The 288,358-nt window shown below is 40.3% G+C and overlaps 11 protein-coding genes across 16 annotated transcripts; 5 read left to right on the forward strand and 6 right to left on the reverse strand.

The window, feature by feature from the left end:
* Window positions 1–921: 921 nt before the first annotated feature.
* Window positions 922–8,684, reverse strand: stx7l (syntaxin 7-like). 3 transcript variants are annotated; one of them, XM_040126123.1, is made up of 10 exons: window positions 8,577–8,684; window positions 6,900–6,993; window positions 6,645–6,714; window positions 6,207–6,297; window positions 5,979–6,116; window positions 3,894–3,940; window positions 3,708–3,798; window positions 3,509–3,581; window positions 3,061–3,143; window positions 922–2,579 (listed from the first exon to the last, which is right to left on the reverse strand). In XM_040126123.1, the coding sequence occupies exons 2-10, from the start codon at window positions 6,982–6,984 to the stop codon at window positions 2,484–2,486; spliced, it is 774 nt and encodes a 257-aa protein (XP_039982057.1). In that variant the 5' UTR covers window positions 6,985–6,993; window positions 8,577–8,684; the 3' UTR covers window positions 922–2,483. The 3 variants fall into 3 exon arrangements, with proteins under 3 accessions (XP_039982057.1, XP_039982059.1, XP_039982058.1); XM_040126125.1 differs by lacking the exon at window positions 8,577–8,684 and adding an exon at window positions 8,301–8,391; XM_040126124.1 differs by lacking the exon at window positions 8,577–8,684 and adding an exon at window positions 7,669–8,292.
* Window positions 8,685–14,225: 5,541 nt separating this feature from the next.
* LOC120789021 (protein LEG1 homolog) lies at window positions 14,226–21,412 on the forward strand. The gene is made up of 8 exons (XM_040125438.1): window positions 14,226–14,598; window positions 14,932–15,018; window positions 15,155–15,228; window positions 15,411–15,515; window positions 16,633–16,751; window positions 18,257–18,398; window positions 18,488–18,584; window positions 18,757–21,412. The coding sequence occupies exons 1-8, from the start codon at window positions 14,301–14,303 to the stop codon at window positions 18,906–18,908; spliced, it is 1,074 nt and encodes a 357-aa protein (XP_039981372.1). The 5' UTR covers window positions 14,226–14,300; the 3' UTR covers window positions 18,909–21,412.
* A 1,097-nt stretch (window positions 21,413–22,509) lies between these two features.
* Window positions 22,510–43,340, reverse strand: dpf3 (D4, zinc and double PHD fingers, family 3). 2 transcript variants are annotated; one of them, XM_040125436.1, is made up of 12 exons: window positions 43,309–43,340; window positions 35,749–35,909; window positions 34,139–34,246; window positions 31,820–31,953; window positions 31,190–31,285; window positions 30,866–30,938; window positions 30,298–30,339; window positions 28,920–29,057; window positions 28,574–28,702; window positions 24,932–25,044; window positions 24,394–24,475; window positions 22,510–24,216 (listed from the first exon to the last, which is right to left on the reverse strand). In XM_040125436.1, the coding sequence occupies exons 1-12, from the start codon at window positions 43,338–43,340 to the stop codon at window positions 24,149–24,151; spliced, it is 1,176 nt and encodes a 391-aa protein (XP_039981370.1). In that variant the 3' UTR covers window positions 22,510–24,148. The 2 variants fall into 2 exon arrangements, with proteins under 2 accessions (XP_039981370.1, XP_039981371.1); XM_040125437.1 differs by lacking the exon at window positions 30,298–30,339.
* A 577-nt stretch (window positions 43,341–43,917) lies between these two features.
* wdr21 (WD repeat domain 21) lies at window positions 43,918–50,036 on the forward strand. The gene is made up of 13 exons (XM_040125021.1): window positions 43,918–44,400; window positions 44,561–44,676; window positions 45,041–45,198; window positions 45,778–45,860; window positions 46,298–46,400; window positions 46,559–46,702; window positions 47,021–47,070; window positions 47,296–47,375; window positions 47,695–47,787; window positions 48,229–48,326; window positions 48,477–48,653; window positions 49,154–49,268; window positions 49,361–50,036. The coding sequence occupies exons 1-13, from the start codon at window positions 44,288–44,290 to the stop codon at window positions 49,621–49,623; spliced, it is 1,593 nt and encodes a 530-aa protein (XP_039980955.1). The 5' UTR covers window positions 43,918–44,287; the 3' UTR covers window positions 49,624–50,036.
* A 40-nt stretch (window positions 50,037–50,076) lies between these two features.
* Window positions 50,077–57,987, reverse strand: zfyve1 (zinc finger, FYVE domain containing 1). Of its 2 annotated transcripts, none has more exons than XM_040125020.1 (12): window positions 56,722–57,987; window positions 56,387–56,630; window positions 56,017–56,277; window positions 55,686–55,900; window positions 55,361–55,467; window positions 54,849–54,957; window positions 54,664–54,761; window positions 54,260–54,377; window positions 53,735–53,905; window positions 53,001–53,181; window positions 52,759–52,872; window positions 50,077–51,850 (listed from the first exon to the last, which is right to left on the reverse strand). In XM_040125020.1, the coding sequence occupies exons 1-12, from the start codon at window positions 57,208–57,210 to the stop codon at window positions 51,618–51,620; spliced, it is 2,340 nt and encodes a 779-aa protein (XP_039980954.1). In that variant the 5' UTR covers window positions 57,211–57,987; the 3' UTR covers window positions 50,077–51,617. The 2 variants fall into 2 exon arrangements, with proteins under 2 accessions (XP_039980954.1, XP_039980953.1); XM_040125019.1 differs by having other exon boundaries at window positions 56,017–56,280.
* A 227-nt stretch (window positions 57,988–58,214) lies between these two features.
* On the forward strand, window positions 58,215–60,665 carry pigh (phosphatidylinositol glycan anchor biosynthesis, class H). Its single transcript, XM_040125482.1, has 4 exons — window positions 58,215–58,966; window positions 59,544–59,753; window positions 59,857–59,940; window positions 60,106–60,665. Exons 1-4 carry the CDS (start codon window positions 58,790–58,792, stop codon window positions 60,175–60,177), a joined length of 543 nt encoding a protein of 180 aa, XP_039981416.1. The 5' UTR covers window positions 58,215–58,789; the 3' UTR covers window positions 60,178–60,665.
* A 12,643-nt stretch (window positions 60,666–73,308) lies between these two features.
* Window positions 73,309–76,530, reverse strand: rhov (ras homolog family member V). The gene is made up of 3 exons (XM_040124475.1): window positions 76,235–76,530; window positions 75,737–75,795; window positions 73,309–75,308 (listed from the first exon to the last, which is right to left on the reverse strand). The coding sequence occupies exons 1-3, from the start codon at window positions 76,437–76,439 to the stop codon at window positions 74,862–74,864; spliced, it is 711 nt and encodes a 236-aa protein (XP_039980409.1). The 5' UTR covers window positions 76,440–76,530; the 3' UTR covers window positions 73,309–74,861.
* A 562-nt stretch (window positions 76,531–77,092) lies between these two features.
* Window positions 77,093–82,214, forward strand: vps18 (VPS18 core subunit of CORVET and HOPS complexes). The gene is made up of 9 exons (XM_040125836.1): window positions 77,093–77,550; window positions 77,701–77,842; window positions 78,031–78,122; window positions 78,441–78,691; window positions 78,771–79,124; window positions 79,227–80,489; window positions 80,667–80,876; window positions 80,959–81,195; window positions 81,301–82,214. Exons 1-9 carry the CDS (start codon window positions 77,448–77,450, stop codon window positions 81,595–81,597), a joined length of 2,949 nt encoding a protein of 982 aa, XP_039981770.1. The 5' UTR covers window positions 77,093–77,447; the 3' UTR covers window positions 81,598–82,214.
* Window positions 82,215–82,986: 772 nt separating this feature from the next.
* On the forward strand, window positions 82,987–121,387 carry ino80 (INO80 complex ATPase subunit). Of its 2 annotated transcripts, none has more exons than XM_040125543.1 (37): window positions 82,987–83,158; window positions 84,552–84,616; window positions 85,028–85,219; window positions 85,677–85,834; window positions 86,133–86,200; window positions 86,357–86,503; window positions 86,651–86,771; window positions 86,910–87,115; window positions 87,243–87,296; window positions 87,507–87,710; window positions 87,909–88,113; window positions 88,519–88,586; window positions 88,761–88,982; window positions 89,438–89,518; window positions 89,974–90,069; window positions 90,969–91,028; window positions 91,181–91,323; window positions 91,820–91,904; window positions 92,053–92,170; window positions 92,389–92,474; window positions 93,849–94,016; window positions 94,391–94,524; window positions 94,806–94,873; window positions 95,091–95,184; window positions 95,520–95,736; window positions 99,042–99,182; window positions 99,861–100,086; window positions 108,117–108,244; window positions 112,725–112,819; window positions 113,495–113,567; window positions 114,144–114,302; window positions 114,456–114,558; window positions 114,689–114,777; window positions 115,551–115,706; window positions 116,232–116,403; window positions 118,435–118,650; window positions 119,750–121,387. In XM_040125543.1, the coding sequence occupies exons 3-37, from the start codon at window positions 85,068–85,070 to the stop codon at window positions 119,956–119,958; spliced, it is 4,722 nt and encodes a 1,573-aa protein (XP_039981477.1). In that variant the 5' UTR covers window positions 82,987–83,158; window positions 84,552–84,616; window positions 85,028–85,067; the 3' UTR covers window positions 119,959–121,387. The 2 variants fall into 2 exon arrangements, with proteins under 2 accessions (XP_039981477.1, XP_039981478.1); XM_040125544.1 differs by having other exon boundaries at window positions 85,677–85,828.
* Window positions 121,388–123,377: 1,990 nt separating this feature from the next.
* Window positions 123,378–125,262, reverse strand: chac1 (ChaC, cation transport regulator homolog 1 (E. coli)). The gene is made up of 3 exons (XM_040124485.1): window positions 124,613–125,262; window positions 124,420–124,455; window positions 123,378–124,268 (listed from the first exon to the last, which is right to left on the reverse strand). The coding sequence occupies exons 1-3, from the start codon at window positions 124,781–124,783 to the stop codon at window positions 123,864–123,866; spliced, it is 612 nt and encodes a 203-aa protein (XP_039980419.1). The 5' UTR covers window positions 124,784–125,262; the 3' UTR covers window positions 123,378–123,863.
* Window positions 125,263–129,530: 4,268 nt separating this feature from the next.
* dll4 (delta-like 4 (Drosophila)) lies at window positions 129,531–139,388 on the reverse strand. The gene is made up of 11 exons (XM_040125700.1): window positions 138,939–139,388; window positions 138,521–138,781; window positions 138,070–138,127; window positions 137,143–137,406; window positions 134,987–135,047; window positions 133,704–133,834; window positions 133,321–133,490; window positions 132,997–133,216; window positions 131,751–132,477; window positions 131,201–131,309; window positions 129,531–130,690 (listed from the first exon to the last, which is right to left on the reverse strand). Exons 1-11 carry the CDS (start codon window positions 138,990–138,992, stop codon window positions 130,685–130,687), a joined length of 2,061 nt encoding a protein of 686 aa, XP_039981634.1. The 5' UTR covers window positions 138,993–139,388; the 3' UTR covers window positions 129,531–130,684.
* Between the last annotated feature and the right edge of the window lie 148,970 nt (window positions 139,389–288,358).

The raw sequence follows: 288,358 nt of genomic DNA on the forward strand, positions 1-288,358 counted from the left end.
TGTGAAGCATCACCACCTCTTTGGACCACATAGAGAGTTCCCATGAACAGCTACCAAATGCAAATGGAATCAACTCCAGACCTTTTATCTACTTAATTTGGGAACAGGGCACACCTGGCCATGAAACTGATTGTCAGTCGATTGTCCAATTACTTTGGAGCCTATGAAAATGAGGGACTATAAAAATGGCTGTAATTCCGACATGGTTAAAGCAATATTTGAATTAAAGATGAGTGTCTATTAAAGATGGATTTTTTTTTTTTTTTTAAATGGACCTTGTGGACTGCATTTTGTTTTCTCTATGTTTCTGTTAAAAATGTTGCGACATGTAAAATGTAGATTTTCACTTTTATGCAGATGACACTGTCATGTTTGGCTTGGCCCCAACAATTAATGGCCCCATTTTACTCAGCTGTGGTTAGCTGAGTCTTAGCCATGAGGATTTCCTTATATGCACAAAATAGTGTTAATAGTTAATGTTCCTCTCAAGAAACAGGAACAAGTTCTTGCATCACAAAAAAAATTAAAAAAAAAAGTAAAGCAAGAGCATGAAAGCTCTGGCTGGCCTCATACTGAGCTGATATTCCCTACTATGCAACTATGCAGCTTAAACTAATCTTTTACCAATTCTGCACATCAGATTGCAACCTTCAAAACTGTATTGAGTCTGTTAACCACTTTTTATATAGAGAATATGCTTCTTGAATTGAAATTTAAAGTGAGCCAACCTCTCAGTCTATTGAGATTCAGTATATAATCAAGTTTCACATACAATTTATTAGATCTCCATATGAATAACTAGGGCTTTCACAGCAGGACTGAGATGTAGATAAAATTCTGGGTAGTATTATTATTTTATCAAAGAATAATGTAATCATGTAAAAAACAATTTTAGCATTTGGAAAAAGGCACCCTTCTCACTTCAGGTTCAGTAAATTCAGGTAATTTATTCAGCACATGGTAGGCAGCTAAATCTTAATATTAAAAACATACATGTGATAACAATTTTACATCTGGGTCAAACAGTTGTGGCATGAGTAGTATTAGTGTTTGCTTTATCTTACTGTTCTCTGTATCTAACTTCATGTAATTTGTATTAGTAGGTTTTGGTTTCTTCATACAAGTGATAATTAGTTAGTTACAGAAAAACAGAGACTGAAAAGACTGTCAATGCTTTTCTGTGAACCAGGGTAAAGCTCCTGCACACAGAGGTGTTTCCACATATTGTTGCTGATTAGACCAATCCTCAGGACCACAACTGATTGTCATAGCTATGGCCACCTACGTGCACCTTTGTGGTGTGCAGGGGTTTTAAATGAAGCAAACCTAAGTAGGTTAAAACAAACCATAAACCACAACTCCAGCTATTACTTGACCCTCATCTGCACTGACTGCTGTACAAGTTGCACTTACATTCTTTGTGTATAATCATCTGTGGTGTGATAGGTAATTTAATTCAATAAAAAAGATTATCCTTGACATACATGCAATCTCTTTGAGCTATGCAGTTAAAAATAAAAAAAAATAAAAAAAAAAAAATTGTCTAGCCAAAGGAAACACCCCGCCTACTTAAACAACCAACTCTTCACATTATTATTTGGTAAGGGGATTGGCTGATGACTGGCTGATGTAATCTAATATCCTAACCACAAGATTTATGATGTGTATGTACAGTACTTCTTCAGTTAGCATTGGAATTCAATGTGAATTTGAACAGAAATTAACTTTTAATTTTTTTTATTCATAATAACTTGAAGTACAGGAAATAATAGTTTAAAAAGGCTATATTGTCGGAGCACTGTGTTAGAATAAGCTAAATGTGCTTTGGCTACATTTTTGCAAAGGCTGCAAGACTGGCTTTTGTGTATTTGCAATCATTTTACATAGGCTATTTGATTCATAGTTTAACTGTGGAGAAAGTTTCAACACACGACCTTTTCATATGTAACCTGATAAAAGAAAGCAGCTACAGAAATATGGCATTTTGAAGAGACGGAACTGAAGGTTAATCCTCTATTACCTGCCTACAGACACTTGCTGCTTCATTGCACCCAGAAGCATTGTCTACTGTATATTATTTAACATTCAGCTCAATGGAAATACTCTAAACATTATCAGGGCAGTAGCAACAGTTACTCAGCAACAATCACCAACACCTGCGTTTACTCCTCCATCTGACAAACAAGTGAGGATGAAAATCTTTACACTTTCCTGTCAAAGTAAATCATGCCTAAATCAGACCCAAATAATTCAATTAATGCTGATTAAAACAATAAAGCTACCAGCGCTAGTTTTGTTTCACATTGAATGAGTGTGCAGTACTGTGAATGCGGACTACAATATCTTTAAAATATAATCGAACCGAAGAAAGAGACAGTCTCGATGATTCCCCTCATGAGGGGGGCGAGAAAAGGAGGAGGCAGAAGAGAGGAAGGACGGTACTTCATCCTTTGTGCAGGTAGATGACTGAGAGGAAAAAGCCCTCATTTGCTGACAGCTCCCCAGATGATAAGTCCTATTATAACAGCAGCTACAGCCAACACTATCACCAGGATGCATATCTTCTTCCGGGATCTCCTCTGGGGGGAGAGAAAAGCACAAAGTGGTTGTTCTAGCAATAAGTAAATATAATGATATCATCTGAATTTTAATGGAGAGAAGGATTGTTTCACTTGGGGTATTAGATGTTTTGAAGTGACTCACAGGTATAGAATGAATCAGATCACTTTGTGTAACTTTTTCTTTTATTTTCACCCTTATGCCTCTTTTTCTTAGGCTTATTTAAGTAGGCAAACTGACTAATAACTGTTACACAAGGGAGTCCATGTGCAGGCGGTGGAGAGTCATATATGCGCACATGCTGCTACCTCAGAGATGCCTCGAGGAACCGAATCTTGCTCAGATTTCTTTCTTGAGCTATCAGTTACAAACTAACTTCTCCAAAATGTATACATTTAAATGCCTCTCCACTCCTCTTCTCATTCATTTCCTTCATCCCTTCTTTTTATATCTGTCTTTACTCTCTTCTGTCAGTTCTCTACTCTGTCCTCTGTGCTTTACCTGGTAGTCTGCAGCACGTGCTAGCTGCTGGGTGGCGCTCTGGACATTCACATCTGCATTCTCCACATTGGCTTCTATACTGTCTGTGGAACACACAGGAAACACACACACACAGTTTTGCATGCAGCAGGTGGGCAGAAGGGGGAGCACCCATTTCACAAATTTTTCAAAGCCTTGAAATAATAAACCTACTTTCAAAAAACACATTTTTCTTCATTATATACAGATTTATGCAGCATGGTGCTACATGTACAATGTAATCACATGACAAACCCAGTAGATGCAAACCTTATTAACATTTATTTAACAATTTAACATTTAATTTTGCTTTGTTTTTTGAGATATTATTAGGTTTTTGTCATCTGTATGTAGATTTTTCAATGTTATCAGTTACATAAAAGAAAGAACGGACAAGTAATGCACAATATGTGTAAGTGACAGATCCCACCTATCATGTCTCCCTGCTCATGCACCATCATCCCCAGGTCCTTGAAGATATCATTGATATCTGTGATGTCAGCCTAAATCAAGGAACATACAGAGAGATGGTTCATGTGAAAAGGGACACTTTCGGTGTCATTCATGTCTACGACTTTTGTCGGAGTTATGCAGTAGTGCTGCTGTAGACATGTAATTCTTATTTGCACCTCCAACTGCCTGATGGCTGACTCTCTCTCCTGGATCAGCTTCAGGTCTTCTTCAGTGATGGCCTCAGACTGAGCCTGCACCTGGGAATCACTGCAGGAACAAATGCGGATGCAATTAGAATAATTAAAATAACAGTGACTAATGATAACAGAAAGGAAAATAATACTCAGAAACAGAAGACTGACTGTGGGAATGGAGACACATTTCCAAAGCTGTCCTCGGGCTGGCCTCCCTGTTAAAGGAAATTCAGAGGTTTGAATAAACATACTTTTGTACTTAATATTGCAAATATGCGGCAGAGGACATTGTTTACTATGATTATGGGTACAGCAACGATTAAGAAGGTACAGGATGTGATAGGGATGTTATAATGCCCATGACCGTAATTCCTCATTAAATATAATTTGATTCAGTTTCTGCAGAACAGTTTGTTGTCAAAAATGTATGTATGGTGACACAGAACGAGTAAAACCTGCAGCTTTTTCCTCCCAGCCAAGATATGTTCCTCATCAACAATTTAAAGCAGTAAGAAACTGTTCCTGCTTATCAGCGTGAACACAGCAAATACAGATACTTTTCTGTGCAATGAGATAAGCAGTGAGGAAACAGAGCTGCCTAGCAAGCAGGCTCCCTCAAGGGAATAGGTGTCTAAAGCAGTCACAATAAAAAGGCACTGTCTGTGGCACAGTAATGTGAGTGCTTATTGTGAAACTTTGCTTCGAAACTTTCATTTCAAATAAATATGACTTAACAACTTGAGTTATTCCAGACAACTGACATCTGTTTTGGTAGAGGTTTACAGTAATTGAGGACATTTATGAGAAATTAACAACAAAAATACAAGCTGAAAATTCAGAATAGATTATTCTATTATTATTATTATTATTATTATTATTATTATACACTATTATTTTTTCACTGATAGATCCAAAACAAGACAGTGTGTGACTTTAGTAAGTCCAAAGAACTGTATGTACAGTATAATTTAGAGACTTATGGAGGCAGACATCTGGGGAAGTGTATCAAACTATTTGTCAAGTGCTGGGAATTCCTGAGAGCGCAACAGGCTCCATCATTAAGAAATAGAACCCAAATGTAGAAGTATTTAGTAAGCTTATAATCACTGATGACAGTGACAATACATTAAGTCAGCAGACATGGCAGTATACGTGTTTTGATCAGTACACTCTTCTAGAAAATAACTCTCAGAAATGTTTAAAAATGCAGCCTTTACAGTCTTTCATGTACTGCAGTTTCTTAATGCTTATCTGCTAGCATCTATGCAGATACTGATATCTGTAATAAGCCAAGGTAAGTTCTCTTGTAGAATTGGTTGGCTGCAGTGGGAGATGCTGCCGGAAGAAAATCTTTGCAGCACCTCACAAAAGTGAGTCAGTGAGCCTTGATGGCAATCAACAGCCTGACTCTTGCTGTCGTACATATTTACAAAAATTCTAATATGCCTAAATAAGCCTTTTCCGCACTGTTAAAAAGAGGGTCTGACATTCATATTATTTTGTATCATGTGATTTGAATATTCGTAGGTGGAGTCATTTTTTGTCCGTGTATACAATCTGCTTTATGATCACATGGCTGTCTACCCGATGAAGACGTTGAAGGTCGAAACGTTGCATTATTAAATTTTTGGGAGCCTTACAATATTAGGCGACCTTTCATTTTCCTTTGTATGCACTGAGGTTGGCTGTGCACACTCTCCACCCTCTTTGCTAGGGTCTTACATCCCACCTAATACTGTAGGGCTTCACTTATCAAGCTATGAATGATATTAAAGGGCATAAACGCTTCTTTTGTATCGTTTGTATGATCTGACAAAAGACATTGAAAGCTCCAGCCCCTTTACTGTTTTTCCCAATATCATGGGCATCAGTTTCAGTTTGATGTCCTGCATCTTCTGCTTGATTAAACACTGATTTCAACCGCCTCTTCCCTAAATCTGCTCTCTTATCTAAAGCCTTGTTATCTTAATTGGGCTATGTGGTAGATTGGCCATTATTAGCAATTACTTTGTCCTTTGGGGGCTGGGTGGGTGTGAGGGTGTGAGGCTGGGTACATCCTGGACAGATCTCAAGTCCATCACTGGGCCCATTTTGACTAAAGAGCCATAATTCAACTTTAAAAAAAATGTGGATTGATAATTACTCACTGGTATATAGATTTTGGTCACTCATTAATGTATTATTTAATCACTGTCCATTTCACTGGTCTACATCCTGGCCCTTGTAACCATGCAGGCAATGCAGATTACTCACCGACACCCTGGAGCTGGCTCTGACTCTGGCCACAAACTCTCTCTCTTTGTCAGCTGCCTGCCGCTGGGTCTTTTGGAAGCTGTTTAGGGCGGCGGAGAAGTCATTCAACAGACGATCTTTCTGTATCTTTCTCTGCCGCTTAAGAGAGACAGAAAAATGTTACCAACTTGAAACATGCAGGGAAAGTAAGACGTTAAACAGCAACAAAGTTATTGAAGAGGTCAGTACCTGATCAGGGCCAACAGGAAGCGAAGTGAATGCCTTGACCAGTCGGTCAGTCTCCTTGGCTAGCTGGTTGCCTTGCTGCTGTTTCTGTTGCCTGGTGACCAGAGAAAAAATTATGTCAGGTAGGCAAAATCTTTTTCATTCTGTTTAAACACAGACAGACTGGCCAGACTTTACTGCAAGACAGAGAATTTATGGAAACAGGGGGTGGAGGACAGTCAACTACCGTGGGACTCTTCTTACAGTGAAAATGTTAAGCAGCATTGGTATCAGGCTTTAAAATCCAATACCAGTATCAGTCCAATATTATTTTTGACAATTAATCACATTACTATTATGAGACGGCCAGTATTGAAAAATCCCAGTTTTTGCACCTGTATTTGTTCTGTTTACCATAGCAGATCATTTATGCAAGCCCACAACCCAGCCTCCGTAACTCACAGCGTCTGTCCTAGCTGGCTGGTGTCCTGCTCTGTTCCCAGCTGAGACACTGCCCTCTGCAGCTCAGAGGCTGGTGAGGAAGAATGAGTGCAGACATTTATTTATCTGTACTGAAGTATCTCCATGTGTATGCCATGATTCAAATACTGGAGTCAGAACAGTGGTGCAATCTGAATGTTGCAGCTAATAATGATGACTTCCTCTGTGTGTGTGTGTGTGTGTGCGTGCGCGCACGTAGTGCGTGTACAGTCTTACTCAGCAGTGTGAGCTTCTGGATGTTGGAGCTGATGTTCTGGACTAAAACACTGGACTCCTCTTGAATCCCAGCCTGGTAGGCCATGATGAGGGGCTGTGAGGACACAGAGCAACACAGTCTGCCAATTCATTCATTCATTTATTCAGGAGTCACACTGAGATGTCAGTACCTACGCTAAATCCATTTGGCTAGTTAATTTGAATCGTTTCTTTTTGGTGAATTGCCTATATATATATATATATAAACACCATTTGCATAAAACAGCTATTCCATCAGCATTTTAATCGCTACGCCTCCATGGACGGCTTCAATTAGAGGCAATAAAGCAGCTACACGTTAAAATATGTCCTGCTGATAAAGTAATGCAGTGTGCAACCAGACTTTATGTAGCCATCAACCTGCCTACACATCTTCAAACCTGAGACAAACGTATCCTGTATTTTTTTTTCCGAACTTCTTGGCCCTGACGCGGCGTTTACTGTACGCCCCATAACTCTCACAGTCTCTCGCCTCAGACGTGGGCCTCAGGCTCAGGTTTTAATCCCAACATAGACATGTCTGCAATCTACATTTCCTGCTAAAGTTACAGCCTCGACTCTACCGGTTTTGGAACCAAGATGCTGGAATTTTGTGCCATGTCTAAGAGCATCAGCGAGATCCAACAGGATGTTGGGCGATAAGGAAAATGTATTTGAAATAGTTTGTAAAGTACTCTATAAACAGCTGGATTAATTAGCTGAAAGCCATGGATAAAACTGTTGAAACTACCAGCTAAAGGTCCATGGATAAACTGATGAATTAAAAACGGCCCCACGTTGACCTGGAGAACCCGGGCGTGTCCACACACTTTTGTCCATAGAGCATAGAACTGTTGGCCTCACAGTGAGAGGTCAAGCGTGAGAGGTCAACCAGGCGCCAGGTGAAACACGCCGTCCCAACAGGCTTCTTTACAACAGAGGAAGGGACGTGAGGTTTGCCACTTTTTAGTGAGAATCCATGATCCATATTTCCTAGCGATGCATTTGCCCTCATTTATTACGCCGAGCCTCAGATGGAACAGGGTTGGGTCAGTGTTTACTTTAAGCCAGTCATGCAGACTTCCTGTGCTGTTGACTCAGGAGGACTGAAACCACGGCCAGTATGCAAAGAGGCATCTGTCAAGGAAACTCACAAACCGAGGCCAACCAGACTGTTACTGCTCCCGGGGGGCGGGGGGCATTTTTATTTAAGCTAAATCGCACATTTAATCACGCTGTCCGCTTTAAGGTGACTTGCTGCACGTAATTTTTTTTTTTTTTTTTTAACCATTAACTACAGTAGCCCAACTGCCAGCGAGAAAAAACGCGGAAATCCCAGACAGTTTACAATGACGAGAGGAGGACTGCCGAAGCGGTCGTTACTTCAGAGCCGCTTGCGTTCGTCGGGGTTTAAAGGTGCTTCGTGTGAACTTTATCCCGCCGCTGACTCGGACACGCAGCCGTCATTGATTAACAATCAAAGCCGCGGCATAATTTGGAGATTTCCCTCCCTCCCGCCTGACGGCGAACTACCCCCCCCCAGTCTCGTCGTTCCTAAATATGAAGCAGCAGCACGCGGTCGGGTTTAACATGCCAGCGTGTCCATGACCGTAAGCCTTCCCTAAATGTTCAGCTTTGTGTAAAAGTTTTGCGTTTTACCTTTCGTGTGACTTGCAGCGGCAGTTTGTTTCCTGATTTTCCGCCACTCCCCCCCCCAAGTCACATGATGCCTGGAGCAGTGAAGGCAAAGCCATTGGTGGAAGTGATATGACATGGGACAGGTCACATGAAGCATCAAAAATGAACTTCAAACAAATATTATCAAAATAAGTCTAATTAGGTCCTCCCCTACGTGTTTGCACACTTGTAAAAAAAACTATTTAAGTGTGTATGTAATTTCTACTAGTAATAACATTGATATGATGCAAAGCGCTACTTTTGTGTTATTTTGAAATGGTTTTGTTTCATATATCCCTCATCCTTATTCCTACTTATTAAATATAGGAATCAACTCATCAGTGGTTCAGTTTCACCCAAAGATTCAAGAATTCAGAAGTCATACTGGTCTCTGTAATGGTTTATTTTTTGACCATTTTATGCTCAAATCGCAGTTATATCCTTCATGTAGTCCAAAAAATAATTCTTTATCTGTTACTTATTCCCAGTAGCCTACAAACACTCCAAATGCTGAGGAAGATGCTGGTCGGTGAGCATCCTCCAGCCCCCTGCTGTTACTGTAAATGCCACAGAGATGCATCTCTGAAGAAAGTGCGTCACGGTTTTTCATTCTAGCATAGCCAGTGACAGGCGCATCGAAAAAGAGGAAGACCATAAAGAACTTGGGTTAAAATAAGAGTTTTAGTATTCAATGTGACAATACCGCATTCTTTCAACATAGAAAGGTCTCTGAAGGAAAAACAATGGAATTTAGATGTATAACATGTTTTAAATGATCTGTTGTACTGTTGAATAGACAGTACTCAAATACTGGACTTAAGTACAGTTTTGAGGAACTTGTACTGTTTCTCAGTATTTCCATTATGTGCTGATTGTACTTCTACGCCACTACATTTTAGAGGAAAATGTTGTACCTTTTATGCAACCACATTTATTTGACAGCTATAGTTGCACGGAAGATTTGGATTTTACATACAAAACATGTGCTCTGCTCAATTTAAGAAAAAAATTGTGAGCAAGCAATTTTTCTCTGCACGGGAAAACAACAATATTTTTGAAAAGTTTCAATCTGGTTTCCGGGAGTATAGCAGCAGTGAGACCTCCCTACTCAAGGTTACCAACGACATTTTAATGGCTAAGGATGATGGGATGTGCTCAGTCCTCGTACTCCTGGACCTTAGCGCAGCCTTTGACACGATCGATCCCAGCATCCCGTTAGGCATGATTGCGGCCCTGGGTGGGGATATCCGGTACAGCTTTAGGATGGTTTTCATCTAACCTGTCAAATAGGAGGTTTTGTGTCTGTGTGAACAATTCTGTCTCTTCATTTTCTTATGTTGTGCCTCAGGGTTCAGTTTTTGCTTCCCCTTGGGCACATTATTCATAGACATGGTGACTCTTTCCATTGTTATACCGATGATACACAGATGTACCTGCCCTTTATACCCACAGACCCTGGAATGCTGAGCTCGCTCAATGCCTGCCTTAGTGAGCTTAAAAACTGGTTGTCAAAATTTTTTTCTTCAGCTGAACTCAAATGAAACAGAGATCCTTATCATTGGTTCCCAGCACCGCTGGTTCCCTAGTGGAACAAATCAAACCTGTTGCATGGAACCTTGGCATTTGGTTTGACGGTAATTTAGGGTTTGAGCAGCACACCACAAAGCTTGTCCAATCCTGTTTTCGTCATCTTAGAAATATTTCAAAAATACGATCTATCATAACTTTCAAATACAGAGAGACCATCCAACATGCCTTCATCTCATCACGTCTGGATCATTGCAACAGCCTATTTACTTGCCAGAACCAAAAATCTATTGATCCACTCCAGACTGTACATAACTCAGCTGCCAGGCTTTTAACAAGAACCAAGAAATGTGATCACATCTCTGCTATTTTAGCCTCTTTACACTGGCTCCCAGTATGTTTTAAAATTGATTTTAAGATCTCGCTGATTACTTTTAAGGCCCTTCATGGCTGCTCTCCCTGCTATATCCCTGACTTTTTAGTACCCTACTTGCTGGTACCTACTATAAGATCAAAGGGCAGAGGTCTTCTATCCCCTCCAGAAGCCTGGGTGAAAACCAAAGGGGACAGAACGTTTGCAGTCAGAGCCCTGAGGCTCTTGAACAATATACCAGAGGAAATCAGGTTGGCTGACTCAGTAATTTCTTTTAAATCCCTACTTAAAACATACTTACTAATTGTACTTGAGTTTTAATTTTCTTTGAACTTTCTTTTATCTCCTTTAAAAATGTTTTTTCTGTTCTTGTATTTTCCTACACAGATTGTTTTTTTTAATCTGTTATCACTGAAATTTTTTTATACACCGAAGTGTTTGTTATCTGTTTCTTATTAAATCTGATGATTTTATGACTTATCCCTTTTTCTTTTGTTGCCTTGTGAAGCACTTTGTAATTTGGATTTTGATAAGTGCTTTATAAACAAAGATTATTATTATTATTGTTGTTGTTTTTTTGTTGTTGTTATTATAGATTAAAAAAAGTACACTCCAAGTACACTAAAACAATGTACTTAACTTGCATCATCTACAACATTAAAATGTAGCTGTAGTAAATGTAGTAAATGTCATTTCATCATTAATAAAATTCCAAAAATGCAATGTAAAGATGATCATTTAACACAATAAAAGACATTCATTCTAATGAGTACTTTTCTTTAAAATTTTTTTAAAATTATGATGTTGCTACTTTTACTTTAGTCTGGGATCTGACCATTGAGGACACTGAGTTCATGTTTTCTGTATTCTTTTCAAAAGTTCTGGGAATTTGGGGATTTAGAAACCTACACTAATCAATTAAAAATTGCTTATGGAGGGTATTTTACAGGCTGATTCCAGTATTTTTAGATTCAGTATATGGAAGTACATCATATTGGAACATTCAGTTTGCAAAAAATATATCTGACAAGTCGTTTGAGTGAATAAAATATGAAAAATAAAAATTATTTTTAAAAAAAAGTTAGCCTAAATTTTCCAATGTTGCCGATGCAGGTTTGGGGCGGACTTGGACTCATGACCTCAGCTTTTCTAAAATCTTGGCTACAGCCCTGTATACTGTAACAAAACTGCAAACATTAAATCACATCTTTAACATCTTGACATGTTGTTTGAAAATGTAACACAAATGCAGAGATGTGTTGAACATGAGTGCTTCAATAAGAACCACTAAAGTCACAGATCTGTGATTTTACTTGACATCTGCTGTCATGTGTTAGCCCAGTAGGGCACAGTGTGCACCATACTGATCATACGTGGTCTGAAGCTTATCAGCTTGCGGGTCTCAAATCAGTTGCCTCTTCTTGTTGAAACTACAACATGTGATAAAAGTCATATGGAACATACGTGGTTGTGAGTTAGTTGACCTCACCCTGCCCTGGGGTTTCAGGTACAAACTGAGGGTCAGGGCCTGTGTTATCTTACTCTGTTGAACTCTTTTGGCCTACAACTCTGCACACTTCTTTGAGATAGTGTTGGCAAACAGTTCATGGTCATCACTGAACAGTTTGATGTTCAAAGATGTGCAGATGTGGCTTCACCTCTGTTGACCAAGAGGACATGGTTAACAGAGGCATAGCTCAGGACATAGCTAATATAGCTTTTATCCTCTTATCAGTTTGCAGAACTGTTCATGAAGTTTGTATTAGTGTGTGCTCTATAGGTTCAGGTGACCTAATCCGTTCAAAAGAATATTATACAGTATATACCTATTTACAACAATGATTTGTGTATTTTAAGGCAGAAAGTGTAAAACCAAACAGAACAATAATGAGATCTTTATTACATTAAACTGTGAATAGAATTAGAGCCTTGTACCTTTTGCTAATCACTTTGAAAATTAAATCCAACTTGATCTTCATAGAACTTTCAAATTTTTTTGTTCTTTGATGGTGTTAGATGTGACAAACCTCTATTAAAAATCAATGGATTGTGGTGAAAGTCTACTTCTTGAGCTGAGTGATTTTTTTTCTAAGTTGTCTTCATTTGGCTTCACACTATATTGATTCTGTGTCTGGTTGCTTGTGGGTACAGTGGCCTGAAAATGTTTGGGCAACCCTGGTCAAAATTTATTTTACTAGCTGAGCGAGTAAAACGTTACCTGATTTCCATACGGCATAAAGTTAAAAATGACACATTTCTTTAATATTTTAATCTAGATTACTTTTTTTTATTTCCACCTTGCATGGTCAGTACTTGGTAACACCCCCTTTGGCAAGTATTACAGCTTGTAAACGCTTTTTGTAGCAGCTAAGTCTTTCAATTCTTATTTCAGGGATTTTTGCCTATTCTCCCTTGTAAAAGGCTTCTAGATCTGTGAGATTCTTGAGCCGTCTTGCATGCACAGCTCTTTTGAGGTCTTTCCACAGATTTTCGATGATGTTTAGGATTGGGGACTGTGAGGGCCATGGCAGAACCTTCAGCTTGCGCCTCTTGAGGTAGTCCATTGTGGATTTTTAGATGTGTTTAGGATAATTATCCTTTTGCAAAAGCCAGCCCCTTTTTTCATCTTCAGCTTTTTAAAAGACAGTGTGAATTTGATCCCAGAATTTGTTGATATTTAATTGAATCCATTCTTCCCTATACCAGGGAAATGTTCTCCGCGCCACTGACGGGAACAAAACCCAAAGCATGAGCGATCCACCCCTGTTCTTAACAGTTGGAGATGTTTTCTTTTCATGAAGTTGTGCGCCCTTTTTTCTCCAAACATGCCTTTGCTCACTGTGGCCAAATAGTTCTATTTTAACATCATTATTCCACAAGACTTATTTCCAAAATGCATCGGTCTTGTTTAGATGTTCCTTTGGAAACCTCTGTTGCTGAATTTTGTGGTGAGGACAAAGGAAAGGTTTTCTGCTGATGACTCTTCCGTCAAGGTCAGATTTGTGCAGGTGTCGCTGCACAGTAGAAACAGTGTACCACCACTCCAGAGTCTGAAAAATCTTCCTGAAGGTCTTCTGCAGTCAAAAAGGGGTTTTTAATTTCCCTTTCTAGCAATCCTATGAGCAGTTCTCTCTGAAAGTTTTCTCGGTCTTCCTCAACTCCAGACCTCAACTTGATCTCCATCGTTCCTGTTAACTGCCATTCCTTAATTACATTACAAACCGAGGAAACAGCTACCTGAAAATAATTTGCAAAATTCTTATAGTTTTCTCTTGCTTTATTGGCATCAGTCATTTTAATTATCAAACTGCTGGGGAGCTGCTTAGAGGAGTCCATGGCTGCTGATTGTTCGGACAGGGTTTGAGGAGTCAGAGTATTTCTGAAGTTTTGAAATTTGCATCACCTGGCCTTCCCTAACGATGATTGTGCTCCAAAAACTATTTTAGATCTGAGACCTTGGTAAATCAAAGATACCAAATCTCTTGGGGTGCACAAACTTTTGTAGGGGGCTCCTTTCCTTTTTTTTCTACTCTAAAATTGTACATCCTCATAAGGAGGACACGGTGTGTTTACGGAATATGAGGACAACAGGAGGGTAACTATTCACTTATCTTATCTATCAGTGAAGGTCCATTGAACCACATGTCACATGGACTGATGTGTGTGTGACTGTGTTTGTCATTGTTTGCCTACATGGGAGTGAACATCTGAACAGAGTGTACAAAAGCTTTGTATCTTTGTAACTATATAAGTCCAGGGTACATGCTTTTGACTCCATCTCTTTCTGCAGTCCCAGCTCCTCAGTCATGCTGCAGCTGACGGTCCTCGGCCTCTTCCTGACATGTGCTGTGTCTCTCAGCAGCTCTGCTGTAATTCTAGAAAATGGCATGCCCATCCTGTGGGCGCAAACGGCCAGCCAAGTGACAGACCTGCCCATACAGAATGGCGTTCTGACTCCTGATCCCTGGCACTTCCTTCACTGTATGAGTCTTTACCGGCTGATGATAGCTGCTACAGACCCGTTTATGGGATCCATGGGGACAAACGCTACAGACAGTCCTTTGTGGGGACTGCCACTGCAGCTTGGATGGATGCTAACTTCTGGTAAGTTGAAATTGTTTTCTTAAAAAAAAATTATAATACTTTCCTACAAAGCTCAGAAAGAACAATGAATTCATAATGTGTCTACTTTTCCAAAATGATAGTCAGTGCAAAATTTCATTGGGGAGTTAGTTTAAGAGCAATTACAAGCTCTGTAGACGTAAAAATCAAAGTCTCACCAATGACCTTTCACTCCTAATATGAATAAATAGCCCATATCTGAAAATGCTTATCCGTTGAGGCCCCCAAAGTGAGTGAACATAACATCATAACACAAGCTACCAAAGAGTCTGGACCGAAACTAATGGTGCAGTGTAAAATGCCTTGTTTCTTTAGGGCGTCTCGCTGATCCAACCGGTGCCACAACCTGCGGCCTGCAAACAGGAGATCCTATGTGTATTTCTACTCAGAGTTGGTGGGGTTGTAAGTATGAACACACACAGACACACACACACACACACACACACACACACACACGCACACATGCACAAATACACACACATGCACACACAAACACGTGTGCGCACAGAACACAAACTACGTCTTTATTTCTCTCCAGGTGTAACCTATTTTGTCTCTGCACTGCCCTTCCTATCTGCCGCACAACAGGGCTTCATGGGAGCGGGAGTTCAGGTATATGTGCAATTGGACATCTCAAACAAAAAGTGAGACAGTTGAGAGAATAGAATGAAAGCAGCAGTCGTGGAATATTTTCAGTTGCTGTTATTTTTATTTCTTTACACAAATATGAATAGTTATGGTTTCAACAATGATGAGGATGATAATAACAATGATATATTATGTTATATTATTAGGTCCAGATGCAGTTGCACACGGGTGTAGAGGACTATTGCACCACCTATGCTGACTGTGCAGCTCGCTACCCTGATGTCATGTCTAAGTGGGATGCCTTTTTTCAGGTATATTAAACACACACACACACACACACACACACACACACACACACACACACACACACACACACACACACACACACACACACACACACACACAGACATACATACACACAAACACACAAACACACACACACATAAATCCACATTCACATTACTGGTTTTGACATAGCAGTGCACTAGCTGACACTATTTCATACATTAACTCTTTTGAATTTACACACATACTGAAAAGAAAATACCACAGTTTTTAAAGGGGCGCTGCACTGATTTGACACATTATGATCAGTCCAATCACCATGCAGAGCAGTAATTACTGCAGCAGCCATGATGCAGTAATTACATTTTTAGTCAACATCTAGTTAAAACCAGAATATGACGTTATGACAATATCTTTTTTTGCCAAACAATTTTTTTTACGCCTTATAAATGTAGAATTCCCAAGAAAACAATATGTTATATGTGCAGTTACAAGAATACACAGCTAAAAATAAAGCACAAAGTCAACTACACTGCTAAAGCAAGAGAGCCAAATTCAAGCTGGCTGGGGGAAACAACAGATAGCCTTGACTGAAGCTAAATTTATTTAATTTCCCCACGTAGTTGTTGCCTAAATGAAATATATCAATTTTGGTGAGGTAACATCTTGGTAATTTAGTTTACTAAGCCACATAAATAAGGCAGAGGCTAAACCCAGTCAGAAAAAAAAATTGCTCACCCAGCTAGGTAGAGTAGCGAGGCAACTAAGCAAACTTAGCGAAGTAGCAGTAACTGCCATCTCAGTTTTTGACTCTAATGTAATTCAGGAATTTGTGTGGTTACAATATATATTGAAGTCACATACCTACATGTATTAAATTGTAAATGAAATAAAAAAGTTCTTCATACATCCATGCTTTAAACCTTTTTTTTCTCAACTTCAGGTTTTCTGTGGTTACTGTGGGTTGTGTGCTAAAAACTTGAAAAACACGGGCATTTATAAGGCAGGGAGGGTCTAAAAATCAGGATGTCTCAGCTTCTGCTGCTTCTGTTTCGATTCTATCGCTCCTTTACGGGACTTTGTGGAAGGGAAACACTAAATTGCTGGAGTACTTTCTTAATCAGCAATTTTGTGTGTTTACAGGGTCTCAAGGCTGCGACTGAGTCTCCTCTGCCTGAAAATGAGAAGAAAGACACTCTCCTTGGTCTTTACTGGGCAGCCCAGATGGCTTCAACTTATGCCTCTGCAGCATGCAACACCAAGTAACCTCTCTATCTATCTATCTATTTCCGGCGCGTTCTTTGATTTGAGAGAGGACTGATTCGAAATACCGTTTAACCTTTTATTTCAAACTGAATCAGTAAAAAACAGTTTGCAACCAATCGCCCAGGAAAAAAAAGGCAGAAGGGTCAGCTGCTGTCAAAGCCATCACTCTGCAGCTGTGCCTGGTGTCGGTGTGTTTCACAATAATATCATATTGAATATGAATGTGATTGGTGGACTATAGTTTGGGGAGGGGGGGCCGTGGTTTAGACTTAGCTCTCCCTAGTAGGTGCACAGGCTGGTCCCAGCCTCTTGGCACCCGACCACATCCAATCCCGGGAGACAGCGCCCTGTCGGAAAACAGGCCCTGCCTCTTTGTTTACTTCCTGGTTCTGACTCTCGTGACTAACCGAGCCGTTTCTTCCCAAGGGCAGGGTGTGCTGTCCTGCCACCTCTGGCACCTGCCTTCAAGGCCGCTTTGTGCTTGTGCCCATATCAGTAAACTCGAAGTGTTCTATCTTCTGTGAGAGAGTGAGGGATATGAGTGCAAACTGTGAACAATGCATTCTTTCTGTTACAGGTCAGTACTATCACCGTGTCAACTCTTCACACCGTGGAGTTAATGCTTAAAACCTTCCCATTGCATGTAACAGAATACTCTTATAATATGAACTTCACTTTAACAATGTGCAACAAACTGTATAAAAACAGAAAGTAAAACACATGCTATAGAAAAACATACATTCAGTGATTGGTACCTTCAAATATTTCAACCCAACCCCATCTATCTATCTATCTTAAAGCTATAGTTCACTATTGCGTGAATTCGAACGAATTCGACTTAAAACAGCCCACATTAGCGGAAAGCTTTCTATCAACTGTGTGTCATTTGCTGTGTGTTTGTGTTCATCTAAGTGTCTGACTGATCTCAGAGCTCACCAGAAACTCCAGGTCTTCGTGTCAAATTTCCTCCGGTATCTCTCCATTTATTCTGCCTCTATACATTTATGAAGTAACGCTGGATTCATAAAGCCCCAAGAAAACGTTTTGTTTTTTTTTTGCTTGAGTTGAAACACTTTTAAGTCTTCAGCTCAATTCACACCGCCAAGGGAGTCATCATGTTCTTTTTGAACACAGTCATGCAGCTAGGTGCGAGTTAGCTTAGCTTAGCGTAAAGACTGGAAACAGGAAGCTGCCTGGCTCCATCTAAAGGTAACAAAATCTGCCTACCAGAACCTCTAGAGATCACTCATTAACCTGTTATATCTCATTAGTTTAATCTGTGCAAAAAAATAAAGTGTTAAAACAAGAGGTTGTGGTTTTAAGGGGGGTTGTGTTTTATGCTGAGCTAAGCTAACCAACTCCTGGCTGTATCTTCGTATTCAGTGTACAGACATGAAAATGTTATAAATCGTCTCATCCAGCTCCCAGCAAGAAAGCGAATAGGCGTATTTCTTTAATCTCTCTCGCCTTGGTCTCCCTCCTGTCCTCTCCCCTTCTTCAGGCAGAGCCACTACTCCTCTGAAGAGGTGTCATTTGCTAACAGCTGGCTGAACTCAGCAGAGTACGTGGCGGCGGCACATTTCCAGTCCAATTTGGAAAAATCTACACAGTTCATATCCCCTCTGCCAAGTCGAGTTTTACAGGTACCTCCGTTCATTTCTAAATCTATCACATTTTCACATCTTGTATATGTATCTAATATTTTTCCTTTTTATCTTATTTGAACGTCTAGGAGGGAGATAGGGCACCAAACATTGCTGATCTGAGTCAGGAGGAGAACCACACACTTTATATCTTCTCCTGGATGAAAAACATCAACACTCTACTTGGTAGGGCAGACACACACATATGTACGCACACACACACACACACACACACACACACACACACACACACACACACACACACACACACACACACACACAGACAAATATCATAACCATGATTTTTCAATTGAATCAGTGAGCTTTTAGGGATGATCATGACCATGTCATCTACCAGGTGGGTCGATGGTGCGTCTGTGGAGAAGTGCCATGTGTTCAGTGACCACAAGAGAGAAAGGCAGTGAGATGTTGGAGCAGCTCCTGCTGAATCCGAGCTTTGCCTCAAACTCTTTCCTGTCCATTGTCACTGGAATGACTACCAGCTGCTGAGACAAACACGCAAACACACTCATAAATGGTAACAGACTGAGATAACAACTCCAATTTTATAATGATACTCACTTTTTCATCTGAAAGTTAAAGACACATGCTAAAATTAATCTGATTTTACACGTGTAAATTCTACAGGATTAATTCTGTAAAACTCATGGGGGGGGATTTCACTAAGACAAGACACTTGTAATACCAAGAGACATAACTGGCATGTCATTTCCATCAAAGTAAATAGTTCAAGTTGGTACTGAAAGTACGTTTTGTCATTATTTGGAGGGTTTAAATCACCTGACAGAATACAGTGTAAAGCAGGTAATCCTCAGTATGTACTACATGTTCTCGTCATGCTCTTGAGATTATGTGTCCAAGTAAACTGTCGACAGTCCCCTCACTTTTACTGTCATTTGTTGTGGAGCTTGATACTGAACTTGAATGAATATATAGTACAACGCTATATTTATGAAAGCTTTACTTTGCAGATTTAAATTCTGCACACAAAATAAGTGATTACTTTATAAAATATCATGCATGCTAGATATGCATCATGCTAGATTAAAATTCTTACACATTCATGCTTCAGTAATAACAATCCAATTATAAGATCGACAGGGGCTATTTTGAATAATACCATTACTTTTGATACTTTAAATACATGTTACAGATAATATTTTTGTGTTTTTTCTCAAGTAAGATTTAAAATTCAGGAATTTTACTTGTAATGGAGTATTTTACACTGCAGTACTGCTACTTTTACTTCAGTAAAGGATGTGAATACTTCTTCCGTCACTGGCAGATGGGTTTAAAGTTTAGATTGTTGCGGTCAAGTCCAGCTGAAACATGATGTCACTACAGCTGTCTGTTTAAAAATTTGACAAACGTCTTCATTTTTGAAATGTATTTTTCCTGGCTTTAACGATGATCAGTCTCTAAAGTGCGTGGTAAATCAGTATGTCATATGGAGCTCTAATCCAGTCCAATAGTGCTCCCTAGAGGTGATATGTTGTAAATACTAACCTATGTTGTAACTTTTCCAGGAATTGTTAGGGATGTTATGCACCTGTCAGTCATCATTTCCCCGCTTAATTTTTCCCCAGTGATATGGCTGCCATTCTCTCTGTCTGGTAACATCTTTGTTAAAACCAGTTGCTGGTTTTAATGCTGTGGCTGATCCATGTATATTTGAAATCAAACTTACAAAAAACATTTCTTGTCATAAAGTGGTGAAAAAGATATGGACCCACAGCATTAGCAGAATAGTGTTACATACAAGTTAACGTTGGATAAGGCAGTCACATGCTTGCAACCTGCAAGTTTATTCTGTAACCCTGTTGTAGTTACTGGAGTGAGCATCCATACACAAAGATGTTACCAGACAGAGATAATGGCCACCATATCACTGGGGAAAAATTAAGCAGGGAAATGATGACTAATGCCCATTTCCTTATAATTGATTCATATCAGACACAGCCATCTTGGCCAGAGCCATATAAACACTATTTTCAGTTTGTATACATAGCTGCAGGGTTTCCTGGTACTGGATTATTGAAAAAGAACAGAAACACTTTAAAGATTATTTCTGTAAATATAGTTTAGAATTGGAAAAATTGGAAACCAGTAGACTGAAGATGACTGGGAAACCTTTAGTTCATAGATGGTGTGTGAGAAAACAAATTATGGAAAAGTCTTTATTTCAACACAAAACATAACATTTACTTTAACAAAATACGACACAGAATTTGAATCGCTGTAGGTGATGCCATCAAATAAGAATGACATCGAAGACATTTTCAAAAGGAAGACACAAAGGGTCATTATACTCGCTGTGGAAAAGCACAATAAAAAACCCCTCTGTATGTTATTAAAATCATATATCTATGCTAGCTCATGATTGTCAGTGGAAAAGCAATATCAAATACAAATTCACAATAACAAAACACAAATACAGAATGTGATATCCTGTCAAGGCTTAGACACTATGTGTATTTTAACGGCATTTTTCTTTTCTTTTTTTTCTTTTTTTGCTTTTTAAAGCTTACTCTTGGTGTTTCTTCCTATTCATGATCAACCGTTTTTTTTTTTTTACAGAACATTAAGTTAGTGCTGCCAAATTTTTGTTCAGTACAAAAACATGAATTGCATTAAATGGAATTTTGAAGATTTTGGTACTACTCAGTTTTACATGAAGCTAATTAAACGTATCACTTACTCACATGGTAAAGCAAATACAGAATACCCAGAAGGAATCTGTAAATAACTGCAGTAAAAATAAAAAAATAAAAAAATCTTACATAAGCTGTGCCAACTTCCAGACAGGGCACACCAGTAAATACTGCTTCCTCAGGACATGGATAGCCTGTTCAAAATAGTAATGAATGGAGATTTGATAATACACATGTACCACTGGTTAATTTACAGTAGTGGTTCCCAAACTGTGGGGTGGGGCCATCTGGAGGGGCGCAGAGGTACTGCCGGGGCGCACATTACCGAGTGGCATATGAAACCATAGAAGGTGAAAAGACTTTTCACAGCAGATTACTGGGTGTAATTATTAACAACATTAATTGTCAATTCACCAAACCCCTCCCCTGAACAGCAACTTCAAATCAACTCTTAGCAACTGGGCATTGCAGGTGTTTCCAGCTTTGGATTTGCCCACGTGCAGAAGAAGTGTTCATCGTGCACCAGCAGTACTCGGCATTTAAAGAATTTAGAGAAATTTATTTTTCAAATCTTTGTAAAACCCAAAAAACGAGTAAAATTGTAAACAACGGATTAAAGAGGATGTTATCTGCTCTACTGTAAGATGGAAATGTTTTTATCTGGATTTACTTTGCACCTTTCAAACTAAATCATTATGTGGGGTTACAGGTTAAAAAATCCTAGTTCAGGACAGGAGCATCCACTTCATGGCAGCCAGGATATAATAATATCAGAGTCTGGAAAAAAATTAACATCTGTACGATAGTACTGAGGCGAAATAACTCAATCTTCCAATACAAAAACAATGTGGCTCCTTATTTCCATGGTCCATCAACTGGTGAGGATGTTAATTTTTGTATGTAACTTATAGCTTTAGCTTCAGGGTTTTACCATTAGCTGTATCATTGGCTACATAGCCATCACCCTTTTTACGATGTTTAAAAGGAGTCTGCTGGAAACATTAAAAAGACAGCTGGAAATGGATTTTTTGTTTAAGCCGAATCGTGAAATCAGTGTTAAAGAGCTAGTTAGCTACAGCTGATAAAACCTGCTAGCGACAGTTGTTATTTCAGCTGACAAAGCTGAGTTGTTGCCTAGAAATTAAATGTCTGTTTCTGTTTACTTCTGTGTGAAACTGAAGGCCGTTTGCTTCAAAGAAATTACCTGTTACCATTGTCATTGTAAACTCTGTATGTGCTGTGTTAGAAAGGAAATCTGACAGGTTCAGCAACATTAACTAAGGGGGGACAGGGCTTAGTAAAGAGTAAAATTATTAAATTGTATTGCAGTAATTACTTGAATGGAGCCATTGTTAATGTTGTAAGTTCCACCTTTGCTTTTCCTGCTATGACAAGTCAAACTGTCTGCTGATAGAAAGGTTCTCATGTTTTGATTTTCATTTGAAGACCAGATGCCAATGAAAAAAATGCAAGAAAATGCATTTCATGTTCGTATTGAAGAGGTACTGCACACTTAAACATGTTTTTTGAGCTGTAAACTAAATGATATGACAGTAGTGTGATGAAACAAATCATTGCTGGTGTTGATGTTGACATTTCTCACCAAAGTTATAAAAATCGGTATTTCATGGGTTGAAAATGGCTCAACACGCCATCTACTGTTTTAAATCATCTTGAACCTTTCAAGGCCAATGCAGACATAGAGTTACCTGTTTGAGACTTCTTTATGTCATGAAATTTATATAAAAAAAAGAAAGTTAATGCCCTCTAATCAGAGGTAGGTGGCCCACCTCCACCAGCACCCGTTCTTGAGTGGGAGTATGTGAGACCGTGCTCATTTTTAATTCGTATACTGATCGAGACTCATCTTTCACGGGAGTTTATGCTATCTTTTACTAACCCTCTACTTAGTATTTTTCCATTTTGGTGCAATGATCACAAGTAGGACTCGTGCTTTTGATGTCTGTAGAAGCACCAGCGGACTGCATTCTTTCCCTTCCGACCATCATATGGCTCGGCAATGGTTGCAGATGGCAGCAGGTCCCTCAATAGCAACACACTGCTATGTACATTTGCAGCTGGCGTTTTACATGAAAGTGCTATTTTAACTACACACTTGGGGGCATTACTGGGTTTGTGTTGCTGTCCATTTTTCTCTGGCCTGGGGACGTCGCTGAGCAACTCCTGCCTTACACATCCATGTTAAATCTTGTGTAAAGTGTCACATTGAGCAATATGGTATCCTAGTGACTGCAAGGATACAGAAAACAGACGTGGATTAAAAATGTCAACATGCTCCAAAAGGAATGATAGTCAAGGATGTTTTATCGCCCCATTTCCTCTTAGAGTTTGATATAAATTTCTCCAAGCTTGACAAATACTGTGAAAGATGGCATACGTAACATTGAGTCTGTCCAGATATAAAATAGGAATGTCACTGTAAAGTTTAAACACAAGAGAGGAGTACAGCTGGAATGAGAAATTTAAACAAACATCAGTCAAACCCACTCAGGTTCCCCCACTGTAGAGCTTGAGCAGCGAGGGAAGCAAGTGAAACAGCTTCAGCAAATAGTCGGGGAGAAACATCTCCCACTTCAAACTCAAATAAATTTTAATCATGGGGGAAACGTCCAGAGATTTCAGATGTTTGGTTTAAAATTAACATGTATTCCACATACACACGTACTACACAGTGCGGTCTTTTTCAATCTTGCTTTGGATTCTTGCTGTTTGCTGAGGGGTGAGGTAGAGAAATGACTGAATGGCAGACCTGCTGTTGGCTGAATTATGATCGAGATTGCATGTTGATGGCGTTTGCATCTGGAGTGTTGCTTGGCTATATGAGAGGTAGAGGATCTCTGTGCCTCACACAGGAAACAGCCCTGAGCCTGCGAATGCACTGGAGTTTATGTGTGTGTATGTGTGTGTGTGAGAGAGACAGTTTGTTTGAATCTGTGTTTTTTCGGATCTATATGAGATAAAGCTTTTGTTAGTGTGTGGGCATGTAAAACTGTTATATGTACAGATACTGTATATATTGTGTGTATATGTCTGTTGAGAAGAATGTCCAGGATGTTATTATGCTTCTCCATAGGCTGAGGCCTTGTCCTTTAACAGGTCCAGACACAAGTGACAGCTCCAGCTCCCTGTGGAGAGAGAGAGACAGAGAGAGTCTGAAATCTTTGTCGTCTGTGCTCTTTTCCATATATAGCCTTTGATTGTAGCCTGTCTCAAATCTACTGCTCATAACATACTGTATATAGTGGTAGTCCACTGATGTACTGTATATTAAAACCCATGAGAGTGGCTCTCAGCTGGCGTACCTTCAGGAGGCTGGGTCATTGGAGGCTTCAGGCAGTACATGTGGTATCCTCTGTCACAGTCATCACAGAACAGCAGCTGGTCCTACACGGGCAGCACACAATCAACATCTTAAATCGTGTATGAAATGTGTACAGGGGGCAGAAAAATAATTATAAACCCTAAAATGGTGCTATACAAAAAAACGAACTTATGTGGCTGCCCTCTGGGTTTATGATAATAAATTATAATACAGCTTTTATTCAATAAGAAAACATATTATTGAGTCACTGACTGGGTATGATTTTTTTTTTCAAACCTGTAATGAAAAAGAAAACCTTTTTCACATGATGTGTAATTCATCAAGCTTATACAGTGTATATCTGCCTGGCATACATTTAGTGTAATGTATTGCGTATGACAGGCTGAATGCTGGCTGTGGAAAGGTCACAGCATTAAAAGAAAAACATGTCAAATTTGACGCAGTTCAAAGCAAATTCAAAAGGAAATCTGGTACTAACATCTGAACACTGACGTTTCCCTCCACTACGGTATACGTACGTCATTCTCTGAGGTTCCACAGAGACTGCAAGACTTGCACTCGATGCACTGCCACTGGTACGTCCTCACCGCCTGCATCATGTTCTCAGTGAACTGCAGGCATGTGGGGTGACCTGTGAAGGGCGAAGAGGACAGACGAGAAGAGTGAAGAAGAAAGGAAGGAAGGAAGGAAGGAAGAAAGGGAGGAAAGAGTGGATAGCCAGAAATGTTTACAAAGCAAAGTCAGTGGTATTTTCTCATGTAAGAGTTTATAGAGATGTGGCAGAACATCGAAACATATTTACATCAATTTCATCTACATCATATTTACAGCAGCTGTATCTGTTTGCCCCGGTGCTGGCTTCAGGCTTTCAGGCACACTGATGATGCATTTTCTATATTATTGAAAATGAATAAAGACTATTTCCAATATGCTAAGAGTTTGTAATTTGCTGCATTTTATTTTAAGTAATTCCTTGATACTATAGATTGGTCTTTTCAATTTGTTTCAAAGAAAATAGGTTATTGGAATGCAATGCTTTCCCTGGTTGAGATAAATAAGAAAACCCCAGAAAACATTATTTCTCCCTTCATTCAGAAAATACTCTAAGATTGTCATACAACAGCCAGCAGTAAGTGTTAAGTGTGTCTGTGATTCAGGCAAGTGTAACTGCACGCCATGGCATTGATGGTTCATACAGCTGGGCGAAAATTAGCATCAAAAGCCATCTAGCCACAAAAGACAAGTGATTATACTGTGTGTCTGGCAAAAAAAACACACATGCAAGTGATGCGTGTGCAGGAAAACACAGCCAAGCAGTATTTTATCATCTTCCCTTAAATGTACAGCCGAGAATACACACAAAAAATGATATTTGGTATATGTAAAATTATCTTCTTGTTCTTTATCTCAATAAAAAACATTTTATAGCTACTCCCAATGCCTTTTATAGCCTCCCCACAGCCTCACCGTGCTGTCAGCAACTTATGAGCACAGTTATCTGCATCACCGTGGTATCAATGGGGTATCAATGAGCCATGAATGAGCCATAATCAAGGATGAACTAATTTACATCTAGACTGGAAAAGCAACCAGAAACATTGAACACATAACCTGTCAGCCTCTGACAGGTGAGTAAAGAAAAACGGGACCTGAGTAGAATTTATAGCAGAGATGTTTAAATTGCTGCCTGCCACCCAAAATCAAAACGGGGAATGACGGTTGGGAAGAAATAGATTCATATATTCATAGATGGGCCTATCATCGTAAATGCATAGCACTTAGCACCAGGTATTAGAATAAGCATTTCTACTCACCATCTACTAAAATAAGAAAGAATCTAGTTTTTAAAGACAGAGAGGAGCAATGGAGTGGCGATTGGCTCTTACCTCTCGGCTACCTGTCCTCTTTAGCCAATGGAGTGACTCAAGAGTCCACGTTCATCCCTCCCCCTTCCACATTAGTGGCCAGTCATGTAATTTACTCCATTTTCTCTGGTCCACCATGTCTGCTATTAACTTTTTCAGTCCAGAATTAATTAGGATGTAGCCGTGTCGTTTAGCCTATTGTCTTGATTATCTGATGCAAGCAATGTCAAGTGTAAGGCGTTTACTTTTTGTTTATGAAAAATGGAAAATGCCATAACAGTAAAATCCATATGAGCATGATTAAAAAAGAAACCACTGGTGTCCATCAGAGACCAAGTTATCAAGAAGAAGCTGGCTTTATACATAAATAAAAGAGTTCAGAATAATCCGGTGACTTTTCAGGTAGAGGTGTCTTCAAGGTGAGCCACTGTAGTCCGGTCTTTGCTTTCAGTCTTTCACTTTTCCCTCAACGAAAACATTTAATCAGAAAAGGATTTTTATTGCCATGAGGTCCAACTAGTCAAGCCGTCCTGTTATCAGCTGTCAGCCACAGCATCATCATCGTCTGAAAACAAAACGTCCAGCTCTGCTTCTTCAAAGCCATGAAACGTGGAGGCCTCGCTGTCTGACGCGTTGCCGAACAATTCTTCTAGAGCACTCATCTTCCTCCCATCCTTCTTCACTCCTCCTCTTCCAGCTACCATGAAAACATCAGCGTCAGAGCAACACAGACAAGGCCACACACTGTTGCAGCTGTTCTAAAAAACTACCGTAGCAAGTAAAAACATCTCACTTGCTGAAATGAATACCCTACTCACAGTTGAGCTGGTTCGAGAAAATTTTTGTTGAAATATCCAGCAAATGCGCCTTTGGCGGGTGTGGAAAAAAAGGGGGGAAAAGAAACAGAAAATGCAGCCAAATGTGCTGAAAGGTAATGCATGAAAACTGAGCAACAAAAGACTGAAGGCATGTCTTCAAAAGGCAGAAGACCTTACTGATGTACAAGGCTGACATGGAGGAGCATGCAGGATGAAAGCAAGCAGCGGGGCCTATGAATCAATATTATTTTAAATGAAAAATTGCAAAGAGTTCCAGGAGTTGGCTCTCAATTCTCATGGTCTACAAGGCTCATCGATAACCCATTGAAAAGACACTGTAGCAACATGAAAGCTCAATTCACTGCACAACATAAATGTCTAATGAAATTTACATCATCAACCAAGGCCTAGCTAGACTTTGTAATGATAGAATACTTATTAACGTACTTTCCAAAATATTTTAGCCAAAGAAATTATGTAATTATTACTCCATATATAAATATATATATCTATATATATATTTGATGCAGAGTCTTAACCTGCATCGGAGACACACCATTTTAGTCCATGTAGCACAGATAAACATCGCAAGGAAGCCAGGAATACACATGAACAAGATTGTGGATAAAAAGGAAGCAAAGGGAAACAAAAATGAGATGTGTAGTAAACACAAATTAAAGAATGAAACTCGCAGACGGCTAACTTCTGAAAATCTTGTTTATTTTGTAAAGAAATAGTTTGGCCTTTTCGTGAATATGGTTATCGTCTTTACTAACGAGAGAGACATGAAAAGATTTATATCACTTTAATGTAGGTACGCTAAATATGAAGCTAAAGCTAGGTGAGGGTTAGCTTAGCTTAGCTTAGCCTGACTTAAAGACTGAGAACTGGGGAAAACAGCTAGCGTAGCTCGGTTCGTAGGTAACAAAATCTGCCTACCAGCACCTCTAAAGCTCATTAATCAACCTATTATATCTTGTTTTTATAATTAATGCAAAACGTCCCATAAAATCACAACCTGACGTTTTTATGCTTTGGACTTTGTATGCATTAAACAAACGTATTTAAACAAATATATAATGTGTTAACTAGTGAGCTTTAGAAGTGCTGGTAGGTAGATTTTGTTACCTTTGGACAGAGCCAGGCTAGCTGTTTCCCCATTCCCAGTATTTATGCTAGGCTAGACTAAGGTAACCGGCCACTGTCAGCAGCTATATATTAAACACATAGCAATGACAGAGTTATCAGTCTTTTCATCGAACAAGAAAGAAAATAAGTGTATTTCTCAATATGTTGAACTGTTACTTTAATAAGGGTTGTATTCTCTTGCTGTGCTCTTAAAGTTACTCATATGACATTCTTTTAAATCCACTAATTTGACTGGCAGGAAACAAAACTATTACTTGTGGTTTAAATGCTGATGTCAACAAAGAACCAGAAGTTTCAATGGAAAAAGTTGCAGATGTTGGGGACTCACCAGAGCGTCCACAGTCAGAGCAAGACACCAGCTCCTCTGCCTGGCCTGTCTTCCTGTTTGAGTCCTGGTCGCCCAGGCAGAAGTCACAGTAGTCGTTGGGGATGATGGCACCATCTGGGCCCTTCTGAGCTGTTGGCAGGGACAGACACATGTAAGGAAAAGTATACATGAGCTGCCGTTTATTTCCTGACAGCTCGAGGTCAACTGAGATATTATAAACTGTGATTTGAAAAATTGCATTGTTATACGTTACTCTGAATTTAAAGGTGCTGCTCTCTGGAAAGTATTAGGGCATTCCAGAGCTTCAATTTTCAGAAAACGTCTGTAGCTCTATGTAGCATCTTACGTTTGTGGTTGTCTGAGCTCTGTGGAGGAGATGGGGCCATTTCTGTTTCCTTTTCCTCCTCACCCTCCTCCTCTGCCAGGTGAGTGTGGGTGTAGTGGTAGCTCAGGCCGGGCCGGTTCTTGTAGCGCTTTCCACAGACTACAGATAGAACATCACAGGTCCATTAGAAAAATGTAAAACCTTGTGCAACATAGATTAACTAGGATGGAGTAGTAAATTAAAAAGTCTGCTCAATGTCCACCGTCATCCCTGCCTGAAGAAAAAATTAACAGATTTTATGCAAGATGTCAAAGAAAACTTCAACTCACTGTCAGTTTTCATCTTTGATGGCTTGCACTCTACAAAAATCAAGTATACACTAGAAATGTTCAGTTTAACCTGACTGTCCCAATGCATCCACACCATGCTGCTATATATGATGCTATATTTCTAACTTCAGAGAAGCTAGTTAGTAAAAGGACACACCGAGGCACACTAAAAGTATCAGCCTACAACTTTTGTAACAAACAATGACTTCTTTGCGTTAGGTTTGCCTGCTCTTTACATTACTAACGTTACTGTGGGTTAGTGTAAGCAAGCCATTAACGCTTGAGCTTAAGTTTATCTTGTTGTTATTGTACTGTGACACCATCACTTAATATGTAAATATAATTAATATAAATATTTAATGAATATAAAAAGAAATGAAGGAAGCACTTTGTCTGCTAGAATTACATTGCACAGACTATATATATTTAGTCTTACATTGTATTAGATTTTGGAATAAATGAAGACTCTTCACATTGAACACAATAGAGCTGTAGCCATCATAGAAGTTTCTCATTATCTATCTAGTGCGTTATTGTAGTGCTGCAGTTTTGCTACTTTTGCGGCCATTTCTGTCTCAAATTTAGTTAGTGTGACCAAATAAGACATAGATGGAAAGCTATCCATCCCTTTATAAATGACCTTGTGTTGCCCTTGCCACTCCATGGTTAAAAACTGATAACAATTATAATTTTCCAAAAGAAAAAAAAAAGAAGGCCTTACAACACTTCTACAATGGCTACATCCGTGGATCACATCACAGCTATAGAGTGACCTAAGAAACATGCATCCCTCAGTGCAGCATTAGCTGAGCTGCTGCTAGAGCGTGATTTGGTGCATGCCTTGCAATGAGTAAGCATTAAGGCAAATGGAGTAGCGTTAGTGTCGTGCAATGCTTCCACTGCAGGAGGAGATTTCTGTACTAGCCTAAAGCATTTTAAAGCATTAGATATCTCCAAAAGATTAGCATTCAGTCAGCCATTCCCACACCAGATGCCCATGAGCAGAAGGGCCAATCATAAAGACAGTTCATGGAGCCCTAGAAAGACAATATGGCAACAGGTTCAGATACCTTCTTCAGCCTTTTTTGAGTTATGCTTTTGTTTGTATCTATCTGGAACAGAGAAGACACAAAAGCAAACAATAAAGGAAAGACAGAACAAGACACAAAATGAGGATGAAATTCATTTGTTTGAGGCTCAGTCAGTGTGGCTATCTCTGTCCACATCCCCATGGCAATCCATTCCTGGGGACTTTTGCCCAAGTACGTAAGTGGCATGCTAGTCAGGTCTGGATTAACAGCAAACTCTTTCTTCATGCTGCAGAGGACTGCTCTTAGAAACAGAAGAGGAGAGGGCTACCATTGGAAGATGAAAGAAAATGACTCGTCTGATAGTTTTCTAAAAAATTTGGAGCAGGCATGTAGAGAAAGGTTTCCTGACAATACATCATAAAGGAATTAATTTACAGTAGGTAAAATATTAAGTCGTTTTTAATGGCCAGGTCTAAGGAGAACAGAGTTTCTCCACTTCCTTGAGCTTTAAGAGACACTGGGATTCTGAATTTCGACTAACATCTGAAGAACAAACTAATAACCTGATCACATAATTGCACACGAATCAAGCTTTCTCTTCTCTTACTGTCACAGACGTATGGTTTGTCCTGGTCGTCAATGTTAACAGGTTCTGACCTCCGGCGACTTGATCCTCTGCTCTGAAAGGAAAGACAACGTACATCTGATATTTAATCCTCCAATGTATGAACATTCCAACACAAATTCAGGATATTTGAAAGCTGTCATTTTGAGCATGTTAGCATGCTGATGTTATTTAGCTAAAAGCACTGCTGTGCCTAACTACAGGCCTACAGAGCTGCTTTTGTCCTAGAAAACTGTGAAACTGTGTTATCATTCTCTTTTAGACCACACACACATGTAAAATCTGTGTTTTGTCTCTGACACTCACTTTGCCTCGGTTTCTGTTCTTTCTCTTTGGAGTATCCATTTCAAAGTCTTCATCATCATGGAAACCGTCCCCATTTTCTTCTGCCTCCAGTACTCTCTGCAGAGTGCGAACACACATAAAGAAAGAGAGAGAGCTAGGGCATGAAAAGGTTAAAAAAGAGGGTGAACAGTACAATGTAGAAGTATAGCTTAATATTCTGATATTTCCACTGCTCTCGGTTGTAGTGAGATTATTCATTTTAAAACTAATGCTACTATCAAATTTAATACGCATCAAATTTCCCCCCCCCCAATGGGCAGTTTCATCCTTGGACGAGAGACAGAGAAACAGGGATGATACTGATGAATTTGCATTTTCAGACCATCCAGTAAATTCATTTTTTGTTAAGACCTTACGTATATGTTTAACGTGGATTGTCAAGGCACCTTGAACAACCATGGATATAAATGTCTGTGAAGATTCACAAGAGTCATCCAGGTCATGCTATATCTAAAAATGCTAAATACAGTTGCCCTTGACTTTGTACTCCTAGCTATGAGGATATTAGATTTGCATCTACTAAAACAGGATACTAAGCATAACTTAATGATGTCTGATACACAACAAACGTATAACAAAAAAAACATATACCTGTATTTCCAGCAACGTCTCCTCTTCCTTACTGATGCTGTTTTTTTTCTCCAATAGGCTGTCTCCCCTCAGGAGGGCCTCCAAGGCTGTGGCCTCCCCTGGGGGCACCTCACGCTTGGGGGCCAGCTCGGCTTCTGAGGAGGACATGGCAGAGCAGAATAAGATAAAGAAGAGTATTTGAGATGGTAGGTGTGTGTGTGTGTGTGTGTGCGTGTGTGTGTCTGAGGCGGTAAAAAGTGTGTGTGCATTCAAATTTACTATTCACATTGATTGGCTTAAATATACTTTTATATACTACCGTAGTTACATTTCCTCTACTGGCTATCTGCAGGCCACTTGAGTTACCAGCTTTTAAATCACTGCTTGTAAGCTTAAATTGTATCTCTCTTCTTTCCTCTTCCAATCTACTTGAGCTTTCTTCCTCTCCCTCTTTTCATTTCCACAGAGATGAACTTGCTGCAGCATTGACTCTGTCCTTGTCTTTGAACTAATAATAATACTAGGATGAAAACAGAATGAAAGCAGGGATGTGATAAGAAAGGCAGGGACTGAGCCGGGCTACCAAGACTGTAAGACACTGTTATTGAATACAGAGCTGCTGTACCACTTTGTCTCCTTTTTTCCCTCCTCCTCCTCTCCCCACCATACAGTATGTACCTCCTCTCTGTTCTCTGCTGACACCCTTTCTCCTCTTTTATACTAAATCCCCCCCCCCCACCATTTTCTTTGCCCTCACCCATCCTCTTTCCCCTTCATAACCCCACCGCCTCTCCTTTGACTCTCCGGGGCAAACATGGAGAGAATACACCAATCAGCCACAACATTAACACCGGTCATTTATTTTAATGTTTTAACTGATCGGTGTAAGTGGAGCCAAAAAGCATCCTCCACTCCAGCCACACATGAAAAAACATTCATACAGACCCAATTAAATCTTTGCCAAAGTCCCAAATATGTATATAAACAGCCCTCAGTGTCATCTACCCTCGCTTGCACCTTTATTCCTCTCATCAGATTAAACAAGGAATTTATATTCTGAGGAAAGCAAAATGGCTGCTGAGGCACAGCCCCTGACTTGAGCTGTAACATGCAAAAGGAAAAGCAGAGAATCTACAAAAACAAGGAATTAAAATTCTGGTTTCAAACTCTTTCAAAGTAACCTTGTGACAGAGCCTCTGTATATCTTCACACACACAGACAAACCTCTCTGCTCAGGAAGCATTAAATAAACATAAAGCATTTCCAAAAGCCCGAGAGAGGAGCACTCACATTCCTGTATTCTGTTATGATAGATATCTGGGCCAAACTGCAGAATTGGATTTCAGAAAAAAAAAACAACTGTAGACTTCTGCTTGTTCACCCTCCGCTACAGAGGCTTTCCTGTCCTTGCTAACTAAAGTATATCACTACTTTTCTCTCTCTTTGTGTGCTTTGGTTGCTGGTTGGTTGCAGCTCTGAAGAGTTTCTTCTCTTTTTTTTTTTCCTGTAAATGACTGTGTCCTCTGCTTAAAGCTGAGTCGTTTTCGGTGGAAACTTCTGGAGTATTATATTGCGTCTGGAAGACAGCGAGGAGGAAACAATGGTGTGGCAAAGCAGAAACAAAGACCTTCCTTTATGTCTCCCCTGTATCAGGTTCTTGGGGCATTCCTTTGCTAAAATCCCCTATAAAACACACATATGCATGCATGTATGCACACACACACACACACACACACACACACACACACACACACACACACACACACACACACACACACACACACACACACACACACACACACATAAAGAAACACACACTTCCACCTCACAAGACTCACTCACATTCTAATGCCTCATGGACAAATGATTATAGAGGCCCAGTTAGGGTGCCTCTGTGCTGTAACAGAGAGCAAGAGTCATGTGTGGGAGTGCTTGTGTGCTCATGTATGCATGTGTGTATGTGCGTGAGTGTCTACTGCCAGAGAACAGTGAGAGGAGGCATTGATTCAGGGGAGAGAATGAACCTGGGGACCTGGCGAGAGAGACGGGCTAACCAGAGCCAGATGGTCAGATAGCGCCAGATACCGTCAGATAACGCCACTCAGCACGCCTACAGCTCTGTGCAGCTATACAAGAGGACAAGAGGGCACAGACATAACGTACAGTATATGTGCATTTAAATGAAAGTTCCTTCAACAGAAAAATGAGAGGGTGCGCCAGTTATTGTATGGTCAGTACTGCTGTGGCCATGGCTTTTAACTGTGTATACATGTCAATGTGCTGCTGGGCTGTGTGTGTATCTGTGTGTGTGTGTGTGTGTGTGTGTGTTGTTTGTCTTACCTAGTCGAAGCTCACACAGGCGGAGCTGTGGATCCAGAGGAGGGTGGAGTCGCCTCTTCTTTCTCCAGCAACGAGCAGGGTAGGTATACATCTGTCCCACCGCTTGGCCTGGACGCACAGACAGACACACACACACACACACACACACACACACACACACACACACACACACACACACACACACACACACACACACACACACACACACACACACACACACACACACACACACACACACACACACACACACACACAAACACAAATGCACACGCACACACACACAGACACACGGACACACACACGCACACACACACATATATAGTATATGTACACACAAGCGGACACATAGGCACACAGGAAGAATTTTAACAACCACTGGCATGCTTACAATTTTAACAAAACTTGCTCTGAGACCTCTCCACACACATTCGCAAAGCCACACACACAAAAATACACACAGTGGACTAGTCTTGTTTTCTTGACACTTAATATGTCCCAATTTCAGTGTTCAGGCCAATGGTCCACATATTCAGAAAAATCCAGCTCTTGTGGTCAGATTCCAGAAGCTGTTTGTTACATAAAAATCTGAAATTTTGACAACAATGCTTTGGGTAGTTTATCAGACATATAAGTGTGGAAATGTTACTTAATATTTAGAATAGTTTTACATTCAGTTTTACTCCAAATAACTATGTCAATAATACTGCCTTGTCACTATTTCAGCAAAGCAGGCTTCTTTTACTTGGATCGAATATTTTGGTCTCTCCCCTTGTGTCTAATCATATTCCTTCATTAGCTTAGCAGAAGAAAAAAATGGAGGAAGAGAAGGTTTTTTTTTTTTTAATGCATGCATGGACAGAGAAAAAAAAATCAAGAAAAAAGCAGGGGAGGGATAAACCCAGAATAAATGCATATAATGTGAGTTAGTCGGCCACAAAGTATAGGGTGTGGCCTGAAGGGCTTTACATACAAGATGGAGAGCAGGCTATTTGTGTCCAGCTCTCAGCAAAGAGCAGATTGTTCCCTTTGGCTGAACAGGCGACCCAGATGTGAAGAACACATGCTGACTGCGTGTCTCAGGATAAATCAGCAAGTAGTAATTCATAAAATATACAAGAGCGGTTGATTTGATTTTTTTTTATTGACTTTTAAATCTCACGAATTAACATGTTAGATTTTGCAGTGACTTCCTGAATCCATAATTGATTACCTGGCAATAGCAGTGATAATAAGACTCCAAGAATTTACTTGAAATAATAAAAATAATACTTGATGTTTTTACAGTGAATTTTTAAAAAAAAAAAGAATTTTAAAAAACAATATGTAACATGCTAATAAATGAGCTTTAGCGGTTCTGGTAGGTAGATTTTGTGACTTTTGGACAGAGCCAGGCTAGCTGTTTCCTTCTGTTTCCAGTCTTTATGCTAAGCTAAGCTAACCTGCTGCGAGGCTATTAGCCTTCTATTGAACAGACAGATAAGAGATTTGTGTGAATCTCCCGATTTAACTCTACTCAAGATAGCTGATGACTGGATTTCACAACATGTAGAATTATTCCTTTAATAAAAGTAGGAGTAAAACGTTTTTTCAACCCTTGCAGTGTTTCTCACCGGGCTGTCGGTGGCGCTTTTCCATCCAGATGTAGCAGTTGTTCTGTGCCACACCAGTTTGCGAGTCCAGGAAGGGCATGCGCACACTGCGCTCGGCACAGAGACGGGCATTGTAGCTGCGACAGTGTTCGATGGCCTCCTTATAGAACTGGTCACCCAGCCTGAACACAGACAGACAGAGAAACAAGAAAAAGTAGCAAGTAGTGAGGCAGACAGACCTGAAAGAACACAGACAGAAGATGATCACTTGTAATTCATGTAATGTAATGAATCAGGCTCATTATCTTTTACTTCTACTGCAACTGCTCCATTCATTTCACATCTGAAGTAGATTGAAAAAATAATTCTTTGTGAACTCAAGTTACCCACAAGTAACATTATAGTCTTATTTTTGCTATTGATCCATGCTATTTGCAGCATGCTTTTTCGATATCTGCTTTCTGTGCACTGAGTCATTCCTGCTGTTGAAGTCCTATCAGCTGAATGCACGTCTTTGTGGATAGTTAATGGCAATAACATGTGCTGGGCGGCTGATGAGTTGATATGGTCTGCAAATCAAGTATACAGGTGGGGCACAATAAGGGCTGTGAAGGCACACACAATACAGGAAACAATTATGAACCATAAGCGTAGAAGAAATGTTTTCATCCTGTCAAAATGATAGATGAGTCAGAGGGCTGGATCGAAGTCCACACAATAGATGGGCTACACAGGTGTACACACACACACACACACACACACACACACACACACACACACACACACACACACACACACACACACACACACACACACACACACACACACACACACTTATCGACCAACCAGAGGGTATATATCAGGATGTGAGCCATTAATAACCTCCACAGTCTCTGTCTAGAAGCAAGATTTCTGCAGCTAAGATCATTATAGACAGACAGAATAAACCAAGATTATCTCACTTTTGCCACAGATTAAATATCCACCTTTAGTAGGTTATTCTTTATTTAATGACATAGCTGAAATCCAAAGAAGAAGATAGAGGGAAGAAAGTTCTGATAGGATTTGATCTTTAGCCAGAAGGGGCACCCATGGCTCAGCTTCAGAGGCAACAGACTGAACTGCTCCACCATCCTTGAGCAGAGTTTACTATTAAGTTACCTTTATTAAATGAAACAGACATAAAGGAGAATTTGATGTCAGTGTTTCCTATGTCTGATTTCCAGACATTGTCTACATTTAAGCCAACATGATCAGTGGTGCGGAGGTTTAAAAGGTTAAAAAAAAAGAAAGAAATCGCCCTCATGGGCCTATACCCAAAGCAGCAGGTCTGTCTCTGTTTATGTGCATACATGTCTATCTGTCTGCTCATCATCCTGTCTCTCTGACTGTCCGAGCAGAGATGGGCACTCTGTGGATTCTCTACACAGATATGTAAAGAATGCCAAGCTGGACGAGGACCAGCACTCTGGTCACACTGAATCTCACAAAGATGTGCAGTGTTTGAAAGCGGAGGGAGTGGAAGGTGGATGGAGGAGGAAAAGGGTGAGAGGGTAGAGCAAGTAGCGACAGGGGAGCGAACCAGATATTGCATGTAAAAGAAGAGGGAGAAAGGGGGAAATTACAGAAGACGATACAGCAATGATTTGCTAAAGAACAGAGAAAAAAAATATATAAATTAAAAAAAGGGAAAATGGAAACATTGGACACATGGAGTACAGATCAAGGTTCTCATCTCACAGCTGCGTTATTGCATCTTCCTCACGCTTGTAGAATGTGAATTACACACTGCTTTTGACATTTGGACAGCTGATGAGATTTTGTGGGAGGGAATCACACGTGTCTGTACTTTTTCTACTGGACAGAAACCTGATGTAATAGGACAGTACAGCTACTTTGCATGGCATATTATTAGGGGTGGTATTAAATATGACAGTTGAACAAAAGTGGCTTTGTACTGATCTCAGGGAGAGCCCGGCTAGCTGTTTTTAGTCCTCATGCAATGCTAAGCTAACTGTCTCCTGGCTCCTGCTTCATATTTACTACACAGATACGTCAGTGGTATCGATCTTCTCATCCAACGGCTAGCAAAGAGCAAATGAACATATTTCCAAAAATGTCAAACTATTGCTTTAAGGTACAGATATCTTTGCCTCATTCAAATTCAGTTTTTGAGAGGATTAGCAGAGAAATCAGCACTAGTGATGTACACCAGAGGTCATCCAAATCCTTGGTGTACCTATTCATATAATTTATTACAGTAGTAATAAATTTCAGTTGCAGCAGCAGCACTAGTAAAAAAGTAAAACCTCAAGTGGCTCTGTGTGCACCTTCAGCTCCACAGTGTATGTATAACATGTGGGCTAAAACACGTGGCGGTTTTTGCAGGAGACCTGTAGAAATGAGGAGTGCAGCTGGTGTTTTTGGTGCTGCATCTTTTTACAGTATAACAAACTGGCAGTCATAGTGATGTAGTCAAATCCAAATCTCCAGAAGAGACTTCCTGTCACATAACTCACATTCCCAGAGGTAAAGCATTATCTCTGCTGTCACTCTTTGTTCCCTCAACCGAAGTGTGTGTGTTTGTATGCATGGGTGTTTGTGCGTGTGTGTATGGACCTACAGGCATTTTCTCCTCATCTGTCTTTCCCTCGTTTCCTCCCTGTGTCATCCCATACTGCCTGTATGTTTCTGTCCCATTTCCAACAACAAAGCGCCTGTATAACGTCCCCGGGCGGCTTCATAAACTCTTACATAAGTGAGGGTTTGGGCCCGCTTGTTTGCCTGCCGTGCATTTGTCTGTGTGGTGTGTTCATGTGTTTGGTTGAGTGAGAGTGAAGAGACCCCATGCGTATGCATATGTGTGTGTCTATGTATGCCTCTGGGACCATCTATGGGCTGCATGTCCTGAGACATCCTCCCCCACCCCCTCTGAACCCAATTAAACCATCAGAGACTGTACTGTGCTTGTGTTTGTACCCATTAGTCGACTGTATGGCTGATCCTAGTGATGGTGCTTATGTAAGTCTAGTTTTGCATGTTGGAGAACACATTCCTCTTGGTGAGCAGCTTCCTGGATACTGATGGAATCTGCAGTTGCAACATGTGTCTGTGCGTTAGTGTCTGTGTGTACTACTGTGATTGTTTCAATAGCTCCCATACTAGCACAGAGAGAAGCTTTGTGCGTGATGGTCACTCTTATCACTGCCAAGTACAGAAGAATTGATGGGCCCTTTCATCAGCTAATGCTAATCATTTACAGGTCATATGTTTCCAGGTAGAAGCTTATAAAGATGGAGAGCGGGAGTCTCTCTGCATTTCAGTTCCCTCTTTTGTTCACTCTTAGTACATCAAGGGCTATGACCCTCACAAGTGCCCATGAATGAGTTACCACAGCCAGAGAGAGACCTCATTGGATGGCTAAGGTGCTAATTTCATTTGCACTGCACTTCAGGCTCAGTGAAAATGAACCCGAAGAACCAGTTGATTACCAAGGCAGAGCTTATGAACGTTATGAATATTCATACCTACATTTAACACTTAGCCAAGGGGGACAGGAAGTTCTATTAACTGGCTTTGTGTTTGCATCAATTTTACTCTCGTCTGCCAAGTATTTCTGTCTGTTACGTATTACTCACATCTCTTTCTTTTCCTCCTTGCTAAATAGAATAATGAATTACTGAAAGAACTCAGCATAATAAATCACATTTATTGTGATAATAAATAACAAATAACAGTTCATACAAATGTGGACAGTCATATTTCCCTCCACATTTGTGTTCGTCTCTCTACACCCCTGTTTCAACAATATCTGAAAAGTTTATTGTGACAAAACTTAGTTTCTTCTATCTTAGAGCTGAAACAATCGGTCGATTATTGTCAATTGACAGAAAATTAAACTGCTAAAATAATCATAATTCTTTCAGTCATTTTTCATTAACTTCTTAACTGTGAAAATTTGATTCTTTTCTTTGTCATACTGTATATGACAGACTAAATGTTAGTCAGATTCATTTGAATATGTCAAATAGAGCTCTGGGATATTATAATGAGCATATTTTACTATTTTCTGAAATTTTTAGACCATATGATTATTCAGTTAATTGAGAAAATAATCTGCGGCCCTGCTTAATTTAGAATTATATTCATCATGGGTATCATAGTTCCTGATTTTCTGTATTAGATTAAAAAATAAATATCATTTTGCCCTGAGGCAGAAGGTGTTTTGTCCGTCTTGTCCTGCTTATCTTAATTTACCATGATCACACCTTTGTCAAAAATTTCAACGAGCTCTCTGCTTTGAAGCAACGTCTCGAACTGATGACTGAGAGATTATAGCATCCATGAGACCACCAAAGGTGTTTAGGAGGCTGAAAATCTATTCAGGAGACGACATATTTCCCACCAAGAAATTTTAAATACAACTAATAGTGTCAGGGAATGGTGGGGGTTTATCACAAACTGGGCACAAGATAGTGAGAGGAAGAAGTCCAGTTTGGGCTAGGAATTAGTAAGAGGCCCAAAAAGAAGTTTAGTGCAGGGCAACAGCATATGGGCATTGATAGGCATCTTTGTGGCATGTATTTAGGCCAAACAGTGGGTAAGGCAGAGAGAGGAGGAGGAGGAGCCAAGGAGGCAGAAGGGGGGGGGGGTCCGATGTGTCCCGGGGCACACGTGTTCCCTTTCAAACCCTGTCACACTCATTTTCTCTCCAGCTCGCAGATATGTATACACACGAGCGCGTTCTCGCACTCTCGCACACACAGACACACAAAGGGAAAAAAAGGGAAAGGTGCAGGGTCCAGTCGGGGGGGGCAAGCAGCTAAAGAGGAAAGGGTGTTGCAGAGGGGAAACCTTGAATCTGATGCTGGTGTTCTTTTGCTGTGTGTGTGTTTATGTGTATGTGTGTGTGTGTGTGTGTGTGTGTGTGTGTGTGTGTGTGTGTGTGTGTGTGTGTGTGTGTGTGTGTGTGTGTGTGTGTGTGTGGGGGTGTGTGTGGGGCGGTGGTGGTTGGGGGGGGGGCATGTGCCAGCTCTATGTGCAAAACATTGAGAAAAAGATTGATCACTGCATGGAAACCATTCCCGGACATTCCCATTCCCTGGGCTAAGATAGACAAAGGCCAGGGTTTTGAGGGTGTAGCATAAATGTATGCAGTACATGCAGCCAGACAGACAGACCCCCCCCCCCCACCACCACCACCCCCAACACCACCACCCCACCCCCACCCGGCCCGCTACACACACATCACTCACTCACGCCTCTCACACAAACTGGGGGAGGGGCACATGGCTGCATAACTGCCCATTCATGTAACAAACATACACAATAAAAACACACAGTCCCAAACGCAGTGACCCCCCCCCATCTCCTTTACATTTCCCCGAATCATATGTCATATCCTTTCAATCCTTATGCTAACACAGTCAAACTATTTCCCACCTGAGTTCGTTGGTTCACTGTAAATCCAAACCTAATGATAAGAAAGACGGCAAACATACAGTATGCACATAAACACATCTCTGCATATGAATTACTATGAATTATTCTGCTCCTCTGAATACTTCTCATGTCAGCTTTTCATTAAGTCCCATCCTGCACGGTCTCCCAGGTTTTAATCACAAAGAGGTCTTTGTAAAAATGAGACTTTAAATAAATCAAGTAAATATGCACGGTTAAACATGACTGAATGAGTCTAGAAAGCCAGACGTATTTACTGCCAGCTGCTGACGGTTATAATTCATTTTTCAGAGCTGAGCACTGGCAGGAGAGGAGGGCTAGATCATTTCCATGTCCTTATTGAGTGCATATGATTTACCGGCCACATCCCGAGGACAGATGACAAGTGCGCCCCTTTGTTTCAAAAGGACAGTGGACTCACACAGCTGTGCTGTCTGTAGAGTGGACCACAACATTATTTCCAGTGGTAGTAACTCATATGTTACTTGATATTAGCTCTTACACTCCTACTCGATCATTTCACATACGGTTTTCTCTTGTATTATGGCATGGGCTTATGAGTGTATGTCTGTTTGGGTAGGTGGAGTCGCACGTACACATACGGTTTTCTGTTTTTCCAGATATTGGATGGAGTGGGGGAAAGTCCTGCCGTATATGAAGGGCAGATGGGGTGCCCTCCCACCATCTCTCCCTCTGCACCAGCATCAGACTGTCTTTCTTTACATGTACCTCCCTCTCTCTCAACAGATGGACCCAGGAGAGTACTGGGATGCTCCTAATCTGCTGCTCTACATGCAAAACTGCAGACACACAAAAACAAACACGCGTATTCCTACAGTCTCTACAGCCTAATCTGTATTGGTAGAATACAGAAGCTTAACTGATTTTTTTTTTTGGGGGGGGGGGTTGTTTTTTTTTTTGTTTTTTTTGTGGCAAAGTCAGATATTTTTTGGCTTTCAACAAACAGCTTTACAATATAGGTAGAGCTTTTATGATAGTGGTGGATAATAAGACATTATTACAAAACTAACTTGAGTGAAAGAAGATAGATGGTACAGTATATGTCTCACTCATCGAAACCCTTCGAATTTTGTAAAAAAAAGAAAAAAAAAGGAAATTAAAAGAAACAATTAAGTAACTACCAAATTCCTCTAAACTCGTGCTATGTTTAAAACACTGATATGGCCTTTTGCACAACAGATTTTGTGAAACTTTCTACCTTCTCTTTGCACATTCCACATGATCAGCGGTAAACGTGCTGTCAGCCAGCAGAAAGAGAGACATGCATTGGGGTAATATAAACTGATCTGAAAGTCACTCAAATCTCTGCTCTTTTAATACTTTTAAAGTCCATCACTAACTTAGTTTTTAATAAGGCTTTTTTCTTCATATTTGCGGTTGCAAATTTTGCACAATAAAGGTAACCTAACCGATGCAGCTCTATGGTAGACGTTACTAAAAATCTGAACTTGTTCATGCGCAGATCATCAAGACCAGCGCCGTTAAAAGTCCGCAGTTTTTAACAACTTCAAGGAAACTGCACGCCCCTCAAATCGGTGCTACGGTGCGGGTGTCCCCATGCGTGGAATGAAGGCCAGTACTGTATAATCACATATAATAATCTGCTATGCTCTTCGTACATCTATTCAACAGCACGAGCCGCGCAGCGAGCGAGAGCCGCCCTCTCAGTGCGCGCTTTGTGACTATTAATTGCATGAAATGATCTATGCAAATTCACCCGGTCCATCACTGACAAAGAGCCCTCCGTGTGAACTTTCTGTCAGCCGTGTTTACAAAGCGGGATGTGGACGAGGGCAACTTTCTGTCCAAGTGAAGCCCGGTCCATGAGAGTGAGCGCAGGCATTTACGCGCGGGTTGGAGATGCTTTCTCTGCAGATTGTGCATGGGTGCATGCTTTTACGGTAGTATTACACAACACAGCAAAAAGGCAACGGTACCTGCAGATAACACACACACGGAGACTGTCCAAGTACATGGCAAAATCGTTAATTGTGTGAGTCTAATTTAAACGCGCGTTTAATCCTATATAACTCTAATGCGCAATCACTAAATGCAATCAAACTATACAATTATATCATGAAATATTTAAAATTTACTTACGATTTTAGAGGATTATGAATGACAGTCGCCATTTTCCTGCAGGACAGTAACGCAATATTCCAAATCTCTGTATAGTTTGGGACCCTTATGAAAAAACACACAACAGCCAATGCGGTCCTGGGCACTGTGCTTCCTACCAATACAGCACCAGCATCAAGACATTAGGCGTGGCCTCAGAGAAGTCAGTCAAAATCAATATCCCAGTCCTTAGATTGTTATACTGTCGTGAAATAAACTTGATTTAGCTTTAATCGATTTAAAGTGACATGAATATCGTACACCGTGACCTGTAGCAGGGTGTCCTTTCAGTAGTTTTGATAGGTTTAGGGCGCTCTGACGCCTGTTTAGAGGATAGTCCACCAGTTTAGAATACAGTCGTAAATTCTAATTATTAAAAACTGTTCGAGGTCAAAATAAAATGCACCGAATTCGGAGAGCACACATTTTGAGCAGGTACTTTACTCCATTTTGAACGCCCATCGCCCGTCAACCCAATGAAATAAAATAATTTCCATATTATTATCCCGATGCGTGGCTGAGACGCTCACTAAGAAAACAACCAATGAAAGCTTTCCACGTCACACACTATTGTTTGCAATAGGCCAATGAATGACATTTGGAGGCGGGACAACATGGCTAGAACTTAATGTACAGTAGTTAGCTCATGAGGTGCTAAGTATGTACCGTTATATCAGTTCATTAAGGAAATAAAGATTGTTTACCTTTAACGTGAGGCGCATTTATTGACCTGTGAAACCCATCTTTACATTTACTCCTCTTAAATGTTCAGCGCCAATACCAAACGTGTCGAGAAGGATGTGTAGCTGACTTTAGCTCAAGACTGCTAATGATAAGAACTAGCTAACTTGTGCTAACACGTCAATACGCTGCTACGACTAGCTTCACACAGTGGCAAACACAGAAGTGAATGACAGACAACGTGGGGTGAGGACCTAATTTCGGGACCCAGACAGCAGGGATGAAGAAGCGGACCTGGCGAGAAGGGCAGCGACCGCACAGGCGACAAGGGGCTGGTCACCGCCGCGGCTGGTACAGAGACAACCGGCAAAGATCAACACAGGACGAACAGTGGTATGTTGAATGAAATGTTGACGCATATTTGAGGTACTTAGTTTAAAAGATGTGCTACGTTTCTTAGTCAGTAATGCTCAGCATCGCAAGTGTATGTGACGTGAGTAATTGGCTCTTATCCTTAGATTAATATGGAGCGTTTCTTCCTTTCTTTTCACAGGTATGGACACAGCAATGCAGGGCCGTCATATAGAGCATCTCAGAGGAGGTATGAGAACCAGTCTGCAGGTTCTTCTGCCTCGCCTTCCTCCTCCAAGGCCAGCAGTGCTGCCCCAGGTCAGTAGCAGTCACCTACCTTCTCCCCGATCAAACAAATAGGAGAAGATCTCATTTACCTTTGTCCAAGGAGTGGTGTGCAAGTGCAGTATCATTTGATGGGAATATCTCATATAATAAGCAGGAAGCTGTCAGAGTAACTAACACAAAAGCTGCTTCATATGGACTCTTGTCATGGACACTGGTAACACGACCACATGTGACGGCACTGTTAGATAACACTGCAACAGAAAAATAAACTTGGACCAATCTTATGTTTTAATCTTTGAAATAAATTGTCAGTATTCCAGCTGTAACCGGGATATTTGGGCGATGTAACTTAAAGATTGTGGAGAAAAGATGTGCATGATTGTTCTGTTGCCAGAGCTGCCTGGTTTCTACTTTGACCCGGAGAAAAACCGCTACTTTCGTCTGCTGCCGGGACATAACAACTGTAACCCACTGACCAGAGAGCAGTTGCAGGAGAAAGAAAGGGAGAAACAGAGAAACAAGATGCTCGCAGAGGATGAAAAGCCCAGAAAAGTAAGTCAACTGCAGGACAAAATAATTTCCATCTTTCTATATGTTTTCTCTTCTACTTGAAACTCCAACATATACTTTTTATTTTTTATTTTATTTATTTATTTATTTTTACCACAAGTGTAACCTTCAAGAGGAGTAATTTAAGCATAAACTAAAATGCCTAAATGGTAATTGTCATCAAATAAAAGCCTATCATATGAGTCCAATTTAAAATATGTAATCTTGAAAACTGAGCCGAGACATTACGGCCACAAGGAAAAATTGCTGGACTCCAAATTGTGATCGATCACGTACTTGGTTACTCATTTACAGCCACTGAGAGGACCATATGTGAGAATTCTGTGAAAAGCAACACAAAAGAGTTCACTGATATATTGATTTTGGTAAAAGCAAGTGGATGTCCTGTCTTCTGGTTAATTTCAAGAGAAAAAAAATAAATGTTTTCTCTTGTAAAATGGTCACAGGAAGATTGTGAAATCTTTTTTGTTTTTCTACCATTAGCGGGGAATTAGCCGTGTTCTAAAATCTGTGGGCCTGCACGGGTTTGATCCCTGTTTAACGACATCCTCTACTTTGTAGAAAGCACCAAGAACAGGACTGAACACTTCACTGCTGCTACAGAAAAGACACCTTGGCTTGTTACCTGAGAACTCCTATTGTAGGTACTGTATCCCACATGCATACAAGGACATAAAGCTGTTACCCTCGTACGTGTTTCAATACCCACAGCTGTAATACATTAAGGAAACAAACCCAGTGAAACAAAGACTAACTTTGATCCTAATCAGTATGTGTAGTGTGGTTTTCTTTGGGGCATTGCTGGCCACTAATAATGACACTAATCATTTTTGACGTGGGTTTCAAACCTGTCTTAATAAAAAGACACAAAAATCCTAAAACATAGTCAAAATATGGTGTTGCCTGAGAGTTTGAATCATATGAATTTATTTCACTTACAGTTGTAACAGCAGCCTAAATGATTTATATTCAGCCTGTTGGCAAACATTTATTTGAATAAATAGACACATCCACTTTGTCAAATAGCTGAAAAGAAGTGAGTAAATTATTTTTGTTTTGTGGATTGTCTGTGTGTCTCCAGGATGGTCCATGAGGTCAAGGTCAGTGGAATGAGACGCCACAAACTAGAGGTCCAGAGCACGGACAACAGCAACCCCAACACTGACAACTTCAGACTCATAGTGGTGAGTATACCACACACGCAGACACACAAGCAAAACACCTCAGGGCTAATACATAACTTCATATACAAACATTTTTCTACAAAATATACTTTTTTTTTTTTCTCTTTCTTAGTGTGACCATAATTTGCTTTTGCCTAATCCTCCCTCGTCTTTCTCAGGGGGACTCCGCGTGTGAGCGAGTGTTCACAGTCAACGACGTTTCTCACGGCGGCTGCAAGTACGGCATCATGAACTTCAGCAGCAGTAGCCAGGGCTCTCTGTCTGTGGAGATGTGTGATAACCTCTACTTCACCAACCGTAAGGTGGGAGTATTTATTTAGAGCTGAAGCAGTGATTCTGTATAGACATCTCTTGCATTTTACTGTACACGTGTTTTTCCCTGCATCAGTGTAGTGGAATATGTATTTGTTTTAAACATTAAAAATATATAGATAAATCCAGTAAATTGACTCAGACACTTTGAATCCCCCCCTTCAAGGTTTTAAAGTACACTATATCTACATTCAGAAAAATTGCAAAATCAGTGTATTAGTTCCTAAAGAAACTAAATGTTGCCAATGTGTGTTTTTAATCCACCAGCAATGAATTTTGACATTCCACTCTTGCTTAATGTGTTTCAGGTGAATTCCATCTGCTGGGCCTCAGTCAACTACCCAGACTCCCATGTGCTGTATCCTTCTTCAGCTTTAGTAGAGCTCTTAGTCAGTACATATGTCTTAAAACTCAAGTGCTGCTTTGGTTTCAAAAGAAACCAAAGAACTTTTTTTTAAATAGATTCCATAAAGTCACAGTCATTGTTCCACATCGTATTACCCTTTAGTTTTGATTTCCAAAAGTATCTTCTCAGTATTTGGTGGACGCTGGTTCTGTTTTCCTTGACTGAGCTGACTTTCAGGCTGTGTCTTGTCGGAGTGGCAGACACCCCTGGCTGCGTCAGTTTACTTCCCGCTTCCCTCTTCAGCAACTCCAACCCAGGTTAGATTAAACACAATTTTCTCTGGTGGATCAATTTATTTTAGACTTTCAAGCTAGCCTACTAAAATTGTATTGTTCTTAAGGCAGATTGCAGGGACTTTTCCCATAAAGCGTTGGTTTTGAAATAGCAGTTTTGCCAGGATAATTATGGTCCATTTTAGTCTTTGGCTCCTTACTGGGTTCCCAATCAACTGCATTAGTAACATGCTCATATGTCTGCAGACTGAAGGTGATCAGAGAGGTTATGTTTCATGTTGGTTTTGTTTGGTTTACCCCACATTAACATTTCTCCTCTTTAATTCTTCCCCTCTCTCCTCAGACCAGCCAGGGATGCTGTGTAGCTTTAAGATATCTACAGCCTGGTCTTGTGCTTGGTGTCTCAACCCACAGTTTGATAAGACCTTCAGCACTGGTCCGTTCCATTACCATCATTCTTTCTACTCGTAATCAAATATAATAATTGCAATCAGTCGTAATCACTGGCATCTGTGGAGGTCGTTGGTTGGTTTGGCTGCAGCTATCAGGTGTTAAACAAACTCTTAAATCACACTAACTTTGTTTAGACAGAAACGACACACAGCAGCAACACATGTTGGAAACAATCATAAAATTTTAGTTTTTTCTTTAAGGGCTACATACTCAGAAAAACATTTTAAAAACCACTTTGGGGTTCAAATTTGCTGTAGAGTCACAGATGCTTCTAATATCTTTTGAAAGACTGTCCTGATAGCAGTATGCAATTATAGTACAGAGTAACCTAATCGCTGATAATTGTTGTAGATGATTAAAATGAGACCATTGCATAAAGAGTCATAAATCTAAAATAATGATCTGTTCATGCATGTGCTGGCAGGCCTATCTCGTAGGGTAATTGTGAAAGATGCAGAGACGGGCCGAACACAGACATACAGCGTAGGCAGCGATGTCTTGGCTCAGCAGTTCGCCCTTAGGGTGAGTCAAAGTGATTACATCAAAGTGATTAAAGCATGTTTGAGTTCACTTGAAATATGTTTGTGTAGATTTCTCTTGGATATGACCAAGAACAACACCACGCAGAAGGAGAATACCAGACAAATAAAAAGACCTCCCTTTTTTCCTCAGGTTCCTGTGCTGTTCAATGGTTGCCGATCGGGGGAGATCTTCAGCATCGACCTGCGGCAGCGCGGCCGCAGGGATCAAAGCTGGAAGGCCAGCCGCTTCCATCAAGAATCAGCCATCACCTCCGTCCGCGTCCTCCAGGATGAGAACTACCTGCTGGCTGCTGATATGCTGGGCCAGGTCAGGTTTTAAACATCGGATCACACTTTGAGTTCTGCTATAAACATTTGGTTCCAAATTAGTAGTATGTTCGTTTTGTTTTGGTCCTGAGATGAGTTTAATGTCCCAAGTGGAAAGATTTGGCACCTGCCACGAGTCACTTCAGGGCCAAGAAGTGTGTTCCCAACCTGTTACGATTTAGTGGTTAAAATAATACACAGCAATGTTAAAATTGTAATCAAACTGTAAACTTTGGTGACTGACAAAGTGTAAAGAGAATGACAGAAAGGTATCATTTAGGAAAAGTAAGATTTCAATTGAGCTGTTTTGGCTCTTTACATTTAAGCCAAAGCTGAACTTTACAGCCTTTCACCCAAAACAAGTCAGTATGAGAAAAGTCCAAACTTTAGCACAGGATCCAAGTAAAATCCTGGTACCCATCAGAATAAAATGTTAACATGTAAACCCAGATGGATACTATTTTTTCTTTAACTTTGTGTGTTTTCTTCATTTATGTGCAGATCAAGCTGTGGGATGTGCGAGTGACAAAGCCAGTGCAGGAGTACAAAGGGCACTACAATGAGCATGCCTACCTTCCTATTCATGTCAATGAACCTGAGGGGCTTTTGTTGGCAGGTAACAGACAACAAGTCATGCTCTATCAATATATTCATTGAGTTTGCTTTTCAAAACATTCATTGTTTGACTCAATTGGGTTCTTTCCACAGTGGGTCAGGATTGCTACACGAGGTTATGGAGCCTAAAGGACAGCCAACTGCTGCGGACCATCCCATCACCCCACCCAGCCGCAAACGACCTGATCCCAAGCGTCGTCTTCTCCTCCAAGTTGGGTGGGTGCAGGGGGCTCCCCGGCCTGCTCATGGCTGTCAAACACGACCTGTACTACTTCCCATACAACACCGACTACCAGGAAGGAGGAGAGCAGCTGGCAGGATATTATGAAAACATGGAAAATGCTTCCTCTCATTGATAATTTTTGCCAAATACAAAAATGGTGTTATATTCATCTATTGTATAACTGAAAGGCCTGTATGCAGTGCATTTCCAAATGGTTGTACTGAACTTTTGTTTTATAAGATGACCTCAGAAAAGTTACATTTATATCTCAGGGGAATGTTATTTTTCACAGACTTTTTTGTGCCAAAAGAAAGTAGAAGTGCTACGTACATGAGTGCGCCTAATTACGACCGTTAGACACTGCTTACTGTAACCTTTTCAAAAGAAGTGTACTTACTTAAGACATGACTGACTTTAATTTGTAATGTCATTTAGGATGTTTCTGAATTTGAAATGAACAATACTGTGTTTATATTGTAGATTGATACTACTTTTTCAAATTGTCGTTTAAAAAAAAAAAGTCATTAAACACAGTGATCTATTGAATTATTTTTGTTCCCTAAATGACACACACACACTCACAAAAGGAGTTTCTGCAGTTTAATACATACTGTATGAGCATGAACATAAAGGTATCGATTTGTTCCATCTGATATCTGTATTCGTTGAGCATCCCTCTCTTTGAGATGATGAGACGGTTCACTCATTCAGGTCAAAGTTATTTCAGCTTATTTGTTGACATCATAATCAAATCTACTCTTCCAGTCAGATACTGAAAAAAAAACAAAAAAAACCAAAACGTGGTTACCTATCAATACAGTCAGACCTCATAATGCCTAGGTGTTCAGTAGCAGGCTTCGCTGCATAATATATGTTGCATTTATAAGATAATTGTCATGTATGCTGCAGCTCATTAAAAGCTCCTGTCTAACTAGCAGCCTGAGTTGACAGAGTAAAGGGTTATTACTCTCCTAAGTATCTCCTGTTTTGAGGGGCCAGCCTCAAAAAGATGGTTTGAAGTCTTTTCTGCACCATATTACTAGTGTGAGCCAGCCACTCTATAAAAGCAGGTTCCTTTGCATTTTATCCCAATGCAGTCTAATCGGTGTCCTGTTAACCAATAGTAGTTTTGACATTTTAAAAACAAAAAGAGGCCATTTAAAAATTTCCCTGTTAGACGTTCTCCCCATATATGTATATTGTATGTAAAATTTTGAACAGTCAATGTGGACTGCATCATTAAGGCTGTTCTATTATCATCTGCCCATTCAAATGCACAAACAACCACAAGTATCAAGGGATTATGTGCGTAGTTATTACTAACTACGAGTAACATACATATAATAGGTTGGAATGCATCTCGGTGCTACATTACATCAGTGGCTTCTGATTGTTGTAATCCTCCTGAGGCCAAAGAGTGTCAGGAAAGCTAAAGCTAGTATGGTGGGAGTTGATGAAACTTACAGCAGATCCAGTCAAACATGGATCAGAATTTATTGTGGTGGATCAGGTTTTTTCGGGTTTTTCCATCCCTTCTTCTAAAGCCATTCCTGAATGTTATATCCAGGGCTCCTGCAGAAACAATCTCAGACTAAAAGTGCTTACCTGGAATCAGTTAGTACTTCTATTATTATATGGTTTACACATGTAGCCCCAGACTACAGAAGGTGCTAATTATACTACTGTGTAACACTGGGAGGGATTGTCAAAGAAATAAGGGTTTCATGTGCATCAATACAAATTTAAAAAGGGTCTAAAGGGGCACATGGAAATTTACCTGAACTCAACTGTAAGCAAGCATGTACTGTACAATACTCACTTTCATCATCTCTCTGAGTTGTTCTACTTCTCCTGTCTTCTTGATATTCAAGTCTCACTCTGACTGGTATTCTTCACAGTGTAAAATATAGGCATATTAAAGTGAAATAGCATAGAGCGACTGAAGTGACGCGAGGACAGCGTAAGAGATTCCAATCTGCCACAGACAGTCAGGTGGCAGACAAGAAAAGCCACTAAAAACAACAATTCTGAAGTCTTTTAGTCAGAGTCAGAAACGGTTTCAGTTCCAGTTTTCGCAGAGGTCGGCGTCCCAAACCACTCCCACTCTGACTCCCGCTCCTGGCTCTGCTAAAGCTCCCCAGGCTTCTGGTGGCAGCCATTGCAGACCCTCACGGGATGATCCCAGCCACGAGAGGGCACAGAGCGCCGCTCCTGGGAGCAGTCGGCGCACACGCCCTGGCCGCAGGCGCGACAGTGGTGGATGGAGAGACGTGGGCTGAACTCTCTCTGGCACTCGCAGCAGGAGTGGATGTCCTGATCTGGGACCCAGTAGGCCGGGCGAGCTGCGTCCTTCACCAGGCCTGGACACACGAGAAAAGGGAATGTGGCTGTCAATATAACGGAACAGCCGGGCTGTTATCTCTGCTCTGGTACCTCTGGTACTGTGAACATCCAGAATTGCCCACTTATTATAGCTTTGCATTAGGGCTGAAAGATTTCGTTTCAGCATCAACGCTAAAATCTATGCAAATTTAATAGTCAAAATGCAAAGGAAGAAATGTGGTAAAGCCCCAAGTCATGTTACACTAAAACTCATGCAGCTTGATAGTTAACTAAAACAAATAACATTTTTATTTTACATGGCTTATGAAGAAAAAAGTTTTGTACAGCTGATAAATAACTAGTCACATTTTAGAGCTGGAATATTAGTTGATTAATTGATTAGTCGATAGACAAAAAATTATTGGCACCAATTTTATAATCAGTTAATTGTTTACATTTACAATTTTTTATATTAACTGCCAAAATCCTCGGGTTCCATCTTCTAAGATAGAAAAACTTGCTGGTTTACTTAGTCTCTTTCAATAGTAAACTGAATATCTTAGGGTTTTAGAGAGCTGATCGGGCATAACAGATATTGTGATAAACATTTTTCACTATTTTCTGACATTTTAAACATCAAACAATTAATGAAATAAATAAATAAATAAAAAATAAATTTTTGTTGGAATCACATTTAATGACTCCTTACTGGTCTTGCAGAAATATCCTACATGCATCCAGTCAAAGATGATATATTCTCATTGACACAAACATATTCATCAACTGACCTCCGCATAAATGCCGAACCCACTGAAGTTGAAGGTTAAAAAAAAAAAAAAAGGGTTGCAGGAGATAACAGACCATTTTTACTGTTGAACAACAGCTGGATAGAGGGATAGTTTTAATTCGAAGCGATCTTGATAATGCAGACAGATCTAATGCTCACCGAGAGGTATGTCAATAGCACCAACTACAGCTCCTAACGTGTTCTGAACAGCTTCCCCAACCTTCCTGGCTATCAGGTTACCTCCTTCCTCCTCCAGGGCAGCATCCAGCAACTCTACAACAGGAAAACATGCACTTATCGCATCAGACACTCTCGTACTGTTAAGACTCACATCCAGAAACCTGATAATCATGTCACACAGTTAAGAAGGACTTGTGTAAAAGTGGGACTGATTTGCCTACCAGTTGGGATTCCCCTGTTGTGGAAACAAGCGTCGCAGACTCGCACGGGTGCAAGGCCCCAGCCCCTCTCTGGGACCGGTCGGGTTTTGGAGGAGCAGGCGTCACAGAAACCCTCTCCACAGGCACGGCAGTGGTGCTTGGTGTCGTTGGGCTGGAACTCTTCTGCACATTTATGGCATTTCTACATCACACACAACGAAAACACATGTCAGCTGTCATCCTGTAGATATAGTTCAGAAAAGTAGAACATTTTGAAGACACCTTTTCACTTCCAAATACGGATATTTTCTTCAAATCCTGTTTGTATAGGAACCGCAGGATGTAACTATTGTGTAACAGTCTGGGTATCCACTGTATGTGCATGTGGGTAAAGTGATCTATGATCTAAATCTCAACCATCTGTCCTCATTTCCCCTCCAACCACTGCTTCATTGGAACAGCAAATTTTCCTCATGAAAACCACACCTTTGTTTTAGATGTTGCATCACTAGTATCAGTTGTAAAGCTGCCACTACAGACTGCAATTACACTGTTACAAATACCAAATAATTTATGTAAAAGTGCTAAACCTAGGTCAACAAGAGAACAAACTGTGTAACATGTTGAGGTTTAAGAAAATTAATGACAACAAAGGGACCTTATAGCACCATAATTGCTCACAGTCAGCGCTCTGTACAGTACACTCTCAGAGTTTGTATTTTTTCTCTAGTTTTAGTCCCATTTTAGTCATGTACCAGGATAAGGGAGTTGGGTTTCCAGTAGGTGGGAGCAATCTGGTCAGTAAGCCAGGATGTGACTGCTTTGGCAGGCTTAACGCTGAGCTCCGACACTGACTGAGAAATGTATTTCACTCCATCCAGCAACCTCTGAGCAGCGTTGTTGTTGTCTTTCAAAAAACCGTCAGACTGAAAAGAAGGTAAAGAAGAGTAAAGATAAGTAAAGATACAAAGCCTTACCGGCTGGCAAAAAAAAGCACAGTTTATTCTTGGCATTTACGCTTCTCTACTCAGCACCTTTGACTAAGTATGCTCAGATCAACGTGAAAATGCTGACCTGAGCCATGACGTTAACATGAAAAATGTTGAAAACAAGATTTTGGATTACTTTCCTGGGCATCTACACACAACCACGAATAGTAAATGTAGCTCACAGTGTATGTGACATCATTCATTTGACTTAAAACCTTTAAGTTCTTGGCTTGCAACTTCGTTTAAGTGGTTTAGTAGAATCTCATTTATGCTGTTCCACTGTGGCCTTACCCCAGGCCAGATGTGCTGGATTTCTGTTCTGACCACTGTTTCCACTGGGTCCTGGTTTCCATACCAGTACTGCCTGCTTCTGTAGATCACTGCACAGTTGGGGCACTCAATTACATACCTAGACAAAGACATAAAAAGGTCTCAGCTCCACTATAGAGGGGACAGATTATGTTGCCTCGTGGTCTTGGTCTGTATTGCAGAGCTGCAATACATTAGTTCGAGTACTTTCTGTTGTTACAGTTGAGCAAAGCCAACAATAAAGGGGCAGTTTAACAAGTAGATGGACAACACTTGGTGATGTTTTCCCTATTTTTACAATCAATAGGGATGTATAGAATTATTTGTGCCTGCAAGGAAGCCATTTCCAATAATTTTCCATATGGCTCTGTGGCAGATGGACTCACCCAGACCAGGCGTAGATCGCCAGGCCAAACCACGGTGAGTCAGACGAGGCCGTTGTTTTGGGAACCACTATTACCTCCTTCCCGCCCTCATAGCAGACCTGAGAAGTTCAGCACAGACACTCAGAACCTCATCACGCAGGCTTCCCTCAACACACGCACGTGTGAAATTGTGGGTTTGTACTTGCCTTGCAGGTGTAGATGCGGTTGTCGTACTGTGCAGAGTAGCGGCAGCGATGTTTGGCTTCGTGGTCGAGTCCTTCCTTTAGGTGATTCATGCTTCTCTTACAGCCTGAACTGAAAGCGGGAGCACACCAAGTCATAGACAAGGCCCAGAATTTGTTTCTTTGCACTTTCAACAATAATTGAACTTTAACTTCTATTAACATTTATGATTAAAAATGAAATGCCACTGTGATACTTAATCATTTACTAATATTATTATTTATATAGCTGTGGTTAATTCAGCTAAATCACTGTGAAAAACTAATAGAGCCAGTGTGCAAACCGCAGAGAAATGAATGTAGGAGTGTGTTGTGATATGCTCCTTCATTATACCTCAGAGGGCGGCTTTAACATCTGAGAATGTAAACAAATGTAATACCTTTTCTGTCATGTTTGTTTTTCTGTGTCATGAATGCTCATTTCTGTCTTTCTGTGACTGAACTACAGGTGCGGTAAATAAGCGAGAGACACGTACCCACAGCTGAGGCAGATGCTAGAGCAGGTAAAATACTCATCTGGAAAAAAGGAGTTACTGGTCATGTGCTCATCTGGAATCTCCCCACTGAATCGCTCGCTCAGGGCCTGAGGAGAGGAGCGAGGAGGAGATGGAGGGACAGGAAGAGTCAATATTGCCCACTTTGGGTGATTCTGGCTCTACATTGTTAACTGAATGCCTGAAACAGCAACATAAACATGTTGATACTGTATTCCCACAACAGTGTTTCTTCCCTTCACATTGCCGGATGTCCAGCTAGGTGGCTATACATTACACATTTCTTCATACAAGCAAGCATCACTACCTGCAGAGCCTTGTAGATGACACTGGCAGAACGTGGGGAGCGGGTGGTGTTGTTATCCAGCTGCTGCTCCAGGCTGCGCAGCAGGCCGCTGAAGTCCGTGGGAGGGTTGTAGGTCCGGGTTCCCCGGTACTGGATGGAGCTGAATGCTTCTGGAAACAGACCCAGCTTCCTGAAGCGCTCCTGAAGCAGTCGCTCGGCTGATTCAGATGGCTTGTCTAGAGACGGATGATGGCAGACAGGGAGTCAAGGAGAAGATAACTTGAGCATCTTTGAACAATCTTATGCCAGTCTCACTCATTGAATTCCCAATTCCGTGGGCTCTTGGATGTACCTGATCCTAGTAGCTTGGTGTGGACGGTCTCATGGAAGATGATCACCGCAGGGCCAAGAGTGGCTAACGGGACATCCAGACCACAGCGGCTGGTGGTGGCCTTCAACTCCCTGGTGAAATGTTTCAAGTACGCATCTGACGCATCGCCTAGGAACTTGAAGAGATCGTCATGGAGACGGTCAGCATGGGTTCTGTAGATGACCACATCAGAGACAGCCAGGACCTTAAGCAGCAGCCGGGTTCGCTGACCCTGATTGGCCCCTGCTGACCAGTGTAAAGACAGTAATGAAAGCCTGTTAATTGTGGAAACACCCTCCCACTACCTCTGTTTATTTCATGATATTAGGCAAATCAATTGTTTGCTCCATACCAGCCCCAAGTAGTCCCTCTGTGTCGATGACTACAACCCAGTGCACAGGGTCCATAGCTGCCCAAACACCCACAGTGCAGGAATCCTGGGTGGGTGAGGTCTTGAACACTTCTCTCCCAAGGAAAAATGTATGATTCAGGGTGTGGGACTTGCCCTCCCCTGTGTTCCCAAAGATCGAGACCACCTTGAGGAGCTCGTCCGGTCTGCAGCCCAGTCGTCTGACAAAGTCCTCCTCATCCTTCACCTGAGAATCCACATTAGATTGGCCAGATCATCTTAACTTCACCTGAGCAAGGTGTGAACACAAGATTAATAACATTTTCTCAGGCACTTACCTGCATCTCCTCCTTCTCGTCCACCAAAAGGAAGCTGCACACCTTCTCCAGCTTGGCCTTCAGGATCTCCATCTCTGACTCGCCAGCAGTCACGCTGTTGTCCTGGGGAGCTTTGGCTGGAGGATAAGGTGTCAGGGGGTGTTTCTTCTTGTTGACTCCACTGTGGGTGCGTTTCTGGCAGTCCAAACACAGGTTGATCTTACAACCCTGGCAGCGCACAACAGCTCTGAGCCGTCCACCACTGACAGAGCAGCTGCTGTCCCCTTTACAGGAGTCACAGAAAGGAACGTGTCCTGGAGCAATCCGGACCCGGTCGTGATTCCTCATCCGCTCCTGGCGATGGAGCTCCAGTTCACAGCGGGCACACTGCAAGCTGCGGCACTCGTCACATTCAAACGCAGCCTCATCTGAACCCCCACAGGCGTAGCTCTCTTGACAGATTAGGATTGTGTTCATTCCTTTATCTCCGGCTGGACCTTGACCACTCATCTCAAACCTGACAGGTCAGGACACAACCTTTGGCGTTGATAAGAACGGGGAACTATCACTCTAAGTATTACTAAGAGTAACTAGGATTGCAAAAGCAATGCGGCTGGAAGACACGAGGCAAAGCAAATCTCTATGGCCAGATGTGATGTGACCTTTTTTGTTCTAATTCTCTAAAATTCACTAATGTGCAATACTGTTGAAAAAAAGTATGAAATGAGTAGCTGAACTTGTTACTGCTTACTGTCAATGAGGATATTCAGTCTGTAGTCAAGCAAGTCCAGGCAGCGATTTCAAACACTTGCCCAAACTACTAATTACTTGATATTTTGGCACAACAGTTTGCTAGCTAACGTTAGCTGCCCTGCATCTCTTGTCTGGTTTTAAGTAACGTTGCAGCTCAGCTGACGATGCCAAGTTGCAGCTTAAAAGCAGCTCGGTGTGCTCGTCATAATGCCTAAAAAACACGCCGTGAAACTAGGTAATAGACAGTCACCAGCTATCATTAGCTACACAAAGAGACACACTCCTGGAGAAACGAACAACCTTCATTTCATTCGACTGACCAGGCAGCGGCTGCTAGTCCGACGGACGACGACCTCGTCGTTAACTTAAACGCCGCGTCAGCAGAGTCTAAAGCTGGACACGTACACTGTTTAACATCATACCGCCAACTGCCACACACCGTATAGAGAAAGTAAGCTAGCTGAGCTGCCTCGTCTCAGACCTTGTAGATGTTGTTGCTTTTACATCAGCTGATCGGCTTGTTTTTATCCAGAGGTCAAAAGTCATAAACACAATGCACTTTGGGTAATGGAGGAGTTATGGGTTGCATAGAAAAACGAGTGATTTTATTTTATTAGTTTATTCTATTTATATACTGCCCTGGGTTGAATAGTAGATATACTAACTTGTACTCCGCACACGGTTCTACAGGTACTTTTACAAAAGTAAAATAACTTGAAAGGCACATAGCAAGAGGATACTAACCGCTGCCCATAATGCTTTGCACCTTCCAGCTGCTGTAGGGTTCACTTTTATTTTTAAGCGGCGCACACCGAACCTTCCCTGGTTGGACGGAGACAGCACTTTATATACAACACAGTGTACCAATATCAGGTGCCGTATCATATATAGTTTATTGTTAGGTGGGATTATTATTTTAGTTCCTCTGTGGAGCACGTGGACGCTACTATCTGTTGACATTTGCTCTGTATTTTAGCCACTTGACCTATACTGAACCCGACTACCCCGATATGAATAACGAGCGCGGCTAATGTGAGGATAGATTTGTTTTTTTTGACACCAATACAGACGTGCTTTTCCTGGGAACACTCGTTGTTTTGCCGTTTCGATTTCCCTGTTTTATATTTAACAAGGGCAAGCTAGCACCTTAAGTATACACGCATAGAAAGCACCGCTTTCTGTCTTCATATGCTGCTGACCTTGCCCGTTTACAGCAGGTAGCCAGCGTTAGCTCAGCGCTAACCTACTTTCACCGTTAGCTCAGCTAACTGTGTCTGAGACTTCACTCAGTGCTCGCGTTTCTTCTTTGGCTCTCCCTGTTTTTGTTGCGTTCATAATGGAAGATGAAGCATTCACTGACATTAATGGCAAAGCCATATCCCTGGACTGTCAGAGTCACTCCAGCTTTTGCAGGGAGTTCACTGTCAGCTCCGCCAAAGTGTCCATCGGAAAGGTGATGGTGTACACCTGCTCCGTTTGGCTTCTAGCATACACCGTGTTCTTCTTCACACAGGTAAGACAAATAACTTACTCTCCTTCACATTAAAACACAGTCCATCCTGAACAAATCACTGTAACCATATTACTAAATAATGATCGAACCAAAAAAAAAAAAAATCACTTCAATGTACTGTAAAGTCTTTTACGAGATGTATTGTTTCTTGGATATTTTTTTTATGGCCGTACACGTAGTATTTTGTAAAGTCAGTTATACAGTTTTGAATTTTCTGTTCCGAACTTCATTACCCTTCAAACTGCTTTCACGTTATATTATCTTTACTTGACCATATTAAACACCCCAGATTTCTTATTGTATGAGAACACCAATCGTCATGTTGTTTATTGTTTATTATTTGTTTATTGCTAGTATTGTTTAGCTCTATTAGCTTTCATAGCTGCCCCGTGATATATTATCCTGATTATGTTAAGCCAGATCAGGATACTTCTGGTTGACAAAATACTCTTTGTGACCTGTAAATTTAAATGGTCATAATATCCAAATATGTTTTTGAGGGAGGTAACGGGATTCATAAAAAAACAATGTTACACTTACCAAGACAGTTGTGTGAATATCTTTCCCTCTCTTGCAGAACACTGCTGTTCTGTCCAGCGCTATACTCATCACCCTGGTCGGCATGATGCTTCACATCCACTTTGTGAAGGTGGACCACGAGTCCCTGCTTGTCATTAGGTCCTTAGGCATTCAGGTGTCCTCAAGCTATGCCTCAGGCCGCGAGACCACCACTTTCATTGAGATGAGCAAGATCAAGGATATTGTCATCAATGAAGCCATTTACATGGTGAAGCCATTTACATAAGGAAATTCTTTGTTCTTTGTTTGAGGTTATTTCAGTGTATGTTTTTGTAAAATGAGCGAATTGACGTCTTAAGTTTTCTTTTCAGCATCAAATCATCTACTACCTCTGTGTACTGTTGAAGGACCCCTCAGAACCTAATGCAGTGTCAAGCGTTGTGCCATTGTTTCAGGTGAGGATGAATGCACAGTGTATCCATATCTCAGACAGAAACTTGCTTTTGCCAAGTTCTTTCAGTCTTTTGTTTCCAGTTCACCTCATGTAAAAAGGCTTTTAATACACACATTGTCATTCATAGTAACCTGTTTCAAATGAACATGATTTCTTCGTCTTTCAGAGTTCAAAACCTCGGCTGAACTGCTTGGTGAAGGTTTACAGAAGCTGTCAGCAGATTCTTTCAAGGTGCTGATGACACACAAGTCGTACATTAGTGATGTTTCTGGTCAAGTAGCATGCTTTTACTATTTCTTTACTTAAGTAATTTTCTACTGGACAGGTAGAAATTCAAGTCTTTTTCAAGTTTTTATTTTTAGATTTGATGTACAGATTAGTTTCCTTTTTGTCATCTGTATGAATACACACGTATGATTAGAATATAATCTGTTAAATACAAACAGTGCCATGTTTTTAAGATTAATATTGGTGTCATAATGACTCCATGTCTTACTTTGTTGTGTAGTTACTTGAATAACTTATGAAAAATAGCATTGGTCTTACACTACTTGTTTAAAACTAAAGAGCCAAGACAGCCAGACACTGTATTAAAAGAAATTATATTTAACAATTTTGCTTTTTTAATTATTTATGCTTAAATGCAAATTTAAATATTTGGTTTGACTATTTATGCCACTTTCTGTATTTTAATAACATTCCCACACTGTATTTTTCGATAAAATAAATTTGAATAAACATAATAAATAGAATAATTTGCCGTCATTGCTAGTCAGTGAGTACGTGGTCAATGGTTTTGAGGTGCTTTACTTTCCTTCCACAGTAGGAGGCAGCACCATACTTTGTGTGTGTAGTGTAGTGTCAGATATGCTGTGTGTACAGTATAATTTTATAAATAACATCCCTGCCTTCTTCCTCACGTCCATTTTTACTTCGTCATCACACTACCTTCATCTTGTAGAGACAGTTGGTCACATTTACCTCAGTTGTCTGTTATCTTACTTGTGGCTGTTGATATTATCACATCTCTTTCAGAGATGTTACTCAACATTACCTCACAGACCAAATGACAATGGCAGTGTGTGGAGAATTAGTTTCAGAATAAGTGTTTCAGTGGAATGACGCTAACACGCTTTGCTTGAGAGTATTGGTCTTAACTCCTACTAGGATTTCATAAAGTGTATAGGAGTGTAAATGTTGACCTGGCACTACTTTTTGTCACGTAATTTTCTCGTTAAATTATAATAGGAATAATTGTTATCACACTATAAAAAGCATGATGGAGGATCTACAGCTGTCAGATTAGTACTCAGGTTCAAATTAGTTTATTTTTTAACTCAATTAATGTCAATGATATAGTGCTATAGAAATGCAGTCCAGTAAAAATAATGTAAACAGCGAGGATGTGTTCAGTGTTTTCCACAAAGATGAGAATAGTATTCCTCACAAAAATTACTTGTGGTTGAAACTAATTTATACCAGTGTGACTGAACGTGTAATTGGTTTCCACAGCCTTCAGTTTAAAGTTCAGAGCCCCTTGTTATCCCCACCACCCGGCCTGTGTTTCCCACCAGGCCGTGTTTTTTCCATCCATTCTAATTCTCGATGACCATCTGCAGCTCCCAGTCAGACCTCCACAGGCCAACAAAACAAGCAGAAGGGTGTGATTTTCATGGGGCAAAGCGTTACGCTGCTGTGAAGAGTTGGCCTCTGATGAGATAATAGTCCCTCCCGGAGGTGTGAAAGAGCCAGGAACCACGCAGAGGAGAAAACCAGGGGGTGACCAGGAGTGACACCTCAGGGCCTCTGAATAGGCCTAATAAACCAGCGGCAACCCCCCTGAGTCTAAATCATAGGTTTGGCAGGGCAAAAACTCAAAACAGTGAGGCTTTCTCTGCCCAAGGTGTGGACTGTTAATCACCCTTGTTTATAATAGAGTTGTAATTACTGATTAACTTTTTTGGTTCACCCACAGTATGTCTGTGGATGTTTTTAACTTTAAAATACTCATCAATAAAGACCGAACCCCTGTTGTCTTTCTTGTTAGTGCTAGTCTTCATTAAATTTGTGGGTTTTTTTTACGTAATTCACGTAGTTCTCCATTTTCTTAATGGTAACTGTGTAAAATCAGCTTATGGTGTTTAGGGCGTGGGAATCTCATGGTTTAGTGGGAGAGGAGGGATTGGAGTCCCACCGAGATGGGGAGTTGCCCCTTTACCGCCTGCAGAGCACACACGCATGTGTACGCATTCAAATCTACACAAACATCAAAACATAATCATGACACATTCAGACATTGTACTTTCACATTTTGGAAAATTCACTTATTTACTTTCTTGCAGAGAGTTAGATACAATACCATACTTATATTTGTCTGTTAAATATGAGGCTACATCCAGCAGCCGGTTAGCTTACCTTAGCTTAGCATAAAGACTGGAAACAGGGGGAGACAGCTAGCCAAGCTCTGTCCAGAGGTAACAAAATCCACCTACCAGCACCTTTAAAGCTTGTTAATTAACATGTTATATTTTGTATCAGTAACTGTCTTGAGTCTTTGCTGGTTGGCTGGAAGCTACTCCCGGCCAAGAAATAGTATCAGCACATAAATGAGTGAATTTATGTGTATTTTTGAGGTCCTACACAATGGATTTAACAGAAAATGTGTAAATACACCAGTGAGGTTTGCAGAAATTAATAGTGTGCAAACGCTTGTCATCTGGCGCAACAGAAACTGTTTTCATATAATGCTATAATGGGATGTAGTGTTGTGTCTTTGTATTGTTATGCTTGTGTATTGATTTCCTGGTTGACAGGTGCTAAAGGAAGAAAGTGTTGTGGCATTGTTTGAAAGATGTTCATTTATCCGCTCTGCCTCCCAGTCCATACAGGCAGGTGTAACCTGATGTCAGTTTGTATTTGAATCTCAAAAAAATCCCTCCCTGCCTCACTGGTAACGTCAGAGGGAGTTTTACCGGTCACTTCATTGTCTCTCATTGAAGGCGCATGTACATGTATACAGTGTTGTGGTCTCATATGGAAGTGTTTCTTCCTGTAGGGCATGTATTTGCATATTCCCAATGATAGATATTTTCTCCTTTGAGAGGTCTGTCATGGAAAGTTGATTTTTTTTTTTAGGGTTATTGGAGAATTTGTTCGTTGTTTTTTTTTTTTTTTAGCATTTGGCCGAGTAATAATATGAGTTTTCCAATCAGTTTACCCTGACTGTTTGTCATTAGAGCTTACTTTGGGGACTCTAACTGCAGAGCCTTATTGTTCTTCTCCCTAAAGCTCAAAATGTACCTGACCACCTTTCTATCCACACCAATGTGTCTCTTCGTTTATTAAGTGCATCCAGCATGGACAGGTCGATGCAGCCCAATCACTGTGAGAAAAAGCAAACGAGAGAAACTAGAGAAAATGTCTAGGATAAGAACTTTCAAGACAATAAAATATTAGAGTGAAAAAAGATTTGGTTATTAAAAAATGATAGTAAAAACAGACATGTTTATAGATTTTCACTAACTGACGCATTATTAACAGATGTGCAAATTTACAGCAAACAGAATCTATTCAACAAGTTCAACGGCGCTCACCCTCCTCCACACTAAACTACACTGTGTTCACATTAATGACAACAGAAGAAGAGATAAGACTAAGCTGCAGGTTGGAGGATAAGCCTGGTCTGCTGGTTGGCATTGCAGAACCGGTCTTGGCACAAAGGAGCATTTATCAAACTCTGTGGAACCATTTTGCTAACATGATCCACTGACTAAAAGCACTCACCATTGTAGCTGCTATAGCTCTTTGGAGAAAAAGTGCATGATATAAAACCATGTGTCATTTCAAATCCTCTTCTAAACCTTCTCTTTAGACTGTCTTCTTTAGTTACACTGAGAGGCTTTCAGCTGCAAGAAATTATGATTTTGGTAGGAATAATGTATATCAATATACTGTATTTTCAAAGTCTTGTACATTTATGTAATCTTAAAACCCCCTAAGTAAAGGCAGTGATATTACACTGCTTTTGACGTCTGCAACCACTGTGATAAATTGTTTTTTTCTTCAGGAAGAGACTTTGCCTTATTTGTTCAGGAACCAGTTTCCTTTGTGGAGAGGAAAGTCCATTGCTTCCGTCTGTCCTCTGACAGACGGAAGGAAGGAATGTTGGACCTCAGCGTTGAGGCTGCAAAAATGTATTTACCCTAGTTTTTATCACCTAATTAGCCAGCTGCTACTGCTGCTGCTCAGTGAAACTTTTAATGATACTATTAATATGAGCTAATGATGCTTATGAGCCTTTGGCATAGTCACATCTGAGGTCTCTGAGTTTTCTAATCTGCAAATCACTTTAAATGCAAATCAAAAAAAAAAAAAAGTACAGTGAAACGAATGAAACTGACTTTTCTCCGTCCACGCCCTCGCAGCGTCACCTGGTCGATGTGAGGTAAGCGAGACGAACTTCTAGTCAGACCAGGTGGCCGCAGATAAGAGAGCGAGAAGCCTGCTCTACAGGTCTGTCAGGGGAGCTGACGGCAGAGAGCTACCTGCAAACACACATTCATTTTCTCTGTTTGCCTCTAACGAAAAGAGCCAAGTTACTGTCGTGTGTGTATGGGCTTGTGCTTTTGTGTGTGTTTAAGTGTGTGTGTGTTTAAGTGTGCATGAAGAAACCGCCGAATACAAATCCTCTGGTCATATTCATGATGTTACAATGATTCTTTTATTGGCCTGGAATTATGTGATTTGATTGTTGTTCTATTTTGTGTGTGTGTATCTCCTCATTACATTGCGCTATTCCCTCTCCCATATCAGTAATATACTATTCCTGTGTGATGACAGCTGCTTACTCTCTTCATTGTCAGTGGTGCCACACTGTTTGTGACCAGTGATTGAGTCAGATTTAAAGTTGTATTTGCAGAAAACATTAAAGGCAATACATTTAATAAGCAGATGTGACTTAAGAGAGGCTCTTCTATTTCATGGAGTGTTTGTTTAGTTTTATTATTTTCGTAATAAAGCAGGACAACGAAACAAACCACAAACAAAACCATCAATTCTTCAAATTTTGGTGATGCCATTTAATGCATTGGCGATGATTCTCATCTTTAATTTTGTGTCGTTGTAATTGTGAATCATCCCAACAACAAAAACTCCCCTTAGACAGCTACTGATGTAAAGACAGGGCTGTTTCCGTCACATTTGATAATAGATAGGCATGTGCCAGATATGTGTGTCAAGGATAAGTAGGCCTGCTCTGTAATCTGCTGTTGCCAAAATGCCAATCTTGAAGATGCTATGTCACTCGTTCAGAAATACCCTCACGGTTACCACATACCAATGGCATGAGCACACCACATGTGAAATGACATCACATGTAACAGACAATGGGCAGCATAAATGAGAGAGGGTTAGAAAACAATCACAATGATGATGAAAGATAGGAACACTTTCTCATTTTTACCCGCCCATAGCAGAACAAATCTGCTCTCTTTTACTGATTTAAAGGAAATAGTCCTCTAAATTAACACATACATGAGTTAAGTTAATTCCCAGACTTTTTTCAGCCTTTCTTACAGTTCCTGAAAAAAAGAGAATTTTTGGAGATGGTTTAACATTAAAAAATAGTTTATATCATGTGATTACATCGGTAATCTTAGATTTACTTGTTGTCAATGGCGAAGGCCAAATTCTTGGTGAAACAGCTAAGAGGTTCATCCTGCAGGAGGAGGTTGTCTCATGATCCCGACTCATGGGAAGCCCAACAGCCAGTTTCTGTTATATCATGAATACAAGACACACCAGAGGTGGAAAGCTGTTCAGTACATCAAGTCCTGTTTGGTGGTACTTGTACTTGACTGGAGTGTTTTTCCTTTTATTCTACTTTACACTCTACTTTACACTCCCTTACATTTCAGAGAAAAAATATTGTACTTTTTACTCGACTACATTTATCTGAGAGCTACTTCTACTAATTACAAAACATACAAACTTCTGAAATTTAATGACTTGTTCAGTGAAAAAGATCTGCCTTGTCTTTAGTTTAATTTAGTTCTGACGAGTGAAGGAAAAATCCACCAGGGTGTAGCAGGAATAGTTCAAACTGTTTTCAGTGAAAATAAACTTTTTTCAAGGATTCTAAGTCAACTTTTTCATAATTCTAATGCAGCAAGGTGCCTCATTCTTTCATGTTTCAAGCTACAGATAGTCATTTCTAGAACAATTTTAAACATGTTAACTTAAATTAAAGACAGGTTCAAATATTCTCACTGCACTGAAGAATAATACAACAAAAAAGAGCTTCTCACATGTTAATGCATCAGTGTAAAAATTCTTTCTGTATAAGGTAGTATTCTATCTTGGCCCAAAGGGGCCATTCTGAAAAATGAGTACTTTTACTTTTGTCACTTTAAGTACATTTTGCTGATAATACTTCAGCACATTTAATTGAGTAAGATTTTTAATGTTGGACTACTACTAGAAACTGAGTATTTTACATGGATGGAGAGACTATTTTATTAATCCCAAAGGAAACTTGCAGTATTGCAGGGATTTCACATAAATTACAAACACAATGATTTACGGGAAAAACAAACACAGTTAAAGGCTAGATTATATATAATAACAAAATAGACAAAATAAATTATAGAAAATTATAAAAAATTATAGAATAAAATAAAAGTGGAATAGAGTAGTGTTGTGGTCTTTCTACTTTACTTAAAATAGTGTAGAAATGTCACTCTTCTTAAAGGAATAGTTGTGTTTTCCTTAGAGTTAGATGAGAAGATTGATACCACATTCATGTCTGTAAATAAGTAGCTACAGAGCAGGCTAGCTTAGCATTTGGACAAAGCCAGGCTAGTCGTTTCCCTCTGTTTCCAGTCTTTATGCTAGGCTAAGCTAACCATCTCCTGGTTGTAGCTTCAAATATAAAGCAAACAAACATGGGAGTGGTATCAGTCTTCTCATCTCACCCCTGCTAAGAAAGCGAATAAATGTATTTCCCAAAATGTCACATTATTCCTGTAAGTAAAGTATCTGAATACTTCTTCCACCCCTGCTAGCCAACTATAATGATAATAAAGGTTTAGATGTAAAAAAATCATTGCCAGTGGACTATATATATTGACTGACTCTATGTCATTATATCCTATTAGTCTGAATTCCTAATGATATTGGATCATTGTGTTTTGACATTGAGGGGTCCGGTGTTCTTCAAAAATACTGATTTATATGAAAGTTAAGCCATCTCTTCTTCTCTTCCCAATAAATGTGTCTTAACCACATAGACACAGTCCTTTGATTGCGGTGACACAAGCAGCCTGAGTAAGCCGATTAAATGTGCTGTGAGTAACCGGACAGCAACCAGTCACTCTCTGCTGAACATGTCTAGACAAACGTATCTCTCTCTCAGAAAGTTTGAGTGAAACACAGTATGTATTGTCATTAACCCATTAGACTACATCACGTGTTGGCAAATAGTCATCAGTGTCTGCCCTTCTGAGTTTTGGGCAGCCTGTGTGTACCTGTAAACTGTATTCACACTCATATCCTAATACCTATTCTAATATATCATTGGTGTTTGTATGTGTGTGTATATTGATACCAATGTGAATGCACGTGTGAGTATCCACATGCGTGTAGCAGTGGTTACATGGGACAAAAAGAGCTGTGCTGACTTGCACCATGCCCTCACTTGCCTCACTGCCACCTTGTGTGTTGTGTAGATGTCCCAACACCCCCGCCGCCTCCCCCCTCTTCTCATCCCCCAATGCCACTGTGAGAACACTTCACCCCCTTGATTCCCAGACGTGGACACACCCAATGTACAGACTCACCTCCAATCAAATCCCACACTTCCTATATGCAAATGACACTCATTATTCCCTCCTAAACATGGTTAACTGTCACTTTTCAAAACTAACACACAATCATATTTAAACGGTCCTACGGATTAGGATGCAGGTTGATAGACAGCATGACAACAAACTAATTCTTACTGCTGCAGGACAATATTTAATCTTTATTCACTATACCTTTACAGTGTAATATAGACCTATTTGAATAGGGAACCAAAATTGGCAAGATCAGCAGCACATCTTTAATCTAACCTTAATACATTTTAATATAATATAATATTGTATAATATAATATTGGATCTTTCATTTCATCCATCCCTACCAAAGTAATTGTGTAATTTTAAAAATTTTTTTTAATATACTATTCGTTTGAATATTTTGGTAGAAATCCCTGATTCTGTTCTGGCTAGATACCGTAGGTCAATAATACAAACAATATGAATCAGTTAAAATCCCTCCCCTGGTCTCATTACTCTTGCATAAAGGGCAAACACTTCCAGTATTCTTGAACCTTGTGCTGCAAATTCATTCTGTCCAGTAAGACAAAAAGGAGACGATAGAGAAAAGATACCTTTCGGCTGTTTTAATCCACAACCAATGTGTATTTCACACTTGATAATAATGACTTGTGTTGTCACTCTCTACAACCCCCCAGCTAAGCCATTCAGGACTTCTTACAACAGATAGCCGTTGACTCTTTTAATTCAAATCAGAAGGAAGGTGTTAAGATCTGACATAGATCACTCCTATCCTCTATTCTGGTAAGACAATACTCTTGTTTACTGGTGATCTTCAAGAGAGTAGGTCGGCAGATGTGTTCTGTAGAGATGGCAGTGTGTTGATAAGATTGTAACACTTTTAGTGAGTAAACCCTCACCCAGAGTTTCGTCAGATTACGCCTGCTTTTCATCACTGAACCAAGCTTGAACAAACAGAGGGCTTAACATGACGGTTTCACAATAAATAACAACATCAAATTATACTGTATGTACAAGTCATGAGAAAAAATTAAGATTCAACAATATCATTTACAAATGGTTCTATTTGATGTAGTATTTAAGAAAACAATATGTGTCTAGTATGTAGTATAGTATATGTACAATTACATTTCTATTTTCCTCCAACTGGTAGTTATTACAGCCAGTGTAGAAGATGAAATGACCCTCATCGTACCGTATATATTGATAATTTGTCTTTTTGTAACACATGCATGAGTTTCAGCAGTGGTTCCCACACGCACATTTCTAGTATAATATCTAGATTTCTTGTATTGCACAATGCTTATAGCTGTATTGATTCTTTTGCACCTATACATATATTAGTTCTTATATCATGCATTTGTATAAGCATTCCACGTTGCTGCTGAATTGCATTGCAGCTACATTGGGTGGTTTATTGTGTATGTTCTGTTTTGTGCTTACACTGACAATCCCCTTATTATATTAAAGCCAGTCAGCTAATAAGTGTCACAGTATGATTATGAATTCAGCAAAAGCACATAAAAACAGCATTACGTTACACACCAGTCTTCTCTTTTTACACTACAAACACAACAGTTGATTGCACTCCTTTCTCACAGCTTTAGTACCCTACTAATGTCCAGCATGTCTACGGGTCGTCAGTAACATCGTGGGACCTCAGATGAGGCCTGATTGAAATGCTAATGCCCTAATCATTCCCTGAGTGCTAGATGCGATCTTCGGCTGTGTCACCTCAAAAGCTGCATGTACTTCAGCTCTGCACTGCTTTGATCATGTGTGGTCACTGATGGTCTCTATGAAGTCATTATGTCCCTTGATGATTGGAGATTAAGATTGAGGCTAAATCTGACAACACAATGTATAACAGAAAGAACTTTATCTGATAATGCTGTGAATGGCTCAGGTGTATTTCAAACTCTTGGATGTGACATTACAGGGTCTTACAATGCAAAATGAGCAAAGGATTGTGCTTATCCACGACTGACGACTTTGTTTGCAAGTGTCGGAGGTTGTTTGTATATCAACCCAGCAGATCCAAGGAGGCAAAATAAAGCTGTCAACTGTGGGACAGAAATATTCGTTGTTGCCTCCAGACACATCCACTGGAACTGTGATGATTCTCACTGGCTGTGTTTGACACCGAAACTGACAGTTTATGTTTTGACAAAAATCATGGGAGGTTTTTTTAATTAACAAACTTGCGTGGTTAATGTGAGTGAGAGGTCGGCTTTTGTTGCGCAAATGAACTCTACAAGTGAACTACATGAGAAATAGGGAAATAGTAAATACTATAAAATAGTATGCAATATGAAAAACTCACTTTATAACAATAATGGGTTGGGTAAAATATTAATTTGATAGTCTGTAAATGGCAAAATGAACACCATTTTCAGGTTCATACTTTGTCATTTCTGCCTTCAACCTTAATTTTGAACACTGCCACCAGATCATAATGTCACACACACACCTGTAACCGATTCGAACAGTCAGCCAAAGGTGGAAATACAACAATACAACAAAAGAGACACTATGAGCTGTGCCAAGTCTTCCCCAAAACATAACTGTTCAAACTGCTAATTTGGAGGACTGAAGACCAACACTAGTGAGCCAGTAAGCTTTGTCCTCATCTAGGCAGACCTGTTGGTGCACCTGCTGATTCCCAGGCCTCCTTGCCAATCTTGGACTACAGTGAAACCAAGCAAGAGTGAAACTGGCCCAGAGCCAGAGGAAGAACTGGTTGACTACTTCTGACACAATCGCTGAAAGCAGGGGATCCTGGGAGAAGGACCAGCCCTGACTGTGGGGATGAGGAAAATAGATGACTAACCATGAGAAGAGAAAAAGAGGAGGAGGAAGAGGAGAAGAAACACTCCACTGAGCTCCTGGGAACCTAAAACCTGTCCGACGTGGCCTTCACGATTGCTCAATGAGTGTACTATGTCTGCACAGCCTGTGCGAGTGTCTGTGTGTCTATCATGTGTGAGTGTATAATCACATGCATTCAAAGCATCTGTGTTTTGCCTTTGAATGAAAGACCAGAAAACTGTTTAAGTGGAAAGGAGTCATAAATAAGACGTGACATTCAAGTGTGTTTCTCAAAGGAGTCTCACGGAATATCTTGACCCTTGGCTACAACCTTTCAAGATGTTAACAACCATAGTGCTCCTGACCTTCATCTGCCCTCACACTAATCTGAATATCCCTAATCTTTCGGCAAAACACAGAGACAAACATGGTGTAAAGCAATGCCGACGGTATAAACATTTTTTTTTAACAGTGATCACATTTAAAAGTGTTCCTTTGACTCCTAAAAACAAAGGAATTAAGAATGTGTCTGTCTACATCTTGATGATATTTCCAGTTTATTCAAACTTTGTTATTATTTTCTCAATTCCCTACATTATTTCTATCAATCAGGACAACAATGCACTCAATAGATTAATTGCTGAAATCTGGGAACACAGTGACATTGCCGCAACCAAGTCTGGTAGGAGAAGAAACATAAGCAGTCAGACAATCAGACAGGTTGTAAGCAAGCCAACATTTTGGCCAGATTATCTAAACCATTTCCGTGTGGGTAAAATGGAAAATGAGTACCAAAGAAATATCAGTAATAATCTTTCATTGCAAAAGAAAACTATGTGTAGCCACAACTATGTTAGGTAAAATCAGTCACAATTGTACCAAGAAGTTGGTATAAACTGTGATGGATATTCAGGTGGTAATTTTATTGTATGCCTGTGTGTGCGTGTGTGTGTGTTTGTGTGTGTGTGTGTTTCATTTTTAACTTCTTTTCAGCCCCATTTCTAACCCTCCTCTAGAATTCTTGTATTAACTTGGTAGATACAATGTTGTTATTACTGATAGAAATAGCAGCCAAAGGTACAAAAATGGCATGAACTGATTTTTTGACCACTTGGGAGCAGTGCAACAAGCGGCAAACAATAGTGATATATCATCACCTTACAAAGTTTATATGGCTTACATGTTAGCAAGCAGTGGCTTATTTGCATATCCAGCAGTCATGGGGCAACATTAGCATTCATTTGGGGGCATTTTTGTCTCCAACTGATGAATGTAAGTCCAACATTCACTCTCCTTTTAGCTCTGTTTTGGTCCCCACCAACACCTGCTCTACTATGTTCACCAGATAGCCAAAAATTGCATCTGCTATTTGGTACTGAGCAGGTAGCAATCAGTTTGTTGAACTGTTAGCTGAAAACAGGCAGCTCTCGAATGTATCTGGAAATTATGCTAGAGCTGGGAGAGTGAATCCAAAGGTTAATGTTGCGGGCCTTAAAATTAAACAATAAGCTAAAAGATGCTAAAACACTAAATGGAACTGAGGGAAATTGCAGATTCAGGTGATAATTGTCTGTGTGTTCATCATTATGAGTGACCCCTTTCACATTACATATAGTCATTTGATCAGCCATTAATATAAAAATATTGATTAGAGCAGCTTTAAATACTTGTATACCTTCTATTTTCATCATAGAATCAGTGGATCAAGCTTTCCGAATGGCCATGAATGGAACCAACTGCTCTCTGAGAGTCAAATCAAAGTTCTTCATGAGTCCACTTGTGTAAGTGGTGTCAGATGACAAAACACCAGCTCCTTTCTGTGACCTCTCCATATGAGGTCATTAGGCTGAGATGTAGGATGTCCTGCTTTAACCCACTGTTAACAGCCATTCATACAGAACCCTGACACACGACTACGTGATAGACAGCACACTGACTAACGGCAAACAGACTGCTGATGTATTGGGGTGAGTGTGTGTTTCTACTCCTCTCGCTCATCTGTGACTCATCTACTCTTCTCAGAACAAATGCACTGCAGAGCTGTCCACAAGTGTTTTGTAACCTCTCGATGCTCTATTTTTATGTGTCTCCCTGCCATGTTCACCCCGGTTTGCCATACAAAGAATCCTCTGTCCATGTTCATTTTTCTCCAACTCAGTCTAAAAACAAGCATAGTAGGCCTTTTTATGCAGTTCAAAAAAGTCATTGATGTTATCAAATTTCGTTAACAATTTGCCCACTACATTGTTGTATAAACCCACACACTGCTGCTGTTTATTCTCAACCAGTTAATCTGACTCAATTGCTCTCCTCTGAATGACACTCTCCCGTGTCTCTAGCCTTTTGAAATAGGCACAACCAGACACAGTAATCAGTCACAGCATGGCACTGCCAGGCCCCATTAGCAGTCATGTGGATTGCATTAGAATTGGTTGACCCACGGCACAGCTGGAGGCCAGAGGTTACTTATCATATCCTTGGACAGGGAGACGGTGCAGGAAAAGTACCTGGTGGGGTGATGAGGATTATTCAGACTCCCTGAAGAGAACAATGCTTGTTGCTTTTTAATGATTTTGGTGTCTCCTTTTAAAAAGCTCTTCCCTGGATGTAAAGTAGATGCTACTATCACATGTGATAAGTGATTATGACTGAATTGCCCAGTCATAACAGTGTAAACATGCGGTTCTAAAAATATACATAACACAGAAGCTATAATTTGCACTTCATTTATTTGCATCACATCACTCTGACATGTAAAGGATAGGCGAGAAGAATGGACAGTGATTTACCAAAAACAGTTTATGGAGTACATAAATGCATTTAAAATATATGTGTTATCTAATATTTCATAAACATAAACATAACAAATGAACTGTTTTAACAAACAGAATAGAATATACATTAAACCTACTTCCACAAGAAGCATAGTAAAGCCTTGCCCTGGTTCTGGTCACATATATACAATTGTATATCCACCAGATATCAATACACTGAATTGCAAAATATGAATTTCTTTTGTACAGATGTCAAAAGCACAAAGCTTTTTCTTTAAAAAAAGTGTATCACCTACACTTTCATTCACACAGAGGCCTTTTAACATAATCTAACTAACACTCTAACTACACACTGGGCTATTCAGGAGATAAGGAGTGTATTGAGCATATAAACAAAGAGGGGTGTATGAAAAAAAAAGCCAGGCTGATGTTGGAGGTGGTGGGAGGATCTGCAGGGTGGAAGTCAAGACTCCTGCAGTGCTTGCTTTTACAGATGCAGATCGATGAGAGAGAGGAACAAAAAGCCAAAGGCTACTGCTCCCATGAAACCTTTCACATCAGACAAGAGGCTTTTCAAACAAGTTCCTGTGCCAATCTGAAGATTCAAACAAAGGAAATCCATTTGTTTCTGATTTGTCAGAAGCAAAAATACTCCTGCTATGGACTTCTTTTTCATAAATGTTAAAAGAGTGGGTAAAATTCTAATCAAAATGAATGTTAGGGGTGATAGGATTGCCAGTTGATTAATTTGAGGGCTAGAAACTACTCACCCAAACCAGCCAGGGGAGCTTTCACACACAGGTACGAATGTGGCACCTCACACTGCAACCTGAACTTGCAGCTGTTACATATAAATAAGGTGGTGCAGCCAGACTGCAAAAATACAACAGACAAGTGGCTAACGCCCATCTGCTCAAATGTAGCCCCGACACTTTCTGTTTCTCTCTTGCTTACACTAAAAGGCTGCAGCTGTTTGCAAAGCTTACCATGCAAATTCATAGCATTTACATGACGGCCTGGTTTTTCTCTCTGTGGATGCACGTTCAGCAAGTTAACTTGACATGTTCACCTCCTCTGAAGACTCAATTCACTGCCCTTTTCTCTCAAATGGCTCACCAGTGACACACACACGTTCGGCACGGACATACTTTTTCTTTTAAATATGTAATCTATGTAGCTTCTGTTGCTCTGTAAAAATGATTCATTTGAATATAATGTAAACAATACTGCTGCCCTGAGGTCTATCTGATAGAGCGTGAAACCAGACCATGGCTGAGAATGACCCAGAATCTTCTCTGCTGTCTCCACTGATGTTAGTTCCCAATGCTCACTGTGTCCATGTCTTGTTTCTCGTACACCATTTGGCATCCCAGAGTAAAATAAGCCATATACCTAGCAGGGGGAGATGCTAAACTACCACAGATGTGTCCTGTAACATCAAGTGAAAGTAAAGAATTAAAATAAATTAATTTTTTGTCCATAACCCACAGGGTTAACAGTCTGTGTTCAGATGAAGCAGAAGAACTTCTTCCAGCTGCACCTGGAGAAAGCTTTGGTGCGCCTGTCAGAAAACCTCCTCTTCTTGGTCTTGCGAGCTTTGTTCTTAATGGCGGCAAAGATGGCTGCATCAAATGCCTCCTTCAAGTTCTTTTGCGTGAGTGACGAACACTCAACGTAGTCTGTAGCCCTGATCTTCTCCGCCATGCTCTGGGCCCGGGAGCTCAGAACTGGCTTGACATTAGATCTGTCCAGGTTGATGAGGACGTTCACGTCCAGCAAGAGGTCCGACTGGGTACCGACAAGGATGATGGGCGAAGACGGGTTATAAGCCCGGATCTCTGGGACCCACTTCTTGGTGATGTTGTGAAATGAGGTGGGGTTGACCATGCTGAAGCACAGGAGGAAGACATCCGTGTAGGCATAGGATAGAGCCCTGAACTCATCAAACTCCTCCTGAATGGAAACCAAGATAGAAAGCACGAGTTAGTTGCAATCACGATATGACCAGACATGGTCGAGGAATGAGTGAAAGAAACTGATTCACTAAAGCTTCAGGAAAAAATCATCCATTAAAATCCATGGTGAAATCTTGTTACTGAGTCACATAATGGATTAAACGAGGATGCGACAGAGTTTGCACCTTCATAGTTAATCTCTCATAACATAGAAAAAAAAATCAGTCTATTTTATTAACAATGGGGATTTGATGCTATATATTGTGTGTAACAGATAAATTATCAATCATTTGATACAATGATCTCAGAAAACAGAGAAGCATTTGGGACTACAGATTGATTACTGAAAATAAGCCTGTAAAAATGGTATTTGGTATTGGTCTACATAATATCTTGTTGAAAAAACAAACTAACTGATAGTCTTACCTGTCCAGCAGTGTCCAGAAGCTGAACTTTGACCGGAGATCCTTCTACTTGGACCTGACCTGTTGGACACCCAGAGACACGAATCAGTCAGTTTTTTAGTTTAGTTCACTTTCTTTCGGGCACACATTTCAAGGAAAGAAAACTTTTAAGACACGGCACATTGAATACAAAAGATGTTGAAAGTTTACAAGCCCCGTTTTCAATTGATAGTTCTGTATTAGCAACTATCAATGTCAGTAAGTACACACAAGAATCTTTTCAGAATAGCGTATTCAGAGGTGGGTGACTACGACATAAAATATACGGCGTATTAACTTGTAAGCAGTGACACATAATTGCTTTAAAGTCCATAATACAAACTATGTTACCGTCATATTGAACCAGCACTCACGCACTTGCTCTATTCTTAATCTTACCTGTAACTCAGTATATTACAGTCATAAAAAATGACCTCGGAAAATTTGCCCATGGACAAAAACATACGTTCAGATCACTCACCGGAGAAGACGTCAAAGCCTGTCTGTTTGTACTCTGTCGGGTAACCGTTGGAGGTGTAGCTGACAATCATGCTGGTCTTCCCGACGGCTCCGTCCCCGACCAGCATACAGCTGATGACGCCGGGCTCCAGCTCGTCCTCCCGGGTCAGCCCGCAAGCGGAAGGGACTCGGGACTCGTGGTAAAAGTAATCCATGTGAGGTGGCATGTCGGGCCGCACATTAAACTTCTGGCTGCGGACACTCCTGTCTGATCGCTGGGAGGCGAGATACTGAGAGTCAGCTGGGCGCTCTGTCCCTCACTTGGCTCCGGGTGGCCTGCGCGGTTCTGACTGACGGGCGACATGTGTGGGGGGGCTTTTAGGGCGAGCTTGTCGTCAGACAGGTTGTGATTTGCATAGACACTCCCACCGAGAAAAGAAAATATAAGACAGCTTCCTGGACAGCTAGAGAAAAAACAATTTTTGTTATTTATTTCTGCTTATCTGTTATTGTTTTAATAAGCATTTATTTATTTATTTTACTTTGAGTCAGTTTTTCCTGGATCACATTTTAGTTCACTCTTTTATGCTTTTTGAGACACATGCCAAACATGTAATAATGCCATGGTTATACCGCCTTGTTGTTTATAAATTCATTATTTAATAAATCATAAAATAGTTGAATGAGGAATATAAAAAGATCGGACTCACCCATACAGTAAAATATGAGACACATGACTTCATTTTACTACACTACTACTACTACTACTACACTTTAGTTCTTTGATACAAACATCTCATGATAAAAACCAGTTTTGTTTCCCGTCGACGCTCTACATTTGGGCAAACCGCGCCGCCCAGTGTCAAAGACAGGCACTACGTTGAGTGTGATCACATGATTCCATGTGTCACCTGATTGTCCGAGTCCATCCCCGAGTTGTGCGGTCGGAAGCTGAAGCTGGCTGCTATGACCGCACGAATGACTGGATTTTCATACATTCCTCTGTTTATGCTGAAGCGTAGCATATATTCTACACCTTGCTTCTCAATTTGAGACGCACGCGGAGAGAGGAAATGCGTTGGTGAGCCCTGAACGGGTGGACGCCGTGATAGCTAGTCAGCTAGCTAGCTGTTTAGCCATGTCGTCGTAGAATTGACTGTTGTCCAGCCTTTTTTTTATCTGGAGAGTATTTTATTTACGGGTACGAAATAAGGTGAAATAAGGTACATTCAACCATGGCTTCAATTCTTGATGAGTACGAGGACTCGCAAAACACGAGGCAAACTGCGCAGCAGCACAGCCGCTTGTCAAATGCCAACATCGGGATAACACATTCAGGTAGGTCGCCCTCCTCTCAGCAGGTGCTCCGTCTGATCAAACACATGCAAGGATACACATTACTATTATCCATGTGTAAGAAACGTTAAAGCTCAGACGCCATTTCGTTGAAAGAGTGCTTATACTGACAAACTTGTTCCCTCACGTCAGGCTTTGTGAATGTGAGACTAGAGGAAGAGAAGCCGATATTCAATAAGCAGAGGATCGATTTTACACCGCCGGAGAAGATAAACCATCTTTCAGTCTGCAACAATCAGCTCTGCATGAGCCTGGGGAAGGACACCCTGCTGAGGCAAATAACACTATCATAAGCCCTTAAAACGCCTTGTTAATGTTTACTGGTGTTTGCATGGTTTTCATTTGATTAGTTTGAATCAATGGCTGCTCTTCTCTGTGTTTGGTATTCACGTGTTGTCATGGTTTATTGAAGCCTCTGGCTTTTGCTGCTGATACTAATGTTTTCAAGTTCTGTTCTTACAGGATTGACTTGGCCAAACCCGATCAGCCCAATCAGATTGAATTAGGAAGGAAAGATGACAGTAAAGTGCACAGACTGTTCCTGGACCCCACAGGTGAGGGAAACTGTGCATTGAGATTTTCCATTAAAAACACGGCCCATAGGCCAAAATTAGATGACTAAATTAGCATACTCAGGAGGTAAAATTGTGTAGGAATGTTGCAAGCTATGAAACCTGTGCCTAGTATGGTTTAGCTTGGATTAATGTACAATTATTTTGAAGTGATTAAGAGAAAATTCCTCAGAGACTACAGTAACATCGGTGCCCCAAGCCCAATGTTAATGCATAATTTCTAACATTACTCTGGCAGTGTGATGGTTATGACTTATTAACAACAGCAGCCATATCCTCCTCCATATTTGCCCACTGCAGGCTCTCATGTGCTGATCAGCCTGAGCACCAGTGAGTGTCTGTACCTCAACAGGAACACCCAGAAGGTGCGCAGTCTGTCCCGGTGGAGAGGCCACCTCATCGAGAGCGTGGGCTGGAACAAGCTGCTGGGCAATGAGACCAGCACAGGACCCATACTGGTTGGCACCAGTCAAGGCATCATCTTTGAGGCTGAGATCTCTGCAAATGAGGGCAGCCTGTTCAACACCAATCCAGACCAGTACTTCAGACAGGTCAGAGACTGTCTAATTATCTGAGGATGCAATATTTTATTTTATTCCTAAACAATACCATGATCTTATCCTGAGGCAGGTCCACTCCCTGGAGGAGGATGGGAGGCCAGCACCGGTCTGCTGCCTGGAGGTGGAGCGTGGCCTGGAGAACAAGTACTTCATCATCGCCACCACCCGCAAGCGCCTGTTCCAGTTTGTGGGTAAGGTGCCTGAGGGGTCAGAGCAGCAAGGCTTCAGCTCCATCTTCAACCAGAACCAAGACCTGCTGCCTAGTTTCCAGGAGTTCCCAGCCAACATGGGCTACAGCGAGATCACCTTCTACACCTCAAAGCTGCGGACCTCCCCTAAGGCGTTTGCCTGGATGATGGGTAATGGAGTTCTTTATGGTCAGCTGGACTACGTCAGGCCTGATTCCCTGCTGAGTGATGTGCAGGTAAATGTCCGTGTCTGGGAGAATGTTCAAATGTCTCAACAAAATTTAGCTCTACTCTCTCCTCATTTCACTTACTTCTCCATATTTCCTCCCTCACAACAGGTATGGGAGTATACCCCAGACATTGACCTTAGTCTCAAGAAGCCCATCTCAATTGTGCTGACACAGTTCCACTTCCTGTTGTTGCTCCATGACCGAGTTAAGGCCATCTGCACTCTGAATGGACAGGTGGTATATGAGGATGTGTTTCCAGATAAATTTGGCACCCTTAAGAAGATGATCAAGGACCCAGTTGGTGGGTTGGTGTGGATCTACACTGAGCGGGCAGTCTTCCGGTATCACATCCAGCGTGAGGCCAGGGACGTCTGGCAGATGTACATGAGCATGAATAGATTTGATCTGGCCAAGGAGTATTGCCGTGACCGGCCTGAGTGCATGGACATGGTGCTGGCCAAGGAGGCGGAGCACTGCTTCCAAAATAAGCGATACCTGGAGAGTGCCAAGTGCTATGCGCTGACACAGAACTACTTTGAAGAGATAGCACTCAAGTTCATCGAAGCCAAGCAAGAGGAAGCCCTGAAGGAGTTTTTACTGAAGAAACTAAATAATTTGAAACAGAGTGAGAGAACGCAGATCACCTTGCTGGTCACCTGGCTAGCAGAGCTTTACCTGAACCGCCTTGGCCAGCTGGAGAGTGATGGTAACAGCCTCATTTTCCAGGAGACCCGTGATGAGTTCCGCCACTTCCTCAGCAGCTCTAAGCACAAGGAGTGCCTGTTCAACAACCGCAGCACCATCTACGACCTGCTGGCCAGCCACGGTAACGTGGACGACATGGTTTACTTCTCAGTCGTCATGCAGGACTACGAGAGAGTGATATCCCACTACTGCCAACATGATGACTACAGCGCTGCTCTGGATGTGCTCTCCAAGCACTGTGATCAAAAGCTTTTTTACAAGTTCTCCCCCGTCCTCATGCAGCATATTCCCAAAAAAGTGGTAGATGCATGGATTCAGATGGGCAAGAAACTGGACCCAAAAAAGCTCATCCCAGCTCTGATGAATTACAGCCAGATGGGCAGCACCCAGCAGATCAGTGAAACCATCCGCTACATGGAGTTCTGTGTGTACGAGCTCAATGTGACAGAGGAGGCAATCCATAACTACCTGCTGTCGCTCTATGCCAAGTATAAGCCGGACTCTCTGCTGCTGTATCTGGAGCAGGCAGGTACACACGCCTCAGAGATACACTATGACTTGAAGTATGCTCTCAGGTTGTGTGCTGAGCATGGCTACCTCCGGGCCTGTGTCCTGGTTTATAGGATTATGGAACTGTATGAAGAGGCAGTGGATCTTGCTTTACAAGTAAGTGATGCATGTTTTTGGGTCAGCATTGCATGTAAATAAATAATCACAAAACATCCAAATCATGCAATTATGGAATCTGTATTTTTATACACATGTACAGATAATTATCCAGATTATTGACAAAAATTCCTGTTTGACAATGCCATTCATTTATACTGTATTTATTACCCATAGGTAGATGTAGACTTGGCCAAATCATGTGCTGATCTACCTGAGGATGACGAGGAACTGAGGAAAAAGCTTTGGCTGAAGATCGCCCGACATGTTGTGCAAGAGGAGAAAGATGTGAAGAAAGCCATGAACTGTCTGTCTAGCTGCAACCTGCTCAAGATTGAAGACATCCTGCCCTTCTTCCCGGACTTTGTCACCATTGACCACTTTAAGGTTTGTAACTGAGTATTTCCTTTATGTCTTGTGGATAGTAATCACGTTACATTCTCATCCTCTTTTCACCATGGTTTCTCAGGAGGCCATTTGCAGCTCCCTGGAGGAGTACAACCAGCACATTGATGAGCTGAAGCAAGAAATGGAGGAGGCTACGGAAAGCGCCAAACGCATCAGAGAAGACATCCAAGAAATGAGGAACAAATATGGTGTAGTGGATTCCCAAGAAAAGTGTGCTGCTTGTGAATTCCCATTGCTCAACAGGCCCTTCTATCTATTCCTGTGTGGGCACATGTTCCACTATGACTGCCTGTTCCAGGTAACCATTTTATAGAGAATCTATCAACTCAGCTCAAAAATTTCTGAACAACTTCAGTGTATTCATAATTCCCATATGCTCCTTTTTTCCCCTTTTTTCTTCTAGGAAGTGACCCCTTACCTGTCAGCCTACAAGCAGAGTCGCCTGGAGGAGCTGCAGAAAAAGCTGGCTGCAACCATGCAATCCTCAAAGTCACGCCACCGCCAGGTGCCCAAGGACGAAGGAGACACTTCCAGCCTGGGAAAGGGCAATGCGGGCACAAGCCGGGAGCAGATAAAATCAGACATTGATGACATCATTGCATCCGAGTGCGTGTACTGCGGCGACCTGATGATCAAATCCATCGACAAGCCTTTCATTGATCCACAGAAATTTGAGGAGGAGAAATCCAGCTGGCTTTGAATGAGAGCTTCTTTTTCCCCACTATGTAAAAGAGACATGACAGAGACAGCCCCACTATCTGTACGTTAGTGAAAGTGCATAATCCTTAGGACAGACCCATTCAGTGGATACAGGCATTCACCTGATTATCTGTTGGTAGTGCCTACTGATTCTGTGTCAGCTTCAGTTGCTCTCTACAGAATACTTCTTTTGTTGGCAGTATTTGAAGCTGATTTGAATGAACTTTTGCACTTTGTATGGGAGCATGTAGTGAAAAGTGGACAACAATTCACTTATTGGGCAATGATCCAAGAGGATATGGTGATGTAAAGTAACACCGGGGCTGTACAGTACATACATGTGCCTGAACCTCTGATTATAATGGTAGAAAAGGATTCAGATATCACTGCACTATACATCTTAACTGTATTAGCTTATGCGCTTGTTTGGTCCATTAAAACATGACATGCACTTTGAAAATATCTGTGTCTCCTGAGATGAGTTCAACCTCTGCCATCTAAAGCCCTGTCTTCATCTAGCATTTCATGTTGGACAGATTAACAAACTGTTATTTCACTCTCATTTACTGTTTTGCAGTTCAGTTGTGGCACAATAAAAGCTTGTTACTGATGGACTTATTATTCTGGTTGATTAATGTGTAATAAATATTTATTTAAGAAATTATTTTAAGTATCAGCTATACTGAGAGAAATCAATACCCTTCATCATAGTTCTTCAGAGGGCCATCTACAGCTTCCCGGAGGAATTAAAAAAGCTGAAAAGAGAGCTGAAGCAGATCACGAGCAAGACCACATTTATGCAGCAGAAGAGAAAAACCATGTACCGGCAATGGTTTGGGATGAAGCTGTGGTTTAACAGGAATATTTGAGTTTGGGCCACTGTGACAGTACAATTGGTTGTATCCCTACCAGTTCCATGAGACTTTTCTATAATGAAAATGTGGTATATATCAAATCATCGTTACGGCTATAAATTTCTAACCGTTGTTAAATTTGTAAATAAAAATAAGCATGTCATTTTTTAAAATGTCTGGAATTCACTGTCAACTACTGAAGCCAGAGAATAACTTTATAATGACCACAATTTTTGTGGATATCAAACTGGCTCACCTTACCTAAAACGGAGTTCCCTTCTGGTGACGTAAGACGTCGCTCGGTAATCTTCGCACTGAGCAGACACTATAAATCGACATCGGAAATTCATCGATACGTTTGTATTAGTTGTGCATATGCGGCACAAAACGGTATATATGGTTGACGTGTACCCCACTTTATTATCGAAAGATAGCGCCGGGGTTTCTCTTCACAGTCGCGTCCTCGGAGACATCGACGTGCGAGCGTCCCCCTCTCTGCGATTGATTAAAATGCCTGCTCCTTGCTGTACCCTCGCCATGGCGTCGTGTCTCTGCTCTCTCAGTAACAGAAAGTGGCCGCCTCTCTGCTGTTGCTGCCGACTCAAAGCTCACAGACTCGCTCGGCGCCTCAAACCGCCATTTTGGAGTCAGAGAACCGAGAGTCGGCAGCAGCGACGAGAGAGACGAAAAAGGGGACACGGGGCCGAGGTGAGAGACTCCTTGGTGGTTGTTATGGCGAAGGAGCAATGGGGGAAGATGGCCGGGAGGGAGAAAGAATTAAAACATGGGGATCATTCGTTCACCAGGCAACCGAGTCCCCGCTCGTGTCCGAAACAAGACTAGGAGAGGCGCGGGCGGAGGGCCTGGCTGTCGCTGTTTCGCTACTAACCAGCTAAAGAATCGCCATTAAATCAATATCATCTTAATACATTGTTTAGGAAGGGAGGTGGTGGCCTTAAAGAGACAGTCGATTTGAATACTTCATATTAATGGTGTGAGAGGACGTCTAAGTCAAAACGCCTGAGTATTTCATTAGCTAACGTTAGTGATGATAAGCTACATGAGATAAGAGGTAGCAGGGAGGCAGTCGTCCTGTACCAAAAGCTGGATGTTAGGCAAAACGGCTACCAACGCTAATTGATATCCTTAGTTTGGGTTACTTAAACTAGTAGGATGTCTGCATGTGCATACCAGCACCTTGACCGTTTACTATCATTGATCGGAAGCATTGCTTGTGCTTACATAGCGAGGCAGCTAACGGTAGTTAGCTTGCAAGGTACAATCCAGTGCACCATCCAAGGTTAGCTAGCAAAGCTCGGTGGTGCTAGCGTGTATTTGCTAGCTAGCTAATGATAACATAATGACACGATGGCAAAGAGAGAAATATTAAATTAGGATAACAGTTCTCTGGTTTGCTTCGTTTTAAAAAGAAGACCAAACTCTTACTCTTGCTTTAGTCCCTGTTATCCTCCCACGTGCGGGGCAATGAACTTGTCTCAAAGTCTGAGTAGTGATTACATAGGACAAGTGGAATAAGTTAACAATATAAATATCACTATCGAAACAGTCACCTGTCCACTTAGAAATAACATGACATTGTAGTTATATTTGGTATAGTTTGGTTTATAGTAGAATTGGTGGTATCAAACTATTTAAATTTAAATTTCTTTTAATAAACTGGAACTGAATTAAAATAGTATGCAGTATAATGGCCTAACCTATCTATTGTGTACGATACAAGAATGGGAAATACGGAAGAACAAGTCTTCATAGAAAGTAGACATGAACGAGCTAGTACACTTTCCTTGGTATAGTATTTATATTGATAACATGGAAGATTGTTTACAATTTAAATACATAGTAGGAGAAAAATTAGCTATTTTTTAACAGTTGAGAACAAAATATGTTTTATGGAAACAGTTCCTTATATGAAAACCAGGAACACTCATATTGTCAGTATTACACAATAAAACATACTCCCTGTAAGCATAACACATAACACGTGAACGAAAACTACCCCCCCCCCACCACCACCATAAAAACACTTTTCACACTAGTCGTTTTGATATCAGTTTTTGACTGTGTGTTTCTTGTTTTGTAGGGTTTTTCACCTTTGTCTGATCATTACTCTTGGAATCAAGAACAATGAGAACCTTTACTGAGAAGGTAGGTCCACTGTATGTGCTGTATTTTGAACAACAAACCATAAACTGGTGCCATTCTGCATGCCCAGCCATTGGAGTGGGGTAACCTGATATCTTGAATAAATGGCTGTTTCATTACTTTGACAATATCTGAGATGTGGGTTGTGATTGAGAGGTTTGGAACCAGGCTGGGAGAGTATCTCCCACATCCCAGATTTGAGTAGTTGGGAAAACAGGCAAAACTTAACAACTGCTTCTGAATTTCATATGAGCAATTTACAAATCCTTTTAAGCTTTATGAACCTTCATACCCCCAGTTAGGTGAACTACAATAAAACAGCAAAGCCTTACCCATCCTATGGTTAGAAGTGTCCTGTGCTGCTCACCCTGACCAGGAACCATTCCTTTCTCCTCTCTACTTAACTCTCTTCAGTAAAAGTTCCTGCCCTGCTGGGCAGAGGTGTCTGTGCTGCATGGCATCTGGGCAGGGTGGCCGGCTGGAGGTTGGGATATCAGGGAGCTCTGGCCTGGCCAAACCTCTCTACCTGCAACGCTTGGAAAGATCCCTGAGGTTGGACAGTTTTCTGCGCCAGACTGCCACCATCTTCAACAGAGACATAACCAGGTAAAGGGCAAAGGGGAGTGGGCATACACATGTAGCAATCAGACTCAACCACTGACTTGTTCCAGGGCACACTCTAGGATACCTTTCAGTGGTTGTTGCAGCTTAGATGTAGAAATAAGTGCTGTAAATGCAATTTTGTTGTTATGGGGTTGCAAGCTGAATCAATTGCGGCTAAATGAATTAAAAACACTAAAGTGCATTTTAGCAATCTTCCATCCTATCTATAGACCAACTGTCCTGTTAAATTAAGCAAAAAATTTAACTTCAGCATGACTTGCTCTCTTGTCTGTTTTACATTACATCCAGTAGATCGCGTCAGTTGTGCCAAATGTTCTACTACAAAATGTCTCCCTGTCATGGATACAGTATTTATACTGCCAGATGCATATCCCAAGAATAAATATTAGATACAGGATGTAAATGTTAGGCTTATAGCTAAGCATGTCTCATGTTCTAGTGATGACAGTGATGACAGCGATGGTGCATTGGGGACGGGGCTATCCCTCGACAACTCCACTCAACGTACAGCTTTGACAGTGAAGAGTGAGTCATGTGAGCAGGGGGATGGCGTGGTAGAGGGCAAGCCCCTCAACGGAGTTCTGTTGCAAGGTAAAGGTAAGATAAATAAAGGAATACTTTTATTAGTGTTATTCATATATTACTACACAGGCATGTGCATACTTACTGCTGTCATTTAACTGTCATTGTAGATATGGTATATGCATATTCATTTCAATTAAATTAAATTAAATTAAATTCAATTCAATTCACATTATTTATGTACCGCCAAATCAGAACAGAGGTTATCTCAGGGCACTTTTCATTTAGAGCAGATCTAGACCATACTCTTTATAGTCAATTCAATCTTTCAGTTTATGTATGTGATGTCTTTCTCTTCTTTTAAACCACACAGACCAAAAGGCAGATAAAACGAGCCTGTACAATTTCTCCAAGCTGAAGAAAAACAGGAAATGGCTCAAGGTATTTTATAAACATATTCTGCATCATACTGTATACCTCTCCTAACGCTCCCCCCCCGTGCCACTTTGTTTAGAACATTGTACTGCTATGTTCACACCCTTTTTTATTTACTGCCCTCAGCTTCCGTTGACCACATTCTTCTTCTGTCTCCTGCAGAGTATCCTGTTGAGTGATGACACCACAGACTCAGACACAGACTCTGATGACTCTGATTTCAGTTTGTCTCGGGAGGAGCTGCATGACATGCTGAGGGTACATCGCTACACCAGGCAGCATCAGAGCAAGTTCCATTCTGACCGGGAGGTACACATGCTCATAAATACAGTGCCTGGAAACATTTAGAATACAAATAACATATGCTAAGTGCCTGGAAACATTTAGAATACAAATAACATATGCTATTGAAATGTCGTCATTGTATTTTTCTGTCTGTGTATATCCGTCTTACAGCTTCACCAATATCAGTACTACAGCACTGGACTCCTCTCTACTCATGACCCCTTCTATGAGCAACAACGCCACCTAATGGGCCCAAAGAAGAAGAAAATCAAAGATGAGAAGAAATTCAAGGGTAAAGACAACAAGAAATCTCTGGAATCTCCTGGAGTCATCATCATGTCAACGCAGCACAGGAAAAAGAACTGGATAATTACTGGAATAGTTGACGAGATTTTTTTGTTGATGTCAATCTTTTTTTTTTTTTTCCCAGCCAAACTGAAAAAGGTGAAGAAGAAGAAGAAACGTGGGGAGGGAGAGTTTCTGGAAGAGGGGCGCCCTTACATCACCAAGATCTTCGCCAAGTTCTCCCATGATGCACCACTGCCCATGGTGAAGAAGAAACATCTGACCATTGAGCAGCTGAACGCACGGCGGCGTAAGGTCTGGCTGACCATTGCCAAAAAGGAGATCCCCAAGGTTAGTATGCATGACACTAATAAAAAAAAATGGTCAAAAATGAATGCTGATGAAGTTTCTGTTTTGGTGCAATGTTCAGTACCATTTCTGAGGTTCATTAATCGTCCTATTTATACCTATTTTATAGTCTTTCAAGCAGAAGACTTCTGCTAAGAACCTAGTGTTGACCAATGCAAAAAAGGTAAGTCAAGTTTATAAACTACTATGTTGATGGTACTCACTTTTAAGATTTTTATTCCGAAAAACTGTCAAATAATCTTGTGAAAAATACTTCACACTATCACATTTTCAACTGATAGTTGAGTTGTTGACAGTAACTCTCATTTCTTGATTGTGAAAGAGTAAATTGTACCTTCATTCTAACATTTATAGTCTGTTTTGTTTCAACCAGCTGGCTCATCAGTGCATGCGAGAAGTGCGCCGTGCAGCTATCCAGGCTCAGAAGAACTGTAAGGAGACGTTACCCCGGGCTCGACGCCTTACCAAGGAGATGATGCTTTACTGGAAGAAATATGAGAAAGTGGAGAAGGAGCACAGGAAGAGGGCCGAGAAAGAGGCCTTGGAGCAACGTAAACTGGATGAGGAAATGAGAGAGGTAGGCAGAGTGGAAGTGACTGTTTTTAGGGGTGTCTCATCTGGCTTTTGTTTTTCTACGGCATTTTTTTTTTTATTGCAACATTTGTATCAATGTAAGCTTTGAAATACGGAAAAAAAATTAAGTTGTAATGAATTTGAATATACATCCCTTTGAAAATCCTGAGCGGTGAAATTTGCTTTCCTCTGTCTCTTGCAGGCCAAACGTCAGCAGCGCAAACTAAATTTCCTCATCACCCAGACAGAGCTGTATGCTCATTTTATGAGTGGTAAAGCCAGCATGGGGGGTCCAGGAGGAGATACAGCTCAGGAGGAAATTCTTAGAAAGCTTGAAGACACTGCGGCTCAGAGACAGATAGACATCGGAGGAGGCGTAATGGTCAACATGGGACAGGAGGACTATGGTATGAACGACTCAGTCAAGTTCGTTGTGTTGGTGGAGCAGAATCAATTAGTAACTGAAACTCAGTAATGATGGTTGACATTCATATATCCTGAGTCCCTTTGTGGAAATGTTGACCAAGTTCCCCTGAACTATGGCAAGTGTCAAATTAAATGCCAATATGACCAGTTATCATTGTATTTACTGCATCTTTAGCCAGTTTTCTATCTGTACATTGTATTTCATGTTTTTTCCGTCTCTTTAGTTTTAATATGCTTTTGAGCCAGGAACAACTGAAAACATGAAGAAGGTCATTTAGAAGATAGCGCTAGTCAACCGAGAACTCTCTTAACACTACCAGTTACAATCTACTGTTTACTAATAATGATGTTCTACGGTTAACTGAATTGAATGTATGCGATTTCAGATAGTGAATACTACAAGTCTCAGGCCCTGAGGAATGCCAAAGAAGCCTACCAGATTCATCAAGAGAGAGTAAGTTGATGCATGCACACCCTCAGAGGTGCACTCATCCCACACACGTGCACCTGACACACACACACACACACACACACACACACACACACACACACACACACACACACACACACACACACACACAGTAATTCGCTTTCTGTACTGTGCTGATCTCCAAATCTCTCCCTGTAGACGCGAATGTTTGATGAGGAGGCAAAAGACAGTCGCAGTGCGTCGCTGCATGCAGCTGGTGGCTCTTCCTCAGGCACCGGCTCTGGGTTTGGAGAGAGCTACAGCCTTTCCAACCCATCCATCCACGCTGGTGAAGACATTCCTCAGCCCACCATCTTCAACGGCAAACTAAAGGGTTACCAACTCAAAGGCATGAACTGGCTGGCAAACCTCTATGAACAGGTACCTGTGTCCGTCTCTGAAATTACAGACTGGTCTTTATTTTGTCTTTGATATATGGGAGGATCGGTTTATCGGTTTGCCTTATGTTTCAAATGTAAAATTTGTATATGCTTATTTTGAATTGCCAAAAAGTTCAATGCTAATGTTTTTTGTGAGGGTGTATTAATATTATGGCATTAGAACACGGAGTTGTAAGAATTAGCTTGCCTCACATGGTGTGAAACCACTAACATAATACATTAGTTGTAGTGTCCCCTTTAGCCATCCGAAATTGCATTGATTATCAGTTCAGGATTTCTGAATCAGAACAGAGCTAAGTTTTGTTTTTGTTTTTTGTTTTTTGTTTTTCTTAAAGTTACGCCGGGGTTTTTTGGCATTCAAATGATTTCATATTGTAATGTGCTTACTTTTACACATTGAATGATTTATTTTCTCCTTTGTTTCCTTCTCTGCAGGGAATCAATGGAATCCTGGCAGATGAGATGGGATTGGGAAAGACAGTCCAGAGTATTGCCCTTTTGGCACACCTGGCAGAGGTGAGACAGAGCACAGGACCAAAGGGGTTCATTCACCACACACTTTCACAAAACTTTGTGGAATATTCAATTGTCTCTCCTGTTAATACTGACTTATGAAAACATCTGACATCCAGCTTCTTTGTGCACCTGCATCCTTTAAAGAGTTCCTAGTTTCTGGCCGAGCTTTTTGCAGCTGTTGGAATATTTCATTGAATGAGTCAGATGACTTATTTCATTGTTATGAATCGCTGATTTGCCAGCTCTTTGGATCTGTTGGACCCCTAACTCCAAAGGGAGAAAAAGTGGAATTGAAGGGAAACGTGAGCTTTTCAGCGTTGAACTATCGCTGACAGGAAGATGCATTCCGTGTTCCTCCAGGGTTTCCTGTTATTGGGTGCTGCTCACACATGCAAATACAAAGACCACCTGTTGCAGCGGCTGACAGTGTATTCTCTTTTTTTGTTCCTGCATAGAGAGACAACATCTGGGGTCCATTCCTGATCATCTCTCCCGCGTCCACACTCAACAACTGGCATCAGGAGTTCACCCGCTTTGTGCCCAAATTCAAGGTGAGAATCCACAGCACTGCTGAGTGAGTACACTAACGGAAACACCTGCAAAAACATGTCTAAGGAATCCTGGCGTCCTCATTGCGACTGCTCTTTTGCACTCGTCTAATGAACCAAGTGCTGTTTTGTTCTTGTGAGAAATGCTCGTAAACATCTGAAAGCAAACACACTTAACTATTCAGAGATACAAACATATCTAGGACTGTCCATTGGAGGGCAGTATTGTATTAGGACATTTGTAGCATTGCTTATGTGAACGCATTACTTCAAAGCTGTTAGTACTTCAATTGTTGTGTAGCTGTTCTTAAAAAAATTTTTTTTGCAGGCTTTAACCAGCCTTTGACAGGCTGTGTGCATTCTTTTAGACTAAAGACCATTCATCAAACACATCAATATGTCAGCTGTGCTAGAGCGTGCACACACGCACACACAAAAATAACACTCAAGTATGCCCATTTTCTGTGCTAGTTTGGAAATAAATCAATTCCAGACTTTTGCTAATGAGGTGTGAAAAGACCCTATTAGACAATTTAAAGATAAGCTTCCTGAACACTCAAAGCAAGACTGATTTGAAAACAATGGAACACCAGCTTGTGTTGAGTGATGTTGTGATGTGCAAATCTTTTCACATCACATTCTAAAACAACTCAACAACTGAAGCAGTGATTCATACATGATGCTATGCCTAAGTAGTTCCTCTTTGAACATTGTACCTCTGTTTTTTATTACATTGCTCAGTATAACTAAGTGTTTTGGAAGACCATAGTTTTAATATTATGTTTTCACCAAGATTAGGTGAAAAAGATTCACACAAGTGATCATTTTGGTGCTGCTGAATTTATTGACAGCACTGAATCACTTTTTCCCTTTGTTTTTAACGATACTGGTATGTCCACCAGGTGTTGCCATACTGGGGAAACCCTCACGATCGCAAGGTGATTCGGAAATTCTGGAGCCAGGTGAGGATGAAATGATGTTCTTTAGGAAAACAGAGTTTCTGAAGATACGCCATAATGTATTGTTTGGTTGATAAAGGCTGTACTTCCTTCATTTTCTTCATCTCTGTAGCGTGTAACACTGTCTCTCCCTCCATTTCTGTATGTCTGTACAGAAAACCCTTTACACACAAAACGCACCCTTCCATGTGGTTATCACGAGCTACCAGTTGGTGGTCCAGGATGTCAAATACTTCCAGAGGGTCAAGTGGCAGTACATGGTTCTGGATGAGGCCCAGGCACTGAAAAGCAGCACCAGGTAAAACATTAACATAACAAAGGAATAGTTATAAAGATGAGTTTCAAATCTCTTTAAGTCTATACCATAGTAACATGAGCTGAGCCCAGTAGTTGCTGGAAGAGTGGAAAAACACATTCTTCTACATAGTTATGGTAAAGTATGCTTTGGAAATTGGTGTCAGTAATGTAACGGAATGCAGTGTGTAATAAATTGCCCAGAACATGCAAGAACACCTTTTTTGAACTTGAATTTTGGAAATCAACAAAAAAATAATGAAAAACTGTGGAGACACTGGCTGCTGGCCAAAATCCACGAATCTAGTCAGAAAATGTTTTGAAAAAGGTTGAATCTGGGTCTCTACATGTGGGTGAGAAAAACACTCCCACACATACAAACCATCTATTACAGTTTGAGTAATTGTTGGGATTATAGTACAATTAAGTGTCAAATAATGATGATAAGCTCATGTAGTCCTTGCACTAGATCAGCAGTCACCGTTTCTGTCTCTTTTCAGCGTTCGGTGGAAAATCCTCCTGCAGTTCCAATGTCGAAACAGACTGCTGCTCACCGGGACCCCCATCCAGAACACAATGGCTGAGGTGAGTGGCGTGTGTGCGTGTGCTTGTGCGTGTGTGTGTGTGTGTGAGCGTGCGTGTGTGTGCACGCGCGTGTGTGTGCTCGCGCACACGTGAGTTGGTGTGTGCAAGACACAACTGTTGACGAGTGTATGTTATCACTGTCTCTCAGCTGTGGGCCTTGCTGCACTTCATCATGCCTACACTGTTTGATTCCCACGAAGAGTTTAATGAGTGGTTCTCCAAGGACATCGAGAGCCACGCCGAAAACAAGTCTGCCATTGATGAGAGTGAGTACAACTCTTAGCTCTGAGAAAAAAATGTTCCTCTTGGCTTCCTGTTTAAGTTCTATCCGTCTTTTTCAGCTGACAACACATGATGTTTTTCAGCTTATTTGAACGGATATTCTGTAATTTGTGTGCCAGCACTGATTTTTTTTATCCCTGCTAACTGTTGCATGTAATATTTTTTTGTAGCTAAACACATTTGTTTGATGTTTGTGTTTCAGACCAACTGTCCAGACTGCACATGATCCTTAAGCCTTTCATGCTGCGCAGGATCAAGAAGGACGTGGAGAATGAGCTTTCAGACAAGGTAAAATAGCAAACAATCTTCTCTCTAATCGCTGAACCAAGCCTCTGGTCCAGAACTGCACATTTAATTGGAACAAAATTTGAAACTGAAGTAATAACAATTCTCAATTTTTAAATGAACTGTTCCAAAGGACAAAAAAAGATTTTTCTTTAAATAATTTGAGGGCAAGGTTTAGCAGATAGGGTCCCTAAGAAGGGATTCAGATTTTTCATGAAAGTTCTGGCATATGGATTGGACAAAACTGTAAAAATCCCACTAGTTAATTTGAGCATATTAAACAATAAAAAAAAGGAATTGCAGTATGTTGGATGTTCACAAAGAAATGCTGAAAAAATTATCTTTTTAGTTTGTGTAACAATATTCCATTTAAAAAAATATACAATATTATGTTTTGTTGGTACCAAAGTAGCCTCACTTCTTTCCTGCACCCTTCTTCGATCTGTCCCCCCTTACACCTCGTTGACAAAGAAAGTGTTGTAATACGCTTGTGAGTGATGCTTGTGCTGGCAGATCCTCTTGACAGATGTTGGACTCGGGGTCTCTTGCTGTCACACGCGGCGCACACATACTCACTCATACGTTGTGGGAGTCGACACACAGTCAGAGGAATGGCAGAGTTCACCATACCCGCGCATCTGTCTTTTGTCACTTTCCTTCGCACCCAAATGCAATCCTGCCAGCCCACTAAGTTTTCTTCTCCACTGTTGTTGGTTCCTCTTGTTATGTCAGTCTATGGAAGCCAGTAGTTACTGTTGAAGTTTACTCATGGTTCATAGCTGGATATTTTGCGGTATGTTGTTGCTCAGTTTCAACGCTTTCATCAAAGCATGACGTTAGATAAAACCAGAGATTTTGATGTATGTTTTAAAGAATGTGGGTCAGGCTGGTCATGAAGTCTGCTGACATAAATTCATTTTTGGTTGGGCCCATGTGAAAATACTGTATGTGTTTTAAAGGAGATGCAACATGATGATAATGCTGAATCAAAACTGAATAAGTTGCTTTTGCTGTAGGATTATTTTATACTTTTATTTTATGCATCAGTCTTTTTCCTAACCAGGACCAAGTGAGAATATTTTTTTTATTTTTTTATTTTTGTTTAATTTCATCCCCAAATCCTGCCGGTTTCAATAATTTAGTCTTCACTCTTTAAGTCCTAAACTTATAAGAACAAATTCAAGCATACTGTAGAGACAACTACATTCTAATCATTCAGTTTCGAAGAGGTGAAAATGTAAAATTAGTGGAGATCTAAACTCCAACCACACATACATTAACTTCAGTTTAAGTCTGTTCTTCACTCAACCAAGATAATAGTAATGATGGTTGCTGTAGTAGCACAGATACCTCATTCTTTGGCTTCTACTTACGCAGATTGAGATCCTGACCTACTGCCAGCTGACATCCCGACAGAGGCTGCTCTACCAGGCTCTGAGGAATAAGATCTCTATCGAGGACCTGCTGCAGTCCTCCATGGGCACGGCCCAGCAGGCTCACAGCACCACCTCCTCCCTCATGAACTTAGTCATGCAGTTCAGGAAGGTAGGAATTCTTGCCTGTTAGACTGTCCCTTTGGTTTCCAATCCAAAAAAGGAATAAACTGAATGATTGCAGCTATAAAGGGTTGATTATTTTGTGAGGTGCTGCAGTCATGATGATTGATCACAGTTATTAGTTTAATGATTTGACGATCATTTTCAGTACCGCGTTATCGGTATTTTGATCATTTTTAGCTACAGTGGATTTTCAGTTTTTGTAATGTTCCAATAGTAATAAAGGCACTACATTTTATTGGTGGGAAAAAAACTCTTCTCTTAAACAATGAATTGGCAGTCCTAGAATAAACATGGGCGTGAGTAATGCTTGTTCCTTTGCACATTTTACTAACTGCACTGTCTTTGTATTGTTCTGTGTAGGTGTGTAATCACCCTGACTTGTTTGAGCGCCAAGAGACACGCTCTCCTTTTCACATGTCCATCAAGCCCTACATAATGTCTAAGTTCCTCTACCGTCATGGCCTCATTCATGCACACAACCAGGCTAAGAACAAGTAAGTCGTACCACACAGACACAGTATCTACCCACGCACATGCTCAAAGACATTCCTGATTTTGACAGATATGACCAAATATATTTGTTTTCTCACCAAATCTTTGTTCTTTTGAATATTTGCTGTTTTGGGACTCTCAAAAGGCTATTATCCCAGTTATAGCTTTCACACAGAAATGTTGTGGGTTGGATTGAGATCAAATCATCATCCCAAATTTAGTCTCTTGCTTTTTCTCACATTCAGTGGTGTAACCCCTGTCTTTCTCTCTACATCCTCCTCAGATTACTTCAAGTGCTGTTGTCTCCCTTCTCTCCAAATCACATCCAGCAGTCTCTTTTTCATAGAAAAGGTGAGCACAAATCAAATCTTTGATCCCAGACTGTGTAAGGCTCTTGATAGAACCAAGAGTTTGTTTTCCCATCTGAGAAGATCGCTTTCATTTGACGGTCAAACCTCGGTTTAACCCCAGTTTCTCTCTTCCTCCTTTAATGTTTTTGTCATCCTTCCTTCCCTGTCTCTGTTCATTTTCATATTCTTCATTCTGTTATTTGTTTTTACTCTCCAAGGTGATGACAAAGGAAGTTGTTTCTCCTTCCTGCGCTTCATCGACGTGTCACCGGCTGAGATGTCCAACCTAATGCTGCAAGGCACCTTAGCGAGGTCAGCTTAAAGTTTCCATTTTCACATCTGTTACTCTCTTTGTCTTTGTTTGAAAGAAGTAAAATAAGGTGGTCTAGTGAGTAAAAAGGGAGAGAAAAGGGCAGCAGATGTCTCTTAGCAGGACACAGGAATGTCCAACAGCTCTGGTGGTGCTGTACTGTAGTTGACTGCACTCTGTCCTCCTTGTATAGAAGGAGAGGTTCCCATCATTATTGTATTTAATAATGGTCCACTTTACAAAGGCGTTATGGTGATAGTAGAATTCTTAGTATTTTCTTTGAAAGTTCTCTTTGTAATAGCATCTCCTCTCCTGCCTCCTGCTATCCCTTTCACAGATGGTTAGCCCTTTTTCTGTCCCTGAAAGCTGCTTACCGGCTCCACTATCAGCGAATGTTTGGCCTTGAAGAAGAGAGGCAGGAGGAAGCCAGAGACGGGGAGGGGGCCAAAGGGAGTTTACAGCCCGGGATTAAGTGTCTGTCTCGCAAGGACCTGATTCTGTGGCTGAACAGACCCACCGCCGTCCCCAACACGCAAACCAGCACTATCCTCCAGGTAAGAAACACGCAAGACACACAGACTACAATCTACGTGCAAGAGACTCTTGAGTAGCCATCTGCGGTACATGTCAGTGTGTGACAGATGAAACTCCAGCAGGGATGCATGTGCCACTGATGATACTGAAATGTTCCCCAGAGCAAAAGTCCATGTTGGGCCACACAGAGTGCTCTCTGCCCCAGGCTTCCTCTCCCTCCTCTGGGATCCAGGGTGGAACCTAATCCCTGTGAAGCCCTATGACTCAGTAACACTGTCCTCTCTCCCTCTATATGTCTTCAGGGTCTGTGCATGACAGAGTGTGTCTGTACTTCTACTGTCAGTCATGTAGGGGAAAGCTCCAGGAATCAGGAAACTAATTTTGAAGATTAAAAATAAGGAATCTTGGATTTAAAGGAGACTAAAACACTTTTAGTTAGTATTCCAGAATAGGTACATTAAATGTGGTACTGCAAATGTGTCAAGCCACACCAACTCTCTCACATCCATATGGGACCCCTTCTGTTTTTTTTAAGGCTATTTTAGTCTAACTTTTTTTTTTTTTTTGTCTTGCACGTATATTGAATCATAATAATTATCTACTTAAATTACAAAGATCTCCTAAGGTGCTTTTTCACTAAGCTTTTTGCAGTTGTGGGTTTTTAAAAATGCCAGGTGCATAACAAGGCTGCAGAAAACGTTAGTGTACTTGATCAATCAGTGTTGCTCAGAAAGTACTATCCCCAGCAGGGATTTTTTTTGGGGGGTAAAAGTATTTTCTTGGAGGTTCAATTACACCCCAGTTCCTAGTATGGAAAAGCAGGTAGGAGAGTTGAGTTCCTCAAAAGGGGGCTGTTCCCTGCGGAAAATTCCTGTGCTAGAAACGCACCTCTATTTCTAAATGTTATGTTAGGATGTGATGTGAAAATGGTTTGGCTTACCACTTTTCCCTCAGTACCTCAGAGCCTATAATGCTGAAAGGAAAGTGGATTCTGAGGACACTAATGGTTACAACAGAAGTTGGAATTGGTGTTGATTAGGTAAATGGTAGCTCGTATACATCAACATTGTTTTGGGAGACACTAATATCTGGCAATACCATTCTTGTAGCTTAGCAATCTGCAATGTCTATCAGTTACGTATCTCACAGGATAAATGTAACACACCACAGTTCTTTTCAGCTGCACTCAAATGTCATATAGGTGTATGATTCTGCAGCTGAGAACCACAGAAACAGCAGATATTTCCTCAATTTTTTTGTGTTATTTGGCAGTATGGGAATCTAATTGTTATTGGGAAAGAGACACTACAAAGAATAGGTGCCAGTTCAAATATACAGACAACCTCTAAAAAAACTGAACAGCTGCAGCCTGCAGATACTCTACTAGGTCACTGCTCCAACAGTATATTCGTCACCCCGCTTATCTGAAAAATCTTTGAAAATCTCATCAAAACGTTCATCCAGCAAACAGTTACCCTTTAGCAGATATGTATCACATTACCACCCTCCACCAATTCTAACTTAACTTGTTTGGTGGAAAATACTCAGGAGAAAATGCTGCCGGGGTAATTCCATCCTCCTCTCCCTCTCCCTCTCCTGGCCTCATCACACTGAGTCAGGCAGCTGCTGGCGTCTTAGGTTCATCCCCCCGGAGCGGCTTAAGGAACGAAAGAGCAGAAAAATATAAGACGCAAGTTCAGATATGCGAAAGAAAGAGAGAAACTTAAAGACACCGGGAGAGCTAATACTGTATGTTTACCGTAAGACCATGCTGACCCCAGACTCCCACTTGAGCTTCTACAAATTACTTACACCCACAGTTTCCGCCAACTTCTTTCAGTGCCTCTTTTTTCTTTTGAAGCTGCGTGTAGCTGGCACACAGTGCCTCTTCTCTCTGCTTGGCTCATCTTTCTCTGGCTGGGTACTTGACAGCATGGTCAGTATTGCTTTCAGCTTTGCTGCTGCTATTGTTGACGAATTGAGAGAACCAAGCAGCTCAGAAAGCTCCTCACCATGCCCCGAGTTTTACTGTGCCCCGAGTTATACCTATATCTGTGCAGGCGCTGCTTTAAGTAGGCTCTCTGTCCCAGTCTCTCAGTCTATCAGTTTCTCCCTCTGTCCGTCCCAATATGAGACACATCTGTCAGTCATATGTTGGGAAATCAAATTCTTTTTTACATTTGTATTATATACTTATTATTATTAATAATATTATGGTATGTATGTCAATCAGTATGTTTCTACCTTTGTCTTTTTTTTCTTCTCCTGCCATCAATCTAGTCTGCATTTTAAAACTGCAGCACATGAGTGCACTCATACTGCATCTTCAGCTCTCACCTAGTAAACTTCTCAAACGTTGATCTGCACGTATCGCATTTTTGCACTGGGAATATAGTTTCTAAATTTGATGTCTCGTCTGATACTCGTAACATCGTGACATATCATGCCCCAGTAAAATCCCAGTAATTTTGGGCAGGCAGTGGAGTCAGACACAGTTAACTGCATTGGGACATTGTTTTTTCTTTTGTTTGTTTTGGTCTATCAAATTCAGTAAAGAGTAATTTAAACTCAGAAATGAGTACTTGCTAACCAGTGGAGGTGAGGGAGAGGATGTCATTTTTTTTTTTTTTTTTTTTAAACCATTAGGTGGCACTGTGTTTCCACCACTGTTGTGGTATCACACAGTGCACACACAGTAACATGTACATAACCTTTAGATATTCTTGTAACACATAACCACTGCATAATACTTAACTTATTCATCATTATCTCTTCAGCACCTTTTAACCTTTACTCGAAATGTACATCTTTGGTTCAGAGCATGTCTTGCCCAAATGTGAGATTACATGATCAGGCATCCAGTTTATCCTGTGACATATGCAACTAAAGATTTATAAGCTGCATAATCATTCATTTTACATAATATTTTAAGCATTTAGGTGAAATTTTACATAACATTTCAGGCATATAGCCAGTGAAACTTAAATAACCGTCATTTATAAAAACCACAAGTGATGCACTCAGTAACCTCTTTATGTTTGAATTTGGTTACCTTTGTTTTGCAGCACCTCTCACTTTTGGTGTTTATTTTTTCACATTTCCTGTAATAATGTTTTCAGTGAATATCTGATCTGCCTGCTTTGCCTCAAATCAAAGCCAGTTCAGCAGAAGCTGTAATATCACTTACGATCTTTTTGAAATTATTATAATTTAAAATCATTTCTGCACTCGGATATAATCACTGTATTGGGCAGTTTTGGCATGAATGAATTGGCACTATGAAACAGGATGGTAATGTTGATTTTTGTGTGTGCATGTGTTTCAGGATCTGGTGTTCACAGCCTTCAGGCCCGGAATAGTGGGACACACAGACGTGAAAATCCACAGCAGAAATTCTGCTACATCCACGCTGCGGCCCTGCCGGCCCACACTGCCACCAAAGTTCCTGCTCGCTGCCACGCCCAGGGTGTGTGTTTGTGTGTGTGTGTGTGTGAGCAGCAAGTGGCCCAAGAAAGGCACATCTGTGTGTTTGTGTGAACAGTGTATGTGTGTGATGGCCATAAGATGGACAAGCATTTGGGTGGTCATGGAAAGGGAAGGGGAAAGCGCTTTGTGCATTGGCTTTCAACATTGAGCAGCTGTTATCTGTGAAATGTGTGTGTGTGTGACTGTGTTTGTACTTGGGGTGTGAGGGTGAGCACAGTGGCTTCCAGCTGCATTTAAAAACAAATAAAGCCTCTATAAAAGGGCTTCTTGCTCAGGTTGTTCAACAGTTGTTAAAGCTTCCTCTTGCCCTCCTGCTATACACACACAAACACACACATCCACTTACACAGAGAACCTGCTGATTCAGTGAAACCAGCCTTCATGTGGGGGTTTTCCCTCTGTCTGCAGTGTAGATCCCTTGGTGGGAAAGTTGTGACTTTCTGTGGGTTTTTTATTTTTATTTTTTGGCATTGGAAAATAAAAGGAAACATTTGAAATGACAAATAATGCATCATAATGTGATTACATGAAAAACCATCACATAAAAACCTTCCCATGTCAACATATTTGTAACATGTTGTCCTAAATCTTTCCTTCTCTCTGCTCTACACAATATTATATTTTGTTTTAAACTGTATTTTTCTTTTTGGTTTCCTAGGTGACAGCGGTTCCCATGGAGCGTTACTGTGACGACCGCAGTGCTGAGTACGAGTGGTGGGTGACACGCAGCGGAGGGGGCACAATCTTCAAACAGTGTTTTCTCTATGGCTCCCCTGAACTTGCGTCAGACTGGTGTATGAGGTCCAATGCCTTCCACCCAGAATGCCCTGGGGGTGTGATGGCCCTCTGCCCTCGCCATGGATGGTCCTTCATTCAGATACCTGGTAAGAGCTCTCTGTGTGTGTGTGTGTGTGTGTGTGTGTGTGTGTGTGTGTGTGTGTGTGTGTGTGTGTGTGTGTGTGTGTGTGTGTGTGTGTGTGTGTGTGTGTGTGTGTGTGTGTGTGTGATTTTCCTATTTTCCTTTTACCAACTTCCTGCTGTAGTGTCTCCATCGGTCAGATGTTCAGCTCTGCTGTTGCCCACAGTTGCTAAGCTGATGCTATGTAGCTAAAGGGTAACAAGTAAATGAGCATCCATTAGTGAATGACTATCAGGACAGCCAATAAATGACTCAATCCATTGGTAACTGCCACAGTTTATGACTGTTCGTCCGCAGCAGCAGTCTGTTTTGCTGTGGGAAAACATAGTGATGCTGCTAAAAGTCACTGGTCTATATATTGAAAATACAGATGATGCTGTCGACAACCTTGCTCTAAATTAATTTGTTATAGTCTCATTTTACTAATAGTTTTATCAAATGGTGGATATCCAGTTTTGGGGTGAAGGGATAGGAAAGGGCTCGTGGGAGAATGCACAGAGGCCGGCCCAGGGTCAGCAGGGCATAACCGGGCACATCACCCTCCTCTGTCTTTGTCTGTCAGTCTGCCAGGCAGCAAAACCCTTTACAGTCTAATGGAACTGCTGAGATAAAGAGCTGCTGCAGAAGTTGACTTGCATAAACACATACCAGCTATTTCCATTAAGGTGTGAATGCATGATTGTGTGTACGTGTGTGCTTACAAGCACCTTATCAGAAGAGCTGGCTTCGTTGAGTTAAGGGTCAGAAGGAGCAGAGTGGGAGCTGATTCGCTGCCAGGATTCAGATGACTGATGGAGGTCCAGGGTGAAAGAGGCCATTACAGTTTTACAGACAACACTTCCCTTCTCACTGACCCGCTCAGCCTTTCTACCTCTGATAAACTGTCTCTGTACTGGATTATGATGACGGCTGTCTTTTTTTTTGTGTGGTAACAGAGGTTCCCAGCACAGAAAATCGACAGGTGTGCCCTTTCATAGTTGTTTCAAATTTTGCGCATTTTAGTATTTTAAGACACACTATTAATGGATTTTAATACTATTTTACTAAAATAGTAAAATCCCTAAACATAATATAAAATCCTTTAAATCCTATATACACATACTCACACATTGCAATATTGTAACACTTTTTTTTCCTTCTGCCTATCTGTGTATACATGTGCTTGTGAGAGTGTTTGTGTGTAAAAGCGAGAAACAAAACAAGTATTTGTGTGTCTGTGTGAGAACAGTCTGAAAGCTCTTGTGAAGTTATACCGAGGCAGACAAAGTGAGGAAGTTTAGCTACTGGTCATTGTTCAAGTGCTTAGTTAGGTAACACTAATAGATGGTCTGTGTGTGTGTGTGTGTGTGTGTGTGTGTGTGTGTGTGTGTGTGTGTGTGTGTGTGTGTGTGTGTGTGTCAGAGAGAGAGAGAGACAGAGAGTGTGTGTGAGAATGTGCACATATGTGTGTCTGTGTACCATCGAGTCCATTCAGGGAACTGTGCAGCGCTCACACGGGGCCTGAGGTGTCTCTCACCTCTCCCCTCACATCACACACTCTCCCACGCTCGGCAGCATTGCCTTTCCTTACAAACAGACTGAGGACAAGCTTCACCTCTGTCTCTCCCGCTAACAGACAGGGCTGCGCACTGATCTGAAATCAGTATCTGGCTTCAGCTACTCAGTCCGTCTGGTCTCCCACTTCTTTCTCAGCCTCAGTAGGAAGGAAGTGACCCAACACTCCGACACCCGTCCTCCGCTGAACACATTGTTGCCACATCAAGGCTCAGATATGTACAGTAGCCCAGCTGAAGTTTCCCACCCTCCCTCTCCTCCGCACTCCCAGACCCACACCTTTAGAACAAATGGCAGAGCTGAATAACTGTTTGTTTTGAGCGCCATGGCGTGAGTACGGCTGCCCACTGATATCGATGGAGGAATCTAATCAGAGGACCTATTAGGGATCAGACCGTAGAGGAGGAAAAAACAATTGAGGCAGCAACGTCTTGGGCCTCAGATATTTTTTGATGTTAGTTTGAATTTCAGTGAAGGAAAGCCATTGTTCATTTAGAAAAGGTTGAATTATCTTTGTTAATAGTATTAATATTGATGATATGACACTGCTGTGTTTTTTCAAGACCTCATCAATGGTGATCAGAAAGAAAGCAAGATGCATGCAGGGTACTGTCTGTCAAGAATTGTACCCATGCAGTCACCCAGTCTGAGCCACCAAGACGCGACAGGAGAAGAGGTTTTGATCATAAATACGGAGACGTCCTGTTTGTTTGCTATATTGCTGCAGTTCTGTGGTCACCTCCCTTTCGTTCTCTGGAAACACATTAAGCTACAGTTAGGTCACTTTATAGTCAAACGCTGAGAGATGATATGTGTCAGGTTAAATATCAGTTTGAAGGGAAATAGTTTTGAACTTGTATGCTGTAGGATTTTTGCAAAACATTCCAGTGTCACAGAAAAAACCTTCCTTGCTTTTTGTGTGGTCCCTATGGCCTTCTCACTATAGCACCGATTCTTGACTCTTTTTCTAGCTTTATTGTCAGCTGGGAATTGACTGTCACCACTGTAGAGAGTGGATGTGTGTGAAGGAGATGATAAAAGAACTGGGTATTTATGTGTGTCTTGTGCAACTTATTTCAACGCATGTCTATGTGTGTGTGTTTGTGTGTCAATCTGACTGTGTTAGAGAGAGAGAGAGAGAGAAGTGAGTCAGGTCTGGCCCAGCAGCCCACATCAGGCTGTGGGAAATGCAGTTCTGCCTTCCTGTCCACCCTTCAAAGAAACTCTGCTCTCCAGCAAAATGGCAGGAAGCTTCCCTGGTTCTCTGATAGACAGGCACAAAACAACACAGACAGCCAGCCTCACCACATCACTGTCTGACTCCGCCCCTCTCAATCTGCATTAAACTGGCACCGGTAACCGACTGTGGAATGGTTGTTTTTTTTCCTGAGAAAAAACAAATCAAAACATCCAGCCAAGTGTGTAAAGGAACACAAATGTTTGGATTTCCTAGTCCAATTTATGTCTACTAATGTGTCCTAAAGAAGGGAAAAATGTGCTCGTTAATATTTAAGAAACTCAAAATCCCAAAGTAGACTGAAGGGGGAGACATTTGCCACATTATACCCCTATGATGACATCTTTTAACATGGAAGCCAAGTAATATCTAACTCACTCTGTCTCTTAGCCAGCTTGCTTTCATCTGTGGTGTGTTGAGTCAGTGCTGGCTAAGGGTAACTAGCAGTAAACTATCTTAATGACAGAGTTCACACTGGGGCGCTGTGGTGTGGTGAGATTCCCCCGTGAAACTCGGAGTGCGCATCGGACTGTCTGTCTGTTCCCCTGCTTAACGACTCCTAGAGTACCAAGAGAAGTGCTGCACTTGCATGTTTAAGGGGAGACAGTGGTGTATGTGCAAACATGTTCCATACATATACACACACAATTGCAGTCCATCATTGACTTTGTGTCGCACGTTGTCATGCATGTTTGTCATTTGGCTCCCTTCGAGAACTCCACCTTGGAGAGACTGTTTTAGATGCAGACAGATTTTGGTGTAGATTCTGTAAAAATTCACCAAACCCTAACAAGAAGTTAAGATCCTCTGTTTTCTGTCACTTACTTCACTCTCAGATTTACAAAACCTCCCACTGGCATCTGGCTCTTAGCTATTCTGATGCTTGCTGCTAGAAAATTAAGTTTAAGTCTGATTTTTGTCAATACACACAGAAGCAGCAAAGTAGCTTCAGGCTAATATTTCCATCATCAGCAGTCCCGAACAAGTGTTGCCCATTGACTTATTGATTGCGCAGTGTAATGTATCATTATACAGTAAGGGGCCGACGCTCGGTTCGATCGTTGATTCGACATGTTCTGTGGCCCCCCATCTGTCTCTCTTTCTCACATAACCATCCATCCATCTTCTTTCATCAGCTTTTGATGTTTTTTTTTTTTTGCCCTGCAGTCGCTGTTGTGCATCTCTTCTTTTTCGATCGCATCTGGCCTGCCTCCCTCCATGTTCAGGATGGCTCCGCTCTTGGCTTTAGCAGCAGCAGAGGGGAATGATACAGGACAGGACAGAAGATTGTAGTGGCGTATTAATGAAATTAGCGCTGTAGTTGGTTTGGGAGTATCAGGCGCCAGGCACCAGGGCTGGGCCTGGGTTAATTAGCTGGCAGCAGGCCTCTAATTGGGTCAGGACCGTGTCAGGCCCCTGGCTCTGGCCCTACAGGGATTGGATTACATTGTCGGGGGACCGACATAAGGGAGAGGGAGAGAGGGTGTGTATGGGGGAGTGGGAGTGGGAGGGAGAGGTTGTAGCAGTAGAGGAGAGAAGGATGAAGGGGGAGCTGGAGGGTGCAGTGGATGTAGTAGAAAGGGGGAGAGAGGAGGGACAGGGGAGTGTAGCCTAATCTGCCAGCAGGAGGTAAGGATAGGAGAAGATGGGGACGGCTGGCCGGGTGAATACCGCTGTTAGACTGGATTGGGTTGGATTGGGGCGGTGGGGGGGCTGTGAAAGGGGGGCAGGGCAGGTGGTGAAGCTTGATATGTGTATCCATAGCAACAACAGAGTGGTGTGACACCACATGGGATTTGCTTGTGTTTTTAGGGTGTGGTTTTAACGTAGTCCTTGTTAGTCCATGATTATAAAGTTGTTTTGTGTCAATTTGAGTGTTTTCTAATCCAGATTTTTTTCCAAATGCTGCCACTCATGTACTCAGAAAGAAATATGCCATCCCAAATGTCCTGTTGTGTATTTTTTGTGTGAGATGATTTTAGGCTCCTTTTGTTTTCCCTTCAACTACATTATAATGCTGTCCCTATGTTAACAAAGTTTGACTGAATCGCAGCTGAAAAAAAATCTTGAAGGCCAATTCATTTAAAGAGTCACACAAGTTAGATGTATAAACATAACCATTTTAATCTAACCAAGCCCTCCATAATTCATGTTAAAAGTATGGTTACTACATCCACTTTGCTCACATTTTTGACCAATGGTCATGCATTTCACTGCAGTCACATGTAGCTTATAATGTAAGCCATAAGTGTTATGTTGGAATGAGACAGACCACCAAAGCCCTCCCAAATCACTATTATTCATTTTCTTGGCTTCGCTTTATAGGGTATGGCAGCGACATTTAGAAACAGGGATTTTCTGTATGCAGCACTAAATGTTTTGAACTCGGCCACCTCTCTCTGTAAGCCACATTGCTGGGCTTTGGGGAGTTTGGATAGTTACAGGGGTGGGATTTTTTTTTTCAAACAATCTCGCCATTTCTGTTGGACATCTGTTTCCATGCCTTCCTTTGATTATTTAGCTTTTTTTTTTTTCTTTACTGATCATTTCCCCGTAGGTTGAATGCCACTGAGATTCAAATAGGTTAGCGATCAGATGCTGCCCTCAGCAAGTACATAAAGATCAAAACATAGGAAATATCAGTGTACTCAAACATCAGAAGGTGGCTTTCTTAAGGAAAAGAGCATTTCTCCTTCATAATCTGACAAACAAAGGGATTATCCTGACTAACATGTCTTCTCATACAAAAATAATAGTATCCAACTGTTTAATATGGGATTTTCAGATTTATAATTTATGCCCCTCAAGAATTAGTTTAAATACATACAGCATTTAGTCCTGTTAGGCCACAAAAATCCTCAGATAGGGGCTTTAACCCATCTTTAAACATGACATTGGAGTCTGGAGGCTTAAATATAATCTGCTAAACAGAAACAGATTGGTGGCAGGGGTTGAGCAATATTGCCTTATATGAGCATTTGCATCTTTGCCAAGTGGTGGTTTGCATCTGGGTGGTTGGCAGTGTGGCCCAAAGCACTGGTTGGTGACCTTGACTGAGCAGCAGCCCTGGTAAGACTGGCACCTGTGGTGAGGAGGCCCTGTCTCATCTAAACCACAACATCACCGCCGTCGCCGCCATGCTAATACCATCTCACTGTAGCCGGAGCCACCACAGACCCCCTTCACTCACCATCTCTCCCTCTCTGTCTGGACCTTTTCTCTCCTGCACATGTATAATCCCCTGTATGTATCACTCTTTCCTCCTTTTGCTTTTCAATTCATCCACTTTCTTCATGCCAAGGACAATTATAGGCCTTTGATGGGGGATACAGTGTTTTTGTATCTCAGGGTTTGCGGTGTGCTGGTCTCTTGGTATGCACCAAATTGAGCCACAGCCATGTATAATAACTGTGTACCTTCCAATAAAGCTAAAGTTAAATTGTATCTTTAGTTTAGTGTATCTTGCTATTAGTGTATTATGACTATCTTTTATTATCCTCCTTTGTCCCACTTCCATTTTTTTACCTTCATTTCTTGTACTTCTGCCTATTTGTCCATCTCTCTGTCTTCCTTCTGTGGAGTTTAAGAATTATACCCCAGTCCACCTCCGTTATTCCTATTCATTTGGAGAACGTAACAAGGAATGAGATCAATAATGAAAAGCATATATACTTTGTCCGCAATACACCAGCTGTCTGGTGGAAAACCAAACAAGTGAAATTAAAGGCATAAATATAACTTTGACTGAAAACTCATTCTGTCAACACTTTCTCATGAGCTTTAGGTCAGTGTATTCAACGGGCTGACACCACTTCACAGTGACCTGTAGGTGAGGTCTCCAATTCCCCCCCAGAGTGTCTCCCTTGTTCATCTATTCTATTAGTTCCTCTTTAACACATCTAAAGGGCCTGACCTTTTTTTTGGGGGGGGGGGCTATACTAAAGGGTCACAGGTCAGGGTTCAGCCTGAGTACCCATTAGCATAACCTGCTACTGGTTTAAAGTCGAGAGAGATCCAGGTGGTTTGTGGGTTTTGTTGAATCAAGGGGCAACCTTTAGCACCTTGGATTGTCTTTAACAAATTGTTTTATATCAGTGTTTTACAGATATTATGGCAGGATATTGTCATATGCGTATTATTACAGCCTCAGTTTAAATGATCTGACCTTGTGGTTTGGATTAATGGAACGTGATTTTAACACAGTTGGTTACATTACATTGACAAAACAAGGAAATAAGACTTGGAAATATTTATAAACCCAGAATTTCACTGTACAAAAGGGGCTCTGGGAACAAGTGTCCAAGTCGAGTGCAAGGAGGCCAAGCCTGACTCTCCCAGAGGGACTTTCTTGTATCCCTGGCCCGACCCTGTCACCTGACCCTGGACCTGGCCTTAGGTTCTCTCCACTTAGGGTCAAGACCCCTTGGTCAAACACCATAGTGTGCCTGTCACTGGGTCGATGGCAGCCTTGGCCCTTTTCTAAGTCTGCCACTGTGCCAGATGATGTTAATTCCTCATCAGATGGACATGGATGGAACCACATAAACAGCAGACCCAGGGTTAGATTGCTCCCCATTTGTTCTCTGTGGTCAATCATTTGAAGGCTAGAGGACACCTGAATGGTTAGAAGTAACGTGACTGAGATCAGCTGCTAGGCTTATTTGCTCATCTTTTGTACCATTGTGTGAAATGGAGTGTAAATCGCTTTTTTTGTTCTCTCTCCCTCACTCTCTCTCTCGCGTTCATTCTCTCTCTCACTCTCACTCTCACTGCTCTCATCAGCAGCCCAGTTAATAAGGGCAAATGCCTTATTTAAACAATCACCAGATCACAGACAGATTTAGGAGGATTGATCCCTGGATCGATCTTCAACCTAGAGAATACAGAGTTTTATCAAAGACTTGTATTGATTAGGAGATAATTAATAACCTCTGAATTGACTGGGCTGCTTTTCTGTATTCTGCCATTGAGCTGGTATATCATATTTAAAATGACATGACAAGGGTTTGATTGTTGGTTTCTTTACATGAGGAAAAAGTCAATGTTGTGTAAGCTTACATATTTGGTCATAACTGCAAAGAAAATTTTTAAATTTTGTGCAGGACATTCTGATTGTGTAAAACGAGTGTCAAGCTGAAGCACCAGTCTCTTACTATCCAGGTTGTTCGGTGCCTTCACTTCTTTATCTCTTCTTTCTCTTACAGATAAGGAGAGTCTGATCACGGAAAGTGGCAAGCTCCACACCTTAGATATCCTGTTGAGTCGGCTAAAGGCGCAGGGACACAGAGTCCTCATCTACTCCCAAATGACGCGCATGATAGACCTTCTGGAGGTATACACACACACACTGCACATTTTGTTAAAGTTTTATTTCCAGTAACTCTTCATTCAGTTCATTTTGTTTTAACTTGACCATAATTGAGGTCTTTAGAACTGTGGAGGAAAAGCCAAATATGGCGCACACATACGTATACCAACCAGTAAGAATTATTGTAAAAAATGCCTAATCCACACCGTCAATATCTGTGTTGTTCCAAGCAAGTTGTTTAACCGGTCCCGTTCCACTGACGAGGTATTGAGCTCCTCTAATCAGCCTGCCTGTCCCTCGTTAGTGCGCTCATTAGACGGCTAATTAACAGGTCAGGGCTAATTAGCGGGGTCTCATCTGCAGGGGAGGGAGCCAGATGGGAGGGATGGCTGGGAGGAGTGAGGAGGGGGGGGGGGGGTGGGGGGGCACGCAAGGGCCTTGGGGTTAGAGGAGAAACAAATAAAAAACTGAAGACAAAGCTGATGAGGAGAAGAAAGATTCACAGAGTTGATAAAATTTAGGTATTTTAAAAAATCAAGAACTGTTAAATTCATGTTGAAAAAAAACACTACACCACACTCGGACACTCTGTGTTTAAGCTTCTTTGTTAGCTCTAATCTGATTGGAGGTCAGTGGTTATCAGGGCTGAAATTCAAATAAGGATTAAGTTGTAAAATCTGCGTCACTATTCTCTCCAGAGTAAAACAATAGCGCAAAGCAATTCTGCCGGTGATCATGTGTCAAAAGACTCGGTGCCGTACGCTATTGTTGCCTCTGTATTTGTTGCAAACATCACTATGGAGCCAAAAGCCTTTGGCATGATGTCATTGGGAATTCCTTCCCCATTCACATATTGAAGTGTTGTGTTTCCACAGCCAAATCGTTTGATGGTAGATAGACCCAACCCAGGTGGTTAAGGACTGTCTTCCTGCGTGTCTGGAAAACAGTGGGAATGCCTTGTGTTTTAGGGCCAAAGGAAAACAGCAATGCTTAGAATGCTCGAGATGGCTTACATAAAGCAGGCTAGTCTTTCTCTGTTAATGTTTTCTTACTGGCTGTTCCACCTTTAGTCGTACCTCCAAGCTGTGATTTCCATTTCTAACGGGGCAATACTACAGTACCTTGTTTACAAGTGACCTCACAGTAATGGGGGCTGTGACAGCACCTCCTCTACTAATGGATTAAAGACACCCACGAAAGAAATCATGTACTGTATTTGCCCAATCTGGCTGCAGTTTTCCTCGACTGTATTATCTTGCTCATTGGTCAGGGGATGAAAATTCTGCAGATGGAGTTGATTTCCTGAACATGAGACTGTGACTAAGAATAAGAGCGAAGGAGAGGCTGATGTTAATCTCGGTCATTAGCGTCATTGTTTTCGTCGCCAGTCGGCTGTTGGTTCTCCTGGTGACATTACGTCATTGGGTGATGGATCGTTGAGATCCGGGTGGCCTGAAGAAAAATAACACCGGTGGGTCTCTCTGGCAGCAGTCGATTGGGGAGCAGACCTGCCAAATCTCTGCCCTTCTGCTTGAGTTGCGTGTCTGTGGCTGCTTAGGCGGCACTTTACCGTACTGCAAGTTTGTGGCTTACATTACGGCTCTGATTAAATTTGTCTCACTCCCTCTTTTTCATTATGAACTAACATAAAGTGAGATACAGCAACCACTTACGCAGTACAAAGCATCAATTCACTTTTGATTATTTTATGATACATTCTCACTATTTTATTATATATTTCTGCTATTCTGTGGCTGTAAATACAATAGAAAATGTGTAAATTGTGACAATGAATGAAGAGCCATGTTATAGTGAACGTGGGTCATTGAGTTTTATTTATTGCGGCTGTCAACTTTGAGGCTCTGATTGATGGATAGCGCAGCAGCTTTTTCCAAGCTTCCATCATTGTCCACATTCATGCAATAATCTGAACTGTGACAGTTTTCTTAGACCAGTGTATCTGCAGTTCTTGAAAAGTCTTAAATATTTCCTATCGCATGTTTTTTTTTCTTTCTTGTTTTGTCCTTCCATCAGTCCAAAACTTGAAGATATGAACAAAAAAGGCCACAAATCCTAACATTTAGCAGCAAATGTTTGAAATTTATGCTTAAAACATGAACAAAACAAATAATTGATTATCAAAATAGTTGCTGAATTTGTTTCAATGGACTAATCAATTAATTGACTAATTGTGGCAGTTCTCAAAAAGAATTAATTATTTTTAGTTGGTCAATCCATCCATCGATTTTGCTGCGAATCCAGGTACTGGTCAAATTGATTTAATTTACTATCTCATTAGGAATTATTGCTAGGCTGTATACTGCTGGGAAGCACTAAAAAATGTGATAAGGATCAAAATCGATGCAGCCGAACTACAGATATCGTCTCTGGTATTCCACACATTCTTCTTCCCTGTTAAAATCTGGTGCCTACATTACCCACAGTGTAACTCGACTTCCAGCTGTTAATTCTGGGATTTGGCTGGTAGACTATGTTGGTACTGTATGTATTAATGGCACTGAAAGCCGTTGCGACATATGGGTGTGAATTCCAACTCGTCATGTTCTTTTTTTCCTGTAGTATTAATTGCTTTTTTCAGGATGGGAGCAGACTGTGACCATGCCCACTGTGTTCCCAACCTAACACCTGCAATAAATACACACTGTGACCATGCACTTCAGGGAGTTTTTTACTTTACTTTGGGGACACATTAACATCTGGGAAGTTGAGAGCAATCTGGCTACCTAACCTAAGAGGTGGTTTTCATCTGCACATCCAAATTTATCTTGAAAGTATGTAAAGTAAGTAAAGTCCTTAAAGTAAAAATGCAATTTGAGCAGAGACAGAAATCTTAGACAGGAAACAGGACATTTAATCATGCTTTTAAACAAATTTCTGTTCTGCCTCGTATTTCTTCTCCCATAAATCACTTCAGCTTGAGTGTCAGATATCACACCCATAAAGATTTTTTTTTTTTTTTTTTTTTTTTTACTAAATATGATCTGCAATAGGCTGCTAACAGTTAGTTGAAGATTAACATTTTGGCCAGTTAAAAAAGGTTGACCTGAACCTACACCTTGATTTAAAACATTTGCAGTGGAACACATTACAAAATCAGTGAAAAACTGCAGAGGTATAGTGCTGTCACTTAAGATTAACACTAACTCAAACAAAATATGAGAGAAAATTGACACCTGTTGAGGTATAGATTTCAGCAGGTAAAGTCCATAGCACACAACACTGATTCAAGCTTTAACGAGCTTTAAATCATGACAGTGAGAGATCTTGGGTAATCCTTTTCTAAAACTTTGATTCTAATGACTTAGGTGTAGATTAGGCTGAGTAGGGCTTTCTGTGAGAGCAACAGTATCTGCAACATCCTGCTGGCCAGATATCAAAACCCAATTCAACAAGGTTAGCAGCATTTTGGTGAGCACTGGGGCTAATGGTCCCTAATGTAGTGTTCACTCAGAGCAGATGGGGCTGTTGGGAACTGAGCCAGACATACGCACAGAGGAGGGCAGGCCCTGCCGGGACTCTGGGTGTCATGCCAGGGGCTTGGGGAGGTCACTGAAAACATAGTGTCAAATCATAGATGTCATTGGTAATGACTGTGTGAGGTGTGTTGTGATTGGTTCACTGGTTCATTGGTTCAGGGGCACTGTCATGTTTCATGCACGAGGTGCTTAAAGAGAGATCAACGTGTCAGCTCATCAGGGCTATTGCTCTGACCCAAGCACTTAAGAACCCTTCCCATTAGACCTAACACCCACTCACAAATACACACACACACACACACACACACACACACACACGCACAGAAAAGCGTAGCAGACTTTGGGGGGATAGAATATCAATTTCTGCATTTCTCAATTTCTCTCTGGGCTAAGATTGAGGTTTCAACCCCAGCAAATATGCATAAGAAATGCGGGGTTATGATATTTTCGACGCAAAGGTGCTGTCAGACAGAAATTCTTAAAGATTCCTATTACTTGACCCGTGGAACTTTAACAAGTAGACCTGCAGGCTTTATCTGCTCCTCAGAGAACTTAAAGAGAATTACATATTTGAGAACTTATTAAATACAGTGTATACTTTCTGGGGACTATTCCCTGAACAGAGGCTGAAAAACAGTTTGAGACTCCAATTTCCTCATGTTTGGATGCCAAGTCTGTTGATTTTTTTTGGTCTCAAAATCAGTGGTAGAGGTGATCCAGGAAGGTTCAGTAGTGCAAATCCATGAATTTAAAAACTTTATTCATGAATTCTGTGTAGGACTAGATCTAGTGTTTTTTTGAAAGGTAACAACTGAAATTGTTTTGATTGTATATGACAACTTTGTTATTGCAAACGTTTTTAAATATTTGCATTTTTGGAGGAAATCCACTGAACTGGAACTGTACTAAGCCTAGTTCTTGGAAACACCAGATGAAATGGTGAGCTAAGTACACCACCACAGAAACATCTCATCGGTTTTTGTAATTATTTTGTACTTTCTCTCTAGGAGTACATGGTTTATCGTAAGCACACCTACATGCGCCTTGATGGATCCTCCAAGATTTCTGAACGCAGAGACATGGTGGCTGACTTCCAGAGTCGGTGGGTAAAGATAGATAAAATCTAACGTTTGTGTGTATGTGTGCATGGAACCAAGCACCCCTTACCAACTAAGCATTAATCTGCCTTTTTGTATAGTGCAGCAATCAGTGAACGGCTTAATCTTACATGTCTATGCCAAATATGTGTGTGTGTGTGTGTGTGTGTGTGTGTGTGTGTGTGTGTGTGTGTGTGTGTGTGTGTGTGTGTGTGTGTGTGTGTGTGTGTGTGTGTGTGTGTGTGTGTGTGTGTGTGTGTTTGTGTAGATTTCCTATCGAGTCCACATGCTCTGTTTTACATTAGTATGCAGCTCTGAGGCGCTGATGTTACTCTGGCTCTTGTAGGGCGTGTATGTGAGAGAGTTTGTGGTTTATTGAAACAGCTTTATTGTGCGGGACTCTACTATTGGTATTCAGTGCATGTTTGATTTCCCATGCTACTGTTCTTGTAAAGTTTTGATAGGCTTTCATGCCTAGTTCTGCTGCCGGGTTTTAGGTTGTGTTGACATTTCTTAGAATGGTTCTTAACCTACATTGAAACTTAATTTTGTGCCATGATATATGGATATTTGTATTGTGACTCCAGTTGTAAATGATACCTTTCGATTTTGTGTGTCTCTCTCCCTTTCCCTCCCTCTTTGTTCCCCTTCTCAACCCCTCCCTCCGCTGCCCCTCGTAGGACGGATATCTTTGTGTTTCTGCTGAGTACGAGGGCCGGAGGGCTCGGCATCAACCTGACTGCTGCGGACACTGTGAGTCACCAAACACACTCAAGGAAAAACACTTCACTGATGCAGTATCAAAGTTTAAACAGCACTAATATTTCCTAGATAAATAAAAACCAAAGCACTGTACATTCTCAACCATGTGTTTTTCTGTACTATGAGAGCCAGAAAAGAGGGATTTAGGATGACCAGTATTTCAGCATTAATAATATGTTGATGTAATGATAATATTGTATGAATGTATGGGTACCGAAGGGGGGTGAACATGCATGAAGATCTCTGTGCTTATCAACATCTCTCAGTGTAATCTCCCTATAGCCAGTGTAATGTCCCTATAGCCATTTTCATGTGGGATTAGTTTTCCTGACTCTGGGTTTGAAGTGATTGTTAACACAGGACATCTGTCATGTTAAAGGGCAATTCACATGGGATAACACTTTGCCGTAATTAGTCTCAGAAATTACAGAGAAGGGAGTGTCTGCTTCACATCATCACAGTAATCTAATTGTACCATGTGGTAAACAATAACAGGATTGGAAAATGAAAATTTGGAACTGGACCAAAGTTGACTTTGATGTCTTTGGTTATCCTATTTTCCTCCAGGTCATTTTCTATGACAGTGACTGGAATCCCACAGTGGACCAACAGGCCATGGACAGGGCTCACAGGCTAGGTCAGACCAAGCAGGTCACCGTCTATCGCCTCATCTGTCAGGGCACCATCGAAGAGAGGATCCTGCAGCGGGCCAAGGAGAAGAGCGAGGTGTGAAACGCAAGCACTTATTTATACAACAAACAAAATATGACAAGGGGTAACACAAGTAATAGAGTGACAGTGCTTCAAATATAAACATCATGATGCAAATATGAATTAATTGCAGGGTTGATTAATGCTGCATTGTTCTTGTGTAATAAGATCCAAAGGGTGGTGATCTCTGGAGGCAACTTCAAACCAGATACACTCAAACCAAAAGAGGTGGTCAGCCTACTATTGGATGATGATGAGCTGGAGAAGAAATGTGAGTCCTTGAGGCATGCCCATAGACATCTTCGTCTTGATTTTCTTGTTTTATTTATTTTTTTGCACAAAAACTAACCCTTACCAAAAAAAGAAGAAAATAATAGAATACATTGTTTCTTTTCCTATAGTGCGACAGAGACAGGAGGAAAAGAGGCAGCAGGAGGAGAGCAGCAAGGTGAAGGAGCGCAAAAGGAAGAGGGAGAAGTATGCTGAGAAGGTACTTTGCAACATGATAGCCGGAAAGCTCTGCAGTCATCTCTGTTTGCAGTTGTATCATGTGAAATGCAGCCTGAGGAAGGATGTGTAGAATAAAAAAAGAGAGGAATAAAACACATTTGGGATCTAAGACAGGAATTAACGAGGTGAAATGGGAAGGAATGACATAACGAAGGAAGGAAAGGAGACGTGAAGAATAAATATTTAAAATGCAGCACATAGATGTTGCACCTTGTCAGTACTGATACCATTTTTAAAAAACTGCTCTAATTAAAATTTAATTGCAATCTGACTCTTAGATTTGAATATTTGTTGTGTTTAAGTGTTGAGTTTGGCCTAATGGTGGAGCCAGAGGAAAGCTGAGGATGTCACCCAAATCATTAAGATTTATTCTCTAGGGACCAAAGTTATTCACAGACAGTTTCATAGAAATCCAAGTATTCATTTGAGATACCTTGTCATGGGCCAAAGTAGTGCTAGATGTGAGGTCAGGGGGTCACTGAAATCATTAGAAATCATCCTCTGGGGACCATATCCATACCAGATTACATGACAATCTGGCCCATAGTCATTGAGTTTTCTTTCTCTGGACTCAAGTGTTGGACAGACGGACAAGCCCAGCAACTGAACACTTGATATAGCCATCCTTAGGCCTTGAAGAGAAGACTAAAGGATTTGAGATTTAGCTACAACAAGGAAATTAGTTTAAAAAGTTTTAAAACTAACCTGTCCCATCACTCTCTCCTGCTCCCCTTTTCTGTGTCTAACCTGCAGAAGAAGAATGAGGATTCAGAGAACAAGAGGAAAAAGGAGGTGAACCTGGTCATTTCACATGCGCCCTCAGCTGACAACTCCAACCTCTCTGCAGATGGAGATGACTCCTTTATCAGTGTCGAGATGGACTCAGCCATGCCCAGTCCCTTCAGTGAGGTGAGGGAATCTAATAAAAAAGCAGAAGAAACTGAGGGTGCATGACCTTTTTAAGTCATTTTATCAAAGTGAAGGAAGTAGAGAAGGAGGGAAATACTGTGCATGAATGTGATTTATATTACAGGGGTTTGTTAGTGGCTGCTTTGGCATTTGTCCACAAACTCACTCTCCTATTCTGCATCTTGTGCTTTTTAATTCTCTTACCCATCTTCCTTTTCTCATCCTTTGTCTCCTCTAACATCTATTACTGATTCCTCTCCTTCCATGTATTGCTTCTTTCTTTCTTTCTACTGTTCTATCACTCTTGCTTTCCCTTTTTCTTCCTTCTTTCCCTCTGTTATTTCTTTGACTTCCTTTATCCTGCGTATTCCATTGTTCCTTCTATTCCTTTGTTCCATCTCCTCTTTGTTCCTTGATCGTTCTTCTATTCTTTCCCGTTGATGTACCGGCCCAATTTCCCCTGTTCCCTCTGGTTCTCACCCCCAGCCTGTGTGTATGTCTGTGTGTGCTCCTGTGCACGGCCAGATCTCCCTGAGCAGCGAGCTCCAGCCCGGCTCGTTGCCACCGGACGCCGATGCGGACGAGAGCAGCAGCGACATGCTGGTCATCGTGGATGATCCGGTGTCTTCTGCGCCACAGTCTCGTGCCACCAACTCTCCCGCCTCTGTGTCTGGATCAGTCTCTGACAACATGAATGGTGAGAAAATGAATGAGTCTAGTTGACCTTTATCTTTGTTGATTTATAATAAACTACAGTGCTCAACAGTTTATAAAATAGTTCAAATTAGCTCCACCTTGACCAACTACAACAATAAAATGCTGCCAACACGTTAATGCATCTGTAAACAAAACTCCAATATTGTAACATATAATAGTATAACATGTTTTTTCTTATACTATTAAATACATTTTGCTGATTATACTAACAGTATACACTGCAAAATTTCCCCGGGTTATTACTTGTAACTGAGTAAATATACACTGTGGTATTGATACTTTTACTTAAAGGGGCTATATGTGAGTTTTTGCTATTGCTACATAGCCAACATTAACATTAACAGCTGTTTACTTACCAGTCTAGAAGAAACGTTGGGAGTTCAGCATCAAACTTCACTACTATTACTCGCCAAGAGCTGTCTCCAGCGTTAACGCCAATGTTAATTCGTTTTGCTTTTATTTCTGTCACTTCTTCTACTGAAGTGAGCATGCTAACCAGCTAGCCCCGGCCCATCCAGTCTCATAATACCAGTCTGCGATAGTGAGTGACTGTAGTGTTCAGTCTGCCCCCAGTCCAACACAAAAGGATGAAGAAGTAGCACTACTAAGAGGGCGAATTTTCTCCTCTTGTCTTGCAAATGCAACGATGGCTGAAGCTCTTGATAAGTAAAAAAGCTGTCGTGTAACGATAGCAAAAACGTACATAAAGCACCTTTAAGCAAAGGATCTGAATACTTCTTCCACCACTGAAATTAAATAAATTAGTCTACACAAACAATGAAATTAGTAGATGAAGTCCAAAGTACCCAAATGCGAATGGAGTTTTAATAACATTAGTTCGACCCCAAAGTGTATTAGTGTTTTAAGTGTAGTGTAAGATAGTTTTATCATGTTACAACAATGTTGGAAAAGCAAATCAGATTAATTTACGTCGAGGTCGTTACTGCACACAGAAGTCTGGTTTGTTATGTAGTCTTCACTATCAGGACTTGTGTTTTGATAGGCTTGTGTCCATTGAGACAAGTAGTCTGTTACCTTATATGTATTACGCAGCTGATTATTTAGATTTATGAGGGGATTATTTTTGCCTTGGCCGCAATGTTTCAGTATGCTCTGTACTTTGGGATCCAGATAGATGGTGAATGTTTAGGTTTTTTTTGCGTCTATATCTGTACTTTGGATGTGTTGCAAGAAGGTAATCCCTCCTAAATACATGCTGCTTCACTGAAACCAGTTTGTCATTTTTGCTGCCATGCAATGAGGCTCCTGTCAGTAAGATTATTGATGGCCTGTGTGAACCAGGCTCAGTGAGCTGAAGATGTAGATGACGTTATGATGAAAGGTTTTGGATGATAGCATGAAGGTTAGAATGAGGGAGCATTTGGTGAACTTGGACAAATCAGTGAAAAGAGAGGAAGAGCAGGATTAAAGGCTCTGAAGGGAGGGTAAGAGCAAGGGATTTGTGAAGGGTTTTCGTCTGTGCCTGTGTGTTAGTGATAAGATTGGCTCATCTCCCCCCATAGAAGGGGTTTTATACCACAGTTTTTGGAGTGAAACATGCAAAGAAACTGCAGACTGGCGGAGAGACGTAAGGAGTCAGAGAAAGGGGAGAGGGTACTGGAGGATTAAGTACATTACCAGTGAGGCAGACACTGGCTCTAATTTTGCAAAAAGTATGGAAAATGAGAGCATGATTCTTCATGATTTTGCTTGAGCCTATACTTATGGTAATGCTGAGTAATGTTTAATATGTAATAATTCTTCTATATACAGTAAAATTACCACAGTATCTTTGAAAGACTGGGTTAAGGCTAAGCCAGACGGAACATCTCTCTTCAAGTACTGGGTATTCCTTGTCTAACTTGTTTTCTGTCTGGTCTGACTGTAAACTGTTTAAGTCTAAATATATTCAAATAATTAAAAAGGCATACTGTAGGTATCCTTAAAAGACATAGCAACTAAAATAAGGGAACGGCATTTTTCCATTCATGTGTTTGCCTTCTGTCTTCAGGTGTTTCAGCCTCAGACACAATCAGTTCTGGCAGAGGCAGGTCCGGGCGGAGTCGGGGACGGCCTAAAGGATCAGGGGGTGGGGCCAAGTCAGGAGGAAAAGGACGTGGGCGCAAGTCAACAGCGGGCAGTGCGGCGGCTATGGCAGGAGCGATGGCTGGTGCAGCAGCTGCATCAGCTGCTGCTTATGCTGCCTATGGCTACAGTGTTTCTAAAGGTAAGTGAGTACTGTATATGCTCTCAGTCAAATATTTGCACGCACATTGGCAGTCCACATCTTTTTGTGCAAAAATCAAAAAAAGTATTAACTTTTAATGTTATTACATGTCCTCTCTGTACAAGTTGTCAGATTTCTTAGTCAAACATTTCCAATGGCTGTTGTCATCAGTATGAAGGAAAGACTTTGCCTGATTGCAAGTTTCATTCTTCATAGTTTGACATTTCGGGAAAGCTTTTTGTTTTCGTTAAAATATCTTTTGCCTGTAACTGTAATCAAAAGCAGGCTAAACTAACCTTGTTTGACTAAAAACAAGAAGCAATAGAAGAGAAAGCGCTTTGTTAGCTGACTAGTAGGAACAGAGTTTCCGTTTCTGTGCGTGTGTGGTCGTCTCTGCTGACCGTGCCTGACACCATTCTAAAAATTTCTTGCTGAGTGATTTTGTTGTTCTAGCTAAGGGCTGCAATGAGATATTTTTAAACTAAGATCTTCAAAATTTGATTGAAAAGACTCAAAATTTCATACTGATTATAAGAAGTTAATCACCACATGTAAAAGTCACACGGGCAGTGATACAGACCACTTGCCCCACTTCCATGTGTCCCACTTCCATACGACGTGCTAATTCTAAGCAGATTTTCTGTTGACATTGGAAAAGTGACACAATTAAGTACACTCAAAAAAGTCAGCATCCATACCAAAAAAAAGGCCTAATTGTTGAATATGCTGGCTAAAGGTTGGCTAAAAAACAAATTTAGGGGGGTGAGTCTACCTTTGACCTACTATAACAGCTCACCTGGTAACGTTACTAAAAACTGTACATATCCATTGTATTAATCGAATGAGTATAATAACAAGAGTTTCTTTTTTTTTTTTTTTTAACAGAAACAATGTTTTCATACTACCATTGTTTCTTCTTTGCCGTCCACCTGATCAGTGTTAAGCTACTGTCGACAGGACTCAACACCTCCTCGTGTTTTTCACATTAAAAGCCTACTTATAAAGTGGAAGCTGAAACACTTTTAATGTGAAAATTCTAGAGGAATTGTCGTGTTTCGTTCGTGAGAGTAACCATGGCCATGTCTGTGCCTCCTTCCAGCAAGCCTCTCTGCGTCCAGTCCTCTGCAGCCTTCCTTGGGCCGGTCTGGTACCAGCCCAGCCTTCAACCCCAGCAGAAGCTCGTCCCCCCAGGCCAAAGGAGGCACCTCCAACCCGAGTCCCCACAAACAGCTGGCCCACAGCCACCACCACAGCAGCCACAGTACAGTCAGGAAGGGCAAGGGCCCTGGTGGTCCTGGGGCTCGATGATGCACTCATACACACTGTACATGCATGAATGTGCTCTTACACACACACACTCACAACCGTCTCACTATAGAACACACACACACAGAAATGACTGACCTGCTCTCACTGTGATCCCTACAGACACCATACATTTAACCTAATAAATAGAGAGTACAGTAGTAACTGAGGCTCACTACCTGGAGGACAATGCTGTGTCTGCTGGATCAGCAGACTAAAAGGACTAAAAGGACCCTCTTCACAAACACGCACACACACACACACACAAAGTTAATTGAAAGTACAGTCCCTACCAGCCTCCACACGTCTTGTGTCAGTTTTATTTTAATGTGTCCAGATCAGTGGACAAAATCTGCCTTGAGTATTTTTGTTTGCATTGCGACAAGGATATTTCCAAGTGCTTTTTTGAGAAGACAAACTGTACTTTTTCTATTCTTGACAGGAAGCTCTTTTGATTTGCTACCAAGCAGTGACGTTACAACAAAGATGTGAACGAACATGTGTAGCTTAAAGGGCTTTGAAATACTTGTGTTTGCCAGCATAGTGAGGCAAAGGAGTTTCTGTCAAATGCACTGAGCCACGTCTTCCATATTTTGGTGTTATTGGTTCTCACACATGTACATTAGGTAATTTAATTGTTCTGTAGATATGCTCAGTACGAACTGGTGGATGATTCTGCATTTCACAGAGCTTAATGTGAACCCACCCCTTACCAACCCACACTTTACCAAATGATATGTCTACAGCTTTTCTACTAAAGCTCTTATTTTTGTAATAAAAGATGCAAGTACCCAAACAGACATGGCAGGTCTTAAAATGTTGAAAAAATTTTGTCCATAATGTATTCCAGTACAGACGGAAATTAATATTGATTATATATATTTTTGCCCAATGGGAAAATGAATGAATGGATGATGAAAAAATGATATTCCAAAATGAGGGGTACTGGTTGATATGGCAATGCTGCTAACAGTAAATTTATGAATTCACTCAAATTATTTGGTTGTCTAATATTTAAGTTATTTGAGTTATTTGAGTTATGTTAAAAATGGGCAAGTCATGATGAATACGAATGGGATATTCACCTGTAAAACAGTGTAAATTGTACTGAAGCCATTTTTTATTTTTCCGAAATCGTTCTTTGTGATGAGGAGTCTGTGGTTCTCTTTGATGTCATTGATGTTTTAAAAAAGAAAAAGGTTTGCATCAGTGTCCTACGTTGAGCACTACATTTGTTATATTAGAGGTTTGTTTGTTTTTGTGTTAATAGTGTGATTAAAATATGATGTTCTATATTGATGTACATAATGATGAGAGCGACTTTTCCTCTGGCTTTTCCCTTATTTCCCTGTCTATTTTTATAGGTCATGTGTACATATGAAGAAATGCATCTGCCATTTTACTAACGGGAGGAGCCAACTGAAAATAAAAAGAGTGCTAAATCAGTCTTTCTGCGTGCTTTTTTTGTATTTCTTGCGCTCATTATACTTACATCACTCATCGCTTTAAAGACTAAAACAGAGAGCAAGGCCATCCTGAACAGGTTGAAAGCGCTCTTCAGCTGTCTTCTGATGAGTCCTTAAAAAAATGAAACTCTCTATTTGTAGACAACTATTTTTAAAAATTGGCTCGATGGAGATTTGCGAGGCCATATTAAAAGTTTATATCGGCCCTGCTATATTAAAGCTGCTGAGACCAGTGCTGTAACTAGGCTTCATATTCCTCGGCTTAGGCATAACCATACAGAGCAGTCATGGAAATAAACCCTTCAGCAGTCTGTCAGACCATATTACTTTCTTGTATTTCTCCTGGGTCAGTGGCTGTTACAGATATCAGCTCTATGAAGCTAAAAATAGTCTATGTTGAGACTATCACAGAGGTATTGAATCAACTATGGCTTTTTGAAACCATAATTTTGTAGTAATTGGCAAATCACACTTACACTGCACACAGTTCTCTATATTAGACAACATTCAGAACTAAAATCTCATTTTTAAGACCTGTCTATGTACCCAAGGGTCACAACCAGTCCTAATTTCATTGGTGGTGCTCTCAGTTTTCAAAAAACACGTTGAAAAATTTCAACTGTAGTGTTTCCAGAAATAACGCCCCTGTTCCTCTGGATAAACTACAGACCTCGGTAACTGGGACGTTGTTTTTGGAAAGATACGCTGATGTTGAGTTTTCCAAATGAAGATTTTATGTGCTTTGAGCAGCAAAAACAAAATTCCATTCACCTAAACTGTAGTGGGATGGAATAAGAAATCACAGAGGCTGAGGCTGAAAACCCCCGCCCCTGAAACTGAAGCTATCTCAATGGCTCAAGGGGTGAGATTTGTGTGTGTGTGTGTGTGTGTGTGTGTGTGTGTGTGAGAAAGAGAAAGAGAGAGAGAAAATTGGGTGAACTGCCCCTTTAACAGATACATTGCAGGTCTGAGACATCAACATTCTGAAGTGCACCTGAACTCCTGGCAGTATATTTTCAAGTTTTGGTGCAGGGCCAGTTAGATTTCATCTCGATGAGCACCTCAGCAGCATGTTCTTCCTGGTGCACTCTGACATGACCACGGTGGAGACTGTAAACACAGGACTTCCAGGTCTGGGCTTTTTCCCCAGCCTGCAGTTATACAAGCCAGTGCACCTAGATAGACGCTTTGACTTGAATCCCGTCCAAAGTACAAGCTGCGCCGGCCAATGTTCGGGAGTGTCTAATGTATGTTTGCATGTGTGTGTTCTCCAGAGCAGGGGTATGCGCCAAAAAAAAACAGGTTTACAAAGTTATCTGGATGATGCTCCTGTGTAACATCATTGTTTAAACATCTTGGTTGGTGGTTCCCAACCTTTTTTAGTGTTTTAAAGAAAAAATAAAAATAAATAAAATCTACATAATCATGGGCTATGACCTTAGCGTGGAAGTGTTATGAGCAAATTCAAGAGGGATTTTATATCTTTTAAATTATTTAATTTGGAGGATTTTTAAAGGCAAAAGTCAAACTCAGCTGAAGAGCTGAAATTATGCAGTGTCTCTTCTGAAAAAGGACAAATTAAAAAAAGTCGGAAAAAAAAAAAAGTTTCCTTATTTTGCTATCAGCTTGTCGCTCTCTGATTTATTATTGGACCTTAGGGGGTATGAACCACTGGTGTAGGTCATGCGCTTTCCACATCAGCCTTTGTGGCCTTTCAGTACATGGATGTAGACACATCCCATTTCCACCACAAAAGCAAAACAAAGGACGTAATATAAATTCAGTTTTACTTGGAAGTGATCCAGGGCTGTGAACCACATGCCATATAGGATTTTTTTTGTGTACGAACCAACAAAAGATGTTAGCTGATGTTAAGTTCATTATCTCCTGTTCCAGAGATGACATCCCACTGGCCCACATTGGTTTACTGTAAGGCTCAAACAACAGTGACAAGAGTTCTTTTAACTTTTTTAATTGGCATTTACCTTTACACTGGATGGAATAGTTGCCACAAGCAACTTTTTAAAAAACAGGTCTACACCTTTATAACACATCACAGCAGCCATAAGGTGAATTTGAGACAGGTTTGAATAACAAATAATTCCTGTAACATCTGAATGTGCTGGATGGAATCTAAAATGTGCAAATTAAGAAAAATAAAAATAAAAACCATTGATGTGCTTTCTAAAAACAGATGTCTACAGTTGATATCTATTAATCGTTAATGCCTTTCTCTAGATGTACAGAACTTGTACCAGGTTTTACATTATGATTTGAAGTAAAAAAAAAACCCTTAATAATCATGCTTTCAATGGATTTAAGTGCACAGGATGGTATTGTGAAGCTAGAGATTTTACAACATAAAAAATAGGTTGACTAGTATGACCAATGAAAAGCCTCAGTAGAAATGTGTGTTAGTTTGGTGTATTCATTCACTATAAGCTAGTGAGACAAGGGGTACGAGCTACTGTCAGCTAACAGATAGACCACCACGGTCAGTGCTGCTGCCTCGATGGAGAACAGGTGGTGGTCTTCCACATGTGGGCAGCTGCTCCTCATGAACTGGGCCAGCCGGAGCAGGTACTCCAGGTTGTGGCCCGTCTTCCCTCTGCACACTGCGATCTGGGCGCCAATCTCCGCCGAGCTGGCCGGCCCCAGATACAGGGGGTTGTCAGAGGTGGCGATGTACAACAGCGCCTGAACTGGCGCCTGGTTCTCCCCCTGGGGGAAGAAATCCACCATTCTGGTGATGTAGCCGCCACAAACTGTCTCGCGCACATTGAGGTAATTCAGGGACTCCTCCACTTGAGAGCCTGTCACCTCAAACGCCACACCCCAAGTGCTTGCCTGTGAGATGAATAAGAAGAAACCAACGTCAAATCATTGCGCGTGTGTGTGTGGGGGGAGATTAACTGGAATTTTATTCAGCCTGGAAACTCCCCTGCAGTTTGTTACAGCATCAGCAGCAAACCAGTAGGAAATAAGAGTTTCCACTTACGTCATCATCTTCAATCAGCGTCACCACTCTTCCGGGCTGCAGCAAGAGGAAGAGAAATGGGTTACGTCATGGACAACGCCTGCTCAACAGTCCTAGCCCAGCAGTTCACAATCAGACATCATCATCATCATCATCATCATCATCATCATCATCATCATCATCATCATCAAAAATACATTATTAAGCATCTCACCAACTCGTCGTTCCCGCGATGGAAGTTGTCTCCGTGCCAGAAACGTCTCTTGTAGCCTTGAATGTAACCGACCTTGCTCCTCTTGTACTTGAAGTCAGGCTTCCACACCAGTGACCCGTACCCGAAGATCCACAGGCTGGTCTTCCCGGCGAGGATGTCTTGAGGCTTCATTTTGATCGGTAGTGTTGATGGTGTTCAGATGAATCGATGGATCGCTCTTTCACTTGATGCTACTTGCTAAGATGACTAGCTTGCTAGCGTTAGCTTCCTCCGGTCCAGTAGCAGAGGTACCGGCTGGCTCGCAGGTATACCGCGGACGGTATTTGAGCCCAACTGCTTTGCAGTTGCGAAGATTGAGTTTCGCAGTTGATTTTGCCTTGCACGATGCATTGCCGTTGCATTAGAGGTGCCGCATTATGACTTAAAAATCCATGGCAGCCGCTTCGGCCTACAGATCAATGGGAGGGAAAAAAAAACCAAACCGTTCTGACCAGCTGCTCCACCGGGCTGGTGACAGCGTGGATTTACAACTAACGAATGAAAAGATCAAGGTTTGATTTGATGATGGTCGTGTTTCAAACGCCTTGGCGTTGTTCTTGTTGCTACCATGGACCGACGACGATCTCAAGCGTTTCCTCGATAACAATGCGAAGCGGCGCTCACGTATATATACAGTGCAGGGCAGGTGGGCGAGCCAATGCCAGCGTTTTCGGCCAATAATATTCAAGGAAGAATTGCCCTCGCCAAGTTTAACCCAATCATATTTCGGTGCGCCGAATAAGGCAGAACTTTAACTAAAACTCGTTACACTATTGGCTCAAATGTGGCTTGTGACGCCTACCGGCCTTTCAACGCGATTGGTCCACAAAATGTCACTCCAACTGATTCAATTTATGATTGGTCGCCTGCGTTGTCGTTGTCTGAATATATTTCCTTATTGTTCAGGACTTCTGGCTGATGCAACTTCCCACAGCATTTCAGGGCCACAGCAGTCATCTAGCAACATACCACAGACGTTGCATCAGATTTGATCTAGGAGAGCGTCCTAAATAGGAGCGAAGCTTTCTTTCTGTCTATCTCCAGATATGTCACCAAGAAGATAAAGAAACGATATAAACTTGTATTGAAATTAAACATAACGCAAATAAGTATTTCTGTCTGACAGGGTGATATGACCTGACGCAGGACTGGTGGAAGCCACTCTTGACATTTGAGGGAGTTAACACCCTACATGGATGTTGACATGAGCCAGATCAAGTGAGGACTGTAATCTAGTCCCACAGCTCAAAGATCCAATGGCAAGAAAAAGGCCACCGACAAGTGAGGATCCCTCACTTGGCTTCATGCGAGCCCCCGGGAACGTGGAAAATAACGTGTTAAAGAAAGGTATGAAGGTATTTTGTCTTCAAAGGTGCTCTATATATGAATGAAGTATAATATTACCTTATGTATTTCTAAACACTTTAATCCAGCAAGGAGGGTCACTCTGACATGACCCATGTGATGGGCTGGCTCACGAATGGGTCAGCCTGTTATCATCAGAAATCTTGCTCTTGCAGAATCATTTCAACTTTGTAAACACACATACATACAAGTCCCTTTTTATACATTTTACTGAACAAAAGTCCAATTTTATCAACCAAATGAAGGGTCACAGAAGGAATGGGTGATTTCTGAGGTCATCCCAGGTTTAGACTGTGTGTGGACAACCCATATACACTAATAAACTAGTAAACCAAATACTCAATAAAATAGAAATGGCAAAAATAAGAAAAATGCAACAGTGAATCAAAATTGCCAAAGCACTGACCAAAGCGGAGACACAACAAGACAGAAACATGATCAGAACGATGTCAGACCTGATCAAATGTACAGAAATGCCCACCACTCCTGGCGGATCTGGTATAATAGTAGAGGCTCATCCGTGCTCATTAAATAGATTATCTATAAATAGCTGGCATTACCTGCCTTGATAAGAGGCCAGACAACTGTATCAGCTCTTCATAAATCTAAAGCACCACACAATCCAGTCCTTTGAGCGAACCTGTGTCCCGCACAAGCCTCCATCCCATTATATCGTGGCCTTTCATGTCAGTCCACTCCTCGAGCCTGCTGCTATCGTACCTCAGGGCTGCTCGCACCGCAAGCCACCGAAGGCTTCCACTGGCAGTGCATCCTGTAATCTAATCCGGTGCACTGCTGCAGCCTTTTGATTAGCAGATTTATCAAAAGCTCACCTGTCTTTGCTGTCAAACTAATATATTTAAAAACAGATCGTTTAAGGGCCGATCTAAAATCTTAATCTGAGCTGGTAACGGGGTTTTTGCCTTCATTTTCCCACCTTTCGTTTAGCTTCTTCGGCTCACTGGATATGAAGTATGTCTAAACAAACAAGATTTTAGAGTTATTATAGTGGGAGGGAGGCATGGCATGTACAGTATTCCTCCTGCAGCACCTAAGGTGGTGGTTGTTTTTTTTAGTATGATAGTAAATATGACTTTATAGGTCAGGAACTTGAGGCCAGGTTACTTGGGCAGGTCATTGGCATATAAAAGTAGATCCTACAGAATAAGACAACCCTTGCAAAACAACATCTGCAAACATGCTTATTTTAGCTAAAGACACATCTCAAATTCCTACAGTAGGTTTGTTGGAATTATTGGGTGCACCATGTATTTACTATTTATCGTTGAATTCAACATATTATATAAATCAAAATAAGCCTTTTTCATGCTCTGAAGTGTTTAGGTTATGTGCTGCTGTTTAATTATACTTGTACTTGAGTGTGCCTGGGATTTTATTTTGGCACGTACTGACCACTTATTTCCAATGTGTGGGTTTCTTACTGACACCTAGTGTTAATTAATGAGACAACTACAGGGGCAGAACAGGGCAAGGTTACAGAGCACTGGATAACAGCATCATGCAGCGTACTGTATCAGTATAATCTGCATACACATGCATATTCAAAAACATGCATGGTCAAAATGAGGCAAATCAGCCTCTAAATAAAGTGATCAGATGTTTTGGCTGTGAAAGGAAGCCAGGACCAGAGCTATATATCAGTTTTGCTCTGTTGATTGTGATTCAGTATGACAATCTTTGAAAAAAAAAAAAGTGTTATGTAGGAGGACTTCCACATACCACATAGAGAGATAGGAAGACTGGATTTTCAAATCTGCTTCTCGATTCTCCACTCATTACATTAATTCATGAATTTCCCCATTTACTTCATCAGAATAAATATTGCTGATTAGTTTGTGTGTCTGCGCTCTCACTTGCTTTGAGGTTGTTTCCTGAAAATCTGAGTCATCGGCGCGAGCGAGTGCAGACTGAAGAAAGCAATGCGTGAGAAAAACAGTTGGCCTGCGCCGGCATGTTCTGCATTTTTTAATCACGGAGGAAACAGGAACTGATGTCACTGGGTCACAAACAGGATGCTGTGATTATAACACAATGAAAATGCCTGGCCATGCTATGGAGACCCCGAGGCCAAAGTGCAAAGCCCTAGCATGTGTTTGCCACTGTGATCAGTGTGAAAGAGGGTGTGTGGCCGCTTTAAGTGTGTGTATGATGATGTTGGGAAGAAACTTTTAACTACTATCAGGCTGGGTCAGGTAACAGATGATTAATCATTATGATAATGTATGTTTTTCTTGAGTCAGACTGGAAGCTCCCTTTTCCCAAATTTTTTTTTTTTTCATACACACAAGCCCTTAGATGAGGATGCCTAGTTCAACAGGCTAACAGGATGCATGTGAGGGAAAAGCCATCGAGATTCTCTGCCGGGTGTTGATTGCTCCTGATTAGGGGGTGTTGACTGTCACAGGCTTTCTGTTAATTGGAGGCAGGAGAGGTTTTGATAATGTGGGTGACATGTTGCCTTGGACACAAAAATGGATTTCCAGACATACTGGAACCAATTTTAAGACTGGTGCATGGTTGATCTCTTCTACATCGCAAAATGATGGTATATTAGGAGCAACCTGTATGGAACAGCAGTATTTTCCAAAAAGACAAGAAGGGCAAAGGGCAATAAGATTGACCAGATTGCTCTGACAAGTCAACTTTTCTAAAATAGAGATCTTTTTATTTATGTGGATTCATAGGAGATCCAGTGGCTCCCATCTGGTTTTCCCCTCCCCTCTGCGGACAGCCCCAGTGGCAGGCCTTCTTCCCAGCTTTGTTTGCAAGAGTGGGGGGTACAAAACCAGGCATTGAAATATTGCTCTTAACCCTGAAGGGGAGGCAGGCAGTTGGGGAGCCTGTAAGTGCTCAAGTGTGATTTTTTTATGGGTGGAGGTCTGTGTACTCTATGTGTCTTGCACACGGGGCGAGAGGCATGGCATATGCTGCTGTTTTTATGGAACTACAGATTCACTCCGAGCTCCCCCACGGCATCTGTTTGATTGGCTGCTTGTGTGTGTGTGCGCGGGCGTAGACGCGTGTGCAAGCATTATGAGGGGTGGGGTGGGGGCGTTCCCCTTTGCCCTGGCTTTGTTTCACCATTTCCAGCTTGAGGGGGTGGTATCCCTGGAAACGCATCTGAATTTCAAGCCAATTTAGGGCCAGAGAGAAGGCGAGGGGCGGGTGAGTGGAGTGGGAGCCAAAGGCATTTACAAGAATTACTCGAGGTAGTGATGCTACAGTCAGGGAGATTTATATCTAAAGTCCAAAATATTACATATGATGTTATGTAAATGTAGGAAAGTAGCTGGATTTCATATTCATAAAGCCTTTTTCACATTTTAAGACTTCTAGCTGTTCAATAGGTGTAAAAACCGAGTACAGGATATATTTTTTTAGCCTCAACACGCTCCCCTTCAATTAAGCCTAGATAAAAAAAAAGTACTAGACACATTTGATCATCATTTGTACTCAATTTCATTATTTTAAACACCTCAAAAATAATTTCCTTTTCCATTTACTGACATCAAATTAAAAACAGTTTCCAAGGAAGTTTTATTCTTCAGAAGTTTGGTCCTTATAAATATGCATTATATACAAAATAATATTATAAAACATATAAAGAGCAGTGTGTCATATTTAAATTAAACTCTGGAAATAATCATTTTAAAAAATTACATTATTGGTTCTGTATTTTTGAAATTTATTATAGGCAGGCAGTGGCGTGACAGTCTTTTCTCTTTGTTTTTCTCAGTTGGGTTGCATAAAAACAGTTTTCTATGCACACTTTTCCTTTCTCTTGGATCTTGCTGGCACAGCGCTGACTTTTGCGCTCCTGTGGTTTTTCTCTTCAAATCGCTGTTGATTAAAAAGTATTTTCCCCCCGCTGTTTTTTTTTCTTTTTTGGTAGTGCAAGTGATCCAAGAACAGACAAGGGCACAAATTTAGCATCAAACCCCCTCTTTTAAGGCTTCTAGTGAATTTGGACTGCATACAATCTTCACCATTGCATGGAAAAATTCCAACCAGTCATTTTCATGTGATTGACAGTTGAAGATTAGATTCAGACATTCATAAACTCTCAGTGTTTGTGAAGTTGGTTTGTGACAGTGGGTGAGTTCACTCGTCTCGACCCTGAGTCTTGCATAGCAGGCGAAGCTGGCAGGAGTGAGTGTGTGGGGGGATTTGGAGGGGTCATATATTAGGCACCTTTTTTAACTGACTGGTTGGCTGTCAAAGTCATCATGATTATCACACAAGGCCAGGTCAGATATTAGGGGCAATGGATCCGCCTGCGCCTCCTTTTACTGTCCAGGATGGCTGAGATTATAAATTAATATTTTATGGATGCTCTGTCAGTCTTCACACCTTGTGTGGTCAGTCTTTACGCCAGTCCGTTTAACCATTGTCACAAACTAAGAGAGGTCCTTCACTGTACATGTTTTGCATACAAACACTCGGTCAACATAAAGTTTCTCAGTTCTGTTCTTTTTTTGCAGAGCAGAGGTTTCTGCCCTCTCCAGTTCTCAAGTGTTCCAGAGCAGCAGTGGACATCTAAAACAATCTCCAGTCTCTTCTCGGCATTTGTAAACAATCCAGAATATTAGATTCTGCCTTGATTGTGTCTTTATTCCTCGTCCCCCTCGCTCACAGACCCCTCACAGTTTATACCTGTGGGGATAAAGAGAGGAAAAAGTTGAGTTACAATACCACATAATAAAATAACACAATAATCCCGCTGCTAAAAACTCTCACAAGTTCTTTTTTCAGCGCTTTTTGAACTGTGTTAACTCAAATGCTCCAGTGTCACCATTATATTTTGCTTGGAAATAAATATCTTAAAAATTCCACTAAATGCCACAGCGGTAAAACATAGCACCTCAGAGACCAAGTGGAGCCAAACATGTGTGAGGAATCAGTATAAGTTCTGACTGTAGGTCACCACATGGCCAAGATAAAGAATAGCCAGTGTAATTTACAGAAACCAATCATGCCATTGATTGGGCTATCCCCAGGTTAGGTCCAAATACCAAACCGCAGACTTTCTAGAAATAGCATCATCCCACGTCATCAAAGTTGGTGCACTAATTAGGAATAGTGCACATGGGACAAAGTGATGCATTTCAACTGGGGGATGTACGGAAATGGTGATGAAGATGTGATTTTTTTTTTTGGGCTTACCTCAGTTGCTATGACGCATTCCCGCCTTTCCTCTGCTATAACAAATACCGACTGGTACATGGAATCTCTCGAGGAACATATTGTTGATATCCTACACTCCGGCTTTTCACTGCAAACACAAATCACACTTTGTTTTAACGCAAACTAGAAGCACATGGCAGTGGTATGCATTAGACATACACATACTGTATACAGGGAGGCAGCAAAGAGGACAGGGGTGGTTTGTAACAAAGCAATCATCAATTGTAAACTCAACATGAATGAAGAACAATGTATGGTTTCCAAGCTTGAACAAAAACACAATTGGGGCACATTGCTGGGTTCAAACAACTAAGCCATGGCAACTAAGCCGGAGTGAGAGCTCTCATTAACAGTGATTTCCACCCAGCGGGGCTCCATATATACACTGCTGAATGAATTCAATAATAGAGGAGACTTATGGAAATTTTGCTATCACAGCAAAGATGTGTGTGTGTTAGGGAAAGCAAGAGGTTAAGTTTGTGTGATCAAAAGTATGGTGAAATAGACTGTGTAAAATGGTTCCTCTTACCTGTACATTCTACTCAAGGGCATTTTATCTTCTAAACACTTGTCATAAATAAGACTTTTATCCTCTTGTGACTTTTCATCCTTGAACTCCTTTGATTTAGAGTTGTAAGAGTCCAAGTGATAGTTTTTATGGATAAAGTTCGATTTCTCTGAATCACAGTCCACCTCCAGGCCGATTTTCTGGTTGGTGTTTTTCAGCTGGGACGCTGGGATCAGGTTATCCCTCTGAAAATTAGACAGGTTGTTCATAGTCTCGGTGTTGCCTCTTTCGCTTTGGGCCTGCCTGTGGATGTGCCTCAAAGCCAGGCCCACCATACACAACAGCACTAGCAGCGCCACCAGCCCCACAGCCAGAGAAACTGCCGCCCACTGGAAGCCATCTTTTATAATTTCTGTTTCAGTGGGAGGGATGGAGTCACAGCGAGGCATAGTGGTGCCAGAGGGGCATATGCAGGTAGCGGGAGGCTTGCCTGGCCCGCCACCCCCAGTGCAAAGACCCCCGTTGAGGCAAGGGTGAATGGTGCACTCATCCAGGACTCTGTCACAATTTCGTCCACCGTATCCTGCAGGACAGGAGCAGGTGTAGTCGTTGATTCGATCTTGGCAGGTGCCTCCGTTGAGGCAGGGGTTACCAGCACATTCATTGATGTTGATTTCGCAACGCTGGCCGGTAAATCCTGCGCGGCAGCTGCAAACGCGCATGCCACCGTGGATCAGACACAGACCACCTACAGAAGAGGAGGTGGACAGTTAGCATAAAGTATAGTTTTTCTAAGTAAGACAGAAAAGCTAATATCAGCATCCAAAATTACACTGGCATCGCAATAGTAAGACATTTTAGAATCAGAAAGAACATGATCTCCATAAGCCTTCCCACGAGGCCCCTTCAGTTCAACCATCTCTATCAAATCCCCAGTGTGACCACAGCACTTTGTACATGTTTTGTGTACTTACACGTGTATTGTTCTCCCAACACAGAACAATCCCAGAGCCCTCCGTGTTTACAAGAAGACAGAAATCGAGCTACGCTGGAAATTTGTCCCCTTTCATCAACAACCACAGCTAGCTGTGGTGACATTTACAAGCTACTGCTATGAGCTGCCGAGTGTTTATATGGAGGACAATAGACACCAAGTTCCCACCAATTCCTGTTGTTCCACACTGCTTCCAGTTGCAGGAATTTGAAGGGGGAGAAAGAGTGAGGGGAAGTTCAGAACGGGGGGGCAAAGAGGGGAGGAAGACCATACCATTAGCGCAGGGAAGCGACGTGCACTTGTCCACTCTCTTCTCGCAGTTGAGTCCGGTGTAGCCCCGGGGACACTCGCACATGTAGCTGCGACCATTGTCCTTCTCCCAGCATTTGCCGCTGTGGAAGCAGGGGGAATCGGCGCACGTCAGCAGGCTGTGTTCACAGTGGGAGCCCTCGAAACCTTGTGGACATGTGCACATGTAGCCGCTTTCCAGATTCTGAGGAAAGGGAAAGAAAGAGGGAAAGTTAGTCAGAGAGTCAAAAATCAAATCTATGAATGTGAAAACATGAATATCAATCTGGTATTTTATTTTCAACTTACTGTGCATATCCCTCCGTTCCTGCAGGGGTTGCTGTCACACTCCTGCATCTCCAGCTCACAGTTGACCCCTGTGAAACCTGGCAGGCATGTACACGTATAGCTTCCCTGGCCTGTGTTCATACAGGTGGCGCCATTCACACAAGGATGGTGATGGGTGCAGAAGTTTAGGTCTGGGGGAGAGAACAGTGTTTGTTTACAGGGAGCCTGCAGGGGGAAAACAAAACTATCTACTCCGGATGTGTATAAAGCTATGAATGGAACACTTCAAAAGGAACCTAATTTACTAATGCTTTCAAGTTAATTCAAATGAAAACAGTCTACAAGTAATATGAGAACATCTTTTAAAAAGGAACAACAGCAGTGGTCCAAGTCGTCTGATGTACCTTGGTCACATAATAGGCCTCCCCAGCCCTCCTGACAGTTACATTGCCATGGCAGCTGGCAGGTACCGTGCTTACAGGCTGGGTACTTCTTACACTCGTCACAGAATGTGCCTTGCCAGCCATCTCTGCATCTGAAAAATGTGAGGGCAGACAACTGTGCTTTATAGGCCTGCCACGGTTTAGTTGGCTATTACATTAAGAAATTGGTCATTAATCATGCATCGCGACTTTAATAGCTTCACCACAGTTGGATACAGTCGTTAAATTCTCATATAAATCCATCACAGAAACTGAAAAAAAATTCAAAGTGTGCCACTCGTGGGGCTAAAAGTCATATCTAGCAATGGCACAGCTTTTTTCTGAAGGCATTCGATAAGTGGAGCGTGAAATCATGCATCAACACTGGCAATTTTGTTTTTCCACAACCCTTATTACGTCACTTTACATCAGTTATTGCAGACAACATTGTTCTGTGGAAAACCATGGCGAATTATGATAGCAGCACTGTCTACATTACAAACAATGTGGATGCAGAAACAACAGAATAAACAGGCCAATGTTGGCTCAAGGAGGTACATACGGTATACAGATAAATAATAATATGATAATACAAATGTGAAATATTGCTGCAAAGACTTTTTGGCCGCAATCCAACAGTAAAAGCTTTTTTTCCCCTTATGTTTCCCAAGAATATCCATTTCTCAGCGCGGTGTGCAGTAATCTTGTCAAACAGTGAGATTGTTGGACTTAAGATATATTTTTAAGGCTCCAACATTTTCTGCTGAGTGAGCAGAGACATGGGAGCAGCTTTACAGTGCTGGGTATCTAAAGGGTTTAACCTCAATTTGGGTCAGTTATAGTGGTGGGAATGGTGGATTTGTGTCTAAAAAAGAGGGCAAAATAGGAATCAGGCGGACTTTCTCCCTGAGTGAGTGCGAGTGTGTGTGAATTATCTTTGCTGGTGAGTGAGTGGATGAGAGAGGCTAGTGACAAGGGGGGAACATGGGAAGCAGAGAGGTCAGCGAGTGACGCAGGGAGACGAGAGCAGGCACAGACGGAGGTTTTGTTGATTTAGTGAACTTCAACCACTTTTAATGAATGATATGGACGTAAGAATACCCAACGTGTTTAGTTGCATATAAACATAATTTGGAAGAGAACTTGAAAATGAAAATGGAGTTCCGAAAAAGCAAAAACCAGAGCTCTCCACACTTTTGCCATGCGTGTTTCTTCTACTCAACAGCCTCCCCTTATTTCAATACTCCATGATTGTGAATACTTACACACACTCGCCGGGTCTAGAGCAGTTTCCATTCCTCTCGCTGCAGCCCTCCAGACAGATAGCTAAAGCATAGAGAAAAACACAAGCGCGTAAGCCTGCTGCTGTTCTTGCTGGTGCCAGCCTGGCTGTGGCACAACAGCGTGTCAAATACTGAATAGTAGGTGACCTTTCAAATTCAAACTTTCATAATAACAGAAAACAGAAAGTAAAACAAACAAACAATGAAAACCAGACAATATATTGGCCTAATCATATTAAAGACTGTTGAAAAGAAATCTATAGTTGCTAAAAGTCTTTAAAATAACACTGTAGGGCCCCTCACACTCCATTACAACAACCAAGGCTACAGAGCTCTCATTTTCTTGAAATAGCAAACTGTGAGCCGACGTGTCGGAGTATATGAGGCCTCAGTCTGTCTCAACTTTCCTCAGAAGCCATTTGATCATTTGATCTGAACCTGTCCGCCTCACCCCCGGCTGCCAAGCCGGCGAAATCGGCCGAGGGTTTGTTTGTCCTGTTTGAAGCGTACCGGTCTTGCATGACACTCATTCGCAGGACGACGTATCAGGCGACCGACGGTAAGCGGCCGGTTTAGTCCAGAACAGATGCTTGCTCTCAATAGCAGACAGCTGTCACTATTGTTGTTTGTGGTCTGCCAGAACCATATTTGCAGCTGCTACTACCTCGCACCCAACAATGGAAGGGACTAAACATCGGTGGCGCGTGGCGGATAATAATGCCGCGATTAACCTTGGCGCGTGCAGTCGCCCGGGCTCCTCCTATCGATGCCCCCCCCCGCGCGGATTATGTTACTGGGCACGCGCTGTACAGTACTTTCTGAAGGTACACAAAATATGTTTTTTTTTGGTGTTTGTTTTATGTTTGTTTTAAAAGACACACCACTTCTCTCTGATTCGGTTGTGACTTCTTGTGAACCCAACAAACCCAACGTCAGACGAATGCACACCTCTGTGCAGCCTTTACGACTTTGTTCATTAGCCATTTGTTTCAAATTTAATTAGCCTTATTTGGACTACTATTACTGTGTTCATCTTAAAATTTAAAATGCGTGTTTCTGCTGCAGTGTGCTTAAACCTTCCAAAATGTATACTAGGCCCAAATGACAAGGCTTGTTTGAACTAATGTATGGGAGTGTGAGAGAGAAAGGAAATTATAATGTCTGAAAGATGCCCAATCTGTCTTTCTCATGTATATTTTCTGTAGTCACCGACGATGGATGTGTCTGTAATTGCAACACGTGAGCCCATCTGGTTAGAATTTGGCGCCACAGTCAAAATAGCACATGCCAATTTCTCTTTCACCACCTAGTGACATGGATGACAGATCCGCTGTCACCCATGTGGCCACATACCCAGCACATGGTAACTATTACTCTCAGGGTGCCCCCTTCGAATCTACTCTTTGATTAATTTGTTTTGGTGAAAAGGGCCTTTGGTTACTGTGGAGCCAAGTGGCATCGGGCCTCCTCGTGGGCCCATTCAGAGCTGTCCAAAACATGGGAGTGTTGGTCTATGTTTTGGCCAAGTGGGTTTGTGCAAGTATAATGTGCCTGTTGTCATGCTAAGCCGTCTGTCCCTCAACCCACAGTCAGTGAGTTTTCACAAACCCATAAGCAATTACACATCAGAATTACATGATTACAAATTATATATGGCAAATATCTCTGAAAAATGCATTCTACACCAAAATTGCCATTCAGATCTTTCCAGATATCATTACGTCATGTTACAGTGCTCAACATCTTGTGGCCTTAATGATGATGACCTGTCTGTTACACATCCTACATCTTAACTGCTGATATCTGTAAATTGTGCATGCTCACGGATCGTTTCTCTTTTTAGGCATAAACCACAAAGAAGGTCAAAGGTCACACAGCATGAGGAGACAGGATCGTCCAGACCTTGCAGAAGTAACAACTGTTTCAAGGTGAGGATTGGCCACCAAATCCCACAAAGGATTCTTATGGTGTCAAGCTCCAAAAAAGATTCCATTATTTATAGCTCATTTGCAAACATCTGCATGACCCCAGCATGTTAAAAAAAAAAAAAAAAACAGACACAGACGGGAGCAACACTGAACTAAAAAACTCCAGTGTCAACAGAGGGACATACTAAAAGAGAGCAAGACCAGACTTACGTTCTTCGCAGTATTTCCCCTTCCAGCCAGGCAGACAGGATAACTGCCCATCCCGTGTACAGGTGTAGTGGCCAAATCGGTCGTCCCTGGGCGTGCATTTTTTGGAACAACTTTCTCCGTAGTAACTTTCGTTGCAGATGAAGCGGTAGGAATACCTTAGCTCTGTCTGCTTTCCGGTCTGCGTATGCTGAGACCAATCAGTCCCTACACCCAGCTGTCTTTGGATGGCAAAAAAGCTAATCAAAAAGTCTGGGTTGTTGGTATCTAAAAGAGGAAAAAAAGACAAGGGGGGAGGGGGGGATCAATGTAGGATATCTAAGCTTACAACCTGTTTATGTTCTGGGATGATTATGGTTTTATGTCGAGAACTGCATCATAAATGGCTGTGGGTTCAAAAGTCATCCACTTTCTCTTTAATAATCTGCCCAGTACTAAACTGCATCCCTTATCAAATCCCATACAGCTTAGATGAAAGATAAACTCAGGTTGAAATTTCCTCTTTCTTTCCGTCAGCAAAAACATTCCCAGGCCCAGTCCCCTCTTCCAAAGGGCGGAACAGAGTAAGGTGTAAAATACAGGAAGATGTAGTCAGGGGTTTTTGGCAGGCACTGTGTATTCTCACCAAAGCCCACAGCTCTTTCCCACGCCAAAAATAAACCAGAGGAAGTTCAATTGTATTGGGTATAAGAATGAAAAAGGTGTTCTGAAGTTCATAACAAAGGAGTGAATAGGCGTGAAAATGGGTGAAATTATGAACAATTATCAAGAGATGGAGAGGAATATGTTGAATGACTAAGCTGCACTTAAAAGCCCAATCTTTGATTCTTTTGTGCATGTAGTTGTGCAAAATGGTAAACTAGTTGGAGAGCCTCATTTTTTAACTGAACAGACAGAGCTCCCTCCTGTGGTAAAAAATGTTGCACTTACCCACAGGTAGATTTCCATAAGGTGAATGCCAGGCTTCAATTATTAATGAAAATGACCCCTAAGGAGAAAACACATGTAGATAATTATTAACCAAATTACTGTTTTTTTTCTACAAAGTTCATCATTTAAAAAGAAAAGTTTGCATCTTTTTTTTCCTTTTCGGTTGTGTTTGGAAGACTGCTGGTTGTTTAAAACAGCTATTTCAATAACACTGACGACTGCATGAAGACATGTGCTACAATGATCATTGCATGCCCTTCTGGATTTTGAAATGAACGACGTCCTAGCAGTCCAATCTGTTTGTCGACAGAGTATTACCTAATGATATGGATTAGATGAGCTGACCAATAACCGGTGCGCTCCCAAAATGCTTAGCAGTTCCCTGTAAACAACATAATAGCGGTCGCTGAATTAAAAGAAATAAGGTGGATGCACTGCTCCACGCTCTTACCGGCCATCCAAAGTTGAACGGTATTTGAATCGGTCTAGGTAAAGTGCCCGAGTCCTTGGCACTGAAAGAGTTTGTCCCCAGCACTGGTGTCATTGTACTTCCAAAGATGCAGTCACCTGGCGAGACCACAGCCTGATAGTTCTTCAAGCAAATTCTAAAATAAGTCCTGCAGCTGGGTTTGCATGCGTTCCCGTTTGCCAGCAAACCTTTGTGATTTTTAAAGTCGTGAAGATCAAGCTCAAAAACACCGGATCCAAATACCTAAAAGAGAGGGAAATATCATTTAAGAAAACGTCGTCGAGGTAATATTTAGCTTATTCTTAAAAAAAACAAACCAAAAAACCAAAACAACTGGCTCTCCATCTGTTTTCGCCGAGGTCTCAGGACCACCGGGGAGATGCATTATCCTCCTTCATACCTGTGTTATCAACGTGGTGCTGAATGCGATGGTAAAGGTGAACCAGGCTGCCATCCTTCTCGCTTCTCCAGGGCAGCCGCGTCACCAGCCAATAAAGCAGCAAAACCTCCCTATTCCGAAGTATTTACACCAAGGAAAACAAATGAAAAAAAATAAATAAATAAAAAAAAAATTCTCTAAAACAAATATAAATCCTTCTTCACTCCCAGGGAGTTCTCCCGTAGCTCCTCGTTGCTGTGCGTAAAAAGCGTCCAGAAAGCGCTTCCAATCTCCAAGTTATCCAAAAGGTGAGGGAAGACTAATATCCACAGCCGCGCTTCTGTCTGTCAGCAGGCGTCCTCTCCTCGCATGGTGCTTTACTCCACAATGGTCACTCCGCTGTGTGTGCGCGGCTCAGAGCTTGTTTTGGTGCTGAACTTGGTGCGTCAGTGCGCCACGGCTGTTCATCACTCGTCCTATTACTAGTGAATGAACCCTAGTGTGTCTCCTCCCAGATATATAGACTTGCACTGCGCCGCTCATTACATAAACTGTCAGTCACCGCACTGACACCGCCCCCTTTACATATTCAACCCCCTTCCCTTCCAACCCAACAACAATTATCCAGATATAAGACCCACTGGCACTGTGCTGACTGACCACCATGGATACTGGGCGATTATTAACAAGCTCCAACATCTGCTGACTTATTTTTAGCGCACAATACGCCGGACACACATTTACACATTATGGACAGTGAGTAAGGACAATGAAGGGGAACCAAAACTTCGAGAACAGAAAGCAGGGATCCAGTCACTGTCTTACTCCATGCACCCTTTTGTCCTTGGTTCCACTCAGTTGCACGCCTAATTAGCCCGCACTACAGCTTTGGAGCCGTGCGCACTACTTCCTCTCAGACCCTTCACGTTTTTTTGTTTTTTTGTTTTTTTTTTACTGTTCCCTCTCTCTCGCTCTGTCTTTTTCTAAGAAGTAAATGAGATCCATAACATACCAGAGCAAATATCTTAATGGTAGACCATCCTAAACTAACCCACAAAATGTATTTTTATTGAAATTCAGAATTCTGGTCATCACCAATAAAAAAAAAAAAAAAAAAAAACACATTGCCTGCGGATTACTTTTACGCACGGGCCTACAGTGTGTCAACCCCCCCCCCAAGATGTTATTCAGGGTGCGTTTCTCCTTGTTGGTGGCGTGTGCCCCTTCATGCCCACCCATGCGTTTCACGGTTTAGGGGCAGCGTGCCTCCTATTGTTGCGGCGCGTGTCCCTCTCTCGCCCTCATGCGGGTGTGATGTGCGGGACGGGAGACATAACTATTCAGCTGTATGCAAATGAGCTCTCTCTCTCTCTCTCTCTTCTTCTCTCTCTCTCACACACACACACACACACACACACACACACACACACACACACACACACACACACATCACCTGCATCCGTAAAATTGGTTTATTCTACCTCGTGGCCTTTAACAGCTAATAGGAATGACACCGGGCTCGCGCGCAGCGAGGCTCCCAGGATTGAGATAAAAGATTTAATTTGATGGCCTGAAATTGACAGTGGGGATGCGCGCGACTATTAACCTGGCAGTTTTTCCCTCCCTGAACCGAGACAAAAAAAATAACTTTACACACTCTTTAATACTGACGCTACTAAAATACACGTAGTGACTAATTAAACGAATCCCTCTGTATGGAGCCTACCCTATTAAATAAATGAATGGTATTTTACTCACAAATGAGCATCAGCAGTACAGCCCCAAGGGAAGTCACAAAAGAAATAAAAAAAAATCCAAGAAATTCCATACAAACACATTAAATGACCGACAAGCTCTGGTTAGGGGAATGAATTGTATGAATACTTGGCAAACGAACGCATTTCCTCAGTGTTTTCCCCTGTATACAAGGGTTGTTTTTGATAATCTGATTGGCTGTATTTGTTATTCGATAGCCCGTGTCTTTCTCATTTACCATCTGGTGGGAGACTGGCAGCGCGACGCAACGTTTTCTGTCGTCTGTTCTCGGAGGGGACAAGCCAATTTTCTCCAACCTGTTCATCTAAATTCTGTTTGGCATCAGTTGTGCATTTGCGAAGAGGAACTACAGTAATCCCGTAGTAACATTCAGAAGGATGTGTTATTTCCCGTATTCTATGCACTGGAAAAATCATAGAACTGAATGCTATGCAGCAACAGAATTTGTAATTATTTCATATGGAAGATACAGTATTCTTCCGAAATATTTGATAATAAGGTCACCGAAAACATTAATAAGTATCCAAACATCGAATATTACTATATTTTTTTATTAGTTATAAACTGCTTATAAACTGCTTATAGCTTATAGCTTATAAACTGTGCAGTTGTGCATCCATTTCTTATGTTAACAATATTTAAAAATAACATACAATGATAGGAAAACCTTTCCTCTACCTATTGACTGTCTATCCACTCATTTCGCTCAGTGGTTCTTGTGTCACTGACTAATTTGGGGTTTGAATTTTGATAACTCTACTTTGTGAATCTGTCAAAATCAAGTTGGTGTGGGAAGCTCACAGGGCTTTCCTTGAAACAACAACAACAACAACAACAACAACAACAACAAACCACTGCCTCTAACAAAAACTAAAGATTTAAAAGATGTGCAAACTCTAATTCCCTGTCCCCTCATGGTGTGTATTCTCTTGGTAATAATGGATGATAATATGCTTAGAAAGTTAATGTAAAATTGATTGTATCTCCGGGGAAAAATATTATCATGATTTTCCCTTGAACTCTACATGATCTCTGAATGTTTGTGCTGAATGTTTGAATTTCATCTGCAGTTTTTGTATGGTAGCTGTGCGACCGCTGAGAGTGAAAATGGAGAGCATCTATATTTATTCAGTGTTTATATGAGGCAGGCATAGTGGATTGGTTGAATGCTTGTCATATTGACACACCTGTTGTGTCTCCAATGGGTCCACAGAGACACAATGGCATTGACTCGGCAAGCCTGTATGCCATGCAGCTATTCTCTGAGTCTATATGCCCTCTGCTGCTAATTCTGTCACTTGTTGACATTAAAATGTGGTTGATTCTTTGTGATTTAATCAAACATATTTCAGATTGATTTCAGATTTCAGGTTCTGATTCTCCTCATAGATTAACTGCATTGCTGAAAATTATTATTGGCACAGTCTGTCTGTGTGCTTAACAGCAACATTATTTATCTGCACTTAATGTGCTTTTTTTATTGTCCTGGATGCGTGAATTGAGCTGTATTTCAGGGTGTCCCTCATCATTGCATCGCCTGTCCAGCCAGTAATGGTTTGTAATGGTGAATATTACCTCGCTTATCTCCTTTTTATAGCCATATGTCAGTCCAGCTATCATGAAACTGCCATAAAAAGGGTGGCAATCGCAGTTTATAGGAGGTTTGGCAGGTGAGTGCTGCTGATAACACAACTCTCTTCACTATGAGGAACAATGAATGACATGTGAGCCGTATGTTCTTTTCCACACAGCTGTAACAAACCATACACACAGGCTATACTTAATCATAAAGCTGTCAATGTCAGATGGCCTCTGCTTTTATTATCGTGCTTGCACTGGACACACATCTCACATATTGATTTACATCTAAATGGCCTATTCACTCTTACTGAACCACAAATGGTATATGGTAAAACCCATTTTAAAAACAAAAAACTTTTAAAAGATATTAACTATGTATACTTTTTAAAAACTTTAAATCACAAATTATAAAATTTAAACACATGTTGCATTACTTCTATAGTCACAAACATTTCCAAAAGAGGAGCTGAGAGAGAGTTGAAGCTCCCGTCAACAAATTGTTTCAGTGGTTTTATTTATAACATGCCTCCCTGAAAAAGCATTGTACTATTACACTGAAATGCCAGGCAGCAACTGGAGCCTTCAACAAACCAAGTGCTCTGGTTCGGCTCATACCAAGGCTATTTGGACCCATTCACTTAACCAGAAGCTGGGACCCTGCATTTATTAAGATGCTGCGTCAAAGCTCTTTGCTTTCCAGCAACACACCAGGGTCTGACTGAGCAGACTTGAGTCCGTGCTCAAGTCTTCATCCAAAAGCTCAGATGTCTGCATGTGGGTGTGAGTTCGAGCTTGTATGTGGGTGTCATGGAAGATGAAGAAAGCCTCTCATCTCATGTCTCCCCTGCTTCCCCCTGTCTCTACTCCTCAGAGAGTAAACCAATCAGGTTTGCAGGTCCACTTCAGATTGTTCTGTCTGCTTGACGGATGCCTTTGCAGTTGTTTGTGGACTTGAGTGATGCTGTGGAGAAAGCCACAGTTCCTGTTCTCACCATTCTGGCCAGTTCTCATGAATAAACTGTGATCTTCTGACAAGGAAGTGTAAACAGTTCCAGTTGATTGGTCAGAGTGCAGACACGAGAAAATCTATTGTTGTCGACGGAATGTGAAGAATGCTACTCTGTTAAATATGAAGCAAGAATGCCGCCATGACATCAGCCTCCCATTTTATCACCTGCTTTTTATGAGTCATCTAAAACTAAAGAGTGAGAGCTGCTGTTTATGCAACTTGAAATGAATAACATAACACATAAAATCTGATAGCAAAGTGCAATCAAAGAGCTTTATTGTCAAAAAAAAGTATTGTGTATTCTTTTTGACAAAAAAGATTATTATTATTATTATTCTTAAATCAATTGTTTCTTCATGTTGCTTGATTTCATGATAGATCTATGTATTCCAATTCCGTAGACATAATTAAACTCTTTCATGTAAACATAAAACCAAAACATGTTCGGTCTTTTAGTCTGCAGACAGTGAGGAGAAGAAAGGAACAGATCCTGCTGTCATCAGGTAACACATGGATTCATTTAAAGCCTTGACAGTTTTACATGTCTTGGCTGCAGCCATGACTTGGATGTATGTTACAGAAAAGTAATATAAGCACATCAGTTGGAACAGATTTAAACTTCACATTATGGGAATATGCCAGCAGACTGAGCTGGCTCTACATACTACATGTCTGTGTTGTCTGTCATATTTATCTGATCCTGTTAAGCTGGCTGATGGGCCACCTGTTATATTGATCAGGAGGCCCCAGCTATATTTGCTCTCCTCAGCGCAGCTTATGCTTGAAGTCCAGCTGGGCTTTATCGTAAAAGTATTATAAATCTTGATTTAAGTGAAGGGAGGCCAATATGTTGCAGCAGATTGACAGTGACGTCGGCAGTAAGACATGAGGAGGATGGTAGATTTATGACCTGCTCTTCGGTGACACAGAGCACACGTTCAGTTCCCGGCTGAATGCTGGGTCCCTCTGAGCCACACCTGAAAGAACTCCTTTAAGGAAGTCACTGGTGACCTATGTAAAAGAAAGTCAGAGAAAATCAGTCATCAGATTTGAGTCTCTCTGAAGTTCTCATTTGCTGCAGTTGCAGGTGAAGGACATGACCTGCAGAGCTCAGGCAGTTAGGATTTGCTGGTCTTTTTGAAGAAGGCCAAATGAATGTGGAAGTTAAATATTGTAAAGCCTTCTATTGCCTGAAAACCTTTATTTTGTATTTGAACTGATAAAAACATGTTTTTAGCCTTCTGTTATGGGGACCCAACAGAATAAAAGTCTGACTCATTTAATTTCACAAAGGAAATGTAGTGTAGATGAAGATAAAGATTTAATGTCAATACTTGTGGCTTATTCGTTATAATCACTATTGCTGGATATAGATTCCCTTTCACACGATAAAACAAGAAAGAATCCTCAAGCTCATTTTTTTTTCATATTGAAATTCAACAGCACAATGCCTCTTAAATCTCATCTTATGTATCTGTATCTCTATGCCTTGATAATGTTCTCCCCATGTTCTGTTTTGGAACTTTCTTTTCCTTTCTCTGACTTTTCGGTGTTTACTACAAACATCAGTGTACCAGCACTGACCTGGCCTTTTGTCGAGTACACTGGCAACATGAACCAACAGGGTGGTTTGGCCGTGCTGTGAAATACAGGGAAGGTGTCATCGCCATCGTCATCAAAACTCACCTTTTCTGAGAACATCATGATCTGGAGGAAGGGGTTGAGGTCAATTTTACTGAATTTACATGGGCAAATATATTTTTGAAAGGTTATTTTTTAGTTTGATAATGCAAATTTGATAAATGTTATGTAAGAATCAAAGTTGTCCTAGTTGACGCTTAGTTGTGGCTGAAAAGTAAAAATATACAGTATATAATGGATTGGAATTGAGTGTAACTGAAGAGTCACTTTTAGTGAAAATCAAAACCAAGCATGCAGCACTCATGATTGTAGTGGATATCAAATAGACTATCCAGTTTTTAGGAATTTAAATGAAGCTTAACATTTAATGGAAAGATCTCAATCAATTTGGTCCAGAATTCGGCAGTGTGTCTGGTTTTCAATCAGCATAGAAGGGCACATGTCACTCCGCTGCTCGTTGACCTCCACTGGCTACTCACGGCCGCCCAAATCAAAATTCAAGTCACTATGCTTGCCTACAGAGCTACTTCTGGGTCTGCAACCATCTACTTGAACTCAATCATGTAGGCTTATGGTCCATTCCTCCAAGGAATGTCGTCTGGCATTGCCATCCCTGCACTCAAGGGCATCACAGTCCAGACTGTTCTCGCTTTTGGTTACCCGATGGTGGAATGAGCTACCAAATGTTGTCAGCACAAGCCCGTCCCTCTTTTTTCTGCAAGAAACTCTTGAAGACTCATCTCTTCCGAGAGCACCTCCTCTCTTACCACCATTAACACCCTAACATGCCTAACTAGCGCTTACTAAGCACTTCTGCACTTCTTTACCTGATCTCCGTGCACTTTGTCTTTTGAATAGATCTAGTACTTAGCACTTACTTCAAGGTCTCCTACCGTACTAAAGCTTTAGTGGTGTCCCTCACTTGTAAGTCGCTTTGGATAAAAGTGTCTGCCAAAACAGTAAATGTAAATTTAAAACAGAAAATGTGCGTCTTTTCTGAAAATGATGGTCAAAGTGGACTGAGGGAGTTTAGGAAAGCCCCTTTAAATTGGCTGCAGTATGTGGGTAAGTTAATGAAATTTAGGAGGGTTTGGGTTATGGGATCCAGGAGGAAATGTTCCAAAAGTCAGACACACATGCTGTGATTACTGACATGATGTCAGAGTATATCGATTGTATAATTTTGCTGCCTTCACCACACTTTAAGTCTTGTAGCCATGGAAACACAGGCTGTATAGGCTAAATATAGTGACAGCAGCTCCTGAAGTTCATAAAAGCATCGAATATCATTCACCATGAACAGAGAGCCTTCATTATGCATTCAGATAAGTGGAAGGACTCACACTGCTCTCTGATGATGAATGCTCAGAATGAATTTATGAAGCATGTAGTTCAGGATCAAGTCCATAGATTAGTGAGAAATCCTGCAGTAAAATAACACGTTTAGCATGAATGAAAAATTACACTGTTAATACCAAACTTAACTAGTGTCACTGCTTGATTTGAGTGTTTTAATATAAGAAAAAAGATAATATGGCAGTGATATGATTCATATGTGTTTATTTGTACCTGTTTTAGCTTAAATTGTAGTCCTTCAAGGGATCACAGTCATTTATAAATCAAATCGAACAACCCATAAGATGAGCACAGAGTGAGAGAACCTACTACACAAATCCCTCCTCGGGCATAAATTTCCCAGCGGATTGGTGCCACAAATGCGAGTGTTTGGGAGTGAGAGTGAAGTGGGTGTACACAGTCTCTCCAAAGCTTTAACCACAATGAGATTAGTGTCAGTCAGCAGCATTAATCCCAATAGCCTCCCAGCAGCAGCACCAAGCTGGCCCACCGTTAGCCGGGGAAAACACCATGGGGAGGCTGAAGGGAGTGGGCTGTAGCGACTTAACCAAATAATGGATTAATCAGATACAGCTAGAGGAGGACATGTCTCTTTACCTAATATGGAAGGCAAGACAAATGCTGGGATGTCAGTGATACAATAGTGTCAGATGGAGCAGGCTAACTGACATCATGGAGGGAGGTTTGGTAAAATACGGGTTTTGTAATTAGGGTCTGGTTTTGAATGATGTGGACTAAAGTAGGCTTAAAAAATCCCATTGACACGAGTACTATGAACACCCAGAAATGGTGTCACCGGTTCCAGCTTCTCAAATGGCAAGATCTGCTGCTTTTGTTTGTCATAAATGACAGTCAACTGAATATCTTTGGGTTTTGGAGTGTTCGTTGAATAAAACAAGCCATTTGAATAGATCTCTTTGAAATTATAATTGGCATTTTTTACCATTTTCTGATATTTTATAGACAAAACGATGAATCAATAATCAAGAATTGGCAGATTAATCGATAAAGAATATAATGATTAGTTGCAGCCCTAGTGACTTCTATTTAGTTTCTTACGTCTCCTGATTCTGTTTCTTGCTTTGAATAGTGCTTTTCAGTGCTGCTGAGGAGGATGGTAAAATGAGGTTGAAAGCTCAGAAAAGCTAGTAAGTGGACTTTTGAGCTTTTGTTTGACATAATGGTCCCAAACATCTAAAATGCACTTCCATGCTCAACTTTGTTAATACTGTATATTAGAATTGGATCATTCTAAGATTAAATGCTCATGGAAAGTGTTTTCAGCTTTAGTCAGTGTTGGTGACCCACAATTTAGTAACACACCTATCACATCTGTTTTTTCAGAGGTTAAACCTGCTCTGCTCTTTTGGCAAAGCAATAACTCTTTTGCCTCTCAGTGCTGCAAAAACTCTGTCCTACCCACTGATTCCCCACCAGAGACATCCCCCGGCTCCCGTCCCCTCCCTTCCCTTCCAACGTTGGTACGATCCAAAAACCCAGCGGTTTGTTTGCTTGGGAAAGGAGAATATCCTCTGAGGTCAAGTCAAACAGGATGTGCTAGAGTGTGGTCCTTCACTCCTATTGGCTCTTTGTAATAACGCTCTCAGTGGGGCTAACACACACACACAAACACGTATGACCATGTGCACGTGTGTGTGCACATACACATCTGAAATGCCATACCTAACAACCACAAACTTAGTTTTGTGAAATGCCTATCTGACAGGCTTTCCAGTTGTATTTACCTTAAATGAGGAGTCTGTGATTAAAGCAGCGTGCTGGGAGCAGGCTTGTTTGAATAAGACGCTGCTTTGCGAAAATGTCAAATACTAAAACTAATAAACAGAAACTGCTGCAGATGCAGACACAACTTAGTGAAAGCAAGAGTGGGACAGCGCAATCAGAGGAATTCCTGCCTCAACAACTGGTGAGGACTTATTTGGAAATCACAAATTTCTCTTCACTCCTAACCTCCGAACAGAAATCAGTAGTCCTAGAGATGTTTGTTAAGTCAGTGTATCCAAGCATTTTGTTATTTTCTAAATAATATCCTGAACTGCCACAAAACCCAGAAATTTTCGCCCACTCCAGACTAAGAGCCAATACTGTAGGAGAGAGAAACAACAAGCAAATTTAAATTGTTTGTTTGGTGAGCTCTGCAGTTTTTGTCAAACAAATGCACAATAGACAAGTTTTTGCTGACGTAGCATGTTTTCATGGAGGATTATCTGCATCAGTGTACTTTTATTAATGCCAGCTGTTTGCCATATTATATATTTCAGTAATATGTTTAAGTCATACCGATTATATATCTGATAAAGACCACAGAATGAAATCTTAACCAGTAGTGCCTTGATATGAGCTAAAAGTGAAGTTTATTCTATTCAGGAATGCACTGATGACATTAATCTCTCATCAGGGTAACAAAATCTGATCCGTGTGGTTTGATTCAAGATGAAACACTTTGCCTTGGGCAATATTAAGCAATTTTCAAGTGAGACTGGTGAGATGTATTATCTCCATCAGAAGGTTTGTCAAATTTGATCAGTTGTCACGTAAACCAGCAAATAAAAAGTAACTGAAGGAATAAACAGACATAGGAACAAACAGAAGGAGACTAGTCTGGAGTCCTCATAACTAGTTTAATTACCCAAACGTAATATTGTGTTTACATGCACACAGAAACGGGTCTGCCTTGGGTTAAGTTGTTCATGGATGTTAACACCCATCTGAAACGTTTCCTTTATATTTTACTCATTAGATTTTCATCATAGAAACCAGCAACAGGATATTGTATGCATGTCTTAGTGTGAATGATGAAGACGCGTGTCTTAATCTAGTTTTTCACCATCAGGAAAGTAACTCTTGTTACTGCTTTTGTAATAGCATATAACTATAAAATGCAGTGTTGAAAAGTAACCACATATGCATCCTACTGAAGCAACTGTTATCTGCCTGGTGCCTGTTTTGTGTGGCAGTCAGCCTGGAGCCTAGTGCAGGCAATGCCTGAAGGCAAAATAGTGGTCACATGGTGACTGCCACTGGTCTGTCTGCAAGTTATGACACAGGGTTTGGTGGGCAAATGATCAAATCTAACTTTACAATAATACTGCAGTTTTATAACTGATTATTTTAAAACTAGGGTTCACTTCTTAATATTTCAGAGACATATTTAGTATGTCCCTTATTCTACACTATGGAAATGATACTAGTTGCATGCTGATCACGACACAACTAATATTACAGACTATAAATGGTAATTAATTATATATTTAATCTTCTTAATCTTTTATATAATCAATTTGGATTCAAAGGAGTTAAGCAGAAAAGACTGAGTGCCAGATTTATACAGGTGCAGTACAGTATAGCAGACAGAATATTTTAATATTGCAGTCCTGAACATGACCCCTGCCTCATAGATATGTATGGTGTAAACTAACTGACATGGATGTGGCTACTTTTATATTTTTGTCGTTAATTCCACTACAGAGATGGAAATGTTCAGGTTTGAACACAAAGCAACAAGGATATCATGCAGGACAGTTTCAAGAGTTTCGGGGTGTATCCGTGGCTTAAGACGCTGCTCTTGTATGTTGTCATTTAGCTTGGGTAAACTTGAGATGACTCAGTCACTGCATATTTTCATTTTTTTTCCATTTGCAGTCCCACATCAACTGTGTTCTGCTTGAGTTCAACAGATGACGCCACCATGTCACTAAAAGGTTAATTTTGTAATTTAAAGGTTATAGGTGTTTTGAGAGTTGTGAACAAACTCATTGGGAGGAAAGTGTGCATTTGACGGACATCACCTGTGAATAGGATGACAAAGACTAGTAACACAAAATCAGTTCTCCCAAGTGGACAGCATGAAAGTTTGTCCTTTTTTGGAGACAAAGGAAAGGGATATCGAACATGAGGTATGAGTCTATTAGAACATCCTAATAGGAGACCAATGGCTAGGAAATTGAATCAATTAGGAAGAAGAGGTCAGAGGAAGTGACCTCAGGGTCAGTGAACCCTACCCTGAGCCACAGGAAGGACTCTGTCATGGTGCTGTCCAGTGGATCTGACAACCTCTTAAACTTATACCTAATGAAAGGAACCAATGCTAATTAAAAGCTTATATTAACTTACATTTAGTAGGTCCATAATGAATAGTCAAGCCTTTCTAATGAAGGTTTACACGCCAAAGATCATCTTTTTCTCCATATGTACATCACTTACATGCTAACACATTTTAGAAGGAACAGATTGCAGGTATCAACTTGTGGATGCTTGCCTGTGTTATTATGATGCAATGTAAAAACATATTGCACCATTTTATAGGAAGCTGTTACTGTAAAGGAGAATATTAAAAAAGAGGCTGGAGTTGTCCCTTTCCAAAAGGGAGAACAACTGGCTGGGTGTCTGGTCTGCTATTGAGGGGCTCAGCCGCTCTACTTAGCAATGATTAGTCCAGGGGCTAATGAGGTTCATAGTTAGACCTTGTGCATGGATCCCTGACCTGTGTAACACTGAGGAAGGCTGGAGAGAATGATCAGAGGAGCAATCTCATTGAGCAAATATCCTGCATTGAGTAAAGCCCTGCTATTTGATAAAGTGTCCTCGGTTCTGAGTAACCAACAACAGAGTTGAGGAGCGGAGGATGAGATGAAGGAAGTATGTAAGGAAAACTGTCCTGAGCTGGAGGATGAGAGTAATGATATTTCTGTTTATCTGCGGAGATGGTCCTGAGGTATTTTTGGATGGCCGCTGTTTTTTCCTCCGTAAATTCCAGGTTCCGGCTGTTTTTCCTTCTCCTTGTTCCCAGCCTGTGAATGCAGGGCCGCTTCCTCTCCCTCCTTCCTATTCTGAGCCTCTGATTGCATGGAGGTGGGGGTGGTTAACAGGATAGAGTGTATATGTGCATGTGTGTGTGTGTGTGTGTGTGTGTGTGTGTGTGTGAGAGCAGGAGGGAGTTGTGCATGTTGTTAATCTGGAGGAAGGAATGGTGCAATATGTATTTTTTCTGTCAGTCGGTTTAAACTAATGAAGGCGTGTGTGTCTGAGTGTCTCGGGTGCTGGGTGTGGAGGATGTAACCATTAAAGAGATCAGCGTGTCAACTGTTCCCCAAGTGGTGCTTTCTCTGATCCAGCTGGCGATGGGAGGTGTGTGTATGTGTGTATGTCGGTGTGCGCGCGCGCATGTGTGTGTGTGTGCAGTCCATGCCCTACATGCTCCTCTCAGCATGGAACAGACAGATGGATCTTTGCTTTGGCCAATGCTGTCTGAGTCTGGCTTCTGATCTAACTGTACAGTCCTGTTGCAGGCCAAATTGCTCTGCATCTTTCCCTTCAAATTAACCCTAAATGAGTGGCAAGCGGCAAACACCCCAGAAGAAAAGATAAATGCATGTAAAAGCAGTGTTTGAATCTATACTGCATAGTTATATAAGATCAAAGTCAATTTTCTGTAATTGCATTTGAGCATCATGATATTTACTTTGCACTTACTTCATGTGGTTGCATGACAATCACATAAGCAACATGAAGCATTTGTTCTGTCGCCTTTTGTTGCCATGCAGTCGCACATGTTGATACATTAATCATGGTAAAGCATTTTATTTGACATCTTGGAACAGGGTTATTGAACTGGCGTCTTAGCTGCTGAAGTCTTCTTATTGTGCTCTTTATTAGTTTATAAACTCTTCTCTCTTGGACAAGTTAGAAAAAGGAGGGTGAGTGTTTATGTACATTTGGCTGCAAGATTGTTGGGTTATTCTGTGATTTTCTATAAAAAAAAATGGAAACATTTCAGTACATTTTTATCAGTGTTTGTGAAATCTTAGTCATGATCCATTGTTCTTCCAAATCAATGTTTCCTATTTAATTAATGAATTAAAATAAAGTTTTATATCATTGTATTCTAAAAGATTGCGATCAGTGTACCTTTTTAATGTTAATCATTTAAATTGAATGTAATTAAAAAGAAATGTGTGCATATTTAGTCACATTTAAAATGCAAATTTAAAGAAGTGTTATAACCTTAAAGACGAAGTTTGACATTTTTGGAAGTAAGCTTACCCGCTTTCTTGTCGAGAGTTACATGAGAACACTTATACACACACGTCTATACACTAAGTATGAAGCTACCGCTAGCAGGCAGTTAGCTTAGCTTAGTATTAAGGCCGAAAGCAGGGGAAACAGTAAACCTGGCTCTGTCCAAAGGTAAAAAAAAGAAAATAATGCATACAAGCACCTCTAAAAGTCACCAATTAAGACACCGTATCTTGTTTGTTCATTAGTTGTGCAGAGTCAGGCTAACTGTACCCCCCTTTTCTCAGTCTATGCTAAGCTAAGGAACCCTGTTGCTGGTGGTCGTTTCACATTTAACAAACAGATATGAGGGTGGTATTAGTTATCTCATCTAACTCTTAGCAAGAAAGCAAATAAGCACATTTCCCAAAATTTCAAACTAATCCTTTACATTTGGAGCAGGTGATATACAGTAGTAGGTTAAAGGGGACAGACAAAAAGACATTTTTGTGTGTCCTCAGGTCCTCTGGATGAACACCCCGGTGTTGACATGAAAACAAAGGCACACTGCAGCCTGCTCCTCTGTTTATTGCACAACAAGCCTCCCAAACCACCGCCATATTGGATTTTTCCTCTGTCTGCAGTTTTTAGCTTCATAACCAAGCTATGTTGTTTAATGTAAAGTGTAAACACACTGACACCCACTTGAACACACACACAGACACACAAGGTGTGTAAAGCACCATGTCAGGCTCGCTGTTTCACTGTGCGGGACGTCTCCCATTTATCTTTTCATGTCTCCAGACTGTGCTTGAGTGTTTTACGCAGCCTGAGTTATCAGATTTATAGTTTGATGAATCTCTCCAGCACTTCCAAAGAAGATGATTTCCCTGTAGACTAGTGAGGTCAACAGCACAGTGGTGTCTCCCCAGTTCTGCTTTTACTATTATTTGGCTTTCATGCTCAGGCAAGTGCATGGTAAATTTGTGCAACTATTGTTTGTATCTTTCTCATTGATCTCACCACGTAATTCTTATATTTTGCTCTTTGTCTGCTTCCTCTCAGGGACTCTCACGGTTATTTGGACTGGCAGCCGAGATGCTTGAACTCCATTTCAATCTTGTTATATCTAGACAAGAGATAAAGGCTATAGCATTTGCTCAGGACTATGAAAAGTGTTTCTTCCCTAGACAGGCGATGGCTTTCTGCTTCAAAAAAATACATTCTTATCCTCTTTGCCTATCAGACGGTTGTCTGGAATTTCAAGCTGAAAGTCAAGTGATGGGGTGGTGTTATCTGTGTTTAGACTATAAATGTTTATGAGGGATATATTTTGGAATGTTGCAAAAAGCAGACCTTTTGTGTGAGAGTTTGTGTGCATTTTTTATTGTATGTAAGTGTGCATGAAGGCCAGAGTTACATGTTAGAAATGGATAAATAGGCAATGCATCACTGCAGAGGTTTGTTTTACAGGGATAGAAGGAATTTGTCTTTTCCTGGACTCATACATCAATATGGCAGATGTTTCCTAAAGGATGGATCATGAGGCCTTTCAAAAGGATTCACAAACTACCTTAATTGCTGTTTGTTTTGTCTCCCTTCACCCCCCCCCCCCCCAAACCACCACCACACACACACACACACACACACACACCCCACCCACCCCCCACTCTCAGTCTTGCGTCAAACATCTGAAGAGCATTTTGAAGAACAAAAAGGAACTCATATTGCCGCTGCGTATTTGGCTCTCTGACACACAGGGAACTGGGTATTGTTTCCAAGCCTTTATCCATCCACCATTTGATCTTCGTTCCCATCCACAGTCCGTAATGTGCTCAACCTGCACAAGCTATCTCATTTTAAGTGAATAGTGAATCCCATTCATGGTGTTTTTCCATGCCTGAGATGGGTATTGGGTGCTGATAGGATATCAAGCACACCTAAGTGCTTCCCTTTCCTCTCTCTCTTTATTTTCTTTCCTTTTCTCATCGCCCTCTGCCTCTCTATCAGGCCCCCCACACATGCTCTGTGTCACGTCCTGTCGCGAACAACAGCCCTACCTTCCCTGGAAGGCTGCCTTAGATCAATCTTCTACATGTGTAAAGGACCGATGGAAACTTGGAGATAGATTTATTGTGGACATTTTTTAGAAGACAGTAAATATAGTATTATTTTATCCCTCAAACCTTTTATGCTCGCTCTCATTCTCCACCCTTGTCCTTTTGATCCTCATATACAAAGACTCACTTATAGATGCACTCATCTTTTTTGAGGCTCTCTCTCATTTCACCTTCCTTCTGTGTGTTTATATATTTATTTACCAGCAGCCATCTTTCAGCCCCCATTATCATCAGGTAGGACTGTGTTTGTTGATGTTGTCTTGGTAACAACATGGGTTGCCAAGAGTTGTCTAACCACTGCTGAAAAGGGGCAAAACCCTTATAGCTTCTTGTTTTAAAATACCCACAACTTTCAACCAATTTGTTTTTATCATGGGAGGTTCATTTTAAGCTTTCCATTAATTAAAGAAATTTTCAAAATGCACGATCTGTTGAATACTTCTTGAGGTTGACAAATCCAGGACTAAGCTGTACAGCGTCTTCACTCAAGCTCAAGTGGCATATTATCCTGAACTGTTTCTTCAAAATTCTGGCAAATGCTGTATTTGCGGTAACACACAAGGTGCGAACAGGGCAAGCTGTATCCTGACTGGCATCTTGGTTTCACATCAACAGGGAAAAGGAGGAATGACCTCACGTTCAAGTGACTCAACATTTGTTTTAAGTCATACTCTAGGTGCACAGGAATATCAGTAGATGCAGTACAATAATGAAATAAAGTCCGAAATGATGCAGTGATGCATATGACTGACCGGCATTGCTTTACATGGCATCAAGGGGAAGGAATTAGGTCATTGCTCAGTGAAAAGTATACTGAGTAATTTGACCATACATGAGTTAGGGTTGTATTTTATAGCTGCTGCCAGCCCCTCGCTCTCTCTGTGGCAGCGGTGATTCATGTGATTGAGAAGAGTGTGGGAGGGGAAGTGGGGTGGAAGGGGAGGAAGAGAGGCAGGAAGTAGGGGGGAAAAGCTGGTCTATCAACGAGGCCTGATAATGGAGACCCACAGGAAACCGCTGAGGAGGATTTTCCACGATGTCGCACAGGAGCCCTGGCATTAGAGCCGACTAACACACACATACACATATATGCATTTTTTACCCCTTCTCCATCCCCACACCACCTCTAATCCCACACAAACAGGGCCACACACACCCACATGGGTGTCGTGTATTACAGCAGTTTCCCCTCGGCCTCAACATCAACAGTCTCAATCAGCGTTTTTAAGTTGATCAGCAGATCTGTCAGCATGCTCTTCTTATCTTCTATTCTGGCTGCACCTGCTCCAGCAGAGCAACGTGCCAGCTCCCATCCCAGACCTGTCAATGGCTGGTGGCTCTCAGGACCACAGCGCATGTTGGCCAATAAACAAGATGAAAAGTGAGTGTACACAGAGATAAAGGTGGCCCTCATCGTCCTCCTGATCCGAAACTTAAAGTTTAGGTCACCTGAGCTGCGTTGCACCGCGCCGTGTCAGATCTCACATCAAAACATATTCTTCAAATATGAGACGTAGCCAAGGAAGCGCACTAAGAGAAAGGTGTCCAAAAGGATCTTGGCTCCCCTCCAGATCAGCCTGAAAGGAGAGCGAGGAGGCATTTGTGTTAATGTGTGTGTGTCGAACATGTTTGTCCCATACTCGGACAGGGAGGGGTCCTTGTTTTCCTTCTGCTCTTCCCTTTGGTTACACTGTTGTTTCCCAGGCCCCCCCTGTATACAACACATCCCATTAGGAAGGCTGCTGCTGAGACCTCCTTGTCTCTCACAGACACACACACACATACACACAAACACACACAAAAACCCAGGAGGAAAATCAATGCTGAGAAGACCTTGCTTTTCTTCCTATGGTGCAGTCGTTAGGGAAATGGAGAGGCAGTTCCATCAGCGTATGCCTGCTGCTAACGACATCTTTAGAATCTCCGACGCTGGTTAGCTGCCGCTGCTGTTTTTCCAACCACTGGGAACAAGTAGCATCAGCTGTGGTATATTTTCCCCTCATTAACATAAACAGCGGCTTTTTGAATATGTGCCAGCCGCAGATTTAACTGTTACAATTCCCTCACTGTTACCTTATCGATATTTAATGTCTGTTTTGATGGATTGGACATTTTTCTGCCGTCATGCTGTTATGTTAGCCTTTAGGGGTTTTCTGACTATTTATATTGAATGTGAGCCCTGTTGGCTCTGTATGTGCCTTAAGATGGTGTGCAGCTCATCCCCCATTTCAGAAGCTTGCCATTCTCAGGACGTCCTGTAGAGTCCCCCCCCCCCACCAGAAAAGAAAAAACACACACAAACAGACACAAACACAGACACAAACAGACACGAACATGCTCACACATACTCTGACCCCCCTCCTTCTCTCTCACAGCTCCAGCTCCTTATCTTCAGCGTCCAGGCAGCTGTGTGTTTGTCTGTGTGTGTGTGAAAAAGGAGAGACAGACAAAATGTGTGTGTGTGTGTGTGTGTGTGTGTGTGTGTGTGTGTGTGTGTGTGTATGTGTGCGCGCGGGCATCCATGTGTGTAAGCGCTCTTGTGTGTAAATGCAGAGAAATAGGTGTGAAGTACAGTCCCCGAGGTTGCCTTTCAAGTTCTCCTTCCCCCTGTGACTGTAGTCAGTTGTCGGAGCTGGGAGGGAACAGGATTAACAGCTGCCCAGGCTCAGTGAGTCTGTCGGTCACAGAGGAGGGAAGGACTGCGGCTTGCTCCAGACAAACGTCTACTCCAGTGAGCAGTATCATAACCAGAGTTCATCCTAGGACTTTGCCAGCAGAAGAGTCCAGCATGATGTCATTTTACAGACAGAATGGAAAACCTGACCACAAACAATCAAAACGGGGCTTTACAGGCTTGATCATGTATTAGAACAATCTGAGAAAAATACTTTTAAATGAAATTCTGCATCATAAATATACTCTTCAGTTATCATTTTTCTTTAATGGAGAATTTTGCTTATACAAGTAGCTTTGGAAAAATTGGACAAATTGAAATTCTTGACTTTATGATGGCGCTATATCAAAAGTTAAGATATCACCAAAGTAATAAAATTCATGCTGAGGGGAATGTGAATGTTTGTACTAAATTTCCTGGCAATCCATTCTTAATCGTTGAGACCTTTCATTCTAGACCACAAATGTCAACCTGCTGTTGGCAATAAAGTAATCGTCAGGAGAGCACCATAGTCATTAAGATTCACCCACTGGGGACTTGAATGTTTTCATGGTTGTCCATCAGTAAGATATTTCAGTCTGGATCAAAGTGGTTGGACAGACCGACCGACCGATAGACCAACATTGCCGTCCATAGAGAAATGCGTGGCTAGAAATTATGATGCTAAATTGCATGTTGTTGATCTCCGTCTTTGAGCTGCACCTCCGGGATTTGATAGTGTAGCTGTGTCCGGCAAACGCAACTATTTCATATTTCAGACATGAAGAGAAGGCAAAGAGGTGGAATCATCTAAGACAAGTGTGTGCCGATTTGTCTCAGATTGCTGTCAGTAGTGCATTAAAACATTGGCTGTTTACAGGCAGAGTGAGAGGTTCAGAATGAATTTATGTGGCCTTGACACAACTCGGGTGGCTAAAGAGGGAGTTTTGCTGTTTAGATGAAGCACAAAGGCTGCTCACTGCTGTTGGCTTCTACCAATAAAGAAATGTGATGCTCCAGTGCATTATGTTGGGTTCTCCAGTGAAGATATATAGGAACACCACTTTTTCAAGTCCTGTGTGTGAGAGAGATGGTCTTACCAAGTCGACTCTGAACTGTTTGTCACACTTTTCTATGTTTACACCTTTGTGTATCCAACTCTGCACACATCTCTAGTTGTTTCTACATGTCTGATTCTCTGTTTACTGGATTGTTTGGGTTCACAGGTCTTTGATTTTGTAAATTGGTGCAATTCCTGATCTTATTTCTTGCTGTGTGGCTCTCTGCGTGAATGTGGCTCGTTTGTATTTCTCTGACATGTTGCTTTTGGGGTTGTTGTACGTTTGGGATTCAGGGTCACTTGTCCGTGTTATCTGTCACTTTGCGTCTTGCTGTGATTTCAGATTGTTTGTCTGTGTTTTTGTCTTGATTATTATGGGATGCAGCTTGCTGCTGAGCAACTTCCTGTTTATTGCCCTCATCCTGGCCCCCGGATCATCACTAACATCACAAGGTTGTTTACAGTGTGGGAACCAAGGTAAGCTATATTTACCAGGAGTGTGAAGCCATCTCTTAAACTTTGACCTTATAAAAGTCAACTGCAGTATTTTTTATATTAAAGCACAGCTGTGTGAGAGAGGAAATGCATACATGCAGCGGATATGTTCTGCAGTATGTTTTTACAACTGCACCCCTCAGTTGCGTATACAATATAATAGTTGATCTAAACATTTTTCAGTCTCTTTCAGTGTGGATCAGAAAATGTTGGCTAAAAAAAACAGTTTGCTGCATTCATTATTCACACCTTTCTTCAACTCATAGCCAAGTGACAGCACCTGCTGAATTTTTTTTTGAACGTTGTACAATTTATGAGAATGTCCCAGAGCAACATATTTGACATGACTGAATCCTGTTCAGACACAGTCTCTGTCAGATGTCTGCAACCCTTTCATAAACTTTAGAACAATATATAAACAATTAGCTTATCTACTTAGCACACTTCAGAACAGTTCACGTGTCTGACCACATGACAACATTCTCTTTTCTTGAAAACATGATAACTTTACACTTTATTTTCTAACATATGTATACATTTAAGTTATAAAGAAAAAGCTAACACCATCAGAACCCCACTAGCCATTGTAAAACCAAGCTTGTAAATATTATTTTGACATGGGTGAAAGTTTGAAATGTATACATGTATTCTCCAAAAAGGCGGAACGAGGTACAAGCAAATTTACAGCCCCAGTGTGTCAGGATACACAAGCATACATGTGTCTACCGCGCACCATCCACCCTAAGAGAAAATATAATTGATCACTTTTGGCCTATACTGTCTTATAGGGAATTTTTAGTCCATGAAGCTACTGCCAGCAGCCAGTTAGCTTAGCTTATTACAAAGACTGGAGACAGGGAGATACAGCTAACCTGGCCTAGCTTAAGTATGGATTAAACAAACAAGATAAAGCATGTTAATTAATGAACTTTAGAGGTGCTGGAATGTGTACTTTGTTACCCTTGGACAGAGCCAGGCTTGCTGTTACCAGTCTTAGTGCTAAGCTAAGATAACTGGCTTGCATAGACATGAGAGTGGTATCAATCTTGTCATCTATACAGCTAATATTATTTTGCAAAATGTTGAACTATTCCTTTAAGAAAATAAAGCAAAATAAGGCAGATGTATTGGTGTCTTATTACCATATGAACTAATGCTGAATTAACAAATATCTTAGTTCAATTATTTGATAATAAGACATTATATGTATATATATATATATATATACATCTGTAAATAAATAAAAAGAAAAGCCAGTTTAGCAGCGCAACTGGAAAACATAGGATGATTGTTTATCGCAGGAGAGAAAAGAGAGACAGAGGGAATGAGAGAAAGTTTGGCAGCGCTGCATTCATTCTGAGTCACGGCGCAGGGTGGAGACCGTTTGCTGCCTTGGTGCCAACCAGGCCGGGCTCAGCGCTGCCAACTTCTGTTAAAACAAAACAGAGGAGTGGGGCACAGGCAGCCCCCCATTTTCCTCCCCCTCCGCCTCCTCTCTCTCCTCCGATGTCCTGCTTTCATTCCTCAGCCCATTTCCTCTAAGATCGCAGCCAGCTTCCTCTTTCATCTCTGGCCTCGTCTTGATCTCATCCACCTCTACTGTTCACCCTGACGTCTGTGTGTAGTGCACGGGGAGGAACAAGAAATCCCTAATTATCTGATTAATTGACCTTTTGGAAGATTTTTACTTGTGGTGAGAAGGGAGTTGTAAGTTATTTTTTTGTAATGGACTAAATATTTAATTGAATATTTATCTAATATAACATCAGCAGAACAGCCCTTTCAATACCAGTCATCCTTGAATTTAAAGATTAAATGTTAAAAAAAATCAAATACCAAGTCACCCTCTCACATTTTTTGACTGTGCCGCCCTTATTACCGATGTTATTGTCCTAATCAACATGTTTTGTTGTCTGCCTCTGCAGATTATCTTTCAAATCATGGCTGACAAACTCAGAGGTTGTTCCACCCCTGTTGTTCAGTTCACTTTCTCCATGGAAAACTAAACACATCGATTATTGATTTTGATGTAGTCTACAGTAAAATATACTTGTTGATGTAACCACAAATAACAGATTTACTCACCATATTTCTCTCTTTCTCCTGTCACGCGCGATGCAAAAACACCTTATTCTATCACTCTAAATTTCTTCAAATCATATTTTTAATCTTTGTCTATAATTCATGTTACGGTGCCAAATTCTCCCTGAGAGAGCCATAAACACATAGTGCCACGTTTTCTCTGCGCTCTTCATGATCTTTTTTACAAGATCAGCACAGATTTTACTGAGTTTTAATGCAAACACTCCAGGTCCACAAGGGCATATAAAATGGTTATTGTGTGAAGCAAGCAGCATATGCTGCACTTGGGATATAATGTTACCGGCAAAGCTATTAAAGCAGCACCACAGCATAGTTTTGTTGCTGCTGTAAATGAATTAGTGTCTAGGGCTCTCTACCCTCCTACCCAGCAGTATGAATCAGCTGCTATGGTTTTCACCAGATATAGACTTTATTTTAAATTTAAAATGAAGTGGCTTAACGGTAGCTAAGTGATCAAGGTATTCAGAAGACAAAGGCCTCCAGTGCTAGAGCTGGAAAATAAGTCCTATATCTCAGGTTCTGTATAATCATCAAATTCAGTCATGACGAAACACAAGGGGTGCAATTCCCGAAAACCTCCCATGAATTTAATTTGATATAATTTAATTCATTTTAGCATAATATATAACATATTCGGGGGTATGACTTGTCTAGTCCATGGTATTCTCTTAAAGGATAATTCTGGTTTATTTCAACTTCCTATTTTCATTATTCTGGCCATCGTTTCCATTGGGTATGATAAGATTACGCACCAGTTCTACCAATATTACTGAGATTGATAAAAGAAGAGGACAAGAAAAAAACAGCCAGGTCATAAAAATGACTGAGGTAGGTAAAACTGAAAATGATCACACCAGGAAGTCTGTTAATTGTGAGGGATCTTTACAATGAACAATTAAGCTAATGATTTTATCATTTGCCTTTGTTTTCCTCTTCCAAATAAATGTAATCAGTGCCCAAACCTGTTTTTCCCCTACTCATTTCCAAAACCTTACTTTATAAATGTTAGTAACTAATAGTTTACAGCTTGGTAAGGAGGCCACCCAGGTCCCTCCCTGCTGGGGTCTGCCGATCAGGGCCAACCACAACCTCGTTAGCAGGTTCCAGAGCTCAACATCCACATCAGGAGAAGAACAGCAAATACTGTGCTTTATTTTAGCTTTACTTCCCTAAAATGGCCTTAAAGAGCCACATTAGGGAAGTAAAGGTTTGCGTGCCAGTATCACATCTTCTATTACAACAGCTGATTAGTCTGATTAGTTTTTATACAAAGAGCGGGAAAGGGCAACAATGTAATAATGAGCAGGGGACTGAAGTAAAACAGGCTGGGCAGGGAAGGGGGGCGGCACTGTGACTATGCAAGACGTTGAATCTGTACTTTACTACAGTTCACCTGGCAGAGTGAGTGCCCTGTCTGTACTCCCAGCTGGATGGTGTGACTGGCTGTTTGGACGCGTGATTTAAGGCCACGCCTCCGCTTCCTCCGTCTAACTAATCAACTTCAGGAGTTGTAGCTGAAGTCGCCATGACTACGAGTGCTCCTGGTAGCATAGGTTTCCTCTCCCCTCTTACCTTCCCTCTCTCTCTCTCTGTTTCTCTCTCTCCCTCCACACTCTCAGCCTTATACCTCCAAGCCTGGGAGCGGAATTCTGGGAACATTTTTCCATGTGAAACAGCGAGGGTCAGCGCAGGGGTGTGACGCCACGGCATTGTTCCCGCTGCGAGGAGAGGAACCGTGCGCCGTGAGGCCAATTCCTGTCCGCTCCAAAAAAACAGCCACTTTCTCACACCGCTTTCCTTCCTCCGCCAGACAGCTCAAAACAATCCCAGAGTGTTTGTGGGTACGAGGTACAGCAGCGCAGGCCAGAGAACAAGCAAACAGAGGGAGCGGGAGAGGGAGATACAGAAAAATTAAATTAAAAGAGGAGGAGAAAGAGGTCTTTTTTTTGCTGGTTTATCCAGACTGTTCATGGGCCAGTGAAATCACACAAAAGGGGAAAAAACGATCCCAGTGTGCTCAACTGACACTCACTCAAACAAATGTTGGGCTGACATTGTATTACTCTAAGTGGGCCTGAGCAGCCAGCTGCTAGCCCGCCCGCCTGGGTCTCAGCATAATCTGTTTTGTTGTAAAAACAGTCAAACATTCTTGTCATAAAAAAGGATTGCTGCTCCCTCGGCCACAAGTTTTTCATTTCTTCCTGTCCCCCACATTCTCATAAAAATACATCTGAGTATATTCAAATGGTTCCTATGGGTAAACTCTGATTAAATTTAATGTGTATTGGAGAGTTTGTGCATGCATGTGAGTGTGTAAGAGAATATTTAAATGACACTTTCCAGAGCATCTTCAGCTTTTGGTGTTGGCCTCTTTGACTTGTGGCCTAACCCATTTTGCCCCATGTCACCATAAATAGTCCCTGGAGAGCCAAACTAGTGGCTGTAATCATATCTTAGAGACATTACCGTAGCCCAAAATTAAATGGCTGTGCACTATTTCAGTCAACAGCAAAGCTACTATTAAAGTTGTTGTGATGACACTAACAAAAGGATGCACTTTTGTTATCATATATAATTAGTTATTTCCTGTGATTTGGTAAATTGCAGCATTGGTTTTTTTTTCAGGCTTCCACAAAAGTTTTAGTGAAGCCAGGACGATGTTTAGCCCAGTTTAGGTCAGAATGAGCAGTTGCTCATCTTCGGTTGCAGCCTTCCTCAGGTCAGAAGTTTAATAAGTTCCAAATGTGAGCTCTGTGTGCATATATGCGCTGTGTGTTTAACGAGGGATGCGGCCTTGCATACATGCACCTCTCTGCCCTGCCTTATCATACTTCAGTCATGGTAAAGAGCTGATACAGAGTGGCTTGGCAGGATTCCCTAACTCTGTATTCAAAGTATGCTTTCCTGTAAATTGCAAGAAAGAAACATGATAGGAAGGATGAGCCATCCAAATCCCGCTCATACGTAAAACAGGAGACATTGCTATTTTGGTGCTCATTTTTCTTTTAGTACTTTCTTCAAGGTTTATTTGAACTTTTCATCAAACTCCTGTTTACCTCTTGGAGTTTTTTTTTTCATGACTGTGATTTTTTTTTTCCTAACTGTTTTGTCCAGAATGGAAACCGAGAGCATGGAGGAGGAGAGAAAATAGCTGCTCTCTAGAGTTTCCTGCCTGTTGTCAGGCTTGTCTGCGTGCGTGCCCTGTCCTCCGTCCTCCTTGGCCTGCTTGTCCTCTCCACCCCGCCTCGCTTGTCTGAGGATGCATGCTTGTGTGTGTGCGCGGGCTGGATGTCTGGGAAAGCCTCTGACACAGCTGAGGGAGGAGATGAGCAACAGGCCTAATATAGTTTAAAAGTGTGTGTGTGTATTTGTATATGTGTGTATGTGCCAGTGTGATGTGTATCATTAAGGAAGCACCTGTCCCGTGTGACCGTCAGTTCTGTTGCGTTTATCTGACCCCTCTCACATCAGGTGGCTTCCTGGTTTGCGTCAGATGCTGCTCCCCAAGGCCTGCTGGGATTGGTTGACATAAGCTCCTCCTGTTCCTTTGCTGGTGTCCATTGATCTTTAGAAGGTTGTTACCTCCCTCACACTTCTTCCAAGGCCCGACATGAAAAAAAAACACAGATCAGACGTTTTTCTTTTTCATTCATCCTTCACAGTACTGAAACTGTATATGAATGGAGCCTGCTTGGATTTAATGCATTTTGTCGTGATTTTCTGTGTCTGAATTTAAATTCAGTGAAATAGCCTGAAAGCTAAATTAATAATAGGAGATTGATTTCTATATTAAAATTCTATAATATACAAGGTATTACGTCAAAGCTGCTTACCACCTGCAGTAGCACTGAACATTACTTCCAAGGCAAACAAGCATATCATTAACACTAACTAACCTACATTAGTGTGTTAGTTACAGGTTAGGTATAAAAAGGCCACATCCGTGACTTGCACATCCACTGTGTAGCATTTCCCCACTGTGTAGAAGCTGGTCCTGGATGCTCTCAATGTTGAGGATAACATTAGCAACACACTGGTTAGTTCTCATCCCATAAACCATTTCTTGTACCGTTAAAACATTAAATGTTTGAAAATATATAATATAAAGTTTTTAAGCTGTCCTTTAGCTTAGTATCTTGTAGTATATAATTCAAGTTCTCGTTTTGAAACGAATGAGCTGGAAATCAACAGAAGGATTAGAATAGGACACAAGTATGGCCTTATAGAAAATAGTGTGCAAGCTTTACAGTCTTCCTCTAACTACAGTCCCTTTAAAAGTCACTTAGGACACAGCACAGATTTCTTTAACCCTGCAATCTCTGAATATTTACAACCTTCATCAAAGACTGTCTTCGCCTGGTAAACAGGACACTTGTGTTCTATTCTCATCCTTCTGTTGATTACTCTGACGTCTTCCCCGCTGGCTCGTTCCCATGTTACACCTTTCTGAGCCCATGGAGGAAGGTGATTATCTGCTCTGAGTTAGTCTTGTGGATGCAGAGTATTATGCAGATATTTGAGAGTTTTGCTTGTTTTTGTAGTGATTTGATTTTTGAAAGTTAATGTTAAAAATGTTGTTATAATCATATCTCTGACCAAGTTAGTGGAAAGCCAATCCCTATCTCTCCTTCACACTCTGTCTTGTTGTTCACCATGTGCACTCTTTTTCAGTCACCTTCCCCTCCTCTTTCTATCCCTCTCTGTGTGTGTTTTATGGTTATATCAGTCCTATACAAAGCCACCACAGTTCTTTAAAATAGTCTTGCATACAGCAAATCTACGCTTTTTTTTAACCTCCAGCCAGCGAGGTTTTGAACTGTGTTTGTTTACCAGCAGGAGTCTGTTCCTTGATCCGTTCAAAGGCAGCCTACTGTATTCTCTGATCCAAGCCCAGGACGAGACCAGCTGGGTTACTGCTCACATCATTTGGGAAATTAAATGATGGTTGGAGCACAGAAACAGCAAACAGACTCCACAGACCCCCCCCCCTCCGTCCAGCCTCCACCCATTAGACACAATCAGGTACTTGTGCGCTGGTGTCCAGCAGGAAAGCTGGACAGTCTGCTTAATAATGCGATACATTATTGGTCATATAATGAAATTTTCTTGCCATTTACTTTGCTCAAGGACACTTTAATACTGTAGTGCAAATGACTGCTAACTAAATCCGTATCCCTGAAGAGCAATCAGTTGATTTATAACGCCTCTTAGGATGTTGTAGAAGTTTCTTTTGTAGAACAAACTTGAAAACTGACCTCCACAGTGGCTTCGTTGTGTGTTGATAATGTTAATAATACTTTGGCTGAAAAAGCACTTTTCTTCACTGTCCTTGCCTGGGCAAGGACAAACCCTCCCCTTCACCAACTAGCAATGTATAAAAATCCACTGTGGCATTGTATTTTGACAATAACAGTCAACTGACAACCCATATTGCTAAATTATACCTTCTGTTATTCCTTAAGAGCATCCTGACTGCTGCTCTGACTTGAAAAATGGACCCATAGGACAGCTAACCTAAGTGCATTTATGAGTGGCAGTAATCGAATATGGCTTAAAGGAAGTGATTCAATTACTTTTGTGTGTGACATTGCGTGCCCTCTTTTTCTCAGTCTAATGGTATGATGCCTGTAAAAAATGCAGTCTGAAATTGCTCCCTTTCATTGCACTTAAGGAGGGCAGGGGGATCTATATTCGGTAACCGCGGGGTGCTTTTCAATAGTCTTAAGTGCCCTCAACCTTGTCTCTGCTTTTAAAGATGAGTAGATGCTAATTTCCTCTGTGTATTGATCATAAAATATTGAAATATTTTCTGAGTATAATAACCTTATAACTAGTACTTCTCAGGTGAATCAGTTGCAACTTGTGTGACTCAAGCGTTATTGTCAAGGTTGTCAATCACTGACACTGCCAACCTATTAGATGATGCAACAGAAACATACTGTTTTACTTTAAAACTGTTTTTACAGTATTTTAGCCTTCATTTGGCAGTCAATAGCAGGGTGGTGACTGGAAATGAGGGGTGAGAAGGGGCAGACAACACACAACAAAGATTCCTGGCTGGGCTGGAACAGGATTACCATCATATATTTTAATTCTATCCTTGTTGCGTGATTTATATTTTAAAATGGTTGATAAATGTAATATCTGCCCTTTTTGCAAAAAACTGAATATCAGCACCTCTAACCTCTCACCTACTAACACTTTATTTACCCTTTGTTTGATCCATGTAAAAAAAAATGTGTAAAACTGACAAATTACGGTTTTACAGGACTTCCTGACAGTGCTAAGCTAGCTGTGTCCCCCTGCTTCCCATTTTTATGCCAAGATAAGCTAACTGGCAACTGGCTGGCATTGATCTTCTCATCTGACTCTTGGCAAGAAAACGTACAAGGAAAACAAGTTTTTACATTGCTGCATGCAGTGCATTACACATAATACATGCAGCATAATAATGCTGGCCCCAGACAGCCTGGTGTTGTTGATAACAGATACCAGAGTATGACATGTTTGGAGCAGAGCCCAAGCGGAGCCTTATCAAATCTAGATAGATTCCGATGTTGTCACTACAGTCTGGTTTGTAACAAAGTCTCACAAAATCTCCCACCACAATCACAGCATCCCTGAGCTTTGCCAGAATGTTGCTTTCTGTTTCTAATCAACAACACGGATATAATGCAAAATAACAAACAGGTTGCTTACCTCTTGTAAGCTGGCCTGTTTTCTGGCACTTACCACAGCATTCAGGGTTGTGTCCGTGTTGTTGTCTAGCAGGTGTTTTATCTCTGCAACTCCTCCTCTTTTGACCTCCTGTGACACACTGACTGAAACAAGTAACTGTTAAAAGTAACTGGTTCCCTTATGGTTCCCTCATCCCCCACTGAAGAAAAAATAATGAGTCTAATTGACCTGCGGGTAATTTTCAAACAATTTCCTTTTTAATGGGCAACGGTTTGATGCCGTTTGTTTGTTAAATGGCATGTGCCGTTAATGGTCTCCCTGAGAATGAGCCCCCCCCCCAAGTCCCAAGTGATCTTCAGATCCTGAGAGGGCTTAAGTTAAAAAAAAAAGTCAAATTTAAAGCCGGGCTGTATACCCAATTGGCACAACAACAAATGTTGCAGCGACCGCTAATTGTGTCTGAGGAGATGGCTTTGGATCAGGATTCAGTGCAACCTAATTCGGAGTCAGGTTGTCACCTCTGCATCAGATGCTTTGTATTGTCTGCGGTTGGTCTTAATTGCAGATGAAGTGAGTTTTGGATCGCCTCTGATCGATGTCCTGGTCGTGTTCTACATTACAAAGCCAAGATTCCTGTCACTTATGTTCTTGTGCAGGGATTTTCGTGTTACTGGGGGGTTATTTAGGGGGGCATATACATGTGTGTCTTTGGTTGTGGAGGTTTTTCTCATCAGGGGCTCGGTTCCCAGGGATATTTACTCCCTGAGGCAGAAGAGTGACATTGGCCAGAGTGTGATTTGGTGGGAGAAACACAACCCCTACATTATACAGTGGAACACATGGCCTCTCATACACACTAAGTCACACAAACACAGCCATCTGTGCAAGGCAAATGTCAATTACATCCAATTCACCTCATGAATTGAAGTCATGGTGTAGTATCATTAAAACAGCTATGTGTACTGTAGTGCCATGACATATTGCCGAGACAAATGAGCAGTAAATTTCTTTTCAGCTTACCTGTGACAGATGAAATACATATCCTCTAACACTAATAGAAAAACATGAAAATGTGATGACAACTGGCCCACTTAGATGAATGGCATGTCAGCTTTTGGCCTCGCCTCTGTACTTCAGTGAAGGAACTATATTAGCTTATGTAGTGCCTAAGGTATCTCAAAATGATCCAGCTGTGAGAAACATATATTTCAGCAGTTTTAATGATGTCAGCATTATGCATGTGGAAGTAAACGTGTATTTCCGAGAGTGTTCTGGGAAATGTACATCTTAGAGGAGCTAAAACTTTTGGAGTTGTTCAGACCTGCAACCCCCTTTTGTTCATGGGTAATTTCTTGACACAAATGAACTCAAATTGTGTCAGTGGAGCTCAAACAAACCTGTAAACAGTGAGGGCCCTGTGTGATGAATGCCACTGAGGAGCAGTTGCCTTATAAATGGACCGTGGAAATTCGAATAGAGAAGTGATGTCATCTGGACCCTGCAGACTCAACTCTGTAATACCTCAGCAGGCATATTTTTAATCTGAATATTAATCATTGAAAATAAATGAAATTCTTGTGTTTTGCTTTAACTTGGTCTTCTAAGTATTTATTTTCTCAGTAGATTAAAATCAAGATTAAGCTAAACCTTAGGACTCCAATGCGTTTCAATCATGTACTGTTTGGCTTTTAATATAGAGATGTTCTTTTTTTTAAAATACAGGAAACGTAGAGATGTTTATAGATATGCCATCTGTTCATTGTTTCACGGTGTCTTTTTCAAAGGTATTTTGAGGGTATTGTATGCCTTTTATAGACAGACAACAGGAAATGAGTGGAAAGAGGGATGGATAATGACTTGCAACAAAGGTCCCAGGACGGACACAAACTGGGGATGTTGGGGTTCATGCTCAGTGCCTTAACCCTTAGGCCACCAGGGCACCGTGATTGCAATGTGTCTCTAAACTTACTATTAGGGGAGCATGGAGATTTATTCATGACCTCTGAGACACATATTTGTGGTAAATATTCTAAACACAAGATCCACTTTCTTCCCTGAGCTTTTGACTGTATCCCAGGCTGTGGGATACAGTTTAAATTGTGTTTAGAATATTTACCACATAAATATGGTGAAGTGCTAACCCTAACCCCCAGGTTGGGAACCACTGGCCTAAACAATAATTACCAATCACAGGACATAGTATAATATCTGTAAAATCAAACAATTGAGTATTGAGCAATATATCATATTTAGTTTTGCAATCAATATAGTTTCACATGCACATACTACTTTTATATGCACATATATCACCCTTACTCTCTGTCTTGCGCAAGGGTACATGCAGACACATATAATTGATTCTAGATGTCTATCTGATAGTGCTGTAGCCAAATTTAAGGAACTGATTCCAACAGCACTTAATTCACTGCCATGTTACAATACTACAGAGAACTCCTATAACTCCTAAGTTTAGTCCCTCCCAAATTGACCATCTTGTTGATAGTGCTGCAGTCTCAATGAGAATGACACTTGACTCTATTGCCCCTCTAAAAAAGAAGATAATAAAACAAAGAGAGACTACCTCCATGGTTTAACTCCCAAACAGCCTATTACTCATCTCTAATAGAGGAAAAAAAAAAAATCCAAAAAAACCCCAGCGGTTTCTTTTCAGCACTGTAGCCAGGCTGACAGAGAGTCACAGCTCTATTGATCGATGTATTCCTATAGCTCTCAGTAGTGACAATTTCATGAGCTTCTTTAATGATAAAATTCTAACTATTAGTGACAAAATTCACCACCTCCTGCCCTCAACCGGCACAGATTTATCTTCAAACACAGGCACCTTAGAAACAGCTGTGCAACCTGATGTATACTTACAGTTTCTCTCCTATTGACCTTCGCCAACTAACTTAAACAGTGCCTTCATTTAAACCATCAACTTGTCTCTTGGACCCTATCCCAACTAGGCTGCTTAAGGAAGTTTTACCCTTAGTTAGCACCTCTCTACTAGATATAATCAATGTATCTTTATTGAAAGGCTATTTACCACAGTCCTTTAAAACAGCTGTAATTAAAACTCTTCTTAAAAAGTCTAGTCTTGATGCATATGTTTTAGCCAACTATAGACCCATATCTAACCTCCCCTTTCCCTCTAAGATCCTTCGCCAACCAGTTGTGTGACTTTTTACATGATAATAGTTTATTTAAGGATTTTCAGTCAGGATTTAGAGTGCATCATAGCACAGATACAGCACTGGTGAAAGTTACAAATGACTTTCTTACGGCATCGGACAAAGGGATGTCTCTGTACTTGTCTTGTTAGATCTTAGTGCTGCATTTGATACCATTGACCATCATATCCTATTACAGAGACTGGAACATTTAATTGGCATTAAAGGAACCGCTCTAAGCAGGTTTAGTTCCTATTTATCAGATGGATTTCAGTTTGTGCATTTTAACGATAAATCCTCCATGTACTCAAAAGTTAGTCACAGAGTTCCACAAGGTTCTGTGCTTGGACCAGTTCTCTTCACCGTATATATGCTTCCTTTAGGCAATATTATTTGGAAAAACTCCATAAACTACAATTGCTATGCTGATGATACCCAATTATATTTGTCAATGAAGCCTGGTGAAACCAATCAGTTAGCTAAACTTCAAGTATGCCTTAAGGACATAAAAACCTAGATGACCAGAAACTTTCTGCTGTTAAACTCAGAATAAACTGAGGTTATTGTGCTTGGCCTCCAGCACCCTTGTTAGAAATTTCGGAGTTATCTTTGATCAGGAAATGTCATTTAACTTTCACATTAAAAAAAACTTCGAGGGCTGCCTTTTTTCACCTACGTAACATTGCAAAAATCAGGCACATCCTTTCTCAAAAAGATGTAGAAAAACCATTCTATGCGTTTGTTTGTAGGCTGGATTATTGCAATTCCTTATTATCAGACAGTCCCAACAAATCTTTAAATACTTTCCAGCAGATCCAGAATGCTGCAGCGTAAGTACTGACAGGAACTAGGAAAAGAGATCACATTTCTCCTGTGTTAGCTTCTCTGCATTTGCTCCCTGTAAAATTCAGAATATAATTTAAAATCCTCCTCCTCACCTACAAAGCCCTTAATGGTCAGGCCCCATCATATCTGAAAGAGCTCATAGTACCCTATTACCCCCACTAGAACACTGCTCTCCCAGAACTCAGGCTTGCTTGTGGTTCCTAGAGTCTCCAAAAGTAGAATGGGAGGTAGAGCCTTCATTTATCAGGCTCCTCTACTGTGGAACCTGTCGATACTAACTTATTTTCTCTCCTGTAGTTTTGTGCTTTCTCGTCTCTCTCCTCTCTCTTCCTTTCGCTTTTTGCAGGTATTTCTGCCCCTGGTGCTAGAGAGTCTGGATCTGTGACTGCAAACCACCTACTGCCCCAATGATCCTGCTCAACACCCACTGCTTCAAATATGATTATCAACTATTATTATATTTAGTTTTATTAGTAATATTATTCGCCCTATTATTACATTATTAGTTTTATTATTAGTTTCATTATTGTTACACATCTTTATGTTATATGTCTACTGTGCTATGTTCCCCCCCTGAGCCGGGTTCTGTTAAAGGTTTCTACCTGTTAAAAGGGAGTTTTTCCTTGCTGCTGTTGCCAAGTGCTTGTTCATGGGGGAATGTTGGGTCTCTGTAAATATAACTATAAAGAGTATGGTCTATACCTGGTCTAGATGAAAAGTGCCCTGAGATAACCTCTGTTATGATTTGGCACTATATAAATAAAATTGAATTGAATTGAATTGAACATAATCTTGATCGCCTACTTCCAGCACAGATGCAACAAGACCTAGAACTAATCATTATCACTCCAGACAAATTTTTTCTCCTTCTTTCAGCAACAGTTTCAACATCACAGCTGCAATCCTGCACTGACTTGCATTGTGTCTTGTATGAAAATAGTGTTGTCATTTCTATCTGACTACTCATGGATCATAGCCAGGGCACTTTCCTTATCCCCGGATTTGTTACAGTCCTATGCATGCAGCACAGTATGGACACTCTCCTTATCTCTTGTCCTGCATGTGCGATCTTGTTTTGGAGCATTCTTATCTGTGCCTCCCAAAACCATGACACACTACACAGATCTCCAACCTGCACACAGCTTGAGGGAATTTGTTGAGTTCAGGGTGTTTCTCAGAGGAGAAATTCAATTAAGCGAATGGATAGCACTGTGTAGTTTGACTTTACTCAATCAATGCATGTCTCCTTGAGAGTTCACATGACAGTAAGATTGATAGTATGTTTATTTCAATCAGGTTTGCTGCGGTGACACACTTTAGAAAACTTCAGCTGTATTATATGCTTCACACAAACAAAATACATATACACACAAATACAAAACAGTTGTATTTTCCCATACATATAAGGATTTGGCTTTTGGAGACCTTCAAACATAGAAAGGCTTGAACTTGATGTTATCCATCGTTTTGCCAGGCATTGATTTGTGATTTTCTAGGTTTGCAGTGGAAAAGCAGTATGTAGCTGCAGAAGCCTGAATGACAAGTGTAAATGAACTGAGTGAGGCAGCAGACCCTCATGTGCAGTCCCATAGGGCTGCCTCTGGCCTGAATCAGCCAAATTCAAAGCGTTAAGTCCCCTTCCTGTCTCACAGTGTGTTTTTTTCAGCTGTATTTCACACAGAAATTTGGATGACATCGTCTTCTAATCAATCTGAGCTCCGAACTGGAGTCCGTCTGAGTTGTTGCCAAACTATCACAAACAAACCATGCCATTTTTCCCCCTCTCCCTCAATCTTTTTTTGTTTTACATGTGAAATCAACAGGAGGTTTTCAGAAATTCCAGAGGCTGGAAGAATGACAGCTCGCCTGCCTGGTGATTGTCTGGATCTGGGTTTTGAGTGGAGGAGAGAGAAAATCATAGCAGGCCAAAGCGCAACAAGGGAGGAACTGTCAAATGCAGATTTCTCACTGAATGGAGAAAGAAAGAGAAAAAAAAAGCTTGCCTTTTTTTGGAAATTTGCAGTCACATGCAATATAAATCATACTCAAGATGCTTTTAAGGTACAGAGAGGTGAAGTGTTGCTCCTTCGAGATAAAGTAAAAAAATTACTTCTTGGAAAAGGTGCAGGTATTTGTGAATGTCCTTTCTCTTGCGTGACAATAAGTAATGCACAACATGTCACTCTGTGTAGAAGGCTTTAGAACAATGGAACCATCAATTTAAAAAGCTTTCTCAGCTTCAATGTATTATCACTGGCCAAAATATTTCACATGCTTGGATAAATATAAAAGGAATTTCCTCGGAGGCGAACACAGCTGTTGAGGGCTGTCGAGTGGGGTCGGCTCAAATATTCATATTAATGTTTTTAGGGGCAACTTTTGGAAAATGGAAATAGTGAGTTGGTGATCAAAGTATGTGCCATTTAACAGGCTCTATCCAAACGATGTAACAACACTCTGGATCAGACTGACAGTCCTGGCAGTATGTTGCCTTGTTCTGGCCACTGAATACTCACAGATTTCCAGTGGCTGATTTACAAAAAAAAGAAAAAGAAAATACATTTGGCACTATTCATTAAATATGAATGAGCTGAGCACAGCCTCCATCAGCTGACGGTGCTTTATGGATGCATGTTTATCAAGAACAGTCCAAATAATTTACATTTTCCCTTATCGAAATATCGCATGCACATTTTAGAAACGCACTCATAAACTGTTTTCTGCCACTTGGGTTCCCTCATGCATTGTTGTTCTTATCTTCCTGACACCATGCCCCTGGAACAAACAGACCATAGCACAATGAGAATTTGAAAAAAAGAGTGGAAACAAATGTGATCTTTGGGTGCCCTTGAATTTGTATGTGTATATGCATCCTAGATTTTTCCATGCACAGTATGTTTTGAGCATTCAGCCAAACATTACAACCAGTTACCAGTTTTAATATTGTTGCTGATTGGTGTATCTTACGGTGTCTGTGTATGTCTATGTGTGTACTGTACACCAGCCTCTCCTGGTCATGACAACATGACAGGTCAAACTGCAGTTTACTTTTCCATTATTGTATCGTAAATACAGCTTAGAGCTGCAGAGTATGCCCGTGCTTAGAAAGTGAAAACACACGCAGACACCTGGAAACAGGATGCGAGGGGAGAGGGGGGATTGAAAGCCTGAAAATGTTCCGCTCCATCAAACAACTACATTCATCTCCTCACTCCACCGAGTGTTCAGCGTTTTTGGCAATCACTAGGCTACACCACTGATGATTAGGTTTCAGCTTATTGAGCATTCTCAGCAACTCTGTGAGGTTGATTAAAAATTTTAAGAGTATGCACACATCATAGCAGCGTTCCCTTAAACACCTTTTTATTGCACTTCCTTTCTCTTCACAGGATGGCTGAAGTTCTTGAGTAAAGTCGAGGTAATTTACTCTCAGGTTCATACTCTTTTTCTGGGACTGCAATGTGGTAGCACGACTGAACCACCTTCTTCTCTACTTCAGGTGGCACTCCTTCTGTTTAAACCATTAGTCTAGAAATCTAGTATAAGTGCAGGGGACGACATATGCATGCAATAATGGAGTGAATTTATATAGCGGTTTCCCAGCCCCTTTACATTGTAAAAGAGGGGGAACTCACACATGGGAAGCTTAGCACAAAGCAGTTCAGGTGGCTTAACTAGCTAGACATAAAGCACTGTTTGATCCTACAAAGACTAATGCTGACGTCTGGAAATCATAAGCCTTTTAAAGCTGCTTTAATGTTACAGTACAGGTCAATATTCTCCACTGGAGGAGGCCGTTTCCTTTATGAGCAGTGACTTATTTGGGGTAAAGTAGGAAATTGCAGTTTTGTTAAGTTCACTGGTCATACAGTAAGAGAAGTCAACTTCTTGTCTCTCTGAACCTAAAAATGAAAGGCACCGACTTGACATTTGTACCCTGTACTGGAGTGAATGCTGCAGTTTTTGAGGTGTTACCTATGCTTGACCTGACTGACCTGCCTGGCTGTAATATGATGCGCCAGCACGCGGTTCAGATACAAGCGCTTGTTAAGCAACCTGGCCAGATAGAAGATGCAACAACTCAGGCATCAAAAGCTATCTTAAATAACAAGCTGAGCAAAGGAAAAATGGTATGCGTTTAAAAAGTCCCGCAAGGCCAATCAGTCATAGGAGAGACTGAGGAACATTTGGAGAAGGACCAGTGGACGTGTTTGTTTTCGGGTGGTGTTTGAGTCTGGAAATTGTTTTTATAAGTCATTTCCAAAGCAAAGAAAGAAAAGACCTGATTCTTCTTTCACTTCACATCCTTAAGTGGATCCAGTTACATACTTCCTGATTTTTCATTCCTATGTCCATATATCTTCCCTGTTGCACAACCAAGTAGTATACAACGGCCTTTTCAGCCATAAGGCAGTGTTGGTATGTCTGACTGTCGGTGGCTGCACAACTTAGGTACAGACTGAAATATCTTACATGATGGATTGCCATGAAACTACTGATAATATACAGACATTAATGGTCCCCGGAAGATGAAGCCTACAGACTTTGGTGATCCTCTGACTTTTCCTCTAGTGCCACCGTGAGGATGACGTTTGTGCTTTTGAGTGAACAGCTAATTTTGGGTGCATTGTCATGAAATATGGTCCAGACATTCCCTCATTTCTCCTCAGGATGATTTATAATCACTTTGGAGATCCTGTGACTTTTCATCTAGCGCCATCATCAGGTCAAAATTTAATTTCGGTTTATGATTAGATACTCGCAAAACTAATGACATCCTCAGCTGTACTTTCTGTTTAGCGCTAATTAGCAAATGTTAGCATGCTAACATGCAAAACTAAGATGCTAAACATTATACAGATTACAACTACTTAACATCAGCATTTTAGAATTGTCATTATGAACGTTAGCATGCTGACATTAACATAAAGCTCAAAACACTGCTGTACCTAAGCACAGTACCTTACAGAGCTGCTAGCATGGTTGTAGACTCTTAGTCTTGTCATCTAAAAAGTTCAAAATGAAATATATGGCTAACACAAAGACAGGAATATTCTATCTAAGAACTTTACTTGAATCCTAACAACCACAATCATAACACTGAGGAGGTTTTCCCAAAAAGCTACAAAAGAGAAATAAAAGTTGGAATAGAAACTGCTGTTTTGTAGGTTGATGATAGATGCATGGAAGCAGCAAACAGAGAAACTCGCTTGAGTGTTTTGCCTCGGTCATGACCTAGGCAAACTAGCAACACTAATAGTATTTTCCAAAATGAGCGTGATAAGCACACACCCGAGATTTCTTAAAACTGCTCACCCAGTATGATCTCCTTCTTTCTCAGGTACTTTCCTTACCCATAATCAGCCGTTTTTAGAGGCGGGTAAATAGAAAACAGATGCTGGCTCACACACAGGAAGCATTTTAAAGGTTTGGATGTAACTGTTTGTGACACGCTGTGATGATTCGGTGGGCCAGCCCAGGCCAGCTGTGTGCTTTTCTTGGGTAATGATAAGGGGTGTACTCTGTGGCACTGTGTACATCTTCACCTATTTCCTATATAAGGATGAAGTTTTTGATGAGAGCATCCTGCTTCAAACAATCCATGACCAAAACCAGGTCGCTGAACAAAAGGAGTCAAGCTTAAAATGATTGGTTTTGCTGGAAGGAGGGATTTCTGTGAGTATAGTTCAAGTTATTAAAATTTGCAGACAAAGTTTTTAAAGTTTATTAAAGTTACTCTTGGGGGCCGTTGTTTTTGTCGGTAGAGTTGGGTCATCCTTTTTGGGTGGGATATAGTGTGTGTGAATGTGTGTGTACCGAGAGAGATTTCTGTGTTATTCTGTTTGCGTAGGTTGCTCTGTTTGTCACTGCAAATGTCTGTATTTGACTGGGCATTTATGTTCTTTTTTTGGGGGGGTGAGGAGATCAGATTACAATTTGGGTGTTCTTCTCTGGCAACAAAGAGCAGTGCTATCATCAAACAGGGATACACATTGTTCTCATTTAGCTTTGCACGGGAGAGGAGAGGCTTGGCAGAAAGCAGCAGAGGCCCTCTCTGTTGATACAAAAAGGTCATTTATAATTTATTTGTAAAATTTATAATTTTTATAATTTAAGTGACATTTAACTGGAAACATTTGACAAAAGACTTATCAGAGTATGTAAGTGGTGTGTTAAACAATACTTATGACAACTTGACTAGAGTAGACTGCATACTAAATGGCGATATACAGTTTGGCCCAAGTTGATTCTCTTACTTTTGATCTGATTGCACCCACAATTAGTTCTCAATATTTGTTGATCAGTGTTTGACTCATGCATGACTAAACAAATGTGTACTCCAGATAGTTTTTTTAATCTCATAATCAGTGACAGCAGCCTTATGTTGATTTTTAGCAGATTCAATTCCAATTTTTCTTTTGGAAGATATGTTTAAAAAAGGATTACTTCAATGAACTGAAATTTTTTCAAAAATCACAGTAAAACAAGAATTTGCCTGCAATTTGTTTTGCTCAGTAAATCAAAGCTGCGTAAGAATTAGCCAGCTGTCTGAAATGAATATTTATGGCTAATAGTTGGGCACTGTGGTGGCTTGAGGTTTAAGATGTGTACCATATAACTTCAGCATCCTTGGTTCCAATCCAGACAGTGTCTCTCTTCCTACATTTCCTGTTTTACTCTACAAGCTGCTACAAAATGCCCTAATAAATACTTAAAAAACGCTTACAGCTTAAAGCTAAAGATCTCTATATTGCACATAATTTAATGGGAAAAAACAAGGCATTTTTATAGAATTGACATACAACTGTTTACCTTCTTACTATTTAATTACATACAGGCTGTATGGTACTACTGCAACAGTAGTAGCATATAGTAGTTTAATATCTGAGAATGTTTTTTTCAATGTAAATTTACAGAATATTGCACAAGGCAATCATTCGAATTCTCCCTCTCACCTTCTTCTCTTATCATAATAAGTTGCATTATAATCCAATACTGTATTTTGCTTCAGTGGTGTGGCAGCAGCGTTGTCCTCCTGTGATTATAGTTCCATGTGTGTAAATGTGAGACAATGGTTAGAATCTTAAGTAACATTGACAGTACTGGCGTGGTCCGGAGACAGCTGGCACATAGTCTCTTCTCTGAAAAAATGCCCTCTTGGTGATGCTCCAAGCATTTTTGGCCAATACTTTTAACGGTTCAGCACACTGAAATGTTGGATATTTTACTATACATATCAGCATCTACATATTTGGAAATTCATCCCCTAACATGATTCTTAACCCAATGTTATGCTGCATTTGGCTGGAATGACGACTGAAAACCTCCACAACAAAGAGATGAGATTCAAGTAGAGTGTTTGCCAATATGCAGACTAGTGGTCCATTAAATTGCTTGCTGACAGTCGCAGCCACTACAGGGCCACTGAGTGTAATTGAGTGGACAAGCTGGTTCATGTTGTAGTGTGTTTGTGGTGTGCTGACAGATGAGAACAGTAGGAGTTTGGCTCTCACTTGGGGCTTGACTTTTTTAACAGGTTTTAGTTCCCCAATGCTACACCTGCTCCTGTAGTGGAAAACGGGTACAAACAAGTGTTTGCAAAATACTGACTCATACATTGTTCTGTTTGTGGTACAGCTGAAGCTCTCAGTACTGTTAAGGCACAATACATTTTAGAAACGTATTCATCATGGCAGAATAAATAGTATGTTATCTTTAAAGGGATAGTTCAACATTTTTGGAAATACGGAACGCTTATTTGGAGTTACATTGAGAGAGTTAGATGAGAAGATTGACATCACTCTGTCATGTCTGTACAATAAATATGAAACTACAGCCTGCAGAGAGTTATCTTGGCTTAGTAATAAAGACTAGAATTAGGGGGAAACAGCTAGCCTCTCCCTGTCCAAAGGTAACTAAATCTGCCTAACTCCTGGTAAACCCTGATGAAACCACTTGAACTGTGGTTTTTAAATTGATTATAAAAACAACATAACATTTTAATTAGTGAACCTCTGAGATGCTGTTAGACAGATTTTATTACCTTTTGAGAGAACCAGGCTAGCTGTTTCCTTTCTTTGCAGTCAGTCTGTATGATAAGCTAACTGTTGGCTGTAGCTTTATATTTATTGCAGATATTAGAGTGGTATTGATATTCTCATCTAACCCTCGGTAAGAAAGCAATAACGTTTAGTTCCTAAAATGTCAAACTGTTCCTTTAAAAATTTAATTACATAGTCTATCCAAAAGACACTTGGTTCCTCATTAAAATCACACCCCATTGTAGTGAAATATCATTGTACCTTCTGCCCAGAAACAGATCTCTGCCCGTTGAATGCTGAGTCTTGCCCCAAGGGCCCACCTGTGAGGTGCTGAGGGAAGGAGTAGTCTTTACCACAGTGAGCAGATTTTATACGTCATGCACAAATAAATGCCAGCCTAATGCCATCAAAGTAAATGTTGACCAGCTCGTATAGCTCTGTTGGCAGAACTGATTTTTCATACATGCATATTAAAAACATTCTGAATTAAAGGCATGTTTAAACATTTTGGGAAATATGCTTATTTACTTTCTTGCCGAGAGTTAGATGAGAAGATTGACATCACTCTGTCATGTCTGTACAATAAATATGAAACTACAGCCTGCAGAGAGTTATCTTAGCTTAGTAATAAAGACTAGAATTAGGGGGAAACAGCTAGCCTCTCCCTGTCCAAAGGTAACTAAATCTGCCTAACTCCTGGTAAACCCTGATGAAACCACTTGAACTGTGGTTTTTAAATTGATTATAAAAACAACATAACATTTTAATTAGTGAACCTCTGAGATGCTGTTAGACAGATTTTATTACCTTTTGAGAGAACCAGGCTAGCTGTTTCCTTTCTTTGCAGTCAGTCTGTATGATAAGCTAACTGTTGGCTGTAGCTTTATATTTATTGTAGATATTAGAGTGGTATTGATATTCTCATCTAACCCTCGGTAAGAAAGCAAAAACGTTTAGTTCCTAAAATGTCAAACTGTTCCTTTAAAAATTTAATTACATAGTCTATCCAAAAGACACTTGGTTCCTCATTAAAATCACACCCCATTGTAGTGAAATATCATTATACCTGCTGCCCAGAAACAGATCTCTGCCCGTTGAATGCTGAGTCTTGCCCCAAGGGCCCACCTGTGAGGTGCTGAGGGAAGGAGTAGTCTTTACCACAGTGAGCGGATTTTATACGTCATGCACAAATAAATGCCAGCCTAATGCCATCAAAGTAAATGTTGACCAGCTCGTATAGCTCTGTTGGCAGAACTGATTTTTCATACATGCATATTAAAAACATTCTGAATTAAAGGCATGTTTAAACATTTTGGGAAATATGCTTATTTACTTTCTTGCCGAGAGTTAGATGAGAAGCCAGTTAGCTTAGTTTAGCATAAAGGCTGGAAACAGGGTGAAACCACTAGCATGGCTCAGATTAAACAAACCAAATATAACAAAATGTGTCCCACTCAGTCCAAAATCGAAACACAAATAGAATCAGTTAAATCTGCTGATACAGGCCAGTGATGTCCAAGAGGAGGATCAGCAGAGAAGGTGGAGTAATGGCAGAGGGGAATTTTGTTGAAAGGATGAGAAAAACATTGGAGAATGATCCGTAGAGCTGATGAAACATGGATGTTAAAACCTCAAAACATCTAAGTCTTGCCGAAACATTTAAAAGTCTTCTATCATCGATCCTCTCTGTGCCTGAGTAATATAAACATGGCTTTGCCAGAAAACTTTTCTTTGATTCTTGCTGCACATATTCTTAGGGGTGCCCCAAAATTGTTTAGTACTCTTTGCTGAGCAACTGGCTGACAACATTTGGCACTCCAGACACACAAAAGCACAATCTGTCCTATCCCATAAACTACAGAGAGGTCAGAGTGAGGGCACAGAGGGCCAAAGGACGCAGGCTGCTTTCTCACTTATCATCTTTGCAATACACCCACTGTTTTCCGTTGTAGTGTGATTTAAAGCTATTGTGTGGGAATGAGCTTTTACTAGTTACAATAATGTCATTATATGATTTGCAGCTCGAGCGCTAGTATGGTGTAGTCACTAAAGCGCCCATTCCCGCGATGTGGAACTGTTGTGCTTGGATTCACAGGGGAGCTGTTTACTGTGGCACCACTCATTCTAGCCATTGTTTCTGCACTCATAATGACAGACTCAGCCACAATAGAAATCAAAATGGAGACTCTGTGCCAATGTGATATGCATGTAAACTCCAAGTTCATGGGGCCAGAGGTGAGGAATGGGCCTTGATGAGAATCAAAAAAATCATAAAAGCTGAGTGACTCAGAGATCAGAGTAGATTCACATGGATATGGTGCATTATTACATGTTACAGACTGTATAAATATCATAAATGACACTCACCTCCACAACTTTAAAATGTGTTTCATTTATTTATAATTCCCCAAATATTTTTCCACTGCTTTATTTCATTAAATGTGTGGTAACAGATGTCTACTTTCTTCCATTGAGTGATGACTATAATTAGCCAGAGCGCTGATGTCTGGATTGTCCATGTAATCTGCTCTGTTCAGTCTCTGGGATATTTAAACGGTCCTATAAGTGAATCAGGCAGCACATCTGCAAATTAATGAGGCATGCTGCGTACAATTTCATTCCTTGTAGATGCAGACAACCCAGAGTGATTTCTAATGGAAATTTATCATAGCTGATGACTGAGGGCTTTGCCTTACAAGAAACAGAGTTGATGTACGTTATATATATATTGCTGCAAAGTGGGTGTGAGGCAGGTTGTCAAAATTGGCTTTGTATTATTGTATATAAAAGTTCAGCTGCTGCAGTGCCAATTAAAGTTTCACCGCAATTTACACTCTGTCACTCTACGTACAGACTAATAACTACATTTCAGTCAAAGTCTTATTTGCCTGTCATGCCAAGGCCAAGTAGATCATTCTGAGGTGTGACATTCTGCGGGGAGTTCCTCTGTTTCAAGGCCATTATAAACACTGGTCTGACAGGCAGGTTTTCCCTGTAGGGCTTTTCAGTTACCCAGCCCAGTCATGTTCTCCAGCTGCTGATGGAGCGCCAAAGCTTACAGAAAACAAGAGATTCTGCAAGACAGGTTCCAGTGACCCTCTGTCCTGTGTTTCCTTCATAAATCAGCATTTAGTATTCACCCAGACCCTGAGTTTTAAGACAAGTAGAGCGGAGGAAAGCAGAGCAGGGGAGGAGGTGCGACTGCTATCCAGCTAGATAAAGGCTTGTGCCAAGGACTGAACAAATAAACAAGGGGATGATTATTTCAGCACACACGACTCGGCTAATTCAGAGTGAATTAAGGGTGCCCCAGCTCACAGCGCCAATAAGCCAAACCCCTGTCGCTCTCAGCCCTAGCCTCTGTTTTCTTAACTAATGCCCTCCACGCTCAATCCCCGGGCCTGTTTAATCAGTTTAAGATCTGCGTTGGATCTACTCAGCATTCACGAATGAAAACGTCAAAGGAAATTATATGAATGAGCCAATTCACACATCCTATGTGTGATTTCAGACTTGATCAGTGTGTTGGGTCTCATTGAATATTCACTGTAGCTCTCTCTGTGCTGATCTGCTATGCTGTTTCTTTTTTTGCTAATACCCAAACCTGCAACGGAAACAGTTGACACATTGACATCAAGGAGTTTGGAGTTCCTCTCCCCGTCTTGAAGTACAGACAGTATGAGATGTTTTATTTTATGAGATGATACATCATAGCCACGCATTTGTCGCAGAATGTAAATAATGATTCACTTAATGTCTGAAGCAAACTATTACTCCTTGAAATAATCCAATTAATCCTCCTCTTTTTGGGCAAGCTCCCCTTATTATGAGACTCATTCCAAGTGGATGGTTTGCAGATGTTTTCTCAACGAGACTCATCAGTGAACTTCACCCTGGCTTGCTGCTGTACCAGGGCTTGGATTACACTCTTTTGGTTTTTCTCATGGTTAGATGGAGCTGAAGGTAGATAAAAGAAGGAGTGTTATTCTATGATTAGAGCCGGAGCAGCTCCTTAATGACTAGCACCCCCTCCACACCCCCACTCTCCGCCCATTCCCCCACTCCCTCCTCCTTCCAGATCAGTCATCAGCCGTCTGGTCTCTCTGGCCAGCATCACGTAGACCACAGACCTCTGGTCCCCATTAGTCCCCCCTCCCCTTGTATAGTATCTCTGAGTCCGATGGTTAAAAGACCAAGGCGGGTTCCGTTCCACATTAGTTTTGGCCTGGTATCTGGCCTCAGCAGCGTTTTTGTGGCGCTGCCCTGAAGCACTCCATGATGATTGAGTGGCGCTGAGTTTCCCCTGCTTTGATGCCCAAAAGGTTCCTTGGTAGTGCATGGATAGATTGTGACATTTATTACTGACTATTTGTTCTGGTTTCTTCATTTTGTGACAGAGGGAGATTGTTGGAGATGGTTTGAGTGTCTGTATATGTTCTCATATATTAACAAGGGGGTGAATTTGTGTGTATTCCTATGTGTCTTGCTCTCATGGTCCAAAGTCACTGAGTCAGAGGAAACAGAGCTGGGGGGGAAATGAGAGTGTTCGTCAGGTCCTGTTCCTGTTGTCGATTTTGTCACTGTGTCCAACAAGAATCAAATAGGAAGACATGACTTCATCACTATTGCACTGGAACTATGTCTACACCTCAACAGGATCTGAATCAATATCACAGCCGGGATAGAAATACCTTGTCCATGTCATTTCCATTTGTGACTTATTTCATTGGTCCAGGTGCCAAATTTCAATACAGCTCCACAGATAAGCATGTAAAATCCACGACTAGACCAATATGAATTGTGGATTTAAACTATATTTAAACAAGGAAAGTTCAAAGATTATCTGTTCCCTACTTTCTGTGTGCCAAAACATATCTAAGCACAGTCAGGGAATGAAATGAAACAAATTAAAAGCAGCACAAAACCAATATTTTTTCCGTTCACTGGAATTTTAGGGATCCAAGAATAAAACTGGAATTGCTCTTGACAACAACTAGCTGTCCATTATTTTTGGAAGCTTTTGTATACATGTTTCTGTCAAGTTATTATGTTCATATTTTAACATACATTTTGAAGAACATATACTCTCTGTGCTCCATATAGTTTTTCTGTGGTGCCTCAGCACTGTGCTACACTTAAATGTTTTTTGCTGGTTATCCTCCTGGCAGAAGACAAGGTTTTGGCTGAGACAAGTAGGTATCTTATCAGCCTCTGAAACAAATGTCAATCGACATAAGATTCTTTTGGTTTATTTTTTTTGGTCTCATTTTAAAACAACATAATACTGCCAAACACACAATGATAGCCTCACAATAATTTCCTTTAGTGGATTTTCCCCCCCCTCTTCTAACATAAAAATTCTCCCTTTTGCATTTACTTATACTTTAACAGATCATTTGAGGGAGCACATGGTGTTATATCATGCTTTATCTGATATGCAAACGAGGGTGCGACAGTACAATTTGCCTCAAACCACTTCCTCTGACATGCTTCCAATTTAACAAGGACCGGCCAGTATTCACAAATGTGCATATTCTAATTGTTCAATTGCATAACAACAGTGTATGTGATTATTTTGAATACCCTCTTTCTGTTGGTCAAAATAGTAAAACAACCAATCAGGGAGCTCTCTGTATCTCTTTCCATCCTTGGTATCTGCTGAGTGACAGTGGCCATGGTAACTGCTAGGCTCTGTGTGGCTCCCATTGCACCCCCGCTGTGCAGCATTTGATGGCAGTTAAACGTGTTTTGGAGTAATTGGGTTGTGGACCGGATGAGATATGTCCCCTAAGGTGTGACAGAATGTGAGAAATTGAGCAGGTGGTGGAAGCCCAGAGGCTCTCCCATATGTATCAGAACATTCAAGCCAATGGTTATTTCCTTACCAGGTGTAAACCACTCCGCTCTGTCATCCTAGCTGTGTGAAAGCAGGGAGTGTGTACAGGTCTGGAAAATAAAATCAAATTATACTGTTAGATAGGGATGTAACAATATATATTGCAATATTAACTAAATTTGACCACTTATGATTCAAAAAAGTACAAATTTATGTTTGCAGCTACTAAAAATGTCAGTGGAGGCAGTTAATTTCATGGGCTGTCTCAAATGCTGTCTTAAAATGTCAGCAGCCTAATAAAAATGTCCAACTCCAGAAATCTAAAATCTGTTAACTTACAGTTGGTAGTCAGCTAAAATATTTGAAGATTTTTTTTCTCCAGCTAAGTTCCGACATTTGCGTTATGGGGACATTTTCATTCTTCAGTTATTCAGTTTTTATTTCATTTAAGATATTCTATGATTTGCATTGAATTAAAACAAATAAAAGAAAATTTTGCTTGACAGTTTATTCTTGACCATGGACACAGCAGTTGACAAAACAATTTCAGTTTGCTCAGTTTTCATGGAACTGTAGATGTTGAATCCTTACATTATTCTGAATAATGTAATAATCTAATAAGGTAATAATGTAATTATGTCCACGCTGGCTTGAAAATTGAAAACACAGTGACTGCACAATGTAGACCTCAGGAGGAATTAATAACGAATTTTATGCTGTACAGTCACTGTTCTTACTGTTCCTACTGCTGCAATTTGACAATACTGCAAATGTGACCTGTTACATTGCATTTTTTGTGTGAATAAAAGCGATACAGGAGATCATAAGCTACTTGCAGCATATTCTTGAATCAAATTTAGCAGCCACTGGTATCCCCAAAATGCACACCAGATCCAACTCAATTGACAGAAGTGATCCGAATGGATCTGCATTTCCCGTGTCCTGGCAAGTGACGAGTGCTGTAACTGAGTAGCATGAGCCTATCACCGTGTGTAGAGATGACATCAGACGGATGCCATGTGAAAGGAACGAGCTGTCACATTACATGTGTACCAACATCCATGAACAGTGCCAAGGCCATGCCAAACATGATCAGGTGTCACAGTGGCGGCAGAGGCTGACCAGGTGCGTGACATCACCCGGTATCACAGCCCAGAGGGGTAATGCCAACCGCACTGCCATGTGGCACAGCGGGAAGCATGCAAGAAGGAGGCCAGAGCCAAGGATGATACTGTATCAGCGGGTTTTATCCTCTTGTTGTTTTAGGGAAAGATCTAAAATGTCTATGTGAGAAAATTCAGAGAAAATCATTTATTTTCTATTATTTTTTCATCAGTATTTAATATTTTAGAGCACTTTAGCTGTTCCATTTTATACTACTTTGTACTCCTATTCCACCACATTTCAGAGGGAAATACTGTCCTTTTTACTCTGCTACAGGTTCTTCCATACAAAGCATATAATCAACAAGTAAAATATGATTCCATGTTAAACATTAAGCATCAATCTAGTAGTATATAAAGTAGCTAACATTGGCCAAATACAACATTGAAATGCTGTTGACAACTTACTGTATCAATAATGATAGTCCAAAAATTTAATCTACATTGTAAAATTACTCCATGCTATTCTGAATAATGAGTACTTTTACTTTTAATACTTTGAGTAAATTTTTACACTTTTTTACTTTTACATGAGTAGTGTTTTGAATGCAGGCCTGGAGTATTGTTATTGTGTGTGGTATTGTTACTTTTTCTTAAATAAAGGATATGAGGTCCTCTTCCTCTGAGTCTGACGTGACATGTCAAAGCAGAAGCTGTGTCAGAGCAGAGGGGACCTTCTAGGAATTACAGGATAAATCTAAGCGGTGTGCGAAATGATTAATAGGAAGAAAAAGAAGAAGAATTCCTGCCAAAATTATATTGATTCCATTTGCCTTTTCCAAGGTTCTTGAAAATCTTTGTGTTTTTTTGGGTACTCATACTTGTAATACCTCATCAGGACTGAAGCTGCTCACAGCTTCTAGAAATATGCAACCTGTGAGGAAGGGTCAAGAGTAGTCATTGCATGGGAGTGTACTAGAGAAGGAACCATCGTCTTACAGTCTCTCTGACAGATCAGTGGATCATCATGTCATGTTTTCTCCATGCATTCACACTACATAAAATGTGTAGACACAAGCCTTTGTATGCCATATGCAGGCGTACAAGGGCTTTGCTTAAGCTTTTGGAGCCATGAACCCGAACTGATAAACAAAAGACTCCCAGTTCCTGTGCTTGGCACCATAAATCTACAGTGTCCAGAGCATAAAGGAAGTATGTTTAAATCATCAGTGAAGTGCTGTTGCTCATTCATAGGGAAAAATGCATTTCCATGATACCTTTAAGGATAAACATAACTACCGGACTGAGTGGGATACAATGGTGTGAAATTGTACCCTGGTGCAGGACATCTACTCGGCATAGCAACAGCACAGGATAGTGTGCCAGTCATAGGGATTAAGTTGTTTTGAAGCCACAGTTGATTGTACAGCAGATAATGAGAGGGAGCGACTCAGCCCATACAGCCAGGGAATGGTGTGAGATAGCCTCCAACAAAGCTGCATAGCCAACAGCCTGTCTGTACTAGGAAGTGTGTTTGTATTTGTATGTGTGTGTACACTACGCAGAAGAGGGTACGTGTGATTGTACGTGTGTTAACGTACGTGTTTCCATCTGTTTGTATACACATGGTAATCTGAATCAACCGTGAAACCTGAGCAGGCTCTCCCACCACGTGTTTAATTATTCAAGGTGCTTTGGCTGAAAACTCGATCACCTGGAGGATCCGTTCTTACTGCCACACGCGCCCCCCGCTCGCGGCTGCCCGGGGAGAGAGGGGAGGAGGGACAGAAAAGGAGACCACTGGAAAGGAAAGAAGATACCAAACTTGCTCTCTGTGGTATGTTCACCTAAACAGGCAGAATGAATTGCCCAAACATGGTGTATAATACCCAAGGTGCCATTTGTAAATCTGCGAAGCTGTCATTGCCATGTAGAGGAATTATTAGACACACTGAGAGATTGCTTGGGGATTACATCGTCATCGTCTACGTCAAGTCTGCTCCGGACGGCTCTTAATCTTCTTTATATTTTCTTAACTTAAATTTTCCTAGAGTTTCTCTAAAAATTTGTCTGTCCTTGATTATTTGAATCAGGACATGTCAACTTCCAGTATCCTCCTAATCCCCCACAGTTTCAACAGCAGCTGACTTGATTTCGTCCAACCTTATTTGCAGAGGAAAGCAAATTGTGGCCTTTTCACCATCTGGTGATATGCCTATTCCCCAAAATAGAGTCTTTTCCAGCCCAGTCAGAGGTCCCAATTGTATTAACAGCATTGGGCACAAGACACCTGGGAATTAACCCTCTCCCTAAGTATACTATGGGGACAAGCGCCCCGGCTCTTGACGGGAAGTCAAGCCATGAAAACAGTGAATTTTTTTCGGTTTTGTAGCTGTGAAAGGTGTCTTCCCAGGGAGCAGAGTTGCTCTATAACCCTCCAACTGGCAGGGAATTACTTGGTTCAGTAGAGCAGGGTGCTGAGGCTGTTCAACATCCTTGTGCCACACAGCCCTAAAGGATCATGAAGCCTCCTGAGGGGCAAGAAGGTCCCACAGATACTTATTCTGGTTCCTGTCAGGCCAGCCAGCTCCCACTGTGGTTTTGATGAAATTTGTGGTGAACTTTTCAGGCAGAATGTGAAAGTGTATGCATTTACTTTACAGTATTATCATAATATTAGGTGCAGTGGGGTCCAAAAGTCACTTTCCCTTTCAAGTGATTGGGAAAGTGGTCACCATGAATAACCAGGCACTGTATGCCTGGAAATCCTTTCATTCTAACATCCCATGGGAATGGAGAAAATTTAAAGGTATTATTATTCAATATTCTTTGGTATGATGCACTATTATTTAACGATTTCATTGAAACAATGTGTATCACAAATTGATGTAGTGCTCCTAAGAGACATATCCTAAAAACATGTTACATTGTTTGCTGGCAATAAAATGAACCTCATGTGTTTGAAGGGGCCCCTCACTCAGTCATATAAACCCCTGAGGCAGCAACATAAACATTGGTGAGCCTATGATTATCTGGTAAGCTTAATGAATATTCACATTCAGCAGACTGACTGTGAAGCTGAGATAGCAGCTGGGGCCCGCGGCCTGGGGCCCAGATACCCTACTACTGCTTGTTGGAAGAGCTGCTATTCATCTGTATGAAGAGATGACGACTACAGCCAGGCTCCCCAACTGTTGCCAGGACTGGACTGGACTGGTCATGCCTAAAGAACTGGGAGGACATGAAAGAAATAGGTTAGACATTTCTGGTGATTACACAAAAATAAATTCATGTAAGGATGACTACCATGGTTTAGCTATTCTTCACTCGTAATCTCTAGTGATGAAGAGATGTTTTAATCAGACAGCAGCAGCCACAAAATGGTTTGATGTTTATGAAAATCGTGCACAATATAACTTAATATTCCCACCCAAGACAATGAAAATAAAAGATCAGGCTATGAAATTTGCTTCTGCTGAAACAGATACAGTAGCTCAAGTACTCCTCCATTATCTTGTTCAGGGTCCCCATTGCTAGTTTTACTGATGAAAACAGAAGTGGGCCCAAGTAGCTTCCTTTTAGGACACCAAGGGAAATATTGGTTTGTATCTGTTTAAAAATAAACTGCTAGAGAAAGAAAAATATGAAGATTTTACATGTGAATGAATGAAGTATTCATATCTCTATGTGTGCGGAGACATAACAGTAAGTAGTAGTAAAATAAAATGAAACTACTTATTTCTGAAAATTTTATAAAGCACAGAGATTGTTCAACTGGGTCAAAAAATTTGAATCAGTAAAATAATTTCCCTCTTTGAATTTAGATATGATTTCCTGTTCTTCTCAAAGTTGTGACAGCTCCATGACTTGCTCCATTATTAATATATTGTATATCTTCTGAGATTAAAACGCAACTTTGATCATATCTGAATGTTAACTGAAATAGAACATAGACACTTTGCAGATCATAAAGGATGGTAGAAGAAACGTATTGTTTCGCATTTTCATTGTGACTATTACTTGTTTAGTTAAATAATAACCAGTGATGCAGACATAATTAAACACCTGTCATGTCTCTCACAACAATAATATAAAATGGCACGACTGAACCAACTGCAGTGATCACTCTGGCTTTAATTGCTACCTGGAGAACACACAGGTGTGCTTTAACTGCACACTCAAGTCATAAAACAACTGTTTCTGCTGGTCTCTGATTCTCATAATGGACTTTATTAGATGTTTTATCAGTGATTTGTACTTACATCCATCCATTAAACTGTTACTGACCAAATGCTCCTTTTGAGATTGGAACAAGACTAAAATATAGCTCTTTCACTGTACATGATGGTCTTAATGGTATTTTTATAGTAAGTGTTCAGTTGGCCCCTGTACAAGAAAAATAAAGTGTGAGGTCAGTCAAAAGTCTTTAAAATCTCCAAGCATATATAGGCTTACTGGCTTATTGTAGATGTATAGGATATGATACTCCAGTAATGGGTTGTGATGGTGGAAAGTTTTGTTTGAGATCAGCAGCTCTAAGACCTAATTTTCCTATAATGTTAGTGTCATATTGTATGAACTATTTTGCTGTAGGTATATTTGGTTCATTAGTTACAACCTTTGTTTCACACCATGAGAGTCCTGGGTTTGAATGGTTTTCGTCTGGGTGCTCTGGTCTCCTCTCAGAGTCCACAAACATGCTGGTTTGTTGAATTATAATCTAAATATGCGTTTTACTGTGTCAACCCTCTCATAAACTGGTGATCTGTCCAAGCTGGACCCTGCCTCTTGCCCATTGCTGTACTAGACTCCAGCCCCTGAGTTGCTGCATAGGATACGTGGTGCAGAATATTGCTAGTTGGATGGTATTATAATTCACTTGTCAAAACAGAGCTGTCTTACTCAGTGCAATTAAATTATTACTGAACATAAAGGACTTTAACCCTGCGCCCTGTCAAATAACAAAACCAGTTGCTTTTGCTGTTTGTGTATCTACCACATACAGGAAAATACAAAAAACTCCATTTAATGTAGGCACCAACTTTGTGTGGCTTTGACACCTTCACTCTATGTGAGTATTTTTGTCTATATTAAATTGTGCATCAGTCAACTAAAGCATTTTTTTAGTAAGGCCAGTTGTTGCTGTTTTGTGTCACATATCTTTCTGTTTATCACTTTTGAGTAAAGTATCCCTGTTTTCCCGTCTACATCTAATGATGCAATCCTATGCCCCATTACCAAACACAGCAGTAAATATCCCTTTGTTGTTGGAACCCTGAGAAAAGGAAAAAGCTTTGATCACTTTTCCTGGAACTCACAGCATACATAGTTGCACAGAATCAGGGGTTTTTTTCCTCACTGAATGAGACTTGGTGGTATAGAGATAATGAGCATCAACTCAGAAACAACAGCCAGCATCTCAGATATCATGTCTGACATATCAAAAATAAACAAATAAATAAATAATGGAAGGATGCAAAATTTACACCCTTATCATCAAATTTAATCTTGGGTGATGTAAACAAGTCCAATTTTATTATGTGGGAAAAAACCAAAGGGCAGTATTGATATTTTCATTGGCATCCCTGATATGCAATGGCTTGGTGTGCACTGTTAACACAAGAGCATCTGCATCTAGAATTTAAGTCTAAACCAATCATGCCAAATTTTTACACTGAAGGAAAATATGTAAGGACAATATGAGAAAAGAAAAACATGTTGTCCAAACATAATACCCCTTTTCATCTAGCACCAGTACAATTACTTTACTTCATCCACACTCGTTTGTCTGCAAAAGATTAGAAAGCAAGACTTGTACAAAGAAAAAGCAACGCTATAAATAAATAAATAATTACATAAATAGGATAGTATAGTATAGTTTAATATAGAATAGCATACTATAATTTAGTATAGTTATAGTATAGTATAGTATAATTTAGAATAGTATAGTATACGTATAGTTATATTATAGCATAGTAAGGTAAGTAAGTATTAGATAAAAAATGTATGTCATTTGAAATAACATACAAATAAGTAATAATTTAATATTTTCCATTAAAATAATAAACCTCTGCTTATGCCTTTAATATGCATATTTTAGCTGACCTGCCGTCAGCATGAGATGGCTTACTTGACAGACCACTGCAAAGGGTCAAAATCAGTTGGAGTAACCAGGTCGGCAGGTCACACAGTACAACCTCTAATGTCAAGCCCCGAGGATGCTTGTGTAAAACTGAGTCCTATCCATTTACAGTGCTTACATACAGTATAGCAATGCCACATACACACTCACACACATATAGACACACTTGCAGACGAACGAGGCCTCATCCCAGAGGAGTAGTAGAGGATTAGAGAGCAAAGACAAGAGGATATCCATGAGGAAGTATCTGTAATTGGGGTGCAGTGGGGGGCAAAGGCTCATGCGGAGCAGCATTCCAGAAAACACAGATTTTAACAATAAACTAGGGCCTGCTGTCCACACATTTAATAAAGCCACATAAAATGCATCTAATACCAACTGGCCCAACTTCTAATAATAATATTGATCTTACTGAATATGTCTCTCAATACAACTCTCTGCGGTCTATTCATATGGGGTGGATGTTCCCCAGATGTTGCCTTAATACTACTCCTCATACAACTGGGGCTCATCGGTGGTAAAGAGAGATGTGTGAGAGAGACAGCCGTAAACTGAGTCATCTTGAGCTGTCGTGTTATTTAACTCGGCTGTCACCAAAGTCTGCTCTTTACACTTGTTGGAGGGGGCTGCATTTGTGCGAAAAGGTGTGCTTTTTCTTCTCTGGTGATTTTGGAGATGTGCAACAGATGAACAAAGGACTTTTGACTTGTAACTTGTTTGTGGCTTTGGAGTGTAACACTAATTTTATTTCTGCTAAATCACACCTCTGTCATTGGATCAAACTATTATCTGTTAGCCATTAGCTGTCCCCTGGAGAGTCCACCACGGGTTCAAGTGTGAGGCATTGTTATGAAACATTACAGTATCAGAATCTCTGCTATACTCTGCCAAGTCATGACGTTTTAATTCCAGGAGAGCATAGGTTGCACATTCTTCCCTTTTTTCTTTGTATTTGTCTTTCTCCATCTCTTCCTATCACTCTTTGTCTTGTTTCCTTTTTTATATCTATTCATCTTTCTCTTTGTCTCTCATCTTTGTCCATTTAACTCTGGTGGTCATTATTCTTCTTTCTGTGTTTTTTTTATCGCTCCCTGTCCACTCTCCATCCATCCATCCTCCCTGCTGTTTGACAGGGCGTGTGTGTTGTTTTTATCCGAGTGACATCGGGTCTCTTCCCAGGGCACGTCCCTTGAACAGCGAGTTCAGCCTGATGACTCCCCTGGGTCCTGCCCCTTCATGAGTCTCTATGTTCCCTCTGTAAATTACAACCTGTCCCACGCACACACAAGCACTCATGGGCACACACACACACTCACCCACCCATCCATGTACACACACTCTTACTCTCACACTCCTGTCATGTAGTTCATACAGTATGCATGCAAGCAGCAACAGACCTTCACATTGCATGTATAGATACTGTATGCACACACATTAACTTACACACAAATGAGAAGAGGCCAACAATCTTTGGCAGGAGCACGTGGGCTTATCTATGTGCACGTGCGCACACACACACACACACACACACACACACACACACACACACACACACACACACACACACACACACACACACACACACACAGTGCATGTTTATTCAGGTATATCCTTCCTGGCTTTCCCAGTAAACCTGTAATAGTTATGTGAATATCTGTCAACCTTTGTGAGAAAGATAGAAACAACAAAAAAAGGAAGAGAGAAAAAGAAGGAAAGAAAAAGAAAAGAATAGAATGGTCTCCAACTGCCAGGGTAACAGGTTTCTTTATGAATGTACATTTTTCTGAGACTCTTTGGATAAATGTTATGACTCTCTGAGAGAATGAAATTGAAAGGTGAAAAGATTCAGGTCACTGAAATGAAAGAGAAAGAGGTCTTCATTGACTCAGAGTGCAAGATCGAAAGACAGAGAGATTAGAAAGAGCAGACTGTAAAAGAAAGACTAAAGAGATTGGGAATATGGGCAATGGACAGATAGAAATTGCCACGGGCTCTGTGATAGCAGTGCTCTAATTAATAGGTTGTAAAAGCAGATGAGCATGGAGGATGTATGATGTCAGTGTCATGGTGCACACACATATACACATACACATATACACTTAGCAAGCCTGCCCATTGGAGATAAACACAGCCACTCTGTGGTAAATTCAGAGTCATTCTTCTCCTTGATTTTATGCAGGATGCTCTCTTAACAAATTACAACATCTACATGAGCAAAGCAGGAACCTGTGTGAATCAACTCACACCTTTACTGAGAATTCCGAGTCAGTTGCTGATTGTTACCTAACAGACTTGGTACCGAACCTTTGTATGGGGAAAAACAATCATGATGATGGATTGGCTGTCCACACTGTATAGTCCATTAGCCCAGATTCACATCCTTGCTAATAAACAAACTCACAACACAAGAACAAGTGGACAGGACAGCAGGCCTGCGGTTTATCTGTGGTGCTGTCAAACTATTTTATGCCTGTACTTTGACCCTTGGGCACTTTACTACTGCTCAGTTAATAAACACAGGTACTATATTTCCTACACCTCACTACATATATATGTCTAGTCCTCTACACAGTTTTTCACCACAAATGACCACCTAACTGGACCTTGAGTCCCAACAATCAGTTTTTTGTAGATCAGTTGATCTCTCCCTTCAATGTTTCCCATTTTATTTCTAAAGCTGAAACTTAATTTATGATTATTTATGTGTGTCCCTGATGTTTTCCTCCAACGCACCTCTCACTGTCACACGCACTTCCACTCTTTGTCATTTGTCATTACAGTAAGAATTTTATTTGTAGGCACCATGACAGTAGGGGAGAGCAGTACTCATTTCCTGCTACTGAATCTTTCAACTCATTGTCCCTTAGAGTGGTTTTCTTCCTATATGTATCAAATTGCCAGTTCTTTGTTTCCATTGCTGATGAAGTGTCTTATTGTGCTTGTCTGACCAGTGGAGTTCCCCAGGGGTCAATCCTGGGACCTGTTTTATTATCCCTTTAGGGGACATTATCTGTTGGTTTGCTGTGTCTCTTTTTATTGCTATACTGATGATGTCCAACTTTAAGTATCTGTGATTCATGGGAAACTTGCAAATCTGGCCTTATTACATAATTACCCTAAAGAAATTAGTGTCTGGATTTTCTCAGAGATTCTTGCAGTTAAACCACAAAAGAGCTGAATTTCTGGTGTTTCAGATAATTGAAATTCTATAACAGCATTTAGCTGTCCTGGCTTCTAACTCAAAGTTGGTGTCCAGAAACCTTGTGATCATATTGTAAATTCCCACTAGAATGTTGAGAAACATCTTAAGCCAGTTATTTACTCCTGTTATTTCCAATTAGGAAACATTGCCAAACTGTGCCTCTTGTGATCTTTCCAAAGTGAAAACAATTTATTTATTTTTTTGTCTCTGCATGTCTTGACTTGATTATTATAATGCTCTGGATTGTGGTTTAAGCGAAGAAAAAATGTAGCACCTCTACAAAGTTAAAAAGTCTGCTGCACAGTTGCTAACTGCAACTCTACAGTGTTTCATACTATATAACCTCAGTTCTGGCTTTGTTACTCTGGCTTTAAGTTTAAACTCAAAATCCTTCTTTTAATGCTCTCCAAAACTTGGCTCCATTATATATCAGTGAGTTGCTGATCCCATACAGATCCACTAAGTCTCTAAGTGCATCAGAACAAGGTACAATGTATTTATATATATATATACAGTTGTCTCACAGACCATCTTTTGCGTCCGATTCCTGCTTGTTCCAATGGACATCAATTCTGTCTCAAACGTTGTCCATCTTTGTCATAATTAGCCACAGTTTGTATGATAAAAAGGTCAGTTGTGAATGTTTGCATCCACTGGCCATTTCAGCCTTGTGTTCCTCTTCCCAGTGGACCATCACCTTTAAACACACACACACACACACACACACACACACACACACACACACACACACACACACACACACACACACACACACACACACACACACACACACACACTTGCACACACTTGCACACACTTTAATGATAAAACTTGATAGGGACCTGCATGTCTGAATCTTACAACCCTGTTTTATTCTTCTACACTGCCCCCTTATAGATCACAAAGGTGGGTGCGATCCTAATGATCATCTAGCAATAATAACACAGACAACTTAGTGTTTAGTATGTGTGTGTATATGTGTGTCTGTGAGTTGAGGAGAAAGGGGGTTTGAAGGAGCGATGGCAGGGGTTGAAGAAGGAAAATGATACTGCAGTAATCCACCTCTCCTTTCACCTCCCTCCTCTATTTTCAATTGACAGCCGCCGCTCTTTTTTTCCCTCCCTCCTTTTATGCATCTCCTCCTCATACCACACATCCTGGTGTCTATTTCTTTCCATTCCTTCCTCCTCCTTTTTCATTCTGTCTTTTTTTTCCTTCCCTCTTTCCCCTCTTTCTCCTATTTCTATTAATCTTTTAAATATTTTAGACCCTTCCTGAACAGTATTTGGTGTTTTTTCTGTTTTATTAGTGAAAATATGGCATGACACACGTGCACATGAAAACATGGGTATGCAACTTAAGTTTCTTTTTTCTGTTGTACAAATCTTTGCTTTTCAGCTTCTTTGTGAGCCTTGTGTGAGCCATTCCTCTTACCCATAATGCATATCAGAACATATTTTTTGACATAGTTTCCATAGTAACAGATTGTAGATTGCTAGAGGAAAGACAACTTGAAAAATCTTATAAAAGCACATTAGTGCATCCTCTTGTTTTCTTCCATTTCTCTCTGCAGTGTGCTTTAATACCCCTTTATCTATCTATCTATCTATCTATCTATCTATCTATCTATCTATCTATCTATCTGCTTTTCTGAAGGGTGATCCCTTACCCTTTACCAGTTATACACCCTCAGTGACCATCAGGGCATGGACTTTGTGATGGTCATTGACCCCTACTGGTCACCTCCAGAACAGCATCTTACTATAAATTATGCAAGGTTAATCACTGATGCCATGATAGATTTTTGTAGTGTTTTTAAAAGCTACTGTTGCTTTTAGGTTCAGCTTGAATTGAAGAATAAAGGACAGTTTTCTCTCTTAGCTGGTCCTTTGTCCAGATCTGCTTTCAGTTCCATCCCTCCCTCTCTCTCCCTCTCTGTTCGGCCCACTCAAACTCCTACGCACTGCTTATCTACCTCTCACCTATATCCTCCTCTCTTCTTTTGCCTCTCTTTCTAACTCTCTCTTTTTATCTGTTAACACATATACACATCTCCAAACCCCTCTCACCAGCCAATCATTGATGCCAACATCCAAGACAACAGCGTCCTGTTTTAACTTCATATCTCAAAAAATGTAAAAAAGAATATAGAGAAACTGGGTGAATCTTCCTCCTGACCCATGTCAGTGGGCTGGCAGTGATCTGGCTTAGTTACAGAAATAAAATGCAAACTTCAGGTGACAGAGGCAATTCAGTAGTTCTATTTTCATTGAGTAACAAGGAATAAGGAAATTAGAAAAATTAAAAAAAAAAAAAATTCTGCGTAATGGTAATATTAGACTGAGGGATGATTGCTTAGTAACCTGTGAAAATTGCATTTTTTCTGCTAGATACAATCCACTATTCACACCACTAGAGATGATAGCTATGTGCATAAATGCCTATAATTTGCATGTGGACAAACACACACACAGACACACACACACACACACACACACACACACACACACACACACACACACACACACACACACACACACACACACACACACACACACACACACACACACACAGTCACACACACACTGAGGGTAAGGCAGTGGAGTGGCTCCCATTTACACACGACTGTAAATTACCCAACACTTCTCAATCAATTATTCATAAATCCGTAATTAATTATGAAACGATCAGTAATCCAACACCAGTCCACTCTGCTTGTGGTTGCCTAGTAACCATGACCCATATTAAATGCCACCATTGTTGCCTGTAACCAGAGTGCCAATTTTTGTTCCCATAGGGCTTCAGGCCTGGGGGTATCATAGTGGAGAGTAAAAACATTTGTGTACATGCAGAATGAATGCGTGGCTGCTCTGGTGTACGCGTGTGGCCATATCATACTGGTTGCTTTGAAGGTTGATCACACAGGGTAAACAAACAAGGCTGGTTAATAATGCAGTATTTTGGCTCGTGCCAGGGATGAGGAGTAGTTGCCTGCTAGAGACGACTAATGGGACACGCCATGGGGAGCACGAGCAAAGAGCACGGCGCTCACAGCCAGACAATGATGTTATAACATGTCTATGGGGACACATAATCACACAGTACACTACTTTGTCGGCACTTGCTCTGGAACCGCATCAGCAAGTTCCCATATCGTGCTCTGGAGGCCTGAATAAATGATTTATAAAACAGGTTTTGGGATGTTGAGTGGGCATTTTAAGGAGGGGGGTGTACAGTAGATCACTCTCCCTGCACTTTACTGCCACAGCGCATTGAAAATTGACCATCCTTTCCTCTCTCTCTTCTCTCGCTATCTCTACTTCTTCTCATTATTTCTCTCTTCACTGATGACTCTTATCCTATTCTATTCCAAATGCTCCACCGCTGTCTTTTTAAATACAACTTCCACATCCTATTTCCACACCAGGAGATAAACACAGCCTGTAAATATAGAACCAGTGTTTTTTACTCCTCAAACCGTGTCAGTGACGTGAAAATATCTTTCGATCTGGGGGACATCCTGCCTCCAGTGGGAAAACATAGCATGTTTGTTTGTGTGTGTGCCTTCTCCCGCAAGAGGCAGAGAGTGTGAGTCTGTGTGGGCCTGTTTGGGAGGTAAAAGGAGACAAAGGTGAGAGCAGTAAGGAAAAAGTCAATGACATTAGAGAGATAGAGAGACAGAAAAAACTGAAAGCGAGAGAAGTGTGAAGAATGGAGTGAGGGAGGGTGGGGTGGAGGTAGGGGTGAAGCGGTGAGCACCGTGTGACCAGACTGCGGTTCCTTCCTCGCCAGCCTGAGAACCAGGAAGTAGAGCTCCTTGTTCCTGCATTATTGGACTAACAGGAAATGCAGAGGTCTTCAGGAGGGGGTAAAGTATGTGTGACTTTGTTTGAGTAGACAGTAGCTTGTTGTTGTCAAACACAGCAGTCGTAGTATTTCAAACAGGCCAATAAACTTAATATAAATATGAATTAAAGCAGCTATGAGCATTATTTTTATATAAACAATCGTTGCACTACTTGCCCGGTACCGTACGGGAAAGATAACAACTAGCTGGTGAACATAGTGGAGCAGTTTGTAGCTAAAGAGCTAGATATTTCTCTTGGCAGTTGATCGAGTGCAAAACTGAGCTAAAAAGGGGTGAAACCTGGATTTAAGATCATGGACTGGGCTTACAGACACAAGCTCAACTTCAAATGAATGCTAATTTGCAGCTGCTTATTAACAAGTTAATCACATAACGTAGAACATGATAAGTTATCAACTTTTTGTTTTCAACTGGTTTTCTGCTTCTTGCAAGTGGCAAAAAAATCAGTTGATGCAGATTTAAGATCTGATGAAATACTCTGGTTTGCAGCTAAGTACACTCAAGTCACTTTTTGTAGTTGGAAAAATGAAATAACTTTACAGTATTTCACATTGCAACAACAGATGGGAAATACTTGACTCAGCTGTTACCTGCTAATCATCCAAGGAGCTCTTGTCTATTGTTTCTGTTGTGAACCCTAAAGCAGATGTCTCTCCCCTCAGTACCATAGTTTAATTTATATTTATGGACTTTTTATGTTTTAAAATACTTTTATATGATACTCCAGAGGCGGTTGTGCAGTTATTGCCCTTCTCGAACAACACACAGATAGAAACACACAGGGACTCAGAGACCTCTTGTTCAAGAGTTTGATCTGCCCCTGTTTCATACTGTTAGTGAATGGTTTCAAGGCCTTTGTATCCTCCAACAAATCATCGACTCAAATCTGTCCAGCAAAGTTCCCACTGAGATTCCCTACTTTGATGAGAGTGTAGAAATTAGGCTGCAACACGTCAGTGGGGAGCCATCGCTTAAGGCTACGCCAAGCATGTCGCAACTGTCAGTCTCTGTGTGGATTCAGGGTCTGCTCTGATTTTTTCTTTACTCCTGGGCTGGGGTTTTTTGTCTCCGTGTAAATGGCACTTCCTCTACACATTTCCAGCTGAATAAATGGATGACATCTAGAGGGAGATGTTAGATCAGTGTATATGGCCTGCAATGTGGGCTTCTAGCAAGCCAAGAGATCATCAAAATAATCACTGTTGCCTGTGCAAACAGTGTGCAGGTGCTCAGGCACAACACAAGACGACACAGGGCCCCCCACGCCAGCTCGCAAGGGCCAGGGAGCAGCAGGTTGCCTTGGGAACCCTCGGCTCCCTCTTTCTTGTCATTACTCCTTTGCACACTCCCCCTTTTTAATCTGCACCATGCTTTCAGTGACGACCCCACCCCCATTGACATATACACACAATACATGCATGCACACACTCATATATAAAGAAGCTTTTACACAAAAGTAGGCAGGCAGAAACATGGGTACGTGCGCACACACATACAAAAATGCATGAACATCAGGCCTATAAAGATAACAATGCTGTTATATTCACCACTGAGCTGGAAAACCCTCTATCAATCTGTCTGTGCCTGCTCTCTGTTTAGATTTCTGGTAGGAATTAAATGATGCCATAGTAAAAGAAAATTCATCTTACATACTTTATTACTCAATCAGAGCACAGCTTTGGATCAGCTTTATAAAATGCAAATTTCTTTATTCTAAAACATTAATTTAATATGAATGTATTTTCATCTATTCATGTAATTTCATTTTTCTTAGATCTGCCTTTATTTCATTGTATTTCTCAATTGTTTTGTATCCTTCGAGGCAAACCCACCCTTGTCTTTCTTGCTGTCAACCTTAGCCTTCATGATAGTACAATCAAAGCCCCCTAGAACAACCCCCAACCGCTCAGGTCTCAATGCCCCCCCACTCACCCACCTTTGTCAAACACCACACATTTACTTATGTATACATAATATATACAACACTCAGGTCATCCGGATGAGGGTGTGACCTGTGCAAAGCTCACTCTGATTACCCATTCAAGAGTGGAGGGAGTGGGGTGAAATGATGTTGGCAACCTCTGGCTAAGTGCCCTGGCTCATCACCAAGTGAAATGACTGCACTTGAGCTCATCATGCTGAAGTTGTTCACATAGTAAATCTTCATAAATAATAAATGCAAACCTTTTATTGTTCCAATGTATGGCTGTAAATCAAAGTACGAGTGTAAGATCATGACCAAGTGTGTGTTTTTCTTTTGATAAAAATGTTCATATTATGTACTGTGAATGCAGGCTTGGAATTTTATGGTGATAAATCAGCAATGTTCTGCAGCCTTTGGTATTAAGTCTTTTATTTAGGTGAATTTGAGGCTTGATTGAACATGGCTTTGCCTGCAGTATATCAAAAAATACTGAATGTGTTGAATGATATGCTTGGCTCCAGGCAAGGATTGTATGGGCGTTGTGCTTAAGATTGGAACTCTACTGCCGCTCAGTGGGCATTTGCTGGATCAAAAGGAAGATTACTTTGATCTCACATCTGGAACTGAGGACTGAGGAGAAAATAAAAACGGTTTAAAAATGACAGAATGAAGGAAATAAGAAAAATACATTTTGATTCGTACTTTTGAATGTAATTCATCAATTCATCTTAAAAAAGGCTATTTTGATCATCAATTTATCGTTTAGATTTTTTGTCAAGAAAAAATACCAAATGTTCCAATTTCTTCAGTATCAGGATTTTCTGCTATCCTTTGGCTTATGTGACTGTGAACTAAATATATTTGGGGTTTAGACTTTTTGGCAGACAAAAAACAATTAATCAAATAATCAAGAAAAAATTTAGCAGAATGGTTGCAGCCCTAACTCTTACATTTTAGTCTCTGCATAATGCAGCCATTGATTTTCAGATTGACCACACTGTGTTTTAAGTGTACCAGTTTCTCAGAGCAAAAATAAAATTGCCCTTTAATCTAAATCATAAATTTGAATTCCACCTTTGTTTCTGAAAAACACTTTTTTTGCATTTTGAAAGCCTTTAAATTTGCTGAAAATGAGCTTAAACGGTCAATAAGCTTTGAGGATTCATTTCTAAAAACTAGTAACATTTCATAGTGGTTCAACTACAGTGATGGTGTTATTACCTTCATTTAGTATCCCAAAGTCCCAATCTCCTGCATGCTTATGTCTATGGGAGGTACCAACTGTAGTCTAAACTCATGCAGGGAGTTGGCTGGGTCAACACACGGCACTCCTGGTTATCTGGCTGACACTGAACACACACCCACACACACACTCATACACATCCAGTCATTTTGGGTCATGGGAACGCGACGGTGCGCTCACACTGTGTTTATTCTGTATGGTTTCCTATTTGAATGTGTCCTTCTCACGGGACTGTTAATGGCTTTCCCTTTCCCAGGGCAGGGCAGTGTGATCAGACCTTATCCAGGTCATGCCAGGAGGGCAGGAGGTACCAGGAAGAATGAAATAAGTCCTGGGCCCTCCGTCCTCCTCAAGGACTCCTTCTTCCAAGGTTTATCCAGGAATTGAAAAAGCAGACTTGCCTCAAGAAATATGAACTTTGATTCTTGAGAGCCTGAGCACTTGTTGGACAGGGTGTTCTAGCTTGTTGTTGTTGGCGTTATTGTATGAGCTCATACATTATGTCTGTGTTTTTGCTGAGATAGCTTGGCAGACTATTGAAAATGAAATATCATGGAATGCATGGATGTGGGTCAACAGTGGATCTACTATCATTTTTAATGGAAGTAAAGAGAAAAAACACCTTTAGTTGTGATCACATCAGATTTCATAAATAAATCGTGAATAATTGTGTTGTAGAAGTCACTTCATAACCTACTGAGAATTTATTGACTGAGATTTACTGTGGTGAGAGGCCCTATCCCTTCAAATCTCTAGCCTGGAGGTAAAATGATGTATCTTAGCAGAGAGCAGCGGGGGAATTGGCTCTCCAAAAGAATGCAAATGTGACATTTTGGGTTGAATAATCTTCAGTGGTCTGGACAAATGTTGACATTTTGTAAAAGTGAGCCAAATTCAAAGACTGACAATAGGCCACACTCATATCCTGCTTTGGTTTCAGGTGGAACTTTTAACATACAAGAAAAAATTAAAAACTCCATCCCGTGGAATACAAATTAGGAGGCATATAAATCTTAGTAGAAGAGAAGGAGTCAAGAAGCTTTTCACCACATGAGGGAGCTATTGTTAGATAATGGCCACTGTCAGAAAATGTACTCTGCACAGTTTCCAAAACAGCAGATGTCATACAACTTCAGAACAGGTTTAGATAACTAAGTGCAGTATGAGCGGTTTTATTGTAAAAATGAATCTTACTTGTTAGAGGCAGGGGATAAGAATAGTCCAACTTAAAGGGGTGGTCTCTGGCTTTTATCATGAATATGTTCATCCTTCATATACATACAGCTCAGAGCACAGGATGGCTTACACACATTTCACATGGGGCCCCAGAGGGAGTTTGGTATTCAGCATTTTTGCATAAAGGATTGATAATGGTGTCAGACAACAATGCCTAGAAAACCTCAAACTGTCTAGTTACCAGCAAATGTAATATAAACTTCAATATTTGCAGCTGCCCCTGGGGTTCAGAGGCGGCCGAGGTTGAAACAAGTGTGAAATGAAACATGATACGCACTTTAACTAGAGAAGTGCGTTGAAAAACTGCCACTGGTATCTCATTAAAAAGCCAATGTTTAGTATGGACTATATTAAGACTGGTACAGATCTGATACTGAGCTGTGCACCTGGATTGAGCCGCTCAATGAGGGGCCCTTGCTGAGTAATATCCTTGCCCTGTAGGTGCTGAGAGTGAAGGTCATACACCCTCTATTTTAGTTCCTCTCCTCCTGCCATTCACCTATTCTTTCATCTACACCTGTCTCACCCAGATGTCTTCATTTTGGTCTTTTTCTGATTGTATCTTATTTTTCACTGCTGCCTCTTATTCTCCACAGAAAGAGTTCCTGATGCCATTCAGAGAAACATTGTTATCACTGGTTGAACTGTCCAGATAATCTACAGTGTTATACTGTTTTTTTTATTTGGCAATTACAGGTCTTTTTACACTTGGTAAGTTCCAGATAAAGTGGTAAATGGTGAGTGGTTAGCAAGCTGATGGTTATGTGAACGAGCCAGCTACTGATAGACCTGTTTATTCTCTTTTCCCCAAACCTCTTAAATCGATCCCATTAATTTTGTTAAGGCAGCTACAATCAATATTTTCAAACAATGGATTAAATGACTTTGTGTAATGGGAAAGGCGTCACTTATGGTTAATTATCACCTGACTGAGTCTTTCAGCTTATTGTTTTTGTTTTTGTTTTAATTGCAGCAGCTGTTTTCTGTGAAAAAACTCAAACATCCCACTCTACGCTGCCTGTCCAGAAACAAACAGCAAACAGACAAAGGCTGTTTTTGAAACCAGTCCCTATTTACTACTGTATATAGTACACTTAATTTACCGTCCATTTTATTGGACTATCTGAACTTAAAGTGTGAAATGTATGTACTATACTGTATAGTGCCCTCCAAAACTCCCGCAACTACTCAAAAAAGTAGCATTTATAGCGTGTACACTACTTTTTGCCAACAAAACCACAGTGCAATTTGCCACATTTTATAGATGCAAAAATTAACAGTTGGCTGACACTACACCGGCAGTGATTACGTGAAGTCATAATGATTTAAAAGTGTCCAAAATCTTACTTTACTGAGGGCATATTTCATAAGGAGTAATGAATGAGTGAACAAAATAGTGCTTTCGGTCAGAGATGATGTTAGCAACGAGTTGGTGAACACTAGTATTTAGCAGCTGAAGAGCCTGATGGATCTCTCACAAACTGATGGAGAGCAAACCAGAGCTAAAAGGAGAGTTAATAATGGACTTATATTTGCCAAGGGGCCAGAGACGCAACACAAATGAATGCTAATGTTGCTCCACAGACAAGTTTAAAAAGTATTTTTAGATGTTATTTTTACTCTCATAAGAAATACACTGTTGCCACGCAGAATTGTAACAGTAATAGCCAACCAGAAGGGTAGCTACTCACTTAAGTGTCAGCCCTCTCTGCATGATAAAATAAGAGGGGGAGGACATCTTCATTGGAGTCCGTGGCAAGCTCTTAGCTCTGATTTTCAGTTTGTGGTTTGTGACTGCAAGGCTACAGCCCAGCCAAGCCATTAACATAACTGACACGGCGATGCACTGACTCTGCTACTAATGAAATGTCGATACAGACCACCATCTACCCTAATCAAATGTTAATTGAGGAAGCGATGGATTGTGACTGCAAGGTTTGGTCCCTATATCGCTCCCTTTCCCTGTCTGTCTGTGTCTTCGCTGCCTTTCTCTGTGCTTGTGTGGGAAAATGAAAAACATGTCGGGGAACTTTTAATACTTTTTCTAACACTCCCTTTCACTTCCTACAGAGCTATGTCAAAGGTTGAGTGTTAATCATTCTTGTCACTTAGTCCTTTAAACCTATGTAAAGACATCACATGGTCACAGAAATCAGTTGTCTTCATAATGTATTTAAAGCTCCTTTATGATTTGCACCTTTCACATATATTGCAGAGCATAGCCTAATGTGCTTTCCCTATTGTTAGACATTGTTGAAAGATGCAGGAGTTAGCGCATAGAGGTTGACACAATCTACATAAAACGTAAGAAAAATAAAAAAATGACAAGACAGGCTGGCAGTAAGTACTCATGGGTGAGTAGTTCACCTCTAGATATAATCTTCATGAAAGCCCCTCGTAGGTGGCGGTGCCCTTTAAGACAATAAACAGAAACTCAACTATATTCATCTTCCTCCACATGAGTGCTGCTGCATTAACTCCAGCTCTAGGCGTAGAAATAAACTCACTTGTGTCTCCAGATAGCAAGGATAAAGATAAGTAGTAGAGCACACCGGGGTCGTTAGTGGTATGGAGGAGAAAAGGAAAAGGTTAGTAACTTGCTTGTGTTAATTGGCTATCAGAATTAATGAGATGCAGTGGCTGAAGAGGGGGTGAGGGGGGTTTAAGCAATGGGTGCAAAATGTCACGAGCAATTTCACCTCACTTTTTCTGCATGTATGAGTTATGATGTGTCTGAGTGTGTGTGTGTGTGTGTGTGTGTGTTTGTGTGTGTGTGCGGGGACCTGTGTGTGTTGATTCATATCTAGTGAGAAATTAGATACTCTGTCTTGTTAACATCGACCTTTAGTCTAATTACTATAATTGCTGATTACGACCTCCCTCCCCTGTCTTGCACCCAACATACACACAAATACACACACATATGAGACACCCTTGCCACAGGGTATAAAATAATGCATGCCTTTCGTAACATTTATCAAATTGTTATTCAGCTCTGGTACAGAATATGTGTCAGGAACTATCCAAACCAATATCCCTTGACAAAAATGCCAATATAGTGGGGAAAATGAATCTCCGTGAGTGAGCTTGTTCATCATGTTTAGTTCCATTTTAGTCCATGAAATGTTATTTGTGTTCCACTTGGGAAACATTCTAAGTTGGTACATCTAACAGTTCTGTGTGTTTATCACCATATGTCTTACACATGGAAATTCATAAGCATACATAAACACAGCAGCTGCTTAAGGTCCTGGAGGGGCCCCTAAACAAGCGAATTATTTATAAATTATCAGAGGTTTTCTGTACTACTTTTGCATATGCACTCGAATTTCCCTGGGTTGCTGTGGTATTTTACAGTGCACAACATTCCTAATGGCACTAATGTTATTTTTCAGTATCACTTCACTGCAATCATTTACAGTTCTTTTCTTTTTTTATCTTAAGGGATCAGACAGTATGTGTGTGTGTGTACAGAGGGAAATTATTCTGCTCTGGGCCAGCTATGACATTACAGCACATGCACGTTCTTTGTCCAAATGAATCCTGTTGCAGACGTTTTGTCTGCAGGCAGTACAGTATGATGTAGTTCTAGGAAGAGTCAGTGGGGGGCAGTGAATATCAGCATGTCAGTCCTACTCTACTGTATGTATAAAACTTTTATAGCATTAAATGGAAATATTGGAGTGAACGGTGTTTCCTTTTCTCCTGCTCTTGGCTTGAATGGTGATGGCAGGTCATTTACAGTAGATTTAAATTTGAAAGCCAGTTTGATGGAGACAAGTCCAGTCCGGGGCCCTCAGCGTCGCAAAAGGAAAGAAATGGGGTGATGAAATAGCAGGGGAGTGAATTGAGAGTGGGGGATCACAATGTGGCAGCTACTGTGGAGTCCTGAAGAATGTGACTGGATGGAGGATGTACAGCCTAGATAATCTAGGTGTTCAAAGTGTGTGTGCGTATGTGTGTGTGTGTGCTTTTTGTTGTTCATGTGTGTTTTGTCCTGTTTTGATTTTTACAGAACTCTGACATCCATCAATCACTGATGAACCTGCCAGTTTGGGTTGAATGGCCAGAACAGAGCAGTGATAGACCAGCTGTCCAGTAGAGTAGCTGACAAAACACACACATAAATACTCACTCATACATTATATCAACACACACACATACACACAAACACACACACACACACACCACCCAGACCAACGGCAGTTCCATAAATCAGCCCCTTTCACACTCCTGAAGGACAAAGAGGATAAAAAAAAAACCTTTCACTCTTATTTTTCACCCACTTGTCACATTCTGTGTTGTGTAAGAAACATAAATTTGTTTACTTGTTCTGGCTGATTTACTGAGGAGCAAAACATAACATCACATGAATCATTTTCATCTTTTATTCCCCCCGCGGTTGGCTGCTGCTGACAGCTCTGTGGGTACATTGTGGGGAGGTGTTAGCTGTGCAGGCTTTCTGCTGCCGAGACAGTACTGAAGAAGGATTTAGTACAATGTGCACTATTGTGTGCCGTCACTGGGGAGGAAGATACTGACTCTGTACGTGGGGGTTTGAATATAAAGATGGAGGCACTCTAATGGGACTATACTGCTATTTGCAGCAGAAAATGTTAACCTTTAAATGTATTGTTAAACACTGGAAAAAATCGGGTCATGATGGATAACAAAGGTTCATTACCAATATTTATTTGTATTATGTTTCCGACATCTTTTTTGTGTCTGACCTTCTCATTGCCTCTGTGTTTTGGTTTTGTCTGCAGGGATATAATACAGTTTAATTTCATAACATTGCTTTGAACTAAATGTACTGTATGTGATGAAAAGCAGTTATCAGGAGCCTTGTCAGTACACTTGATAGGAATAATTAGGCTTTTCTTTCAGTTTCTTTTGGGTTTTTCTCAACATTTTTTTTCCAGCATTTTTATATTCTACTATTTAGCATAATTTGATATTGGCTATTTATAACTGACGTAAATTAACTGACTGATGTGCGTATCATTCGATGTGAGGCTATGTCTTGATATGCAGAGAGGATTTGGGTAAATAAAACCCCAAGATCACTCTAAAATTAACATATCAAATGTTTATTTTTTATTAACATAAAATAGTAGACTGACTTTAAAGAAAAAAAAGAAATTTTTAAAGTGGACATCTTAAATGGCAGAGGGATGATTTCATTGGACAGAGCCTTCTAAAACTCTGAGGTTTGACATAAATTTGGTGCTCACTCAGTGCAAGCTGCACGTAACCATCAGCCAAATCCCTAAAATGTGATGTAAATGCAATGCATCTTTGTATAGATGGTAACTCTGCTCTGGTAAGGAGAAATAGTCAAATTGAGATGATTATTCAATAAAACAGCTAAGGAGGATCTGGCGGGGAGAACCTAAGAAGACAAAATGGAGGGCAAAAAAATAAATAAAAAAAAAGGTGAGGAGAAAAAGGGGATTCTACTATCTATACGCTCTTCAAAAATACCTGTCTTAGGGGACGCTTTACGCGTCTAAAAATAGAAAATCATAGAGCCTATAGCCCCTCCTCTTCCTTCCCCACCCTCAAGAGAATGTATCTTAGACAGCAATGGTAATTGGTTCTGAGAGGTTTTGCACCAGCACTTTTAAATGAATTCTTAATTTGTGAGGCAAACATTTGTGGCACCCCCTGAGGAAACTGTATCTTTGTGTGGGAGCTTTGCTGCCTTAACCTCAGGCTCTGCCAGCTTCAGCTGCCTCCAGCTACCTTTCTGTCATCAAAGGTGAAACACCGATCAGCCATTCAGCCCACAGCACAGCCAGAAAGAGAGAAGGAGAAAGATTTCTGTTTGAGGGAATGTAGTGCATAGTATTTAGAGGCAGTTGATATACCACACATGATGTTGATACCTTCTCTAAACTTTTGTGACTTCTGGGGTTGGGGTAGGGAGAACATGGGCTGAGTTACCAATAAAGGAGAACAATGAGCAGGGGATTAAATGTGAGAACAATTTCATAAACTTTCAATACATGGCCACATCATTCACACCATACAGAATTATATACCAATAAGTTTGCCTCTTCAAAATAAGAACCATACCAGTGGTACACAGCCTGTGAGAGCAACATTACGAAATAAATACAATCGCATCAGCATACTCTTACTCTAAAGCCGGAGTGCAGATCTTTTACAAAGGAATGAACGTCGGTTACATTCAAGCCCTTGCCAAATGATTCACACAATGCTGATTGAGCCTTTCAGCGCCAGGTAAATCTATCTGTATTTTACAGTGAACCGCAGTTTTAAATCTGGTGTCTGTGGTGACACCCCCGCGCTGCACACCGGTAGCGATTCGTTTTACATCAACCAGCAGGTTTACCAGAGCTGAAGAGGGGAGCAACTGTAGGGACCGAGTCGGACAAGTCTCCAGCTATTAGGAGTATGGTGGAGGCTATGGTGGAAAAACCTTAAGAAGCGTCTAAAAGACGTTTCTGATGCTCCCGATAAAAAAGAAACTCAGCGTTTAGAGGAAGGATTACAATCTAAAAAAGAAAGCGATCAACTGTGAGAACAACTGTGGATTACCACTGATGTGGCTTTTCCTCATTGGAGAGGAGAGAAAGAAGAGAAGGGACAGAGGGCAGACTGCTCTTGAACAATTTGGCATTTGTAAAATATTTGGAGTAGGCTATGCAGCTATTACATTTTACTCCACATAAATAATTAATTCTTGTCTTTGTATAATTACTCTCAATGCCAGAGGGGGGAGACAAAAGTTCCGCACTGCAGGTTTAATAACTGCCATTTGTGGGTTATTTTGACTTCATACAATGAAGTCTATACTATACTATAGTGTGTAGCAAATTTTGGAACATCACCAACCACAACAATGGCCTGAACTTTGCTGCTACATTAGCAATACATATCTAATAGATATCTAGGCTAGATCCCAGTAGACAGCCATGATGAGCAAAAGCCATTGAGCAAAACCTAGCCACAAAAAGGACATATAGGTATTGCTGAGACCCAGTCACACCAGCATTTAAAACCATGAGATTCCAGTGAAATCACCTCAAACTGTGGATTCACTCGTGAAGACAAAGTAAATCTGCATGACTTTCCAGCAAAGTCCAGCTTTAGAGAACTTTATATTTGTGCTGTTGACTAATAGCAAACTGTCTTGACAGTGAAGGAACGGAAAGAGTCCAAAATTGAGGGAGCTGTTGTGCCTTGCACCATCTAATTTTATTTATGTAAGTGTAAACTAACCCACAGAAGAAGGCAGGGTTTGCAGACAGTTATGAGACTAAAGTTGAATAAAATGTTTGAACTTATTGTCTTGTATGCCTGAGCTTGCTAACTATCAGTTATGGCTAGTTAACTGACACTTAGCAACCTTATTAGCTCACAAGAGTTTTTTTCCCCCTCTTCAATAGTGTAATTGAATAAAATGATGTACATTCCTGACAATAAAAGCGAGCAGTAAACTGCCAATTACAGAGAAGGTAGAAAGAAGCTCAGAGCACTACTGTGAGTGGGTGGCACTAGCATATTCCCAGCTGGCAATCATGCTAGCGGTTAGCTTGACAACTACAGTGTTCACCAATTAGACCTGTAAGTAGTCCCATGTCACCAAGCTTCCAGAACCACATACCAGTACTGTGTTAAGATCGCAGTGCTACTTTCTGGTGTGACCAGGTCTTATAACCCTTGTTCTCTGATCACAGGCAGAGTCCTCTTACAGGCGTAGAGGGCTCAGGCCTGTTGTTTGATGGTGAAGCCTCTGGGAAAAGCACATGGTTTGCATAATTCATATATCATAACATGGGGCATGATTACACTGTTAGCATGAAACTGATTCTTATGCGAGTGTTACAAATGATCTGGCGGCATTAAAATGCAATACTACAATGAGATACACCTTGTTGGAAAATACAGTATCTGATAAGAAGTTGTTCGGAAACTTGAATAAATAAATTAGAACAAAAGAATTTGACTTTATACAATCAGATTATATGACATCACAGCAGATTATTGAGAAACATTCATTCATCTGTAAAATGATAAATGTTTATATGATTTGCTTCCTTCTAAGCAATAGCAGGGCATGATTGGTCTTCTCAGTACTGCTTCCTGGTTCACAGTTGGTGTAGGATCTATAGATTACAAACTGTTTCCTTCCTGACAACTAGAATTCAGAGCAACACAACATCTGTCAGGAGAAGCCAGGTGTCAGAGAGGCTTCCAGCTGCTGAGAGCCAGAGGCAATACCAGCAGGAAATGTAGAACTTCTCCAGTATTTCTAATAATCAATTTAGCCAAGCATGCTGCAAAGGAAGCAACAGATTAAGGATAATCAAAGTGCTCTTTAGCTCTTCTGGCAGCTTGTCCATCTACCAGTCCAGATCTGGACTCATTAGTTTGCTACACACTAACACAAATACACAAGCACACACACACTCACATATCTGAATATACAATTCTTGAGACTCTTCCTCAATGTAGACAGTGCAGAACCCTGTATGGTAGGCTATTATTTCTACAGTATAAATGGAACAACATGATGTTTCTGAAAGGTTTCAGAAATTCTTCTGCCCTCCTATCTTTTTCCCATAATTTGTGTTAGCTGAGGTAGAGGGGAAAGGTGAGAATAAAAGAGAGGGAGAGACTACTTGAGACGCAGAGTGAAGCATTGCCAAATAGGTGTACTGCATGAACTGCATATAAAAAATTAACCTTAATTTTAGCCTAGTACATCAACATGAAAGCTTTTTCTGAAAGGATTTTCTTTACAGTGCTCGTGCAGCTCAGAACTCTCAAGTGTAAAGTAAATGAAAATGGGGGTGGAAGGCTGGGTTTCATGCTGCCTCATTATACCAGATACAGGGGGGCCTTTGTCAAACAGTGCAAACTTTTCTGTTGATAGATGTTTTTCTGCATGGTGAGATGTGATTCTGACAAAAAAAAGTTACAATTAAAGATTAAAGCCCACTTTTGTGATGTTTTCTTCAACAACAGATAAAAGGGCTGATGCTCTTATGGTGAGCATTTTTCAGCATGCCATGCTTTCCAAGGAGGATATGAATGGTTAGAATTGGAATTATTTCTGCATTATTGCACTGCATTATAACACAACACTATAGACTACTGGGCTTTTTATGTCTGGGGTTTACAACAGTACAAATTCCAATATCTAATTTTGAAAAAATAAAGATGATCTCCAATTGAACTATGTTCTCTCAAACCTCATTAGCCTTTTCATTTTGACAGTCAACAGTACATTGGATTTTGAGAGAACACAAGCTTTGATGTGAGTTACTTTTTTGTTTGTTAACTGCTTGGTTGAACTCAAAATTATTCATAAGATCGTTTATAGCGTAAGGATTTTTTTTCCATGGGTTGGGTTCATAAAAAAGAAAAAAAGAACAACTGGAATACATGTACACAAAGTATTACAGCTCATTATTAGAGAGTGTTTATTGCAGCAAAAAAAAAAAACAAAAAACAGATTTTGACAATGCCGCAGGGAATAGAAATAGTATTCAGCTTAAACATTACAGATGTTTTCACAGCTCATCAAAACTAGATTAAATCTCAAGTAATGCAGTGAGCAAGAATTAAAATGTTATATAAAATCAAGAACATTCACACTTTATGTGGCTATTCTCTGCCATCCTTCGCACAATTATATTTTCTCTTCAAGCACCTCCTGGCTTTAGTGTTTAGAAAAATTCTGTCTTGGAATAGAATTTTTCTTTTTCTTTCTTTCTTTCTTTTTTTTTTCTTTTTTTTTTTTCAAACTTTTTTTTAAATGCTTACTTGTAGGTTCAACCTCAGAACTGTTGTGCTGGCCAGTTTTTTCTGAGACAAGCCACATAAGCAAAAAGTAAGAGAGGACATATGCTTTCCGGTGACAAGTCGACAACATATAACAACAACATAAATATTATAATTTACAGTCTATATTGTTGCAGTTTTCAAAGCCAGTATACAGCGACAGCTTGTGCAGCAGGTATCTATTTCTTAGGAGCCTTGCATGCATGCATCATGGAGCTTTTTTTAACTTTTAACTTAAAAAAAAAAATCATATCTGTGGCAACAAATACTGTAGTTTGTGACTTTTTACTTTGATTCTACACATTATTGATATACAATTTGTCCTCATTATCCTGATGTTGTATCTATATGTTTTCAAAAGTTTATATCAGAAGAACTAAACATTAGTGATCGTATATACATGAATAAATTGTATTCTCACATTTATATCTAAATACTTTTCTTTATTGTAAATAAATATAGTACAGATAAATATAATACATATAAATGGCATAATAACCAATGTCCTGAATGTATTGTTTGGGTTGTGGATAGCAGATAATGTTTGTGTAGCCTTTTACAGCATTAGAACGTTTAAATTGAAAATAAACTCATCAAAAAGACTTCTGAAGCATATTATTCTGTAAAAACAAGACTGTCCTCCCATGAAAAACGACCCCATAGGCTATTTGTGCAAAAAGCGTATTTCAACCCATAGTTATGTTTTATTGTTAAGGGACATCTCAAAATCATGTGAGACAGCATCACCCTTCTCAGCAAATGTCCCAAAATGACATGTTTATGTTCAAATGACAAAGCCCTCTATTGGCCTCTAATCTTAAGGAAGAACTTATTTTGACCCAAAGCATGATCTTTCCCTAAACCGGGTTGTTTATGTGCCTAGTTGTTTTTTTGTTTTTTTTTTCAGCAGTGATTTGTAACAATTATATGTGGCATATCTCCTGCCACCTGTAGGGGCACTAATTCAGGAAATGCTCCTACAGGTCGTATCGGAAAGTATGGACAAATGACCTGTATGGTTGTTCAGGCTGGGGGACTTGTTGGTACAATTAAAAAAGAGAAAAATAACCATATTCAGAAAACACAGAAATCATAGCCATGTCTAAAAGTGAATGCCAGCAAAACTTCACTAATGCGCCAGATACTGTAAACAAGAAAGCAGTAAACATATTGTGAAGTTCTCCTCTGTGAATGCCTAATACTGGTAGTGGGGAAACAGCCTAAAAAACATACAAGGACAAAATGTAAGCAAAAGGATGGCAAGGCCGGATGGCAAGAAGACTAAAAGGAAAGATCGTCTGTGAAGTATTTACAGTGGTTAATTTGTGTCATAAGGGTAAAATCTGTGCATCTGTACGCCTATAAGTGAAACCTTCATTTTAGGGAAAATAAACAAACCTATTTAGATAAACAAACTCCGTCCTTGCTGGTACAGAAACATAGTTAACATATTCAGTTTGCTTCTGGCACAACTTCACTGCTGTTCTGTTGTGAAAGTGGAGTGGGTTTTTCGTGATGCATTTTTAAATTCAAATCCTGTCTGGAATTAAGACTGTTTAAATAACCTGAAAAACAAGAGATGTAGTTGATTTTGTTGGTTGTTGTTGAAAAAAGATCCCGGAACTGACTGATAACTGATACAGTCACTTGACTCCATGAAAGGGTCACAACTTCCCGGCTGAGTCACACATCAATGGACTTCCTACAGTAATCCACTTCTGTCTCGACAAAGCACTGGACCTTAAGGCTCTTGATATACAGGCAGAACTTAAGTTGAACGAAAGCTTCGTAAAGACTGAACAAAAATAGGGCCTATGCACAGTGATCTACATTTCAATAATATACACGCTTTATCAAGGAAATTACCGTTTATAGCAAATGGTTAAACAGTTAGATTTGGTGGAACAGGCTCTGCTCTTTTGGGGATCTTTCAAAGAATCCAAACAGCAACAAGGATTCAATAGCCAGAAGTGTCAGGGTAAAATGGCCCCAAGGTACACCTGCATGAATTTGATTGGATATTACTAGTGTGATGGTACAGCATGAATGATGCAGCTGATGCAAAGCAGTTAATGCAAGTATAGCCTCAGTGTTCTGCCTGAACAAATTCTGTGCTTGATGAGTATCTTCAAATTGTATGTTTTATAAAGCAAAGTTATCAAGCTAACTTCTTTTACATTTTAGTGCACGACCTTTGGTAAAATTGATTTAATTCAATGTTAATCTTTAGTCAAAACATTTACATATGTGATTTCAACTTAGGTCATTGTTTCTTGTTTAATCAATGGCTACCTAAGTGATAAGGATATTATTGACACACTGTATGCGAACAGATAGGGGGCCTGGCTAAGTCAATTCGTGCAGACTATTAACTGTAGTAAACTTGCTGTTTGGAGGCCCACTCAGAGTGAATACCACATGTGGACAGCCTGTCAAAAATGACGATGTCTCTCGGCGATGCACATAGCTGCCGTCTACCTGCTTTTCCACCAGTAACATTTTAGACAAGTCGTCTGGTGAAATGGAAGGTCGCTAGATGTGTTTATTTTTGCACTTTCTTTATGGACACCGGTGAGTGCACATTGTTATCTAAAATGTTTTACTTACAGTGTTGTAGCTCATGTTCAATTTCAGTGAATGTGTGTGTGTGAAGTTTTCTTGACAATGTTGATATGCTTGATACTTGAATATTAAGACTATCATTTGAACATTTGAGCTAAGTCTGTATCTAATTCTCTTTGTAAAAGTTTAGGCTATTTGTTTTGTGTGTCTAACATTGTGCACGTGTATGTACTATAATTGTTGCATTCCTAGTGAGATTTTTAGGGTTCAACCATAGCCATAGCATACCTTGAAAACTCATTATTGAGATAGGCTACTTGTTGGTCAGTCCCAAATATTTGTACTTTGTAATCTGGATAACTTTCCTCTGAGATGAACATAGTGGCCAAATTTATAACTAGTCTGGCACCAGCATCAACATCAACAAATAAGTTTAGCTTACAAAATTAGCATTCTGGTGGTTTGCAGTGAACAGGGTGGCCTGGGATGGAGTCACATTCCGAGCCTGAATCATTGTTCCAGTCCGCCCCTGGTCAACACACATCTTTTTCAGTGAAGATGAAGATGACGCAAGTCAGCCAAGTGTAAAAATGTTTTTGCAATATTTTGAGATTTTTTAGAATTTACTGTGTTTCCACTTCTTTCTTTTAATGTGCAAATTGAAAATGCTTATAAAGACAGGTGGCTCAAGACCCACCTACTGTTACATGGTATAGTTCGTAACGGTCAACCCCCAGGATGCCCCCAGCAGGCTACAACCAGATGATGTCAGAAACCGTCTTTATGAAGCTTTACAATGTGTTTGTTTTGTGTAAAAAATGTTCTTGCTTCAGCCTAGCAACCTATACATTAATTTGCAGTATACCTTTAATTCCATGTCTGCAGTGCACAGAAAGGAACAATTAGATGTAGCCTCCAAACCACGGTCAACAAAAGTTCAAGCTACATAAATAATTGGCTGGTCAACCATTTGAAAGCAAACACCAGTGGATAGTTGGTGTTCACTCTGGTCATTAGGAGGACTGAGATAGTCGAAAGAGATGACCCTTGACTGCTTTACTTTAAAGAAGGGGCACCATTTAGAACAAAAACAGGGTCCTCATTACTGACTCTGTTGTTAAAAAGCAACTTTTTCTCTCTGTGGTTGTCCCTAAAAGCCAGGAAAGACAAGGACAGATTTGATTATCCAGTCAGCGGTGAATAGAGCGCAGCTAAAAAAAAAAAAAAAACATCAGTAGAGTGTGATCTGAAGGCAAATGGGGCTCAAGATGAGCTGTTTGAGATAAGATCAAGCAGAAGACACTCAACACAGATGTGTGTGTTTTTTTAGATAGAAGTAGAGAGATAAAGAAAGGGAGAGAGAGCAGATTAAGCTAGAAAGAGAGAGAGAAACTATTGTTGACAAATACTGAATTACATAGGAAAAGAGAGAAATATGAGGAAATTAAGTTTATCATTTGTGTAACCACTTTTTATTCCCCCCTTCTTCTGGCAGAATGACCTGTTGCTATGGATACAACACAGAACCATACTGAATGCGTGAATATAAATAAATTTCACCCTGTGATTCCGGTTGAAATCTAAATTGCCATCCAATTCTTTTGTGTCCCTTCCAGTGAAGAACTTCTCATATAGAGGCAGGTTTCAAAGCCAATTTAAGGCCTGCTACACAACAAATCTTTATTCTTCACTTCTTTAAATTTGTATGAGCATCTGCACTCTTGAACCCACTCAAAAAATCACACTATCCACAGTCTTCAGCTGCCTTTCCGACTTAACCTCATAACAAGCAGAAGCTGTCGAGGGCACATCATTAAACTCATGCTGTGTGGCCAAATATTGTTCAAACCCACAGAAATTTAAAATTCCATCAGAGATCCCATGGTTTCCAAAGGTACCAAATACGTTTGTGCAAAAGTTTGTGTGTAAAATAACTCAAGACATGACACAAGACGTGTTGGGTTTTAACACTGATTGTTGGGGCTTAATTTTTCACTAAGTGTAGTCATCATATTGCTTCAATGAAGAGCTGAACCAGGCTAGCCTCATAGCCTGACTGAATTTCATGTCACTTCATTTTTTTCAGCCTGGTATGTGTTTGTGTTTGCTGATTTCTTGTTGGGTTGGGGTGGCGGGTTATTTTGTTTTAGTTTTGCCCTAAGCAGTCAGTAGCAAGTGACATATCCAACCTGCCAACATAATTTTCCGTCAATATAGTGGTTAATGCTTAGAGCAGTTTTCACATTGATTGAAAAATGGAATAGAAAATATATGCCCCCCGTTTTCATGGATGTAGCTAACCAGCTAATCCTGCCCACAAAGCTCTCATTGCTCAACTGTGTTTCCCACTCAGGGGAAAAAGCCAACACCAGACCTATTTGAGTTGCTTAATAAATCAGACATGTAGGTGGCACTCCCGAAGTCTTGAGCTGGGCTGATTTCGGTTTGATGGGCCAGTATTTCGTTTCTTAAACTCTAACCAGGTATCATATCAGTCCTGTCCATGTCATTTTCAGTTGACATGGAAGCTGTGACTTTCATGATGATCACAAAAATTTGCCAATTGAAGAGTTGCTACTTTGCTAGTTTCTACTTTTTGGCTATTTTTCTGTCACATATTTCATGGATGTGGCATCACATCCATGAAATATGCATCACATTGATTTTAACAACATTACAGAGAGAAGGTGTAAAACTTGATGTTCAAGGGTTAAAGATTAAATTCATAGCTCAAAAAATGTATGGCATGACAATAACAACCTGAGTCTCCACACATCCATGTCACTTCTTTATTGTTAGGGGATTTCAGGTGGCACCTTTTTTGTCATGAGTTACACTCTGAGTCCGAAGTTCCAGCTGCCCCAATTGGCTTTCATTGCACTAACTCGGTTTGATCTTGCTGTACTCTCCATCTGAGCTTTACGGTTCAATAATGCCAGAAATTCACCTGGAACCTGTAGCTAATTCTTTATACTTATCAGCAGTCTTAGTCCAGCTGTCGGAAGCTGTACTGTGGAGTCCACTCTGACCTTTCTAAACCAGTGTGTTAAGGAGGCAGACTGGGTTGCAGGCAGCACAGTCGGTCTCAGAAGGGTAAACAACAACTGGACATGGAAAACTGTGTATGCATAGCAGTATATTGAATGTATTAAGAATAAGCAGGCTCGAATCAATCCTCTGTGTCTCTATCACTCTTTATTTCTTCACTCTTTATACTTTATCTCCACAAGCTACCTCATTGCATAATCCTCTCTGACTCTTTCTCGCACTCTGTATACCCTAATTTCTCCTTTTCTTTCTCTCAAAAACCAATATTGCACAGCTTTATTTGGAAGTGAATATAATAAAGTGCTCTCTGTACAAGGTCTGTGGAAGAGATTCAGTTATGTAAGTAGGGAGAAGAACTCTTTATCATGATGATTTCCTGGTGACACTGCAGAAATGCTTCAGTATTCAATTTAGCTAGTGTTGTGGCTACTTGTATATACTTTGCTTATTTATTTCTTTAAAATATCAGGAATATATTTTAGAACACTTCATTATACTGTATTGCTTTTCACCTATTTTGTCTCACTAAAATCCTGGGTGAATTTACATCTACATTACATTACATCATATACTCTACGTTAATGCATTACATCATGTCTGATTTCAACACAGCTTCTCTTCTCAAAATTTGTATAATTAAAGCAGAAGTGCAGATTAACACAGTCAGTGTATTTAACATCCCTGGGGGCATTTTGGAGTTACAGCTTCCATCTTGCTAGACACAATGTTTGTACTGTGGCAATAATGCAGCATACTGTAAAAGCATTATTGATAGGTGTGACTTGTAAGGTTTGACAGGTTGTATGATAAAGCCTGTAGTGTGTTTTAATAATCTGTCAGTGGATCATTTTATTAATCAGCTCCTTTATTTTATCAGGCTATATTTTGGTTTATTTACCAAATTATATCATCATGCATTTGCTTAAGCATAATCATCCTATCTAGTTTCATCAAATAGCTCCTAATTTGTTATGTCCAAACTTTATGCATTGAGATTAAGTGAATTCATTTTGGTTGCTCCTTGGACATTGCAAGTTATAATAGCAATCAGTACTCTTGAATTAATAGTGTGTAGTTGATTCTTTTTAGAGAGACCCTTATTTGAGTCATTCAGTGCAACCCACAACACCAATAATTGACATGTGTTGTTCCCATCAGTGTCAGGCTAAAAAAAACAAACAAAGAAAAAACCCCCACATCCATTTCCTTAGAGAATACATTGTTGTGCAGGGGGACCACAGATTAAGACCAGGGATATTCATGTTCCCTGAGCACAGTGTGTTGGTACACCTGTATACCATTTCCATATAGATTGCCTGTCCATCATTTCCATTTTGATATTGCATGGAGAGGCGGGACTGATAGAATAGACTGTGAAAGGAGCAGGCAGTGGGGACATTTAGAGGCAACGATATGTGTCGGCATGTGACAGGGTAAAGAAAGAGAGAAAGAAAAACAGTGGGCAAGCATAGACTATAATATCTACTTAGAGTACAGGGAGTGGACGGTTGCATATTTTTTGCTGCACCTCAGACATTCTGCTTCAATATGAATTCCAAAAGGCAGTGAAAGAAAGAGGAACAAGCCCTTGATGACACTGTAGATTTTAAAACAGAAAAACCTCACATAGCACAATCATTATGGTCGCTCAGGTGTCACTGAGGTCATTTATTTCATGACTACAGATTTTAATCTGCAGGTGAAGGTGGGAATGTATCTGAGAAAAAAAAATCTATTTTTTACAGTCGAATGGAAATTTTAACATTTTTAACGACAGACTTTTTTTGTGTTAGGAAATATAAACTATAATGCAACTGTAGTTAACGTGCAGAATTTTCCATTTTTAAAAAGAACATAAAAACATTTTGGGACATTTTTGGCCATTTCCAATGGCAGCTGTTGACTGACTGAGAGTTGGCAATACTAGGAGAGCCCTGTAGCCTACATACCTTGATACAAAATCTTTTTTTCAACGTTTTCGACAGCCCACATAGTGTTTGTTATATGCTGTTAGCAATTTAAGACATCTGTCCCATTACAATGTTCAACATTTTGGAGGACCCATCATGCTTTTACATTTGTGTTTTGTTTTGTGTTTGTGCATGAAAAATGGAAGCTAGCAAGCTGGACTAACTAGTTTCCACTTGAAAAGTAGAAAAGTAGAAGCTTGTTAACCTAGCTTGCTAATGTTTGCACTGATTTCCAGAAGATGTAGCTTTTAGAGTAATGCTGAGTCATTTACATCTCCTGCACACTCAGTGCTGTGTTGATCTCACGTTATTGAAAGGTTTGAGTCTAACTAGCCTTAGAATCACAACACAGAATAACATATGGAGTAATGTAAGGAGTGAAATACAGTCTATTCAAATCACAGATCGGGCTAATCAGTTGCTAAAAATGTTTTTACGGCCCGCCCACATAGACGTCAGGTCAATCATAGTTCCTGTACCGACATCATCACTTGGAACCAAGAGTTACAAAGTAAATAAAACAGAAATGTCATTTTTGGGTAATTATAATTTTGATCAAATAAGCACTCACAAATAAAAACAGCAAGCCTAAAATACTGATTTCGTAAAACAAAAAAGATTTTTAATTTCAGTTCTACTTTGAAAACTGTCAATTCAAAGATAAAATATTAATATTATCCCTTAATATTGTGCTCTGTAAAGTGTAGTTTCTTGAAAGCTCACATTAATCTCACTAGAATTTCAAACTCTTTCCATCAAGGTTGGATTTACTTACATGAAGTTTTTCACAGATACTTCTTTAACTCTGCTCAGCTTCATAGTGAAAGTAGAACATGTTGGTTCATGTGTGTTCATTCATGTGAGGGCACCTTGTCCCCAGAACCAAGAGCCTCATTAAGAATCCAGGACTGACCCTCTATCACCCCAATTATTGCATACATTAATCCCATCACTCTTCCTGCTGAAAATCTAAATGTGCGTAAACACACACACACACACACACACACACACACACACACACACACACACACACACACACACACACACACACACACACACACACACACACACACACACACCAAAGCTTCCCTGCATTGATTGCCTGGTGATTGTTTCTTTTGTGCAGAAATCAATCAGGGTTTATTTGCAGCTTCCACAAAATATGCACTCAGTTAAAGTAATTGGGGCTTGCTAATGAATGGTTATGTGACTGTCACTTGTACCCATGAATAAATATAAATGGCCATCAATGCAAACAATATGCCTTCTCAATGTAGTAGCCTTTACTGGATGAAATCATTTAAGAGCTAAAAAAAAAAACCAGCAGCTGTGTCTTTGATTTACTTTATTTGCACTTTAAACTTCTTCCTGCTGACTCACACTTCTTTTAATCTCTATTTTCCTGCCACTCATACTGCTGCTGACAGGATAGTTGAGTGCTGCTTCACAACCACTAAAGCAGTGACAAATGTGAGTGAATATGATGTGCCCAAGGTTACAAGAGTCATCTAGATATCGTTCCCCCACAATTTTAGCTCATAAAAGCCTATCTTTGTCCCCTCACTTATTCACATCTCCCAACATTCAACAGGAAGACAAATCCAAAAAGTGAGCAGGAGAAAGACTTTCTCTATAGAGGGTTTCAGAGTGCACAGTGGATGTGCCGGCTGCCAAGTAGTTCAAAGTAAATGGATCCAATTCTGATTTTGGGGGTTGGATAATTGTTAACAATCCCCACTCACTCTCTTGGGGTCACTCCTCAGCAAGCCTGTTGGAGATAATTGGCCTTTCTCTGTCTAATAAAGAATCAAACAAAGAGGAGAATGAGATGCTGCAGATGCACATACAAATAAACACACAATAATTCATCCAGTAGCATTATAAAAAATAGATTAAAAAAAGACTAGAATTACCACGTCGTGGTTGTATGCCTCCGCCAACCAGTCAAGTTGCCGTCTACATCTATGTTTGTCAAGACTCATATAAAATCTGCAGTGAAGAGTTTGAAGAAATTTAATAAAAGGTATTAGGTGTATTTGTCATAGTGAAGATGACCTTTGACCTTTTGGATGTAAAATGTCATCCCTTCATCATTTTATCCTATTAGATATTTGTTTTAAATGTTGTCATAATCAGCTTATGAATTCTTGAGATGTGGCCAATATTTTATGAAAGAAGTGAGGTCACAGTGACCTTGACCTTTGACCTTTGACCAGCAAATTCTAATCAGTTCATCTTTGAGTCCAAGTGGGTGTTTGTGCCAAATTTGGGGAAATTCACTCAAGGTGTTCCTGAGCTATCGCGTTCATGAGAATGGGACCGACTGAGGGATGGATGGAGGGACGGATGGAGGGGCGGACGGACAGACAAAATATAAACAACAATCTGAAAACATAATGCTTCCAGCCACGGCTGTTGCCATCCCTGGAATTTTAATTTGTAAAACGTAATTTGAAAGCATTCTCATTATACTTCTGTATTTGGCTTTGAAATTAGCTTTAATGATGGAGTATAAAAGGTTTTCTGCCTTTTGTATAAGACGAAGAGTAAATAATGTATTAATGCAATTACTATTTGAAAGCAGATAACAGACCCTTGTGAATTTTGTTATAATGGCCACCCTCACACAATGTAGTATAATTTTACACTATTTACCAATGAAAACATAAATTCTACTTATTGTTCCTCCTGTGTTTGTGCAAAGAGATAAAATAAAATAAAAATGGCTTGGTTATGGGTAGAGAGCTCTACTATGTCCACGGGGACGGACAATAAAGTGTGGTTGTTTGAAGATAGCAAAATCGTGTAAAAGTCAATGCTTCACTGCACTGGAGAGAACACACTAGAAAAACATTGCTGACAAACTGAAGAGAGATATCAGGCAATTTTAGGATGAATTGCAGGAAGACCTTGACTGGATGTAGAGAGCTGACTGTAGACTGGTATTTGCACCACATTAACAACAATCACTTAATTTCTTCGTCTTTCTAATTGGAGAATAGGTAAATGAGAAGGTCACCTGTCAAAGCTTGAATGGACAATTTAATTAATAGAAAAAAATTTCCACAGTTAAAACGTAAATTTGTTCATCCTGACTCTTTTCTTACAGTACCACTTTGTTGTCAGGCATTCCTTACAGTGGATAAGATGTAGCCCATTATTTCATTAATCGTGAATAAATAATTTATTTATGTTTTATAGATCAGTTATAAGCCAATTACAATACCAGCTTTTGGGTTTCCAGGTTGTTAAAAATCAGTTTTAAATATAAATGCTTAAGGGTTCCTTAATATTTTGTAAGCCATCAGTCTTCAGTAAAAAGTAAGTCATTAATAAAGGATCATGGGTTTCTCACTTTGTACTAAGCAACCAGCAAAAGTAAGTAAGTCATCTGCATTTATACATGTAAATAAATTATTAAGGAAACCGTTCTTAGATTATTCCATCTAGCGTTCAGTTGTTGATGTTACTAAATTGTTAATAAATTGATTTGGTCCAGATACTCTGCAGTCTTTTGTCCAGAAGGTAAAGCTGAGATCAGACCACATAAAATTCTTACCTTTTTAGATATTTACTGTGTCATATTAGGTGATCACAGAGTGATAAATTCTTACTGTGGCTTGGCCAGGAGACTTTGTAGACCACATGTTGGAACCAGATTAAGCTATCCAACGAGCAACCTCTCTAATCCACCTGACAGCACCAGCAACGTCATTCCTCTTTGCTTTGTCATGTCTACAGTTGTGAGCAGAAGAGTTCTCTGGGCTGCTACAACTCACCGTTGTGTTACACATCGCAGAAGTTATAAAACTAGGACAGAGAAGGCATAAAGCTTCTGATTAACAGGACTTTTTCTTGGGAAGTCATGACTTGTGAGGCCTCCCAGACGTTGAGTGGGTTGTTTTCCATGTTGACATGCTATGTGGGATAAAATGAGCAATTTTCCCACCCGATGTTTTTTTTGGTTTAGATGCCCCATGTTTGTTGGGCCTAGCCATTATCTGGCTGAATTGTGTAAATGCCGATTCTGGCATAAATGTACAAATTATCCATTGGTGGGGGTCTAGCTGATGAATTAAAGAGGTATATAAAAATACAAAGCAAGAGGATTAACACCAGCCTGGTGAAAACTTGCCTGGTCCTTATTCATGGTTTATCACAGATCAAAAAATAACCATAATCATTTATAAAGTCATTAGTTACAACAAGTCAATTTAAAGGGATGCCTCGTTGGAAAGTGGTATGTTTTTACTGTTGGAAAGATAAAAAGAGGAAAGACGATTTGCTGAAAGATATTTTCCATCAGAAGCCTATTTTTAGCTAGGCTAGCAGAATGGATCTAGGGATGAGATTATTGGTCTGTCAATCTGTCCACCACTGTAGTCCAAACGGAAATTTCTGAACAACTATTGAATAGACTGCCATGAACTTTGGTGCTATGGTTCCCAGGCGATGTATCCCAATAACTGGTCATACACTGTCTTTTCCTCTACTGTCATCATCAGATCAAAATTTCTGTTTGTCCAATACTTTGGTTTAAGACCCATTACCTACCCAAACTAGCAATATTCCCATCAGCCTCAGCTGCACTTTGTGTTTAGTGTTAATTAGCAAATGTTAGCATACTAACATGGTAATCTAAAATGATAAACATGGGAAACATTATAGCTGCTTGTTAGCATGTTAACATTTTTAAGCATGTTAGCATGCTGACGTTAGCATTTAGCTAAAAGCACAGCTGAGCCTCTAACATGGTTATAGACTCTTGGCTGTAATGTTCACACATTAACTCCTCCATTTAGACACCAAATAGTTCACTCAAGAGTGAGCAGTAAATTGAGATTTCGGACACTTACTCATCGTCATTTTGTGTCATCACTGCCAGGTATAGAGTTGTACATTTGTAATTCTTGCATCTATAAAATGTGATGCATTACATTGTGTCATTGTAGCCATGGCATGGACACCACTTTTTTCGTTCTATTGTGTGATTTTTCTGGGCACTATATAGTGGATGAATTTATACACTCAGAATTTGGAAGTTTGAACAAAATGGTGGAAAGTAAATGTAGTGTACTATGTAGTAAATAGAGGGTGATTTTGGATATAGCCTTAGTCTGGTTTAGTTAGGAATAGACAGCATCTGTTGTGGTATTTACTCATTTTGCCTAATGGGATAATGTGATGTTTATTTGGGGCTGAAGCATGAAAATTTGAGCAGATTTCCACAAACAAGGGCTTTAGAAACCATTCCCCTCTGTCACTTTCTCTCTAGCTAATTATAAACACAAGTAACAGGTAATAAACCTTGCAAATTATGTGAGGTCTTGTACACAAACTCATTGTCTTACTTGTTTTCATCTCGGCACATTGCACATCCCCTCATGTATGTAACTAAATAGTCAATCGACTATAGTGCTGAAAGGAGGACTGGTTCTTGAATGTGACAGGTGTAGATGCATAACACGGAGAAAAACAAAACATTAAGAATTCGTCTTCCGATCCCAATTTGTTGAGCCAAGAAAGAAAGAAAGTGCCGGCAGCAGACTGTAAAGTGAACGGGTGAAAGGAAGTGTGAGGGATCTGTTCGGCTGTGACATGCTCACTAGCTGTGTCAGAAATCGCAGCTGTTGGTCCTAATTACCAAACTGTTACAGCAAAAACGAGCGAGGAACTTTGTGGAGTTGGAGAAAGGTTGGGTGCGGGGGAAACAACTGAGTGTCTGGTGAATAGATGGAGCGTAGAGATCCATTATTCATGTTAAGCTCCTTTTGTAAAAACAAGTCTAATTCTCTTGAAGAAAAATGCAATTATTCATTCATTGCAGATTAATCCAAAATTCAACAAAGCTGCTGACCCGTGCAGTGCAGCTCTGTTTTTAGGGGCTTTCAGTGCATATGAGTGAATGTTTTTTGTGCCAGAAAACACTTTTCTTCCTGTCTGAATGCAATGTGCGTCAGTTTCGTAACAAGGAGTTCACAGGTTGATGGCGTTATGATTCCACACATGATTACCTTTGGCTGTTTGAGAGTGAGCCCAGAAGTGAGAGTGGCCTATCACTGCAGATCAAGAAGAGGCATTGAGGGGTTGAGGGGTGGTCTTCAGTGAAGCCTGAATGTTGGTGGCTGATAAGGTGGCACGTTGTGGTGCCCTCAGGAGCTTCCTCTCTTGCTGCCGTTTTTCCTTATACTTTCTTTTTACTGTGCTTATCTCCGAGGAACGAGAGCCTCCTCTCCACCTGCACAATCGTTCTGCCTTTCCCTTCTCTTTATCTCCTCACAGTCATTTATTTGGGAGATGGAATCAGAGCAGCTCCCACAACTAACATGCTGTAGCTCTGGAGATGTATAAAGAGAGGTGCTGAGAAAAGAGAGGGGAGGGAGGAAGAATGGAGCAGGTAAAAGCTGTGGGGAGCTCAAAGGAGGTCAAAGTTAGTGGTGGCGGAGAGCAAGAGGTGAAAGAGTAAAATGAGGGATTGAGGGGAGTACAGGGAGAAAGAAGTGGATGAGAGAGGATCCAGAGACTTGCCAACTTTTTTTTCCCACCGTTTCTTCTCCAACCATTTAATTTAGTGCTGAGAAGAGGTGAGACAACATGCGCAGTAAAAAGGGGTTACACAGGGATGAGGTAAGATTAGAATAACAGAGCTGTAGGATTAAACTTCAGGAAAGCGGGCTGACGTGGTAAAACTAAGGAGAGAAAATGCAATAATAATAGAGTCACACCAGAGGACGATGGCACATGGGAGAAAACATCATGCTGAAACTGCCTGTGGGTGCACACTAAGGGGAAACAGGGGGAATTGGTTTGAAAAAAATGAAATATATGAGAGGCTGACTCTAAGGAGACTTGGGCTTTCTCCAGGAAACACAACCTGGAGTGATATCAGAGTTGGCTGTCATTTTTTCTCCATATTTGGCCAATAATTTTGGGCAGATGAACCTCCATTAAGCAGCCTTGGAGGACAGTTGATATCTCACACTTCTGTCACTGGTTGATAGGTTACTTTAGAATATGGAGGGGCCTAAAGAAGCTTTGCATCCTGTAGCCAAAATGAGCTGCACAGCTGACAAGCTTCCACTCTGTTTAAGTGTTCTTGATTAAGATACTGAATCACAACCTGCACTCACTTTTACTGGTATTATTTTGTAAAGATGATTCACTCAAGGCAATTTTCTCAAACAATAATTATAATATGGTTGTTGCACATGTACATTATTATAGCTGTATTATTGTGTTATACTATAGATTTAATTTAACAATATATCTATGTATTGTGTGTGAACAGACCTGGTCGTTTGCAGGGGTATATGCAACCGGCTTTGGCATATGTTGCACCAGTTCATTTTTGACTCAGCCAATCAAAGTAATTTTGGGATCATTTTATGAGAGAAAAGTAAACTTGAAAAATACGATAATTAATGCAAATCAGAATACTAGATGCAAACATGTTAACTGTGCTGTGGTTTTCATCTATTAGACATTTTCAGCCCTAAACAAGGGAAAGCTGAAGCTTGCTCAGAGGAAGATTTTACTCAAATGGTAGTCTCTCCAGTGCCCAAAGCATGACTATGACTAAACTAACTTGATGGATTTTCTGAAATTAGAGAGGATCAAATGCAAACTGGGGGGCCCATTAAATCTATGAGCCATGGGACCATGTGTGTTCGCTCCCTACCTAACTTTGCAAATTTTTCGTTTTTAATAGAGCTTTCAGAGGTGTTTTAATTTGGGCAAATGTCCATTACATGAGTATTTATACTAAATTGAAGGTGTTACCTCAGACTCTTGCTGTGTTTTGCTATGGTTTTCTAATCTTTGTTGTGTTGCTTCTTGTAATTTTGTGATTGTAATGGCTGTGTATGCTTAATGTGTCATTGGTTGGTAGCTGAGAAGAAACACCTGATAAGCTATCTGAGTTAGTGTGAAGATGAGGGAGAAATAAGGGGGAAAATTATGTTTTTTTCATGCAAATATCCTTCTATCTTTGCAAATGCCTGTGAAACGATGCTCTGTCACCGTCATGCATATTCAACTTTATCACGGTCCTACATCATGGTTTACTAACTCAAAAGCATAAATTCTACTTCTTAATGAGGTTCAAAATCTTTTTGGGAACTTTTTGGCTTCCCAGCTCCCTTTGGTGCATTTCTTTTGAACACCATATTAACTCTAAAATGTCTTTTTGGCGCCATGGTTCCCCTCAGTGAAACTCTAGAAAGCCATTCTCACTCATTCTGCTCAGCTCTTATCAAAAAACTACTGTGAACCTCATCTCAAGGGCACAGATTTTGGGCATTTTATCTTTGTATATATTTCTGAATTAACAGCAGTTGTGGGATCATAAGTGAGATATAATGCTGTCTGTGAGTGACACTGAGACAGATGTTACACCACGGTTAGTCTTTTAGTTTTTACCTTTTATAATTCAGGATAGTGGAACTCAGTAGTAAAGGGCAAAAAAACTGTTGTGGCATCCCTAAGTCACAATTACTTGCATGTACACATAAAATTGTAAAAATTGCTGTAGTGATATACAGTGGTTAGAATAAAATTCAACAAGTGTGCTGGGAGCAATGCAAGAATCATTATTAACAGAACATATTGCATTAAAAATACAACAAGAAGTGAATATACAGCATGTTTGCTGTGCAATATGCTCATCAGCAGTTTGCTGTTTGAAGATCAGATCTACAGATTTACATTGTTCTGTAAATGTGCTGTGTTGGCTCCCAACATTATTAGCTTTAGTGGGAAGATATGCAAGTTTTCACGAATAGCTCTTCATGGTGGCCAGTATCCAGATATAGGTAATGTATAATTTTTGCAGTTTCAAAAGACACAAAAAAAGAACACTTTGTTTCTTAAAGGGAAAGTCTTCACAACACAAATAAATAAAAAGCTACCTGGTGCAATGACACAGTCTCACATATATGTTACTTATTTTTCTGGAATGGCCACTTAACAAATATTTAAACCATTGTCATAAAATGACAACTATAACTGCTTCTGACAAAGTGTCCACTTGCAACTTTTAAAACCCAAGGCTGCAGACTTGAGGCTACTTGTGCACAGACCAGGAATGAACTGTATTGTCTGTGATGCATACATGTGACATTTTGTGTTCCCTGGTTTATTAGTTTTAATGAATGTCTTGCATCAGCTACACATCAAAAACCGCTTCTAGTCTGTGAGAAAACTTGTTAGATAATTCAACCTCTCCTTTATGAATTAAACATCCATTGAGCCATAATGAGCTGCATATTTTCAGAATGTGCCTACGATGCACAAAGGCCATGTTAAAGTGTTATGCATTATGCTTAATGTAAATGTTAGACTATATGTGAAACTCTTTGAAAGTCAAACAACGATGTAGAATGTGTAAATATGCATATTTGTACCTTTATAATTTACTTTTGCAACTTTGAAAGAAGTAACAGTTTACTTTTATGGTAATCTATCCCACTTGCAGATGTCTTAAGGGGAAAGTCACATGCGCACACACATATGCTCACAAACAAACACACATGCCATAGTTCTGACTGACAGCAGAGAGGTTATAAATCTAGGCACTGAAGGAAGTGTACTGTTTTTTTACCCCTGCAGGGTAGAAAGAGGGAATGATAAAGGAGAGTAGTGTACCTGTGGGAGGTCAGTATCGACACAACCCCAGCTCAGAAAATGACTGGCCTGAGGAGCGGAGTAGTTGTTCAGGGAGAAGCCAGATTGAGTACATGGTAGCACTCTAACAGCAATACTGTTCCAAGCCTGAAGGCTCTTGGTCATGACCATCACTCCTTCAAGGATCCGTGCTGAAGCTGCTTTGCTGTTTAATTGAACTAAGATAGCTGTTTACAGATTTGAGTTGGAGACACAATAGTTTTAGCGCTGGAAGCTGAAAAAAAAAACCAAAAAACCAAAACAAAGAAAACCTCTTGGATTTTTGTTGCAGGTATTGTTCTGTCACCATGCTGCCTGCCAGAACTGGCATCAATCAGCTGAGCTAGGGAAACCCAAGTACAGGATGGCTCATCTGAAGGTAGCAGGGGGCTTATAAAATCTGAACCTGACTATTTACTATTTGACACCCAGGACATAAGACTGGCCAAAGTGCCTCGAGACAGTGTTCTGACCAAAAAATAGATTTTTTATTTTAGTAACAAGACTAAGGGCCCTATTGTAACCGTGCAAGTACAATGACAAGCGCAAAGGTGTAGGTTTTGGGCGCACGGACTAAGACTTGCTTATTTTGGTTCATGTACGTGCAGCAGTGTAAAATGCAAATGGGCTGGATGAGGTCGAATATGAATCAGAGGGTGTGGTGATTGATAAATTTGCTCTTAGCCGTTCACATCACTGTTCTCATCGTTCTGAAACAGGTGTGAAAATCCCAGTGACGCATGACAACAACAAATGGAGAGAGGCTTCTCGGCCTGGATGCTGCAGAGCAGCCCGATCTGAAACACAACAGCTCAAATCTGCAGCCAGAGGCAGATAGTGTGGGTTTTTGTTTAACTTGTACACTGATGATAGACATAAATAATAAAAAATGTTGATCAAGCCATTTATATGACCAAATAAATCAGTTTCAGTTTTATTTCTACTCTATCTTTTGTCATATATGCCCACATCATACTGTAAAATCTGACACAACAGCATTTGCACCAAAGTGGCAGCAGATTGGTTCTGAGACTAATCAGCACTAAACAGAGCTAGTACCGTTAGGGGCTGATGGGAATGTCATTCGTTTTTGTCATAAACCAAAGTATAACATACAAACAAGACAAACTGAAATTTTGACCTGATCGTGGCACTAGAAGAAAAGTCAGGGGATCACCAAAGTCTTTAGGATACATTGTCTCGGACCCGTGAATGTTTGTAAAAAATAGTTTGTCAAATCATCAAGTAGAGCTTCAGATATTTCACAGGATAAGTGAAAACTTTGACCTACTGGTGGTGATAGATGAAAAGTCAGGGGATCACCCAAGTCATTAGGATTCATCCTCTGGGCACCATGGATACCCCAACCAAATTTCATGGCAATCCATCAAACAGTAGATAAACAGATATTTCATTCTGGACCAGTGGTGGACGGACCACAGACCCACATCCTTAGAGTCAAGAATACGTCTTTTTTTCTTCCATGCATTGTAATATGAATAATGGTGCTGTTACTGTAACTATCTCAGCAAGCTAGATTGACATCAAAATTATACAAACAAATAAATGAATCAGAAAAAAAGGAAATAAATGACACTGTCATGGCTCTCACATTCCATCTATGTTTCTGCCAGTTCTTTTTTTTTCATTGCCACTAACTCTCCTTTCATTCCAGCCACTCCCCTCTGTCCAGTTTCCTGCCTGCTGGCCACTTCGCATCAGCACACACCTGTTCTTATTTACCTAATCATTCCCTCTGTATATATACCTCCCTGTTTCTACTCACCAGCTGACAGTTTGTCTTCGTGCTCATTGCCAAGCTCTCCAGACCTTAGTTTGCTTATCTGCCTGATTGCTGTTTCTGACTGTTTGCCTGCAATTCTGCCTGCTACCTCTTTGTAGGGTTGCCTGCCTGGTTTGTTTGCCTTTGTTTGAACATTCCAGTAAAGACTCTTAACTTGCCATCATTGACTCTGTTGTGCTTATTGGTCCCGAGTCTTTCTCAAAATGTGATAGATACTATATCCTATAAATAAATTCCAAAACACAATACAACCAGTCACATAAATTGCTTGATAGGTGATGATGGGGAGAAAATGTGTTAAGAGTGTAATTACATCCTCCAAAGAAACCTCTGCACAATATGTTGTCTGAAGCCAATATCATGCTTTATTCTTGTAGAAAAAAGTACACATAGTCTGTTCAGATTAGTTTTTACAGCAAGTATCCAATCCACTAACACAAAACCTGCAATCAGACTTCACAGCAAAACAAATTGCAGGAAGAAAAACAGGAAGATATGGGTTACAGTATATGGTTTACCAAGGTATTTTTTCAGAGTAACACATACCACATTCGATTATTGTATCACATGAACTAAGTGTAGCATTTTTACAGATAAACCTGTTTTAGTCACTCATCCACCCAGCTCATTTTGAAGCTTTGCTGCCCGCAGTCATAATGTAATTTTAAATGTACTCCTAAGTGAAATATGTCTTTAATCCAGTCCATCCAGTGGGGAGGAACTTGTGAAACAAAATGACACTGTAAAAAAAAAAAAAAAAAAACCTCAGGGCGGCATATTTATTATTTTATCACTGCAGAAGTAATATGCTGGACACCTCAATATATTTCAGTTACTCAGTAGGGTGTGTTTTTGGTCTGATCTATCCATTAAAAAGCACCGCATGTTTTCCGCTTCTCTCTACCACACACCCTGCCACACACCCTGAGATGATGCAGGGGTAACAGGTCAGCCTTAAAGTGGATGCTGCTGGTTTTTCAGTAGTAGCACAACTCAGTCTGAACGTGCATCGTGTCCACAGAAGGAAATCAACTCACAGGATGCTGCCCCTGCTGCTGCGCCAGCCATCATGTAGACACATACTCAACACACTGAATTAAAATCAAAGAAATACACACACAGCAGTGCTTTATAAAAGATGTCACAGTGGGAATGAGATGAAAACATTGGAGGAGGAAGACAGGCATGATGTGGGCTACACTGTGATTAAAGTGTCACCCAATATAACTCCCCTGGGCTGTACTGAGTCTTACTGTTTTTAATGACCATGAAGTAATGGTGTGTCCTGCATAGATATATCAAGCTCCACATCTTTAATACTCAATTCTTATGGTTCTTACTGTATGTTGACCATCCATGATATCGATCAGGCTGACAGAGGGCGAGAACTAGAGCCCAATACGACCCCTAGTATTGATCAGCAACAGCAGCAATGTAAAAAAAAAAAAAATTCCTGCAAATGTCAAAAAGGAATCATTCAGGGTCTCTGAAGACTGTATGTGAAGTCTCCATGTGTGTGTATATAAAAGAAAAACAAGTCCAAAAATTACTTTTTCCAAAAAAAAAAAAAAAAAAAAGAGTTAAAAGTGTGTTATTAGATGCTTGGTGTGGAGGTATGTGTAAGTTTGCTTTCCAAATCTTCTCTTTTTCTCTGTATGCATAGAGTATGTGTGGAATGCAAACATTATCTTTTTAATGTTTGGCTCTGGGCATGTGTGTGTGTGTGTGTGTCTGTGTGTGTATGTGTGGTCTCCCTGAGCTGATGAATTCAGAATGAACGCTGGAGGCCACCCAGCCAGTGCCTTCAAGTTCGTGTGCAACTCAATAGCAAAGCGTGTTTATCCACACAAATTTGCAGGACAGTCTGCACCACTGGAATACCTAATGTGAAAAATGAAGTTTACTTGAGTTGAGATCAACAAGGTTCCTTTGGCCAAAATTAATGTGCATTAAGAAAAGAAAAAAATTGACAGACAAATACTGTACATGAGAATCTCCAAGCCAAAAAAATACATCTATAATCTAAACTGTCAAATATGTGAAATTACAAATGCAGGACTATCTTGTAAGATAACACAAAGAGTAACACTCACAAGCACACAGTTGATTTTGTTGGTCTTGGCCTGACATCATGAGTAAAACACTTTCCTCCAAATAGGCAGAAATACAAGCCAAAGTTTCAAACACTCGTTTTCCCCTTAAACCATTACAGCGACTTCACATGACCAAAGACATCTAAAAGTTTTAATTCCTGTTGCATTATCAATGGTGTTGCCACTGCAGGTGAGAGAGATCACCACTAGTCGTGCCTATACATCTACTGTTGCCATGGTGAAATATTGAGCTTTACGAGCTGCTGTAATGGGGGCTATTATGGTTGAGGACAGAGGACAGGGGAGCCAGTAATAGATCACAGAGTGATGTCATGTCAAAGTGAGGATGTCTAGTCTAGCAATGCAGCAATGGTACACTTGTCCTATAATGAAGCTTTCATGGTACACTTGAAAGAAATTAAAATTAATTTTAAAATACATGCATACTTTTATTTTTAACTTTTAAATAAACAAATGTTTAAATAGATTTGAATCAGGTTTTCATTCCACGCACGGCAAAGACTGCTCATCTTAATGAGGCTAATGATTTTCTTTTAAATGCAGATACAGCGCATTGTTTGATTTTAGTCCATCTTCTTCTATGTGTCACTTTTGACTGACTAGACCATGTGATTCTTTTAAACCATCTTTGTGATAGCGGTATCTCACTCTTTGCCCTCAAATTGTTTAAATACAGTATTATCCAATAGTACTTTACTTTGTGGGAAAATGGGCTGTGGGACTGGTCAAACTGTAAGACAGTCAACCAAATACCAGAAATCCATTTCATTGTCCAGGAGCTCGATCGTTGATTGCTGAGGTGTTTCATCACGTGCCAGAACCCCCCCTCAACCTGCTCATCAAATGAATCTGGAAGAAATTCGTCCCAATTCAAAACTAAGTCGGGCACAGTGTCTGTCCAGATTAACTGAAATAAGAGTAAATGTGTCAAAATAATTCAGCTATTCACCAGAACCAAGAGGAGAGAGCACATTAGTCCAGTTTTAGCTGCTCTGCACTGGCTTGCTGTAGCATTTAGAATTAATTTTAAGGTCCTCCTCCTTGTATACAAAGCCCATAACGGGCTAGGACCCAGCTACACTGCTAACTCCCATGTTAACTATTTGTCTTCAAGAACACTTTGATCATCTGCTGCTGGTTTGTTGGAGGTTCCCAGCAACAGCAGAAAGAAAATCTGGGATGCAGCCTTTGTCAATTATTTCTAAAAGCCTATGGATATCAGGTAAGCCAGCTTGCTAAATGTTTTTAAAAGAAAGCTAAAAACGTATCTCTTCACTTAAGCCTTTAACTAGCTTAGATTTACAGATCTTGTTACAGGCCTAAAATTCTTTTTTGCACTATGCTTCACACGTATGAACTGTTGCACTTCTTTTAAAATGTTGTGTTGTACTCAACTTTATGCATTCTATGTATACTTTTTTTTAACGTTTTAAAAATTTTATGATGTAATTATTATTATTGTTCAGTCGATTTTATTTTCCATCTAATGTCATCCATTCTATGTATTTAAATTTCATCTTTATCTCTCTTTATCTCCTATTTTATTATTACTATTATACACTGGGTTTTTTAAATCTTATTTTACATTAATTATGGCATTTTATCCCTGTTTTTATGTTCATTTTATGTCTATTTTCATGTGAAGCACTCAGTGCCTGTAAATTCTTTATTGTAAAGCACTTTGAGCTGCATTTCCTGTAGGAAAGGTGCTATACAAATAAAGTGTACGATTATTATTATTATTAAAACTATCTGCAGTTCAACAACAACACTGAACACTAAAACACTACCTGGGCTCTTTTGGTGCCTATGTTAAACCCTCTCCTCAAAACCCGGGTTTCATTAACTTGAACCTTATCGTTTAAGAGCAGGTCAAGAAGGTTGTTCGAGATAGTTTTCTGCAACTAAGAACTGTCTCTAATAAACAATCTTTCCTGTATTTCAGTGGCATGGAAAAGGCCAAACATGCTTTTATCTTGATGGCTGAAACTCTCTGTATTCCTTCCCTGCTCAAAATCAACTTTCACAGTTCTCATTCAGTTTGCCCCTGCCAGGCTATTAACAGGTGTAACAGAGACACCACATTATACCTGTCCTAGTGTCACTGCAATGCTGATTTTAAAATTATATTGCTTACATTTAAAAGATATATCAGACTTGCCCCAGAAAATTTAATAGCTCTCTTACCACCCTATGAGCCTGATCATGGTTTTAGATACTCTAAATATATTCATATGTCAATGCATATATGTAGGATATAGCATTTATCATATAATAAGCTTATGTCTGTGCGGTCATAAGACAGGACAGTAGTGAAATAATGAATATCATTTAGAAAATGCACAGTTCATGCATTAAGTAACAGTCAAAGAACATGATTATGTGGAAAACTCAGTTTTGAGTGGAAAATAAAAATATAACCTTTTATTTCAATGTTTGCGACTGTTGCTACATGACATTATGGTAGCATTAAAGGTGAGAGCAAGGAAATGTGACTCAGAGCTGCCTTGTGTACCTCTTATATGAAGAATATTATCCCGTTTATTATGCTTTCCATGTAAAAAGTGGTGCAACATCATCCAACAGATTTCGTCAATTAAAATTTTAAAGTAAATGACAAGTGTTAGGGCAATAACTAAGACACCTGAGGTAATAGAGGGTAGGAATTCAAATATGCTGCCTGAAGGCAAAATGATTTGTTATTTAACATACTGAATGTGTTTGTTGTCATCTAGATTACTAAATGGACTTTTTTGCTTTTTAAACTGAATTCAGAATGCATGGATTATGCATTAAAGACAGTCTTCCCAAGGTTTTGTGTGTCTCTCTCTCTCCCTGTTTAACACACAGACACACACACACACACACACACACACACACACACACACACACACACACACACACGTTGACCTTGGGCACTTTGGTCTATTACATAGACTTACATTAATTTCCTGGAACCCTAACCATAACTACTGCTTGCCTAACCCTAACCGTTACCTTAACCTCGCCATTTTTGTCACCTATTGAACAAGCAGTCCCTCACACCCACCCCAACAGCCAGCCCCCCCCCAGCACACACACACACACACACACACACTGACCAAACTCAAAAACAAAGCTTAAAGAAACATTTCACTTTCATAGCACTTTTCTATTTGAAACTCTTTTCTCAACAGTCTGAGAAAAATGTCTCAATTTTCACTCCTCATTATCTATAATTGAAAAAAAAATAAAAGCAATATTACTTCTTTATGAACTACACAAAAAATATGCATATTCTTCGAATTGCTTTGAGATTTAACAAACTGTGCATCTATTACAACTCTCTCAGGAGTTTGGACCTACGCAATGTGAACGGGCAATCACTGGGAGAGTGTTCCCAGATCATTTGTAGAAGCTGTTTGTCTCAGTGCAAAGGCTACAGTGAGTTTGGTGTCTGAGTGAGAGGGCAGGGGAATGCAAGAAGCCAGAAAAAGCTGGTTTCTGGCTCAAATTGGGATGTTTGATTTACTTAAGGCAGCAATGCAGATACTGAATGTGTTGATACTGATTCACTTATCACTGGTATGTTAATGCTGTTTACCAACCGTTGACCAAAGTGTGATTTAGCATTTACACACATCTCAGAGGGGTGTTTATACAGAGTGTACTCTGGTCAGTATGCTGTCTTGCACTTTTTTCCTCCTGTAAATTCTGGGCTTGTTTGTTTGTTTGGTCATTAATGAATCATGCTCATGTAAGCCCAGAGCAGCCATCAATGTAACACCTACTCATGCCAGGCAGAATAAAAAGAACTTATCCCTCTGCATGGAAAAAGCACTGACTATTGCTGATTGAGGGCCAAGCAGAAAAAAATAGACAGGCTTCCAACTGTTTTTGAAGCCTGTTATATCAATAATAATTACAAAAATAATACATGTGAATTGCTAACAAGTACCCTCTGATTATCTGCCAATCAAGGACTAAAGTATATGCCGATAATTCTAAGTTACTTGAGAACAGATTGTTAGATGTTTATGAACCTTTTTAGGGGCTTATAGACATGGATCCATGGAAAGCATGTAATCACACATTTAACTGAGTATTAAATACAAGAGTCCACACCCATGGTACCAGCTCTGTAAGGCAGTACTTGAGAAAAATGCTAATTTCACCATGCTAACATAGTCACAATGAAATGATGCAGGTAATGTTTAGCCCACTGTTCAAGAAGTTGACCTAAAGGTGTTCAAAAAAGAAACAAAAAGGACCTTGTGGTTTTTCTCAAATGTCCTCAATGGTTGTCATCTTAATTTAGCGCATTAGCATGCTAACATTTGGTATTTTGAGCTAAAACAAAGAACAGCTGAGACTGATGGGGATAAGGCAATTTGATATTTCAAACTGCTAGTAGCGCAATTTAAAAAGTTAGTAGATGACCACAATCATTTGGCTTCATTTGGCTTTGTCTATCCAAATTTTGACAGACTGAGATATTTTGGTCTGCAACAAAGTGGGTGGACTGACCAACCGGTCGACTGACATTGCATAGCAACACTGCTAGCGTGGCTAAAAACCCAGAAATGGTTGTCATGGCTGATACTGTGGTTGCCTAACCCACAAGCTACTATCTGCACAACCAAAAACGTGTTAGATCTGTGAATGCATATCCAAGACAGCAAAGAAATTGACGACAGCTTTTGTTCAGAGATAAAATCATCTGATCACAGCTACTGTTGGTCGAGAACTGTCTGCCCTCCTCCTTCCATGCTGTGTCACCTTAAAACCCTCTATTCTGATCAGAAGAGGACAGGCTTTTTTGGAAGGCTTGCTGCTCAAAAGAAATGCACATTATATATTGCTTTCTCTTAGTTCTATATAGCCTTGCTTTTTTTACTCAGACCTTCAACACAGTCTGGGTGAACTCCTTTTTATAAACAAATTTATGTTTGGGTGCTGTGTAGAGAAAGTTCAGCACCACTGTATAGCCTAGCTGTCAGTAGTCTAAACCAAAACCTTTATTCTCAGAACAGAATATAAATCAAAGTTGTCACTGCTGTGGCTCAGTACTGATCTGTAAGTGTATGGATGCCTGTGTGTGTGCAAATAGGAAATAGGAATTCCCCCCTTTCAGTGACTCATTTTGTTTGTCCTTACTTTACAAATGTAAATCCTAATGTAATCCTAAAGTATCCTACACTATCCTAAAGAGTATCCTCGATTTATAATCCCAGAAGGTCTCCTTTTGATGCACATGATGATTAGGATGATGATAAAGTGGTGTGATATTCACTGGTCGAATTAAGAGCTGCATCTCAAGTAGCAACAGATTCTGTGTTGTGAATATAATGTGAGATATAAGCTTGTAAGACAATGAGAGAAGTTGTGTTGATAGGATTGATTTTAGCTGTAAATAAAAAACTCATCACCTGTCCTATCCTTCTTATTGAAGTCTAGCTGGCAGTCAATAGGCAATTTTTGTCTTCAAATGTTATCAGAATATGATGATTGAGTGGGAGCTGTCAAATGCTGAGTACTGATGTTTCATTAATACCTGCCACAACCATCTCTGCAGGTTCTGGCAGTCAGCAATGGAGGAAATGACTAATCTCCAGGACCCATTTTTTTTATTAATAGGTCTCATTTTATGAAACATAGAATAAAATAATAATAAAATAAAATGGCATGCGTTCATGGTCTCTAATCATGGCTTTCCCCAAAAGGTCTGCAGGGGAATTTAAGAATATCACATTTAATGGAAATTGGATTACCTTTTAGCTTTCATGTGCTTTCCATGCATGGCTCATTTCATTTCACTGTCTCTCTGATGAAATAGCTGGGAAAATATTTTTCCTTTTAGTCCTTAAGAAGAACAAAACACACTCTATTAATAAATTGAGAAATCTGTCTGTCTTTGTGTCTGTCCTTCGATTTTCTTGACAACCGCTCATCCGATCGACTTCAAACTTCAAATGTATATTGTTGAGAACCGAAGGAAGTGCAGTGTCAATGTGCTGTGAATGTTTTTGGATGAGTGGTTCTCAAGAAACATAAAAAGAGAAACATTAAATGACAGTTGGTTAGCCCTGGGTCAACTCATCCATGCAGCAAATGTCAATGAATAGGCAGCAACATGTTGCAAAGATGGCTGTGCCCGAAAGCAAGCTGCAGCTACAAAACCTAACACAGGATCATCTAAAGTTTGGGAGTATTTTAAACCCAAGTTCTGCAAATTAGAAATGGCTTATCACAGCAGTAGAACTGCTATGCAGTGTCACAATGAAATGACAATATTTTGTCCATCCCCTTTTTATATGAAATACAGTTGACAAAATATAAGGAGCCCCTCTCAGTATAACCCAGTACAGTTCAACAGCACCACAAATTACAGCCTCCAAAATGACCGTTAAAATAAATCAACATCCTGTTAAAAAGATTCAGTTAAAACTGAACATTATAATCCTCTTGAAGGGAGGATTTATTGCAGGTGTGTTCTATTAGTGCAGTAGTTTTCTCGAGGTGTACTTAATAAATTGGCAAGTGAGTGTATGTGTCACAACAATCCTTTTGAATTTGTGGTCCAGTATTTCCTGATCAGGTATCTGACTAATACAGTTTATTAATATCATTAATATCATAACACAGCAGTGATGTGGAAATAAGATGATGATGATTAGATGATTTAATAAAATATTTAACTATTAATGAGATAACAAGCACGTTTTGCACTGGCGCTGCACTAATCAAAATTAAAAATTCAGGAGAAAGGTAAATCAAAAGTTTTTTCTACCAAATAGATGTCTCAGAGGAAGCAGTCAAATCACTCTAAATTTTCAAAAATCATCTAATTTGGATACAAAAATAGACAGCAATTTCATTTGAGAAAAATATTTGGTGAGATGTTGATAGACAGTAATTTAAATGGCAAACTAATTTAATGAAATTTACTCAAGGTTACAGGAATCCAAGATAATGAAATGCAAAACGTACACAAAAAAGCTTTCTCCGTATTTAAACACATCCGTTTTCTGTTTGCTGTAATTCTGTCAGACCTGCTTTGTATTGTGAAACCACACATTCTTGTTGGAGTCTTTTCTCTACAAAGAAAGTTGCTGTTTGTCTCTATCAACTGCAGTGGCAAGCATGCCTCCGAGCCAATTAAAAGTTTACTGTACGTACAGTGCTGTAGATCAGCAGGCACAAGCTTTGTTGTCTGCTACTGGCAGAATTAAGAGAAAAAAAACCTAAAATTAAGTTGGTTTATTATCTAAAACAACATGCAATCTCGTCTAACCAGATCCCTGCCTCCCTGCCCTCGTCTGTGCTTGTTTACTCAGCTCAGTGTTGACTGAAAAGTGGTTTCCAAATCAATTAACTTTGAGAAACACAATGAGGCCTGAGTTGCTGCAAAACCAGAGGAACCGATGATGAGAAGTGGACAGGCAATTTGCCACTTGTGTGGACTTTAATAGTGCAGTCTAATGATTTTTAAGGGAGAAATAAGGGAATCTGGATTGTTAAAACAGTTAGGAGGGTCAACCTTTAGCAGCCACAATGACATACAATAATAATTTACTGCTAAGTCAAATGAGCTATTTAGACTAAACAGTTTAAGGTACACCTTAATATTCTACTCATAAATGCCACTCTATACAAAGGCATAAACAGAACAGCGTTACCATGGAAGCTGACCTGGTTTACAGACCATGACACTCAATAGTAAATAGGAGATGTTGTACAAACAGAGAAGCAACCTTCATCTGAAAAAGTCATATCTGTAAGTGTAAGAAGGATTCATAGAAATTTCATGTGGCTTATCTTTGTAATACATGGCCTTTATGTGTGTGCAGCATTGATAATCAAACAGAGGGGAAATGGTGTTTGGTGTTGTACATTCTCATGTGAGTCATGTCTCACACATGTTACCACTTTCTGTCATTAATGTGATGTTTATCATCCGTCTAATTAATACTTTCATACATATCAGCTAATGCTTGACATTTTCTTCTAAGTGATTGTCTGATCAGCGCTATTTGTTTGGGCTGTCTCTACTATCATGTTTTGACTTTCTGTACTTTCATGATTACTGCAGCATGTACAGCTTTAAAAAAAATTTTTTTTTAATAAAACTGATTATAACTGGTTAGGTGGTGTCTGAGTCAGGAGCCAACATGAGATACTTATTCAAAGCAAAATAAATCCACATAATTTAAACTGTAGGTTTTGTATGTTTGTCTTCATTGCCATTCCTTGTGCGTGATCACACATACAGTATGCGAACCATCTGGTTTTATCCTATGTCCCTGCTTTTTGGCCTACTATTTCTATTGTCACACACCAGCAAACCCACATTTGGATATGATGCAAACACCTCCATATTCACAGAAGAAGAGATCTGTACACATAAACAAATGGTTCAAAACAGCTTCTTTGGCTTAAAGCTTCACTAATCCATTTTCAAGTCAAGGAAAACATGACCATGTGTTGTGAAAGGGGTTGCTTGTGGTGACAAACCCACAGAGAATCATCACCCTGCAGTTCTACAGGGGGCATCTTTCAGCTCATTCTTTTGGTTGTCCTGCCCACACCAAACCTGTGTCCTGCTGAGGCACTTCCTCTGCAGGCTCTAATAAACTCACAGCACAATACCTGCCCACCACCAATACAAAGACAGACGAATTTGCAACCAGCTGGTGAACACAGTGGAGCAATTAACAACTATAGAACCAAATATTTTTCTCAAGAGATGGTGGACAGAAACATCACTCCAAATTAATACTACTGTTCTGCCTGCTGGGTGTGTAAATTAGCAACTATTTGGTAACACGTTAGCCATATCAACTTTATAATATTGTGATAAAAGCAAATTTTTTTAAATCATCATTGCCAACCAACAACCTAGGATAACGATTATGAAGTGAGTTCATAAATGTAAGAGAAAATTGTTAATGAATATTAATGAAAAAGGACATTTAGGGACCATGGACCATGTGAGTGCATGAAGACCAACATTGTGAACACAGTACCCATTAGATATAATGAAGTCCCACACAGTAGTCGTGCAATTAATTGTATTAAGAAGCTTATAATATAAAGTTTATGTTGACAGCTGGTCAGAAAGGTATTGGGTAAAGCCTTACAATATAAAAGTATTAGAACAAGTATGCATCACCACAAATTGTGTGACACAGTCACACGTTAAAGCTTATGCATTGCATGGCTATTGCAGTGGGTTACATTTTATTTTACAGGTATTTAAGTTGTTGCATCTAACCTCTGTGTTTTAATGCACATACAGCATATGGCTACAGATACACACTCATCCTAAAAAAGTAATAAAAGTACAGTATATGATAAAAGTGTTAAGGTTAGCATTTAAAATAATGACGAACAAATAATTGGGTTATAAAGTACAGCATGATCTATGTGGTGAATAATAGTACCCGTATGCACACACACACAGCCCTATAAACTCAAACAATAAAGCAAAGCACTTTGGGAATAGTCTTCAGTTTGCCTTTAGCGACAGCATTTGTTAAAGTCTCTTTCGCACATCATGACTATTTCCTATCATGTCTGAACCAAAAAAAATGGTTTCCCATCCCTCCAGCACCAATCTCTCCACTGTTCTCTCTGTTTTTCCAACTAAGCTACAGGTGCAAGGACCTGTGTAATGGTGAAGGTGAAGGCTCTTGTGTTGAGGCAATCTGTACAAATCAATTGACTTGCCTGTTCTTGTATTGACATCCTCGTATCTGTCTTACTGTCTCTGTATTTCACACAAATGTCACATGTAAAGTAATACACACTAATGTTGAGGCGGTTCATTGTAAAGCTACACACACGCCTTGAAGAGTGGAGAGGGATGTAGGGAAACTGCATCAGGTAGGGCAGAATGGCAGGTCATTAACTGAACCAATGAAACATGCATCTAGGCTCTGCTGCTCTGACCTGCCTTGGCATAGGAGCAGACTGCAGTGTTATCACACAGTCCATCGCTCAACCTTCCTAGGTCCATCCGGAGACTGCAAGCATGTGGAAGTGAGTGTGTTTGTGCGAGACTCTGTGTGGCTATTTGTTTACTTGCCTTAAGGTTGGCCTTAAGGCACACAGAGACAAACACACACACACACGCACGCACACACAAACACACACACACGCAAACACGCACACGCAAACACACTTACGTTGGTTGGTGACTGTGGAAAGGAAAGGGCAGGGTTGGAGTGTTAGTCTTGACCTTGGTGGTTCTCAGTTGAGTTTCATTATGAATAGGGCTTCAGTGTTCATAGAGTGTGATGCCTCTCAAAACCTCTGTGTTATGACCTCCGTGCTTGTGAATGCTGGAGATTAAAAGCATCACAGTGGAGAATTGGTGCACAGTGTGTGATCATAGAAGAAAAAGGCTTTAGCTTAGTTTTAAGGCTTTTACTAATTACCTCCCTGGATGTGAATGCGATAACTGACATTACGGCAATATGGATGTGACATTGGTAAGAAAGCAATCTTTTTAAAGCTGAATAAGGATTTACTCTGGCTATGTTTTCAGATTTTTTCAAGTTATCTTAATACAACACTCATATATGCTTACATATGTAGGTTGAGAACATTTTAAAAAGAAATTTAAAATGAATGTATTTTTGTGGATGATGAGATATGTGGATTCTGCCCCCAACATATTCTTAAATAAAAAGACATTATGGATTTGGGATCTTCATCAGATTATCATGAGGTAAGTTTACAACTTGGCCGATAAGTATGAATTAGATTGTACTATAAAATTCAAAAACATGAATTAAAACACTATTTTACAGACCAGCCTTTTGAGTTTTTCAGTACAGTGGAAAAGTACTGGCACACTGGAATCAGAGCTATTTTAAGCTTTTATTAGCGATGTTTCAACCCAAAACAGATCTTCCTCAGCTAAAAGGGTTAAGATAGTAACATCACTAATAAAAGCTTAAAGGAGCTCCGATTCCAGTGTGCAGGTACTTTTCTACTGCATTATTTGTTTCTCATTCTCAAATCCTCCAACCAACCAACGACCAACTCAATATGCACATAACTATGTTAATCTTAATTACTTTATAATTAGGGTAGGGCATCCTGTCCTATCTCTGAAAAGGGCATAGGATCACTATTTTATGTATGCAAGTCAGCATTAAACAACATAATCATATTAAAGTAAACCACACCTATTATGTTCTAACTGACTTTATTTGCATCAGGTTGTGAGCTTCATTAACATTTATTAAAGCATGAATGTATGATAAAGGACAAAGAAAAAAAAGAGTGGTGGAGAGTGAGTGGGTATGAAGCAAAAAGAAAGAAAGAAAAAAAAAAGTTGAGAAGAAGCAACACAGATGAAAGGCTGTTAAAGTGATTTTTCTCTTCATGACTAAGCACAACTTTGAAGCTGAGGCTGTTGAACTAACATTTGGAATAAAATGGTCTATCTATTTCTTGAAAAGAATTAGAAAAAAAAATACGATTTTGGATATAGTTATGAAGATGGAAAATTGGTATTCTTGAGTTACAAGGAGGGGCGTAAGGCGGCACAATTGGTGGGATAAAACCAAGTGCTTTTTCAGTCTCTTTCATAAACATTGCTCAGAAATACCACTGAAAAACTAAAAATAAATCTCAATTTCAGCCACTTTGCTGAATAATAAAACATGAAAAACAAAATTAAATATATTATTAATTATATTTTTATTTTCAAGCCTTTCAATTTATCTGTGGCCACTTGCCTAAAAATATAGTTTGTCACCGGCTTTGAAAAGAAAATTGAAAAGTAGATTCTAGTTTTGCACCTGCATCTGATTTAAAGGAATGAAAGAAATACAGCTGGCTGCCTTTAATTGTTTTTGATTGGAAACACAACCATCATTTACTTCATAATTGCATTTTCGTGCTGTTCAGATCACAGTAGAATAATGTGTATCACTGTGTGCATACATTAAGGCTAAATTACCATTAGAGCTATAGCACATCACCAGGTAAAATGTTAATTACAGGAGAATGAAAGAAATGCTCCCAGGGGCCCCTGCTAAATGGAATTTCATGCCGCGAATTAGTGGGCTAGATAGAGGATTAATTTTCTGTCTCTCTTATACACACATACAGAAAGACACACTTACACACACAACCTGTGTCCATGTGTCTGTTTTCACCTGTGACTGTGTGTGTCCGTGCAGCTGTCAAAGTGCTTCAGTTTCACCTCGGTCAACCCTTTGCTTTCAGGCCATTGTGTACTCCCTTTCAATTTCAGTCTGCACTGCGGTGGAGACAAGCCATTCTGGTAACTGCTGAATGTATCGAACTTTTCAGCATGGCTACCAAGGATGAAGAATCAGCTCATCAGAAAAAGCTCTCTGGGGCTTCCAGACAGGCTGAGACAAGGATTGGTCAATTTATACCTAGAGAAGTTGTTTCAACTTTATATTAATTACAGTGCATATGGGTGGTGAAAAAGATGGTAATAAATGAGATGACTGTTATACATCATGGCTGATTGATCACTTTAGCAACATTTTATTCATTTACATACATTTTCTTTATTAGCAGCTGCTACATCTTGGCTAGTCTCTCTCTCTCTCTCTCTCTCTCTCTCTGTGTGTGTGTGTGTGTGTGTGTGTGTGTGTGTGTGTGTGTGTGTGTGTGTCATCATAGCAAAATGTGGTTCCGGAGATACCTACTGTAGCGGGAACTACCACAGTGGTGGTTTTGTCTGCATGTCTGTCTGTCTTGGTACAGATTTTGTCACCACGATAGCGTTGCAACTCTGCAAGATACGGTCATAAAACCTCACAGGTGTGTAGTTGCAATCAAAATGAAGGCTGAGTTCATAAATGGGTGTAGTGCTCATGTAATATATGTAGCAACGACTGTTGACTGGCGATGCAGCTGGTGGGATCCCTTTGCTAGATGGTCTCTAGTTTAATATGTTATAGTTTTTTAGCCATGCTAGCGGCATGGCTCTAGGGATACAATGTCTCAGTCAATCCATCTCTTTGGTCCAGACCTAAATATCTCAACCAATATTGGATGGATTGCCATGCAATTTTTATGGCATTTGTGGTCCCTAAAGGAGTTTGGTGATCCCCTTGCTTTTCCCCCAGTGCTACCATCAGGTCAAAGTTTTCACTCATCCTGTCAAATATCTTAACATGTAGGAGACGGATTGGCATCACATTTTTAACAAACAATCATGGTCCCCAGAGAATGTATCCCAATAACTTCTATGACTTTTTGTTTTTCGTTGTCATTACATTTGTAACAAAATACCTGGAAATTTAATGACATTCCAATCACCCTAAACTGTTCTTTGTGTTTAATGCTAATTAGCAAATATTAGCATGCTAAGATGCTAAACTAGGTGGTGAACATGGTAAACATTTTACCTACTTAGCATCACCATGTCATTGTGGACATGCATGCTGGTGTAAGCATTTAACTTAAGCAACATGGTGCAGGACTGTTCTGTTAGACTGTATTAGTTTTACCTTGGTGTACCTAATAACCTGGCAACTGATTGTATATATTTCAAACATTTATACTTTGCTATTGATGATGTAAAAGATGTGATTATTTTTCTTTATTTCTTTGTCACTCAGACACTGTCTGTAATAAAGTTCCCTAAGCAGTGGCTGTTTGCAAAAACAAAGAATGGTCTGAATCACTTTTCCATTTTAATCAGTTCACCCGCTGAAACTATTGCTCTTTCATCACTCTTTGCTTTTCTCTCTTCCTCATACCACTATTCCCTGTCTGCTCTTATCTGCCACTATAGATCGCCTATTTCTACTCCCAGCTGCTTCATGATTACATTTTTACTCTGAACCCTCCCCCATCCCCCTTCCCCAAACCCCAAACACATACACATATATCTCCCTTTTCCCGTGCCTATCTTAGATTTTGATTTGGGTCTGGCCAGGGCATGTTTGCTCTCTTCCTTGTACTCAGCAGCCAATACAGAAAAAGAGCAGCATGGTTGATTATTGTTTGCGATATGTGCGTTTGGAAAGAGAGAGCAAAGAAAAAGAAAGAAGCAGAGGTAGGAATGCAGAGATTGCAAGGATTTATTTAATAGACAATACTTCCTGATGGGGTGTGTAGTGTTCAGCTTTTCTGTGTCTGACAGGAGGGTCCATGATCCCACTGTGCAGCTCCAGGCTGAAGGAGGTGAAACACTCATTCATCCACTCAACAACCTATCACTTGTTCCCCATCTAAGCAGTACCGCTACTTCAGCATCAGACAGCATTCACAGACTATGCGTTCAAGGGGTTTCTATATATCACTGACATTGCAAAGTCTCAAAACATTTTTTGAGTGACATGAAAACTCCATTTATATATGTTGGCTGGGAAAGAGAGCTCAGAGTGTCAGATGTCAGATTTCAGAAAGGGCTACCAGAAACAGCAAAAGGTTCCAAAGGTTACCAGACGTTAGAGTGTAAATCTAACAATTTAGAAATGCTAGAAAAGTCAGATGAACCTTTTATGATGGCCACAGCTATGTGTGTGTGTGTGTGTGTGTGTGTGTGTGTGTGTGTGTGTGTGTGTGTGTGTGTGTGTGTGTGTGTGTGTGTGTGTGTGTGTTTGTGTGTGTGTGTGTGTGTATATATATATATATATATATATATACATACAAACCATTTACCCAATCTGGAGACTCAATCCTATTACTGTTGCACCTGTTTTTTTTTTTTATTCCCCACAATCATTCAAATGATCTCTTTGAAAAGTTGAACTGTATCAGAACACTGAGGAAAGGCAACCACACAAACCCATTTTCTTCTTCTTTTCTTCCCAAACAATGACCTTTGTGTGGACCCTGCCAACTCCAGAGCCGATCAGGCAAAGAGTGGTCTGGGGGGGCCTCTGTCTGTTTCTGTGTGTCTGCCAGAGTGCTGTTGCCCTTTTCCCTTACAATTGCACTTCCATTTGAAGCAACTGATTGCTGTGGTCATGCCCAGGGGTCCTGTGGACGAGACATTCAAAGCAATGCCCTTCTGTTCATTTTACGGCCCGCAGACCATGGCACCATTGGTCGGACTCCTGCGTCTACTAGAATTGGACACCGCAGTCCTATGAATCAAACCCAACTCTTTTGAACCAGCAATGAGAACCAAAGCAGAGCCGGCGTGAGCTCCCAAATTATACAACATGCGTTGTGATTGTTTATCAAGGATGGCAGGAAGAGGCAGCAAGCATTTCAATTAATACCAGACATCTGGCTGAACTAAGCTTGTGTAGACAATCACTTTATATAAAGTAACTTCTTCTTCTGTTTTTAATATTTGTCATGGGCTGTTTGCTTATCTCACCAAGATAGCAGCGGAGGGAGAGGAGAGAGATAAAGGTATAGGGACAATGCTTCAAGCAGTGGAAAACAAAGCAAAATCATACTGTAAAAAAGAGTGCATAATTACTGTGACAACTGTGAATTGGTTTCCATCCTTGTGGTTATCTCACATTTAGATGGATGCCAAGATTTACTGAGAGGATAGCCAACATTTCTGCAATTGTGGATGCACAAAAAGAATGAAAGAAAAAGAAAAGAACTGAAAGATTTAAGTACTGTTTGCTGTGGGAGCTCTGTGGTAAAGTCCTTGTCTTTTTGAAGCTTTTTGTGAGACTCCAGAAGTCTTTGGGACATGCTAGATTTAAATATAATCTGGGATCGCTTGTTACCCCTTGTGGTAAAGGACGTCCTGAAGAGAGAAAGACAGTGACAGAGGAAGATAAAACGAGGAAGAGCAAATGGAAGATTAGAGTGGCAGAGAGAAAATCTGAGAGTGCTGGAAAAGGGAAAAAAAGGGTGAAAAAGAGAGTTGAAAGAGAAAGATAACACTCAATAGAATATTCATGAGCGTTGCCGCATATTCATTCATGCTCTGCTACTGGTGATGATGGGACCTTGACACCAGAGCCCCTGCCTTCTGATAAGCATGCATTCACGTGCTCCCACCCACCCTATAGTTCCTCCATGGCCCCAGCATCCTGGCCCCACCGTACCGCGCTAATCCTCAACCTCCACTTGGATCCCCATCTGTAGGGACCCAAACCATCATCCCCAGAAGCCTCCGAGGCTCCTGAGCTGTAGTACTCACTGTGTGTAATATGATCAGGCTGGAGCAGAGCCCTCCAACACTGAGAACAGCTTGCTGTGGAGATAATTTTGACTGAAGGGAAGTCAAATTTGTCACTCTTACATGACTGGCTGGATGCAGGTGTGCATGCAAAAGGAGATGGATGAAAAACACATAAACCAGTAGAAACCATGACCAAAGCATGTGTACAAAAGACTTTGCCGCAGTGGCAGATTTTTTTTTTTCATTTTGACTATTTGTTTTGTCCTTATCCTGATTTTTTTGGAGGGAATTGAATCGTGGGTCTGTTTGTGTATGCCTGTGTGGTTGTGAGGATTTTTATTCACCAAGTTCATGTGCCTTGACCTTGACTTTTGACGGTCTCCACATTTCTTAACCTCTTGCAGTACCATAATTCCCAAATCGGCATCATATGAAAACAGAAGCTAGAGTCAATTTTCCATGTATAATTCTCTGGCAATTTCTCAGAGCAGGACTCTTTCTCAATGGTTCTTCTTTGGATAAAAGCAACAACATTTCTGAAATTCATGATGCAAAAGGTTACAGTGGTCTTATATCCCAAAAATCGACCACCTCTCGTGCATTGTACTGGAGTCAGGTTTGTTTGTTAATGAAAATCATAGCATAAAAACGAAAGACAAAATCAACATTGCATCCTTTAAAGATACTTCTGTTATGCTGGTGTCACTGGAGTAATCAGTCACATTTTATTGATGGTGCTTTGGTGGAGCTATAGAATATGTAATAGTGGTGTTGCAGTATACAATACATACAGCATAACATAAAACAGCATACATGTACATGAGTTCAAGGATATTAAACAGCATAGAATCCAGTTTCCAACACAATGCTTATTTTACCAGAGCATACTGTGAGTAACAATTTTCTTTTTTTTGCAAGCAGTAGCATATAAGACAAACTGACATAAGCAAAGCAACATACTGTAGATCTATAAAATAACTACTGGACTAAATAAGTAAAATAAAGTAAAATAGGACTGGTAGCATAAGTACCAAAAATTGCATTCTCAATGTTATATTTAATATATTATGAAATACTTTTTTGGGGGTGCTGAAGTGAGGACAAGCTTTCCTCCAGTGTTGCCTATTGAATGTAATTAAGTCAGTTGGATAACAACCATCAACTGCAAGACATGTTTTAAAACCCTTCAGTTAGGCAGCTTAATTATTCAGATGCTCTGTTTCTGTGGTGTCCTTATTTCAGTCCTTCAATATTCCTAGAAACTGTGGACAGGCATATTGGAGACGATTTACTGTACGTCCAATGTCAACATTCAGTGCTAACGCTGGAAACAGTTTGTCTTTTATGAAGCGAGGTGAAAGTAAAGGTGTGGAGGTGTGGGTGGTGGATGGCCGTATAGTGCATCAGACAGTCATGTAAGAGACTGACAGACCTGGAATTATTGTTTGCGATTTTTATGAACCACAATCTTTACCTAATTTCAACCAAGTGATAAGTTGCCTAATTCTTACCACACATTAATCACGCTTTATTTGCCATAACATATAACATACAGTAGTTTCCACATGCAGATATTGTGGAGAGCAAGAATTGTAAAACCACTGGCACTGAACACGAAAACGGTTGGCACTGAATGAGATCCAGGGTTTTGCAAAAACAATCCAACTCGAACATCTTGTCTGGCATTAGGGTTGTCTTACCTTCATCACTAGTTTTGACCAGTGCTCTAATTTCATTTTGTCATAGGTCAGGGTAACGGTATGTGTTGCTGCTACTCGTTTGAAGCCACAACCCTGGTTTCATCTTGCATTCAGGGGCCTCTCTGTCTGGAATGTTATGTTGTCTGGAAAGACACTGGTTAACAAATGTTCATACAGGAGACTCATGTTTCACCAAAACCCACTACCTTACCTGTATAAATGAACCCCATACACTGTTGCGGGTGCCCAGTGTGAAATTAGCATACGTAGACACTAATCCCATCAATGACAACTGTTTAGATTTTGGTCCTTTTAGTAACACACTATTCAGCATCACTCTGTTTCATTCCCACTTTATGGGCTGTCTGTCCTGTATTCGCCCTCATTCAGTTCCTCTCTACTTTTCCTGCTGCTAGCACCATTCATGCTGCTTTATGCACATGTGTAACCATGGTGACTGGTAAATAGAGCTGTAGAGCATCATTCAACTTTTGTGGTAGACATGTTATTTGCAAAATGTGCAGGAATAGAGGCCATGCAATGTCATGTATGCAATCATATCTGGGAAAAAGGCATTGTAACACAGTCCTGTATTATTCTATCTACCTGATCTGTTCTACCTGTATATTCTAACAGATCATTTTGAAGTTTGAGAAAAAGTTCGGACTTCAGACTCCATTTGGTGTGCCATCTGTAAAACAAATACATGTAGCATATTAAAAAGCACTGTGCTTATTGTCTTTTATCCCCAAAACCATGCAACTATCCTTAGTTTGCTGGAATCTGCATGTGTCCAAAGGTATGAGAAGCAAATACAATATTCAATTAGTCTTGATCTGTAAATTTTATTTTGAAAGACACCCGCATGCATCATTCTGGTCAGTCAAACTACATCTCTAATCCTTGCATACAGTACGTTTGAATCATAGACAGAGGGAATAGTTTATTTTTGTGGGAATGATTAAAGCATCCAGATATTTCATTTAACTGTCTAATGATGAGCTACCTGCAATATGATGTCTGTTCTTGTATGCATCAGTTCTGTGCAGTTACAATTTATTCCTCCTTTTACTGGCATGAGTTTCATCCATATTAATCATGGCCTGCTCTGAAACATGAGCATATGAATGGTTGGAAAGCTGATGAGCTGAAGTTTAGTGTTTCTCAGAGATTTTAATTTTTTAGTCTAGTGGCCTTGGTAAACTTACGCTGATGGTGTTCAAATACTATTACTAAACAAGACTTTGCAACCATGCTACACTCCGTAAGGCTGTACTAGGGCACAGTTGTACTTTATACCACTACATTAAAACCAGTACAGAGAGAAAGAGAGAGACAGAGAGAGAGAGAGAGCCACAGCCAGTCTGAAAAAATAATTATAATTGCAGGCTTATGTCCAGTTGACATATCGCTGATTGCAAAGAACTCAATTGAGATTACAGCCTGTGGCACAGATGTAATTGATTTGCTGTGCACCTGTGAACAACATCCACCACCATCAAATTCAAGCCTGTGAGCCAGTTTATTAATCTATGAAACTCAGACGTCTGAGCAGGCTTTCCAAGCTGAAACCTCCCTGTACTATGTCACCTTCTACAACCACCTCATATGACTCCTCTGCGATGACATACATCTGAGACACAGGGGTCTCTCCCTCATTTAAGCTGCATATTTGACAGGAGCCCTCCCTTCACTCATCATCTGTCTCCCTCAATGAAGTTCATGTGATCGCAGGCAAAACGGCCCATTGCTGCTGAGGCTGATTAAAGCGGCATCAAAGTCTGAGCCTTTGGGTTTGAATACTTCACATGTCAGCTTACAGTGTAAGTTGTATTGAGTAATAACCCTAGTTTAAACAGCCCTCCTCAAGATCATCCATCTAAGATGGATCCTTACAAACAACATCCTCTTTTTGAAATATAATCTCTCTGAGTCCAACCCAATTAATTTCTTCTTTTAAACTTTGAAGAAAGTTTCTAGCTAGTTTTTATTCCAAGTCTATTCATTAGCTGGATTGAGTGGCTTGAAAACAAACTTCTTTTAATTGTTTTTGTTTGATTTGTACTAAAGCAGGGGGATGTAATTAAAGGAGAAACAGACAGAGGGGAGATAAATTGAGAGTTAAATGGCCAAAGTGATCTTCAAAGTGTCCAAACAAGTAGAGGAAGTAAACCCAGCAGGCACGCAGCTGGCCATTAACGTTGTTAGATGTTGATATTTGGTAGAATGTAGGTTGTGACATTGGGTGACCAAAATTCAATGTCAGGACAACGTCTAATGCCAAAGTCAATTTGACATAGAATACTGACGACAGCTGATGCTGATATTTTGTTGGTTTTAAGTTGTGTTGTTAAGTAAGCAAAATCCAACGTCTTCCAAACGTCTCATTCCAACGGCATCTTGACATAGAATACCAAAATTCTAGTCGTGAGGTATGGTGACCAAAACCCAACATCTGCTGAAAGTCAGTGTCAGTTAGCCAACGTTGGGTATGGACGTAAACCTGATTTTCATTTCAAACTCCAGGTGAACGTCTGTCTGACGTTAGAGTTGTCAGAGTCCAGCGTTATTCTGATTTTACACTGACGTCTGGTGCCAGATGGGAAGGCTTGCAAGTGACCTCAGGTCTCTTAGCTCTTGGACACTTATTGTTTGTTCAAAAGTACACCATAATAACTTGCATTGCTACATTAAATTTATGCATATAATTCCATATTTATGTTTACAGAAAATATTATGGGGAAAGTCATTCACCCAGACTGAATACTTGTCATCAGGGCAACAAACAACAACATAAAAATTTTTTTTTTCTCCCCTGCAGCCTGGAAATAATCCACCATCAAAACCTTTTCACTAGAATAGGAAAGTCTGGTGCTACCTGAGATCATCAGGTACTGAATACTGGAGCTGTACATGAACTGTTGCAACTGTAGCAAAAAAATTGAAATATCCTCTAAAACTGTATTTCAATCCTCTTTTATCTTTATAACTTCATATAATGCAGTATTAAATCACATCGGGCACTGACCCATAAGCCCAGGTCCATTTTCCATGTTACATAGATAACCGTGTTCGCACAGTGACAATATCCCATTACATATATTTTTGCTTACTTCCATCAAAGCAGCATTATCTCTCTGCTGACCCACAGGCTGACCTACTCTGTTAACGGGTTATGCTGAAAAGTGCTGTGTGGCTGTTTCCTACAATTGGATTTCCTTATCTGGAGTCTGAGAGTATTCTGTCATCAGCAATAGATGACTCTCTTCATTTTGCTCTGTACTTCATTTCCTGGCTTTCTCTTTTCTTCATAGTCTTCCTCTCTGAAAGGTGAGACAGATAAAACAGTGTGAGCCCGTTGAGCCAGTTGTTTGCTGATGGCTGTTGAGGATCTCAACTTCACAGGGATAGATAATGTAAATGCAACAAGCTTCAGTTGGTGACTTAAAAAGCTAAACTGGAAACAGAAATGATGATTACAGATAAAAATTGATCTTCACATTTAGTTATTTAACATGCAAATGAGGGAGATCCTTTTTAATTTTTAAATTTGTAAAGAGCCTTTGCAGTGCTATCAGCTCAAATGATTTATGCTTGCATGCTAATCTGCTTTGTTTATAATCTAACATTTGCATTTGCAAACATTGCACTTATTAAGTACCACACACACACATAAACTCACGGTTATTGCCTTCAGTATGGTGGTCTGTTGGTGAAGCATCTGGGCCATGTGCCAGCAGAGTGCCATCTCATTATTTCCGATTACACAAATGTTGTAGAACTGGTGAGAAACGTCCAATACATTGCAACAGCAGTATGACAGGTGAAGTCAGGAAATACTCTGCACAAACATTGCAAGCTGTGGTAAATGTCCATTTTTCTTTCTCAGAACTCAGCATTTTCTGAAACTTGGACATTTACAACGTATCTGTTTAGGGAAATGACCAGCTGAAAGAGTGAGGAGAAGGCTGCTGATTTGAGATTTTATTATTTAAAAAGGGAAACAGGAAACCTTGAGAATGAATTAAGTTTTTTTTTATTACACAGTGAACATAGGATGTGTCAGTGTTATTGAGTTTCAGGCAGACAGGAGAAAAAAAAACAAAAGAAGTGGTTGTGGATGACCATAGTGCGCTTTAATAGTGTGGATAATTCTATTATTTCCTCACTCATGTCCTTGGCAGTATTGCCGTTCATCATGTTGACAGTCCTCTTGCTACTCACATAGCAGCGGACAAGAGCCCCCATTGCTAAAGTTGCCGGTCAAGGTTATTAGTGAGTCATTACCTCCTCCTCCTCGCACATTTTTCAACTCTTTAATGATGCATGCATACACCTGCCAACAGACAGAGAAAGAAGAGTGAAAAATCATCTGTCTCTTTTTCTGACCTCCTCCAAAGCTCTCGCTCTTTTAACTCCCCGTCTCCACCCATCCATCCAACGCTACCCCTCTCCTCTCCTGCTTTGTAATGTTGACTAGGTGCCATATATATCCTCTCCTCATTGATATTGATTCCAGTGATTTAAATCCTCCAACTCATGACATAAATTACCTATAATTTAGAGCCACCCCTCCACTTCATTCATAATATGCTCCAGTGAGAATTCAATGTTCCTTCTGTCTCTTTCTCTTTTTTACTCTTTCTCTCTTCCTTGCTCTTTGTTCTCCTCAAACCCCTTTTCTCTCGCTCAGTCTTTTTACAATTTATGGACCTGGCTATTCCTTGTATCAAAAAGAAAGGCTATGCAAGCACAGAGTGCACTCTGACTAAGCCTAACACCCTTCCTTTGAAGGGGTGCTGGGATGTAAAGCTGAAAATGAAGAGTCAGCCCTGCCACGTAAATGACAAAGGCTGGTTCCATCAATACTCAGCAAAAGATAATGTTGGCATATGTCACAAGAAAGGCCTATTTTACTGTAAAACCCAAGGTATTTGTTTGTTCTCTGGTTTGAAACACTCCCTAAATTGATTAGCCTCTCCAGAAAGGCTCCTCAACATGAGAGAAAATGTCTTAGCTTGGCACTTGCTGAAGGATATTATCAAGTTTTGTGGAGAGGGGTTTTATTCTTTTTCTGTCATTTGCTGAAAAGTTAAAAGCAATTTGCTGGTTGATTCAACTTGTGACGGCATAAATCCTGACCATTGTTTCCCCCCGAGGAGAAAATTTAAGAGTGCATCAAAAAGCATCACATCAGAGGCATTTTATCTCAAACTTGGGGCTCACTTGGAAAGGAAAAAGGGGGTTGGAGTGTGTCACAAACCAGTGAGTGGAAAATGTCCTTTGTCACCTTAGCGTCTGCAGGTAGAATCATTGCTGACGTGGCACTTCAAGAATGGAGATTCCAATCACCTCTGAAATGGAATTATGGAGCACTTCACACCTCAGTGGCATTTGAATGCTTTCAGCAGTATGCTATGAAGGAGAAGAGGCTCAGACAGCTAGAAAATGATACAGACACCCAGACTATAGACACAAAGGAACTTGAAGCATGCACATTAAGCATTCTTGCTACCTTTCTAGCCCTCTCTGTTGTTCTCACAACAAATAACAGTCTATCTTCCTTTTGGCTATTGTGTTTTTCACTCTTTCACCAAATTGCAATATTTCTAACCAGGACTGTGATCAAGACCTTATGAACCTCAAAGTTATGGTGTTGACAGAGTGCTGAGGGAGATGATTACAGATAATCTGTGGATAAACTGAGGAGAGGAACTGTGATGGAGAGTATAGATTGTAAAACACTTTTTTGTCGGAAAATGTTCCAGCAACTGAATACTCAAAATGTCTGCAATGTCTCCTTTGACCGATGAAAACACTATAGAGATTCTCAAGGCTATGGCAATTCTCTGACCTTCAAGTACTGATTAAAAGAAAATATGTTTCTTCATAAAGTAAAAAAAAAATTACGGCACAGCGATGGAAACACATCAAAGATGATGAGGTATGATCAAAGATGAGTAGAGACAGGAGCAATAGCACAGTTAAATAAGCTTTTGACGTTACAGAATGGCTACAATACACTGAATCTAAGGGGCTCATTTAAATGATAATGAAATTGGGAAGTGCAGTCCACCTTGGTTCACCAAGTCCACAAAAGCAGTCTGGAGAGAATTGAAAACAATCAGATTAAAGTTGTGTGTAGATAGACATTTACCAGTAAACAAAACTCTTGACATTTTTATTTTCATTTTCTGTTGACCTTAAGTAATTTCCTGCCAAACAACATAATGAGGAATAAAGACAAAGGAGGCTACATAATGCAGACCTTATTTAAGACAAAAGAGATATTGTAACCACAGAAGCTGAACATCTGTTCAATTTGCCCATCTAGTCTACACTGGTCCCTCAGGGGATCTCATGAGGATTACTGTGGGAATATGGGGTTCCAGGGCTGTTGCTATGAGCCATTCAGTCCCTACATAACTGGAGTGAGAGTTGTCTCCGTATTTTTGGCAGGAATTCAAACACATTTTCGGTGGGTGTTGGCCTCCACCAGGGTTGTCCCCTAGTCATGGACAGGATTTCAAGGTGCAGCCAGGGGGAGAAGAATGTCTGGTATGGAGGCCTTAGAATTGCGTCTCTGTTATTTGCAGATGACGTTCCGTTGGCTTCATCAGACCGTGACCTTCAGGATTCACTGGGGCAGTTTGCAGCCGAGTGTGAAGTGGCTGGGATGAGGGTCAGAACCACCAGGTCTCAGGGTTGGGAACTGAGTTTCTGCCCAAAGTGATGGAGTTTAAGTATCTTGGGGTCTTGTTCAAGGGTGAGGGTAGGATGGAGTGGGAGATTGGCTGGCGGATCAGTGCAGCATCAGCAGTGAAGCGGGCATTGTACCACACCATTGCGGTGAAGAGGGAGCTGAGCCGAAATACAAAGCTTTAAATTTACCAGTTGATCTCCGTTCCAAAACTCACCTATGGTCATGAGCTTTAGTTAATGACCGAAATAATAAGATCACGGATACAAGCGGTTGAAATGAGTTTCCTCCTCAGGGTGGCTGGGCTCGGCCTTCGAAATAGGTTAAGGTGCTCTGACATCCACAGGGAACTTGGAGTATAGCTGCTGCTTCTTTTGTGTCAAAAGGAGCCAGTTGAGGTGGTTTGGGCATCTCATTAGGATGCCTCCTGGGTGCCTTCCATTGGAGGTCTTCACATCCAACTGGTAGGAGACCCCGTCATAGACCCAGAACCTGTTGAAGAGATTATATATCTCATCTGGCCTGTGAAGTCTGGGCTGCCTTGCTTAACCTGCTGCCACTGCGATCCGACTTTGGATAAGCGGCAGAAAATGGATGGATGGATAGAAGAATTGAAACATTTATCTCATTAGTTTCATCTGGATGATATCTTTTGATATGCCTCTTTTCATTTTCATAATTTTATTATTCCTCTCAAAAGTTGGTTGTTTTTTGACCTATAGACATTGTTTTTGGTGTATTAAAGTTGATTTGATGTATAGTTCTGTGTAGGTAGACGCATTAAAGTGATGAAACTTCTCAGGTCAATAGCTGGCAGACCTGCACTTTCATTGCACTTAAAGTGTGGCAGCAATACTACAGATCATGATTTCACCTTTTATGTCTGACAACTAAAATAGCTTTCTGCCTGAATAGTGGTTGATTGAATTGCTGATGTGTTTTGTGTGTGTGTGTGTGTGTGTGTGTGTGTGTGTGTGTGTGTGTGTGTGTGTGTGTGTGTGTGTGTGTGTGTGTGTCATTACAAAAAGGGAATGATAGAGTTGTGGTGTTTATTATTATTGTGAGACTTGGGTTTCTTCACACACATGCTCACACACAAACACAACTTTAATCTCCATCGTACATTTTGCCCCTGCCTTATATTGTTATGCTTTACAACTGGCAATCAAGTTCCGTGGAGAGCCAGAGCTGGTTTCAGCACTAAAGGGATTAAAGTGACCGTCCAATTTAAGTTTTTAATATTCTACTATCGTGGTCAAAGGTAAAAGCTCAATGTCAATTTAATTTTTATTTGACCTTTCTACTGTATCTGTTTCCAACTGAGCCATAACACTTTCACCTAAACCCATCTGTAAAATTGTTTCTTTGTAAATCATAACCTATTGGTCATATCTCTAGACCTATCTCTAGAACTGGCCTTGTGCTCTCATCTACTTTCTTTGTTCTGTCTTGACTTTTTGCTTACAGCTAAGTGTCCTGTTGAATTCCATCCCCATTTTCTTCAGTATTTCAGTTTAGGAGTGATGGAGAAGACGGCAACTCTCCTCAGAATTGACTCATCCGATCCTTGTCCCAAACACCTGCTCCAATTGCTCTTCACTTTGCTCCCGAGTGACACCGCAAGGAGATTTTAATTACTCTGTGTCATGGATTCCTATGAGGAAAGGCATATGGTGACCCATCAGGACGACTTAATGAGTGGCAAGAGGGTGAGTGAGGTGATGAGGTTTGTGGTTATGGGGGTGTCATCCATACCGATAAACTGAAACTTCACCTTCCAGCTGCTGTGGATGCAAAAGACTGTGGTGTAGCTCCATAGGGAAGCACTGTACATGCAACATGCAGAGGTGAGAAGAGAGGGGAAGGGGAGTTTTTTGGTCTTCATGGTGCATTAATATGATTGGACTTGACTACTCAGCAGGTAGCCGCACAGTGGGAGAAAATGCCTGTGTCTGTGAGGCATGACTGAAACAGCTGATGCCAAACAGCTAATCGCTGCTGTTCTGTGAAAAACATGCATGTCCAAAATATCAGCTTTTCATTAGTTAACAAAAACTGCTCTGATTTTAGCTTTGTGACAATTCATTTTTCAGATAATCGGGAGGGTATGAATGGTTTATTCAACATGAGAATAAGGAATATTTTATTAGCCCTTATATAAATACTAAATTCTCCAGTTTATCTGATGCCACTTGGTGCAACCCCTTAACATAGAATTATACAACGATGAGCCACAACATTGAAATCAGTAACTGGTTTTAATGTTGTGGATGATTGGTGTAAATTCAATTTAATGCTATGCTTCATTAGTACTTACTGGTTACAGACCTCTGAATTGACACCCACATCTGACATTTGTTCAGCAAAGTAGATTTGGTGTTGTGTGCATTGGAGATGCACATGACCAATCACAATTTGGAGAGCGGGATTAAGAATAGAGACATCATCTTCCTACTGAGCAACCAAGATACCTAACTACAATCATGAAAAATGGCAACAGAAAGTTGGTGACAAATAGAACTGCTACGATTAATTGATCAGCATTGAATTACTAAGCAACTATTTTGATAATTGATTAATTGTTTTAGCCATTTTTAAGCAAATTATTAAATGCACATATACAAATATTCCATGGCTTCAGCATGTGAAAAGGCAGGATTTGATGCTTTTCTTTGCTAGATAGTAAACTGAACCTCTTTTGGTTTAGTAATAGATTAAGCTTTCCAAATAGATTAATTTGGACTGTGGGGAGTTTTAACAAACATTCTTCATTATTTTTCAACTCTTCATAGTCAAAATGATTAATTGATTAATCAATAACGAAAATAATCATTACTTTCAACCCTAGTTGCAGCCCTTTTCACAACTGTGGATGAGGTTGACCCAGCTGTACAAGTTGATTTACATAAGTAACAACACTTAAGTCAACGAATTTCCAAAGCCAGTGAGATACATCACATGCTACTGACTGGTTAGCACAAACAAAATAACTGCCCCTCCCTAAAAGAAATCCATTACCATGAACACAATACCAGGCTGAATAAAACAATTCACTCTTATTAGGCTACATTAGTGCAATAACTTTACGATAACTTCCAGTCTAAAACACTGTTTGCTTAAGTTATTACTTTGTATCACCTAAAACAAAAATTCACATAACAAAGATGCATGCAGTATGCACTAAAACTGTCATTTTTAGTTAATATATTGGCAAATTCTTTGGTGGTTTGGTTTAACCCATGTAAAGGCAGGAAATGAGATATGTAGGTGTGATTATACACTTTTTAAAATGGTCCTGTAAAAAATGCGATGATACAATTCAACCAGCTAAACGGCCATGCTTTAACTTATTCAAAGCAGGCAGACCTAATATCTATTCTGAGGAAGCACAAAATGTCCAGCTGGGCTTTCAGTTGGCAGGATGGTAAATGCCTCTGCCAGACTATAGAATTCCATTATAATTGTAATATCTGTTCATGATGTCAAACCCAGAAAGTTAAGGGGCCCCTGGCATTACCCAAGATGCATCTGACTTCATTTTCTCCTTTGAAGCACAAATTGGACATTTCTTCTCCAGAGAAACAAAGGAGAAAAGACAGCAGGGCCCAGTGTGGAGAATATAAAGTACCTGAAGAGGAGATGGCATTTAACTCAAGACTATGCTGTCAACAGTAGACATCCAATCTTCCAAATAATGTACAAGAATTAAGAAGTTAAATTAACCTGTTCAGCTTTTTTTTTCTGTGTGTGTGCATGTGCTGACCGTGTAGGCAGCATAATTTTCTTATTTTTCCAACTTTTTAGTTTTCTTCATTTGTCATACTTGTTTAATTTTTTACTAGTAAGTTATTTAAGCTCTGCCCTCTCTAAACATGCTAGTACAGAGAATTCTGGTCTGTTTTTTTTTTTAAAAAGTGGAATTATCTCTTTCATTCAGCTACCTTTTTGGCTGGACCGCAACAGCGGGGCCAGCCCTATAGATGGGAATGTCTGTCGTGGACTGACTGAGTGATGAAGTTACACCATTTGTCGGCAGTCTGAGTGTTGAAGTTTCCCCATTGGCTGTTGCTCTGTCAAAATGAGTTGGGGGTGTTTACGGGCAGTGTTACCAACTTAGAGCCTTTTTCACTTGATTTACCAACTTTTCATACTCCTTTAGTGACTTTTCTTCACAAAATACCTGGTGTAGCGACTTTTAGCTGCTTTGAATAGAAGAGAGTGGCCAGTACTGCCCCGCTGACACCTGACACCTCTCTGTGCATCTTGATCAACTGACTGCATTGCAGCTGACATAGACTTGAATAAGTTTCTTACTTTTTCACTGAGTGATCATCTTACAAGTAAATATAACTGAAATCACAGCACAGCATGTGTATGGTGATTTTTGTCAGGCGGAGAGAAGCAAACAAATGGAGCGCTGAAACCAGCTGACACTAGGCAGAATTCATATACGACGCAATGACGTCATACATAGGCTAATTAGAGTATTACATCATCTAGCGATATTTAGCGACTTTTCAAGCAGGCTTTAGCTACTTTCCATTGAAAGTAGTTGTTTACAACTGTTTTACAACAGTTTTCAACTATGTCCTCAATTTTGCACATACACAGTCATGCCAAATACTACGTTTTTACCGAATCTTGTTAAATGCTATCATTCAGCTACAATTGGGCAGCCAAGTTCATGGTCGCATTGTTCACACCAGGAACCAGCTGATCATGCTGAAGCTGGCCGGCATCAGCAGTAGGACACACACAGGATGCAGAAGTAGAACAAAGCGACAAGGCAAGAGAGCTGGGTCCAGACAACAGAGACAGATGGAGAAGAGCGGATCTCCCTTCTATGATCATAGGCAATGTGAGCACACTGGACAATAAGATGGACGAGCTAGCAGCCCTTGAGGAATCGGAAGACTTCAGCGAGTGTAGTGTCATGTGTTTCACAGAAACATGGTTACAGGAAGATACTCCGCATCCCACTGCTACCATTGACGGCTTTCAGATGAGTCGGGCGGACAGGATGGAATGTTTATGCAGCCCAGACATTGAACTGTTAGCTGTGGGGCTACAGCCATAATACATTGCCTGGGAGTTCTCACATACTATTTTGGTTGTTGTTTGAATCCCCCCTTCCGCTAACCTGGCAACCACCTGTGATGTCATCTGCTCTGTTTCTGTGAGAATCCAGACTCTGCAACCCAATGTTTTTTCATGACCTCTGGGGACTTACCTGGACAAGACTCTCCCCACTTTCACTCAGTTTGTGGACTGCACTACCAGAGGAGACAGGACCCTGGACCTGCTGTAAGCTAGTGTTAAAGAGGCCTGGTGACCTGGTGACTACCTTGCAAATTACTTTTTGTGCATTTGCACATTTCTTCTGTTCACTTACTGGGTATTTATTATTATTACTATTTCATAGTAATTTTTAGTTTTTTACTTACTTACTTCCTCTTTCCTAACTGTGTGTTGTGCAGTTGTAACAAAGCAATTTTTCCTGTGGGGATGAGTGAAGCTTTTGTGATCCTGATTCTGATTTAACATCCTCTCTTCAACCTCAAGTTATTCCTCTGTAGTTGCTCACATGGACAAAAACCCTAATCTTGTTAAAAGCCTTGTAGGATAATGAATATGTTCCTTTTCACTGGACAAAACTCTCCCCACTTCCACTCAGTTTGTGGACTGCACTACAGGAGACACAAAACTGGACCTACTGTATGCTAATGTTAAAGAGGCCCAGTCATCTACCTCGCACATTATTTTTTGCACATGTGCATATTTTTTCTATTGAGTTACTGTGTATTTATTATTATAACTATTACATAGTATTTTAAGTAGTAATAGTAATCCTGCAGCATTTCAAGCTTGGCACTTTTACCAATCCATGCCTTTTCTGTGTTCCTCATGCCACTATTTGCTTGTATTTTTGCACATATTTAACATGTTACATTTCTCAGTTTTCTGCAATCAACTGACTTTTTCCACTTTCTGTGGATTCTTGAACATATATAAATATATATTTTACCTTGCTAATGACATGGCTCTCTGGAAAGTTGGTCTGTAGGTTGTTCCACCACTGGACCAGGCTGAAATATCTCAATAACTATTGGATGTATTATCATGACATTTTGTACAGATATTGATGGTGCTCAGACAATGTATCGCAAGGACTCCCTCACTTTCCTGTAATGCCACCATTAGGTTTTATATTTGTGATTTTGAGTCAAATGTCTCAGCGACTATTAGATGGATTGCCATGAAATTTAGTACATACATTCCAACCCTGTCCCCTAGAAATTACGTTTATATACAACTAAACTGCAACAGCCCAAAGTGCTTTGGTTAAGATTAGGGAAAGGTTGTGGTCTTGGTTAAATGTACAGTAAACATGTTGTGTCTGAAGTCACTATGAACCTTTTCTGTATCAAACCAGACCACAAGTTTTCTCTAACCTATGTGCTGGGAGTGACTAAACTTGATCATGAAAAAGTTTAATATTGCTGTAGTCACTACAATGGATATTGCACTACAAGATTAGATGTTTGGGGGAAAACAAATATAACATTTTACTGACTTATTCTGTATCAACATTAATATATTCGTAAAGCTGTATAAGTTTGGTGACCCCTTTACTTTTCTTCTAGTGCTATCAGCAGGTCAAAATTTTATGATTTATGACCAAATACCTGCAAAATTAACATTATTCCTTTGACCGTCACTTGTACTTTGTGTTAAGGGCCAATTTGCAACTGTTAGTATGCTAACACACTAAATTAAGATGATAAACAAACATTATACACATAGCAGCGGACAATGGCACACTAGACATGCTACCTTCCTAATTGGGTTGTGTGCCTTCATGTTATAGTACGGTTGGTTTCCTCGTAACGTACGTCAGGGACATACAGTACAAAGAGCACCAGCTACTTCATGTGTGCAATTAGCTTCTTTCCTCATAAAACCTTCAAATTCCTGGTTGTAAATCATGGGCTCAGGAGGCTTTAACTCTCTTATGTCTAGCTTGTAGAACAAGGTATTTCCATCATATCAAAAAAGCATTTATTTGCCTTTGTAGGAATGTTCTGTATATGATGCAATTATGTATGCATAATTACTTCCCGCAATATGATGAATTTCGCAGCTTGCATTTTACATCATGTGGGCTAATGCAAGTCGACAGGAACAATTCCTCTTCATTACACTGTTCCAACATTCTCCATGACACAAGATACCCATGTTCACACGACTGCAGCAAATTCACGGTCCAACCCCACTGCCATATGCACTCTACCTCTGCCTGTAGTCTTCATTAACAATGAGCATAATATTCCAGTGTAGAAACAACTCCTTCTAACCTGCCAGCAGTACCGCTCCAAATAGAACACTCCAGACTTTCATCATAGGGACAGATGTTGGACAGGCAGCGTCTTTAATCCAATCACAATGAAGCATATTTGCCAAAATGTTTAATCAGCGTTACATGTTGGCTACTATGACAACAAACGTTACTGTCATAGTGGATGCATCTGTGAGGATGCAGCAGTGGAAACACTGCTCACTGAAGATAAGTGATAGTCACAGTACGTTTATAGAACAAAAACACAGTCTCTTGGATGTGTTGTGTACAGTATGTATTGTGGAGTAACATGACAAATGACAAAGCAGGAATCCAAACTGGAAGTTGTATGTGTATGTAAAATGTATTAAATTGTGTGTGTGCGTGTGTGTGTGTGTGTCTGTGCAAAAGGTCTCTGCATCTTCAGTTATTAGACTGAAGTCCCACGAAAATTATATACAAATGTCTGTGTAATATATTTAATATCTTACAGAACAATTCATGTTTTCAATTAAGATCTACCCAGTAATGTCTTCATGCTGAAATCACTACCTTGGAAAAAAAAAGGATAGGAGCAGTTCATTTACTTGCAAAAACAACAGTATGCGAATGTTACATTAACTTAAATTAATAGGCATCACACCATTACACCTACGCTACTGGTTTTGAAGTCTGTGAATGCCTGGTATAATATTAGAACTTCAAAGACTGGTATGTGGGCATGTGTGTGCACATAGCCTACATGTGAAGGAGGAGTGGATACTGGGCAAAACGCGTACAGCTACAGGACCACTACCAACTGCATCCACAGGGTCTCTTTGTTTGCATCTGAAAAGGTGAGTTCAAGATTTCATGGTTAGTTATGTTAAAGCTATATACTACAGATGGTTGAGCGTATGCATTGTGAAATATATATCTATTTAGTTTCTGAACCCTTTTTTTTTTAGCTCATCCTTGCAGAGGCCGTATGGGGGCCTGTTGGTAATTGAGGATGTGGGGGTTAGAGACAAGGCCCCTTCGGAAATCCCCAGCAGATCGACCATTACCCTGTGCTGAGGATTGGGTAGCTGCTCCACTGCTGACTTTTCAATTTATATCTGTCACATTTGGATCCTGAGAAACAGACAGAAAACAAGACAGAGACAGAAAGGCTTGTTTATGGCTGAAAACAAAACGTTTGAAGCATCTGTCTGTGTGTGTGTGTGTGTGTGTGTGTGTGTGTGTGTGTGTGTGTGTGTGTGTGTGTGTGTGTGTGTGTGTGTGTGTGCCTGTATTTGTGTGTGATAGACTACTTTCGGGGACAAATTTCAGACTAAAGACCAGTTAATTGGGGATGGCTTGTCCAATTGAGGACAAAAGCTGTGTCCCCAATTGGGAAAAAGCTGATTTTTGGGTAAATGGTTAAGGTTACGATTAGGCAAGTAGTGGTTATAGTTAGGGTTATGGTAAGTCATTTCTTAGCTGTTCATGGGAACTCTCAATATGTGGTGTTGATGTAAATGAAGGAGGCCATCATTAGGCTAAAAAAACAAAACAAACGTATCAGACAGAAGGCAGAAACGTTAGGAATGGCCAAATCAACAATGTTTAACATTCTTAAAAGAAGGAATGCACTGGCGAGCTCAGCAAGTCCAAAAGGCCTGGAAAACCACAGATAACAACTTAAGTGAATGATCATAGAATTCTTGCCTTCTAGCCGGTTCAAAACACTCTTGAGGAGGAAGGCGTAGAAGTGCAAGGATGAATTCTGAAGTGTACAGGGCTTTACTATCTGCTCAGATTCAGCCAAATGCTGCAAAACTGATAGGACAGTGCTTGGCAGTACAGATGGATAATGACCCAAAACATACTATGAACTATGACTGTCACTGTCCAAATACATATTCACCTACCTGTATGTGGGACTTGTTAAATGAAATTTAAAGCGGCGATGCTTCAACAAGTTGCCAAGAAAAAACTGCTTCAGCATTTCTGTACTGTAAAAAAGCCCCTACACAGATGGAATATTAAATTAAAGTTGATTTCAACAAGACTTGTGTAAATTGGTCTTTGTTTGTAGCCTACCCCTTCTTCTTCCTTCGATAATCTTAACCAGTCTGAGTGTAAAGGTATAGAGGGAAGATTACGCTGCCTTCCTAAGGAAGCAAATGAGTTGAGAGGTCCCACAGAGGTAAAAAAACAAACAAAAAAAAAAAACGTCCAAACCAAAACTGTTGTAATTTATATGTGCCAGACACCCAAAGGTCCTGAACGGGAGGATCTATCCACTTGTCTTGGAGTAAAAGGCCCATGGGATCAGCATAGTTGTAAGATGAATGAGGTGTTGTGCCTGACACCACGAGATTCGACTAAATAAATGGTGTGCTTGGTCTCAGGCTGGCTGTGCAATTGTATTTAGACAGTCTGATGAATTGGGGACTGTGAGCTGTCCTCACTTTTTTCCTGAACAGAGGTGATAATTCATGTAGGAGGGCTTGGTGTCATCTTTAAACTCTAGGTTGTTCTGTTAGAACAGTAAGAGAAGCTCTCGTAGCGAACACAGTTGAAAAGTATTTACTGAAATTCACCTTTGTCATCATAAAAATTAGACATTAACTAACAACATTTTCGTAAATGAAAAATGCACAAGACAAATAGACAACACATGTATTATTACTTTGTTTTTAAATTTCAGTCAATTCTCATCACATGGTCTGAAATAATTGTTAAAACAAGATCCTCCTACATCCAAAATATCTTCCTTTCGGAAGTTAATTTACTGTAGCCTTGTACTTGACCTTTTGTACTTTACATTTTAATAATGATTTCCTCACTAATAGGCTAGCTATCTATTTTTGCAAAGAAAAACCAAAAACAAAAAATCGACTATTTTCATCTACATCTATGGCACCATTGAAGATAACAATTGCAGCCATAGAAAACCATGACAAAAAATAATAAAAAATAATAATAAAAATGACAATAAGAAGTGAGCAAATTGTTCACTGTATAAAACCAGACTAAAAAACTAACAATAACCACATCAGTCAAATGTGACTAACACTGAAATACATTTTTTTCAAACTACTGAGAATAAGTCTGAATTCAAATAATGTGCCAGAATTAAAATGAGTAAAGAGCCCTTTCCACGGGTACATAGGACAACAACATGTAGTGATTTCAACTGAGACAATTTGGAATTGCTACTTAGCACTATCTCTTATTGCATCTGGTCGGGAGCAAAGGAGCAAAGTGAGGCTCATATTTAACATTTCATTCAATCAGTTGAACTGCTTCATACTCCATAAAAAATGTTTGTTATTAAATTAAATGAGGCTAAAACATAATTGAAAATTTGCTCTTGCCACATCCTTCCATGTTTTTTTCCATTTTTGATGTTGGAGCCTGGTCTGTTATGCCCATCCTTAATGTCATGAAGCTATAAATTGTGGGCTGTTTCCTCAAGCAAAATCTGCAGGATTGCAGTGTGCATAAAGGGCTCAAAATGTCTGCTAGACAGCCCTCTCGCACTTTGCACAGTGGGACTGCCCTGAGTCCTCGCACAGTTTCTTCATCTGGAATGTGCGTCAACTTCTGCACGTCAGTGAGTGCAGGCGCTGAGATTGGGTAACTGGCTTAGTCTCACTCTGCCATGCTGCTGAACTGTATAGGATGGGTTCAGATGCATGAAACTGTGTGAGATTATTGCTTTAAGGCACAAGGTAAAAGTGACCAGATTGGCCCCTGTTGCTATATTGCCTGAAACAACTAAACACATATCTCGATTTCATTTCTCTCCAGCAGGGACAAGGAGTATGTGAAGGACAAGGTGTAATCGTCCGGTATTCCTCGTGGTAATTTTACCAACTGTTCATTCACTCAGTCAGTCAGTAAACAGAACAAGTTTCCATGTTACAATACCAGCTACAGCCAAGGTTTTTAAATGACCTTCGGTGTTGCATAGGAGACACATCTATAATAACCATATACGGTCAAAATCACAGCTTCATCTTTGTATGCACATCAATAGGGGAATGCATCAGATCAAGCCTCAGTCAGGCTCAGTGCCCAGAATAGCTTGTGAATGGGTGCTAGACAGAACTCAGTATGAATATGACCATGCCAAATTACTACCTGCTTACATGGAGACAAAACATGAAACAGTACTGTTTGATTTACGTGTCTCATACAGGATGCATAATGCATCAAGAGCATGAATAATTTACATAAACAAGTGGAAGGAATCTGTTTGGTGCTTTGCCAGCCCTTTCCTCTTCTTCTGACACCTAAAAGGATGTTTTTTTTCCTTTGTAAAAAAAAAGCCAAAACAAAACAAACCTCCATATTGGAGAGACAGATGGCAGACTGGGTGAAACTAAGTCTCCTATCCAAAAATCACACTGTGATGGAAATGAAGGTTGCCATGGAAATCAGGAAGTGGAGCAATTTGCTGGACTCCCCTGAGAGGACATGGTGGTAACTTGGCAGACTCAGACAAAGTCATTCACATCTGTAAATATTTCTGTACTTGTGAAGTTTAGAGATTAGAAAGTGAAGCAAGGGGATTGTTTTAATTTGCTGTAAATAGAAGTAGCATTTTACATTCCATCAAGGCAGTAATATTTTGGAAACATCAGGTTAATTCTGTGGAAATGGTGATTACAGCCTTGTAACATCTTTGTTGCCCCATAATTACCTTCAGGTATTTCTACTCATTATTGCCCTTCTGATTTTGCCCCATTGATATACTATTACAGAAATTAAACCCCAATATTATCACTACTTTCATTGTTACCAAGAAATTACCGGGATATTACCTCTGTATTTTTTTTGTACTCTTAAAACCTGCGCACAAAAAAAAACAGGCGATGATACGAGTGCACAGAACAGTATCAGCAAACGGAAAAGCATTCTTGTGAGGGAGCATTTCTGCTCTGCTAACGCACAGAACAGTATTTGCGAGCGGAAAAGCATCCTCACAAGGGAGCAGTCCCGTGAGCATTGGGCTGTGACAAGCACGAACTCAACCCTCCCTACGTGCTCGTAACTGCTCAACACTCAGGCACAATCCCAGTGTCTACACTCATGATGATGCTGTTTTGACAAAAACAAGTTAATTGATTATTTGACAGTTACTGCTTGTCCACTCTGTAAGGCAAGAGCCTGGAAGACATTCAAATCAGGCAGTTGGTCCCTTAAGTGCCTTGGCTGTGAAGAAAGTAAAAAATGTAAAATAAAAAATCCCAGACCAATAATAGTATGAAACATACTTTGGCGTCATCAAGGTAAGTTGATATGTTACAATGTGCTGTCCCATTCCTGTTTATATCATTTTTTAGCCCTTGCAGCCTCTCGCACTCAATCACTTATCAGGTGATGTCAATTAAGTCTGGGAGGGCTCAGGGCTTAGGCTGGACATTGGGATTGGGCCTCACTTGCTCTTCAAATTGACTTTTGTAAATTGAATTTACAGACTTTTGTTGCATGTCGCCCCCCCCCCCCCATCTCTCTCTTACCCATATATATATTTACATATGTATATACATATACATATGTATATATATATATACATACATACATTTTATGCCTTTATTATAGGGACAGTGTAGATATGACAGGAAAAAAATAAAGGGAGAAGAGAGAAATGGAGGGCGACATGCAACAAAAGTCCACAGCTGGATTCAAATGTCCACAGACATTGATGTGCCACTACCTGCCAGTGCCACTAGGAGGAACCTCCTAGCCTCTCTTTTCGATGAGAAGGTTTGATGAGAAGGTTGATACCTCTCTCATATTTGTATGGCAATTTTTGTTTTTACGAGTCTCTTTTTGAACAGACAACCATATATGATGTTTCCAGGGTTATGCTAAGGTAAGCTAAACAGCTGCTGGCTCCATCTACATATTCACCATACAGACATGTGAGTGGTATCAGTCTGCTCATCTAATTCCTTGCAAGAAAGCGAATTATTATTACCCAAAATGTTTAACTATTCCTTTAGCTTTACTATTATTGCACTGGAATGTGAAGTGCGAATGAAATATCTTCTATTTGGTCATACACAGTGTGTGATTGAGCAAGAGTGGGTTCATAAGAGATATAATTTCGCACATCTGAATGGTACTTAACAACACAGTCAGGTTCCTTCATTAAAGCCCTTAACTCTTACATGTCCTTGGTTTGGCTGGAAATGAAAACATAGACTTGAAAAAAAAAAACCCCCAATGGATCACACTGGGAACAGCAGGTCAGACGACCCTTCATAAGCTTCACTCACAGAACTGTTTTCTTTCCTAACCTGTGATTCTTCAGTTTGTGCAGCATGTCATGCTCAAATGTGGTGATACACTGTCAGGGCAGTGGTGGTGATGGAGATGAATTTAACATAGGGTGTATTTTTAATCAGGAACACATACCCCACATGTTGTTTTCCCTTCCTTGTCTGAAAAGCTATGTAGTGTCTGATTTTAATCAGAGCCTGGTTCTGCAGTCATCAGCTCCCATTAAGAAAAAACAAAGACAGACGAAGGTTGTTGAATATGATCCGTTGCTAGGAAACTGAAACATCATTAAAACAACACTGTGTTACAACATATTGGGTACATAGAGTGTGAGGGTTTATGTTGATTTATGTACATGCCACGCCTGCTCAATAGATTACATTTAGCTAAATGAAAATGGTCATTGAGCAATTTCCTGAAATTGGATGCATTTTCATTTTGACTGTGTAATGATTAAACTGATTACTACGGTGCGGAATGGTAATGTCACTCTTTACAGCTTCTCAAGTGCAAAGTTAGGAAAAATTAAGAGCAATAAAAACTTCATAAACTTGCAAATATCATCAATCATTATTCACCAACAAATACTGTTAAATCAGTGTTTTAGCTCCAGTGTAAGAAAGTTTGAATTTTAATGTTCCAGTCAGCCCACACTTCATCCCACTTCTGTCAATATTTGTTATTATATGTTATAGCCTGAACATATATATACTATATATATATATATATATATATATATGTACTACCTACATTTATCATTAGTGGTTCCAGAATATAAGCCCACAGGAAGACATAGGCAGACCACTCTAATAGTACATTTGAAAAGAAACAGAAAGAATACAGCTGTTGTTTAATAGGAAACCTGACTGTGATTATCATGTCAAAATGAAAGGAAAATGCAGCTTCACACATTTTCAGTGCTTTGGATGTTTTTTGTGTTGTGTTCTGTGTTCACAGCTTATTATTCATCAGTCATTCACAATAGAATCCTTGTGGACAATGATCCATTTAATTAATGCCAATGAGAAAATCTGTCTGGGATTTTTTTTGTGGGAGTCTTCCATGTAGGTAATAATATTTAAGATTATAAACACATTGTGAGGAAAGGAAAGCACAATAGACCTTATTATGAAAAGAGGACACTGTAAGATTTTCCCTTGCAAATTCAGAGACATCCTTTTTCTTAGAATCCATATGAATTTTCAAGGCCTTAAAACCTGCTACATATTCCTTCATCCTGCTGTATTCTTCTACTCTTCAGAAGCTTTGTCGATGTTAAGTATGATGCTCACCACATCTGTCAGAAAGCAGCATGTCTTGCTTTCTGTCTTAATCATCTTCCTTTAACGATTCAATTCGCCTGACACTGTCAGTCCAAGGCCGGAATGATAAATGGCCTGCTGTGCTTCCAGTTTACCAGATTACCTCCTCATTTTTGTGCAGAAACAGATGGTCATAGTCATATATGGTTCTTATCACCAGGTTATAGTGAAGAACACAGTAAGCTTGGGATATAGCCTGATGGGTCATGTATTTCCAGGACAATCAGATTCATAAGCCTTGCCTGGAGCTATAAGCTTCAGAGAACCTTAGTATCACCACTGGGGATGTTCTGAAGTCCTCCTGTAGCTTCGGGATAAGGGATTTACTGTACCTTATACATTTATCTGATTAGATATGCAAAGCATGTAATTATACTGCATATTTGGCTCCTGCTGTTATCTCAAGGGTTGGACTTGTCAAAGAAAACCTTTCTCTCAAGTGTTTGGAGGTTTCATGGATGGTTTACATGGGGACACATGCAGGCGTGCAGTGTCACACACTCACACCTACCACTTTACACCTATATAAATACTTCTTTTTTTTTGAGGTTTTATTCTTTGTCAACAGTTAATAGTGCAAAGTTAGGCATCTGGTTTTCCAGCACAGTATCGTGATTTATGTCCATACTAGAAAGTTCTGCACTTCAGTTTTTCATGTCCAATGCCAAATTTCAATGCCAGTGCATGAAGCAGTATGCATTTCATGTGTCAAGACGGAGTTGGGGGTCTGGGCAGGGGAAGAGCAGCATATCAAGCTGCAGTTGTCCTAATGAGAGGTTAAAAGCACAGAGATATACTGTAATTAAGTTCTTGCCCAAGGTAAGCACTGAAAGTGATGAAAATAAGGTTTAAATCAATCTTAAACTGCACTGAAGCTTATTTGCTGTTGCTTAGCAGCATTACAGACTAAGTAGTGGGCAGATATGTTCTGATGGGTAGGACAGGTGTTCAGGGCGTTACAGCAGTCAAGGCATGAAAACACAGAGGAATTAATCACAGTTTCCAGGTGATTAAAAGGATAGAAGGGCTCTATTCTCGGCAAGTCATGTAAATCACACCTGCACACCTGTTTGTTGCTATCCAGACTATTCAATAGTGGCTCAATTAAAGTTTAAATATAAAAAAATGTGGGACTGGATGTATGCGTGCATATATAAAAAAAACTCTGTCTATCAACATTCTACTTGTTTGTTTACTTTGGATAAGTCAGAGATGACACACTCTATTCCTAATGACCTGGTGGAGAATATTACTTGTTCTAATTGATCATTTCCTAAATTCTTCTCGTACGACCCTTTAAAGCTGTTTAAAAATAGTTAGTGCAACAAATAGGATGAAAGAAACACCAAATCCCATTATTTTAATGCAGACAGTAGAGACGACACCGTGGCAGAGAATAAAATAATATCAGGCCACAGAGCGGACTTGAAGGGAAAAAGAATTCAGATTTCATAAATGAGAGATGAGATGGTTGGAGTGATTGAAGAAAAACACATCAGAAAGAGACAAATAGAGAAATAAAAAGAGTGATGGTAAATGGAAAGACATCATACACACAGAACAAAGAAACTAAAACAAAGATTAAGTTTATCAGTTGAGTTGCCTGTGGGACTGTCATCATGGTAGGAAGCATCTTGGGGTTAATTATAGCCTCTAATTGCATTAAGAGGTGGAGGTTGAGAGGAGGATGACAGCAGGGACTGAATCTTCCACTTTACACCCATTTTGCACACCAGCGGCTCATTTACCTCTCTCTCTGAGTTGATCGAGCTGTCATTGTTCTCCCACACTGGGTTGTACTGGCCTGTCAGTCCTGTTATCACTGCGTCAGGTGCTTTGGAAGCAGCGACTAGCTCTCTGACTATCTTGGATGTGGACTCAAGCAAGCACTAAACATTCTATGTTACAGCCAGCACATCATCAAAGTTTAAACCCCTCCTCTGAACAGTGATTGGCCAATCACAATTTAGTATCCGTAAGTTTGCACAGCAGGTAAGCAACTAGGTTACTCACGATTAGCACATCCACTACGTAGTATCTGTGTGGGAGCTGAAACTCTAGCTTAATTAGCTATCTAGGAATAGCTGATAAAATCTGCTGGCAACACATATCATTTCTGACAACCAAATCGATGGTCACCAGCTACAAATGAGAAGTGCAACAACAATAACTAAAACTGTCAAACGGTCAGTTCCAACCATAGCCATTCTCTTCCACCAGTTGCCAAATACTGTACCTGACTTGGCATTTTGTAACTATGTGCCCACTCCAGTGTGTCAATAATTAGGTCTTCATAATACTCATGAAAGTACACATGTTTAAAACCTGTTGAATACAATTCTAATTGTATTCAAATTTCCAGTATGTAATGTAGTCACACTGGTTAAATGACAAAAAAGTAAAATACTTAAAATATCAGCAAGCGTCCTAAAGAGTTGTGATTGTGGTTATGATTGATACTGTTGTCCCACAATGCAAAGCACAACAGAAATAGCTACTCCCAGCTGAGAAAAAAGTGAAAAAAGTGTGGATAGTGGAACAACAGATCTAGTGACAGTTCAGAGAACACACAATGTCTTTTTTGGAAAAACAAAATCTAGCTTTTGAGAGAATTTTCTTTGAAATTGACAGCAGTGGTCTTAAGTTGAAGTCTCTTGATGTGTTTGAGTGAATGCCTACTGAATTCTTATATTATAACCCTGAAAACAGTGCACTGTCAACATACGGTATGTTAATAATATGTACTGCAGAAGACAACTATATCACAGGGCATTTGAAGGAATTCTAGCCTACATAAAAAATAGAGAGGGTAAAAAAGGATGACAAATAGTGTGAGAGAGCAATGGCATAAAAGAAGGTGTTTGCCAAGTTGTCAGGAGAAAATATATTTAAAAAAATAACACTAGCCATTACAAAACGAATTGCTGGTTGAAAGGAGTGAGGTATGTCACAAAGATAAAATGTGAGCAGAAAGCTTTACAGGGTGGTGGGCAGGAAGTGAAAAAGCTTCAAAGGAAAAAAAAAAAGGAGAAAAAAAAACATGCCACTTGTCACATCTTTTCAAAAGAGAGAAACCTGTCCAGAATCATTAAGTCAAAACTGACTGAAAAAAACAAATCCCCTCCGAATGCACCAAAATGAATCAGCAGTAGAGCTCTACAAAATGTCCACAGCAGAGGTTTTCATTTGCCTGAATTCAATTCTGGAAATCAGCTTTGTATTTTGAAGCATAGGAAAAAAAACACCTATAAGGATTAGTCCTTTGAAAGCAGCAGACATCATTTCGTTTCACGTGTTTCCAAATTGGTCTGAGCTTTCTAAGGCAGCACTGAAATGCTTTATATTCCTGTTGATATGGACCACATATCCACCTCTACAATGGACCTGTGTTTCCTGACACATACTTTATCACTGACAGACCAGACAACATTTATTTAATAAAAACCTTCATGGAAAAACCAGGAAAATACAAAAATGCATTTCAGTTTTGATAATGAAAATTGATATGGCAAATAAGAAAATCCCAGAGGTACTATTTCCCTTTCAAATATAATTTCACAAGACATATGATAAGGAATAAAAGGAATATTAACTCATCATAAAACTAAGACAGACATCCCTCAAACAAATCAATAAAATAAATACACTAATATTGATTTTTCTTTTTCATTTTCAGTCTCCTTGTTCATGTCCTCAAGAATCCTTAAGGGCACTGATAATAACTGAGAGAAATTCAAAGGGCAAATGTGGAACTCTTCCCTATTAATGCCACAAGTGCCTGGCAAAGAAAGCATCCTCCATAATTTTTCACAATTTCACGAAAATCTTGACCACTATGTCTGCATGCTTTAAACGACAAAAAAGAAGGGCATGGTGTTAAAATATTTTTTAGAACAGAATGTTTTGATGGCTGAAAATACATAGGATTGATAAAAAAGTATGAGAAATATGATTAGAAAACATAAATAATAACATCATGTAATTTTAAATCAATGGTCTCAATATATTTTTGATCAGCTTTATCAGATATAATGGTACTACATTAAAAGAGTGTTCGAGTGATTTAGTACTGCAGTTGCATAATGCAATTCAATATCATCCTCAACAGAAAATCCACCTGACTTCTTTTAAACTCCATATCCCTAGTTCATGACCAGGCTGGCTGTTATAAATCTGGTAGAGAATGAAAAACACTATACAGAATATTTAGCACATTCAAAAACAAAAAAACAAAACAAAAGAAAAAAACAAAAAACAAGAACTGAATACAACTGTAATTTTACATCTCCTCTATATTTGTCAGTCACTGGCTTTCAAACCTGTCCCGAATACTTCTTGGATAAATAATGTTGCTAATAAAACTTATGGTTTCAAGTTTTACTCTTAAAGTATTTCTGCTATGATCCTCAGAGAATTTAAATGTCAACTGGTCAGTGTGAACTCCATTTCCTCGTTCACACCTCCAGCTGTTCCCTGAGGCATCGGTTTAAATGTACACAGCAAGACTGGACAGATAGGAAACGTCGTGAGAGGGCTGATGATGCTTCATCTAAAGTGAGAGGGAAGACTGTGTTTCAAAGGTGACACAACCATTAAGGCAGATAGATGAACAAATAAAACAAAATACTTTTAAATAATGTTGAGCCATTTTCCTTAAAGGTATCAGTGTAATCAGTGTGTGTATAGTCCTGATTGTAGTTTGAACTCATACTACAGCACATACATTGAGGGAAATGTACTTAAAATGCCATGTTTTTATGGCTTTTATTTCCTGTCCTGAATATAATGCTTTTATCCACACATCCTTGGGATTTCTACCTGGAAATCAATGAAAAAGATTGGTATTTTTTTCCCCCGTCTATTTCTTTAACTTTTGAGGCAATGCAGGGGCACAATGTTTTGTAATGCTAAAGTGTAATCTCAAGGTTCAAGGTGATAAACACAGCATAGTACACAACCAAGAGTACAACTTTATTCAAAACATGTTGAGCTCAGTGATTTTAAAGCATCTATGATGGTGTCTATCAATGAGCACATGAAAAATGGAAAAAACACAAAAATCATAAGTAGTAAACATGCCGTGAATTTGCATTTGGACTGCTAAGGGTAGGGAAATGCTGAGGGCTATGATCAAAAGCAGCAAATGAATGCTTGTTCTTCAACACACCTATTGGTCATCACACTGTAGAGAGGCTTTGAAATACAAACCAGGGTCCATATCACTAATGAGGCTCACCTAGCTCACAAACATAACGCAGGGTTTGTGGATGATGAAAAGACAAAAGACAGAGAAAGAATGAGTTCAGTTTCCTTTCTTCTTCTGCATTGGCTCCACTTCTTCTCCCATGGGAGCATGTGATTTTGTGGGCAGACGGGCCTCGGGGAGCGTCTCTGGGGGTGCTCGGCTACATGACAGCTTAAAGGAGTGAGAAGTGACTTTATAGACGACAAGGTAGCGAGGCAAACCATAGTATCAGTTTGCATTGTACTGTTATCCCCAAGAGGTGGTACATTTGGGAGTAGAATAATGGCTAAATGTCACTCTTTAATTGAGTCATATTACAATAACAATGGTCTCTCAGCAACTGTGAAATAGCCACATGGTTGTTGTGGATTATTTGGAAGTCACCTTTAAATGTGCCATGTCATTTTTAACTCGTTTTTAGCTTGATTTTAGCATGTCTTGTGGCCCAATCGTAACTTGATTTTAGGTTGATCTAAGCAACTTAGATTTATTTTTAGGATTCATTTTAACTTGATTTTTTGCTTGCCTTCGCTTGTCCAGGATTAACGTTGGCAGTCCATCTAAATTATCCTCTAGATGTATAAAGATCACAATATTGATGTTATGCAATGATAAAGAAAGAGCTGTTCTGTTCAAACAGACAGAGTTGGGAAATGACAACTGGATTTACTTAGGTGAGTTAGTCTGGACTGCTGCAGAGCAGAGTGACATGGACATCTTATAACTGCACACAAAGATGGCTACAGCTGTAGCCTCAAATTGCTTAGAAGACATAAAAATTTAAAATGTATGATGAACATGAGACAAACATGTCACTGACGTAAAACTAGACTAAAATGTCTTTAGTTTTTGTTGACTAAAACTAGACTAAAACTAACAAAAATCAAATGACTAAGATTTGACTAAAACTAATTTTCATCAAAAGACTTAAGTCTAAAACTAAATCAAAACCAGGTGCCAAAATTAACAGATACTCACTTTTTAAAGATTAATGGATTACTAACTTACATTTATTTTTTTAATTGTCATCTTATCACATTTGTAAGTCTCTTAAGTGTTTATCTCTCAAGGTCAATGAAACAAGTTGAGAAGCAAAAACATTTTGCAGCCAGATGCCACTAATAACGTCTGCCAGATTAAGAGCCCCAGTTAACTCAAGTTGCGGTCGCCTGCGAAAATGAAAAAGTCCAAGTCAAAAGGGAAAAATAGCTTCTGATTTGCTGAGAGTTAATGCGTGTATCTTGATTCAAAATGTCACACTGCCCCTGGCTGCCAGCATAACATTACGTTCTCTGCACTTCATGTGGTCACCAGAGTGGCTTTAGGGACAAGCTAAAATAGTGTGGACACATTTCAGAGTAGTCAATGGTGCTGGTGCTTTTAAGGTTCCAAGGTTACACAGAGTCAGGCAGGAGTCCAGCACTGACGTGTGATGATGCTTTCCTCAAGCCCTTTAAAGGTGAGGATAGACATTACAGTGAAATATTAAGGTAAAAGAACACATACATTTACTCTCAGCAAGCATTTCTACAACAATAAAATGTTAAGGGGTCTGGGTCACAGTGATCATCCGTCATTACTTTCTGTACAGGAATGAGATATTTATTTCCTATTCTACTGATGGCAAAGACCACAGACATACACACTGACAAGAGGTCCGAGTTGTTCCCTGTTATTATTTCTGTCAAGGAGGAAATGCTTGCAATTCTGTTCATTGTGGAGCAGAGCATCTGAGGTCAGCAAGTTGCAATGACATTTCTGGGAAGCCTTTGATTCCTTTTGAATGAAAAATATTTAAAATGATTTCTTAGGATTGTGAAATCAGTATTTTCTCATGAACAAATGAATCCATATACTTTTAAGTCTTTCTGCAGCATGCTCTATCAGCTCACCAAGTCAGACATATCTTCTCCTATTAGTGTTTAAGAAAATGTAATGTTAATCGACTTCCAGGTGTAATCTTTCACTTATTTTTTGTCATTTTTCTTTTTTGCTGAGTCCAAATCCTGTCAGCCTGCCTTATCTGTTTCTTCTGTGGACAATGACATCTCACATTTCCCAGAATGATTTTCAGTTGGAGGGAACCTGTTCTACTGACTTTCTAGTGAGTATTGGAGAAAAACAAGAAAGAAACCAGACTTAAATGCATCATGTTTTGTAGGCATTGAATTATGGTCAATTAGGTCTCTGACATTAAATCTAGTAACTAGCTAATGTGCTACCAGGGACTTAAATGGGATCTTTATGTGACTACTGTATGTGGCAGGAGGCTACTTTTGGTGGAAGGTCTTACTGTGCACAAATCAGATACAGGTCACACCTGATGCAAACTGCCAAAACCACTTGGTGAGATGTCAAGCTCACACTGAGATCAGAATTAATGTTTTTAGAGGTCTGAAATCAGTGGTGAAAAATTATGACAGCGCTAACCATGCAGCAAGCTTCATAAGTGAGATTTCGCCAATGTCATGAACAACGTTAGGTCCTGCAGAACAGAGGAGCAGCTGCCATTCAGCCTTTTTATTCTCTGACTCAAACATTCCTGTTCTTATTTTTATCTTACAGATTTGAGCCAATTTTCACATCTTCTCTTCTTTGCTTTGCTCTGGTGGAGAAAGTACTGCACTTTAGTACAATTCTTAATTACTTGTACTTTACTCGAGTATTTTAACTTTAGGCTACTTTATATTTTTGGTCTTCTACCTTATTTGACAGCTGTACTTACTTATTACTTTACAGATGAAGATTTTAAAAAACCTACCATGAGCATTAAATACAATGTATTATCATACATATACAACAAGTTTTGGTATTGCTACATAGCCAGCGTTAGCATTAACAGCTGTTTACTTGCCAGTCTAGAAGAAACATTGTGAGTTCAGCATCAAACTTTATTCCATTACTCATCACTTCTTTTCCTCTCCTGAAGTCAGCACGCTAACCAGCTAGCCATGCCAGCTCATCTCGTCACTTCTGAGAGCGAGTCAGTGTAGGGTTCATTCTGCCCTGAAGAAGTAGCTCTGCTCAGAGGGCATATTCTAACCTCTTGTCCTGTAAACACAATGATGGCTGAAGCTCTTGGAAAGCGACCATTGTCACCACCACCCACTCCTAGCAAGAAACCACATTTGGCAGCAGAAAAACTTACAAGTAGCACCAATAAACCACCCACCAGTACATAAAATTAGTAAAATTGGATCTAACCCAGTCATCTACAGCATTAAAATGCAGCAATACATGCTACTGCATCAATATTAATAACCCAGTAGTATAATATACAATAATGTAACACTTACTGAGCCCATTACGGAGTATTTTTAAATGGTGGTATTTCAAGAACGAGATCTTAATACTTATTCCACAACTGAAGAGTCTTCACATCTCTTTTTAGACCAGTTATTCTTGAGTAAGTTAGCCCTTTGTGGCTAACCTCAGTCAGTACTTAGAACCTGCAGCCGCTTCACAGTTTGGTTTTGCAACATTGTGAGATATGTGAATAGGACTAAAACTGATTCAGATGTGATGGAAAATGACTAGCTTAACCATATTATCTGTCCCTGCTACGTCCTCCTCCTTATGTTAACGATTGTTGAATGCTGATCAAAATCATGAATGTAAACTGTTACTCTAATTATTTTCAGATGCTAATACATCTCAGTATCAGAAATGCTTTGAAATGGTGAATATTGTTCTGCTGTGAGTTCTGTTATAGTTACAAAGACAACAATGTATTGATGAAACATTGCATCATTAAGTTCTAAGGGGTTATCCATTATAATAAGAATAATGCAGTGTGAAACAACAAAATGAACCAAGAAATACAGAGTACATAACATATTGCTGTTTTGAACAATGCTAAATTAAATTTTTTTTATATTCTCTCCTGAGAGGACATGCTACATGTCCTAAATAGTAATGAATCAGTAATAAACAGGAGCTCACAAAATGATGGGCAACATGTCTGGCAAAGCATAAGTGAACATGCCTGTTTCTTGTTATTGCTATGCCTTAGTAAACGCCACTAAGAGCACATAAGTTCTGGGTGAATGAATGAGTAACTGAAGAGCCACACTAACCCTGGATCCATAAAGTGCCTTTTATCAAAAAAAACAATCCTACTTAAAGCAGGTAACTTTTTAAACCCAGGCCTGATATCTTTAACTCTCTAAAATATCAATCTAGAACAAAAATATACTAGACCCATGTGGCTCCTGATGATATACTAGTACTTAATGGTTTTATGTCAGAGTGCATGTCTATCCAAACCTATTACTGGTACAGCATACAGACATGCAGCAAAGAGAGTTCAGATCCCTCACCTGGGAAGCTCTAACGACCTTAGAAGTGGATTCCCAGTCTCTCTGCAACTATAAAAAGATTTCAGTGAGGCTACACTTGTTTGGCTGAGATAGTAGCAAGGGGGGAGTCACTGCTGTGAGCCCTGAATCTACACGCTCTACCAAGGGGGTCAGGCAGCAGCCACAGAATCCATTAGCACATTACATGGCCCTCTCAGTCAGGAAACGAGAAAAAGCCATTGAACATCCCATTTCACCCTGCCACACAGATTAGAGTGGTCTTAATGCAGCTGCAATGAGGTATGCTCCTCATGAGAGGGAGAGGAGGAGAGGGAGAAAGGAATAAGGGCGAGAGCAACAGAGTGAGCAAGAGAGGGGGAGGAAGGCAAAGAGAATATAAGAAAGAGAAATGAGGAAGTAAATGAAGTGTGCACCACTGATGATCATTCTCTTTGATGGTGTATAGCATCCAATAGACCGAACATTCATTAGGGACAGAGAAAACAGTTCAGTTTCTCTACATATGCCTGGTGAAAGCAGGCCAAAAGTTAAGATAACAAAACCTAACGCAGAGCGTTATCTGCCAATCCTGCTTTATGAGCACAGTAGTGCAACTCCAAAAGTGTTGATCCTTTCTTTTTATTTATAGTCCCTCTGATAACAAGTGTGTCGAGGAAAAAGTAACGGTACATCTCCCCATGGGAAAACGATGTTGAACATGTCCCCTGTATGCTTGAGTTGAATGGTAGGGCATATATTGTATCCTTTTAGTACTTTTTTGGTCTTGTTTGTAGGGTTCTGGGACATTGCGAGTGCACCGAGCATATGTCAATGCAGTTTTTGTGTATGATGAATTGTCCAACTCTCCTGGTTCTAGGAGTTTGACATGAGGACAAAAAAAACCCCTCCACACTAAAGCAGAGGGTTCTAAATGACTGTAAAACGCTTTATTCACTTGTCATAAACCACATATCACCGCTGCGATCACTAACTTATTCTTCTCTTTTGTCTTTTGTCCTCTGGGTTTAGTTTGTCCTTTGATTTATTTTCCTTTCACACACTGTAATGAACATTTGTGAGAATACATAAAAGGCTTGGTATTATCATGCCACTGATAATGCAAACTGCCTTGGAGGCAAATGAAAGCAATCCGTTTAATAAACTTTTTTAAAAACTTGTGTGTATGCTTGTGTGTGTGTGTGTGTGTGTGTGTGTGTGTGTGTGTGTGTGTGTGTGTGTGTGTGTGTGTGTGTGTGTGTGTGTGTGTGTGTGTGTGTGTGTGTGCATGTGTGTGTGTGTGTATTTGTGTGTATGTGTCTGTGTGCCCACCAATGGTTCATTAAACAATAGGCTTACAAAAGGTTTCACAATGTATGCCTCCTTTATAATTTGCTTAAAATTATTAAAATAATATCACTTTCTCTTCTTGTTTCAAGTTTGGCACTCATATCAGATGATGTTGATGGAGGTGGTGGTGTGGTGGGTGGTCTCTCTTGCATTTATTTTTGAAAAGCGTCATAAGAGGTGGAGAGCAAAACCATTGAAAGTGGCAAAAGGGAGGGGTGAAAGGGGTCTGAGTGCACAGTGATTCATTAAAAATGATTTGTAAGCTTAGTCGAATGCCACACTATCTGCCCCTGCAGACATGAAATGCCTATGGGTATATTACAGACACAGTGGGAGGATGTGATACATTGGATACCCTGTCCAATAGATCCACAGATGGACAAACAGATAGACAGGGAAGGACCAACAACCTATAATCACTTTTAATATACCCCTGTCTGCCCATGATCTGAAAGTCTGGAGTACATGCCGAGGTATGAAAATGTCCATTTTTGGGAGCTGTGCAAGCATACAACCATCAAACAGGGTTGTATTCCTTGACCCTCTGCCTAGCCTTTTTGCGATATGCTAAAACAAAGACAAAAAAGTTAATCATAATGTTTGTCTTTTCAGTGAGACCTCACCGTTTAATCCTAGAGAAGAACATATTTTGCCACCGTGTCACGCCCAGTAATTTCAGCCAGGGAATTTGCCACAGTCTTTATGCTAATATGCCATTAAATTAATCAGTGTGCTGTACTATGTGCAAGCAAGACTGTTGGTATGAAAATAACTCCTGCCATAACATGTTGCTATAGTGACAAGCATGTCTTACTTAATTTGTGACTAGTATGGATGTTTTCTAATTTGTCACTTTGGCCGAGCAATAAAACTGGTGTTCTATCGAGGTGGGCCTACTGACTGATTAACTACAGCTAATCATCTTATATAGCTAATATATAGCTTCTCATCATTTAAATTTAATTAAATTAATTCGTAGTCATTTTACAGTGTGTACTATATTCTTTTAACTGCAACTCATCAAAACTGCAAATATGTGCAGTTAGCTTGAGAATTTCTCGGCAGATTTACAATTCTCTAAAAACAATGAAAATAATAGTTGATATTATTTAAAGAATTACTATGGAATGAAAGCGATTTGGGATAAAATGTCTGAAAAATTAAAAAGAATGAGATTCTTTCTTCTCAACACTGCCGGAACAGTCAAGCACTGCAAAAGCCTTGTAGGAGATTGTTTCTTTCTGGATATGTGTGTGTATCAGGGTGTGTCGGCATGCTTAACCAAGAGACGTTGCTCCAGCCTCACCTTCACATCTCAGGTGCATTTCAAATCTAGCACAGAACAGAAGTTGACATTTTCTCTCCTAAATTTATCTCTCTGCACAGAGACTCTTGCAACTTCTTCCAGACACAGAACTGGTGCTCATTTATTTCTGCAGAAGTCTGTCAGTTCCCATAACATGCCCCCTATGCTTTAGTTGAAATGCCAAGCAATGGCAAAGGTAATGCAGAAACACCTCCTTTGTTTTAATCATAGCATTGTCAGATGGAGAAAATTAGAATGAATCTTTATGGGGTCTCTTGTTTATCCTGTGTCTGGCCGGGATGAACTGGACATTACAGGTAAATCTATGCAAAAATGCACATGAATCTATAATGATCTCCGGGGGGAAACTGATTTCCTGAAGTATCTGCAGTGAAAGAGAAGTTTTATTCCTGTTATTATCTTTTTGTTTATTGCTGGAATTACAATTCATGAAACCCCCCCTGGTTTTTTTGCATTCATCTGTGAACACTAGTTTCATGCCAATGAGTCTGTAATGCTCAATATTAATTAATTAATATTAATATAATATATGCGATTAGTATTGGACTATAGTGAATTGCAAGAACACAAATAGTGTAAAAAATCAATGAATGAATGCCATGTGAAGTCATTGATTCCATTATTAATTTACTTGCCCTATACAACAACATAACAAATGTGTATTCAGAGTATGAATAGAATGATGCAGATCCTTGTGAGGAAAAAGACAAAGACATGTGACACCACTGTCAGTAGAATGACTTGCATCAGTAGCAGTTCCTCTGAGAAATGTCTGTCCTGAAAAAGCATTTCTTAAAGGCAAAGATACAAGGACCCAGGCAGGAGGGATAGACAGGAAAACAAAACACATCAAACCCTGATGCCAAAAATGCTGCCTCTTATAATATCCTATTCTAACCGGATTCTAACATATACTGCCAGTCTTTTTCTGTCACTCAGAAAAGCCAGCATTTATGTGCCTTTTACTGGCTATTGTGGTTATTTTGGTGAGAAAAAGAGAGAAAACACAGCATTTGAGATGAGGGCAGAGGTATGCTTATTTCCTTATGTGTATTTGCAGCCTCTAAATACACTGGTGACATAAAACATGAGAAGACAACAAGCTGATTTAAACAGCCAATTGCATTGACAATGTTGTGCTGTTTTAAAAATAGCCTTACATGTAAAGCCATATAAATGCCTTGGCTTGTTCTGGGCTTGTCCATTTAGCCTGTTCAGCTTTTCACAACATAATGGAATGAAAATTGCCTCTGCCTGCTCAGGGATGAGGATTTTGGAAGGCAGGAGCAGAGTGGGATGGTTTTGACATGAATGTACAAGCAAACATCATGTTATTTTACCCGGATTTCTTAATATCAATATTGTGCTGATTTGGGAAAATACTTAGTACAATTCCTGTGTCTGAAAAATATGATGAACACAAATAAATAGCCTAAAGCATGGCACAAAAACTGCACAGCATTGTGTAACAGATTGGTGCAATATGCAGAACATATAATATTAAAAATTTGAGTCACATTTTTGATAGTTGAACCCAAGTGATTTTACTCATTGGACAAAAAAGAGGCGTCATGAAGCACTGTACACGGAGGCAGCATTTAGTGTAAAGTGCTCTGGAGCGTTGTTCCCCAGTGGATATATCCTTACATTTCTAGTGATGGCCTTTTACGATGTGGTGAAAATTTCCAGTTTTGCAAAAGAAACATGCAAGTACTTACTGATGTGTCTTTTGTCCTAAGTGAGAGAAAAATAAG

Source organism: Xiphias gladius, chromosome 4 (genome assembly GCF_016859285.1).
Source record: "Xiphias gladius isolate SHS-SW01 ecotype Sanya breed wild chromosome 4, ASM1685928v1, whole genome shotgun sequence".
NCBI lineage: Eukaryota > Metazoa > Chordata > Actinopteri > Istiophoriformes > Xiphiidae > Xiphias > Xiphias gladius.

What these genes read in the sequence shown, in the direction of transcription:
- stx7l (XM_040126123.1), bottom strand. Translation starts at nt 6,984, where the DNA reads ATGGCCTACCAGGCTGGGATTCAAGAGGAGTCCAGTGTTTTAGTCCAG. An exon ending in TTCCTGTTGGCCCTGATCAG is followed by an intron (nt 6,117 to 6,206) that starts GTACTGACCTCT and finishes GTCTCTCTTAAG; the next exon opens with CGGCAGAGAAAGATACAGAA. An exon ending in GAGCCAGCTCCAGGGTGTCG is followed by an intron (nt 3,941 to 5,978) that starts GTGAGTAATCTG and finishes TTCCTTTAACAG; the next exon opens with GGAGGCCAGCCCGAGGACAG.
- LOC120789021 (XM_040125438.1), top strand. Translation starts at nt 14,301, where the DNA reads ATGCTGCAGCTGACGGTCCTCGGCCTCTTCCTGACATGTGCTGTGTCT. An exon ending in AGTGGGATGCCTTTTTTCAG is followed by an intron (nt 15,516 to 16,632) that starts GTATATTAAACA and finishes GTGTGTTTACAG; the next exon opens with GGTCTCAAGGCTGCGACTGA. An exon ending in AAACATCAACACTCTACTTG is followed by an intron (nt 18,585 to 18,756) that starts GTAGGGCAGACA and finishes GTCATCTACCAG; the next exon opens with GTGGGTCGATGGTGCGTCTG.
- dpf3 (XM_040125436.1), bottom strand. Translation starts at nt 43,340, where the DNA reads ATGGCGACTGTCATTCATAATCCTCTAAAATC. An exon ending in AAAGCGCCACCGACAGCCCG is followed by an intron (nt 34,247 to 35,748) that starts GTGAGAAACACT and finishes CTGTGCGTCCAG; the next exon opens with GCCAAGCGGTGGGACAGATG. An exon ending in CCTGTGTGAGCTTCGACTAG is followed by an intron (nt 31,954 to 34,138) that starts GTAAGACAAACA and finishes TGTCCTCCTCAG; the next exon opens with AAGCCGAGCTGGCCCCCAAG.
- wdr21 (XM_040125021.1), top strand. Translation starts at nt 44,288, where the DNA reads ATGAAGAAGCGGACCTGGCGAGAAGGGCAGCGACCGCACAGGCGACAA. An exon ending in TCTACTTCACCAACCGTAAG is followed by an intron (nt 46,703 to 47,020) that starts GTGGGAGTATTT and finishes AATGTGTTTCAG; the next exon opens with GTGAATTCCATCTGCTGGGC. An exon ending in CTGCTGATATGCTGGGCCAG is followed by an intron (nt 48,654 to 49,153) that starts GTCAGGTTTTAA and finishes ATTTATGTGCAG; the next exon opens with ATCAAGCTGTGGGATGTGCG.
- zfyve1 (XM_040125019.1), bottom strand. Translation starts at nt 57,210, where the DNA reads ATGAGTGGTCAAGGTCCAGCCGGAGATAAAGGAATGAACACAATCCTA. An exon ending in TCATCTACAAGGCTCTGCAG is followed by an intron (nt 55,468 to 55,685) that starts GTAGTGATGCTT and finishes TCCTCTCCTCAG; the next exon opens with GCCCTGAGCGAGCGATTCAG. An exon ending in AGCATCTGCCTCAGCTGTGG is followed by an intron (nt 54,958 to 55,360) that starts GTACGTGTCTCT and finishes TCCCGCTTTCAG; the next exon opens with TTCAGGCTGTAAGAGAAGCA.
- pigh (XM_040125482.1), top strand. Translation starts at nt 58,790, where the DNA reads ATGGAAGATGAAGCATTCACTGACATTAATGGCAAAGCCATATCCCTG. An exon ending in CCGTGTTCTTCTTCACACAG is followed by an intron (nt 58,967 to 59,543) that starts GTAAGACAAATA and finishes CCTCTCTTGCAG; the next exon opens with AACACTGCTGTTCTGTCCAG. An exon ending in GCGTTGTGCCATTGTTTCAG is followed by an intron (nt 59,941 to 60,105) that starts GTGAGGATGAAT and finishes TTCGTCTTTCAG; the next exon opens with AGTTCAAAACCTCGGCTGAA.
- rhov (XM_040124475.1), bottom strand. Translation starts at nt 76,439, where the DNA reads ATGCCACCTCACATGGATTACTTTTACCACGAGTCCCGAGTCCCTTCC. An exon ending in AGGCTTTGACGTCTTCTCCG is followed by an intron (nt 75,796 to 76,234) that starts GTGAGTGATCTG and finishes GGTGTCCAACAG; the next exon opens with GTCAGGTCCAAGTAGAAGGA. An exon ending in TTCTGGACACTGCTGGACAG is followed by an intron (nt 75,309 to 75,736) that starts GTAAGACTATCA and finishes GTTTCCATTCAG; the next exon opens with GAGGAGTTTGATGAGTTCAG.
- vps18 (XM_040125836.1), top strand. Translation starts at nt 77,448, where the DNA reads ATGGCTTCAATTCTTGATGAGTACGAGGACTCGCAAAACACGAGGCAA. An exon ending in CAGACCAGTACTTCAGACAG is followed by an intron (nt 78,692 to 78,770) that starts GTCAGAGACTGT and finishes ATCCTGAGGCAG; the next exon opens with GTCCACTCCCTGGAGGAGGA. An exon ending in CAGTGGATCTTGCTTTACAA is followed by an intron (nt 80,490 to 80,666) that starts GTAAGTGATGCA and finishes TATTACCCATAG; the next exon opens with GTAGATGTAGACTTGGCCAA.
- ino80 (XM_040125543.1), top strand. Translation starts at nt 85,068, where the DNA reads ATGGCATCTGGGCAGGGTGGCCGGCTGGAGGTTGGGATATCAGGGAGC. An exon ending in TAGTCATGCAGTTCAGGAAG is followed by an intron (nt 94,017 to 94,390) that starts GTAGGAATTCTT and finishes TGTTCTGTGTAG; the next exon opens with GTGTGTAATCACCCTGACTT. An exon ending in CTGCAAGGCACCTTAGCGAG is followed by an intron (nt 95,185 to 95,519) that starts GTCAGCTTAAAG and finishes TCCCTTTCACAG; the next exon opens with ATGGTTAGCCCTTTTTCTGT.
- chac1 (XM_040124485.1), bottom strand. Translation starts at nt 124,783, where the DNA reads ATGAAGCCTCAAGACATCCTCGCCGGGAAGACCAGCCTGTGGATCTTC. An exon ending in ATCGCGGGAACGACGAGTTG is followed by an intron (nt 124,456 to 124,612) that starts GTGAGATGCTTA and finishes CTCTTGCTGCAG; the next exon opens with CCCGGAAGAGTGGTGACGCT. An exon ending in CGCTGATTGAAGATGATGAC is followed by an intron (nt 124,269 to 124,419) that starts GTAAGTGGAAAC and finishes TTCATCTCACAG; the next exon opens with GCAAGCACTTGGGGTGTGGC.
- dll4 (XM_040125700.1), bottom strand. Translation starts at nt 138,992, where the DNA reads ATGGCAGCCTGGTTCACCTTTACCATCGCATTCAGCACCACGTTGATA. An exon ending in AGGCCTATTATGTGACCAAG is followed by an intron (nt 133,491 to 133,703) that starts GTACATCAGACG and finishes TCTCTCCCCCAG; the next exon opens with ACCTAAACTTCTGCACCCAT. An exon ending in CCCTTGAGTAGAATGTACAG is followed by an intron (nt 131,310 to 131,750) that starts GTAAGAGGAACC and finishes TTGTGTTTGCAG; the next exon opens with TGAAAAGCCGGAGTGTAGGA.